Source organism: Nomascus leucogenys, chromosome 3 (assembly GCF_006542625.1).
Source record: "Nomascus leucogenys isolate Asia chromosome 3, Asia_NLE_v1, whole genome shotgun sequence".
Taxonomy (NCBI): Eukaryota; Metazoa; Chordata; class Mammalia; order Primates; family Hylobatidae; genus Nomascus; species Nomascus leucogenys.
Genome location: NC_044383.1, coordinates 124,890,675 through 125,179,032, shown reverse-complemented (window position 1 = coordinate 125,179,032; position 288,358 = coordinate 124,890,675). Strand labels below are relative to the sequence as shown.

The following is a 288,358-nucleotide window of genomic DNA, read 5'->3' as shown; positions in this document are numbered from 1 at the left end:
TTCTGAGAAGCACACAATTACTTAAATGACAAAATAAGGCAAATTTAAGACAGTTACATGTCTTTATTACATAAACATTATAATATTTCTCATAGGAGTTAGTCTTCAGTTTGCTTGTTGCTTTCGCAGAATGTCAAATATCTATAGAAAATGTCTAATTATTTATGAAACAAACATTCCCCTGTCCCTGGCCCCAAAAAAATCTCATTGCCTACAATTCCCAACCAGATTCCTGAGAAAAATAATAGGATTTGTTTATTTTATAGCATCATACATACATTTTCTTTCAAAATATCAAAAAGGACAGACTTCTAAAACATGAATCTCCTTTTGTTTACAAAGTTCTATAAAAATACATTAAGTATGTTCAAATGTTTGTTCTTTCACTTTATATTCCAGTTTACCAGAAACAAAAAATGGCAGTACATAAAGATAATGTAAACCACATTAATCTTGCAGTAATATAATGTCAACATCATCATGAACACCTTGCAGAAGCAGCTCTCCTGGATATGTTACAATCTTCCTTCGTTTTGCAGCTTTGAGAGTTCCTACCAATGCTTCAAAGAGGTTGGCACATTTATCATCTCGGAAGAGGACCCCAAATTTCACGCTTAACTTTCCATCAGCATCTAGTTTGAGAAAATACATTGTTAGCAAATGCAAAGTCTGTTTCATACCCTCAAGTATGGAAGATTTACAAAATCTTTAATAAATTTCTAACTATGGGCTATCCAAGATTACAATTTAACACTTAACAGTCATAAATTCAACATATTATCTTCCCTGATCCAAAAAGTAATGGAATAAATACATGTTATATGCCTCTTAGCCTTAGGATTATCCAAAGACTGAGAACCAACATTTACAAAAGTTGAATACTGCAGATGAATTTCTATTTTTATTTGTTAATTGTTATGTGAGTTTTTGAATCAATAAAGACTACAAATAAAAGAGAAAACCAGGATCAAGAGCAGTGTTTCTCTAAGTGTGTTCTGAACACTCAGAATCCCCAGGGTTGGAGTGGGGGGCTCCTTAAAAGTGCATAATCATCAGCCATTCATCAGGACCACTGAATCTGAATTCCAGGTAGTAGACTCAGAAATCTGTATTTCATATGAGCCCTAGATTATCTTATTTGGAGGCCAGTTTTTAACATAGACATTGAAAGTTAAGATAGACCAAAAGTACATCTGCTGTTAAAAATCAATAACCTGAAAACCTGGAGGCAAGAGTAATCTGGGAGACACCTCCCTATCCTTGGGTGATTCCTTTGACCACTTGACTGAATCCCTGACCTCTTCCTACCCCTCTACTGCAAGTTCTTCCCTTCCAAGGTTATACCCACTGTCAAGAGGATGGCCATCACAGTGAGGGGAGGACCATTCCTTGACCAAAGGTTCTTGAGTTCCCATGCTCCCTGGCTAGAACTTCCGACTGGATGCTTGGCAAACTCCTACTGTGAACGCAGCACTGTGTTAGACACTAGAGGCAGACATAAGTAGAGAATCACTTTCTAGCTTTCAAAGCAATGACTTCGATTCCCATGAGGAAATAAGGACCATACACATAACAAAGCAACAGTACAAAGCAGTATGTGATTGGATGCCAAATGAGGAGCAAAGAAAATACATCCCGGCTGAGTGCAGTGGCTCATGCCTGTAATCCCAGCACTTTGGGAGGCCAAGGTAGGAGGATACCTTGAGCCCAGAAGTTTGACACCAACCTGAGCAACATAGTGAGACCGTGTCTCTCCCAAAAAAAAAAAAAAATAGCTAGGTCTGGTGGAGTGCACCTGTGATCCCAGCTACTCAGGAAGCTGAAGCAGAGGGCTGTTTGAGCCCAGGAGTTCAAGACTGCAGTGAGTCATGATCGTGCTAGTGCACTTCAGCCTGGGCAACAGAGTGAGACCCTGTCTCAATAAAAAAAAGAAGAAAAAAAGAAAATATATTTTACAGTTTGGAGGAGGGCAAGATGTCTTTGGGCAAGAATGGTAAGGAAGACTTCATGGAGGAGGCAGTACCTCTTCTGGACTTTAAAGGAGACAATAACCGGAGCCTTTTTCTTTTTCCTCATCTTCATTGTGATGATATACATGGAGCTTTTTAAAAACCTAACAGTACTCAGTTGAAATCTCTGCCATCTACTAGTCGTTTGGCCTTGGGCAACTTGTTTAAAGCTCCCTAAGCCTTGGCTTCCTCCTGTGTAAAATGGAGACCTGAACATCTTTTTCTCAGTGCTGCCAGGAGACACAGTTCAAAAGCACTCGGCACAGTGCCTGGCACATACTGAGCATCAGCAACCAGGGGCTCTGTTGTGACTGAGACAAATGGGGAGAGTGTGCCAAGCCACAGGCAAGGCTGAAAACGAGTAAGGTGGCTGGGGGAACAGTGACCAGCGTGCGTAGTTTACTCACCTGAAGTAGATCATCTAAGATGAGAAGGAGGACAAAAGATGTTCTAGAGGGAAAACAGGGAATCTGACCATGTTTGGCCTGGAAAGCAAAGATGCACTTCTTTGATTTTTCAAATTCTACCTACATGACACTGTGTGCAACAGGAACCTGTCACTGATTACAGGTAGAAGTGGAGCTGCTGGTAACCTCAGGAAAGTCCTCTAAGCTCTCTGAACTTCAGGTATCCATCAAATGAGGGTAAAAATACCTCTCACAGGGCTGTTGCAAGGATTAACAGACATAATAAAGATAAAGCCTCTTATAGAGTGCCCAGCATATAATAAATTCTCAACTTTGGTTAAAATTTCTAAAGGCACCAAGGACAGAAACCTGGGTGTAATCTTGGAGTTCTCATGGCCCCTCACCCCTCAATCTGATAAACGTTTGGGTGATTCCACCTTCTTTGTGCCTTCTGTGGCTACTGCCTCTCCTGTCCAATGACAGTTAATTCCTTGGTTTAGGCCCTAAGTGTTTCTCACCTGCATCACTGCAAGCTGCTCACTGAGAACTCTGTACCAGCCTCCTTTTCCGCATTTTTGCCCCTCAATACATCCTCCACATGGGTGTGGAAGAAAAAATGTGGAAGAAACTTTATGAGATGCAAAGCTCATTGTTACTCTTCTACTTTAATCCCTCTTTCTTTCTTTTTTCTTTTTTTGAGACAGGGTGTCGATCTGTTGCCCAGGCTGGAGTGCAGTGGTGTGATCACAGCTCACTGCAACCTCGAACTCCTGGACTCAAGAGATCCTCTTGAGCCTTCCAAGCCTCCCATGTAGCTGGGACTACAGGCGTGCACCACCAACCTAATTTATTTTTATTTTTAATAAAGATGAGGTCTCGAACTCCTGGGCTCAAGCAATCCTCCAGCCTTGGCCTCCCAAAGTGCTGGGATTACAGGTGTGAGCCATCTCATCAAGCCTACTTTAACATTTCAATGGCTCCCTACGACCTTCTAAATAAAGGGGAGTCCATGGCCTCACAGAAGAGGCTCTTCATCCTCTGGCCTTGCATCTATCACTTGCCTGGTCTTCTGCCATATCACTGCATGTACCTTCTGATCCAGTCACAATGAACTGCTTGCTGTGCCTAAGGTTATATGACAGATTCTACCTTTGTAACAGTGCCCATGTTCAGTCGTCTGCCCAGAAACCCAGAAACTTCTTCCTAGCTAAATTATTTTTCTTCAGGAATGAATTCAAATGCCACCTTTTCTAGAAGTCCTTCATGATCCCCTCAGTTGAGTGAATAGCTCTTCTTATAAAACTGAGTATGTATCTATCAAAGCACTCACCATCATTTTCAGTATTAATAGCTAACATTTATTGAGTACTTGCTATGATCCAGAACTGTTCCATGCATTTTACAGTCATTGAAATTCACTTAATCTGTATTTCATGGAAGATAAGACACAATTGATTACAAGAAGCATCATTATTTTATAATTAAACTGCCAATTTAACCATAGCATGCCATGTACTATAAGACGCATTTTTATTTTAGAGCTTTTTTTTCTTTTGAGATGAAGTTTCCTTTTTGTTGCCCAGGCTGGAGTGTAATGGTGTGGTCTTGGCTCACTGCAACCTCCGCCTCCCAGGTTCAAGCGATTCTCCTGCCTCAGCTTCCCAAGTAGCTGGGATTACAGGCACCCGCCACCAGGGCCAGCTAATTTTTGTATTTTTAGTAGAGACGGGGTTTCACCATGTTGGCCAAGCTGGTCTCGAACCCCTGACCTCAGGCAATCTGCCTGCCTTGGCCTCCCAAAGTGCTGGGATTACAGGCGCGAGCCACCACACCTGGCCTATTTTAGAGATTTTTTGATGTGAAGAAATGTGTCCTTGAAATAGAGTATTATTGTTTCACAAATAAGGAAAACAAGGCACAGAAAAGTTTAGTAAAGTAGCCAAGGTCACACAGCAAGTATGTAGAGGAGCTGGGATTCATTTCCAGAGAGTCTGACTTTACAGCCCACGTTAATCACTTCCCTCTAGGTACTTCCAGTTTGTCTTTCAGCTACCTAAAGAGGACCTCAAAGATGGAGATGGAATTTTGTTTATTTTTACATCTCCAGCACTTGAGCACAAAGGGGACACTAAAAAAAATTTGTCGAATGAAAGAATTTAAATTTCCAAGTGCTCTCTCCCCATTTAATCTTTTTTCGCTATATGAAAAATGAGACTTTAAGGAATTTGACTTTGAATGAAAAGATAAAACTAAATTCATCAGTTTTCATCTTGAGCTCATACATCATATGTAGACTAAAGCAAAATTACTCCAGATACAACTTAAATAATTAACCATAACTTGTTCAAAGATAACACGTATCTATATATGCTTTCAAACTCAATAAGTCATCTTTTGCCAGGAATGAGAAAGCCAAGGTATCCTGATGAAGCTGCAAAATTAAAAGTATTTCCATGCTTATAGAAGTTATGGTAATTATCTTAAGTCTTCTAATGTGAAAGCTGCTAATTTTGAAGTGGAATTTCAGTTTGCCTTACCAGAATAATGACACTCTTCTAGTAATGTAAAGGTCAGAATTTAAAAACTAATTGAATATGACCAATAAACACTAGGCTGATATGGATAAAGAAAAGAAAATCCTACAAATCTTTGGAAATCTGCCTATAACACCTAATAACTATCCAAACAATAGTAATGCACGGCTGGGGCCAGCAGCTCACGTCTACAATCCCAGCACTTTGGAAGGCTGAGGCGGGTGTATCACATGAGGCCAGGAGTTCGAGACCAGCCTGGCCAACATGGCGAAAAACTGCCTCTAGTAAAAATACAAAAATTAGCTGGGGGTGGTGGCGGATGCCTGTAATCCCAGCTACTCAGGAGGCCAAGGCAGGAGAATTGTTTCAACCCAGGAGACAGAGGTTGCAGTGAGCCAAGATCACACCATTGTACTCCAGCCTGGGCGACAGAGCAAGACTCTATCCCAGAAAAAAAAAAAAGAAAAAAGAAAAAAAGAAAAAGAAAAAAACAATAATAATGCTGCCAAGAGCAAGATGACCTCATTGAGCTCAGGAAAAATCAGGAGTGTGGGAGGAGGAACAGGAGGGACACCACTATGGAAAATAAGACTCATCAGGCCTCCATCAAGTGGGTGTGGTAAAATGGGTGGGAGAAAAACTGCGTTAGGGAAGATTGTTGATTTCTTTGATTAGGAAACTAAATACATTATGGCTGGACGAAGTGGCTCACGTCTGTAATCCCAACACTTTGGGAGACCGAGGCAGGCGGATCACTTGAGGCCAGAAGTTCGAGACCAGCCTGGCCAACATGGCAAAACCCCATCTCTACTAAAAATACAAAATTTAACCAGGCGTGGTGGTGGACACCTGTAATACCGCTAACAGGCAGGCTGAGGCACAAGAATTGCCTGCACTCAGAAGACAAGAGGTTGCAGTGAGCCAAGACGGTGCCACTGCACTCCAGCCCGGGCAACAGAGTGAGACTCTATCTCAAAAAAGAAACTAAATAAATTACATTTTCCAATGTCTTCTTGGTGTTCTCTTCAAACAATACATTCATTCCCATTCCAAAACCAACTCATGGATTTCCCCCTAAACTGACCTGCCCTACACTTCAAAGTCCTACCTGAGATGCAAGACTTCATTGAGTGCCCCCAACTACTACAACTTCCAATAATCCATTTTGAAGGAACCATACTGCATGTCAGCACTTCATAGTTCAGCATACCATTTTTTTTTTTTGGATAATTGCCTCATGAGTTTTTTATTGTTTTTGTTTTTGTTTTGAGACAGGGTCTCACTCTGTCCCCCAGGATGGAGTGCAATGGCTTGAACACGGCTCACTGCAGCCTCGACGTCCTGAACTCATGCAATCCTCCTGCCTCAGCCTCCAGTATAGCTGGGACCACAGTTGCATGCCACTATGCCTGGCTAATTTTTCAATTTTTTTGTAGACATGGGATCCCCCTTCGTTGCCCAGGCTGGTCTTGAATTCCTGGGCTTACGCAATCCTCCCACCTTGGCCTCCTGATGTGCTAGTATTACAGGCCTGAGCCATGGCACCTGGACTATGAGATTTTATCTGTTTTCATCAACTAAGTAGTAAAATCCCTGAGGAAAAGGAATACACTTTATACCACTTGTACTACACAGTTATTAGCATATATAGATACTCAATAAGTATTAACTGATCATATGATTCAACTCAGTTGTTGACTAACTTAGGACTTAGAGTCCATACCAGCTTTAATATGCCTCATTTATCTTTCCTTGGTACATTTCAGTAATGATGACTCGGGTCTGATACAGAAATAGAGTGACTAAGACAAAAAAGAGGGAGTAGTAAGAAGAATAAAGGCCCCCGAAGATATCCATGTCCCAATCCCTAGAATCTGTATGTTACCTTACATGGCAAAAGGGACTTTTCAGATGCAATTCAATTAAGGACCCTACGACAGGGAGGTATCCTAGATTATCTGGGTGAGCCCAGTGTAATCCAAAAAGTCCTTAAAACAGAAGAGGGAGGCAGGCCAGGCATGGTGGCTCACACCTGTAATCCCAGCACTTTGGGAGGCTGAGGCAGGTGGATCACTTGAGGCCAGGAGTTCATGACCAGCCTGGCCAACATGGTGAAACCCCATCTCTTTAATGTTTGTTTGTTTGTTGAGACGAAGTCTCGCCCCATCACCCAGGCTGGAGTGCAGTGGCATAATCTTGGCTCACTGCAACCTCCGCCTCCTAGGTTCAAGTGATTCTCCTGCCTCAGCCTCCCTAGTAGCTGGGATTACAGGCACACGCCAGCACTCCTGGCTAATTTTTTTCTGTACCTTTAGTAGAGACAGGGTTTCACCATGTTGGCCAGGCTGGTCTCGAATTCCTGACCTCATGATCCAATCGCCTCAGCCTCCCAAAGTGCTGGGATTACAGGCATGAGCCACTGCGCCCGGCCGGTGAAACCCCATCTCTAATAAAAATACAAGAAACTAGGCCGGGTGTGGTGGCTCACACCTGTAATCCTAGCATTTTGGGAGGCTGAGGCAGGTGGGTCACCTGAGGTCAGGAGTTCGAGACCAGCCTGGCCAACATGGTGAAATCCCATCTCTACTAAAAATACAAAAATTAGCTGAGCGTGGTGGCAGGTGCCTATAATCCCAGCTACCTGGGAGGCTGAGGCAGGAGAATCGCTTGAACCCGGGAGGTGGAGGTTGCAGTGAGCCGAGACTGCACCACTGCACTCCAGCCTGAGTGACAGGGTAAGATTCCGTCTTGAAAAAAGAAAAAAATTAAAAGTGGAGGATGTCAGTATGATGCAATGTGTGGACTCAATCAGCTCTTGCTCGCTTTGAAGAGAGAGAAAGGGAGTCATGAGCCAAGGCAACCTCTAGAAGCTGGAAAAGGCAAGGAAATTGATTCCCTCCTGGAACCTATAGAAAGGAGTCCCCTGTCAACACCTTAATCTTACTCCAGCAGGACCCTTGTCAAACTCCTGACCTACAGAACTCTTAAGATATTAAATGTGTTGTTTTACATCACTAAATTTGTGGCAATCTGTTACAGCAGGAACAGAAAACCATTGCAGGGGACATTTGATATTAATGGCTTAATGGAATTTTCCAAGTGTGTCCTGTTACTTCAAAGGATTTGTGATTCGGGAACAGATAGTGCTTTAAGAAGAATCAAACTATAATGACACAGATCTTGAGAGCTTGTGAGGTACTTTCTAGAACTGTTTTTCACTTACATGATGTAATTTTAAAACTTAGAATTCTATTATCCTAGTTGTTGCTGAGTGTGTCTATTATTCTTATTATTTTCAAAATGCTCCCCAAATTCTTGCATATCTCATCTGAGATGTACCAAATACCTAAAGCCACAAGTATAATAGTAATTTTCATTACGACTTAGGAAGACACTAACACTACCAATTTTGCATGTCACTATCTTCAAGGAAGCTGCCTAGTTATTGCTGAAGAAAAAGATAATTTTTCTTAAACACTACCTAAAGGATGATTTATTTTAGTTATATTACTTAATATCTGATTATACAAAACTCAAGATTTGGAGAAAATAAAGACAATTTAGTATAATTTAGTATAATTTCAATGTAAATCCCTAGTCATTTAGGAGTTTGTAAAATGATCACATTTTAGATAAGATGATTTAAAAAAAAGAAGTTTGTAAAATGACAGCAGAACAAAGCAGAAAACATGAATTTTAATAGTATGATAAGTAAAAATTTGAACATGATTCAACTACCAAATTTCAATGCAGTCAAATAAAAGAAGCTTGGTAATTTGCTTTCTATTGAAAAATAATGAAATATCTCAACCATTCCCTGCATCAGAATCACAATACCCCAAAAGCCCCGTGTCTCCAGATGTCAATTCCTGGCTAAGGGCAGTTATAACCTGGGGCTGTGGGCAGAGCTGCCACACCTGTGTCCTGAAGCCCTGGGTGACCCCTTCATAGGCTTCTCCAGCATGCCAGTCTCACCTGTTCCAAGGTAAAGCCAGGATAAATACTCTACCTCTGTTAGATACTTACTTTTTGAACCCAAACGATGAATTTCCTCCACTAAGAGGTTAACCTCATGATCCACATTCATTGCTGCCTGGGAGAGAAAAAGGAAGTCTAAATTATCACCATTACATTCCATTAAGCACATCCAAATCCAAGAGCCCTTTGTCTTGTTCAGGTCGCATTTGTCACTATTAATTTACCATGTTCCTTTTCCTAAAAATATTTGTGTGATGCATGTGGCACTGAAGTGTCCCCATTTTCCCTCTACCTTTGTAACCGCCCCCTCAGCTCCCTGCACTCCTATTCTCCACGTCTGTGGGGGAGAATACAGCCATTCTCCTTGCACCCACAATTCACTCTGAGTAGGTCCTCTTCATGGTACCCTGCCAGGCACCAAAAATACAAAAGGTGTGTAGCACAGGATCTGCCCTCGGGGATGTCACATTCTAAAGGCAGATGAGGGCCTGCAATGAAGAGCAATGAGACGAATATTCTTTGAATGGTGGGTCCAAGGCATATGGAAGCACAAAGGAGGAAGCAGCAGGAGGCTTCCTGGAGGTCACTGGGGAGGAGTGGTCCAGCCAGACAGGTGGGGTAGGGCACTCTATACAGGAGGAAGTGCATACACAAAGCAAGGCAACAAAGGAGAAAACGCACAGCACACTTGAGGCAGGCCTAAGCTAGCGGCTGGGCACCCCAGAATAAACTGACAAACACTCCCTGCCCTTTAGGAGCCTGTAGTCTAGTGGGGGAGGCAGATCAATACAACAGCAATTTTAATACCATCCGGTCAATCCAGTGACATACAGGGACGTCATGGCCTTCTCTGGGCAGTGCCCAGTAAATCTGATTGCAATAAATAGCTCGTGCGTGGTGGCGGGCACCTGTAGTCCCAGCTACGCGGGAGGCTGAGGCAGGAGAATGGCGTGAACCCCGGGGGGCGGAGCCTGCAGTGAACCGAGATCGCGCCACTGCACTCTAGCCTGGGTGAAAGAGCGAGACTCCTTCTCAAAAAAAAAAAAAAAAAAAAAATAGCTCGTGGTGAAGATCATTCATCTGCAGATAAGGAGGAGTTCAGAATAAAACAAAAGCTGAGCCTTACCTTGGTTCACTAAGTCCTCCACGAGCTGGATTCTGCACACTGTTCCAGCCTCTTCCACCCCCTTGAACTCTAGGCTGTAGCCACGTGGGACTTTTTAATCTCTCAAATGCCCCCTTGCTCTCTCACCTCCAGCCTTCACACATACTGTGGCTTCAACCCAGACTATAGCTATTCCTCCTTCCAGGAGCTAATTCACACACATCCTGCTCCAGCTTAAATAAAAGCCTTCCCTGAAACCCTGGAGGAGGAGCACCTCCCTCACTGTGTGTTCCCATAGCACCGGGTGCCCCTCTTCATTTCACTCAATTGGAATTACATTTCTGGACTTTCACTTCTACAGGGTAAGCTCCCCTCTGCAGGGATCTGACTATAATGCTCACTGCTCTATCATGTCTGGCACTAAGAGTAGAGGGTTAAGAAATATTGACCTCATGAACTGAAAAGAACACGCAAAGCCTTGAGAGGGATTGGAAGTACACCTGCAGGATGTCAGGAAGTATGAGCAACTGGGTAGAAGATGCATCAGTTCACAGTCTGTTTTCAAATCATAATTTTTTCAAATCATATAAAGGACCAAAAAGGTGGAGTTGTGTGTATGGTTTCCTTTGGGGTGATAATTTGGAAGAAACAACTTTATCCAGATGGATTGTAGCTAATTCTTGCTAGCTGTTAAAAACAAGAGTGACACCTATGACTATATACCACCTGCTTACACGATATTGACTGGGGCACTAGATTTTCTATCTGCTAATTATTAAAAGTGCCACTACCATCTGCTCTGTTGCTTGTGCGAATATTATAATTTAAGAAGCTTAGATTGCAATAAAATGCAAAATGTTCAATTAAATGCATCTTCATAAAAAATATGAAAATTTATAGTGTTCAAATATTGGGGACTTTGTGTTGGTGAAGTAATATCTGTAACATTATATGCAATTCAAGACATAGTTTAAGAGAGATACTAAAAAGCTAAAATATACACAGAGTACACAGCCACTAGGCCTGAACACCATGCCATGAGAATAAAAGTAGGAAAGCCTGGGCGCGGTAGTTCACACCTATAATCCCCAGCACTTTGGGAGGCCAAGGCGGGTGGATCATGAGGTCAGGAGATCGAGACCATCCTGGCTAACACAGTGAAACCCCGTCTCTACTAAAAATACAAAAAAAAATTAGCCGGGCGTGGTGGCAGGCACCTGTAGTCTCAGCTACTAGGGAGGCTGAGGCAGGAGAATGGCGTGAACCCGGGAGGCGGAGCTTGCAGTGAGCCGAGATCAGGCCACTGCACTCCAACCTGGGCGACAGAGCGAGACTCTGTCTCAAAAAAAAAAAAGTAGGAAAAAACTATTAATAGCAGTGTGGTGGGCAACTGTTGTTTTGTCTGCCCAGCACCCATTTCCCATTCTGGCACCAGCAGCCTATGTTTTGTTTGGATAAAGCCTTTCCCTCCTTATGCTAAACTCACGTATCCTGATAGAGTCTTACCCTGGGCTCCAGAAGCAGTTCAGGACCAGAATGATTGGTTTGAGGCATGAGGTAGCTGAGCCCATCCAGAACAATGAGGTTCAGCCCTGTGATTTTGCTAGAACTATTAGTTAGTAAAATGACACTCTCCTTTCACTGGGTTCTAAGATATTAGTTTATAGTCCCTGATGTCAATGGCCACCACATGAAAACAGCTTGCCAGGAATAAAGCTAACACAAAGAAATGTCCAGCCATATAACAATGACTGAGCCTATCTATGACCCTGGACTTTCCAGCTCTGTGAACTAGTATCTTTCCTCTTTTTGCTTGTGTTGGTTTGATTGAGTTCCCATTACTTGCAGTCTAAAGAATCTTGACCCATAAAGTTAGCTTAGAGAAGAACTGCTGCTTTAAAAACAAAACAAAAAAAAACTAAAGCTCTTTTTTATGTACTTATATGAATAGTATTTCTTTGTGTTCCTCTACTGGGTAGGGTGGATAAGTGTAATAGAAAGGCAGATTTGAGAGCCATATAAAAAAGTTCTCTAGCAATTAAAATTGCCCAACAATGAATAAAGTTTGCACCCTGTTCCTAGAAATATTAATGCAGACATAGTAAGGATCTGCGAGGGATGATGAGGAAATTAGCCTGTACTGGACAAAGGGAGAATGAAAATGTCCAGAGAAATTAAGGAACTTTCCAATTCTCTGATTCTCTGATTCCCGACTCCCTGGAAAGATGTTACCTCTTTAACACTCTTCTTCGCTCCTTCCTCCCACCACCAGCAACACACTTCAGACTTAGCTCTCATTGAATAATGAGAATCAAAGAGGAAATTCATCTATTATATATAGTACACATACCTGCATTATATTAAGCAGATGTACGTTCATCCAATTTTAAGCATGAAAGGCAACCAGCGTTTCTTTGTAATTAATTACACATCAGGCTCCTTATCTACGTTAATTCGTGTAGTTCTAAGAACCTTGCAAGGCATTTATTTATCCCCATTTTAAGGATAACGAAACAGGGGTTAACGCCCCACAATTAAATGTTGTTTCTACCACATCGTGGTGGCTCTTCTTTCACCCCTTCCTCTTCCTCTTTTGCCATTATGCAAATACACTAAATATAATAGTGAGTGGTATTTGTATGAAATGTGACATGCTGAGCTCTTACCAAGGCAGAACACTTACAAAGCAAGAAAGGCTCCCTGCCCAGACCACCATAAATAGGAAAATAACAGGTTTAGAAACAATTGCTAGCATACATAATTTGACGTTTTATTTATTTAATATTTAGAAAGGAGAGGGACAAAGGGGGAAAAATACCTATTGTGACACAATCCTTGAAAGACCCATGGCCTTTTATAATAAGGACAGAATCCCAGGACTGCAGTGAGCAAGATGAAGAACAATGAAGGGGGCGGAGGGATGAAGAGAGGTTGATGGGTATAAATACAGTTAGAAGAAATAAGACCTGGTGTTGCATTGATCAGTGGGGTGACCATAGTTCACATTAATGGACTGTACACTTCCAAATGGCTAAAAGCAAATAAGTTGAATGTTCCTAGCATAAAGAAGAGATAAATATTTAAGATGATGGATATCCCAATTACCCTGATTTGGTTATATGAATGTAACACATTCTCACGAGTACCGTGAAACTATGTCTAAGAAAAAAAAAAAAGAACAATGAGGAGAGGTGAGAAGCAGAGCAAGTCTAAGGGGAAGAGCTTAACGGTGAGCGGCTGGACCAGAAGACAGGAAAAGGCTCCAGGGAAGGCGAGGCAGATGCCGGCCAGGCACTCTAATTGTCGTCGCAGAATCGATTTCGGCTTTGTGCGTGGGAAACACAAAGGAAGCGGAAAGTCGGAGGACTAGGCAGAACCTTCCCTCAGGGCATTGTTATTTTTCAAAAGTTTGGAGGCAATGCATGGAGATTTTCTAATATCCAAGGAAATAAAGCCTACTGGAATAGATATGTCTGGAACCAGGAACCAACTTTACACACTCGGGCTGGGCACGTTTTCCCAGCCCTCCTTCGCAATCGCGGACAAGCAGCTGGTGCGGGTCAAAGGATGACTGGGCTCCTTCCTCCCTGGGGCGCGCTCACTCCATATTTGGCCATCCTGCTCCCAGTTTGGGGTTCTGCCTGGTAGAGGTCCCCTAACCCCGTGCCCTGCAGCCCATCATCACACGGTCACCGCCGGCACCAGTGCAGGGCTGGGGAGCGCGGAGCTGGGCCCCCAGTTGCGGGGCGGCACCGCCAGCGCCCGGGAAGGGCCGCGTCCCGGAAGCCTTTGTCTCCGCAGCTCCCGGCCCGGCGCCGCGGGTCCGCCTCCCCTGTGGCCCGGGCGCCCCGAAGCGCCGCGAGAGCGAGCACCCAAACCGGGCGACGAAAACGTACCCTGCCCCGGGCTCCACGAGCCCCTGGTGTCCCCTCACGACTCTGCACCCCGACCTGGGGCGCACAGAGCCGCACCCACCTCCGGCGCTGCAGAGTCCACTGCCCTGAGGCCACCACGTTCCTCTGGGCAGCCTCTCCCCTCGCCCCCAGCCTTTCCCCACCCAGCTCTGCAGAACTGGCTCCTGAACCACCGCCAAGTGCAAAGCCGACACGTCGCACCGCGGTAAAAATCGTTCCATTTCTGCCGGCTTCCCAGTCCGCCCCCGGCCGGCGAAACGTCACGTGAGCCGAGTGCGGAAGTCGGCCCGAGAGGTGGGAACGTGGGCGGCGCGCGCCCCCCGGGACCCCAGCCCGCGAGGTCTCAGCCCAGCCGGTCGCAGCCTCCGCGCGCTCTGGGCCCCCTCCCGGCCCCCTCCTGACCCGACTCTCACCGCAGCCCGCGGTGCCCGGCGGCGCACCACGGACACCCGGTCCATCCCTGCTACCTAAGCCACATCTGCCCGGGCGCTCACGCACCTCTCTGCCCCGTTTTCCTTCCCGCCGGAGAACTGGTGCCGCGTGGGTCCGGACCCGGTTACCTTCTTCAGTGCACTGGGGAGGGCGAAGCCAAGGAAGGAAGTGGCTGAGGCAAAGAGAAAGACGGCTGTGGAGGAGGAGGAGCAGGGTAGGGGGAAAAGTAAGTGTTTCTGCGCTCAAGAAAGGGGCCGCCCACACTCCCAGGGACAAGCCTATGAGGAGGAAACTCAGGGGAGGAGACGTCCAAGAAAGGGGCTGACTCCAGACAGGTGAAGCGCCCTGGGCTCCTAGGAAAACGGGCCTAGAGCCTCGATTACCCCACTTTTCCACCGTGCTACTCAGAGCCAAGGATCCCAGGATCTGCATCTGATCCTGGGCGTCGATTTCCTGCAGGATTTCTCTCCCAACGTAAGAAACAAAGCGCCCCCAAATTGCTGAAGGCTGCTAGAAAGAACGTGGCATTCATGGGTTCCGGATGTCGGGGGCCTCCAGAAAACTACGACTCATGACTTAAAAATGGCTTAATTCGCAAAACGAAATGCAATCTTGAAAGCCAATTTGTCAGACTGCAAAGAAATTTTACTTGGACATAGGTAGTTGTTGACCCTGAGTCAGTATCCGTTTCTTCCCTTGTTCATTCATTATTTCCTACATTTAACTTCGTAATTCAATTTATTCATACTCCCTTTGTTTTAGTCACTGTTATTTTACTATATGCGTGTGTGAGAGAGAGATGCTTACCATACCCAGAGTCCTTTTAGAAAGGAAACAGTTACCCAAACTATTTCTAGAGCAGGGGTTGCACAAATAACTACAAAAAACGTTCCTTACCCCCTCCCCACCCCGAGCCCAGCTATTTGAAATTAAGAGTGATCACGTGACCCAAGAGCGCACAATCCATGATGTAGTCATCATCCTGTGAGGTGACCTGGAGCAAACAGTTCTCATCAAACACGGACTCTGTTTAAGTTAATTAGACTGTTTAATTAGTAAGCCAATCAGACTCTCCCTTGGAAATGGAAAGTGGAGAATGCAGAGACGGAGCTATCTGATGTAAGAGAAAGGTTGGAGCTAAGAGAGGGTAAGGCAGAAGGGGCCAAAATGGGCTTCGGATGCAAAACATTTGAGTAAGCAGAAACCAGGACAATGTAGCAGCAGGTTGGGTGGAGGCACAAGTGGTAGAAGCCAGTCACAGACAAGCTGAGACCAAGTGATGGAAGGAGAGCAACAAAGACTGCTTCCCAGGGGCATGTGAGTGTCCAGTTCCCTGGGGCTCCACTGGATCCATCCACTTCCCACACTTCATTCTAGTCTTTAGGGTGAACACCTGTCTCTTGGGTGTGAGTGAATGAGTCTCTGTTCTGTAATCTTCAACAAAGGTCTGATTCTTCTAAGTGTCTCATGGCAGATAAAGTTTAAGGTGACTCCAAGATCTTTTAAGACCTATTTTTTCTTTTACTTGTTTTATATTGTTACCAAAATGATTGAGGCCTATTTTTTTCTCACCAAAAGAAAGCTGAGAAGTTATAGTTTATATCTTTCACAGTCGACTTAAGGCAAAAAAATATAATTCAAGAAAAATATATTTAGCAATTATCCAAGCAGGACCTCGCTATTTTGGCCTGTGACGGGGATCACAATTCATCAGTCAGATAATATCCAATGATAGGAATAATGAGTCTGGAGTGCACCACTTCTGTTATGATCAGGTAATTAGTATTGCTCTAATTGCCAACCAAAAAAAAAGAAATAGGTTACTTTACCTAAAGAAGTAAACATCCTTGTTAATATAAAAATAAACTCACCCAAAAGATACTTTGTTTACACATATGCTAAACTAACTATAACACAAGCTTTATGTTAATCTATAAGGAATTACAATTTAAGAAAATTGTTTTGTCGGCTGGGCGCGGTGGCTCATGCCTATAATCCCAACACTTTGGGAGGCCAAGGTGGGCAGATCACCTGAGGTCAGGAGTTCGAGACCAGCCTGCCCAACATGACAAAACCCCGTCTCTACTAAAACTACAAAAATTAGCCGGGCATGGTGGCACATGCTGTAATCCCAGCTACTCGGGAGGCTGAGGCAGAAGAATCACTAGAACCCAGGAGGCGAAGGTTGCAGTGACCCGAGAGCGTGCCACTGCACTCAAGCCTGGGCAACAGAGCGAGGCTGCATCTCAAAAAAAAAAAAAAAAAAGAGAGAAAAAAGAAAGCTGTTTTGATAAAAGAAATATTAAAAAATCTTAACTAATATTTTTCTTATCCAATCCTACTCCAAACAGACTTTTGTTATCTTTTCTTATTCCCTCAGGAATATCATCATGTACAATGTATACAATGTGGAAGTTTAACCTAAAAAGAAAATAATACAATTTATCAAATTAAAGAGTATTTAATATCTTTTAAATAAATGTGGCAGCCACAAAGCACCAATACTAAATGGTCCAAAGTAGCCCATGACCTGTCCTTTGTCAAACAGAACTGAAAGTAATGTACATTTGAAATATTAAAACAATCCTTATCCATGTATTTAATTGCATAGTATGGACCAGCACTGTCCGAAGAAAATAAAATTGTGAACAACACGTCCAATTTAAAATTTCTAGTAGCCACATTTTTTTAAAAAAAGGTGAGATTTATTTTAATAATATGTTTTATTTCACCCAGTATATCCAAAGTACTATCATTTCAACCTGTAATGGATATTTTGAAATTATCAATAAGATATTGTACATTCTTTATTTCGTACTAAATCTTGTAAGTCTATTTTGTATTTTACATTTACCCAACATTTCAGGTGCTCAATAGACTTCTATGGCTAGTGGCTACTGTATTAGACAGTGTAGCTATAGACAATTCCAGAATAAAGCATTATATTATATGCTAATACTTTACTTAAAAACTTACTACATGTTCCTGGAATTAGAAAAATAACACTATGATATTTAAACGCTCATGGAAAATCGAAGTCATTATTTTAAAAATGCAGTTGTCTCCACTGTAATGAATAGAAAAAAACTTTTCTATTTTCTCCTCTATCTTAAAGGATCTCTAGGATGGCAATTCCATCCTGGGTACATACCCAACAGAAAAGGGGGATATATTCACCAGGAGACATGTACAAAATATTCACAGGAGCACTGACTGTGCATATTTCTTTCTTCTTTTTTTTTTTTTTTTTTTTTGAGATGAAGTTTCATTCTTGTCTCCCAGGCTGAAATGCAGAGGTGCAATCTTCACTCACTGCAACCTCGGCCTCCCAGGTTCAAGTGATTCTCCTGCCTCAGCCTCCTGAGTAGCTGGGATTACAGACATGCACCACCATGTCCAGCTAATCTTTGTATTTTTAATAGAGAGAGGTTTTGCCATGTTGGTCAGGCTGGTTTTGAACTCCTGACCTCAGGTGATCCACCCACCTCAACCTCCCAGAGTGCTGGGATTACAGGCATGAGCCACCGTGTCTGGCTGTATTTCTAAAATACATAATATTTCTAAAATACAGTGACTCAATCCCCCAATAACATCAGAATAAATTGATAAATGTGGTACATTCATATAATGGGCTATTATCCACCAAGGAGAACAAACAACCAACAGCTGCATGCAACATGATGAATCTCACAAATACAGTATTGAGTGAAATGAGGGTGACTATTATTCCTTTACGCAAAGTTTTAAAAGCAGGTTAAACTAATCAGAAGTGTTGGGAGTTAGGATAGTGGTTATTCCTGTTGGATAGTGAAGGGTAGTGACTGAGAGGGGGCACGATAGTGGCCTTATGAGGGGCTGATAATGTTCTGCTTCTTGACCTGTGTACTGGTTACATTAGTGTTTTATTTTTAAGAATTCATTAAGCCAAATACTTTAGATAAATATATATGTATACTTATATATGTATGTATATATATATATGTATGTGTGTGTGTATATATATATGTATATTTTTTTCCTGTTTTAAAAAATAAAACATTTTTAAAAATAAAGTGTAGTTGTCAGGCTATGCTTAAGAAATATAAAAAATAAAAATGAAGAATAGAGTATCACGATCAAGCAAGGCATATTCCAGGAATGTAGGGATTATTCAACAACGTTAAGAAATGTAATAATCCCCTATGGCCTTATCTCCAAATTTTATCTTATTCCTTAAAATGAGGTTTCTCATTTGGACTTTTCATTCTAGTTCAGAATGTCATCACCTTGTGTTCTCATTTATGAGGATAGCAATAATAATGATGGTTACACATCTTGGGCACTAGTTCTTGATCCAATTGTAGTATGGCCTGAGTGCCTTGGATGATACACAGAAGTAAAAGTAAACTCTGTGCCCTTAAGAAATAATGTAAAAAGAATTATACGCCATAAGCAAGTGGGATTTCTCCCAGGAATGCACAGTTGCTTCAACTTACAAAAATTAATGTTAAATAATTAATTATATTAATATATATAAATTAAATAAATAGAAAAATCCGCATTATCATTTTATTAGATGCAGAAAGAACATTTGACAAAATTCATTATCCTTTCATGATTAACTGGGAATACAAGGGAACTAGAAATGGAAGGGAATTTCCTCAACCTAATGAAGGGCTGCTACAAAAAAAACACAGTAACATCATATTTAATGGTAAAAGACTGAAAGCTTTTCCCCTAAGATGAAGAACAAGACACAGATGTCTGCAAAAGAATCCACTAATAAGCTAATAGAACAAATAAACTAATTCAAAAAGATTGCAAGATATAATATCAATATACAGAAATCAGATGTATTTCTATATACTTGCAATGAAAAATCTGAAATGAAAATTTTTTTAAAATTCTACTCCAATAGCATCAAAAAGAATTTTTGCGCAGGCAACAAAAGCAAAAATAGACAAAAGAAATGACATCAAACTAAAAATCTTCTGCACAGCAAAGGAAACAATCTACAGAGTGAAGAGACAACCTGTAGAGTGGGAGAAAATATTTGCAGACCATACATCTGATCAGGGGTTAAGATCCAAAATATGTAAGGAATTCAAACAACTCAATAGTGAGAAAACAACCTGATTTTAAAATGGGGAAAGGCACTGGGCGCTCCTTTAATCGCGTGTCTGTAATCCCAGCACTTTGGAAGGCCGAGGCAGGCTGATAGCTTGAGCCCAGGAATTCAAGAGCAGCCTGGGCAACACTGTGAAACCTCTTCTCCCCCCAAAAATGCAAAAATTAGCTGGGTGGGTGGTGCATGCCTATAGTCCCAGTTACTCAGGAGGCTGAGGTGGGAGAATTGCTTGAGCTCGGGAGGCAGAGGTTGCAGTGAGCCAAGATCATGCCAGCACACTCCAGCCTGGGTGACAAAGGGAGAGCCTGTCTCAAAAATAAATAAATAAAAGGCAAAGAACCTGAGTAGACATTTCTCAAAAGAAGCCATACAAGTGACCAACAGCATATGAAAAAAATGCTCAACATCACTCATCATCAGGGAAAAGCAAATTAAAATCGCAATGAGATATCACCTCTCACCTGTTAGAATGGTAATTTTCAGAAAGGCAAAATATAACAAAGTGTTCCGAGGATGTGGAGAAAAGGGAACCCTCATACACTGTTGGTGGGAATGTAAATTCGTACAGGCATTATGAACAAGAGTACGGAGGTTCCTCAAAAAATTAAAAATAGAGCTATCATGTGATCCAGCAATGTCACTTCTGGGTATATATCCAAAGGAAATCAGTATCCTGAAGAAATATGAGGCCAGGTGCAGTGGCTCAACGCCTGTAATCCTAGCACTTTGGAAGGCCGAAGTGGGTGGAGGTCAGGAGTTCAAGACCAGCCTGGCCAACATAGTGAAACCCTGTCTCTACTGAAAATACAAAAATTAGCTGGGCATGGTGGCGTGTGCCTGTAGTCCCAGCTACTTGGGAGGCTGAGGCAGGAGAATAGCTTGAACCCATGAGGTGAAGGTTGCAGTGAGCCAAGATCGCACCACTGCACTCCAGCTTGGGCAACAGAATACTTCTCAAAATAAAGAAAAGAAAAAAAGAAATATCTGCCTTCCCATATTCATTACAGCACTATTCACAGTACCTAAGATATGGAATCAATACAAGTGTTAATCAACAGATGAATGGATAAAAAAAAATAGTTTGCACATTATATGGTTTGGCTCTGTGTCTCCACCCAAATCTCATTGCAAATTGTAATCCCCATAATCCCCACATATCAAAGTAGGGACCTGATGAGAGGTGATTGGATCATGGGGGCAATTTCCCCCATGCTGTTCTCATGATAGTAAGTGAATTCTCATGAGATCTGGTGTTTTTTTGGGAGTTCCTCCTTCACTTTCACTCACCTGCTGCCATGTAAGATGTGCCTGCTCCCACTTCCACTATGATTGTTAAGTTTCCTGAGGCCTTTCTAGGCATTTGGAACTATGAGTCAATTAAGCCTCTTTTCTTCATAAACTTCCCAGTCTTGGCTATGTCTTTATAGCAGTGTGAAAACGGACTAATACAACACACACACATCCCCAGTGAAATACTATTCAGCCTTAAAAAAGAAGATCTTGTCATTTGCAACAGCATGGATGAACCTGGAGGACATTATGTTAAGTGAAGTAAGGCCAGCAGAGAAAGACAAATACTGCGTGATCTCATTATATTCAGAATCTAAAAAGGTTAAACTCTTGGGAGGCTGAGGTGGGTGGATCACCCGAGGCCAGGATTTCAAGACCCGCCTGGCCAACATGGTGAAACCCCATCTCTACTAAAAATACAAAAATTAGCCAAGCATGGTGGCGCATGCCATTAATCCCAGCTACTCGGGAGGCTGAGGCAGGAGAATCACTTGAACCCGGGAGGTGGAGGTTGCGGTGAGCCAAGATTGCGCCTCTGCACTCCAGACTGGGTGACAGAGTGAGATTCCGTCCCCCCCCCAAAAAAAAAAAAAAAAAAAGTTGAACTCATAGAAGCAAAGAGTAGAATAGTGGTTACCAGGGGCTGGGAGCAGGGCAAGGGATGGAAAGATGTTGGTTAAAGTATACAAAGTTTTAGTTAGAAAGAATGAATACATTCTGAAGATTAACAATGTATTGTATATTTGAAAATTGCTAAAAGATTAGAACTTTTTTTTTTTTTGAGATAGAGTTACGCTCTTGTTGCCCAGGCTGGAGTGCTCTTGTTGCCCAGGCTGGAGGGCAATGGCGCAATCTTGGCTCACCGCAACTTCTGCCTCCTGGGTTCAAGTGATTCTCCTGCCTCAGCCTCCTGAGTAGCTGGGATTACAGGCATGTGCCACCACGCCCAGCTAATTTTTGTATTTTTAGTAGAGACGGGATTTCTCCATGTTGGTCAGGCTGGTCTTGAACTCCCGAACTCAAGTGATCTGCCCACCTCAGCCTCCCAAAGTGCTGGGATTACAGGCGTGAGCCACCGCACCTGAGATTAGATCTTAAAGTTTCTTACAACAAAGAAATGATAAGTATGTAAGGTGATGATATGTTAATGAGCTTGATAAAATCATTTTACAATGTAAACATATTCAAAACACATTGTTCACCTAAATAAATATAATTTTTGTCGATTATACCTTAAAACAAATTTTAATACTCAGAAAAAAGAATAAAATGCTTAGTAATAAGTTTAATTAAAGGAATGCAAAATTTGTACACTGAAGACTAGAAAATATTGTTGAAAGAAAACTTTATTTAGAAAATCTAATTAAATAGAATGACATCCCATGTTCATAGATTGAAACACTTAATATTGTGGTGATGACAAAACTCCCTCAAATGATCTACAGGTTTGATGTTATCCCTATCAAAATTCTAACTTACTTTTCTCAGAAATTGACAAGCTGATCCTAAAATTTATATAGAGATGAAAGGGACCCAAAAAGCCAAAACAGTCTTGAAAAAAAAAACAAAGTTAAAGGATTCACACTCCCTGATTTCAGTTTGCTACAAAGCTACAATCAGTGGTACTGGCATAAGGATAAATATACAGATCATGGGATAGAATTGAGAGTCCAGTAATAAACCTATTCATTGATGGTGAACTGATTTTTCACAAGAGTGCCAAGACCCATTAAATAATGGGGAAAGATGGTATTTTCTTTTTGTCTTTTCTTTTCTTTTTTTTTTTTTTTTTTTGAGATGGAGTCTCTCTCTGTCACCCAGGCTGGAGTGCAGTAGCACGATCTCAGCTCACTGCAACCTCCGCGTCCTGGATTCAAGCAATTCTCCTGCTTCAGCCTCCTGAGTAGCTGGGATTACAGGCATGTGCCACCATGCCCGGCTAATTTTTTTGTATTTTTAGTGGAGACTGGGTTTCACCGTATTGGCCAGGCTGGTCTCGAACTCTTGACCTTGTGATCCACCCTCCTCGACCTCCCAAAGTGCTGGGATTACAGGTGTGAGCCACCGTGCCCAGCCAAGATGGTATTTTCAAAAATGGTGCCGGGTCACTGGATATTCACATGGAAAAGAATAAATTGGACCCCTATTTCATACCATTATATTAAAACTCAAAATGCATTAAAACCTAAATGTAAGAGCAAAAATGATAAAACTGTTAGGAGACACAGGTGTAAGCTTCATGACTGTAGTTTAGGCAATATTTTCTGAGATACGACACCAAAAGCACAAGCAACCAAAGAAAAAACAGATAAATTAGATTTCATCAAAATTAAAACATCTGTGCCTCAAAGGACAATAGGGTGAAAAGACAACTTACAGAATGAAAGAAAATATTTGCAAATCATATAACTGATAAAGATCACATATCCAGAATGTGTGAAGAACTCTTAAAATTTAATAATTTTTAAAAATCCAACTTTAAAATGGGCATTTTAAAGTCTTTTTAAGTAAAGACTTTTTAGTCTTAACTAAAGTTAAGTAAAGACTTTAAAGTAAAGACTTTTTAAAGTCTTTTAAAGTCTATTTAAGAATTTAAATAGACATTTCTCCGAAGGAGATACACAAATGGCCAATAAGCACATGAAAAGATGCTTGACCTCATTAGTGATCAGAGAAATGCAAATCAAAACCACAATAAGATACTACTTCACTATATAAATAAGATTATACCCACTAGGATGGGTATAATCAAAAAAATGAACAATAATGAGTCGATGAGGATGTGGAAAAAGTTAAGTCCTCATATATTACTGGCAAGCATTAAAATGGTACAGTTTCTGTGGAAAACAGTTTGGCAGTTCCTCAACAAGTTAAATATATATTTTACATTCTTTTTTAAGTGTCATATACATATATTATATACAGGATATATTAAATATATATAATACATATATTAGCGACAGGATCTCATTCTGTGGCCCAGGCTGGAGTGCAGAGGTATGATCATAGCTCACTGCAGCCTCCAACCCTCGGACTCAAGCGATCCTCCTGCCTTAGCGCCACCCCCCAACCCCTAAGTAACTAGGACTATAGGTACACTCCACCACACCCAGCCAATTGTTTACATTTTTTTTGTAGAAACAGGGTCTCATTTTCTTGTCCAGGCTGGTCTCGAACTCCTGGCCTCAAGCAACCCTCTCACCTTGGCCTCCCAAAGCCCTGAGATTACACACATGAGCCACTGTGCCCAGCCTAGATTTTACATTCTTTGATCCAGCGTTTCCATTTTTGGTTATATACCCAAGAGTACCAAAAGCATATGGGCTGTGCACAGTGGCTCATGCCTGTAATCCCAGCACTTTGGGAGGGCAAGGCCGGTGGATCACTTGAGCTTAGGCATTCGAGACAAGCCTGGGCAACATGGTGAAATCCTGTCTCTACAAAAAATACAAAAATTAGCCAGGCATGGTAGCACGTGTGTCTAGTCTCAGCTTCTTGGGAGGCTGAGGTGGGAGGATCACCTGAGCCTGGGGAGGCTGAGGCTACACTGAGCCGTGATCACACTGCTGTACTCCAGCCAACGCAACAGAGTGAGACCCTGTCTCTAAATAAATAAATAAATAGAATGAAAGCATATGCACACATTAAAAACTTGTACGTAAATGTTCATAACAGCATTATTCATAATGGTCAAAAGGTAGAAACAACCTAGCTTGTGAAGAAATAAAATGTGGTACATCTACACAATCGTCTATTATTCAGCCATAAAAAGGAATAAATGCTGATACATGCTATAATACAAATAAATCCTGAAAACATCATTCTAAATGAAAAAAGCCAGAAAAAAAAGGCCGCATATTGTATATGTTTATTTATATGATAGCAGATAAATTCAGATCAAGCAAATCCACAGAAAAAGCAGGTGGATCTGTGGTTTTCAGAGGCTAACAGGAGGTAAGTAGTTACTGGGTGCAGAGTTGGCGTGTGTATGGGGGGGAGGTGATTTAAAATGTTCTGGAATTAGATAGTGGTGAATGTCGCACAGTCTTGTGAATACACTAAAAACCGCTGAATTGCCCAGTTTAAAATGGTGAATTTTATGATATGTGAATTATATCTCAATTTGATCTTTTTTTAAAAAAAGAATGGGAAGACAAAACTAATAGATGATTAATAATTAAAAGCTAAATCAGAGACCAAATAAAGATAATTTAGCTGAATTTTTTTTTTTTTTTTAGACGGAGTCTCACTCTGTCGCCCAGGCTGGAGTGCAGTGGTGCGATCTCAGCTCACTGCAAGTTCTGCCTCCCAGGTTCATGCCATTCTCCTGCCTCAGCCTCCCAAGTAGCTGGGACTGGAGCCACCTGCCACCACGGTTGGCTGATTTTTTGCAGTTTTAGTAGAGTAGGGTTTTCACCGTGTTAGCCAGGATGGTCTCAATCTCCTGACCTCCTGATCTGCCCGCCTTGGCCTCCCAAAGTGTTGGAATTACAGGCATGAGCCACCACGCCTGGCCTGAAAAAAATCTCAGACAAAAGGATTGATTAGACTGTTCTAGGAAGGTGTTGCCTCTCCCCACGGCTGCTTTATTCATTCATTCATTTATTTACTCATTCATCAAATATTGACTGAAAACCATTATGTGGCAAGTCTCATGTGTCTCCCTCCCAAAACTTGGTCAAAGACAACAACCTTCTCATATGAAGGAGGATCATTCTTTGTCAAATGAAGACGAGGACTCTTCTAAACTGGCTTATTATACAAAACATATCACCATTATTTCTAGAATTTTCATGGAATTTTCCTGTTTTTCTTTTATCCTTCCTCCATATCTTGCTTTATTATTTTTTTCTCTTCTCTTAACTCCCAAATTGGAAACAATGTCTTCAACAAAGCTCTTTAACTGTAAGACATGGAAACATATTAAACTAGCTCCAGTAATTGAGTTATTGAAAGGTTACAACAGAGATTCTCATGGATATCCAAGAATAAGAAACAAAAACATGCAAGTGACCTTGGCCTTAGAATGGAAACGTTAGGACCAAAGCATTATTGTCTCCCATGAGACAACTCTCTCTCCCTCCCTCCCTCCCGTCCTTCTTTTACTACATGATTTCTAATCCCCACCAGCTCCCCAGTAACTGATGTTGCAAATGGCCTTGGTCTCCTATGGCACAGCCTCTACTGACAACCCTACTGGTAATGGTTCAACTCACCATTACCAAATGAATACAGTCTTTCAGTATCTTAATTCCAGACTTTTTTTTTTTTTTTTGAGACAGGGTCTCATTCTGTCACCCAGGTTAGAGTGCAATGGCACAATCATAGTTCACTACAGCCTCGAGCGCCTCGGCTCAACCAGTCCTCCTACCTCAGACTCCCAAGTAGCTAAGACTACAGGAGCACCACCATGCCCGGCTAATTTTTTATTTTTTGTAGAAATGAGGACTTACTATGTTGTCCAGGCTGGTCTTGAACTCCTGGGCTCAAGCGATGCTCTCACCACGGCCTCCCAAAATGCTGAGATTACAGCATGAACCACTATGCTTGGCCTCCAGATTCTTTAAAGAGAGAACCTAACTGACCTAGTTTGGATGGATTATTAGTCACGCTCTCCCCATGCCCTGTCAAATCTGCTATGCCCACTACTAGGGCTGCTCCTTCCAAAAGAGATGCATGAGATCGTTTCTCTGTGAAGGACCTGTGAGAGGGGAGTCACCCCGACATGTGTCTAACAAAGAAAACAGCAACTCTTATTGTTCAGTAAGTAGCTACTAGACCCACACAGATATTTTCTTTTTCATTCTTTTTTAAAACATTTTTTAGAGACAGGGTCTTGTTATGTTGCCATGGTTGGTCTCAAACTCTAGCCTCAAGCGAGCCTCCCGACTTAGCCTCCTTAGTAGCTGGGACTACAGGTGAGATACACGGCACCTGGCTCTAATTTTCATTTACACTTAAATTAGTTAAAATGAAATAATATTAAAAATTCAGATCCTCAGTCATAGTAGCCACATTTCAAGTGCTCAATTGCCACAGGGGATTAATGACAACTGTATTGGATAGCACAGAAATTTTCTACTGTCTGAGAAAGTTCTACTGGACAGAGTTGTTATAGATGGCAAAAACAACAACAACAAAAAATAAAACAAAACAAACAAAAAAACCACAGGAACATTGCTAAGAACTCTAAGATGATAACCACTATTAATTTTTCCAATTCATCCCCCACTTTCAACCCACCAACTAACAAATTTACAAATAACCTTTTTTTCTAGGCCTCCTAATCTTCTGATAAGAAATCTAAACTATTACCCCAAAATAATCCATTGAAAAGGCAAAATCTAGGACAGCCCTAGTCAGTTTGGGACAACAAGTCACCCCACCCAGGGTTCACCCTTCTTTTTTGTAAATTTCTTTCATTCAGTATACAGTCCTTCTACTTCCTTTTTTCTGAGTCTTTGTTGTAGCTCCAGTAAGAGAGAGGCTACATTATCCTTTATTGAGCCTAGGCCAAATGGTCAGTGCTGCCAACTGAGAATAAAATTTCCAGATCATTAAATTCAGTCATGAGGGCTTAAGTGCTAAGTGCAAAGAGCAGCCAGACAGGCAGCTGTGGTGATCACAGTGGAGTCAGGGGTCAAGGAGGGCACCAAGAAGCACACTTTCTCACCAAATATCTAAGGTGCTGTCTCGGGAGTCTACAAAGCCTAGAGTGGAAGGGGTTAATGCCACAAAGCATTGCAGTGGCAATTAATCTGACTACACATTAGGATCACCTGCCAAGCTTAAAAAGCAGTACCTAGGACTCACTCAAACCAATTAATTCAGAATCTCTGGGACACCCATGTTTTAAGGTTCCCAAGTAATTCTAATGCGCAGTTAAGATTGAGAACTACTTGGTCTAGACAAGCTTGTGAAGCCAGCAGCCAGTGAAAGCTCACAGCAGCAGCTGCTCCAAGGAATTAAAAAAAACTGCTGCTGCTTTTCAGCTAGAGGGGCTCACTGATGTCTTTCTAATGTACCCCACAGAATGTAAAGTGTCTCTGCTGCTTTCTTCCTGGGCTCCATCATTCATGGTATCCCTAGGAGCGGCACTCTTTCAGGATGAACAGAGGATAGACTTACACCTCGGCAACGCAGAGGCCCAGCCACATTGCAAAATTTAAAGGGTGTTCAGGAGTGTCTCTTTCGCCATAAAATATCTCCACACCATGATTTTTCACATGGAATTCCAGTATTTACACATACAGATCGCTGTCTGTATATGTATATACACACACACAAACATGTCAAATAAGCATACAGTTTGCAAAATCAAGTGTCTATAGAGACAGGCAAATAACAGTGATTGAAATAAGCCTGGCTGACTTCCTCTTTTGAAGGGGGAGCTCCTGTTCCGCTGCATGTGGGAGTGTAGACCCAGTGTTACTAGACTGTACCGTTTTCCGAGAAAAGATAGAAATCTGGATTTTTTGAAAAACCAAAACTTTCCTTTTAGAAACAGATGCGGCAACTCATTAAAATGTTTTAAAAACAATGTCCAGGCCCAGTGAAATCTTCCTGCAGGCTGGAAAAAGTCCCTTCAAAAATAGAAATGTTTTTGGGAGTAGCAACAGAAGATTTCCTTTCTCTTGTCTCTCTGTTGGGAAATTTTTCTTTTTCTACAAAGCAAATATTTCCTTCAGTTTATTCACGAATCCCTCCCTCAATCCTGCTGAGGGCTCAAGATTCTGTTTTCTCTTTGTCTTGACATTTTCAGAAAGTACTTGAAGTTTGCTGCTTCTATCCCTCACCACCTACCATTTATTTCACTACTTATAATCTGGCTTCTACCTTCACCTTCTTTCTTCCATTTTTTTTTTTTTTTTTTTTTTTGAGATGGAGTCTCACTCTTGTTACCCAGGCTGGAGTGCAATGGCATGATCTCGGTTCACTGCAACCTCCCTCTCCATTTCAAGTGATCATCTGGCCTCAGCTTCCCGAGTAGCTGGGACAGGCGCCTGCCACCATGACCAGCTAATTTTTAATTTTTTTATTTTTAGTAGAGACGGGGTTTCCCATGTTGGCCAGACTGGTTTCAAACTCCTGACCTCAGGGGATCTGCCCACCTCAGCCTCCCAAAGTGTTGGGATTCCAGGTGTGAGCCACCACACCTGGCCTACCTTCACCTTCTTACTAAAGCTGTTCTCTCTAGCCTAAGGTCACTAATGACTCCCAACTGGCAAACACAACAGCTTGTTCCCATTTCTCAATATTCTGCAGCTCTCCATAGCACTGGACGTTGTCACCAGTCCCCTCAGTCACGGTCATCCCCCATCATGGAGACTAGGTGGTTCAGGCATACTGCTGGCTTGGAATCTTGGCTGCTGGAGATCGGAAAGAGCCCACTCCAGCTTCCTTGTGTCAGAATCTCTAGGGAGCTTCTTAGAAATGCAGAATGTTAGACCTAGAAATACAGAAGTCTGCGTTACATGAAGTTTAAGACGCTCTGTTCTGGGCTACCCTTCAGTCTAATGTCAGGTTAATTTTCTGAAAGTACAGCTTCAAAATTTCCACACGGTCTATTAAATCAAATAAAAGCTTTTCACCACCTTTTAAAACCTTCCACAACTTGACCACTATTACCTTCCAGAGTCCTGACCCTCCAGTGCCATCTGTGATAAACCATGGATCTATCAAACTGCACTACATCCTACTCCTGCATCTGGTCCAGACTATAGTGAGGGCATGGGGTGGAGATCAGTTTCGTTCTGTAAATGTTTATTTGGTACGTTCTTGCCTTCCTGCCTTTGCACTGATTGTTCCCTCTGCTGCCTGCTGAGTCCTCCCCTCCCACCCTACCTTTGCCTACTGAAATCCAAGGCCAAACTTTAGTGCCAGCTCTGGCACTGAAGCTCCATGTTCATGTACAAAGCAGAGGCAACCCAGTCACGCAGGCTGGCTGTAGTTCTGTTTGCATGTGTTCTTGGAAAAATTACAAACCTCTATGAGCCTCAGTTTTCTATTCTAAAACTTAGTGATAATGAAATCTGCTTGCAGAGTTGTTGCAATGGAGAAATAAAATTGTGTGTGTGTGGTGTTTGTTTGTTTGTTTGTTTTGACACGAAGTCTCACTCTGTTGCCCAAGCTGGAATGCAGTAGCGAGATCTTGACTCACTGCAACCTCCACCTCCTGGGTTCAAGTGATTCTCCTGCCTCAGCCTCCCATCTCATACCACTTTTATGTAATGCAAATATCACCCTCACCTTGACTGTACTCAAGTTCATGATTCCATATCCTCTAGGAAGTTCAATGCTCTTCCTTATATTTTTGGAAATTCTTGGGATGTATGTTCTCATGCTTTCTGCTGGTTCTGAGTTCTCTAATTCCAGTTACTTCTCACATTTCATGGATGTTCAACCATTTCCCCCAAAAAACAAGCATGGAAGAGCTCCATTTCTTAATTTATTCCCCATATCAACCTCTGTCCACCCACCCAAGAAAAAAACTAGCATCTGGGGCTGGGCATGGTGGCTCAACCCTGTAATCCTAGCACTTTGTGAGGCCGAGGCGGGCAGGTAACCTGAGGTCAGGAGTTCGAGACCAGCCTGGCCAACGTGGTGAAACCCCGTCTCTACTAAAAATATAAAAATTAGCCAGGCGTGGTGGCATGTGCCTGTAATCCCAGCTGCTGAGGCAGGAGAATCGTTTGAACCCAGGAGGCAGAGGTTGCAGTGAGCTGAGGTCGCACCACTGCACTCCAGCCTGGGCCACAGAGTGAGACCTTGTCAAGAAGGAAGGAGGGAAGGGAGGAAGGGAGGGAAGGGAGGAAGGGAGGGAGGGAGGGAAGGAAGGAAGGAAGGAACGAAGGTAGGAAGGAAGGAAGGAAGGGGAAGAGGAAAGGAAGGGAAAGAAAGGGAGGAAAGGAAGGGAAAGAAAGGGAGGAAAGGAAGGGAAAGAAAGCAAGGGAAGGAAGGAAGGGAAAGAAAGGAAAAAAAAGGAAAGAAAAAAGAAAAGAAAGAAAAGAAGAAATGTCCTACCTATTTCAAAATCCCTTTAGGTGCCCCCCACCCCACCTGTGGACTTGCTCAGGGCCCCTGCTCCTCCGAGCTCCGGCCTCCTACCTGCTGCCAAGCCCTGTCCTCACCAATCCCTGTCTGTTTCCAAGTTCCTACTCCTCAGGCACCAGAACTTCCAGTTCTCTCCTTTGTTATGCAGAGCACTTTAGTTTTCTAGTCCAAAATCCAAAGCCTCATTAATGTGCTCTGCTGGGAACACAAAAACAAACAAAAACAAAACACCTTTGCCTCTGACCCTTGGGCAGCTTGGAAGACCTAGCAGAGGCTTCACAATTTATCTTTTTTCCCTTTATTTCATTTTTCTTTCTTCTTTTTTCTTGCCCATCTCCAGCACTAAATCTCTATCAGTGAAAGTAAGCTTTATAGCAACTTGTTTTCTCAGTGACGTGAATTACGGCAACCCTCTTGGAAGACAAAGGTGCTAAATGTGTTGTTTTAAGTAACACATTTATTTAAGCTTGTATTGGAACTTGTATCATAGTCGTTTCCCCTTAGCAGACTACGGTTATCGAGGGTGGACAATGTCTTATTCATTTTGTGTCTTTGCAATGCTTGGCCCCATGCCTGACAGGGAGTGGGCGCTCAATAACTGTTTAGTTGAATGGACTTGAGGGTGGACTATCTAACCTCTTGACCCTCCTCAGGGCTATTTGAAATGCAAGATTAGATGTATGAATCAATTATCTTAGCCATTATAGACTAAATATCTTTTTAAATTTTCACCAAAATTTAAACAAATTTCTAGGGAAGAGGTAATGTTTTAAAATTTGCTATGTATTAAATACATATAATTATCTGCATTTATATTCCATTTCCACTGTCTTTTTAGTAAGATCAATGTCTAGTATCTCTACCCTTGCTGTCTCTGGATCATATTCAATTGAAAGAAGCCACTAAAATTTGTAAAAGCTAGTTGCATACATTTTTGATGGGCAAAGTGGCAAGTAATCACCACAATAAAAGTTTCATTGATATTCTAATTTCCAATACGATGTGAATTTTAAATGTCATTAATTGCATGTAAAATCCTTCATAACAGCTGCCTTTCAGCTATCAGTTATTAGTAAGTGGTCATAATACACATTTATTAACTCTTCCTGAGAGAAATTACAGAGACAACAGAATTATGGGTTGATATATTTTGTGAACATAAATTTAAAAGATCTACAACAGTAAATTTCTTTAACTCTTTTGGCAGTCTTTTCTATAATTTAATTGAGGGATAAAACAGCAAAAACATGTGAGGGAGGAACATAGACCACATTCTTTTCTTCTTGGTCTTAGCAGTGTTGATTAAAGCTGTTTAGGATGTTCTAAATATAAGCCGCTGGAATTCTTTGATAGAGATTTTTTTTTTCTACAACAAATTCCAATCTCTTCACTGATTTCTTAAATGCTCACAACATGGTTTTCATTGCCACAAACTTCCTTAAAATAGCTAATTGCCTTCCTTGGGCTTATGAAGTCCAATTCAGTATGACAGGTTATCACTCAAATATTTGGATTTCAATTTAAAAATTCAAACATCTAGATGTTTCTAGATGGGTTTCTTTTCTAAGTATTTAGGTGGCTTTGGGGTGCTCCTCCACGTATGGCACACATCGAGAAGACTGATTAATGTTAATCAAGTGTAAGAAGATTTTATTTATTTATTTGTTTGTTTGTTTGTTTATTTTTTGAGACAAGGTCTCTCTCCGTTGCCCAGGCTAGAGAACAGTGGTGCCATTTCAGCTCACTGCAACCTCCACCTCCTGGGCTCAAGTGATCCTCCCACTTCAGCCTCCTGAGTAGCTGGGACTACAGGTGCATGCCACCACGCCCAGCTAATTTTTGTTTTTTTGTTTTGTTTTGTGTTTTTTTGGTAGAGACAGGGTTTCGCCATGTTGGCCAGGCTGATCTCAAACTCCTGGGCTCAAGTGATTCGCCTACCTTGGCCTCTCAAAGCCCTGGGATTCCAGGTGTGAGCCACTGCGCCCAGCCAGAAGATTGTCTTTGAAGCATCAATATTAGTATACAGGAAAAACTTCAACTGTATGAAAAATTATGTTATCCACCTAGGGTCATCTATGATCTACAAACAGTATTGCTGTACATGCAAAATCAGATTGTTTTCACAAAAGTGGTTTTAATATTCATAGAATTAAAAGCAGAATAACTTGGATTTCCTAGTGGTTAATCTAATTTCCAACATATTGATAAGATTTAAAGCTTATGAGAGAAAAGAACGACGATGAGTAGGTATGTAATAGTATTGCAAAAATTTAATACTAGTATTTTGGCAGTTCAGTTATATTTGTCAGTGGTAATTATAACCATTAAACAAACATTTATTAAACAAATATTTATTGAGTACCTGCTGTGAACTTAATAAGTCACTTTTTCTCCCTAGCAAGGGGTTTTTGGTCTGATATCGAGGACCATTCACTCTCTGGTATCTACTAGATAATGCTTGACCTAAAATTCTCTAAGTCCCTTATTAAACTCTCTCTTCTCAATACTTTACAATGATCTTCAGAAGCTTTTGTCAGGCTGTTAAACTATTGTTCTGGCCCCCTCAAGAGTAGAGAACCTCTGATAGCTAGCTAAATCCAAGCTGATTTGCAAACAAATTAAGGCTAAAGATGCCGTGAATATACATGGAGTGAGGCAGCCATTTGTGTGGAAAGATTTGAGATAAGAAATATCTTCTACTAAGAATACCAGTTGCTGGCTGCAGTGGCTTATGCCTACAATCCTAGCCCTCTAGGAGGCCAAGGCAGGAGGATGGCTTGAGCCCAGGAATTTGAGACCAGCCTGGACATCATAACAAGATTTCATCTCTACAAAAAATTAAGAAAAAGGCCGGGCACAGTGGCTCGTGCCTGTAATCCCAGCAGTTTGGGAGGCCGAGGTGGGCAGATCACGAGGTCAGGAGATCGAGACTATCCTGGCTAACATGATGAAACCCCCTCTCTACTAAAAATACAAAAAATTAGCCGGGCATTGTGGCATGTACCTGTAGTCCCAGCTACTCGGCAGGCTGAGGCAGGAGAATCATTTGAATCTGGGAGGCAGAGGTTGCAGTGAGCCAAGATTGAGCCACCGCACTCCAGCCTGGGTGACAGAGTGAGACTCTGTCTCAAAAAAAAAAAAAAATTAAGAAAAAAAATTAGCCTGGAGTGTTGGAGTGCACCTGAAGTCCTAGCTACTTGGGAGGCTGAGGTTTAGAAGATTCTACTTTTTAATGATCAAATGTCTATTTAACTATGTTTATAATGAATTATAAATGACTTTAAGTACATAATTATTGACTGTGTATCACTGTATATTTGCATCAGTTTTATCTGTGGCCCATAATTTTCCAATAAGCCACTGCCAAATGACATGTATTGAAAAACACCTCAAATTTGCTTTATGGTAACATTTAATTCACTATATGCTCCCAATGGGTCTATACTATGGAATTAACTTTCATCATACTTACATACTTACTCACTTATACTTAAGTGAAGTATAATAACTTACTGTGCTACTTTGCCATTTATAGATATTGTTTTAAGATATATGAAATATGTAGAGGCCCTTATTCCTGTAAATAAGCTAAATGTTTCAAGGTAGAAGTTTACTGTAGTTTTTTTATTCTGTTTAGGTTTTTATTATCAAAAAGTGTTTTGTTTTTTGTTTTCCCCAACAAGAAAAAGTAGGTCCAGAGAAGCTGGTGCCTTCATCCAACACTTGTGAAATGTTAAAGCACACACTTTGGTGCCCAACAGGCCAACTCTACCACTTAATGTGTGTCCTTGGGCTCAATGTCTCATATCCCTCATACATAAAATGGGAATAATAATACCTTCTCGGTAGAGTAGTAGTGAGGCTTAAGTTGTACCTAGACCTTCAAAGCAATTATTCAATGAATAGTAGCCATTATTATTGTGTACTTTGTGATTAAATGATGAACCTAACCTCACACCTGTAAACCCAGCACTTTGGGAGGCCAAGGTGGGTGGATTGCTTGAGACTAAGAGTTTGAGATCAACCTGGGCAACATAGTGAGTGAGACCCGTGTCCCTAAAAAATAATGTAAAATTAGCCAGGTGTAGTGGCATGTGACTGTAGTCCCATCTACCTGGGAGGCTGAGGTAGGAGGATTGCTTGAGCCTGGGAGGTTGAGGCTGCCGTGAGTCATGATTGTGCCACTACGCTCCAGCCTAGATGAGAGAGAAAGACCCTGTCTCAAAAATAAAAATTAAAAAGATGAACCTTGCCTGCCCAGGCCTTGGGAGACACCCAGCCTAGGGTGAGGCCAGGCAGACTATTATGGAATTGGTAGGTGGGATTTTTGTGTTGTAGCCTAGGTCCAACACAAGAAAGTTGGTGCCACGCTCCTTGTACTGACTTGCATGTTTTAGGGATCCAGGAAGCTGAAGGAAATTGCCATGCTGTTACAGCGGGAACTTCTGATCTTGCACAGACATGGTAACCCAATTTTCTATTTAGCTATAGAGGGGTTAATATGGATTATATAGAAACCCCCTTGGCCTTCTTCTTATCAACTGGATGAGACATTCCAGGACTTGCAAAGAGGCCCTTTCAAATAATATCAGGTGCTCAAGGGGATAAGTAAGAGTGTGTCTTAAGCCCATGAGTTTGAGCTTTCATTGTGTGCCAGAGCAGCTTACTCACAGCCTGGTTTTCTACCTGCACAGCAGAATACAGGAAGCTGTTCCTCAGAAATTGCTAGAAAGCTAGTATGGTTCAGGAAACTAATGAGCATAATTACTCAAAGGAACTTGACAGGTGGACCTTACAGGTAGGCTAAACTGGAAACAGGGTAGTGGTACAGATAACCTTGACTTTGTCCTAAAGCTCAGGGATAGGGCCTGAATCTCTCCCTTCCCTTTGGGGAGAGGAGGGGAGAACTTAGCTTGATTAGGACACTGGCCAAGGAGCACAGGGTAAGCTGGGGCTTCACTGGGCGAGAAACACAGAAGTTATAGGAGCAGAAAAAGTCAAAATTATGCAGGACAGCTGATATGGTGTGGGAGTGTCCCTATCTAAATCTCAACTTAAATTGTATCTCCCAGAATTCCCACATGTTGTGGGAGGGACCCAGTGGGAGGTAATTGAATCGTGGGGGCCAGTCTTTCCCGTGCTATTCTTATAATAGCGAATAAGTCTCACGAGATCTGAAGGTTTTATCAGGTGTTTCCGCTTTTGCTTCTTCCTCATTTTTCTTTTGCTGCCGCCATGTAAGAAGTGCCTTTCACCTCCCACCATGATTCTGAGGCCTCCCCAGCCATGTGGAACTGTAAGTTCAATTAAACCTTTTTTTGTTCCCAGTTTCACATATGTCTTTATCAGCAGCATGAAAACAGACTAATACAATGGCCAAGATCCAAAGGGCCAGAAGTGTAAAGAGCACCAAATCTAGGGGTTTAGTTCAGAAAAAAGGCAGCTAATATAAGAAAAGGCAGAATATAAGCAAGGCAGAATGAAATGTGGTAGAGGGGTACAAAAGGGAGAGAAAGGAATGGAGTTTCTGAAACATTTTCTAGAATATCATTTAATGACTTGTTACAGGGACTGAAGAGGTGTTGACGGCAAATGCTGTGTGTGGGTGAGCACAGATTAAAGGGTCTGGGATAAAGCAGGCAGGTAAGAGGGAGGTCAGTTATTATCTCAGCCGAGGCTGGTTTTAAACTTCTGTGGTTCAGCTCTTGATCCAGAATGGGGAACTTCCCACCTCTTCCCCTTCCCCACCAAAAGCAAAGCCCTTGTGTGGATATTCTGGTCATGGCAATTTTGGTGAGGAGTCAACCATGGTAATCATATGGGGAGTAAGCCTGAAGGAACTTCACTCTGCTGAGCAGACCATGGGTGGAGTCATGTCTGCATTGGTGTGGACAGGAAGGATGACTGGTTTGGTCCCTGAGTGTAGACAAAGGGGTTCTCTAGTAAGTCTGTGTTTTTAGCCTCTTATTCATGGGCCCTTAAACAGTGCCCCTCTTTTTATGTTTGTTTGTTTGTTTTCTTTCTTTTCTTTTTCTTTCTTTTTTTTTTTTTTTGAGACAGGGTCTCACTCTGTCACCCAGGCTAGAGTGCAGTGGTGCAATCTCAGCTTACTGCAGCCTTGACCTCCCTCAGGCTCAAGCAATCTTCCCACTTCAGCCCCCCAAGTAGGTGGGACTACAGGCGTGCACCATCACACTCAGCAGATTTTGTTTATTTTTGTAGAGGTGATGTCTCACTATATTGCCCAGGCTGGTCTCCCACTCCTGGGCTCAAGCAATCACCCACTATGGCCTGCCAAAGTACTGGGATTACTAGGATAAGCGGCCATGCCCACCTTGGTGGTCCTTTCTGAGATCTGCTCACCTTGCTCCTCTTGAGCAATGATGCAAAGGCTTCTTCTTAGGCCTCTTCTCCAGGATCAACTCCAGATTCCCAAAGGGTCCTCTGGTAAGCCCCTCCCACGGGAAACCCCTCTCATGGGACAAGCCTTCCTCCCCTACTTCTTTTTTCTCTCTGAGGCATTGCTTGTCTTCCTTTACATTGCCTTTTTTTCCTGTGACACTTTTGCAATATATTTTGAGAATTTAGAAATTAGTTTACTAATTAAAAACTGAAAACTTCACATTCCTTGAGGGAAGGGAGAGCTTAACTCCACATCCTCCCTGGCAGTGAGGCGGAACATTCACATTCCACCTTTCTACTGCAGACAAGCAAGGGAAGACAGGTTTCCACAGGGAGCAGTCTGAAAGTTTGTAAGCTACGGCAAAATGTTCACATGAAAGGGGATCAAAGGCCGTTGGAGGAGAACCTGACATCCTCAAACCAGGAACAAAACCAAGTTTGGACTTAGAGCTAGAAGCAGGGGTGGGGAGCTGCATAGATAGAAAGTGCAACAGAGGGGAGAAAAGTTAACTAGCATATATTTGTCTTCTCCACTGTATTATAAATTCCTCAATGGCAGGGATCGTGTTATTTGACTTTGTGTTCTCAGCATCTAGTAGTTATTAACACATAGTATTGTGAGCATTGGTATTAGGCAAAAACAATCAGACAAACAAACAAAACACATAATAAATGCTCAATAAATATTTATGAAATGAATTAAACTGACCAAACTGTTTTCATGGTAGGAATTAATACATATGTTCAAAGTCCCAGGCTGCCTTAAAATTCCTAGCATCTCAGATAACTTTTGGGGATTCAAGAGTTCATTGATATACATTCTTTTTTTATTTTTTATTTTTTTATTTTTATTTATTTTTGGAGACGGAGTCTTGCTCTGTCGCCCAGGCTGGAGTGCAGCGGTGCAATCTCATCTCACTGCAACCTCTGCCTTCTGGGTTCAGGCGATTCTCATGCCTCAGCCTCCCGAGTAGCTGGGATTACAGGCGCGAGCCACCATGCCTGGCTAATTTTTGTATTTTTAGTAGAGACGGGGTTTCACCATATTGGCCAGTCTGGTCTCGAACTCCTGACCTCAAGTGATCCACCTGCCTTGGCCTCCCAAAGTGCTGGGATTACAGGCGTGAGCCACCTAACATACATTCATTTAATGTTTCAATACATCTTGAAACATTAATTGAGATTCCACAACCTTTTGGGGATTCAAAATATATTGAAACATTAAATGAATGTATATCAGTGAAGGTCCTGAGAACTAGGAGAAAGACAAAAGGAAATAGGCAGATAAGTACCTTGGTATAGAAAAATAAAGTAAGTGATGACTTTTTTATTCCAAAGGCTGTTCCCTTTTAATTCCACTCTACTTGATCTAACTAGAGCACAGCTAGAAATATGGAATAAATAATGCTTATCTCCAAAAAGCATTTTTTATCAAAATGATGCAGGCAATAGGGCAGGAACTACAAAAAGGAAAATGTCACATAGGTTCTGGGGTCTGACTGGTGTGGAGAATCAATCACTTTGCTAAGGCTCAGTCCGGTCAGCACAAGGATTTGTGTTGTGGGAATATTGTTTTGCTTTTCTCTTTATTTCATCCTTCTGTCTATTTTTACTCACGCTCTTCCATTTCCCTTTGCTTCCAAGGCCACCTCTAGTTCTATTCTCCACTTCCCCATCTTCAGCGACCCAATATGAAACGTCACCACGTTAATCTTGTTAACTCTCACATGTCCTGTTCAATCTGTCAAAGTATAGATAGTCATCCTGCAGTTCCTTCTGGAAGGAGGGGTCAAAACATGAAATTGACCTACTTCTGGCCACTCCAGGCCTGTGCAGGACAACTTTGCTATATATTCTAAAAGTACTCTTTTTCTCTATTAGACCATGCACCATGCCGTAGCGTGATTACTTGTTTACTCATAGTGAATGTCACCATCATTTGCTTCTTTGCTATTTAAAGGCAAGAAATGTTTTCTTTAAATCTTCAAATTTAGCACAGTGTCTGACATACAGTTAATAAATGAGTGAAAGGGATGAAGGGAGGAGAGAAGGAGGGAGCAAAGGAAAAAAGCAAGGAACAAAGGAGGAGGAAAAAAGTTAATTAATTAGTTGGGAAATTCTATCCAAAAAAGAGAGTAAAATTCGATACTAGATGATTTGTGGAAACCAATTATTCATAGGCAAACAAAATCACTGTAACTGCTCCTTAGCCTGGTCACTTGAAGTGAACTGGCTAATTAGGGAGGATATCTTGTGTTAGATCAGAGAGACTAACATCATAAGATCACGATATGTTGCAGCCTGCAGAGTAAGGTAGGAAATTTAAGCAATTGTTTATTTTTGTTTTTTTAAGGATCCTTAATTCTACAAATACAACCATCAACAAACACTAAGCCGAACTAACCAAATAACAAACTTCATTTGTTTTTCAGGCAACTTAAGGGAAGTTTTATTTTTGACTTTGTAGCTGCATTTCTCTAGTTCTCTTATTTCTCTTTGTACATATAATGATTATCTTAATGACTGCCTTCCTCACAAATAATCCTTTGAAAGTGATCCACTTTAGGCTGGGCACGGTGGCTCACACCTGTAATCCCAACACTTTGGGAGGCTGAGACGAGTGGATCACCTGAGATCAGGAGTTTGAGACCACCCTGGCCAACATGGCAAAACCCCGTCTCTACTAAAAATACGATAAGCTGGGTGTGGTGGCACGCACCTGTAGTCCCAGCTACTCGGGAGCCTGAGGGAGGAGAATTGCTTGAGCCTAGGAGGCAGAAGTTGCAGTGAGCAGAGATCGCAGCATTGCACTCCAGCCTGGGTGACAGAGTGAGACTCAGTCTCAAAAAAAGAAAGAAAGAAAGAAAATGATTTATTTGAAATAAATTAGTTTATTGAATTAGAAGAGGAGATTTTCCCCAAAAAACTACTTTGGTAAAATAAATAACTTTCTGTCTTTAAATCAAAGTATTGTTCCAGGAAACATGGGTTTTGTGAATCCTGGGGCCACTGAGACTAAGTATTCTTATTGGCTTCTTATTGGATTGACACCTTGAATGTCTTTATTATATGTCCCCTTCTCTCTTCCAACCAAGAAATCATGTAAGCTGATCTCAACCCCTAACCTCCATTGACCCCCATGACATCTGGGAGAAGAGCAAGGAAAAGAGGAAGTGCTGGAGGCTGAGCTATAAGTGAAAGATTCTGTATTACTTAAATGATTACAATTTAACAGAAAGATCCTGAGATATGATTAGTGACAAAATTAAGTTCAACCTGGTTGCTGCTACTGAGGAAGATTATATTCCCTGGAGAAGATTTTTAAAGCTACATATAGTGTTTAGAATGTTTGGTCCCAACACACTGATGTACCTGCATCAAAATAATTATTAAAAAAAGACAAGTAGATTTTAGGCACTAAATGCTTACAGGCTGTAACACTTGTTGATAGTACCCAAATTACTAGACATGGTCAGGCTTTCTTTGTGCAGTGGATTTACAGAACAGTAACAACTTGAAGACTAGGAGGAAATTGATATTATAGATGATAATGATATGTTGTAAATAATTGTTTATGTCTTAATAAAGGATCTCCTCCTGGTTGTTTAAATTATTTGAACAATAAGCAAGAACAAATATAAATAATCCAGATTTTAATTAATTATGTTTGTCTTTGATAATAGTTGCCAATTGTTAAACACCACTTAGATAACAATTTTGACATACGTCATCTCTTATGGTTACTCTGACCAAATAAGGCATCCCTTTTTACAGAAGAAGAAAATGAGGCTAAGAGAGATTAAACTTGCCCCAGATTATTCAGCTAATAATTTCTAGAATCAGGCTTCAAACCTAGGTGTATTTTACCTCAAACTAAGACCATTCTGTTTCTCTTTCAACTTATTGCCTTCTTATTGTTACAGCCAATCAAGATTTATACTCGTTTTTACTTTCCATAGTTTTAGTTTTTAAGATTGCGCAGAGACAACCACCAAGAGTCCTTGGAAATTGAAACATGGACAACAGCAAAGCATGCCATAGTTTAAAACGGAAATAGGCGCGGTGGCTCACGCCTGTAATCCCAGCACTTTGGGAGACCAAGGCGGGTGGATCACCTGAGGTCAGGAGTTCAAGACCAGCCTGACCAACATGGAGAAACCCCGTCTCTACTAAAAATACAAAATTAGCCTGGTGTGGTGGCACATGCCTGTAATCTCAGCTACTCAGGAGGCTGAGGCAGGAGAACTGCTTGAACCTGGGAGGCAGAAGTTGTGTGCGGTGAGCCGAGATTGCACCATTGCACTCCAGCCTGGGGAAACTCTGTCTCAAAAAAAAAAAAAAAAACAAAGGAAATAGACTTTACAAAGCAAATAACCTATAGCTCTAAGCCTGACAAAGGGTGATGAAACATATAACAATGTAAAATATTCTCATGGCAGGACCATGGGGAATTAAAGAAAATAGTGAAGGTTATAGAAGTAGCACAAAGGTCAGGTTACTTTTTGTTGTTGTTGTTAATAATTTGAAAAGGTCAAGTGTTTGGAGATGATCCTATCCAAGTGCAAAGGTTTTGCTTTTGAAAAACTACTAATGGTAAGCAACATGCATTTAGCTTTTCCTACAACTACTTCTGCATGTTTCGGTCCTAATATTATAAAGACAAAGAGGAAACCACTTTGACCTTTTTCAGGTTAAAAATTCAAAATCCAGAAAGCACACGCAATTGAGAATATTTACAAAGGAAACTTAGAGGGAAATTGCTTTGCATAGGGTAGATAAGTCATAACCATTTGTTGGTTTGACTTTTATTGGAAGGAAAATGCTTTTTTAATTTTTGGTTAATCTCTCCTGATAATTTTATTTATACAAAAAGTTGATTTATTTTTCCTCTACCAACAGTTTCATAAAGGTTTCCATGCCTTTGCTCCTGATAAATCTAATGCTAATATGAGATCTTAAATTTATCTGGCATTTTCTATTTCATGATTAAACTACTGATTTATAAGTGCAACATCCAAAAAATAATAAGTTTATGATTCTCTCCTAGTTAGGTAATGGAAATATATCCCATTAGTAACATTGCCTCATGTGGTTTCTAGAGAATAACAGTTGGTTTTCTTAAGTTAATCTTATTGTATCATTTATATTAATGACTTCAGAAGAAGAAAATAAATAAGATTCATAGTTGAACACACAAGACTTGCTACAAAAGATATAAGAAAGAAATAAGCGAGGCTGGGCGCGGTGGCTCACGCCTGTAATCCCAGCACTTTGGGAGGCCGAGGTGGGTGGATCATGAGGTCAGGAGATCGAGACCATCCTGGCTAACATGGTGAAATCCTGTCTCTACTAAAAATACAAAAAAAATTAGCCAGGCGAGGTGGCGGGCGCCTGTAGTCCCAGCTACTTGGGAGGCTGAGGCAGGAGAATGGTGTGAACCCAGGAGGCGGAGCTTGCAGTGAGCCGAGATCGTGCCACTGCACTCCAGCCTGGGCGACAGAGCGAGACTCTGTCTGCAAAAAAAAAAAAAAAAAAAACAAAGAAATAAGCATACAATGTCAAATAAATGGATGCATTTTATATATAAATACATTTATATTACATGTAATACCTATATATAGTAATTATACAATGCATTTATTTGATATATTTGATTATATGACATATAGTAATACATACACACAGGATGTAATGTGTATCTATTTATATGTGTAACACATCCATTTATTTGACATTGTACATGCCTTTTTTGTGTATTTTAAACAAATGATGTTAAGAAGGATATTCACTGAAATGAGGTTGCCTGTGGATGGTGGGATTACAGGTAATTTTTATTTTTTATTTTCTAAGTTGTTTTGAGTTTTTACAATAAACATGTTTATTTTTACAAAAATAATAGATTTCTCAAAAATAAACAGAAATTATAATTACAGGGAATAAATTACACTCCATCCTAAATTCTACATCAAACAAGAAGCATACATTAAACACCTGGATACCATGTTGTTCTGAGACAGAGTCTTGCTCTGTCTGTCACCCAAGCTGGAGTGCAGTGGTGCGATCACGGCTCACTGCCTCCTGGGTTCAAGTGATTCTCATGCCTCAGCCTCAAGTAGCTGGGGTTACAGACATGTATCACCACGCCTGGCCAATTTTTGTATTTTTAATAGAGACTGGGTCTCACCATGTTAGCCAGGCTGGTCTTGAACTCCTGACCTCAAGTGATCCATTCACCTTGACCTCCCAAAGTGTTGGGATTGCAGGTGTGAGCCACCACGCCTGGCCCCAACTCCAAGTCTTTATGAGAAAATGCCACAGATAATTCAACAGCAACTATTCCTAGCAATTTACCATCATAGTGTCTTCCCAAAGCATCATTCTTGATTTTTATAGAAACAAAAATAATCTTTCTGTTTTCATATTTAATGTGTTTATGTAACATTTAATCCAATTATAATAATTACAATAATAAGTATAAGAGGATGGTAAGCACCAGCTAACTCAACTAATGAGAGCAGAAGTGTGTAGGTGGCTTTCTTAGATCGGGTTTCCCAGGAAACCTGATGGAGATTTGGAGATAAGAGGTTCACTGGTAATTGTCAGAACAACACTCATAAGGAAGAGAAGAAAGCCCAAAATTGGGCAGAGGGAAAACTGTAATGTGGTAGCAATGGAGGCCCCCACCAATCCCTGGAAGATCTCTGAAGCTGAAATGACTCTTCAAAGTTGTCCCAAAACAACAAGGACCTTTAGGCTCCTAAATCCACTAACTAGTCATTGGATGTGGACTGCCCCTGTGGCAGAGGTATAACTTGAGTAAGACAACTTCGTTCTCCCAAGGGCATTTCCTGGAGAGGGATTCAGCTGTGGGTCCTTGACATCTCAATACTTTCAGTAGCTAAAAATACGAGCGCGTCAGTCCTGGTGGGTGTGGTAATCTGGGTTGCATACCACAGTCAGCAGCCACCACAGCCCGTGCTTGCACCACACAGATCCACATGCTTTATATATTTACTCCATATGGGAATAACTCTTCTAGCATTCTGATTGGTCTCATTTCCTGGAAACTGTTACAAGAGGAAGGTTAGTGGCATGAACTACATTTGCCACCCCTGTAGCTCATGACAAGGCCACATCTGATCCTCATTGTCTCCTTTCTACTTCTCATTCTACATCCCCCTCACCCTTAGCCAACACCTCTGCTACTCTAGGTGGCTATTCTTGCAGGGTGACCCAGATTCTCATCCCCCTGGTCTGAGTCCTTTGTCACCACACCCTTCTCAGACTATGGCAGTTACACTTATCCATTTACCATCAACACTGAACAGGGCAATGTTAAAGAAAAAATTATTCAATGAGATTTGTTAAAGCACGGTAAAGCAGACTTTATTCGGAACCATTCAGAGAGGCATAGGAACCACTGCAATCAGATTTTGCAGTAAGGCAAAGAGATTGGGCTCAACTCCAAATGCAGCTTGGGCAAAGTGGGAATTTATAGCCAAGGAGCAGAGTGGGGCTCAGTGGATGGAAATTACATAAAGGAAACATCAAAGGTAAGGGGGATTCTCTGGCTAAATCGACTGAACAGGATTCTTGCTAAAGACAGAGCAGGATGATCAGACATCACGTGGGGAGAAAACGGAAGATGAAGAACAGGATCAGCTTTCCAGGTTGATCAGATTGATCAGAATCAGCTTTCCAGGTTGGTCAGATTTTCCAGGTTGATCAGATATTGAGGCTGGGGGGTTCTTGCTAAACTGACTTAGCAGGTTCTTTGCTAAAACTGAATTTTACAAGGAAGTGCACAGATGGGCCTAGGAGGAGTTTTAGGAGCCTGACTAAAGTTTGGCCAAGCCAAAAATTTTTATCAGGGGTAACAAGAGATATCAATCCCAATAGATCTCTTAGGTGTTTAACTTATTCTTTCCTGCGTTAATTGTGTAAAATAAGTGTTATTTCCTTCTGATGAGTAAATTCAGTTACCCTCAGGTGTGTTAATTATTTTGTTCTCTATTAAGGAGCCCTTAGTAACCGGATTGCATTTGTGGCTGAAATTTTAATGGGACTAGTAATAAGCCTCATAGTGGAAGCACTCCTCTTTGACAGCTAGGACCTCCAGACGCCCAAAGCCTAGGCCTGGAAGGGGTCTCCAAGTGGGTCACTCCTAACAAAGGCAAGTGGGGCCAATCGAACTTTCACCACTTGGTTCCCTGTCTCATAGAGAGCCCACTGATCGGGGACACTGTAGCATATACAGTCATTAATTTAGGGTCCTCTCTTGGCAGAGTATCATCTCCAAGCTGACACACAGCTACACCTTCAAAAGACCATTCTATTACTCTACTGGTCAGCAGCTTCCATGGGGTATAGTATGTGAGAGGTCCCATGGTCACGTGTTCAGTGATGTACCTGTAAGCCACCTAGAGCAGCAGAGGTGTTGGCTGAGGGCGAGGGGATCTAGAATGAGGAGTAGAAAGGAGACAATGAGGATCAGTTGTGGCCTTGCCATGATCTTCCAAACTGTCTCCTTCGAAGCCCCTGACCAACCAGCCAAACTCTTTGTTACTGTCCCTGGGTTTAAAGTATATACTCGTCTTGGTCCACCTCTCATTGATGTGAATGGGGTCTCTTGTTCTGAAGAAATATTACACAGATTCCAGGTTGGTGATATAAATATTCTGCTAAAACACCCTCCAATAGTGGTGCCAGCTGAAGCCCTGAGGGCAGAAAAGCAAACATATGCCCAGAATATATTTGATTATAGTAAAGATAAATCATTTTGTCACCAAGTATCCGACTGGTCTCCTTGAGGAATGATCCTGTGTCGGGAACTGAACTTGGGTCTCGCTGGCAGGTTGGACATATGGCGTTGGTAAGTGGGGATCTATGGTATAGGGCCCATGCGTAGCTTCCATTGCTGCTGCAGAAGCCATTCAGTTCTCGAACCCAGTGTGCCAACATGGGGGTGGCTGATTGCAGGGGCTGCCTGACAGCAACTCGCCAGGTCGTTTTGTCCACTTGGTTGTCTTGTGCCTGCTCTCTACTTAGTTGCCTTGGGTGTGAACATGTAGTACAAAGATATTCCCACTTCATGTCCCTTCCATAGGCTCAACCACATGCTTTTCCCCCAGATATCCTCCACTCTGATCTTCTGAACTGTCTCCTTCCAAGCCCCTGACCAACCAGCCAAACCCTTTGTTACTGTCCCTGGGTTTAATGCATATGCTTATCCTGGGCCACTTCTCATACACAAAGTGAATGACTAAATGCCTTAACTGAAACCCTCTCCAGTAAATTTCCCCTCACTAATGTTCTTTAGGTCCCCATACAAGTTGGGCTAACCCAATTTTTAACTATTCTGTTCTGTAGAAGACACTCCTAAGTGAATAAAAAGGCAAGCCACAGACTTTAGAAAATACTTGCAAATCACATCTAACCAAAAAAAAAAACTTGTATAAACAATGTATAAAGGATATTCAAAACTCAACAATAAGAAAACAAAGAACTCAATACAGGCCAGGCACAGTGGCTCATGCCTGTAATCCCAGCACTTTGGGAGACTGAGGCTGGTGGATCACTTGAGGTCAGGAGTTCAAGACCAGCTAGGCCAACATGATGAAACCCGTCTCTACTAAAAATAAAAAAAAATTAGCCAGGCTTGCTAGTACACGCCTGTAATCCAGCTACTTGGGAGGTTGAGGTAAGAGAATCGCTTGAACCCCCTGCAATGAGCTGAGATTGCACCACTGCACTCTGGCCTGGGCAACAGAGCGAAACACTGTCTCAAAACAAACAAACAAAAACAAAACCAAAAAAATCCGCAATATAAAATGGGAAAAACTTTGAACAGACACTTCACCAAAGAAGATATTCAGATGGCAAGTAAGTACGTGAAATGGTGATCATTTGTTTTAGGGAAATGCAAATTTAAATCACAGTGAGATGCCACTACACACCTATTAGAATGACATTAGAATGGTTTATGAGGTTGTAGAACAAAACTAAAATTCGGATGCACTTCTGGTGGGAATGCAAAATAGTTCAGCCATTTTGAAAAAATGACATTTTTTTGAAATAAAGTTAAACACATTAAGCATTCACCAAACAATCCCACTCCTAGATATTTTATTAATAATCACCCCAAACTGGGAGTAACCCCAATGTCCTTCAACTAGTGAATGGATAAACAAACTGTAATCATCCATACAACAGAATACTGTTCAGTGCTTAAACCACTGATGCAAGCAAGAACATGGAAGAATCTCAAATGCATTAATCTATGTGAAAAAAATCCAGACTTAAGAGGCTACATACTACATGATTCCATGTATATGACATCTTTGGCAGAAGAATAGGAACAGCAAACAAATCAGTGGCTGCGGGGGGCTGAGGGTGGAGAGTGGAGCTGAGTACAAAAGGGCAGCACAAAGGAATTTTTTTGGATTGTGGAATTCTATATCTTGATTTTGATGGTGGCTGCATGACTGTTTGCATTTGTCAAATTTTACTGTACGTAATTTATTTATTTTAAAAACGATATTAAAGATTTTCAGTTAAAAAACAGCTGATGTATTTGCTGGCAGTAACCAACTAGTTGGTTTTACCTGAAAACCAGCATTTTAAAATCTGTAGCTATATAATATAGACCACCTGTATTAAAATAGCTTTCTTGGTCAGGTGCGGTGGCTCACGCCTGTAATCCCAGCACTTTGGGAGGCTGAGGCGGGCAGATCATGAGGTCAGGAGATCGAGACCATCCTGGCTAACACAGTGAAACCCCATCTCTACTAAAAACACAAAAAATTAGCCAGGCGTGGTGACGGGCGCCTGTAGTCCCAGCTACTCAGGAGGCTGAGGCAGGAGAATGGCGTGAACCCGGGAGGCAGAGCTTGCAGTGAGCCGAGATCGCGCCACTACACTCCAACCTGGGAGACAGCACAAGACTCCGTCTCAAAAAAAAAAAAAAATGAATAAAATAAAATAAAATCGCTTTCTCATGATGTCACTTTTAAAACTGATATTACTAAAAATGTGTAGGAAAGATTAGGCTTGAACTCAAAGGGCCAATGTGTTACGTCGTATTTCTTTTCCTTTATAATTGTAAATACGAATTTAAGTGACAGATCTAGAGAAAAGTTTAATTCATTGTGAAACTGTTAGCCCTCTACCACTCAGCCCACCCAGTATCCATCTGGGAACCGAGGAGACAGGCTCCTCCTCTTGCAGGCTTCCCTGTCTTTCTGGGCTCCTGCTTCCATGGGGGAGTATGTATTTGTTTGGAGGGGCTCTCACACAGACACACTGCTTCTCACAGACCGATGACATCTAGGACTCTGCCTCCATCCGGGGATGTGTGTGTGCAGGTTGAGGCAGTGGTTGCTGGCAGTAAGGTCCATTCAGTTGCCTCCTAGTAAGCCCATAAGGAAAGGAGCCTGACTTTATTATTTTTCTTTAGAATGTGTGGTACTCGTGACTTTTGGTCTTCAGCTTGGCCTTGGTTGTCACTGAGAAAACTACTCCATGTTCTGTTACAATAGGAAAGCCTCATAGAGCAATAGAACCATTGGAAGAGTCCCTCTCAAAATCTGATAACACACATGTTGTGGCCAATTCAGTTATTTGGCCAGGGGTAGGGGGAAGGAGTGCATGAAGGAATCAAGGGTGCTAGCAGAGTACCCTGGACATAATGACAACAAGGTCCCTGAACTGTATGATCCCTGAGGACAAGACCATGAAGTTTGTTTTACAATGGCACAAGATGTTCAAAGTATATTTTTGAATACATTAACTATGTGCTGGTATTGAGGAGAACCTGAAGTTTATAAGGAGCATGTTAGTCCATTCTCATGCTGCTAATAAAGACATGCCTGAGACTGGGTAATTTATAAAGGAAAGAGGTTTAATTGACTCACAGTTTAGCATGGCCAAGGAGACCTCAGGAAACTTACAATCATGGCGGAAGGGGAAGCAAACATACCCTTCGTCACATGGTGGCAAGGAGAAGTGCCAAGCAAAAGGGGAAAAGCCCCTTATAAAATCATTAGATCTCGTGATTACTCACTATCACAAGAACAGCATGGAGGTAACTGCCCCCATGATTCGATTACCTCCCACCAGGTCCCTCCAGCAACATGTGGGGATTATGGAAACTACAGTTCTAGATGGGATTTGGGTGGGGACACAGCCAAATCATATAATTCTGCTGCTGGTCCCTCCCAAATCTCTTATCTTCACATTTCAAAACACAATCATGCCTATCCAACAGTCTCCCAGTCTTAACTCATTCCAACATTAACCCAAAAGTCCATAGTCCAAAGTCTCACCGGAGACAAGGGAAATCCCTTCGGCTTATGAGCCTGTGAAATCAAAAGCAAGTTAGTTACTTCCTGGATATAATGGGGATACAGGCATTGGGTAAACACACCAGTTCCAAATGGGAGAAATTGGCCAAAACAAAGGGGCTACAAGCCCCATGCAAATCTGAAATCCAGCAGAACAGTCAAATCTTAAAGCTCCAAAATGATCTCCTTTGACTCCAGGTCTCACATCCAGGTCACACTGATGCAAGAGGTGGGTTACCATGGTCTTGGGCAGCTCCACCCCTGTGGCTTTGCAAGGTACAGCCCCCCTCCTGGCTGCTTTCATGCGTTGGCATTGAGTGTCTGTGGCTTTTCCAGGCACATGGTGCAAGCTGTCAGTGGATCTACCATTCTGGGGTCTGGAGGATGGTGGCCCTGTTCTCACAGCTCCACCAGGCAGTGCCCCAGTGGGGTCTCTGTGTGGGGGCTCCCACTGCACATTTCCCTTCTGCACTGCCCTAGCAGAGGTTCTCCATCGGGGCATCACCCTTGCAGCAAAATTTTGCCTGGGCATCCAGGCATTTCCATACATCCTCTGAAATCTAGGCAGAGGTTTCCAAACCTCAGTTCTTGACTACTGTGCACCCACAGGCTCAACACCATGTGGAAGATGCAAAGGCTTGGTTCTTATGCCCTCTGAAGCCACGACCTGAGCTGTACCTTGGCCCCTTTTAGCCACAGCTGGAGTGGCTGGGACACAAGGCACCAGGTCTTTCTGCTGCACACAGCAGGGGGGCCCTGGGCCCAGCCCATGAAACCATTTTTCCCTCCTAGGTTTCTGGGCCTGTGGTGGCAGGGGCTGATGCAAAGGTCTCTGACATGCCCTGTAAACATTTTCCCCATTGTCTTGGTGATTAACATTCAGCTCCTTGTAACATATGCAAATTTCTGTGGGCTTGAATTTCTCCCCAGAAGATGGGGTTTTCTTTTCTACTGCATCATCAGGCTTCAAATTTTCCAAACTTTTATGTTCTGGTTCTTCTTGAACACTTTGCCACTTGTAAATTTCTTCTGCCAGGTGCCCTAAATCATCTCTCTCAAGTTCAAAGTTCCACAGATCTTTAGGGCAGGGGCAAAATGCCACCAGTCTCTTTGCATAGGAAGAGTGACCTTTACTCCAGTTCCCAAAAATTTCTTCATCTCCATCTGACACCACCTCAGCCTGGAATTTATTGTCCAGATTATTATCAACATTTTGGTCAAAGCCATTCAACAAGTCTCTAGGAAGTTCGAAACTTTCCCACATCTTCCTGTCTTCTGAGCCCTCCACATCTCTAGGAGGTTCTAAACTTTCCCACATTTTTCTATTTTCTTCTGAACCCGCCACACTTTTCCAACCTCTGCCTGTTACCCAGTTCCAAAGCCACTTCCACATTTTCAGGTAACTTTACAGCAGCACCCCACTCTTTGCAGTACCAATTAATCGTATTACTCTGTTCTCATGCTGCTAATAAAGACATACCCAAGGCTGGGAAGTTTATAAAGGAAAGAGGTTTAATTGACTCAGTTTAGCATGGCTAGGAGGCCTCAGAAAACTTGGCAGAAGCGGAAGCAAACACATCCTTCTTCACATGGTGGCAGTAAGGAGAAGTGCTGAGCAAAAGGGGAGAAGCCCCTTACAAAACCATCAGATCTCCTGAGAACTCATTCATTAACAGGAGGACAGCATGGGGGTAACCGCCCCCATGATTCTGTTACCTCCCAACGGGTTCCTCCCACGACACATGGGAATTATGGAAACTACAATTCAAGATGAGATTTTGGGTGGGAACACAGCCAAACCATATCAAGGAGCAAGTTTTTTTTGTTGTTTGTTTGTTTTGTTTTTTGTTTTGTTTTTTTTTGTTTTTTGAGACGGAGTCTCGCCTTGTCACCAGGCTGGAGCACAATGGTGTGATCTTAGCTCGCTGCAACCTCTGCCTCCCGTGGTCAAGCGATTCTCCTGCCTCAGCTTCCTGAATAGCAGGGATTACAGGCGCACACCACCATGCCCAGCTAAATTTTTTTTGTAATTTTAGTAGAGGTGGGATTTCGCCATGTTGGCCAGGCTGGTCTCGAACTTTTGACCTCAGGTGACCCACCCGCCTCAGACTCCCAAAATGTTGAGACTACATGTGTGAGCCATCGTGCCCAGCCTAGGGTGCCTGCTTATTTGAGGACTGGAACGTGAGAGTGAAAGGACAGCTCGTTATGGACTGAGAAAGAAGTTTCAGAGTTCCAGAACTTGGAAGTGAGGCGATCCCATAATTACTTTGGGTTGCTAAAGAGGAGTGGTGCTGGAGGTTTCTAAGGTTAAGGGTGCAAAACTAGGAGGAGATTAGAAGACAACCGGTCCTTCAATAGCAACATTGTTTCATTATAACATTGATGAGAAAAAATAAATCCATTCCCTGCAGGGACCACTGTCTGGATGCTCTCCCTGTGTCTGTGTGGGTTTTCTCTGAATCCTCAGGTGTCCTTCCACATCCCAAAGATGTGCACATTAGATAAGTCAGGGTGTCTAAATGGTCCCAGTCTGAGTGAGCATGGATGTGTGTGTGTGTGTGTGTGTGTGTGTGTACCCTGTGATGCAATCACATCCTAGACAGGGGCTGGGGCCTATCTGTCCCACGAGCCAGTGGGATAGGCTCCTGCTACCCACAACCCCGAACTGGAATAAGTAGGTAGGAAAATGAATGTAAGTGACTGAAAAATAAAAATGTGTAAAGCACATGATGATCATACAGATGCAAAACAGTAAACAAGGTGGTGCCAGAGAGCTCAGCAAGCCACCATGTGTGCAATGATTTTGAACTTCACTTTGCAGACATTTATTCCTTGATTTAACCCACCAACCAGGACAACCATGGTAACTCACCAACACACCAAAAATAGGGTAAGTAGTTATTTTTTTTAGTTAATCATTTTAGTTGCATGTGTAGCTCACCTTTACTTAAATGTTTAATATTAGAAGTGTTTTGGTCTCGATTTAGAAATTTGGTGATTTTATGACCAGAAATATGTCACAGGAACTTAACTCTTGTTTGTAGCAAATTATCAATTAGCCTATGATAAAATTGGTTTCGTGATACCGTAACCAAGTGCAGGCTTGGCTGCTCGCCCCTTGCAAACCCAGTAACAAGGGGTGAAAGGAAAGTGACTTTATTTTTCAAAGCTAGCAGTGGGAAACAGCCAGCTTACACCTCTGGAAACTGCTTCAAAAGTCTGGGCTGAAGGCAGAGGTTTCAAAAAGGCAAGCTTGACATGGGAGACATGCAAGAGTTGTGCCAGGAGCAGGGGCTGTGTGTTTTGCTTCAATGCCTATCTTGAGTTATGGTCCATCTAAAATGCAGGCTGGCGTCATCTCGCCTGTGGCCAAGCTGCAGATTATCTATCTTGAGGCAATCTTTAAGTGGGGGACAATTCTGCAGCTGGGCCTTTGTGCCTAGTTCATTTTAAATTAGCCCCTGGAATTTTTAAAAAGCATATAGTTAGATAAATGTGCATTGGGTAAGGGAGTACATTGTGGGAAATAGAAGGGAGTGGAGTTTCAAAGTATGTTTCAAGGCTACATTTTAAGACTAAAGAGAAAAGGTTTCTACGGTTTGTTTCAAGGTTACATCTTGAGACTGGCAAGAAAGAAGAAAAGAAAAAAAGTTTTGTTCTGAAGCTAAACTACTTGGTTACAATACCTTGTTTTGCTTAAAATTAGTTTCCACGGACCTATCCACAATAACATTAATTGAGGACTTACTGTATTGAATGGCTTATCACATCAATGTCGAAATTGATGCTTTCATTCATTCAACAAATTATTATTGATACACATTATGTGTCACATACTGGGCTTTGGCACTGTGGCAATGAAGAAATATTTTCCTTCTTTTCTTGCTTGCTTTCTCTCTCTCTCTCTCTCTCTTTCTTCTTCTTCTTTTTTTTTTGATACAGAGTCTCGTCCTGTCTCCCAGGTTGGAGTGTAGTGGCACAATCACTGCTCACTGCAGCCTCTATCTCCTGGGCTCCAGTGATCCTCCCACCTCAGCCTGCCGAGTAGTTGGGACCACAGGTGCACACCATCACGCCTGGCTATTTTTGTATTTTTGGTGGAGATGGTGTTTCACCGTGTTACCCAGCCTGGTCTTGAACTCCTTAGCTCAAGTAATCCACCCACCTCAGCCTCCCAAAGTGCTGGGATTACAGGTATGAGCCACCATGCCTGGTGAAGAAATATTTTCTTAATAACAAACTTAATAAAGAAATTAGACAAGCAAGATAGGGTAGTGATTTTTAGAGTTGAGACAGCCTGGAGTTTGAATCCCAGATCCGGGTATTTAATAGCAACATGACTTACACAATACTTAACCCATTTTGCCTCAGTTTCCTAATCTGTCAAAAAAAAAAACCTAGTAGTACCACTTAATAGGGTTGTTGTGAATAATGTGGTAATTAGTGTAAAGCTTTAGAACAATGCCTGAAGCTTAGTAATTATTCAATAATTAGCTATTAAAAATGTAACAGCTACATATGTAATGTCAGATAGTGAAAAGTGTTATAAAGAAAAAGAATTCAGGTTGGGTGCAGTGGCTCATGCCTGTAATCCCAGCACTTTGGGAGGCTGAGGTGGGTGAGCCCAAGAATTTGAGACCAGCCTGAGTAACATGGCAAAACTCTGTCTCTACAAAAGCCATACACACAAAATTTAGGTGGGCATGGTGTCCTGGGCTTGTGGTCCCAGCTACCTGGGAGGCTGAGGTGGGAGAATCACCTGAGCCTGGGAGGTCGAAGCTACAGTGAGCCAAGATAATGCCACTGCACTCCAGCCTGGGCGACAGTGGGAGACTCTGTCTCAAAAGAAAAAAAAAAAAAGAACTCAGATAAGGGGATAGTGCATAGTGGGATTATTTTAGAGCAGCTGTTGCAGGAAGGCTGCTCTGAGGAGGTGACACATGAGCAGGGACCAGAAACCATGTGACAGAATACTCCATGCCATGGTTTGTGGAAGGACTATTTTAGATGGCAGGAACAAAGGCCCTGGGGCCGACAAGAGCTGCAAGGCCTAGGAAAGGTGGCAGAGAAAAAGATGTAAAGACAACTGTGAGCCAATCCCTACCCCACTGTGCTCTTCCGGTTTACACCTTTGGAAGGCAGCTGTCTGGGGGGGGCTCTGATCACTTGCTGCAGGTGCCCTGAAAGGGCACATGAGGGGCTGCTGTAGCAAACTGAAAGTCTTAGGGATGGGAAATAAGCTTAATGGATAATATATACTTACCTTTATCAAATACTACTAGTCAAGTCAGAAGATATTGACAGGTCTACAATCCCTTATCTTTCTTAAAAAATAGAAAGATAATAGAATGCCTGTGACTGTGTACATATTAACATTCTACAAAGACCTGGAGTGAAATGAATAAATATTGACACTAAGTGGCATCCATTAAGGCTAGAAATAGCTTCATGCAAGCTTAGTTTAGATTTTGCCTCCAAATGAGGCAGGGCAGGTTTTATTTCCAAAGGGTTACAAAAAAAAGTCTTGGGCTTTCAGTGCTCTTTGAATTTTGCAATCACAGATAAATGACTGGGAACCTGTAATAATTTCCTCATATGTGTCATTTATAGGATCCGCACTCTGGGAAACAACTTGTAGAAGACAAAATAAAAACCAAAACTCTGTGTAATTCTGCCTTAGCTCCCGTCTTTGAAGTATTTTATATTTGCTAAGTATAAATTCTTAAGATATTCTACTTGAAATAGCTGAAGAATCCCCTCTCTGGGACAGGTGCAGATTAAAAGAGTGCCACTCCATGATTTTCATAAAGGAGAAAATAAGGAAGGCAGCCCCTGTGGGCAGCCCCGGGCCTACATGAGTTGACAGAGTGGAAGGTATAAATGTAGAGTATTAAGTTCCCAGAGACTGGAATGACCTTGTGAACAAAGAGGACAACTTTGCCAGTTTTCCCCTCTATTCAGCACATTTTGTTTCTCAGGTGAACATGGCTTGAAGCACTAATGAGATGAAGCCTCAGTGTTGGTGTCTACGTGGAGGCTTGCCGGATAGCCTGGATGTTCACAGTCCTTCCGAACAGATGGAAATACTGCATTTATCTTCATCTGTACCAAAAAGGTACAGATAGAATGATAACAACCTGAACAAGGCTCCCCTTTCAATCCAATTATTTAGACGCTTAGGACCAGAAACTGCGAAACATAAAAACTGCAACCCGTATCTTAGTTATCTCGGTCTTAATGAGCTGCCGGCTGTTTCCTGCTGCACCCCCCTTTCCGGGGGTCTTGCTGCTGAGATCTCCGCGCACAGGGCGGCTCGGTCATCCCGCCGCCGGGCGCCGACCACCAGGGGGCGCTGCGGCCTCCTCCCTCTCCCGGGAGCGGCCAAGCCAGCCCGGTGGGTGTTTCTCTCTCCCTCTCGCGCTCTCTCCTCCCGGCCTCACATCCGGGTCTGGAGCGCGGCCGCCGCTGTCACTGTTGGTGCGGGCGCGTCGGGGCCGGGCCGGGGCGCTGTAAATGGCGGCGGAGGGAGGCGGAGCGGCGGCCACGCTCAGCCCCGATCCCCCGAAACTTTAGGTTCGAAGCCCCACAACTTTCCGGGAAGCGCTGCCGCTCCGGAGGCGTGAACGGAAGGGGAAGCCGAGGCGGGAAGTCTGGGGGACTCGGCAGGGAGCCGGGGAGACTCGAACCCGCGGCGGGGGCGGAGTCCGCCAGTGCCTCGCGCCTCCGCGGCCCCCGCCTCTTTCTCTGCACCCTCCCCGCGGCCGCGGCTGGGGCCGGAGTCGGAGCCGCAGTCGCAGCCGCAGCCGCGCGCTGCGCCGAGCCCGGGACTGCGCCGGGCCTCGCAGGCGGCGGCGCGCCGAGCGCAGCCGGGCCCCCTCCGACCTCCGGGCCCTGTTGCTCGGGCGCACCTGGCGCGTGTGAGGCCGGGGCCGGCGGCTTCGGGAAGCTAGCAGGAGGCCGGGCCACGGGCAGCCCCTGCCGGCCCAGGGTCCTGGGGCCGGGCCCCGAGTAGTGCATGCGGGGCGGGGCGGCCGTGAGCCGGAGGCGAAGATGGAAGGCTTAACGCTGAGCGATGCGGAGCAGAAATACTATTCAGATCTCTTCTCCTACTGCGACATTGAGAGCACCAAGAAGGTGGTGGTCAACGGGCGGGTGCTGGAGCTGTTCCGGGCCGCGCAGCTGCCCAACGACGTGGTCCTACAGGTAACGTCGCGTCCCGGGGCCGGCGGGCGGCTCAGGCCTGCAGTCCCCGGCCTCCGGGAGTGGGAGTGGGCGCCGATTCCTTGGGGGCCCGGCGGGGGGCTGGTTCCTCGGGGGTCCTCGCAGCGGGCAGGGGCCGCAGGTGCCCGGGAGGCCTGGACTCGCGCCGCGGCCAAGGGGGAGGGAGTTGCCCTTAGAAGACGGAACTCCTGTGGTGGGGATCTGAAGAGCCTCAGCAGGTATCCCCCACGACCCTGAGAATCTGTGCTCTTACACTGCAAGAGCTATCTCACGTGAAGGATCTTAGGTTGTTAATGTGTGTGAATCCTAGAACCTGGCATATACAGAGCTTTTCGGATCCTGCAGAGTAGTGAAGTTATCAGTATGGGCAAAATGTTTTTTTTAATTCTTGAATTAACCGAGAAGACGCGATAGAGTGAGTTTTATAGATTTAGGAATCGAAGAAGCAGTTTTTTTAAAGGAAGCAAAATTCTTAGGGAAATTTTTAAAAATGTGAACTAGTTAGTAGTTTTACAAGTAGGCACACAAGAAGTTGTAATTATCTGTAGAACGTGTGTATGTGATGAGACTGAACAATGTTTTTCAACAGGCATTCGAAAGCATTTGTGGAACTTGTGGATTTGGGTTGGGAGATGAGTATTGAACAGCTGGTAGGCAGAAGTGCGTATTTGCGCTAATCTGAAGCCCTGGAGGAGCAAGCCCTATAGGTTTAAAGCCTTCTTTATCATATCTGCTTTTGAAACAGAAGACTTCCTAGAAGTTCTTATCTAATGTATGTGGTGAGCATTAATGCTACTCTGTTTAATGATTCATAGCTGCTAGTAGGAGTCTGTCTACACAGCATATTAGGAACAGGTTTTAAGCTTTCATCTTTTATATTGATCCAAGCTAGTTATCCACATCTCCAAAACTTAAAGCCACATGTATAGGTGTATGTAGTGGACTGCAGAGCATTGGACCAGGGTTTTGAGGGCTGAGTCCTTGACCCTACTCTGCTGTTAACCAGCAGTGTGACTTTGGGTCAGGCTCTTTCCCTTTTCAAGCATAAGTATGTTCATCCACAGAATGAAGGCAAGTTTCTTCCAACAAAAATTCTGTGAAGTATAAAAATGTCCACACACCGGCCTCTGTTTTAGAAGTTAAGTCTGCATTAACTATGACTAAGTTGAACGAGTTCGATCTTTTTAAATGTTCTTGTGTTTTTTATTGCTTTTTTAAAGGTGGGATGTCTTACGTGCCAGTGAAGGGCAACGAGGAGTCCCAAATTCGTTCTGTTGAAAAGGGACAAATAGTAAATATTTTGGGCTTTGCTGGCCGTATATGCTCTCTGTTGCATATTCTTCTTTATGTGTTTACAAAACACAAAAATGTAAAACCATTCTTAGCTCAGAGACATACAAAACAGAGCCTGTGGTCTGCTAACGAAGGGTGCTGGTAGTGTGGTCTATGGTACTCTCCTCTTACAGCTTTGGAGTAGGACTTAAAGATCTGGTCAGAACATGCTCATTAATGATACTCTTTTTGCTCCTTTTGAAGAAATAACAAAGTATACTTTCAAGTTAGGATCTAAATAAAATTAAGAAAAAGCCTTCTCTGTTCTATTTTGGTTTGTCTTTGGGGTGAGAAGGAGTTGAAATAAAACTTTCAATCTTTTTAATGGTACACAAAGACTTTAGAACTTGAAATGTAATTTTTAGGACAGACACATTTGCATTAATGAATCTTTACTTGAAACATGTTTAATCCAATGCAAGTTATTTTTATGTTTTGCTCAATTTTATTAACATTCAAAAAATAAATTTCCATTGTCTTTTGGCATAAAGAGAGAACTTAAATATTCAGGGTTCAGTTACAAGTTGGAACTCCCTGAAAGCAGAACTCTTACAGTAATGTATACTAAATAGCAATCTAGATATCTTGAAGGCAATTTACTTAAAAATTGGTCTAAGACATAGAAATATGAGACAAAAGGAAAATATGTGCTTAATTCTCTTAACGGAGTTTGGGATTGTCTGAAAACACGGTCCTCCATTGCTTTCTAAGTGGGAAACATTTGGGGCAGCTCATATCTAATGTTTAGTTCTCTACTTAACACTGGGCTAGGCATTGCAAGCATCAGAAGAGGAGTGAGAAGCTGTTAAGGATCTTGTCAATTATAGGAGTACTCATGTATAACATAAGGTAGAATGTATGCCATAGGAGAGGTGCCAAGTGTTATGAAATACTAAGGAGGTATGACCAAGAAAGGCTTTTTGACTTAATTCAGATGGATTTTAAATTAGAGTGGAGTGAGGGGAGTGGAATTATGAGGGCTTCCAGGCAGAGAAAAAATGTGATCAAAAGTGGAAAGTGTAGGAGCCTTTTCAAGGACTAGTGTTTTCAGGATAACAGAACATAAAATTAGAAAGAGGCCATATTAGGAAAGACTCTGAAGAAGGGCAGCAGATACGATATTTCAGCAAGCAATGGAGACCCATTGAAAAGTTTTTGACTTTGAGTGGCAGAAAGGGTAAGGAATGACACTCTTTCAGTGGTCTGGGTTGGGTGCTAGGTCATGGACATCCAGCCAGGGTGACAGCAGTAGAATAGAAAGGGAGAGACTGGATATGTTATTGAAGGACTGCTGGGTAGCCACTATATGAGGTGCTTTGTGGAATAATGTTTAATTGAGGCCAGACTATCAAGGTTGGATGGAGAGCTTTGAACTAATTGTGTAGGTAACAGGGAGTGGTAGGTTTAAAAGAAATGACTCATAAAACAGTGCTTTAGGAGTCGTTTGTCAGGGCCACAGGAATTAGAGGAATAAAACTGTAGACTTAACTTGGGGGCTGATTTTGTATGGCAGATACGAAGTGAGAAACTGGGTCAGTGGTACTCAAACATGGGAATGAGGGTGACAATGGGGAAGAGGCATTTGGCGGTGTCTAAAGACATTTTTGATTGTCATAACTGGAGGGGAGAGAGCAGTTCTACTGGCATCTAGTGGGTAGAGGCCAGAAATGTTGCCAAACATCCTGCAGTGCACAGGATAGCCTCCACAAGAATTGTGTGCCCAAGATGTTAACAGTGCTGAGACTGAGAAACCCTAACCTGGACTGTAGTGGTGGGAGTGGGACAAAAAATCAGATATGGGCTGGGCACGGTGGCTCATGCCTGTAATCCCAGCACTTTGGGAGGCTGAGGCAGGTGGATCATCTGAGGTCAGGAGTTCGAGACCAACCTGGCCAACATGGTGAAACCCTTTCTGTACTAAAAATACAAAATTAGCTGCTTGTGGTGACGCATGCCTGTAATCCCAGCTACTCCGGAGGCTGAGGCAGGAGAATCACTTAGAACCTGGGAGGAGGAGGAGGTTGCAGTGAGCCAAGATCGTGCCACTGCACTCCAGCCTAGAAGACAGAGCAAGACGCTGTCTCAAAAAAAAAAAAAAAAAAAAAGAGAGAGAATGATGGTAGAGATTATGAAGGTAAACTTGATAGGCCTGGGTTATTTGGCAGTGTTTTGGTGAGAGTACAAGGGGGCAAGGATTATTCTTTGGACACCACTCACAGTTAGAAAAGGGGCAGGAAGAGGGCTTACTTTTCAAAAGAGACAATGGTGAGTTTGGTTTCATACATTTTTAGATGGCAATTCAGATCTCTTGGAGACAGTTGGAAGTGGGTGGAGATTTGTCCACCCCGACTGCTGGTTCTTACAGCAGTTTAGGTTCAGAGGTTCAGGATTTCTTCTTCTGTTTTGCTCACCTAAGTGTTTAGGGGCGGGAGACAGTGTCACATAGACTGGGCATGCACATACATATCAGGACCTTGGTTGCTACAGTAGTTTTCAGTGTTTGTTAGTAAAAGTTAGTAGGAGACTGAGTCATTTGGGGTCATGAGTGTAGAGAACAAATAACAACGAGTCCACAACCGAACGAGGAAGGAGCTGGCATTTATTGAGTGCCTATTATGTTCCTTTAACCAGGCAAATCATTTTCATGGAAGAACTCATTTGATGCTTGCAACAACCTTGTGAAGTGGGTGTTATTCTTGTTTATTTTTATTTTTATTTTTATTTTTTGAGACAGAGTCTCGCTCTGTCGCCCAGGCTGGAGTGCAGTGGTGCAATCTCGGCTCACTGCAACCTCCACCTCCCAGGCTCAAGCGATTCTCCTGCCTCAGCCTCCTGGGTAGCTGGGACTACAGGCATATGCCACCACCACACTCAGCTAATTTTTGTATTTTTAGTAGAGACAGGGTTTCACCATATTGGCCAGGCTGGTCTTGAACTCCTGACCTTGTGATCCGCCCACCTCGACCTCCCAGAGTGCTGGGATTACAGGCTTATTCTTGTTTACTAACTAAGAACTTGATAGCAGAGAAGTTAAATAATTTATTTGTGAATATTCGTATCTCTCCCTTACTATTATGCACATCCCAGCTCTTACCTTCTCTGGTCATGTGGTTTGGGAGCAGGGTGAGGAATAAAATTCAGTTGGTCTGATTTTGACTTGCCCATAGTTCTTATGAACAGTAGGGATTTTAGAATATCTGATTTTGAGTTACGTATCAACTTCTTCCTTTGCGTAGTAAGTAGTTAAATGTATGATGATGTCTTGAAACACAGCCACTTCAGAGAAAGAGGGAGATTCTCGTAGTTGGTATTCGGGGCACACACAGATACAGTTTTTCTTTATTACCACTGTCAGATGTTTTAAGGTGTGTTCATTACATTTGCTTTGGAATAGCAGAGGAAAATCTATTCTGAGTTTAAGAGTTTGTTTTTGAAGACAGAATATCAATAGACAAAGTGAAGGAGTGGATGCTTTGTAAAATTATGCTCCATGCCACATAACAGCAAGATGAGGGGGAGAAAAATCTGGCTCATAGGATTTAATCATGAGGAATTTTGCTGTCTGCTGAGCAAGAAAATATTCAGTGTTGTGGCTTAAAAGTCAGCTTTTCCCAAAGTAGTTTATTTTATTTTTTAAAGATTAGGAAAGATGTACTATTTGCCACACTAATCAGAATGTTTTCTTAGCTTTCACCAAAAGCTTCTGTTTTGGGAACTGTCTTAAAACTTCATACAGACTTTGAATGCATAATAGGTTGATAAAAGGTTCTAGTACTAACTGTTCTTTCATTGAGGTTTGTAAGCAATGTACCTTGTTAATGAAGCTGAAAATCTTTAGATCATTTGTGTTGAGCAATATCTTGTTAGAATATTTGCATAACACATAAATTTAATGGGGAAAAGCAATAACAGTGAAACAAACCATTTTGTTTTTCTCTTGAAACTTGTTTAATCAATTACAAGATCTGGCATTAGTGAGAAGTTTAAAAATAGGAAAGCAGAGCTCATTTCTGTGTTGAAAGTTATAAACTTAATAAGTCTCAGGTTTGTTATTCTGGAGTAGTGGTTTTTAGTTCTGAATCACTAAAATAATTGTAATAAACTACAGAAATAATCTTGCCTTAATCACTTACCTATACACAGTTGAAAAAGATACTGTTTGTGAAAGAAGTCACAGTCAATGTCTTTCTGTAGTGTCCTATTTATTTACTTTTAAAATTTCTGTCTTCTTGAGTTTCTTGTGCTAGTTTCAGTCATTTTGTTTGTTTGTTTGTTTGTTTTAATCAATAGCCCAGAGTTAGAGTTTTAGTATATTGGGAATTCATGCCAGACATTTGATGGAGCGACACAAGAGCATGAGAAGCTGGTATAAAGAGCACTAACTGTGGGAGGCAAGTTCCAGTTCTGGTATTAGCTAACTTTGTGACCCTGAACAAATCACAGAATGATTTAGCTATGGGATTGGGTTTTCATGATTTCTGACTCAAATGAGAGTATCTTTGTGTAGGAGCGGCTAATCTATTCCAGCCACACCTCTTTAAAAGTAGCACAAAGTCGGCCGGGCTCGGTGGCTCACGCTTGTAATCCCAGCACTTTGGGAGGCCGAGGCGGGCGGATCACGAGGTCAGGAGATCGAGATCAAGGTGAAACCCCATCTCTACTAAAAATACAAAAAAATTAGCCGGGCGTGGTGGCGGGCGCCTGTAGTCCCAGCTACTCGGAGAGGCTGAGGCAGGAGAATGGTGTGAACCCGGGAGGCGGAGCTTGCAGCGAGCCGAGATTGCGCCACTGCACTCCAGCCTGGGCCAGAGAGCGAGACTCCGTCTCAAAAAAAAAAAAAAAAAAAAAAAAAAAAAAGTAGCACAAAGTCTTGTGGTTAATTGCTCCACTATCTTGACACTGGAACAGGATTATTTGACATTCTTTGAGGAATATAAAGAGCAGATACATACAAGAGGAAACTGATGAAAGGGTCATAAATCCATGGGTGCTTAGTTCTTCAAGGCCGTGAGAATTTGAAATGGGTGATAAGACTTGTCATTTCTGATGTTTTCCCTTATATATGTTTTATTTTCTGTAGCCTTTCCTATTATAGATGCATCTTCACTCATCTTTTCCCTCTGTGTAAGAAATTTGTCTAATGGAAGTTAAACTGTATACCAGATTTCATTGAGATTTGATAAATTCTAAGACTTAGGCTTTTTAAAATTAAGAATACTACATCTCCTCTCCATTTTGTTTCAAGAATTAGCCAGGTGTTGAATTTGGGGTCTGTCTCATTAAATAATGAAGCCCGAATTTATTAGTCTATCTCTTTTGGGTTGTTGATTCCATTGAGATTCTGCTGCACACACTGGACATCTTCTTAGAAAACATAGTTCCAGGGGACTGTTGTGGGGTGGGGGGAGGGGGGAGGGACAGCATTAGGAGATATACCTAATTCTAAATGACGAGTTAATGGGTGCAGCAAAACAACATGGCACATGGATACATATGTAACAAACCTGCACATTGTGCACATGTACCCTAAAACCTAAAGTATAATAATAATTTTTTAAAAAAAGCTGAAAAAAAAGAAAGAAAACATAGTTCCACAGAATTTTGCACTTAATTTGTGATTTCCAACCTTCCCCTAATTGAGTCAAGCTCATCTTATGGACTTCTACATTAATTCAATTTTAAGGAAGAGCAGGCTGACCTGTGAAATGCTAAACATTTCTTTGTCTTAAATCAGTTTTAAATACTTTCAACAAAGACCTCCTTGTGGCTGTTCTTTGTATTGGGGGTATACATGCAGTGGTGAAGGATCAAGACATCTTCTCTGACTTGTGCCAATGTCAAAAAGAAAAAGAACTGGCCAGGCATGGTGGCCTGCACCTGTAGTCTCAGTTACGTGAGAGGCAGAGGCAGGAGGATCACTTGAGCCTGGGAAGTCGAGGCTGCAGTGAGACAGTGAGACATAGTAGACATAGTAGTGTCATTGCACTCCAGCCTGGGTGACAGAGCAAGTCTCCGTTCCCTGCCCCACCACCACCACCCTCCTCCCCCCACAAAAAAAAGGAAAAAAGGAACTGTGTACAATAATAGAGAATCATTGGGTGGTAGAATCAGAAGAGGTAGTGGGGACCTACTTAGGTGTAAGGGAAGGCCCCTTAGAGGACGCCTGGATGGGGGGTCAGGGGAGGGAGAATAAGGTGTTTCATATTGAGAGAACTGGGAAGGGCCTGAGGCTGTGAAGAATGCAGTGTGAAGAGCACAGTGTGTTTAAGAAACTGAAACTATGGACAAGAGGGGAGAATGGCGGGGACTGCATAAGGCAGGCCCTTGTACTCAGTGATAAGGAATTTGGATTTTAGTGGAAATATACTAAAAGTTTTTATTTGGGGGTGTAGCATCATCTGAATTATACTTTAAAAGATCATGCTGACTGATGTATGAGCAAAAAGAATACTGGGGGCAAGTGGAAGCAGATAGGCTAGTGGATATGCAGCAGTCCAGGCAGCAGACAGCAATGGCTTAGATTAGCGAGGTGGCAGTAGGATAGAGAGCAGTGGACATATCTGAGAATTTTTTAGGTGGTAGAAATATGAAGGCATAAATAGGGTTGGATATGGAACATAAGGGAGGGGAAAGAACTCAAGGATGTTGCTGGAAGTTGCCACTATTGGATGGTTGGAAGAGGAGTGGATTTTGGGGGGGTTGTTTCCTGGGAGAGGTAAGGGTGAATTCAGCAGTTCCCCTTTTGTCTATCTTAGTTCTCAGAAGCCTGTAAGATTGTCAAGGAGGCCTGTTAGAGAGATCAATACATCTTTAGGAATTCAGAGATACTTGGCTTAGAGATGTCAGTTTGAAGATTGTCACTATGTTAGTGATACTTAAGGTAATGAAAATGAATGAAATAATTGAAGGAAAGATTATAAAGAAGAAAGAAAGATTGACTAGAATTGGAATCCTGAGGAATGCTGAACATTTCCAAGTTGGGTAAACTGGAAGGCTTCTTGGAAGGAGGCTAGGAAGCACACAATCAGAGTGGTGCAAATTGGGAATGTGTAAGGTATAGTATTATCATGTCATGGATGCCAAATAATGCAAGTATTTCAAGGCGGGTGGGTAGTCAGCTGTATTGAGTTTCACTGAGAGGCTGAGAACATGTGGGCAGGAATGTGGCCATTGGATTTGGCAACCTGGAAGTTATTAGTAACTTCAGTGAGCCAGTTTCATGGACTAGTATAGATGGATGCCAGATTTGAGTGATTTGAGGGATAAATGATGGCTGAGGAACTAGAGACAGGGTGTATAGGTAGCTTTTAAAGAAGTTTGCCTATGAAAGGGAATGTATACAGGGTAGAAGCTAGAGATGTATGAGGATATAAAGGAAATCTTTTTGTTTGTTTCTTTTTGAGTGTGAGAAATTCTGCAGAATGATTTTAGTTGTTAGGATTGCTAAGATAAGGGAGATGAGAAGTCCTTGAGAAAGCAGGAGTGGTCAGGATCCTGACTGCACAGAGTCCTTTGATAGGAAGGGGATACTTTCTCCGTTTTTTTTTTTTTTTCTTTTGTGATGGATTCTCACTCTGTCGCCCAGGCTGGAGTGCAATGGTGTGGTCTTGACTCACTGCAACCTCTGCCTCCCAGGTTCAAGCGATTCTCCTGCCTCAGCCTTCAGAGTTGCTGGGATTACAGGTGCCCACCACCACGCCTGGCTGATTTTTGTCTTTTTAGTAGAGACAAGGTTTCATCATGTTGGCCAGGCTGGTCTCGGATCTGCCCGCCTTGGACTTCCAAAGTGCTGGGATTACAGGCATGAGCCACTGTGCCCAGCCACTTCCTCAGTTTTAACAGTGGGGAAGAAAGAACAACATGGTTCCAGACGCAAGTAGGAATATAGATTTAGTGGGTGGAATATAGATTTAGTGGGAGGATGTTCTGGCCTAATGGCTTTTGTTTGTTTTTTACAAACTGAGGCGGGATTAACAGTGTAGTAGTGACATAAAATCTTAATATGAAAGTAAGAAAAAAATACATTCACATTAGCTTTAAAGAGGCCTAACATTAGGCCTCTTTAGGAATAAACTTAAGAAAAGAGTCACCAAGATTTTTGTATTTAAAACTACAAAACAGGGCTGGGCACAGTGACTTACGCCTGTAATCCTAGCACTTTGTGAGGTCGAGGCGGGCAGATCACTTGAGCCCAGGAGTTTGAGACCAATCTGGGCAACATAGGGAGACCCCTGCCTGTAAAAAAAGATAAAATAAATTAGCTGGGTGTGGTGGTGTGCACCTGTGGTCCCAGCTACTTGGGAGGCTGAGGCAGGAGGATGGTTTAAGCCTGGGAGGCAGAGGTCAGGGAGGCAGAGGTCAGAGAGACCCGAGATTGTGCCAGTGGACTCCATCCTGGGCAACAGAGCCAGACCATGTCTTAAAAAAAAAAAAAGGAAAAGAAAAGAAACAAATAATTGGGCTTTATTAAATGTTTTTAAAACTTTTACACTTGAGAGGATCCTTAAGAAAGTATAAAAAGATAAGCTGCAGATTGGGGAGAAATATTTGCATATTATAAACATGGTAAAGGTCTTTAATCTAGAATATGTTTGAAAAATCTTACAACTCACTTATAAAGAAAAAAAAACTGGGCGAAAGCCCATTCTTAGGCTTAAGCCCATTAAATAGGTATTTCACCAAAGACAACAATAAGAATGGCCAATAAGCATATGAAAAGATGTTAACACCATTAATCATTAGGGAAATGCAAATTAAATCACAGTGATATACTATCACGCACTGACCAGAGTGGCTATAATTAAAAAGACTGACAATACCTAGTATTTGTATTGTTGAGAAACTGGAACCCTTCGGCACTTCTTGGGACTGTAAATGACACAGCCACATTGGGAAACAGTTTGGCTTTTTCTTAAAAAGTTGAGCATAAATTTGCCATAGCAACCAGCAGTTCCACTCTTAGGAATCTGCCCAAGAGAAATGAAAATACATGTGCAAATAAAGAAAGGTATGTACATATCTGTTAGCATTATTCACAATAGTCAAAAACTGGAAAACAATTCAAATATCCATCACATGCTGTTTGAATAAAATGTGGAAAACTATTCTGCAATAAAAAAGAAACAAATTAGTGATATATGTTATAACAAACATGAATGTCAAAAACATGGCTCTGGGCAACATAGCAAGACCCTGTCCCAAAAAATTAATAAATAAAATTAGCTAAATGTGATGGCACCCACATATCATTGAAGCTATTCTTGGAAGGCTGAGGAAAGAGGATAGCTTAAGCCCAGGTGTTTGAGGCTGCAGTGAGCTGTGTTCACGCCACTACACTCCAGCCTGGGTGACAGAGCAAGACCTCATCTGTAATAACAACATGCTAACTGTCAAACCAAATACAAAAGAGTACATATTGTGTGGTTACATTTATATGGACTGTCTACAAAAAGCAAATGTATAGAGATACAGCAGATTAGTGGCTGCCTGAGGCCACAGCAAGAGAAATGGTCTGGAGGAAAATACTTGGGTGACAGAAAAATTCTAAAATTAGATTGCAGTGATAGTGCTCTATACACTCTATAATTTTCTTAAAACTCAATGAATTGTACACGTACGATGGTTGAATTTTATGGTGTATAAATTATACCTCAAAGCTATGAGTTAAAAATTACAAAATAGTCATCTTGGAGAATGTAAAGGTTGAGTGTGGTGGAGAATGAAGGACTGTGTACTGCTTACATAGTTTAATTACAAAACTTCAGCATAATGTAATCTGGCATTTGATAAAAGATTTACATTTTGAAAGATGATGTACTGATAGATTTTTACGTGTAGAGGAAATTGCCATATCTCATCTTCCAAGATTCATTAGAACTGAGTATATTTACATTACATTAGCATGAAGCTAACATTTATTCACTGTTCTGTGTGACAGGGACTGCTCTGCATGCTTTATATGTGTTATTTTACAAGTACATTATTTATTGACCTTAGAAGGGGCTAAAAATAATATGATTTAGAATGAAGACCAGTTTCCATCTATTGACCTTTGGTGGTATGATGAATTTTTGTACACTTAACTCAGATATCTTAATATTATGGGAAATTACAGAAATACAACACCTCAAAGAATAATGCGAGTTTGAAGTAGTCATGACTGACAAGTAATAATTTTAATGAAATAGTAGTTTCAATCTACAGGACTATTTTGGGTTGCTTTGTCCACTGGAATAATCACTGTCACTATCATGAATCTTTTTGTGGGCCATTCTAATGTTACTTAAAGGGACTGATTTGGTGTCTTTGTATTTTGAAATAGCTGTATTCAATCTGAGTTTGCATAAGTAGCTAGATCTTGGGCCCAATCCTCACAATTATAATAGCATGTTCCTTTGGAGAAAAAAAAAATCGCATAAAGTGATTATTGCTTCTTTTTGTCCATGGGTTATGCAAAATGTCGTACTTGGAAATAGAAATATCTATATCCTTGAAACAAGAAATCATTGTCTGGAAACTAAGAGTATACTAGTTTTTCTTGGTGTCTCATTTGTGACTGAAAGGATCAGAGGTTTGACTTCAAAGTGTTTATTGATACTGTATATTAATAGCTGATTTAGAAGGATGCATATTTTTTCTGAAGCACTTCATTATATTCCATAGAAAAGTAATTACAACACCCTAGTAATTCTCTGTGTCAGCAAGTGTTGAGTGTAGTCAAAATAGCATAGACTTTGGAATATGACAGTTCTAGATTTTGAATCTCCAGTTGGTGCTTATTAACTTCTCATCTTTTGTAAGTACTTAACCTCTCTTGAGATTTCATTTCCTCGTCTGTAAACTGAAGCTAATACCATTTCTGAAGGTTTTTTTTTTTTTTTTTTTTTGAGATGGAGTCTGGCTCTGTCCCCCAGGCTGGAGGGCAATGGCACAATCTCGACTCACTGCACCCTCCGCCTTCCAGGTTCAAGTGATTCTCCTGCCTCAGCTTCTCAAGTAGCTGGGATTACAGGCGCCTGCAACCGCGCCCAGCTAATTTTCTTACTTTTTAGTAGAGATGGGGTTTCATCATGTTGGCCAGGCTGGTCTCGAACTCCTAACCTCAGGTGATCCTCCGCCTTGGCCATTTCTGAAGTTTTAATACTACCAAACTGATAGTGCCTGGTTCTTAGAAGGTGATCAAGTAAGTTTCACTCACTCAAGCTCTGCTTTATAGGAGAAAACACAGAATTTGTAGAATCTTGGCTTTAGTACTACAGAAAATTGTCTGTTGTTCTTCAAACCTAGCTTTATACCTTTCGTTGATTTTGTTGTGTGAACTTAATAATGCTTTCCCAACCCTTTTATTCTGTCAGTAAGCCTTTTGTTTTGCCCTTTCACTGGATAATGAATTTGAGGGTTTGCTCTCTTGAAGTGAAGTTTACCACTAGAGGACTCAAAGAATGATTCTGAGGTTTTGAGCCTACAGAATGGTGATGCCATTAACATGGAAATAAAGAAGCAGAGGGCAGGGTGGGGGGTTTGGGGAGAAGATAACGTGGTGAATTTTGTATGTGCTGAGTGTGATGCCATGTTTATTCCTTCTGGGCAGCAGAGTTAGGAGGGCATTTGAAAGCTTGAGAGTAGTAGCTGGGTGGCTTTAGAAGCGTGTGCAGACTTAGTGGTGGTTCCTGAGTGAGGCTGTTCACTAAAAATGAGGACTGCAAGCCTAATTTTTTTTTTTTTTTTTTTTTGAGACAGGGTCTCACTCTGTCACCCAGGCTGGAGTGCGGTGGCATGGCATGATCATGGCTCACTGCAGCCTCAACCTCCCAGGCTCAAGGGATCCTCCCACCTCTGCTTCCCAAGTAGCTAGGACTACAGGCACATGCCACCATGCCCAGCTAATTTTTGTATTTTTTAGCTGTTGTTAAACTCCTGGACTCAAGCGAGCATTACAGACGTGAACCACCATGTCCGGCCTTAAAGTCTTTATATTTGAAATACCTTTCAGAGTTAATTAACTCTGATATTGTCCCAGAGATTTAGGTTTCTGTTTTCACTTAAGACCTCAGGAGTTTTCTGAAACTTTCTTGAAACTGTTAGGAAGGCCATGTGGGTGTGGAAGTATAATGTCTCTTCATCTGAAATTAGGTCAGCCTCCAAAGACTTGAATCTTGGATGTTAAACCCAAAGGCACCTTACATTTTAAACTCAAAACACATTTGGACATTTAATATAAGAGGTTTTAGCTATTTGTATAAGCAACCGCTAAACACCTGGACACATAGTCATTGTATTTAGCTGAGGAGTGAGCCTTGGAGCTGAAGAATCTAGCCTACCTGTTCACATCAGCATCTCATTTGCAGCTTTGTGATTCTCATGTAACACAGGATCTCATTTAATCCTTGTAATAAGCGTGCCATTTCATTATCAATAGGAAAGTGTATGCTCTTAGGATATTCAAGAATTGATAGATTCTTGAAGGTTTGTAGACAGATTTCTTGAGGTTTAGTTAACCTGTGGCATTGCTGTACCATTTGTTCAGGGCATGGATCTATTGAATTTCTATTCTCCATATATTCAGAATTTTTTTTTTCAATTTAATACCCTATAATTACACCTTTATTAATTCAACAAACACCATTAAACAACTGCTGTGCTCCAGGGTATGTACCTAGGGCACTGGGTTTGCAGAGGTGAGTGAAGGAGACATGGTTCTTGTTCTGGAAAACTGAATCTTCTAAGCTCCAAGGGGTCACTGTGCCTGTCTGCTTCCTGACTGTGCTCCTGGCACATTGTCAGTAGTGAATATTTGTTGAATGAGTGAACATGATTTATCTTTTTTCCCCAAAAATATGTTTGCTTATCTCTAACCTTAATATACATTGCCAGCCAATTCAAATGATAGTAATAATTAATGCTGATGTAGTGCCTACTATATCAGCATTGTTTGTGGCCCTTTATATATGATAATTCATTTTACTTTCAATGATCTGAAGTGGATACAGTTTATTATCTCTATTTTTAAAATGACACAGAGGATAAGTAACTTCTCTACGATTACACAGCTAGTAAGTCGTAGAGCTGGGATTTAAGTAGTCCTGCTTTAAACTACTACACTCTATGTATGTTTCATGGAGGCTTAAGAGTGAAAGTCAGATTACTTTCTGACAAGCTTGTGTATTACTCCTTCAAAAATGTTTTCTTATTCAGACTTTGATTCCCAGTAGAATTTTTTACAGTCTTTATATTATTGCTGAGGTTGTATTAAACTTACTGTATTTTTTCTTGGGATCCAGAGCAAATTCTTCCTACAGTGAATTCTTTTCTACATTGAGATATTTACAGACTAACTCATTTTATAGTCCTTTGGTTTCCTTCATAATTTTTATCACAGGCTTACTTACCTAAATTTGAATCATCAAGTTATATCTCTAGAATGTTGTATCATCTTTCATGAATTAGAAAGGTCTTTGAAATAATTTTTGAACTTTCACTTAAAATACCATGTGTTTTTTGTTTTTTAGTTTGACATCCTACTTGAACTTTTTCCTGATCATCCCAACCAGATAACCCCTCCTTCTGTAGTCTCCCAACTCTATTCTGTATGTTTGCACTTGTATACAATTTGTACTTTAGGTTATTCTTCCTGTGTATCTGTTTCCCTTGATAGGTGGCAAACAATTTGAGGGTAAGTTTTAGCCCTGTTTGTTTCCTTTATTATCACTTCGTTCCTGTTAGGCACTCACTCAAAACCTATTAGACTGCTTAGTTGGTGCTTTAGAACTTCATTCCTCATCAGTACATTGATGGGTCCTAGCGTAGCCTCTTCATTTTATCATACCACTTAAAAAATTCCAAATTATAATTAATGAGTTTTTTTCAACAGTATGGAACTCTGAGACCAGACTGCATAGTGCTTTCAGTTAGACTGTGAATATTCTCGTTAATACTTTTAAAGTTGGTGAGGTGATGCTAGTCAAACACACTGAGCATGCTTGCTAATAACTTTAAGGAATTGTTACGTCAAGGCTGTTCTCTTAATTTTTTTTTTTTTTTTTTTTAGTGGTATCGTGGCTCACTTTAGTAGTAAACTCACATGCATTTCTCTGCCCTGCAGAGGCATAATTTTCAATTGTTGAACTTGACAGTGAGCAAGCAGTGGTAGACAAGCATGTAGTCTGAATAAGAAAACAGGTCAGTGGAGTTTCTCATTTAACTTAGTTAACTCTTTTGGAGGGAAGGTATAACATGCCCATAAAATGAATGGTGATAATAGAGAGCATTTCAAATCTGAGTAGTCATGCGTAATCAGCCTTAAAAGCTTCTACCAACCCACTGCTACATCTCACAGGCTTGTTTCTGATTATTCTCCTAATAGGGACTTTGTGTTCCTTCCCAGCAGATCTGTTTTTCTGTTTCTCACACAGCTTTTACTTGTTCTTTATCTATTCTTCTTTATCATGTAACTTCCCTCGTCTACAGGACTCTCTCCTCACTTTCGTGCTTATTCCGCCCCCCTTTTCAAAACATGGCTTAATTGACTTTTGTAGGTTTTGGAAATTAATTTGAACAACTTCACTCTCACTGAGACCAGTTTCCCTCCTGCCTATCCTTTTGTATATGTTTTGTACTGTATTGATTTTTGTTCATTTATGCTGTTGCTTGGTGTGTTTATGCCATTGCTTGGCTGCTTCTCCAGTATCTCTATATCCCAGCAATATTGTGAGCAAGTTGTGAATAAAACTCAGATTTCTTTTCTTTCTTGATGTGCAGAACAGCAAAAACACATAATAGATGTTTAGAAAACATAGGCAACTTTTTAGGGCAAGCCATTTGGTTAGCCCTGCTTTGCTGTGCATTCATAGACGTGATTGGGATGATGACTTAAGGCAATTCTGGGCTCCTCACCCAGGGAAGTGAAAAGTGGGGGTGGTGAAGCTTGAAGCCTTGGATGTTCCACTGCCTAGCACTATGGGTACTCTCTCCCCACCCCAATCAACATTCTGGGCATGAGAAGAGAAGGAGGCAGTAAGAACAGAACAATAGCACAGAATTCTCTGAGCTCTGACTTCGCTGCTTTGCTGACAAGACGTTGCTGCTTTCCTCTCCCTCCCTTTCAGGATCTTTTTCCCTTACCTACCCCCACTTTTTTTTATATATAGCAGAGTAATTGTAAGACATTTTTTAAAAACTGGTAATTTATTGGCAACTAAAAAAATAAATTATGGTAGAATCTGGATACCTTGGCACTATAGCGTATACTTTTTTTTCATAAAATATAATGAGGCACAACTAATGCAGAGTTCCAGTGTGCCTGGCTGTAAGTGGAGGCCCACAAGTCAATTTAGAGATGAGGGTGCTGGGTTGGGTCATGGTACACACAGGATTTCACACATTCCCTAGCACAGGCCACTGAGACATGTGCCATGTCAGAATTACAGATTGTACTACTTGTCATTATCTCATAGGAATAATAGAAACTGCAGATCTTAAACCTTTGAAAGCTAATGACCCACTGTATTCTGTGCCTTCATTCAGAACACTGAAGAGTTATTGGCTGGTGGAAGGGAGCTTATGGTTAGATTTTTTCTGTTTACCACCCACAGTTTTGAACCCTGAGAGATAGAAATCTTTTACTTCCCTAAGTACATTTCCCTCTAAGATTTGATTCTGGAGTGAATCCAAACTTAGCGTTTCTCACTAGCACTTAACAAATGGCAAAAAGGGAATTGTCATAGTTACTAATTGTATTGTTTCATGGTTATTTTCTACATAATGTTCCTTTTTGCTTCTGGTGTTACTCATTTGACCCTGCACACCCATCTAGCTGCCTTCCTATTTTTCTTCTTCCTTTTACTGCCAAATAACAAATGACCTGATTTCTTCTCTACTGCCCGTAACCTGGGCACTAGTAATCTAACTTTTATTTTTATTTGCTGATTTATCTTTTGAGACAGGGTCTTGCTCTTTCACCCAAGCTGGAGTGCAGTGGCATGATCTTGGTTCACCGCACCTCTGTTACCTGAGCTTAAGTGATCCTCCCACCTCAGCCTCCTGAGTAGCTGGGACTACAGGTGTGCACCACCATGCCCGGCCTTCTTTTTGGTATTTTTATTAGAGATGGGGTTTCGCCATGTTGGCCAGGCTGGTCTCGGACTCCTCAGCTTAAAAGCAATCTGCCTGCATTGGCCTCCCAAAGTGCTGGGATTTTAGGTGTGAGCCACTGTGCTTGATGTAATTTAACGTTTATATTCCCCTCCTCCCCCCTTTTTAAAAGATATTCTTAAAGTTCATTGTTATCCTAATCACCACATCCAGTGACCTTTCACTTTCATTGCAATTGGCAGTGAATCACTTCTCGGTGGATATTGTCTCTTCTTGTTCATCATGGAGCTGAAATACTCTGTCTTTAACATCCTGATTGTCTTCCTGCTGTCTGCTTTGGAGTTAGCTTTGACTCCTCTTTTCCATTTATCCAACTTACAAAGTCCTTCAGATTCTCTTTGAAAGGACTTAGCCATTCTTTTCTGTTCTTAGTGTTACTCTAATCCAAGCTCTGAACGTCTCATTGATAAACTACTATAGTGGCCTCCTAAATCTTAAGCTTTTCTGTGATTGCTGAAGAATAGATTAGTGAATTATAAATTATATACTACTCTTCTGAAATGTTCAGTGAAAATTAGTGTGGCATTTAGAGCCTTCGTCATCTAGCTTCAGTGTACCACCTAGCCACCACTACGGTCCTTGCATTGACCTATTGGCACCCTGAATTGTATTGCCTCTCGTTTTGACTGATCAAAAACCTGTCCATTCTTTAAGGTCTAGAGATGAGGTACTTACTAAAAAAAAAAAAATCCCAATTCACAGTAACCTCTCTCTTTATTTAATTATTACAGGGGCCAAGTACTAATTATATAGCACCTATAATGGACCAGACATCAAGCTATTTGACATATATTTAACTTTACATTTAGAGATACATATTTCAGTTTTTCAACTGAGAAACCTTGAGCTACAGAGAGGCTACATGTGCAACATGAGCTGGGATTCAAATTCAGTTTCATATGATGGCAAAGCTTGTGCTCAGGTTGCCAACCATTTTGATGCTTAAAATTACAGCCTTACTGGGCACAGTGGCGCATGGCTGTAATCCCAGCACTTTGGGAGGCCGAGGCAGATGGCTCACTTGAGACCAGGAGTTTGAGACCAGCCTCGGCAACATAGTGAGACCCCATCTCTACCAAAAAAAAAAAAAAAAAAAAATTGGCCAGATGCAGTGGTGCACGCCTGTTAGCTGCTTAGGAGGCTAAGACAGGAGGGGTTTGAACCACGGAGGTTGAGGATGCAGTGAGCCGAGTTCACGCCACTGCACTCCAGCCTGGAAGACAGACCTGGGAGACAGAGCAAGACCTATCTCAAAAAAAAAAAAAAAAATTACAGCCTTATATCATAGATTGTGTGTTGTTTGCAACTAGGGCAGAAAGTTTTTGACAAAAAGGGTTCTGTGTTAAAATTTTGTTTTCCTCCCAGGGCCAAGTATGTATTTTCAACATTGTATGTAAGTACTTAAGAGGAGAAGACTTTGATGAGATGTTTCTATAATGCTACTAGGTACAATAACTAGTCTGCTATTCAGTGTTAGCACATTCTATACGATATTGAGAATACGTGAAAGACTGCAGATATGGGTATGTACTTGAATCAAGGAGAGGCAGTAGAGCAGCCTTATGTTTTGTTCCGCAAAACGTGAGACGTGTACCCAATTCTTGCACATAGCGAGGAAGCTGTTCTCTTGTTGTTTTTCACATCTGATTATTCATGGAGAAAGTTGCAGCTTGGAGCTAGTAAATTTTTTTTTTAACACCGTTCTCATGTTATTTGCTCTCTTCTTTTAATAAAGTACAGGTAGGCCTTGATGTGGCTGTAAGCACATTTAGCAGACAGTGGTATTTGGCTGAAATTACAGTTTTGTTTTCATTGAATATATTATTTTTTATCTCTATTTCAAGTGAAGTAGAATTTTCCATTTATACATGATACAAAGTTTCTTTTAAAATAAGTTTAACTTTAAAAAAGTGTCTCATTTAAAGAAAAAATACTAAGTACATAATAGTGCAAGTGGTCCATGAACGTGACAGAATTTGTGAAGGTGGTATGCAAGTGTCTGAAATTTGGGAGATACTGGCATAGTGAAAAAAGCCAGGCTTTGGAGTTCTACAAAACTGGGTTCATATCTTGGCTCTGCTAATTTCTAGTCAATATCCTTGGGCAAGAACTTTCTCTTTGCCCACTACTTTGATTTGTAAAATGAAAATAACAATGCGTAATTTTTAGGGTCATTTTTGAGGATTGTATTAAAGAAGTACTGATACACCACTCAATAAATGATAGCTTTTTCATCATTGTCACTTTTATTTTATTTTCATTTAGTCAGCTTAAAATCCTTGATGGAATTTTTAAGTTGAAGTTTAATTCTTAGGAGTTACCACCATCAAGCAAGTACAGATGGTCCCTGACTTAACAATGATTTGATTTAGGATTTTTCACATTTACAGTGGTGTGAAAGCGATACACATTCAGTACACTCCTCAACTTGTGATGGAATCACGTTCCAGTAAACCCATCATAAGGTGAAAATATTGTAAGTCGAAAACATACTTTTGACTTGGGATATTTTCAGCTTAGGTTGGGTTTATCGGGATGTGACCCCATCATAAGTTAAGGAGCATCTGTGCTTAACTGCTCTGAGCCTTAGTTTCTCTGGGCATTAATTAGTTTTTTTCTTCCTGCGTTTGGGGAATAAAGGTAACCCCTGCCTCATAGGATTGTTTTGAGGACTAAATGAATTCATTCATAAAGTACCTGGAACAGGGCCTGGTACTTGGAATAGTGCTTTATATAGCTGTTAGCTACTACTGTTGTTATTCTTGTAGGAAGCAGCTTTTTGCAGATCCTGAGGCTCTTTTTCTTTGTTCTTATCATGTGTTGGGGATGGAGTGTGTTTAGTGATGTTTGTATATGTTCATTAAGTACCTACTGAGTATAAAGTGTTGCTGCACTGGGATTATGGTAAATAGGCAAAGGAGAATGAGAAAGTCTTCAGCAAAACTACTCTGAACTACCTTTACCCTAAAATTATTGCTGCATACAGCTATAGAAACTCAAAAGGAAGACACTAATAAATCCCAGCAGATCGAGTGGCCTAAGGTTGAGTCAACCTCAACTTTTGTGTGTGATACTGTACTTTTTAATTGAGTAAAATGTGAATATAACTTCTTGTATATTTGATCTCATAATCATATTTAAATAACCACCTGTGTTATTTTTCAAAGGAGTCACATATCTAATCTATGTCTGGCACTTTGGCAGAAATAGATTTTTAAAGATTAGATGTTGTCTTATCCATTTTATGTTGCCATTTTAAGCAGAATACCATAGACTGGGTAATTGTTAATGAAAAAAAGATTATTTCTTACAGTTCTGGGGGCTGGGAAGTCCAGGGTCGAGGAGCTCGTATCTGGCTAGGGCCTTCTTGTTGCATTATCCCATGATGGAAAGCAGAAGGGCAAGAGAGCACAATTGCATGCTCAGGAGTGGGCCCAATTGCCTTTTATAATGAATCAACTGTGATAAATTACATTAATCTATTCACGAAGGCAGGGCCCTTGTGACCTAATCACCCCTTAAAGGTCCTGCCTCTCAACACTGTTGTTGTATTGGAGATTAAATTTCCAAAGCATGAACTTCAAACCGTAGCCTGTGGTTTAAAGCATATCTTCAAACCATAGCAGATGTTTTCAGCAGGTAGTTTGTGTTGTAGTTATATGAAATGTTAGGAAATTTGCATTCAGAGAAATGATGTTTGTATTAGAAGGGACCTTAGAGATAAAATTCAACGTTTTCATTTTTTTAGGCAGAAGCTCGAGAAATATGACACCTATGAAAACTTGGTTCTGCAGCCTTCCAACCAAAAACTTAACAACTCTTGTTTTATGATGTAACATACTAAAACTCTGTTGTAATGCAGCTTATTGGATGAATGTACTACTGGGCAAATATGATCCCTTATTAAATAATGAAGTGATAAAGAGCATGGGTTTCAATCTAAGTTCTGTCACTTGCCGTGTGTCCTTGAGCAAGTATGGTCAGTTCTCTCAACTATAAAACAGTACCTACCTCATAGGGTTGTTAGGATGATTAGGTTAGTTAACACGTTACGAGCTTGGGACAGTACCTGACACATGGTGTGTGCACAGTTAATGCTTGTCATTATTATAATAATCATCTTTTTTGTCATTCTCGCCCTGTGATAACCCATAGCACTGGTGTAGTACATTATCCTAACAGTGGAATGGGTTTCTCTTTATCATATTATAAGTAAAGAAATTTCCCTGTCCCATTTGCTCCTGCTTGACCAGTGGTAACAAATATATACCAGAAATTATATCATGCTTAACTCTGTTTAACCACGATTCTACTCACTTGAGATACTTGAGAGCTCCACTGTATTCTGTGCACTTAGGAATAATTGTGGGCTCCTGCTTCTCCCACTAGAGGAGCAGTAGTGGCAACATAGTACAGTTGGTGAAAACACACTCTGGAATCTTCAACTTCATCACTTACTGTGACCAGGGATGAATTACTGAGCCTCTCTGTACTTCAATTTTCTCATCTGTAAAATAGGATAGAAATCTCTGTCCTTCTGGGCTAAGATGATTAAATGAGCTATAAAGTGCTTAAAATGATGCCTGGCCCACTGTGTTTAAATGTTTTATTGTAAACTTTTATGATTTTTTAAAATTTCTGATCAGGAGTCATTGTAGTTCTGGAATAATCAAGTTTCCATGTAAGAAAAGAGAGGTTTAATTATTAGTAACTGGTTCTTGAAAAATACTACTCCTTAATCAAAACATTAATATTTTATGTGGCATGTTGTAAGGCAACAGGTTGCAGGTGTTGTCTTTCCATGTCACCCTACACACTTTATTGGTTGAATGGGATTATTTATCTTCAATGAGTTTTACAAGCAATTATGTCTGGGTTTGCTTAAGACAGTCCTGGTTTATGCCTCTTGTTTAGGCATAATTATAAACAGTGCCTCTTTCACTCTACACATGTCTCAGTCTGGATGTAAATTTTATGATCACCCTAAGTAAAGATAGTGATCAAATTAATTGTATTGGACTATCTCCATACCCCATTGTATTTTCTAAAGGCAGCTAGTACTATTTCAAGCTTCAGTTTTAGGTGGTTGTAGTATTTTTCAAACTACTTTTGCGTACTTGTGGTTTTTCTCCTTTCTTACCTTTAATCTTTTTTTTTTTTTTAAAGCCTTTTTGTCGTTGTTGTCATTGTTAATGTAGATAATACAAATAATTATTTTAATTGGGAATTTGAGACCTGGATCAAACTATCAAACTTTAAAAGTTGTCATACTATTTTTCACATTGGAGTTCTTATGTTTGAGGCTATCAGAAGTGTTTTATTTGTTTAGATAACAATGACAGTGAGACTGATTATAAGCAGTAAAATATTTATTGGCCTGTATGTACTACTTTTATCAGAGTAGACTGACAGTGGGAGTTTCTATTTCCTAAAGCAAGAATTTATAGCCAAAGAACCAGGAATCACATACTGCTAAGGAGAATCTCTTTAACTACATATACTATGCAGAAATTGAAGTCAAGAACTATAAACTTCTTAAGCTGCTTCAGTCCTCTTACATTGGTTGTTTGACTCAACCCATTCTTTATGATTCCCTTCCATAGCAGGTAGAGTGAATTCTACCCTCCCAATATTAAGAAGCTTCTAGGTCCTATAGCAGTAATCTATATTGTGATGGTGAGTTCTCTTGATGAATTTCTATGAAAATATTAGTAGAGGAAGAAGAATATGTATATATATTTGAATTTTCTGTGCTGAAAAGTTACAGAAGACATTTCTAGGGGTTTTTTTTTGTATTGAGAAATATACCTTTTTTATATTTATATGCAAATACTTGTATAGAAAGGAAATTCTTATCTCGTACTTACGTAATTTTTCTTGTCTACTTTTAAAAATTTTCCTTAACTGACAAAAATTGTGTATATTATATACAACATATTTTGAAATATGTATACATTGTAGAATGGCTAAATTGAGTTAATTAACATACTTATTTTGTGTGTGCACGTGGTTCTAATATTTCTGTGTTTAAGTACCTAATATGCAGTAAGGGCTCAAGAAAAGTCTAATGGTACTATTTAGCTGTAGTAATTCTTCTGTGATGAATTTTATGCATTTCTTATTTTTTGAGTTCTGTAAAATAATGGACATCATTACGTCAACATCATAACATACAGACAGTTAATTTTACCTAAGGACATAGTGTTGGGGGAAAGACCTGGAGAATTTTCCCTCACTGAGGTAGGAAAGTGGTTGAAATGTAAAATGGAAGTTATAGATAAGTAAAATGGAGTTTGGGTGAAAGGTAGAAAAAAAAAAAACAAGAGAATGTCTGTTTACGTAAGTGTTAAGATAAAATCATGGCAGGAGAAAGGAAGGAAAGACGCAATGTGGTCTTGGTGTGCAGGCTTGAAATCAAGGAGCATTTGAGTTGTGTAAGCAAAGCAATGAGCAGTTAAAAGTTTTAGATGAGAAGTGTAGTGAAAGTGAGATGAGCTATTTGCTCTAATATAACTGATAAGTATCTCAAAAGGGTTGAAATGATTGCATTTCACTTTAGAAAGGAGTAAGGAGTTTAGGAGGGAATTGGCAGTGGGGTTGGTCACTAAGGCATAGCAAGAGTCACTGAGGAATATATACATGGCTTATGAATACAGTAATAGATATGAATTACCCTCTTGTTTGTTGGATTGTGCTAAGTATTGAAATGAAGTTGTTTTTGTAAGGAAAGAAAATATTAGAGATTAGTATGTACCCGAGGCTACACATACTCTGTTTTGATAGCAGAAAGGAAACAGCCATTTTGGAATGACTGGGCTTTGGCTTGTGTCCGTCCTCTTTGCCACTGATTGTTTTTCCTTGGACTTTTCTAACAGTGTACTTCAATGCTGAAGATGATGTAAAGGTGTACGTGGATTGTGTGTAATCAGAACCACTTGGACAAAGCAAACATTGTTTATTATTAGAAAATGTTTAATTTTTAAAGAAATGGTGAACATGATCTTTCCAAGTAAGAAGGGGTTGATTCAAATGAAGACTAACAATGAATTCGGTAAACCAGGAGGGTATGGGCATGACAAGGAGCAATTCCCTTCAATAGGTATTAAGTGCCTACCATGTGCAAAGAACATTGCCAGACCTTACAGTGGATTTCAGTGTACCTAAGCCATAGTCCTGTCCCCAAGGAGCTTAGTGGAGGGGAATGTGGGTATGGAATGTGTGGTGTGGTTAATGTAATAAATGGATAATACTAGTAACTCAAGTGGTAAAAGTTGGGGTACTAGCACAGAGAAAGAAAAGATCATTTGGTTATGGAGTGGGATGGATAGAAAATGTTACAGGAAGGAAGTAGGTCTTAAGATGTATCATGAAAGAAAGAAGGGTCTAATTTTATTATTTATTTATTTGTTTATTTCGAGATAGAGTCTTGCTCTGTCACCCAGAGGTAGGACAGCCCAATCTAGGTTGGCCAAAGTAAGTTTGGGGAGGAAGGTTGGGGTTATATATTATGGAGAATCTTGAATGCTGAACTTAGAAGTTTGTTCTTTAAAATACAATAAAGTTATGTGGAGCTATACTTTAGGACTGTTAATCTTGTAGCCTGTGTGTAGGAGTGGAGAGGGACCACAGAAAAATTAATCGTAAATAACATTTCATTCATCCAACCAACAAATATATATTGACACTGTGTGTCAGGAGTTGGTTTAGGTGCTGGGAATATAAGAGGCCTTCCTTATTCTCTTGACTCTCATTCTTTTGGGAGAAACACAATAAATAACAGTAGAGTGCTTACGGAAGGCCTCCGAAAGCATGACACTTAAGGTGAAACCTGAATGACAGAAGAGGTCTGAGGAAAACATACTGAAGATACAGCAAGTGTGAAGCAGTCTTGACTTACTGAAGAAAGAAGGGAAGAGGTATTTTAGAATTCTTGTATTATTTATTCTATTGGAATATGTATTTAAGGGCTGTACTGACATACTGGTGAAGGATGAGATAATGTATTTTTTAGTAATTAATTTCCCTTGGTTACTACTCAATTGTCTTAATACCTTGAGTCATTTTGCCAGATAACAAGATCTTATATAAAGCTATTATATTTTATATATATAAAAATATATAATAATTCATTGATGGCCTTAGAATAATTTTTTTTCTGGGCATCCAGTGTCTTAGGCAGCTGAAACTCTCTAGGACCATTATATAATTGGGAAGGCAGGTTAATATATAATAATGCCTATATGTAAGATTATCTTTCATGAAACTTGGTCTTACCCTTCTTTCCTACCCTGCCCTTAACCTACTTGCTAAAGGACACAAAGGGACATTATTGCAGTCTTGCCATTTATTTTATTGCCATTTTTCCAGTATTATGAATACCTTTGGGACAGAACATGCAAGTAGGTCGTCCAAGTGTTGTGCTTGGTCTGCATATTTTAAAAAATTACTTTGACTCCACACTAGCATTTGAAAATGGGAATATATTATAGAAAATTCCGTGTATCCAACTTTAGAAGAATCTCTTCATGGTGTCATTAGGCAAGTATTCTTCAATAGCAGCGGTTAGCTAGAGTTGAATAGCAGCTGCTTCCTTTACACCTGCACTCCTTAGTTCACTACTTTCCTCACCTTGCCAGTTTTGCTAATTCATATTAATTGCTTGCTCCCATAAGAGATGGTTTTCAGTGGCTGCTTTAAGGGAGGTGTAGTACACAGTGATGGGATCAAAACCAAGAATTCCTTTTATCACTGTCCTCTATTTTCACTCTGTAATTGCATTTCTCAAAGTATGGTCTCCAGACCCTGGTCTGTGAGGTCAAAGTTATTTTCCTAACAATAGTATTATTAATTACCTTTTTTACTGCGCGGACAATTGCATTGATGGTGTAAAAGTCAGGGCAGATAAAACTTTTGGTTTCTTAGCACAAATCAAGGCAGTAGCACCAGACTGTGCTAATATTGCATGCTGGACTGCCAAGCAGTGTCACTTAAGAATGCCCTTTGAGCGGGGCATGGTGGCTCATGCCCAGCACTTCGGGAGGCCAAGGCAGGTGGATCATGAGGTCAAGAGATCGAGACCATCCTGGATCCCCGTCTCTACTAAAAATACAATAAAATTAGCCAGGCGTGGTGGTGGGAGCCTGTAATCCCAGCTGCTAGGGAGGCTGAGGCGGGAGAATGCCGTGAACCCAGGAGGTGGAGCTTGCAGTGAGCCGAGATCGTGCCACTGCACTCCAGCCTGGACGACAAAAAAATAAAGCCCTTTGAGTAGCAATAAAAATTACTAATTTTATTAAAATTTGACCCTAAGCATACATCTTTTTAATATTTTATGTGATAAAATGCTAAATGTGAATAAAACACTTTGGTTCCATAATGCCTGTCTTGAGAAGTAATTACGTAATTGTGTGTGTTGAGAGCTAAATTAACTACTTTTTTCATGAGCATCATTTTTCTTGAAAGAATAGCTGACTTAGTTATTGGGCAGACAGTTTCTTGAAAATGAAGGAAGTGGGCCTGCCATTTAAGGAAAACAGGTGATGTTCTTTGTTGCTAATGATAAAATTCAAGCTTTCCAGTGAAAATTACAATTTTAAAGAACTTTTATCTGCTACCATGTGCAGATACTTCCAATACTTAATGACTTTTCTGGTGAGATCAGTAGTGATATTAACAAATGTGATTTGTAAAATATTTTACAAGCAAAATTGTCACATTTAGAAAAGTTTGTTGATGTGGTTTCGGATTTATATTGAAATTAACCTTTAAGCAACTACCACTTGTTGAATTTTGATGTAGTATCGAAGAATAATCATCAAAATTACCTAAAAAGCTATCTAAATACTCCTTTTCCAGCATGTATCTGTGCAAAGTGTGAATTTCCTCTACACTTTAAATGAAGCAGCATATCACAATAAATTGAATACAAAGGCAGAGAAGAGAACCTTTTCCTAAGCTAGACATTAAGGAAATTTGCATGTTTTAAAATGATACACTCTTCTCACTTTATTTTATTTATTTATTTATTTTTAGTTTTGGAAAATAGTTATTTGTATAAAACTGTTATATGTGATAGGATTATTATTGTTTTACATGAATTTATTGATACCTTTTTATTTCCCATTTTAAATTCTCATATGGTAATATCAATAAATATAACCCACAAAAACAAAAACTTAGGGAAAGGGGTCCTCAGTAGTTTTTTAAAGCATGTATAAGGGATCCTAAAACCAAAATTACTAAGAATCACTGCTCTAGAGTCTACAACATTGAATCCCAAAGTGTTTTATATAGAGCCTCTGATACATAGACCATTGGCTCTAAAGCATTTTTGTAGGTATTAAACCAAAAGGGGGTTTGTTTCTAGATGGCAGGATTTTTTAAAATTACCTCTTGTGGGCTAAAAATGCATTCTGAAGTCTCCAAAGAGGCTGTTACATACTTCAACTTACTCGACTACAGAATGTTTAACTGGACTGGTGTTGTTTGGAATACATTTTGAAACTACTACTCCATAAGCAAGTACCATTGGAGTTCTGTCTAGCTATGTCTTGGAGGCGTGTGGGAACAGGGAGTCTTCAGACTACCCTGGCGTTGAATCCTAACTCTGCCACTTACTAGCCTCAGTTTTCCTTCCTATGAACCGGGGATAATGCTAGCCAACATTAGAGGATCATTCTGAGCATTAAGTAGAATAACACGTAAACACTCCTAATAATAGGTATTTGCTATAATTGTTCCATCCTTTATTGTAGATGTGAATCTTCATTACAAGGATTCCCATGTTACTTAAGTTAGTGAGTCAGAGTTGTGGGGCCTAGTCTAACAAGTTAGTAGAACAATAGAAGTTATAGTGACTGGCTAGCCAGTGTTGTACATTTATAAGTCGATCAGACCAGGCTTTTAAGGCACCAAAAAACATAGCATGCCCACTGACCCAGTTCCATTTAAACTGAATAATTTTTACAAAAATGAAAGCGGTAGCATAAACTTCTCATTTTTAACCTATTAATGACTGAAAAGGGAAGATCCTAATTTTGATTCCATTTTATTATATTAAACTCATTCATAAAATTTCATTTTGGAAAGGATATTGGCAGCTTATCTCAATATTGTGTATAGTTCCAATGCAGTCGTCATTGTGTCTTTTGAGTTTTTTTGTTTTGTGATTCAGCTCATGGATTCAGGCTCTTACATGTAATTGAGCATCTACTTGACTTCGGTCTTTTCTCACCAGGAATAAGAAGTAACTTCCGTGTACCCTTATTGTTCTTAGCGTTCCCTGCAGTCTCATTCTGGGCATAGGAACAGAGAACCTCACTATGCACTTAACCACTCTTTGCGGTCACTATGTGCTAAACACTGTGGAAAATCAAAACATGCTTCAGGACTTCTCGGGGGTACTTGCCCTGAGGAAGCTGACATTATCCTGGCAAAAAGATCAGGTATAGCATGTCATGGTGGAAGAAGAAAGGCATACATTTTTATTATAACTCTGCCATTTATTGGGCCCTCTGGCCTTAGGCAAGTTGCTTTTCTCTTTTTTCCTCTGTAAAATGATAGTACCAATTCTACTCCATTATATCTGGAAGTAAAAATAGATGCTCATGTAATTTTCTCCTTGGAGAGTTCTTTGGGTCCTTATTAAAGAACTATTCTTGTTTTATAGTTTTAAAAACCCACTTCTGTTTTTAAGCCTATGGCATACAAGGCAAAAGGGCAACAACTAGAGACTGCTGATAGAGCAAAAAACGATAGTTTGGCAACAAGAAAAAAGTCACAGATTATTACAAAGAACAAAACAAAAACTGTTAATAGTGTTATTCCATTATGTGAAAGAAAAACATTCCACTTTTTTTAAGGCCCTGAATACATAATTGCAGCATACTACAGTGTACTAATATGTTTACAAAATTTGCATTGTCAAAAATCTGTATGCTTTTGTTCTCACTCATAAGTGGGAGTTGAACCATGAGAACACGTGGACACAGGGAGGGGAGCAACACACACCAGGGCCTGTTGGGGAGTGGGGGGCGAGGGGAGGTAACTTAGAGGACTGGTCAATAGGTGCAGCAAACCACCATGGCACACGTATACCTATGTGACAAACCTGCACGTCCTGCCATGTATCCTGGAACTTAAAGTAAAAATGGTTTCCATAAAAATAATTTCTGCTCATGGTTTTAAAAAGTCAGATAGTTCACAAGAACTTACAATAAGAAGCAACCATTTCCTCTACTTTCCCCTTTCCTGTATTACTTAGTGTTTTTCCTGCAAAAACCCCTTCAAACTTATTAAACGCTTTCTTCAATGATTATTTCCATATCTCTTAAAACTCCACTTTATCTAAGTTTATCAGTTATAGACATTATCCAAATATAGAAAGTAAATGAACATTTCATTCAAGTTACTTCTCTGTATTCCCTCAAGTTTTATGTCAGGTTCTCTGTTACCTTTGAAACTTTCTTTCTTCTTGTCCTGTTAACACTTTCCTAAGTTGAGAATGTGAGCCAATGCCTTTTCCTTTCACCTTTCTTATACTTCTCCCACTCGGTTTCTTAGTGGTACTTTCACATATGTAATATTAATAACATTTATATTGTTCTGTAACCATAATTAATTGTTTAATGTGTTTTGACTTTAGGTTGAATCTAAAAGTTGAAAATGAACCAAAAATATTCATGTGATGGCTATATAAATATTTTCATGGCAGAGCCAATTATCCAGTATTGTACTATGATTACAGCTTTTCCCCTGGGGTTTCTTAACTGTCTTTCCTTTGTTCTCACAGTTTGCCTTCATAGCCGTTGCATTCTTCTTCCTCTTTATTTTTCCTGAAAGCTTCCTCCTGGAGACTTCTGTCATTGTACGTTGATCTGGAGTGGTTGCTCTGTAGGCTGGTTGCGTAGCTGACATCCTGCAACTTTTTTTCTCTGTTTTGTTGGCATGTATCTACTTTTTCCTGGAAGCTGTGTCTTCACACTTTGCTGAATGACATCCTTCAATATTTTTCCAAGAATGGGTTCATAGGAGATAAACATTTAAAAGTTTCTGTGTGGTTGAAAGTGTCCATTCTTTCCATGATCTTGAAGATAGTTTGGATAGAATTCTAGGTTGAAAATTTTTTTTCTTAGAACTCTCTGGATATTGCTTTATTGTTTTCTGATATTCAGCGTTACTGCTAAGTCTCATTCCAGTCTACTCAGTATTTCTTACATGATTAACACTTCTCCGCCATCTCTAATGTTCTCCCCCCATCTCTAAATGTTTTAGGATCTTTGTTTTCTCCTTGCTGTTCTGAAGTTCACAGTAATGTGTTTAGGAATGTTTTTGGTTCATTTTGAGCACTCTGGATCTTCACAATCTTTAAAACTTGTGTCCTTTAGCTTTGGGCAAAATATCTTACCTTAATTATTTACTCTTCTATTTTCTCTGTATTTGTAGACCTTATTTTAATAAAGATTTGGTCCTTCTAGATGAATTCTTTTTTTTTTTTTGTATTTTTCTAATTTATCTTTAATCTTCCTACTTCTGGAGACATTTTTCTCTATTTTATCTTCTAGTGTTTCTGTTGAGCTTTGTATATTTCAAGATATCTTGTTCTCTGTTCTTTTGACATAGTATCTTGTTCTTGTTTTACAAATGGAGTATTTTCTAAAATCTGTCAGAGAATAGGCACTAGAGTATTTTTAAGATTCTTTCCCTCTTTGTGGTTTTTTTTTTCTGTTTGTAAATTTGGCAGTCCTCTTCAACTTTATAGGCTTTTCCCAGGTGCTTATTGATCTTTGGTAAGCTGTTCATATTTAAGGATGAGGCAATAGAAAAACTGACTGAGTTCTGTGCACTTGGGTGTAGCTTATCTTTTTTTGAGGGAGTGGGGAATAGCTTCTTAAAAGGCTGTCTTACTTTAGGTGGGGTGGGTCAGGTGCTGATTCTTAACTGGGATTGGTAAGTTCTAGAAAGACTTACCAGAGGCAACAACAAAGTCTATATCAGCTGTCCTAGTTTTTCTCTAACGTTTCATTCTTTTAGATATACCATCCAGTGCTTGTCTGTTTGCTTTTGTTTGGAGGGTAGGGTCTGGTTGCTAGTATCTGTGAGCAGCAGTAGAGATGGGGATCTTCATTCTCTGTCCCAGTTCCATCCCTAGTCATACCTAGCATTTCTGGGTGAGTCTCTGGATTTTGTTGGGCAAATTGTTTCTTCGTGGGTATTCTTGGCACTCATTTCTTCTACCTTACTTCATTAGTCACTATTCCGTTTTCTAATTGCAAAAATTTATTGAAATTTTCTGGCAGCTGACTTCCCCTTTATTATTGTGGGTTTATTCCCTTACTGTCATTATAATGAGAGTCCTGAAGGCAGAGCAGGTAAAATCCTGGGCTCAGAAGTTGCAAATACTTAGGAAGACATGAGAGCATCCTATATTTTAGAAGGCTTTCCATCAGAAATTATAACACTCATCTTAGTGCATAAAAGCGTTAACTCTTGGCTCTCAAGAAAATGTGGTTTTCAAAAATAATTTAGTCTTTGAAGTCTCTAACTATATAAAGTCCACTATGATCAGGGTAGTAAATGGAAAGTAATAATGATATTTCTGGGCCAGATACTTTATTGAATACAGTCTCATTGAATCAAGTGCTTTATTGAATACAGTCTCACTGAATGCTCACAGCAACTGAATGAAGTAGTGTATTATTTTCCTCAGTTAATATATGAAGAAACTGAGGCACAGTAAAGTTACGTTCTTGCTCAAATACTGTATGAATGACATAAATCATGATTTCCTAGCCGTGTTGATCTGTACAGGTGTTAAGTGAACTACAGTCTAGTTTATCTTTTTTCTTAGAAGTTAGTGGTTTTTTGTTAAATATTATGGAATGAAACATTTAGAAAAGTAGTCAGTACTGACTTCTCTAGGCTGATATTCCTTGGTAAAGCCAGTAAAGTTAAGGAAAACATTAACTTCCCTCTCTTATCTCAGACCACAGAGCCAGGATTTTGTGCTGGTCAGTTAGATGTAATAGTCACTCATAGTATTTAGTACTTTACTGTTATTTACACACACACACACTTTTTTTTTTTTTTTAAGAGACAGGGTTTAATTCTGTTGCCCAAGCTGCACAATTCCTAGCTCACTGCTATCTGAGCTCCTGGGCTCAAGTGATCTTCCCACCTCAGCTTCCCTAGTAGCTAGCACTACAGGTGTGCCATCACACCCAGCTTATATATATATTTCTTGTAGAGACAAGGTCTCACCATGTTGCCCAGGCTGATCTTGAATGCTGGCCTCAAGCAATCCTCCTGCCTCAGCTCCCAAAATATTGAGATTACAGGTGTGCGCCATCATACCTGGTGGACTGTGTTACATATTTAAAGCATATTCCATTTCTAGAGATTTGTTCTATAGTTGTACAAGTGCACAAAGACATGCACAAAAATGTTTATGATATTATTTGTAATAGAACACTGGGAAAACCTAAATATCCATCAGTAGGGGATTGGCTAATTTGTGATAGGCACATCCATCCACACAATGAAATGCTTTATAAAAAAATGAGATGTATGCGGATAGAGAAAAATCTTTGAGTAATATATGAAAAAATCATGTACAGTGACCCTACCTGTGTAAGATGTATGTATTATGTGTGCTTGTGTGTTTGTGTACATGTAGAAAAAAATTAGAATATATGAAAGGAAGTGTTACTTTAAGTTTACCAATGTGGTAGCTTTATTACAAGTTGCTTTCAGATTTATATTGCATAGCTAATAGGATACCTTGGGATTAAAAAGTTACCTGTCTTATGTAATCACCTTTTATTTTCATTTTATTTAAAAGAATTAATAATTGTACATATTCCTGGGATACATAGTGATGTTTCAAATATATAATGCGAGTTTGTCCAGCCTGCAGCCCACGGGCTGCATGTGGCCCAGGATAGCTTTAGAATGCAGCCCAACACAAATTTGTAAACTTTCTTAAAACATCATGAGATTTTTTGGGGGATTCTTTTTTTTTTTTTTTTTTAAGCTCATCAGCTATTGTTAGTTTTAGTGTATTTTATATGTGGCCCAAAACAGTTATTCTTCCAGTGTGGCCCAGGGAAGCCAAAAGATTGGATACCCCTAATATAATGTATAGTGATGAAATCAGGGTAATTAGCATATCTATCATCTCAAACATTTATCATTTCTTTGTGTTAGGAGCATTCAATATCCTTCTCCTAGCTATGTGAAACTATATATTATTGTTAACTATAGCCATCCTAGAGTGGTAGAACTTATTCCTCCTATCTAGTTGTCATTTTGTATCCCTTAACAAATCTCTCCTTGTTCCTCCCTTTGTCTACCCTTCCTAGCCTGTGGTATACTCTGTTCTCCTTTTTACTTCTATGAGATCAACTTTTTTTTTTTTCCCCACATATGAGTTTGACTTTCTGTTCCTGGATTTTATTTCACCTAACATAATGTCCTCCAGTTCCATCCATGTTGCCATGAATGACAGAATTTCATTCTTTTTTATGGCTGAATAGTATTCCATGGTATATATTATATAGCACATTTTCTTTATCCACTCATCTGTTGTTGGACACCTGGGTTAATTTCGTATCTTGGCTATTGTGAATAGTAACACAGTAAACATGGGGGTGCAGTGTCTCTCTGATATAATGATTTCCTTTCCTTGGATAAATTCTCAGTAGTAGGATTGCTGGATCATATGGTAGTTCTATCTAACTTTTTGAGGGACCTCATACTGTTCTCCATAGTGGTTATAACTAGTTTGCATTCCCACCCAAAGTATATGAGCTCCCTTTTTTCTGCAGCCTCGCCAGCATTTGTTTTTGTTTTTTTGTTTGTTTGTTTGTTTGTTTTTGATAATAGCCAGCCTACCTGGGGTGAGATGATACCTCATTGTGGTTTTGATTTGCATTTCCCTGATGATTGGTAGTGATGAGCAGTTTTTCATATATTTGTTGACCATGCATATGACTTCTTTGAGAAATGTCTTTTGGGATCATTTGCCCATTTTAAAATCAGTTGTGTTTTGTTTTGTTTTTTGCTGTTGAGATATTTCAGCTCCTGGTATATTTTAGATATTAATCTTCCGTTGGATGGTTAGTTTCCAGATATTTTCTCCCATTCTGTAAGTTGTCTTTTACTGTTGATTGCTTTCTTTGCTGTGCAGAAGTTTTTAGTTTGATACAATCCCATTTGTTTATTTTTGCTTTTGTTGCCTATGCTTTTGAGATCTTATTTATAAAATATTTGCCCACACTGATGTACTGAAGCATTTCCCATATGTTTTCTTCTAGTAGTTTTATTATTTTGGGTGCTATATTTCGGTATTAGATGCATTTTGAGTTGATTTTTATATAGGGTGAGAGGTAGGCATCTAATTTCATTCATAAAATATGTAATTTGGCGCGATGGCTCACACCTGTAATCCCAGCACTTTGGGAGGCTGAGGCAGGCAGATCTCTTGAGGTCGGGAGTTCGAGACTGACCAACATGGAGAAACCCCATTTCTACTAAAAATACAAAATTAGCCGGGTGTGGTGGCACATGCCTGTAATCCTAGCTACTTGGGATGCTGAGACAGGAGAATTGCTTGAACCTAGGAGGTGGAGGTTGTGGTGAGCCGAGATTGTGCCATTGCACTCCAGCCTGGGTGACAAAAGTTTTTTGAGAAACTCTGTCTCAAAAAAAAAGAAAAAATCTATCTGTATCTCTGTATTTCATATATTGAAGAGACTGTCCTTTCCCCAATGAGTGTTCTTGGCACCTTTGTCAAAAATCATTTGGCTGTAGGCTGAGTGTGGTGGCTTATGCCTGTAATCCTAGCACTTTGAGAGACTGAGGCAGGCGGATCACTTGAGGTCAGGAGATCAAGACCAGCCTGGCCAACATGGTGAAACTCCATCTCTACTAAAAATACAAAAATTAGCCAGGGGTGTTGGTGGACACCTGTAATCCCAGCTACTCAGGAGGCTGAGGCAGGAGAATCGCTTGTACCCAGGAGGTGGAGGTTGCAGTCAGCCAAGATCACGCCATTGCTCTCCAGCTCTGGGTGACAGAGCAGGACTCTGTCTCAGAAGAAAAAGAAAAAGAAAAAAAAATGCTACTGATTTTTGTATATTGGTTTTGTTATTTTGCAGCTTTACTGAGTTTATCAGATCTGAGAGTTTTTTGGTAGAGTCTTTAGATTTTTCCATTTATATAAGATCATATTACCTGCAAACAGGGACAATTTGACTTCTTCCTTTCCAGTTCGGATGCCCTTTCTTTCTTTCTCTTGCCTAATTGCCCTAGCTAGAAGGAATTGTTACGTCTGATGGGGAATGTAGGAACTTTAAATTCTATATCCTTAGCTATTTTATTTTACCATGAGCATGTACATTTTATAACATTAAAAAAACAAAGCATGATAGTTTTCAGTATTATATCAGCAATCACTAACTGGCCCATGGTGATTTAGATTTCCTTGGTGAGTTAGAAATCTAATGGGAGCAGTTTGGGAATCTATATCCTAATAGGTATTTCAAGTGGTTCCCATGGTCAGATAACTGTGCTAGAGAAAAAGTGAACTGCATACAAATATGCATAATTAAGATTAAGAGGAAATCACTATAGAAAAAGAATGAGACTGCTTTGAATGATGCTCAACTAAGAAATTATAAAATTTGGAGATGATAAATGATTCTCTAGGAAATTATCAAATCTTAGAGATGGTAAACCTAGCTTATTTCAGATAGAATGGAAGAAACTGAAAAACATACGAGAGCTATTGCCTCACCTGTATCACAGGTGAATTATTTCAAATCTTCATGAAACACCTAATTCCTAATCTATTTAAAGTATTTCAGAGCAGAGAGAAAAAGGTAGTTTGCGAGCTCTGCTGAAAAAGCCAATATAACACCAACTCCAAAGCATGGCAAAGATTATGTATGCTTTAAAACTTAATTGTTCTAAGATTGTGGTTAAAATATTTTATAAATGTTATTTGAAAAAGTAGTACACCATGTCTAAATGAAATTCATTCCAGGAATCAAAGGATGGTTCTATGTTAGGAAATCTGTTAATATACTTACTTATATCTTAATATACTTACTGATATCAATGGACCAAAGAGAAAAATTATGATCTTTTAGTTTTCTGCGCAAAATCCGCATATGATAAAATTAACATGTTTATGTGGTTTTTGAAAATACAAAACCCAAAACAAGATTCTTAGAAGAACAGAACTAGAACTAGCTTTTTTTTTTTTTTTGAGATGGAGTTTCCCTCTTGTTGCCCAGGCTGGAGTGCAATAGTGTGATCTCGGCTCACCGCAACCTCTGCCCCCCGGGTTCAAGTGATTCTTCTGCCTCAGCCTCCTGAGTAGCTGGGATTACAGGCATGTGCTACCACGCCCGGATAATTTTGTGTTTTTAGTAGAGACGGGGTTTCTTCATGTTGGTCAGGCTGGCCTCGAACTCCTGACTTCGTGATCCGCCCACCTTGGCTCCCAAAATGCTGCGATTACAGGCGTGAGCGACCGCATCCGGCCTTAAGAGTTTCTTTAACCAAAGATATTGGCAGAGTGTTAGCCAGTATCATGCTTAATGATAAAATACTAGAAATTATCTTGTTAAAGTTTGGAACAAGACCATAAATCAGTTGCCGCCCCAAGTAAAATCTCAGTTTATTCTGACAAATGATTCTAAGGATTATTTAGAAGAATAAGTATATGAGGATAATTCAGAAATTTCTAAACAGCAAAAAAATTGAGTGGTGGACTAATCCTATCAGATGTTTAAATATTATAAAGGTAAAGTAATTAAAACATTGGGTTACAGCTCCAGGACTAGCATACAAAACTGTAACATAAGGAGCCCAGAAATAAGCACATATAAATATAGGAGTTGCTTTTCAAGTTAATGGAGAAAAGATGAGTTTTTAAATAAATGGTTAACTTTTTCTTTCTTTTTTTTTTTTTTTTTTTTTTGCGGGGGGGAGACAGAGTCTTGCTCTGTTGCCCAGGCTTAAGTGAAGTAAAACCATCATAGCTTACTGCAGCCTCGGACTCCTAGGCAAAAGTGATCCTCCCACCTCAGCCTCCTGAGTAGTTGGGACTATAGGTATGTGCCACGACATTCAGTTAATTTTTAACTAAATTTTTTTTCATATAGATGAGATCTCACCATGTTGCTAGGGCTGGTCTTGAACTCCTGGCCTCAAGCAGTCCTCCTACCTTGGCGTCCCAGAGTGTTGCAATTACAGGCATGAACCACTGCTCCTGGCCTCAATAGTTAACTATTGAGGAGGATCAAAAGGATATCTGATTTGTTTCTCATTCCAAAATAAATTCCAGTTTGGTCAGACTTGTATATTTTCAATATTAATCATAAACATTCTAGAAGAAAACATGTATAAAGACCTTTTTTCTAAGTCTAGCAAACCCAAAAGTCCTAAAGGGGAAATGACAAACTTGTATAAAAATTGGAAAATTCTGTATCACCAAAACAGCTTTTTTGGAAAAAACAGATAAACTAGAAAACAACATGTGCAATATGATCTGGCTTCTGCCTAAGTCATCAGCTCCATCTGCTGCATTCCCTCCTCCTCATCAGTTCTACACACACTTACAGCTATACTCTGGTCTTTCCTTCCTGTGGGTGCTCAGTAAATAGTCATTGAATAAATGAATTAATTCCATGACAGTTTGCAGGTCAATATGTATAATATAATAAAACCTTTTTTTATGAGATGGAGTTTCAGTCTGTCACCCAGTCTGGAGGGCAGTGGCGTGATCTCGGCTCACTGCAACCTCCATCTCCGAGTTCAAATGATCCTCTCACCTCAGCCCCCGAGTAGTTAGAATTACCAGTGCGCACCACCACACCTGGCTAACTTTTGTATTTTTAGTAGAGATGGGTTTCACCGTGTTGGCCAGACTGGTCTTGAACTCTTGATCCCAAGTGATCTGCCCTCCTTGGCCTCCCAAAGTGCTGTGATTACAGGCATGAGCCACCACCCCTGGCCATAATAAAACTTCTTAAAATGAATAAAGAAGATTAACCGTACATTTAAAGTTGCCAGAGAACAAGTTGGGCAAGTCAGGAAAAGAAATGCAAATGGCTAACAAATATAAAACTTTTAATAAATACCAATTAAAACAGCATTGAGATTCTGTTTCCCTTCTTGAACCCTACCTCCTCATTTCTAACCATTTCCCTGGTATCTTCCCAAAATGTCAACAAACCATACTGTGATCTCCTTTTAGGTCTTCCCTCTGTCTAGCATATACCTGGCATATATTAGATGCATTGTTATATAAACGAAAGTATTTAAGATATGTAATGATCCTCTAAGAGGTGTCAAGTGGGCCGAAAAGAGTAGAGGATTGGGGCTGCGTGACCTTCCCTTTTTAAACTCCCCTTTTCCTCATAGTTCACTTGATGGTGTTAACCTGCCTGTTTATTCTCTTTGCCCTTTTACATTTCTTCAGAAGGACATGCTCCTTAGTGGCAGGAACAGGAACTTCTTCCAGTGCTGGTCAGCCAGCAAAAATGACTCTTTTTTGTGTATGTAAACAAATGGCTGTTATTGTTGTGATACAATTGCTTAATCGTTAATAGGTGCTTTTTTTGAAGTCCTGTGAATACTTTTGTTCAGACTTAATACCACAGCATCTCAGATACCTTATCTTCCTTTGAGTGTTTTGGAAAAATAGACTAAAACTGCTTTCTCTATACAAAAGTTTGTGTTATTTGAAAAGATACAACAGGAATGCCTAGTGTTTATTTTAAGATAAGATTATAATATCTGCATACTAGAAACCTCCAGCTTTCAGAGTTATGATTTTGTAATCTGAAATCCTATTTTTTGAGTCTAATATTTATTTTTGCTAGCAAGTCTAGAAATACTTGTTGAAAGACTGGAATGATTAATGTAGATCCTTGAACACTTTCATGCTGTAAAAAAAAAAGGACAGACAAATTTTGTTTGTTTTAAAGAAGAGTAGTGTAGCCATATTAAACACATTTGGAAAATAAGAGGGAAAACCCGACGCTTAATCTCATCTAAAAAAGTTATGATAGACTTTCTAAAAATAGTTTCCAAATTTGTATTTATGTGGTTAAAATTAGGTATCTTGCCTTTCTTCCCCACCTGATAAATCCTTAGCATTTTTCCATGTTGTTATATCATTTAAAGACCATCACTTTAAATGGCTGCATAATAGTCTCTTAGTCACATGGTCCTATTGTATGTGCAGTGCTTATGAAGAAGAGTGGGTGGTACGTTGTTTCTTTAAAAATGTGACTCATAACAAATTTATTCTAAGAAAATTGCTAATCATATGGATTTTGATAAATAGGAGAATGATGACCTTATTGCAAAGCAGTGACTTTTTGTTTGTAAACATATGAACCTGAAACTTGAGGAAGTTGGTTGTCAGTTGTGAGTATTATACCATCTATTAGATAGATACTTTGAGACGTTACAAACAAGTTGGGTAGCTGCTTATTTTTGAAGGGAGATTTTTGTTGTGAATCTTAATGTTAACATTATGTTATTTTATAGATCATGGAGCTTTGTGGTGCAACAAGACTTGGTTATTTTGGAAGAAGTCAGTTCTACATTGCTTTGAAACTTGTAGCTGTTGCCCAGTCTGGTTTCCCTTTAAGAGTGGAAAGTATAAATACAGGTAAATAAAGAGTACACTAGTAACTGAAAGAAAATAGGCTTCTATTACAAATGAAGTCAAGTCAATAGAACTCTTGTGTCTTTCTGATCTTGTAGTGGCATTTGTGACCTTGAGTGAAGTGTCGTGACTTTATTCCCACTACCTTGCATTTCTCACTTGAAAATACTAGAAAAATATGTCTGTCCTGTATTACGGCACAGTATACGTACTTCATCTGTATTTGACTATATGTACTGTTCAAATGGCGATTTTTTAAGAATTAATTTACCAAAAGTTGTTTAGAAATATTTTAGGTGAATAGTTTTATTAAGGTAAATGATAAATTACAGCAACCATCTTCATATATAGCATCCCTGTGTTCTTCATTTCTAATAAAACAACATTATACTTTGTATTTTTGTTTGTTTGTTTGTTTGGGAAGGCTGTGGAGGCTCCAGCTGAAATTAAGAAGTAACAGTTAACTTAAACTTTTTGATCGATAGAGACAATATTAAAATATTGGCAGATTAAAATCTAGTTACAGACATCTGACCACATTACAAGTTTGTATTTGTTCATTTTCACACTGCTATAAAGAAATCTCTGAGACTGGATAATGTATAAACAAGAGAGGTTTAATTGACTCACTTCTGCATGGCTCAGGAGGCCACAGGAAACCTACAGTCGTGGCAGAAGGTAAATGGAAAGCAAGGCATATCTTACGTGGCCACAGGAGAGAGAGAGAGAGAGAGAGAGAGAGCGAGCGAGCGAGGCGGAATAGCCACAGACATTTAAACCATCAGATCTCATGAGAACTTGCTCACTATCACAAGAGCAGCATGGGGGAACCGCCCCCATGATCTAATCACCCCCTATGTGGGAATTACAATTCAAGATGAGATTTGGGTGGGAACACAGAGTCAAACCATATCAAAGTGTTACATCAGATAATTTGTTTTTCAAGTATTTAGAGGCTTGTTGATGTGAAAGAAGATAGAAATTCTATAAAGATAGGCACTTAAATGCAGAGGGTTCTTTCATTTTCATAGAGTAAAGGGGAAAGAGAAAAATTAAGATTTTAAAAATAAATCTGTACAGAAAAATTTCTGTAAAATTCTGTAAATATCAGAATTTGTAGAAATAGTTTTAGGTACCAGTTTAGTTTATTGGTCAGCGGAGGTTTCCATTGTGGACCTCTAGTTTGCCACACATCATTCTTCTAGTGTTGGGAGTTTACATTCTTTTCAGGTAATTTTGAACTCTTTTACATGTATATTGAATAAGCTTAATAGTTTCCCTCCTTCATATGGAGGTTCTAAAGAGAGACGAAGGTAATCATATAATGGAGGTAAGTACGCTTTCCTCTGAAATGATTTTGTAGCTGTATTTTTTCTGGTCTAAAAGTATCACTTATGATTTACCTGCAAACAGTTTCTCAGTCCTTCATCTTTCTCCTCTATTTAAAATTGAATGTAGAATATTTGGCTGTAGGAGAGCCATAAGCCAGACTGCAGTGGATAGATAGAATACTCTGTACCATGTTTTTGGTGGGTGAACAATAAGGTATTTTTAGGAATTTCTGCCATGAAAATTTTAAATCTAGTCTCAGTGACATATTCTGTGTTTTACTTAGAGGTCTAAAATCTTACTTTAAAGACCCGATGTGAGTAGAAGCAGCCTAGGCTTTGGGGTCTGACTGATCTAGGTTTAGATCCTAACTGCCAGTTACTACAAGCATGACCTTGGCATCATGGAGCCTCAGTTTTCTTATCTGTAAATAGGAGCTTTGCAGGAGTACTGTGGTTATGAGGTGAAATAAATATTCAATGACAAGTATAAGGCCAAACATACGTAAACATTGATGTAGCCATTGTTATCACTCATTAGAAGGAGAATTTGGTTTTATTACTTCTTTCTAGATAAGAGTCTCCCTAAATAATGTAAGGGAGATGATGGTCCAAATTTTGTGGTGATAGACATTTTGTGCCTCTTGTTTCTGTATCCATTTTTACAAAAATTCTAATATCTAATTCATGTCTTATTTTAGTTTTCAATATATATGTCCTTTTTTATTTTGAAGTAATGATTATTTTGTGGTTAACAGTAAAGGACCTTCCTCTGCCAAGATTTGTTGCTTCAAAGAATGAACAGGAATCTCGCCATGCAGCCTCATATTCTTCAGATTCTGATAATCAAGGGTCGTATTCTGGTGTAATTCCCCCACCACCTGGCAGGGGGCAAGTGAAAAAGGGATCCGTAAGCCACGATACGGTTCAGCCTCGTACATCTGCAGATGCACAGGTAATCACATGCATGTAAATATTAGCAGTTGATGCCCCATGCAAATGCTTCACTAAAGCTCTTATTGGTAGCTTAATAATTAAAATGTCTCCTTAAAATTAAAATTTTAAAATAATATTATTTTCTAGGAACCTGCATCCCCAGTAGTTTCACCACAGCAATCCCCACCAACTTCTCCACACACATGGAGGAAGCACAGCCGTCATCCCAGCGGTGGGAATAGTGAGAGGCCTCTTGCGGGACCTGGGCCATTTTGGTCTCCCTTTGGTGAAGCACAATCAGGTATTTAGAGATTGATTGATTAGAGTGTCATTGTGTTGCCCAGGCTGGTCTTGCACTCCTGGGTTCAAATGATCCTCCTGCCTCAGCCTCCTGAGTAGGTGGGGATTATAGGCTTGTGCCACAGAACCTGGCTTAGAGATTTTTTAAAAGTAACAATTATTTAGGGTTGTAAATTGAAGGAAACCTGGTAATATTCCTTCAGGAGTTGCCTCCAAGATAGTTTTTAATTGTAAGTTTAAGTTAAATAGAAGCAAAAACCAACTATGGAAATTTGTAAGTGGATACATTGCTTTGAAAAGTGGTAATTGCATTTATATGTATCTATGATGTTTAGACAAGTTTATGGATACCGGATTCTATAAAGGTAAAATGAATAATTATTTCCCAGAATATTATGTATATATTACATAAATTTTATTGACAAGGAGAGCACAAAATAATTGAAGATATTTAAATGAGGTATAATTTCTAATTGAACAGAAAAGATTCCATTTTGGAAATTGTTAGATTTCTTCAGAGTAAGAGTTTGAAAGAAAACTTCCTGGTAACTTAAGTTTTTTCCTCAAACATGAGTCAGCATGTTTACCCATTCTCCTTATAGGTTCTTCTGCTGGTGATGCAGTGTGGTCAGGGCATTCCCCACCTCCACCTCAAGAAAACTGGGTCAGTTTTGCAGATACTCCACCAACCAGTACTCTTTTAACCATGCATCCTGCTTCTGTCCAGGTGTGACATTTTATTGGTATTGCATTTTTATTTGCTTCATTCAGAGTATTGCTCCAGTCATCATTTTTATATTTTGCTGTTGCAGATTTTATAAATGCAAATCCACTCATTTATTTAAAAGCAAAATTCTGCTCTGTGCATTTCAAATCTGTTATCATTGGAATGTTTCAGCTGATTTTATTTCTGTTTCTGATTTCCTAGTGAAGTTTTGAAAGGTTTCTGCATCTGGAAATATATTTGCTTGGCTTTCTTAGCACATTTTCATAACTTTCTGTTGCTTACATAATTGCTGTCATTCTACTCATTTCTATAATCATTGTGCAAAAACATATCCAATAATCTGACTGTAACAGATATGTGGTTTTACATTTTAAATATACACAAAAAGCAAGTTTTACTTTCAAAGATAAATAACCTAGCAATCTTGGTCCATATAATCATGTAGGTAGATACTGTACTGAGGAAAAAATGTTTCATTACAGGACCAGACAACAGTACGAACTGTAGCATCAGCTACAACTGCCATTGAAATTCGTAGGCAATCCAGTAGTTATGATGATCCCTGGAAAATAACAGATGAACAAAGACAGTATTATGTAAATCAGTTTAAAACCATTCAGCCTGATCTAAACGGATTTATTCCAGGTGAGTTGTTGAAAACAGAAGTTCTTCTAGATGGGACAGGACAATCTCAATTTCATAATCTCAAAGACATTGTTTTATTGGTCATAGATTTTAATTATAAAATAATTATCAGATTATCTAAAAAAATTTATAATCACTGGGGGCCAAAAACGTGACATCTTCACATATTAAAAATATCTTTTCCCAGTTAAAAAAGTCTAAGACTCTTACATTCTGTTCGTGGATCCGTAAGTTCAGAATAACATTAAACAACACTGTTTTAATATTTCAGGATCTGCAGCTAAAGAGTTTTTTACAAAATCAAAACTTCCTATTCTTGAACTTTCTCATATTTGGTAAGTGTGGTATATCATTAGTTGGGTAACTGGGTTGCTTCCAAGGAGTTTCTAGCAGATAGATTTTAGAGCCTTAAAAAATAAACAACTAACCCCTTCAAGAATGCTGTCAAAGAACTCAGTATTGCCTTACAATAGCCAGCTTCTCTCTTATTCTGCAGAAAAGAAATAAGTGATACTGATACAGTAGTTCTTTGTAAAGGGCTAAAATTCTTTAAGCTGTATCAGCTGTTTTTTTGTTGCTAGCATAATGCATGAAATAAAAGTTAGTTTGCACATACATGGTTATATTTATCCCATTGGTTTTTTATCAAGTTTAGTAAGTCCTATACCATGCCATAAGTTTAGGAATGGTGTTAGCTTCCATTTAAACAGAGACTTAAGAATAGCTGTGTTGGAATATGGTTCGAATTGGCTATTAGAACACAAAGTGTAATCACAAATTACTTTATAAAAACAGGCCGGGGCCGGGTGCGGTGGCTCATACCTGTCATCTTAGCACTTTGGGAGGCCGAGGCAGGCGGATTGCCTGAGCTCAGGAGTTTGAGACCAGCCTGGGCAACATGGTGAAACCCTGTCTCTACAGAAAAATTAGCCAGGCATGGTGGCACACGCCTGTAATCCCAACTACTGGGGAGGCTGAGGCACGAGAATCACTTGAACCTGGGAGGTGGATGTTGCAGTGAGCCAAGATTGTGCCACTTCACTCCAGCCAGGGTGACAGAACGAGATTCTGTCTCAAAAAAACAAAAACAAAAAGAAAACACAAGCTGGGTGTGGTGGTTCACGCCTGTAATTCCAGCACTTTGGGAAGCCAAGGCAGGCAGATTGCTTGAGCCCAGGAGTTCAAGAACAGCCTGAGCAACATGGTGAAACCCCATCTCTATAAAAAATAAAAAAATTAGCAAGGTGTGGTGGTGCAAGCCTGTAGTCCTGGCTACTTGGGAGGCTTACATGGGAGGATTGCTTGAGTCCAGGAAGCAGAGTTTGCAGTGAGCTGAGATCATACCACAGCACTGTAGCCTGGGCAACAGAGTGACTCTGTCTCAAAAATAAATAAAAAACAATTATCAGATAAACATAAATGTTAATTCCAGTGTGTATCAATGTTATTTCTCTATATTCTAAATCATTTTTAATAGGTTTTTGGTAGCATAGAGTGCTGTAGTACAAGGTAGGTAGATAACACCTAAAACTGAAAACTCAAAAACTGGTAATATATGCATGCTATTTATAGTTTAAGGCAATAAAGACAAAAGTGGTTGTCTGTATCTAGGAAAGGGCATAGACAGCAAGGTGGAGTGGCTGTATTTCTGTTTTAAGCCTTGCAGTTCTACTCAGTGATTTAAAGTACGTACATGTCAGCCAGGTGTGGTGGCTCACGCTTATAATCCCAGCACTTTGGGAGCCCAAGGCAGGTGGATCACATGAGGTCAGGAGTTCGAGACCAGCCTGGCCAAAATTAGCCAGGCATGGTGGCGTGTGCCTGTAATCCCAGGTACTCAGGAAGCTGAGGCAAGGGAATCGCTTGAACCCGGGAGGTGGAGGTTGCAGTGAGCCAAGATCGCGCCACTGCACTCCAGCCTGGGTGACAGAGCGAGATTCCATCTCAAAAAAATAAAAACAAAAAATACAGTACATACATGATGAATTTTGATAACATAAAAACAAACTTTTAAAAAATGTCACTAACTTACTACATATGCCTTCTAAAAATGCATGTGAGTTACAGGTCATTCTTTTTGGTGACCTTAATTATTGGGGCCGCTTTTTAGAGAATTTCAAACACACAGGAAAGCTTAGAGTACCATAAACATTCATATACTACCACCTAGATTCTGCAGGTAACATTTTGCTACATTTGCTATATTACACATCTTTCTGTGTATGGGATTTTTATAATTACAGAGTTTTTGCACTATCTCATGGAAAATATTTTTCTTGATTCTTTTTGAGAAATAAAAGGATCCAAAGCGGAATGTGATTATATTCACAATAAACTTATCTTCTAGGGAACTCTCAGACTTTGATAAAGATGGTGCATTGACACTGGATGAGTTTTGTGCTGCTTTTCATCTGGTGGTTGCTCGGAAGAATGGCTATGATTTACCAGAAAAACTTCCTGAAAGCTTAATGCCCAAACTGATTGATTTGGAAGATTCGGCAGGTAAGATTGGGAGCTGAAGAGAGCTGTTTGCATGCCTTGATAAACATAATGCTTGATTCTGAAAGAAAAATCAAGATAGAGGTTAACCTTAGCTTAATAGCTTAGATATTTCATCAAGTGTACATAGATTTGTCATCAGAATAGGATGTATGGGCCAAGCTTGGATTTGTCTTATTCAGTCTATTTTTAAAAATAAAGATGAGTAATATATACCGCTATTTTACCTTTGTATTTGTGACTTGCCGAGATTTGAAGAGCATTTCAGTGTCTTGTTATTTTGCTATCCTTTAATTGTGATCTATATTGTCTCAAGTGGGTAAAGTAACCCATCTTCGTTATAAACATTTTTCTCTTTAATACGTCTAAATTTGTTGAAGGGAAATTACCTGGTTCATCATTAGACCTTTACAGTATTTTTCTTTAAAATACCAAGCTCTCTTCTGCAGACTCTAAAGAAATCTGGACTTTTTGTGTATGATTTTAGAGAATGCTGTGTTGTTAACAAGAATGCTAAATGTTCATATTTATTGGGACCTTTCTTTCTTTCTTCCTTTTCTTTTTTTTTTTTCTTTTTTCTTTTTTTTTTGAGATGGAGTCTCGTTCTGTCACCAGGCTGGAGTGCAGTGGCACGATCTCGGCTCACTGCAGTCTCCACCTCCCGAGTTCAAGCGATTCTCCTGCCTCAGCCTCCTGAGTAGATGGGACTACAGGCACACACCACCATGCCCGCTAATTTTTGTATTTTTAGTAGAGACGGGGTTTCACCATGTTGGCCAGGATGGTCTCTATCTCTTGACCTCATGATCTGCCCGCCTCGGCCTCCCAAAGTGCTAGGATTACAGCCGTGAGCCACCATGCCCGGCCTGGACCTTTCTTTAAAAAGAAAAAGAATATCAGGGGTTAAAAATTAGTACATTTTTCTTAAATTCTGAGTGAATAAAAGGAAACCTAATGTTTAATTCTTAATGAGCCTAATTAAAATAAATTATTGTCTTCAGTGTTTCTATCTAAATTCTCACTTGGATATGATGATGGAAAGAATTTTATACTTTTAAAAGGGAAGTTCAAATAGAATTTGGCTCTCAAATGGGCATTTATCTATCAGGCAGCATCTCTTTAACCTAAAAATATACATGATCTGACTTACTTGTCTAAATTACACAGAAGGAAACAGATACATGAAATCACTGTCACAAAGAGAACAGTCTCATTGGAGTCAATAATCTGAATGTGCTTCTAGTTTTGCTAATTTCATCTGTGACCTTGGGCAAGTTCTAGTCATTTACTATGTTTTTCTCTTCTGTTTCTCCACCTGAAATGTGGATTTGATGCCATTCACATTTCAGGACCTGAATTGTACACTGATCTTTTATCAACCAATAGGTTGATTCTAAAAATATGACATTGATTTTAATTTCTTAAGCACATTTTTCTATGATAATCCTAGGATTTTGGGATCATTTCAGTTAGTTGTGAAGCGTCAGCCTCTGACTTGAGCTGAAAGCTTAGTATCTTTATTAGGTAATTTTGATTCAAAGTACTTTGATTTACCTACTTAAGAAATAAAAACAACTTCTTTGTTAAACACCTATGATAGTAACCAAAAGAGAAGAACATGTGGTAACTTCACACTTTCAGTGTCATTGATTTAGAAATTGGACTTGGACCTAGAGCTTTTATATGACTTCAAGCCTTTGAAAACCGACAGCACAGTAATACAAGAAACTAATTTAAATGAAGTTTAATCTCTTGTAGGTGATTTTGTAGAGGCTTGTCTGATTCTGTCATCTGTTATATTTGTCAATGAATCTGGCTTTTGCATATATTTAATGAGTTTCTTTTTCCTTTATTTAATTTAAATAAAAAACAAGTTCTTTGTAAATTGGATCTATAAGGTTGATGGTTCAGGAAGAGGTTTTTTTCTGGGCATTTGTCTTTTTGTCTAATTTTACACCTGTTAGATCTGTTTAACAAAGACAGACTGATTTATTGCCTGTGTATATCTGTGCACTGTTGCTCTAAATATAATTTTAAAAGTATCACAGACCCAGATAGTTTTTTTCCCCCTCACAGCATATGGTTTTCTGACCAAATTTGTTGTAAACATTTGGATCACACGGTATTATATTACATTCAGATCTGCTTTTCATATTTACAAATGATCAATTTTGGTACTCTGTTGATTCTGGGGTGATGTAATATAAATTTTCATTGTTCTTCCACCTATCATAAACCTGAGATTCACATGGCAAAAGGTCCTTTGAATATAGAAATTGTCTTGTGACACTGTGGGTCCGTCAGTATCCATAAAAATCATTATAAAAAAAATTAGCGGGGTGTGGTGGTGTGCACTTGTTGTCCCAGCTACTTGGGAAGCTGAGGCAGGAGAATTGCTTGAACCCAGGAGGCGGAGGTTACAGAGAGCCGAGATCACGCCACTGCATTCCAGCCTGGGTAACAGAGTGAGGCTCCGTCTAAAAAAAAAAAAAAAATAGCTGTGTTTTTAAAAGGTCACGGTTAAGAGGGTAATACTCAAATAGTTTCTTTTGGCTGACATTAGAATTTATTGTAAATATTCTTCTGTGGAGCCTTTCTGACTATAGGCAGAGGTGGTTTCTCTCATTTCTGATCTCTCATAGCATTTTCTACATGCTAATTACTGAAACATACCACACTAAATCCTGTTTTGTTTTTTTTCCCCCTTTCTATCACTATACTCTGAATTCCTTGAAACAAGGGAAATGTATATCCTATTTATTGTAGTATGCTCAAAACATACAACTTTGCCAGGCACTGCACTAATATTGGATGAATTAATTCTACATGTGTGCCATTTTCAAAGGAAGATATTTTTCTTGACGTTTTTCTACCTTTGAAAATACAGCGATTTGTTATCCTACGTTTATGATGTTGGGACATACTAAAATATTAGTTCCACAAATTATTCTATACTTAAAGTTTAACTCTTAGAAGCAAATAGATGGTGAGCAGTGGTCATTCGAGTTAGAGCTCCTTGGAGTAACATGCTAGGCTTTCTATAGGCATGCAAACATGGGTGGGGTAAATGTGCATTTTTTTCCAAAATTACTTGAACAGGTATGCAGGGTTAAATCATAGATAAAATAGAACTACTAAGGATTATAGGTAGAAGTACTTCTGTTGACCTGAACTAGAATATTTAATAATATCAGCACTGAATTTAACATCTAAAATAGAAAGGGAAACTTGATTTTTGTTGTCTTACAAAAGGAAGCATACAAAAATTCATCTGCAGAAAGAGCTTTCTGAAGCTGAATTAAAGAATATTTAGCTTTTTAAGAATATTTGTCTTCTTTTAAAAAAAAAGATTAAGATGACCTTCTACAAACACGTTGAGGTACTCTACATTTTAATATCTAAAGAATCTTCTCCTTTGCAAAGCACAGTTGCAATTTTACATGTACTTCTGTGATTGTTTGATATATATCTTTCTCTCAAACTAGACTAGAGCCTTCTAGGAAAGTAGGAACTGGATCAGTTTTGTTTGTTATATCTCAATGCCTAGCAAGGTGCAAATTGAGTACAGGAATAGACAGACATTCACATTGTTGAAATGATTAAATGACTGAGGCAATGATTTTTAACTATTTTCTACCTTTACACCACACTGCTCACATGTGCAATTCAGCAATCTCTGTTTGAGATGCTGAAAGAAGGAAAGGGATGTGTGCTTCCCTGTCTCCATCTCCTTCTGCATGATCCCTACTTCACACAGTAGATTTGGGCACATGTTTCATTGTTGTTTATAGGGTGCATTGCATGGATCTACAAACTCTGAGAAGTACTTCCAACATGAATTTTTTTTTTAAGCCAGAGAAGAGAAGACACATGAGACTTTCCATGAATAGTTTACTAGAAATCCACATAAATTCAGATTTGAGACTACCTTGGTGCAAGTAAATCACTGTTAAGAGTTTCTCTTATATTCATCCAGAAATTTTTTAACATATATATAAAAACCTACACACAGGTATTGGTGTTTATACAAATGCACGCATACTATACATCCTTGATTGTTTTTTTCTTATAATATTGGACATCTTTATACTTTATAATTGATATGGTTTGGCTGTGTCCCCACCCAAATCTCATCTTGAATTCTCACGTTTGTGGGAGGGACCCAGTGGGAAGTAATTGAATCATGGGGGCAGGTCTTTCCCATGCTTTCTCATAATAGTAAATAGTCTCACGAGATCTGATGGTATTGTAAGGGGAGTTTGCCTGCACAAGCTCTCTCTTTGCCTCCTGCCATCCGTGTAAGATGTGACTTGCTCCTCCTTGCCTTCCACCATGATTGTGAAGCCTCCCCAGCCATGTGGAACTGTAAGTTCATTAAACCTCTTTCTTTTGTAAATTGCCCAGTCTTGGTATGTCTTTATCAGCAATGTGAAAATGGACTAATAGAATAATATATAGAGCTATCACATTTATGATTCAAGGTATTCCATAATACGATGTACCTTAATCAGTTTCTTATTGATGGATTTTGGGGTTGTTTTCTGGCTTTATCTTTAAAACACTGCTGCAGTGAACATGCTTATATGTATATCTTTGTTTTGTACAAATAACCTAGAATCTTTGTTTTTGAAAATTCATTATTCAGGTACCCTTAGTTACAGAGGAAAAAATAATGAAAATATGCACTAATGCTTGTCATTAGCTTTCTAATTAAGAAATTACTTCTCAAACCACCCCTACCCCCCAAACATACTCTGTCCCTGTCTGTCTCCCCCTGACCCTGCCATCTCTCTCTGTCATGTGTCATTTCTTTCCAGATATTTGGGTATTGTAGCTGATAAATCAGTACAGTTGAATTACAGATATTAGTAAAGATACACCATTTAATGAAATTGGTCAAAGTAAATAGAACTCAAATCCTGACAAAGACATTGACAAGCAAGGGCAGATAATACTTGAAGGGCAAAAACTCTATGAGGGTGATAGCAATAGTAGGGGCTTTAAAAGATTATGGTTTTGGCCAGGCACAGTGGCTCCCAGAAGCGCTTTGGTAGGCCAAGGTGGGAGGATCACTTGAGGCCAGGAGTTCAAGGTTACAGTAAGCCATGATCTCACCACTGCACTTTAGCCTGGGTGACAAAGCGAGACCCTGTCTCTAAAAAAAAGATTATGATTTCAAATTCAGCGGATTAGTAAGTGTCCTTGGGAGTAATTAATGATACTCATAATTATTTTTTGTAGAAGTGAGCTTTTTCCTTTGCAATTGTGCTATGAAAGTCAGAAGTGAAAGATGAACATCTCTGTCTTCCTCTGTTAGAGAACTCCATGGGAATGGGACCCTTGTCTTGCTCAGTACTGGATCTTGAGAGCCTGGAACCCTATAGGCCTTCAGTAAATGTTCACTGACTCAATTAGTGCTTTTTAATTTTGCCACCAAATTATACCCCCCAAAAAAGTAACATTATCTTTCTCCCTGCACACCCCCCCCCCCCCCGCAAGATGGAGTCTTGCTCTGTTGCCCAGGCTGGAGTGCTGTGGTGCGATCTTGGCTCACTGCAACCTCCCCCTCCCAGGTTCAAGCAATTCTCCTGCCTCAGCCTCCTGAGTAGCTGGGATTACAGGCATGCGCCACCACGCCTGGCTAATTTTTGTATTTTTAGTAGAGACGGGGTTTCACCATATTGGCCAGGCTGGTCTTGAACTTCTGACCTCGTGAAGCGCCCGCCTCGGCCTTCCATTCCCAAAGTGTTGGGATTACAGGCATGAGCCACCACTTTATCTTTCATTCTTTGTTCTTTATACTCCATTTCCACTATTTCCTCTGTAAAATTTTAAGATAAAGCTCCCATTAACTGTTTTCCTCTTTATGGAATTTTAGTATTTATTTTGAATGGATTAACTTTAAATGGATTTTTTCCCATGTTTAGCTATCTTTGGATAATAGGAACCCCCTATATATTGTAGGTAATATTCTTTGAACTATAATAGTTGAGTCAGATGTTGATCAGTACTGTCAAAGTTGATCAATACTGTAAAAAGTCAGCAAGTTCAGTTTAATAAGAATTTTGGGCGAATATTTTGTTTCTTTTCAAATCTTGTTGGACACGTTTTTACGCTGATTTTTTTAAATCTTTGGTTTTCATTGAAAACAATTAGTCTTCTACATAGACCCTCTTTTAAGGTAGTCTTACTGAATAGGTTTCATAAACCCTCTTAAGGTCTGCTTACTAAGTTTCCATTTTGTGAAGTGCTGGGGAAAGGTGGAGTTCATTTTGGAAATAGAACTTACTAGTTTTTTGATGCATATAATATCATTCAAGAAAAAACAAAGCACATCTTAAATTTTATCTTTCTACATATGCATTGCTTATGCCTGAATTTTAAATATGAATGAAAAAGTTACCATTTGTAGTTTTCCTTGAAGATGTAGAAGTCATGAACACTTGATTGTTTTTCATTTTCCATTTTTTTCTTACAAGAATAATACTCTTCAAATAAAAGTTATTTTTGCCTCGATAAAGTTATTAAATGAGGTTGGAACATTGAACCTTCGTTATTGAATAGCTTTCTAGATTTGTTTGCTGCTTGAAAGCAAAATAAGGTTTAAACTGTAAGAATTTAAGGGAGTATATATATTTCTGTAAGATTTATAACAGCCAGCAGTCACTTTTCAGACAATTTTTTAGTATATCAATTATAATACTAAGAAAATAAGAGAAATTTAGGATGTGTAGGTTACAAAGCTAGAATAAAACCAAAGCTCTGAGAAAGAGGTTGTTTAGCAGGTACACTGTACTGAATTGAATCGGGGAACTTTCCAGATTCTTTGAAAGGATAGAAAGGTGAAACTTCTTCCAGTGTTTGCAAACTTAAAATAAATGTAGAATAAGCTGTAGGTCAGTGTGATCATACTGGGTTGTCTCTTTCAGACACACTTTTATACGTGGAAATACTTTTTGCATAACAGCCCTTTTGGGGTTAACTTTAACGAATAATTTAGGCTCATGCTCTTCTTTTTCAGCCCTGATGCTCTGATGATGTCAGGGGCAGAGCAGAACCCACAGGAGGGAGGCAGGGTTGACACAGTGTTCCAGCAGGAGGCTAGGTTGGAACACTGCATCAGGTAAGAGTAAAACTACACCCCTGCCTCCGGAAAAATACAGTCTTAAAGACTAACATTTGTGGGTGGGCAGGAAGCTCTTTGTTGGAGTACTTATTTGGAGCAAAGTTGAAGGAGGTACAGTTTATTTCTAGACTGAATGGTTGTCCATAGACTCTTGGTTTCTAGAACATAGGAAAGAAGCAATGTGTAATTTTGCTAATTTATCCCAGAAACAATTTTTGGATTTTCTAGGACAGCAATTTTTCAAACTTTTAAATCTTTTTTTGTTTGGTTGGTTTTTGTTGTTGTTGTCGTTGTTGGTTATTTCAATGTGGAATAAACTTTTAAATCTTAACCCTTTAGGCATTCTTAAAATTTATGGACCCCAAGAGTCTTCGTTTACCTGGGTTAAATCTATCAGTACTTACATTATTAGAAATTAAAACTGATTAATTTTTGTTTTTACTTTATGTAAAAAAGCAATAACAAATCCATTACCTATTGGCATAAATATTTTTAGGAAAATAACCGTATTCTCCAAAATTAAAGAAAAAATTGTAAAAGGGGTGGCATTATTTTACATTTTTGCAAATTTCTTTTACATCTGTCTTAATAGAAGACAACGAAATTGTCATATTTGCTTCCACATTGTCTGTTGGATATGTTGTTTTGTTTGAGGTATACCAGGGGTCTAAAAACTAAGCCCTGTGAGATAGATCCAGCCTGCTGCTCATTTTTGACTAGCCCACAAGCTGAGAATATTTTTTCTTTTTAACTGTTGAAAAGAAATCAAAAGAATAATATTTTATTACACATTAAAAATTGTATGAAATTCAAATTTCAGTGTCCATAAAAATTGTATTAGAACCCAGCAGTGCTCATCATTTATTTATGAATTGTCTAGGACTGCCTTTGCACCATAATGGTGGAGTTGAATTGTTGCAACAGATACCTTATAACCACAAAACCTAAAATAGTTACTATCTGGCCTAATATAGAAAAAAGTTTCCAAATTAAATGTAGCCTCACACAATAAAAGGAAGGACTATTTCATGGCTTTTTCAGATAATGTAATTATTCTTTGGTACTACATCAAAGCACAAATGGTAATTTCTTAAAGGTTACTTGCAGTGTGGAAGCTGAAGCCACTTTAATGCATTTTTTTGTACTTTAACTTGATTTTATACCATAATGCATTGGATATTTGTAAAATATCAGTTCATTGAGTTACACACATCTTTCAGATGTTGACATTTTCATTATAAAATATTTAAAAAGTGTATTTGCTGATTTCACAACATATCAAGCCTTTAAGTGCTGGAAGCTCTTGAGATTATGGACATGGATATACATTTTCCAAAATTTGAGTTTTCCCTTGAAACCTTCAGCATTGTCATTAGTAACAATTGGACACAAATACTGCAAACATTGCTTTCCTTGAAATGACAAGCTCACTTTGTTCAAGCTCACTTTGTTCATTTTTGAGAAAATGCCTGCTCAATACCCAAGTCTGAATTATTATAGATTATCAGCTATTCTTTCAGGAAAAATGGTGTTCCACGAAAAAAGTGGCTTGTGCAGCTTACAACTGAATCACACAAGTACTTTTCTGTGAGACAACCATTGTACTTTCATATGCAGCAGAAATGCTGTGTATATGTATTTTCCATTTTGACACTTAGAGGAAGATGTGTTTTTAGGGCTGAGATTTAATAAAATTGATTTGTACTGCTTCATGAACATTCATAAGTGAGATCAGCATGCAAATTTTCATTTATATTTAATGCTTATGTATGTGGGGGGGGTAAGGAATACAATAACTGTAAGTGAAGAGTACAATAACTATATTTTGTCGCCACTGCCTTGATTCAGTGCAAATGTCAACATGGGAAAAGCATTATTACAAGAATAGTTTTCACCTTTCAGATCTCTAAAAGAGTCTTGAGGACTCTTAGAAAGGAGTCTGTGGTCCACAGTTTGAGGTCCACAACTCTAGGAAAATAACTCTATTGAAATAGCGATAAAGTATAATTATTTGGGTGACTAGCATTTCACTTTGCAGCCTCAAGCAGCTAGACCCACTGCAGCTTTGTACCAGTGAACCAGAAATACTCCCAGAATCTGTCCCAAATCATAACTGCCCTGAGGTGGGGGTGTGGTACAGCCTGGCCCTAAATTTGTCAGTAGAAGAAATCATGAGAACTGTGCTCTCGAAAGCCCAACCAGGACTTCCAGATTGCCCTAAGATTGATGTTTAAAAATAAAGTAATAGAGTCTTGCTTTAAATAAATTCTTTCGAAAATTAGTCATCTTGTAGTTAATACTGTTTTAATTCTGTTTATTTTCTTCAGTACTCACCTGCTTTGGGGAATCCCTTAAAGATACTTCTTTATTATTCTCCTAGTAGATTTTCACTTTCAGTATATTGTCAAATTTATAGCTACTGTTTCCCTTTCCCTTTGTTATCACTGGGGATAAAGTTTCATAATGTTTTTTTCCCACTGAAAACTATCCAATGAGGAATTTGGTACTATTGTTTATCCTAGGTAATTTTTTCATAAGTTCTTCTCTAAGAACTTTGAGTTGAGGTCCTCATAGAATAGTATGTGAAGTCTTCCTACTTCTGTACTACCTAGACACTTCTATTGAGAATATAAGGACTTAAGAAAGAAATAATTTCTGATCTTAGAAAACAAAAATCAGTCAGAATACAATTCTGGACTGTAGATTAGAACTTGCAGTGTGGTATAATTATAAAGGTATAATGTCTGGGTAAGTAAAAAGGAAGTATTTTGAGGGAGGCATGTAACAGAATAGCAGAAAGGACATTTTGAGAACTTTTTCAACTGTCAATACGTAATTGTGGTCCTAGGAAAATGACAGTAAAGGTGAATGAAGTTAAATAAAAACGAATACACAAGGCAACTGATTCAGTAAGTACCTGAGTGCCCGTATGTATTAGGCTCTATGTTAGGACCTAAAACTTAAAAGGATTTACTAATGAATAGATTGAAAAGTTAAAAGTTATACATTGCTAGATTATATTATATGGATGTCTATTTAGAAATCTGAGGTATAGTGCTAACATTTAATGGCAGCTGTCTTTCTGATGGAGAAACTCAGGTGCTGTTTTATTCAACTTGCCCATGGTCAGACACAATGATATTGGAACGATATTTTTGATATGAGTTCTAAACCGATTAGGTACTCCCCGTTGACTGGGGTTATATTCAAAGCCAGCTTGGAAGAATTGGAATGAGAGTTTAGTGACCTTTGAAATTCCTTCTGTTTTTAAACATAATTTAGAGTTATTTTAAATTAAGCTTGGCCGGGCGCGGTGGCTCACGCTTGTAATCCCAGCACTGTGGGAGGCCGAGGCGGGCGGATCACGAGGTCAGGAGATCGAGACCACGGTGAAACCCCATCTCTACTAAAAAAATACAAAAAAAATTAGCCGGGCGTGGTGGTGGGCGCCTGTGGTCCCAGCTACTCGGAGAGGCTGAGGCAGGAGAATGGCGTGAACCCCGGGGGACGGAGCCTGCAGTGAGCCAAGATCGCGCCACTGCACTCCAGCCTGGGTGAAAGAGCGAGACTCCTTCTCAAAAAAAAAAAAAAAAAAAAAATTAAGCTTAACTGTGCTTAAAAGTAGAATATGATACCTCAAAATACTTTAAAAACAATTTTGAAATAGTATAATGGGTTTGTAACTATCTCAGTTAAGTCTGTAAGTGCCAGTGAGCTTAATAATAAAAGTTAAATTTCATACAGGGCTTATTGACTTTGCTTTTTTCCCGTGGCTGGGGACTCTCTCCTTTTGCTGTGTGCCTTGCAAGTATGTGCTGGTTTTTTGTTAACAAGGGAGATTTGTAGAGGGTATGTGAGTGAATTAGTATAAATCAGCAGTTCCCAAAGTATATTCCAAGGGAATACTGAAGGATTTTATTTGATGAAAAGGATGTGTGTCTGGAAAAAAAAAGTGATTTAAAGAAAGCTTATTTACTTTGAGACATCACAAGTCTTGATATACAAATGTGCATACGGATGCTCCAACAGAGAATTATTGTTTCCCCAAACTTACTTGAGCAGAAAACCTAATTTTTCAAAGCCACCTTACTGATTAGTATTCCATGGAATAGAATACACTTTGGGAAACTGGTATAAATCTATTTCTATTATCAGAAAATGATTTTAAAGCATGTGACCTATTGTAATATTACTATGTATAACCTTCTTCTTTTTATTCCTAACGAGATTTTATTTTCATGAAAAGCTGTGGTTTTGGGTAGACCATAAGTAGCAGGAATAAGTAGTGTCTGTTACAATGCTTACTCTGAGAACATGAGGAAAGGAGATTTAGATTATATATTACTACTTGTGAAAATCATCTGTTAGCTTTTTTTTATAAGTAAATTTGCCTAAAATAAACTACAATGTAGTCTTTATAGAAAATTTCTCTATTTTTAAATTGCAGATGTTGGGGATCAGCCAGGTGAGGTAGGTTATTCAGGCTCTCCTGCTGAAGCTCCTCCAAGCAAGTCACCATCGATGCCATCACTAAACCAGACATGGCCTGAGCTGAATCAGAGCAGTGAGGTTAGCAAAGCTTTCCTTTTCTTTCATTAAAAGTTAACTCTTTTAAGGTAAGATGTTCCAAAGAGGGTAATTTCAATCTGTTTCTTCCAGTATGCATGCATAATTGAGAGAACATATCAGATACACTATGATAAATGTTTGTAATTATGTGACTTTTTCGAGGTTTTCAAAGTATACTGTTGTTTGATTTCCACCACTTATCCCCGTTAAAACTTTGTGAGTTTAGAGAGGCAGATTCAGGAAGTTTAACCATCAAAAGGTAAATGACTTGGCCAAGATCTCATATCCAGTGAGGGATGAGAGCTAGGATTTGAACGTAAGTCCTTTGATATCTAGTCAACTGCCACATCCACCGTGTCACACTGCCTTCTCAGTCCTGTAAACAAGGTATGTAATAGTACATTTGGGATCTTAGCATTGGAAATGATAAGTGACTGATTCAGTTTCCATATGAAGAAAGTATGTTTTACAACCCCAAAACTGTATAATTAGTTTTCTTCAATATAGAATGTTTAGCCATATTAACTGCATTAAAGATGTGTCATATATGACCAAGCACAGTATGCAAAATAGAATTTGGGACAAATGCACTGTTCCCCAGTTTCTTTGAAACTCCATTATGTAAAGCATCAAAAGGGCCACTGATTAGCATAAGGGAAGAGGACCTGAGGCCCTGCCTCCCCTAAAACACCTGCTTAGGCCCTTCTGTTAAATTTTAGTGCCCTGGAGAGCTCCATTTAGAAACCACTGCTCTAGCCTATTAGAGCAGTTTTCTTTGTGAACAAGTTACATTTTTTTCTTATTTATTTTTCTTTTTGTAGCATGTAGGAAATGCTAAAAATGCAAAAGTTTGTTCACTTTCAGGAAGAAGTTTTAAGCTTCTGTCCTTTCCATGCCTTTTTTTTTTTTTTTTTGAGACAGAGTCTGGCACTGTCGCCCAGGCTGGAGTGCAGTGACGCAATCTCGGCTTACTGCAAGCTCCGCCTCCCGGGTTCACGCCATTCTCTTGCCTCAGCCTCTCCGAGTAGCTGGGACTACAGGCGCCCGCCACCATGCCCGGCTAATTTTTTTTGTATTTTTAGTAGAGACGGGGTTTCACTGTGGTCTCGATCTCCTGACCTCGTGATCCGCCCGCCTTGGCCTCCCAAAGTGCTGGGATTACAACCGTGAGCCACCGTGCCCGGCCTCCATGCCTTTTAAAGCCAGAAAAATGCTGGATTAAAGAGCATGCTAGATAATTTTGGACAGTTGGAAAACAGAAGTAACTGGTGGTTTTTTACTATTTCCTGCTTTATGACATAATTGCAGCCAAGATACTTGTGTCTGAGACATTATAACATCACACCATCCGTCCTACTATTGGATGCAAAACCATTAATACATGTGTTTTTCTAGATGAAGGGATTAAACCTTGAAAGAGTTTGCTAATAGGGTTTATGGAAAGTAAGGTAATTGTTGTTGAGACACTACTATTTTTGCTGCATCTATTCATTTTGTGTGTTTTTTAAAAACCAGTATTACATTAAAAGAATATTTGTATTCCATTGATATCAGTTTGTAAATAAAAACAATTCTTAAGCATCTCAAATCTAAAGCCCATGTTCATTCTGAATAAAATCGTATGTGATCATTAGAGACAGAAATGGAAGTCCCTTCTAAATTCAGATAGTAGTAGTTGCATTTTCCCTGCTTAAATATTCCCATCAAGTTTTATTTATAGTATTGGTAATGAGGTCATGAATGTCATAATTTTTTTCGATATGTGAAAAATCAAAATGTTAATAAATCATTGATTTTGAGACATCTAATGATATTTCTAAAAATATCTAGTTAGGATATGGAATTTAGATTACATCTTAATTGTCTTCCACAAAGCACTAGTAATCTTTCAACATAGATTTATTTAGCACCTGTGGTTATGGATGAGACAGTATAGGAGATGACCCTAATAATCTCTAACCTTTATGGAGCACTTTTGATATGTCAGTTCTGTTTAAAAAACAATACAAAAACAAACTCTTTATGTATATTAACTCTTTTAGTCCTCTGAACAATCTTATGAGGTAGATATTATGTTACAGATGGAGAAACTGAAGCACACAGAAGTTATATAACTTACCCAAGTTTGCACAGCATAACTGGGATTCCAGTAGTCTGGTTCCACAGCTGTGAGCCCTTAAAAATTAAGTACGAAGATGATAAGAGAGTCCCTTTGTCCTCCAGGTAACTTACATGCAGTCTTGTGAAACTAAGTTAAACTTCATGCCACCCAAATGAGGTACACAAGTAAATACCTTCTTTTTGGCAAAAATCTTCTGTAAACTTTTCTCCACAGTTAGATAATTAGGATTTTAAAACTTCCTTCTGTGTCCCTGTAACAATAATTATTGAGGAAAAAACTAATTATATTAACAGATATTGATAAGTAACTTTCCTGAAGTGATGCCACATGATAAAAGTAATTATTGTGGGATTTTTAATTCATGAAATACTTTGGATCAGTATTTCTCAGAATATCTTAATTTTCATATGAAAACTAATCTGTAGGAAAAGTCGTTGAATTATTGTATTAGCCATTTTTGTAGGTAATTTTCACCAGTGTGCTCATTTGCTAATATTTAATTTTTACATATCTTCTCAACTTAAATGTCACTATTTTAAATAGTAAGTTGAACTTTGAAGCATAAAAATGTATACTTTCCCAAAGAGGATTTTGGTTTATGGGGTAGTTTTGTCTTTGTGTAAATATTCGTGTGTATACATTGTATGTGTGTAGATGTTTTTTCCTCTTTAGAGGATAACTGATAATTCTTAAGAATCAGATTTAAATGATAATTTTAATGCAATTTTGATGTAAAAATTCTATACCATTTTATTACTAAGATCTCCAAAACAAATGGAATTTACTATAATTAATATTGACTTATCACTCCACCTGTTTTAAGAGGTATGATATTTTTTTGTGTACCTCTTTTAGTAGAGTAGTATTTCATACCAAAATACATCTTCTGTATATAACTCATGCTCAGATGCTTGATTTGCTCTCATTGTGGCCGCATTCTGATTTTTCTAGCATGGGGTAGGGAGTGGGGAAGCGGGGGTGTCTGATTGGCAGTTCTGTCTTGTGGTCTGGCATGGCCCTGTTTGTAGTGCTGATTGCAGGGGTTGACTTGCTACAGATTGACATAAGCTCTACATATATTAATTCCAGAATTCTTTGCATTTTATCTCAGTTATATTTTATTAAATATCTATACATATGTGTAAAGTATGTGCACGTACATAATAGAATCATCTTTCAGGGGTCGCACTGGCAAGTCGCACTGACTTGCTTTGTTTTGAACAAAACTTTGATTCATTAGGATCACAAAATCAGTACATTAACATTTGAATGTTCAAAGAAGGATTTGATGTTATTCTTTCTTTAGTCAAGGCATGCCTCTTTAGCATTTTTACTTGGTGGACATTTATATCACTTAGACTTTGTTCCTGTATTGTGTTTTATTTTAATTCTGTAAGGCTTTAAATCTCTTCCATAGAGATTGCAATAAATCATTACTATACTTTTAATTGTGAAGCTCCTCACCTTACATTACAAGATGACCCAGAATAAATATAAAATGTTGATGGAAAAATAGAAATTACTGAATTTTGTTAAACCTATGAAACACAACTTGCAGTGCAACCTCTGAATTACTTTGCTAAATCTTCTCCAGTGATCTTTTACTCCATCTTTCTCATCATGCTGACTTGTCTCTCCTCTGTCTGTTCAGCAGTGGGAGACATTTAGTGAACGCTCTTCAAGCTCACAAACTCTGACCCAATTTGATTCTAACATTGCACCAGCTGATCCTGTAAGTCAATCACTTAGCTTGCTTGTTTGAGATTAATTTTATTAACCCAGATTTCCATTCATTATCGTTTTTAGCTGATATGCATGATTCAGTGGAGTGCTTAGAGGGAAGTGGCGGCAGGCTTTTCAGTTTTTGTGTGCTTAATGGTGGGAAAGACATTTTTTGCCATTCCTTTTTTCTAGTTATTTTGTTGAGAGAAAACTATGTTTTTAAAATCTGGTACATGTGTCTAGAGAAGCATTTTTTGTGACAATCTATTTGGTTAACATCATTTGCTAATTAAGTGTATATTTTATATACATAGTGTTTATTTCAGTGTAGTGACACTTTATGTATTATTTGTATGCTTACACATCATGTAATATGTCCTACATATGTAACTATTTATGCAATGTCATCTTTTATTTTGACATGCCAAATGACACGGCTTTTATTTAATTAGTATGTTGAGTCCTGTTAGAGAGAATCAAGTTCAGCAATACAAGATGTTGGTCAAATATTCCCCTTATGCAAAGGAGCCTCTGTCTTGTCTTCTTGTGGCTTACTGTGTTGCTTTGAAAATGCTACAAAGTTCACATCCTGATTTAAAAATAAATTCTGTCCCCGTAGAGTTAATTTAATATATGCTACACCTGTCCCTTGGGTTTTTTGAAAACCTTAGCTGTTAATCGTTCTTCTCCCTGTTCACTTCTCTGCTTTTTCTTTTTCTTTTTCCCTCTCTCTTTTTTTTTTAAAGACAAGGATGTGCTAATAAGCGCTTTCCAAAAAGAAAAGAGGGAGTAAGCAGGAAGTGAAGAAGTGTGTAAAGGCAGGATTTTAAAAATGAGCTGAGTAGAAAGATGGAGAAAATGACATAAGTCATTCTTTCTAGATGATCTGATGAAAGGCAGCCAGCATTTGTTAATTAGATGTAAAAATGGTCTTGTCATCTAAAGAGATTTTGAAGAAATGGCATTTAAAGATAAAGTACACCTTTAGCAGTTAATGGGCCTTCGATGTGGTTTGTTTTTCGTTTTTTGTTTTTTGTTTTTGTTTTTTGAGATGGAGCTTCGCACTGTCGCCCAAGCTGGAGTGCAGTGGTGCGATCTCAGCTCACTGCAACCTCTGCCTCCTGGGTTCAAATGATTCTCCTACCTTAGCCTCCTGAGTAGCTGGGACTACAGGTGTCTGCCACCACGCCTGGCTAATTGTGTGTGTGTGTGTGTGTGTGTGTGTGTGTGTGTGTGTGTGTATTTTAGTAGAGGCGGGGTTTCACCATGTTGGCCAGGCTGATCTTGAACTCCTGACCTCCAGTGATCCACCACCTCAGCCTCCCAAAGTGCTGGGCTTACAGGCGTGAGCCACCACGCCTGGCCTGATGTGTTTTATCATTTTAAAGAATTTATATGAAATCTAGAGGCTGCTGTTAGATTTATTGAATTCAAACAGATAATGTACCTTTTTAAAATATTTATTTTATAGTCTATTAATTATTCAAGGACCAGTTGATATGTAGATTATCTCTGCCTTTTGCTTCTCATTTCTTGCTACATTTAAGGCATTTATTTTTTATTTTGGTCTCTGAAAAATGTAGGAGAAATACAAGGCAATGATTGAAAACTTTGCTGCTTATTGGCAGCTATAATTAAGATCTCTTAGGAATTGACTAGTTCTATAAATTAGAAGTTTTGCCTTTGTGTTTTCTTTTTAAGGTTTAAGTTTTACCTTTAAGCTTTAAGTTTTGCTTCTCTGTGTTATTCCTGTCTGATTATTGTACAGTTAAGCTAATATGAAAGTACTTAATGAAAGTACTGTATATGGGAAGGAAGGTTTGATGTAGCAATAAAGAAATGATTATATTCTCTAACCCTTAAAAAATAGTGACAATAATCACTCATAGTATTATGATTCTTTGTCAGGCCAGGCAAGAACATTGTGTATAAAAATCTAGAACTCAGAAACAAAATAAATTGACCTATGACTGACAGGAAATGTAGAGAAATAGTTGGTTGAATAGCAGTGATATTATTGACATTTCTTGGAAATAATATTCAAATTTGCAGCTCTAGTGTCTAAAATTATGTGGCTCATTACTTTCCTTTGTTATCTCTAGTGTGTCAGGAGGCCCTAGGAAAATAGAGTGATTAATTTGCTTTTTAAACCTGAATTTAGACCTCTGAATTGGATTTTAAAAAATTGTCATTCTTAAATATTTATGTTTATAATCTAATGCCTAGAAATATCTTATTTATTTTATGGTGGCAAACTTAAATCTGAACTTTGTGTCCCAACCAGTGTTCTTACTTTAAATTTTCAGTTAGAAGAGTAGCCTGCTTTCTCTTAGTTGTGTCCTACAGTGTCTAAGTTTCTTAACCTTCATTTAATACTTACCTGAAGTATTACCCATCTACAGACCCACTACAGCCTGTAGCCACAATCCCACATGATCCTTTGCAAGGCTTTGTATAAATAAGGATTATAAGTAAGTAAATAAGGCACATTCAGATTACAAGGGAATCACCTAGGGGGGAAAAATTCTACTCTTCTATTATGAATTTAACATTTCTTACAGTATTGGAAATATTTAACAGACTATTAAAAAGAAACTAAATTATAATAATTAGCCATTTGCTCAATCTATGCAAAGTTCCAAACTGGTCTGTAGCATTTAGAGACAACCACTACGCAGTGCAGTGACCCCATTTGCAAACCAGATGGTTAGTTATTAAGCTTTCATAGTTCTGATGAAATTGAGATTCTGATGGTCTTGTTTCCAGAAACTTGATCTCTTTTCTTCAACTGCTTGTCAGTTAGTAGCCTTTGGTAGAATCTGCTTCTGCTAGGATATACATGAATGAAAACACTAGGAAAATTGTAGGCGGATGAGAAGTGTAATGCGTTAGTCTTTGTTGTAATTGATTGCACTGCAAATATATGAAAATGCTAGTTAACATTCCCAGCTGTTCCAAGCTTTATAAATCTGATTTTATATACATATACACATACATCAAATATAGATTAGATGAATGTTATGAATTAAAGCATCTAAGAAGTTTTTCTTTTTTAAAATTCCTAATTTGCTTTGTATTTGGAATAAGAACTTACTTTCGCATGAGCTATCATTTTTTTCTCCTTTGATCTTGCCTTATAAAGGTAAATTCTGATTTTCTTAAATTATTTCTGGTATTAAATGTAAATTAAGAAAATAGTAGAGTTGCTCCTAAAGCCATGTTTTTATAACCAACATATAACTTAATATCTTAAAGGTATTCTTATAAATACTTTCCTGAGAATGACTCATTATTATGACAAATCTAAACTTTCATCCATCTATAATGTTAATATTATTTGTAACTATAATTTTTGAGTTGTAGGGCAAATGTTAGGTTGATTGGTTAAGTACATGAACCCTGTCCAGATTCTCCCTGGTGTAGAGGCAAGAAATTACTTTGAATGAATTTGTTAGTATAACAGATGTAAAGAATTTGTTACAAGTTGTTTGAATTCAGAGATGAGCATAAGGCAAGGAGATATGTCAGATAAGAGAGGGTATGCTGGAACTTCGCTTTCTCTAGCAAGGGCTTGGTGTTAGCACAGTACTGCCTCACCAAAACAGTTTCCAACTTGAACTGAAAGGCCATTATCCTCCACACTAAATTATAAACTTAATTCATTACTAGATATTCAAAATTTAGAGTCTCAAATTCAGTCTTTAGCAGCCGCATATACAGAGTGTGAACTGACCCCTCATAGAAGGAGCTGAGCCCCCTTGGTGATGTTTCTCAGCTGGTCTATTGCTGTTGAGCCGGGTGCTTGATCTGGTTCTGGTTTCTGCCCTGAGAGTCTCAGTCCCCAAGATCAGGCCTAACTGTGTCCCAGGTACACCTGTCTTTTTCTTCTTTTTCTGAGAGGCTACCATTGTCTTCATTCTCTCATCCTTTCTTTTGTGCTTTCATTCTAGTCAGAAGTCTTTACTATCAATTCCTTTAGTCCTCTAACTAGACTAGACTCTCATGAAGTTTAGAAATATCAACTGTATTACAGTAATGAAAAAGGTTTAAGAAAAGTATTAGCTTGTGAGAATGGGAATCTTGTTCTTCTTAAAAAAATGGATTCCTTTGTGGCAGTTTCATGCTAAATTTTGAGACAATCAAATTTAAACACTTTGAATTAATCCATAGGAAGTTTGTATTGTGCCTACTAATTGCAATGTCATAGGCATCTCATTAACTTTGTTTTATAGGTTAAAGAAAGTGTCAAATTTTCTTGAGCAGTTTACTGAAAATGAGTTTTCAGTCTGTTAGTTTTTGGATTCTCATGAAATAGTTTATTTTAACCTCAAGGCTTACATTCGCATAATTTTATCAGATCATTCCTCACTTTTTAATATTGTCTTGAACTGTGTTTTTATAAGAGCATTTTTTAAATGTAAATCTTACACACACACACACACACACACACACACACTTTTTGAGATGTGGTCTAGCTCTGTCACCTAGGCTGAAATGACGTGGCATGATCACAGCCCACTGCAGGTTCTACTCCCCAGGCTCAAGGATCCTCCCACCTGGCCGGGCACAGTGGCTCACGCCTGTAATCCCAGCACTTTTGTAGGCTGAGGTGGGCGGATCACAAGGTCAGGAGTTCGAGACCAGCCTGGCCAGCATGGTGAAACCCTGTCTCTACTAAAAATATAAAAATTAGCCGGGTGTGGTGGCAGGTGCCTATAATCCCGGCTACTTGGGAGGCTGAGGCAGGACAATCGCTTGTACCTGGGAGGCGGAAGGTTGCAGTGAGCCACGCACCACTGCACTCCAGCCTGGGTGACAGAGCGAGACTCCATCTCAAAAAAAAAAAAAGGATCCTCTTACCTAAGCATCGTGAGTAGCTGGGACTATAAGTCATGGGCCATGCCCAGATAATTTTTATATTTTTTTAAGAGACAGGGTTTCACTGTATTGCTTAGGCTATTCTCTGGGCTCAAGTGATTCTCCTGCCTTGGCCTCCCAAAGTGCTGGCATTACAGGTGTGAGCCTTGGTGCCCAGCCTTCATGTAAATCTTTAATCACTCCACTTAAAATGTTTTTTTTTTTTTTAATTAAGCAGATATTAGGCATATATGGTGAGCTTGATTTTTAAATAGAATTCTGGAGCTTTTAACTTAAAAAGCTTATTTTCATGCCTGCCTTTGTGTAAATGGGAAAGCCTGTCCACTGGTTTTTAGTTTTGTTTGTTTTGATTATTGCATGGCATTAGCTTGACATTTTAATACAAATTCTTTATTTCCTCCCATTTGTCTCTAGGATACTGCTATTGTTCATCCAGTTCCCATTCGTATGACTCCAAGCAAAATCCACATGCAGGAAATGGAACTTAAAAGAACTGGCAGTGGTAAGGAAGCTGTTGCTGGTTTGTATTTTAGTTTTACATCAAACTAAAATACGTAAGTAATTATTCTGTCAAGGTTCAAATTTCTTTCATCGCTTATTTTTTAAGCTAGTACTTTCTACAATTATGTATATGTTCATGCATATTTATTTATGTTGCTGTTTTTAAAAGGAATTTATTTTAAATTATGGAGTTTTAAAATAAGGACATTTGAAAATATGATATTTCTAATACCCTGTGGGTTTTTATGTTCACCCTTGTAAATTTACATTTAAAATATGTTAAAACTTTTAACTGAAGTGATATATGTTAAAATAAATTTTGGCTTTGAAATTATATATTTTGCTTGAACTCTTGGAATGTCTCATTTTAGACTAAATGTTTCAGGGTTTCTCAAAGGTAGATTTTTTTTGTTTAAGTCAGCATTATAAATTAACTGACTTTACAGGTTACATATGTAGCGTTTTGTTGAAGTGTGCTACAGGAATAAAATTAAGTGTGAACATGCAAATAAACTTTTTCATTATGAACTATCTTCTATTATGGCAGAAAATAAAATTATAAATAAACAGTTTTACATTTGTTTTTATTAAAAATATTATTTTGTCTTACATTTTATGGATTTACCTGCCACTTCTTTGGATATTTAAATGAAGTCTTATACTCTGAGCTTTATGAGTTTATCTGTTCAAATACTTATATCTTGTATTTTTACCTGTTAATTCTCTATTAGATCATACAAATCCCACTAGCCCATTACTTGTGAAACCATCTGACCTTTCAGAAGAAAATAAGATAAATTCGTCAGTGAAATTTGCTTCTGGTAATACTGTAGGTAAGTGAAGTATTACATCTGCCATTTGAAGTTTACTAAGTCTGGATTTAGAGTCTGACTATTTCAGATGTGTACCCATTTAATACTGTCTTCACTAGATAAAGTAGAGGAGAGTGAACCCTTTCGAACACTTTGCCCTATCAGTGAATAAATGGTTGCCCATTGACTCCTGCTTCAATGCAGGCTTCCTGTTTGCCATCCCTCTCTGTGTAGCCAGGTTTGATCTTATGGCTCTTCCTCAGTAGTTCCTTCCTTTTCTATCACACAAGAAATTGTGTATACTTTCATTCAGCCAGTGTTCATTGGATACAGTATGCTGAGATCTGTTCTAGGCACTGGGGATTGAACAGTAAAAAAGTCTTTGCTGCTATAGAGTTTACATTCTGTAAGGGAGATAAAAGGGGGATAAAAAATAACTCATATTAGAAAGTAACTAATACTGTGGATAAAAATAAAGCTGGGAAAGGGTGGAGAGAGTGCCATTTTAAATAGGATGGTCAAGGAAGTCCTTCCAAAAAAATGTCATATGAGTGAAAACTTGAAGGAGATGAATTCAGCTGTACAAATCCAGAAGGAAAATTAAGGCACAGCAAATAGCAAATGTAGAGCCCTAAGGCAGGACCTGCTTCTACTAGAATAGCGAGCAAATACCTGGAATAGAATTAGTTAGCAAATTTGACAGGGAAAGGTAGCAGTGGTAGGATAGTAACAGGAGGCAGTGTCAGACTTTCTTTGACTTAGATGAAAAGCCAATCGAAGGTTTGAATGGAGGAGTGACATGATTTGAGCCTCCTTTTTAACTGGGTCACTCTGGCTGTCCTAATGATAATAGGCCAAAAGAAGGCGAGACAAAACAGGACACAATTTAGGAGACAGGGGTAATCAGGCAAGGGAAGATGGTGACAGCTTGGTGTCTAGGGTGCAAGCAGTGGAAGTAATGAGAAGTGGCTGGACTCTGGCTATATTGTGTACATTGTGGAGGAAAAGACCTCAGGAGTTGCTTTTACCTGTGTGCTATAGGATGTAAGAGAGAAAGGAGTCAAGGGTGGTTGCATGGTTTTTGGCCTGGACAACAGGAAAATGAGGAAAACTGATAGCCGTAGGTTTGTAGGGAAAGAATCAAGTTCAGTTTCATATGCATTAAACTTGAGGTGCCTGTTAAAATATCCAGATGGAAATATGTTCATTTTAATGTCATTCTTGTACCAACTAGATGATTCTGTGATTTACAAGAAAAAGGAAAGAGATACATTTTGAAATACAACTAAAATAACCAGTCCCTTCAACTTATGACTCTTGAACGTATGTAGTAATATTCCTTCAGATTGTCTCTAGATTTTCTATCTTAAAATTTCTTTTTTCTGTCACAACTCTTAGTCTATTTCTGGGATTCTCTTCTGCTTCATAAGACTTTGAGGAAATTGAAAATAAATGTTTCCTCTGCAGAAAAAGCTGGGATCCTTGGCTAATTTCATAATTGTTATTATTGTATAAGCACATTTTATTCCCATGTCAAATTTTTAATTTTCACATTAACAGTTTTAAAATTACTTTTATTCAAAATATTTCTAATTTGTTCTTTAAAAGTGACCTTTTTGTCCATTACAGAAGTAACATATTTATTGTAGAAATGTAATAGATAAAAATGAAATAATTAGTCATATTCTCACTATTCCACAAATGTCTATGATTAACAGATTCATTGTCAACTTTAGTTCTCATTCTGCACATATGTAAGTTATGTTTGTATCTAATGTGAAATTGTAATACAGTCATCCCTCAATATGTTTAGGGAATTGGTTCCAGGACCCCCATGGGTACCAAAATCTGTGAATGCTCAGCTCTCTGATATGTAGAATGGTGTACTATTTGCATGTAACCTATGCACATCCTCCTGTATACTTTAAATCATCTCTAGATTTCTTATAATACTTAATACAATGTAAATAGTTGTTTTATTGGGCCAGGCACGGTGGCTCACACCTGTAATCCCAGCACTTTGGGAAATCAAGGCAGGAGGATTGCTTAAACCCAGGAGTTAGAGACCAGACTGGACAATATAGCGAGACCTCATTTCTACCAAAAAAAAAAAAATATACACACACACACACGCACACACACACACACACACACACACGCATGCAAACTGTATTAAAAGAAAAAGTGGTCATGCTGTATGGTTTTTTATTTGTGTTATTTTTATTGTTGTATTGTTACTTTATTTTCTAATATTTTCTGTTTGCGGTTGGTTGAATCCTCAGCTGTGGAACCTACAGACACAGAACCACAGATTTGGAGGGCCACATTGTATATGTACTATTTTGTGACTTATTTTGAATATTTCTGCATCATTAAGTATTCATTATTTTTTCTAGACTATAACTTGCTTTGTCTACTGTGTAAATATGCCATGATGGATTTGTAGTAAATTTTTTACAGTTAATAACACTAGGATGAACTGTTAGCCTATTATCCAATCTTTGATTATCTCTGGCTTGAAATAGCATATCACTTATATTTGTTTGGAGTAGATAGAGCAAAAAGTAAAGAAATGATTATTATTAAATAGGACATATCCCATTTATCAGCAGATGGTTACAGTAGTTCAGACTCTTTTACTTCTGACCCAGAACAGATCGGGAGCAATGTAACTCGTCAAAGGTCAGTATTTCTGTCAATGAAAAGCATGTTAAACTATCTTGCTGCATTTTAATGTTTAAGACTAGAACCAAGCACAAATGATTTTGTTCTCTGAAAGCTGTTAGGTTACTTTTTGATTTATGTAAAAGACAAGTAATTTTGATCCTTTCCAACTTGAATAGAAAAACAAAAAGAACCCTGACTTTCTAAATGGTATTTTGTGGAAGCTCTAAAAAGAGGTGATAACTTCTTGGCGATAGAATTTTTATAAGTCCTTTTTGTACCTAAACAATGAGAGTCTGTTAAGTAATACATGTATAGCCTTATGGTAAGTACCAAAAGAATTCTATGTTTTAAAACACCATCCAAAAGCACAGCCCAGTGGTGGGCCACCTCCCCACCCTGAAGTTCTGCGTTGCATATAACCTTTCAGGCACAAACAAGAAAGGTGTGGGATAGGGTGAAGGAGGCTAGAGATTTGTCTGCAAGGGCTTTAACATCCACAGAAAGCTGTGTGCAGGACAGAAACATCTTTCTCTCCTCACTTTTTGCACATGTTGAGTATCATTTTGCTGCATGCCTGGTGGATGTAGCTAGGATGCAGAATCTCCAAACAGCTTAGAGTCAGAAGGCTGCTTGTCTTCCTTTCTGATTCTTCATGTAGTTCTTCCTGTGTTTCTTAGCATTCTCAGTCATCTTGGAGTTTACTCTGCTGTTTATTCCCGTATTAGCAGATCAGATTACCAGAGTCTTTGGAGACTCTTTTCAGAATATGAAAGACTTTGATAGCAAAGAAATGAATTTCTAGGGTGAGTTGAGTTTGAGCATAGTCACCTCTAAAATGAGATGGCCTGTGCGGACACATGAAAGGGTACTTCAGCTTACCAAAATCCAGACCTTAATAGGTTGAAAGCTAACCATATCTGAAAGTAGACTTCCCTTTTTACAATTTTTTTCAGACTATTATTACTTTTAATTGAATGGGAAAGTGTAACACTAAGTATGCAGTCTGTTATGAAATCATGTTGACAACTAAGTTTCTTTTCAAAATTTTTGAGGCAGGGCACTTCTGTAATCCTAGCACTTTGGGAGGCTGAGATGGGTGGATCACCTGAAGTCAGGAGTTCGAGACCAGCCCGGCCAACATGGTGAAACTCCGTCTCTACTAAAAATACAAAAATTAGCCGGGCATGGTAGCATGCGCCTGTAATCCCAGCTACTCGGGAGGCTGAAGCAGGAGAATCGTTTGAACCCAGGAGGCGGAGGTTGCAGTGAGCCAAGATGGCGTCACTGCACTCCAGCGCCTGGGCAACAGAATGAGACTGTTTAAAAAAAAAAAAGGAAATTTGCTTAATAACTTTATTAAAAAAATTGTTAGCCACATAAAATAATCAGTTGTTTAGGGTACATCATAAGCAGTGCTATCTTAATTTATTGTAACACTTACATACTTGAGTGTTGAGAAAATGTCATGCTAATAAGATCCTTTGCTGCTTAGCCAAGTTTGAATGTTTAAAAAGAAAAAAGCTCTGATACCAGTAGCATGACCAATTATGATGGGGTAAATTTTGCAGGTCTCATTCAGGAACGTCGCCTGATAACACTGCACCACCACCTCCCCCTCCAAGGCCACAGCCCTCTCATTCTAGATCATCATCTTTAGATATGAATCGGACCTTTACAGTCACCACAGGTAGGGGCTGGAGAACCGTAATGTACATTATCATTTAATTTTAAAGTTAATCCAACACACATACACATTTTATTTTTGTTTCTATTAATACGTCTTTTAAAAATATTGATCTGGTCGAGTGTGGTTCCTCACGCCTGTAATCCCAGCACTTTGAGAGGCAGGCAGATCACCTGAGGTTACGAGTTCGAGACCAGCCTGGCCAACATGGTGAAACTCCATCTCTACTAAAAATACAAAAATTAGCCGGATGTGGTGGTGCATGTCTGTGGTCCCAGCTACTCGGGAGGCTGAGGTGGGAGAGTCCCTTGAACCTGGGAAGCAGAGGTTGCAGTGAGCCAAGATTGTATCACTGCACTCCAGCCTGGGTGACAGAGTGAGACCCTGTCTCCAAAAAAAAAAAAAAAAATTAAGGAAAATTTGGATTAAAAAGATAGCAGCTGAGAGGCAGTTTTTTTTCTTAATGACTAAAGTGTGTTTGAGTGCAAATGATGAAGATGGGAACCTGAGAGATGTCACAGGAAATTTTAAAAGAACGATGTTGTGATATCAAGGGGTTTGGGGGGAGCGGGAACTGATAGGTCTCAATTTGGCTGATGGAGAAGAAGAACTGGCAGTATTGTTGTTACCTTGGTTAAAATAGAAAAGTTAGGGCAGAGGATGATGAAGTTATGTTTTAGTCACTATGAGTTTAGAATGGTGCGGAAAAGTGAAGTGTTAAGTGAAAGGGAAAATTTGGAAGTTTTCATTTGATACCTAAACAGCAGTCAGAGATATGCGAAGAAAATCAAGATTGTGTGCTATTATGGAAACAGGCAGGAGTATGCCAGGAGGGCTTCATGTAATAGAGGTAAGAAGCAAAGTGAGATCTGATGAAAGGCTGTGAGATTTGGTATTTAGGTTACATACAGACCATGTAACAAGTTAGTACTTGCCTTCTAATACTTAACAAACATTCTTAGAAATCTTTATCATGTAGTCACATTCATTCAGCCTATTTCTTCTATTAACAAAGTGGTGATACAGTTACTAAAAAGAAGACTTTTGTATTCATGCAGGACAACAACAGGCTGGAGTTGTTGCCCATCCTCCTGCAGTGCCTCCAAGACCACAGCCCTCACAGGTAATTCTTCAAGGTATTTATTACTAAATGTCCCATGATCGCTTTGCCTGCTAGGTATTTAATTCTATTCTCAAATTATTTGGAAGGTCAGGAATGATCTGTTGGTAATCTTTAATGAGCATTTAATTCAGTGAGGCTAAATCTCATTTTGAAAGATGCACATTTCAAGAATGATCTGAGTTATTTTTTGAAAGAGCCTTAAAAGTGAAACAAATGATAATGTCTTGACGAGAAGAGTTTAGTGGAAACAACAAAGGATTGGGAGATAGGAAATATCCATTAATGTCCTCGGTCTAGCAGTGACTCACAAAATCACTTCACCGGGCTGGGTGCAGTGGTTCACAGCTGTAATTGCAGCACTTTGGGAGGCTAAGGCAGTAGGATTTCTCAAGCCCAGGAGTTCCAGACCAGCCTGGGCAACATAATGAGACCCCCGTCTCTAAAAACAAAACAAAACAAAAAAATTAGTCGGGTGTGGTGGTGTGCACCTGTAGTCCCAGCTACTTGGGAGGCTGAGGTGGGAGGATCTCTTGAGCCTGGGAGATCAAGGCTGCAGTGAGCTGTGATTGCACCACTGCACTCCAGCCTGGGTGACAGAGTGAGACCCTGCCTCAAAACAAAACTAAATACCCCAAAATAACCTCACTGCATCTCTCTGGATGTGTTTACTACATGAGTTAAGGAAGTATAATGACCCCTGCATCCCTTCCACATCAAAATTAGAGTGCTGTAGGAGACATTTATAAAATGCTTTGGGACAGCCTTAGTGGCTAAAGTTAAGGATCACATTATACATAAAATGAAGGAATGAGACTTAGCAGGGACTTGAAAGATAAAGTGGAATTTATTGGAGAGAAAGTATTCCAAACCGAAGGTATGACATGCACAAAGCCATGGAAGTTTGTGTTAAGCCTGGCACATTCCTCATGGGAAAACAAGTTAGTTCAGCACAACAGGAGTAGATGTGTGGAGTGATGAGAAATGAAGCTGTCCATATCGTAGTAAGAAGGATAGAGTTTTTCTTCGAGGAGATGAAGAATTTTTAAAGGGAAGAGAATTCAGATTTCTTTCTTTAGTATCCTTTACTTCCTTTGTCATAAAACATCTCACACTCTATTTTAATTTCTTATTTACTTATTCTCTTCTCCTGCTCCGGACTGTCAACTTTATTAGGGTATAAGTGGGCCTCATTTGTTTTGTTCACAAATAGATATTCAGTAAACACATTTTTAGACTGAAGATGGAGCAGCATTGGTCTGGCAAAGGAGTGGAAGATGAAGGGAAATGTTCCTGACATGTTGGGAGAATAGAGCAGTGGTTTTCACACTTTAAAAAGAGCAATCTTTTTAAGAAACATAGTGAAACATTAAAAAAAATATTTAAGGAAGAAACTATTGTACATTAGCCCAATTAAGAAAAAAATACATGCAAGTGGAGAATGGGGGTAGGGCCAGACCTACCCTCTCCTTCAGTGTACTTTGTTTGCATTACAGTTTTTGAAAAAAATATCTTTTTATTGGAGGTTTATTATCTTAATTTTTTTTTTAGTGTCTTAGCTTTTCACTTATGGTTTAATCATTTATTTAGAGCTAAATGTTACTGTAATACACCTCTCTGAACTTACAGATAATAAAACAGGGCATCTTTATATACTAAGTTTTCAAAGAAGAAGATGACTCTGTGACACTGATAGGCTGTTAAAATGTGTGTTCCTCTGTTTTGAACCATTGCACAGGCTCCTGGTCCCGCTGTGCATCGCCCAGTGGATGCTGATGGCCTCATAACTCACACTAGTACCTCACCTCAGCAGATACCAGAGCAACCAAATTTTGCAGATTTCAGCCAGTTTGAAGTATTTGCTGCATCAAATGTAAATGAAGAACAAGATGATGAAGCCGAGAAACATCCAGAAGTCCTGCCGGTCAGTTTTCGAGGGCTTGGCTAATTTTCTGCAGGCAGTCACTTCCCATGCCATGTTGTGTCAACAGAGCAGATATTAGAGGGGACATCAGTGAGTAAAATATTCCCTGGGTTAGTGTTTCTCAACTTTTTTATTGGCCTCCAATATCTGCTGGTTGCAGTGTAATGCTTACTAAGTATCAGAGTCTGGTGGGGGTGGGGGATTGTTATCACATGCAAAGACACCACCACCTGGCCGTGGCTAAAACGCTGCTTTGGGGGTTTCCATCTTAATGCTAAGCATCTGTCTGTGTGATTTGGTGAAGATTTCCCTGTCATAAGAGGCCATGGTTACCATAGCTCCACTCATTGCAACTTTTCCCCAAGGGGAATTTCGCTAGATGTAACTTTTAGATCTAATTACAACTTTAACTAAAAACAAATTTCAGCCAAACTTCTAATAAAAGCATTTAAAATTTGTATGAGAGTAAGTTGCCTTAGTTAAGCAAAGACTATAGGATACCAAAACTTAATATTCACAGTGTTCTAGGACATTCTATTGTAGTTGCAATGGCAAGAACCTCTCTAGGAATCTCTGACCTAAATTGCTGAGCATAAATGTGAAGTTGGAGAGACCAGAGGAGTTCTGCAATCTCTTTCATATAGGTCATAGCCATGGAAAATTTCCTACTAGCTCCCTTTTAAAACCTGTAACTTTCTGCCATGTCCATTAGGGGACTGGGCTGCATCTAGGAGGGTCAGAGTGGGCATGTAGAGGTGTGCACAGGGTACCGTACCCACTCCCCTGGGTGGATGCCTGCCTTCTCCCAACCATGAAGACTTCCCAGACTAACCACTTAGAGGTTCGGTGCAGTGGCTGCATCCTCACCCCGTCCTTCATTCCCTCACACATTTATGACCCGCGTCCTCGCCTGTCCTCCTTTCCCTCACACATCTGTTACATAGCTGCATCCTCGCCCCGTCCTCGTCTCCCTCACACATCTACTACCTGCATCCTCGCCGCCTCCTCATCTCCCTCACACATCTACTACCTGCATCCTCGCCCCATCCTCCTCTCCCTCACACATCTACTACCTGCCTCCTCGCCCCGTCCTCCTCTCCCTCACACATCTACTACCTGCATCCTCGCCGCCTCCTCCTCTCCCTCACACATCTACTACCTGCATCCTCGCCGCCTCCTCCTCTCCCTCACACATCTACTACCTGCATCCTCGCCCCGTCCTCCTCTCCCTCACACATCTACTACCTGCATCCTCGCCCCGTCCTCCTCTCCCTCACACATCTACTACCTGCATCCTTGCCCCGTCCTCATCTCCCTCACACATCTGTTACATAGCTGCATCCTCGCCCCATCCTCGTCTCCCTCACACATCTACTACCTGCATCCTTGCCCCGTCCTCATCTCCCTCACACATCGATTACCTGCATCCTCGCCCCATCCTCCTCTCCCTCACACATCTACTACCTGCCTCCTCGCCCCGTCCTCGTCTCCCTCACACATCTGTTACATAGCTGCATCCTCGCCCCGTCCTCCTCTCCCTCACACATCTACTACCTGCATCCTCGCCCCGTCCACCTCTCCCTCACACATCTACTACCTGCATCCTTGCCCCGTCCTCCTCTCCCTCACACATCTACTACCTGCATCCTTGCCCCGTCCTCCTCTCCCTCACACATCTACTACCTGCATCCTTGCCCCGTCCTCCTCTCCCTCACACATCTACTACCTGCATCCTTGCCCCGTCCTCCTCTCCCTCACACATCTACTACCTGCATCCTTGCCCCGTCCTCCTCTCCCTCACACATCTACTACCTGCATCCTTGCCCCGTCCTCCTCTCCCTCACACATCTACTACCTGCATCCTTGCCCCGTCCTCCTCTCCCTCACATATCTGTTACCTGCATCCTCGCTCTGTCCTCGTCTCCCTCACACATCTACTACCTGCATCCTCGCCCCGTCCTCCTCTCCCTCACACATCTACTACCTGCATCCTCGCCGCCTCCTCCTCTCCCTCACACATCTATTACCTGCATCCTTGCCCCGTCCTCCTCTCCCTCACACATCTACTACCTGCATCCTTGCCCCGTCCTCCTCTCCCTCACACATCTACTACCTGCATCCTTGCCCCGTCCTCCTCTCCCTCACACATCTACTACCTGCATCCTTGCCCCGTCCTCCTCTCCCTCACACATCTACTACCTGCATCCTCGCCCCGTCCTCCTCTCCCTCACACATCTACTACCTGCATCCTCGCCCCGTCCTCCTCTCCCTCACACATCTATTACCTGCATCCTTGCCCCGTCCTCCTCTCCCTCACATATCTGTTACCTGCATCCTCGCTCTGTCCTCGTCTCCCTCACACATCTGTTACATAGCTGCATCCTCACTCTGTCCTCCTCTCCCTCACACATCTATTACCTGCTCTCCCCTCTGCCTTTCAGTAACAGAGAAAGCTCATTTAATAAAGTTCCTTCAAGTTTCTTATCATCTCAGTTTTCTTGTCAGAATATTTAACATTTTACTCTGATTTGTTACATATTCTATATGCATAATTACATGTTATGTATAATTAATAGTGATAAATATATTCATTTTTAGGCTGAAAAAGCTTCTGATCCTGCAAGTTCTCTTCGAGTTGCCAAAACAGATAGTAAAACTGAAGAAAAGACAGCTGCTAGTGCTCCCGCCAATGTGGTATGCAAAATGTCTTTTATAATAATAATTTTGTACATCATAAGTTATGTGAAATAATTTTTAGAAATAAGGTCAACCAGAAATCATCTAACCCATTTCTCTGCCTTTAACTGTAGTATAGTCAGTCTAGCTCAGAACAAAGTCTGCGTATTTAATGGAGATGATATTCTGTAATCTATGTTAAATATGTGTCACAGGTTCTCAAAATTTAAGTGGTTATTACATTCTTCCCAATATATAAGGTAGAACTTCTTTATAGGTGAAATTCAGTTTCTTTTATTGTAGTCTTCAATATAATAAAGAAAAATTATCAACCCTCTAAGGTTGTTGTTATTCCCTGTTCTCTTAACTTGTTCTTTAACTGTTTTAGGTCTAATTTTTTCCCCAGCATTTTATTATGAAAACGTTTAAGCATACAGAAAAATTGAAACAATTTTTCATTGTACATCATCAGTAAATTCACTACCTTATACCATTATTATTTTAGTATACTTGCTTTAATACATATCTCTCCATGCCATCTGTTCATCCGTCAATCCTTATCTGTTTTATGTATGTGTTAGTCCGTCTGCATTGCTATAAAGGAATATGTGAGACTGGGTAATCTGTAAAAAAAAGAGGTTATGCCGGACACAGTGGCTCACACCAGTAATCCCAGCACTTTGAGAGTCCAAGGCAGACGGATCACTTGAGCTCAGGAGTTTGAGACCAACCTGGGCAATGTGGTGAAACCCTGTCTCTACAAAAAGTACAAAAATTAGCCGTTTGTGGTGGTACGCGCCTGTAGTCCCAGCTACTTGGCAGGCTGAAGTGGGGGGATCGCTTGAGCCTGGGAGGTGGAGGTTGCTGTGAGCTGAGATAGTGCCCTACACTCCACCCTGGGTGACAGAGTGAGACCCTGTCTCACAAAAGGAAAAGAGGTTTATTTTGCCTCATGGTTCTGCAGGCTGTACAGGAAGCATGGTACCAGCATCTGCTTCTTGTGAAGCCTCAGGAAACTTAGAATCATGGCAGAAGGCAAAGTGGGAGCAGGTGTGTCACATGGCAAGTGAGGGAGCAAGGAGAGATGCCAGGCTCTTTAAACAGCCAGCTCTCATGTGAAATCAGAGTGAGAACTCATTCATTACCTTGAGAAGGGCACCAAGCCATTCATGAGGGATCTATCTCCATGACCCAAACACCTCCCACTAGGCCCACCTCCAACATTAGAGGTCACATTTCAACATGAGATTTGGAGGGGACAGATATCTAAACTATATCAGTGTACTTTAGATTGCAGATATCAGTACACTTTCCCTTTGAGGGAATAATTTTGGTAACTTTTTTTTTCTGTTATCTAGACATTCCCAATACTTATAAAAACAGCATGTGTTTCTGAAGTGCTTAAATTCTACTTTCTGGACGCTGTGTGTGTATTAGTCTGTTTTTGCACTGCTATAAAGATACCACCTGAGACTGGGTAATTTATAAACAAAAGAGATTTAATTGATCACAGCTCCACATGGCTGGGGAGGCCTCAGGAAATTTACAGTTATGGCGGAAGGCAAAGGGGAAGCAGGTGGCAGGACAGAAAGAGTGAGGAAGTGCCTCACTTTAAAACCATTAGCTCTTGTGAGAACTCCCTCACTCTCATAAGAACAGCATGGGGGACCACCCCCATGACCCAGTCACCTCCCACCAGGCCCCTCCCTTGACACATGGGGATTACAGTTTGAAGTGAGATTTGGGGACACAGAGCCAAACCATATCACTATGTTTTATTACATTAGTAGTCCTGTGAGTTTTTAAGTAATGAACTTTATTTTTGTCAACTCACAGTAACAAATTAAAAATATCACTTAACTAAAGAGATAGCAGTTGACTATTGTTTTTATTTATTTACAGGTAAATCAAGTTACGGTAAATGCCAAAATGCTGTTTTTTATTCTGCCAAGGGCAGATTCATAATCACCAACAAACTGTCAACTCATTTTTAAAAGTTGTAATTACTGTGCATATTAATAGTGATGTTTTTGGTTTTTTAAAGAGTTGCCTAGCTTTCCATTACTTTATAATGTTATTTTATTCATTAAGATAAATGTTAGTATTTTTGAGTAAGAAATCCTATGGTGATAATGCATAGATATTTCTGGAGACTGCCTTTGTTTATTGTTGAACAGGTATATATTGATTCTGTATCATATTTATGTTAAAACTGTGAATATTACAGTCTTGCATCAATATGTTGCTCTAAAAATATTTATATTGCAGGTATATTCATGATTGTGGTGTCAACTAGAAACATCTTTTCCCACTGTAATTTAAGTTAGCTCTTGCCACAAATATATAGATTTAAAGTAGGACAAGTAACTTTCAATTTTCCAAGAGCAAATGGCTTAAAGAAAGCAAATGGTGTTGCAAAGTGCTAACTATGAATGTCTTCAGAAATGCTTATTATTAATGAAATTCTTGTCTTAAAGAGCAAAGGCACAACACCACTTGCTCCACCACCTAAACCTGTTCGAAGAAGATTAAAATCAGAAGATGAATTAAGGCCAGAAGTTGATGAACATACACAAAAGACGGGTGTCTTAGCTGCTGTTCTTGCATCACAACCTTCTATTCCCAGGTGACCAAAGCTATTCCTAGACACATTTAATTACTAGGAAGAAAAAGCACAACAATTAAAAATAATCAAACTGGGCCAGGCATGGTGGCTCACACCTGTAATCCCAGCACTTTGGGAGGCTGAGCTGGGCAGATCATTTGTGGTCAGGAGTTAGACCAGCCTGACCAACATGGTGAAACCCCGTCTCTGCTAAAAATACAAAAAAATTAGCCGGGTGTGGTGGTGCACACCTGTAGTCCCAGCTACTCGGGAGGCCGAGGCAGGAGAATTGCTTGAACCCAGGAGGCGGAGGTTGCAGTGAGCCGATATGGCACCACTGCACTCCAGCCTGGGTAACAGAGCAAGACTCCATCTCAAAAATAATAATAATAACAATAATCAGACTGAAGTAAATTACGGTCAGACTAGTTCTTTAATTGAGCAGAGCCTTGTCATGTATGGGTAGGTATTCTTCCCATGTTTCCCCCTTTATTATTAAGTTGAATTTCAATTCTATTTTAACACCCTGTTTCAAACCCCGTAGCAGTACATTTTTTAAACTTGATAGTTTATAGTAAAACTGGTATTTTAATTATGGTGTTCTAGGCCAGGAATCAGCAGATTAAGTCTTAATGGGCCAAATTCAGCCTATGGCCTGTTTTTGTATAGTCCATGAGCTAAGAATGACTTTTTCTTTTTTGTAGAAGAGAGAAGAAAAAATAGAAGAGAAAAGAAAACAAAAAACTAGAATATGAGACACAAACTCTTTAGCCCACAAAGCCTGAAATTATTTACTATCTGGTTTTTTACAGAAAAGGTTTGCCAGTACCTACTTTAGACTCTTTTACTTAAATTCAGGTGATTCTACAGAAGAAGAACTTTTTTAATAATTTCTTTTTTTTTTTTTTTAACCTTTCCTATAGTGCTGAAGCTTATATACTACTGCAACTGAGCAAGTGAGGTTGAGCTGTGCTAGTAAGGAAAAAGATGCTCTTTTTGCTTCTCGTGTTTAGAAGTAGCTCAGGAAGGAATAGAGAGGATTTAAGATAAGAAATGAAGGTTATGGGTTTTTTTGCCTTCTTTATCTTCTCAGATCTATTGGGAAAGATAAGAAAGCTATTCAGGCATCAATTAGACGTAATAAGGAAACCAACACCGTTTTGGCCAGATTGAATAGTGAATTGCAGCAACAATTAAAGGTAATATAGTTTCTGAATCTTTATAATGTTCCTTATCTTAGTAAAGAAGCCTAAAGAGAAGGAATGTGACCTCAGATACCTCCAAGATCACATATATGATTCTCTTCTCTAATTTTCTAGATGCTTTGACTGTGGTTAGTTTACCCCTCCCTGCCACACACACACACACACACACACACTTTTTTTTTTTTTTTTTAAGAGATACGATCTCGCTCTATCACCCTGGCAACCTGGGCTCAAGCTATCTTCCCACTTCAGCCTCCTGAGTAGCTGGGATTACAGGCGTGAGCCACTGCACCCAGGTCCTAGTTTGTCCTTTTATCAAAGACAACTCAGATTCCATTAAAGGGACTTAAACAGGTCTAAAGAAGAAGAGAAGTGGCAGCAATTTCAGTCGTCTTGCATGTGGAAAGAGAAAAGGCAAGCCTTAAATAGAAATGCTGCTTATGCAGTGTGTACTACTGTTATCTAATACCTGAGAGGAATGTGTTTGTTTTCTAGTAACTATAATTTCTTTGCATCCCTAGAAATAAAAATTACTCCTACTTACTCCTTCCTTATTGAGTCAAAAAAAAAAAATTACTCCCAGAATCACTTATGGTTTCCCAGCATTATTAGGTACTCATGTCCTACAAACCAGTGGTTCTCAAACCTTAAGGCATATACAGGTAATCTTGGGTCATGTTAAAATGAAGATTCTGGTTTTTGTAGAGCTAAGGTGGGACCTGGGAATTCTGCATTTCTCATAAGCTTCCAGGCAGTGGAGATGTTGGAGCACTGTTGGCCCCACTTGGAATAGAACAAAGATGAGATGAGAGTCCATGGAAATGAAAAATGAATGCAGTTAGTTAATTCTTGTAACATTCTGTTCATGCTCCTCATTTAGCATTTATTACACTGTCCTGAAATTATTATCTGTGACACATTTGTCTCTCTGTCCTACTACAGTGAACTCATTGAGGGTAAATCATAATCATTTCTGTTTAGGAAGACCACGTAATATACCATCCAAATCAAGACACTTTTGAGAGGAAAAAAAGAGGGTTGAATTGTTATTATTTAGGCCAAGACACTGGGTATAAACTGGGATTGTCCTAGATAAACTTATGACCATCTTGTCCCTGTCCTCGAAACCTGGTGTGTTAGGCATTTGTTAATGTCTGTTGAATGAATGATATAAACTTATGACCACTTTGTGTCTATCCCCAAAACCTAGATCATATGTTAGGCATTTGGTAAACATCTATTGAATGAATGATATTCTTGTATAACTCTGTGATCAAAGGAGAAGACATTTTTAGTTATATGATTATTAATTTAGTCCATTGTACAGGAAAAAAGAACTTGAAGACAAGCTTAGTAGTATAATACCATGAAGATGAAAATTTTGTTAATGCATGTTTTTCTGAACCAGGGAAGACCATTGAAACAAGTATATAGAAGCTATTTTGAAAAATTACTTTTTTCCTTACTTCTGAGAACAGGAAATGGGAAGTAAGGTACAAAATAGAGGTAGTTCTGGTTAAAACACAATACTGTCCATTTGAAAGAGAAAAAAAGGAAAGTAAGTAAGTTAGAATATGGTGGCTAACTGAAAAGACTGCCTAAAATCAACATTGATTAAAAATTCTGAATGCAAAGTTATTCTTTGGGAAACTAAAGCTCAAAATGAGATCTAGGAGTTGATGTAGCCAGATGTCATCACTAGGGAAAAGAAGCTACATTAACAAATTCATCTACAGTTAACCCAGGGGGCAGGTTTATTGCAAAATTCAGGTGTTAATACCCATTTGTGGCAAACAGTGACTTTTCTAATAACTAGACATTCTATTACCCTGATTTGTGTAATAAGAAAATATTTGAAATTACTAGGATCTTATTTTAATATTAAACATATAAAGAAACTACATTTCTAAAGTGAAGTATACTTTTAACATATGAATAAGCTCTCCCTTAGTCGTCTTGACAAATTTAAATTGTTTTCTTGAAGCAGAGCTGTTGTTAGATATTTCTTCATTTTTATATACTTTGAAACATAACTTGGCCTTTGCATCTTTTTCAGGATGTTCTTGAGGAGAGAATTTCCCTGGAAGTTCAACTGGAACAACTTCGACCATTCTCTCACCTATAAGCCAATTGCCGTTAACTGTGAACATACTTGTTTTTAAGTGGTTTTGGGTTCAAAGCCAATTTGGAGACCCAAACATTCAGCTCACTGCTTAATTCAACATTAAATTTTATGATTCTGTTTTGCCCTATATGTTCACCATTGTATTTAAGTATCTTTTATTTTTTAATTTCGACAATAAAAAGGTCAGGATGACGTTTTCTGGAGGGTAGATTGTGTTTGTTGGCACACCCACCTTTTCTGTTCCATAGCATCTGGGATACGCAGTGCTTCTATGGCTAATACCACACACCAATTTAATTTATAGAATGGGCTCCTCATTTACGTCTCAGTCACAGACTCAGAAATAAATTGTCAGTTTGTCCTTTTATGTTTAATATTTTACATAAAGCCTCTATTCTATAAAAATCTTTAGAAAGAATTTCCCATTTAATTTTTGATTTTAAAGAATTATATTGGATAAGGCGGTTTTCACCATAAGCTAATTTACTCTCTGCAGCCATCTACATTCTTCACAAATCATGTGGTACGTTCAAGCCTCTTTTACATGTCAACTTGTGACAAATATAAACATGTCAGATTTTATATTTTCCTTGTGGAAATGTGATCAACTTCATCAGCGACTTCGAACTATTTTATGTGAGCTTGAATAATTCAGCAGTCATGTAAACTTATGAAATAGGTATGAGTAATGGCCTTTCTTAATTTTTTTAAGTATTGTTTTAAAACTTCTGAGGATCTCAGTTATTCCCAGAATAAAGGGAAATTCCTTAAGATTTCTAGTTTACCTTTAGCCATCTTGTCACTCATTCTTTTGCTATACAGACAAGTTTTTCCTATTAATGAGTTTCTGGAGTATGCCTTATTCAGGACAATATACTGTTGTAGATTTTGTTTAATATTATATGATATATACATTTTGATCCATTGCTAACAGCAGGTATTCCCTTTACGATTTATTCTGTCTATAGGATCACAGATGTTAAACTGCATGGATGTATCTTGGCAGAATCAGAAGTGTGGTTTTACACCAATAAAACAGCATAATATTTTAACTTTTGTTCATCTTTTTAACAAGATTTAAAGTTTTAAGAAATAGAAGATTTTGCATTTTCATTTCTGAAAGAAAAATGTTTAAATACTGTAGATTCACAGTCCTAAACTGCAGTGATAGATTTTGTTACTATAAACAAGAATATGGAGAACAAGGGAAACTGACAACCTGAAGCTGCCAAGATTAATACAATTTTTACCTGACAATATCTAGGTAAAAATATACATCAGCTGAAGTGTCCAAGTGGCTTTCAGTAAGGCTTTAGTTGTTAAATAATCAATTTAAAGCATTAAAGGCCCAGGAAACTACTCAACACCTATGTTTTTGAGAGTGTTTGTTTTAAAAGACATTTTTACTCAGCTGCATTTCATTACAAGCAAGTTTTGCTGTTTCTATTTATTTTTGTTTTTTAAAATTTGCTTTTTAAAAATAGCCTTCTAATTTAACAATGTCAAAAATATTTTTTAAAGCTTCTTAGAATTTAGCCTTCCAATAAATAACACTTAAAAATTATAGAAAACTTTTTAGTACTTTGTAGTGGTATATCTTTAATGCTCCCTAGAGGAGTACATTCATATTAAGGATAAGTGTGGCAAGTTTTTGAGTAAATTGCCATTTGTGTTTCTTGTCCTTTTTTTTTTCTTTTTTTTTTTGAGACAGAGGTTTGCTCTTGTCACCCAGGCTGGAGTGCAATGGAGCCATCTCAGCTTACTACAACCTCCTACTCCCGGGTACAAGTGATTCTTCTCCTGCCTCAGCCTTGCAAGTAGCAGGGACTACAGGCGTGTGCCACCGTGTCTGGCTAATTTTGTATTTTTAGTAGAGACGGGGTTTCTCCATGTTGATGAGGCTGGTCTCAAACTCCTGACCTCAGGTAATCCACCGCCTCGGCCTCCCAAAGTGCTGGGATTACAGGCTTGAGTCACCAGCGCTCTTATCCATATTTTAAATCAATAATTGTTTCATGAAAATGTTAAAAATGGTAAATCACCAACAAATTAAAATATCTTTCTAGACTGATCACTTAAGAAACACTTTCATTCTGCTTTTTTCATTAGATCATAAAACAAAGCTTTACACAACGTGCTTGCTCTGTCTTAGGTTTCATCACATCAAATTACTCTAAATAATATTATCCATGAAATATAGCTACCAAAAGAAGTAGTTCAAAATTTTGGACTCAAAATGCACTTATACATTCTACATAAGTGAGCACAAGTGATAAAGTTTAGAAGTTGGAAAGATCCTATGGGTCATCTTAGTTTATCTCATCATCCATGACAGTTACTCTGTTTCTTACTAGATATTTTGGAACAGAGCATATATGTTGTCTGTCTTTGCTGGGGAGAATTGGCACCCCTGAAGTTTTCAAGTTCAGTCTCACTTCTCCATACTGCTTTTGATTGCATTTTGAAGTACTGACAGCCATAGGAACTTATCATCCTCTATTTCTGTAGCACAAATCCATTTATATTTTGGACCTTGAAGAATAAATGCATTCTTGACATCTGTAAAAGCATTTGAGGTATACTAATTAATCTTTGCAGGTAACAATCAAAATGAGAAAAAATGTTAATACTCAAAAATCATCATCTTTAAGAATTTTTTAAAACCTAAAAAGAAATACATATCCAGTGTAGAATATAGCTTCCTAAAATTACTGAATAATTCAAATGCAGTGTAAAATGATGTCTTTATATTACAGTTATTGTAGTTAGCAATTATTTTAAAGACTAACGGACAGATGATGTAATGTTTTTTAATTCCTTGTCTCAGTCACTCCAGAAGGAACTGGAATCAGTAACAGTCTTTACTGATAGTTGTTATAAATAAAGATGCTAAGAGCTAGACCTAGACGACCTCAGTATGAGAGCCAGTGACAGAATCAAGCCAGCTACTTAGCTGAATGCCCACTATCTGTTAGGTTACTTAACAATGTTTTGACATAGGTCACAGCTGATTGTCATGATGGGAGGGGAACTGAAGGAGACATGTTTCATACACTAACCATACCCAGTGATGATAGGTAATTAAGCCTTTTTAACCTGAGTTTGTATTCTAGTTGGAAATACTCATATTTTTCTCAGGCTCAGATTTAGAATGGGGCTGAAGCCACTGGGAAATAGCCCTTTTATTTAGTTTGGTACTTCTGTAAGGTCTTGGGTTCCAACTTTAACCAAAAGTCCTGTCTTTACATGCAGTGAAAAACATTGGAATGAGAGATGTTACATTCAGATTGCCTGGCCTAACAGATACTGGAATAAGATATAGATATAGATCCTTTTGGGAAGTAAAGTATAGGATAATAACAAAATAGGTATAGTGGGTTTAAGTAGGATTTCGTTTTTGTGACAAAATGATATTTCTATTGGAATTATTGTGCGTGAATAATTTACCAAGCATCCTTTGCATATCTGTTGATTCCTTTATTTAACAATTCCCAGCTTAGATGCAAACTTTTTTTTTTTTTTTTTTTTTTTTTTGGGGAGACGGAGTCTCGCTCTGTCACCCAGGCTGGAGTGCAGTGGCGCAATCTCGGCTCACTGCAAGCTCCGTCTCCCAGGTTCACGCCATTCTCCTGCCTCAGCCTCTCCGAGTAGCTGGGACTACAGACACCCGCCACCACGCCTGGCTAACTTTTTTGTATTTTTTAGTAGAGACGGGGTTTCACCGTGGTCTCGATCTCCTGACCTCGTGATCCGCCCGCCTCGGCCTCCCAAAGTGCTGGGATTACAAGCGTGAGCCACCGCGCCCGGCCACGCTTAGATGCAAACTTAAGGAAGAAAAGGTAGTGTCAAATATATAATAATCACTTAGTCCTAGTAGAATGGGAAAGTAATAGATAAAAATTTAAAATATGCTTTAAGACTGTAGCATCTTCAGACAGTATAGAATAGTGGTTGAGAGCTCCAGCTCTCATGCCACTGCTTCAAAGAACGGTAATATGGGGCCTTGCCTCCCTTTGTGATTTTTGAAAGCTGTTTTTCTAATATCTAAGGTTCGTATCTGAATGCCAGAAGCCCTGTCTTTAACTATTTCAAAGGTAGATGAAAGTTTACATTGTTTAATGAAATTCTAATATTGGGAGAATTATTTGCAACCTGGTAAATTATAATTCCAGTCGTTTTTCTACTGTTCTATTAAGAGCTTTACATTATATAGCTTTTTGAAGGTATCTGTCTCTTGGAAGAAAAAGAATACATACACTTGGAATCTGGAATATTTTCTATGAGTAACCGATGAAGGGCCACTGACACAATGAACTGGTAGGTTGTTTTTGAAGTCCTCTCAAATGGAGTATGAGATGTGCCCCGACTAGAAATGAGCAGTGCATCATTGAAGAGGAAAAGGCTGAGATCATGGATGTGTTCATAGAGCCTGTGTTAAAATGGAGAAGGTACAGTTTTAATACATAACATACATGCTTTGTTACATAGTTAACCATCTTGAAATTGATAAGTCACTAGTCAAAGCTTTTACCCCACTACTGACATTTTGAATGGCTGGTTGAAGTTCTCAGTATAATATTCCTCCTGATGTGATTCACCCCTCCTGTGTCTCTGAGGTCAGGTCAGTACTGTGGGCCATCAGGGCTCCTGGTGAAGTGCTTTGAGTTTGTCCATGGGACAAATATTTGATAATCCATGTGGAAAAAATTTTGAACGCTGACTTTCCCTTCTTTATGAAATGAATTACTTTGTGTCTGTGTTGTTAAATTTTTGTCAGTGTTGGTATTTTGATGTATTTGGGCAATCTGAAGAATATAAGTCTTTTGTTTCACCTTTAAGGATAACAAGGCTGGGCGTGGTTACTCACGCCTGTAATCCTAGCACTTTGGGAGGCCAAGGCAGGCTGATTATGAGGTCAGGAGTTCCAAAACCAGCCTGGCCAACATAGTGAAACCCCATCTCTACTAAAAATACAAAAATTAGCCATGCATGGTGGCGCGTGCCTGTAGTCCCACCTACTTGGGAGGCTGAGGCAGGAGAATCACTTGAACCTGGGAGTCAGAGATTGGAGTGAGTTGAGATTGCGCCACTGCACTCCAGCCTGGGCGACAGAGCGAGACTCCATCTCAAAAAAAAAAAAAAAAGGATAACAAGTTGGGGTAGAGAGAAACACAAGAACTGATGTGGCATGAGGTATATTAATAGGAGAAAAAAGCATTTATGTAGAAGTAAATATAAACATTTTTACTTTTGATTGGAAAGTAGTAGATAACCTAATACAGTTAATTGTTTGAAAGGTAAAAATTAAATAGTTCTTTGTTTTTGCTGAGGTTGCTACCATGGTCAACTGTAGGCATATTTATCAAGGGGCAAAATTTGGTGTCCTCAACCTCCCATCTGTTATCCTCTTTGCTTTTCTGTCATTGGAGCGAGATTGCTGTATTGGGCAGGCCTCACTGTGCTCTAGTGTGGGTTAGTCCCACTGAACTCTCCTGTGGGAGTGTTCTAGCCGAGCAGTGAGTGGCGATAGCCTGGGAGGAGCTTGGGGAACCCCACCCCACCGTCCAACTCCCCAATTCCCCCTCCCCACCAGGGGTGGCTAAGTGAAGCAAACTAAATGTTTTAATAGAGCATAATTGTTTTCCTTCCAGAAGCATCAAGCAACCCTCAGAAGTTACTCTAATGAAGAGTCTATATATTTATGCTTGTTCAGGTCTCTTATTTTTCATCTTCACCATTTTCGTTTAATTTTTAAGTTGTCAGAACATAAAGTGTTACCAAACGCTTAAGTGACATCAATCCCTGCTATTGGCTTTTATTTAGTGTGCCTCTTTCCCCTCTACTTTTCCACATAGCACGGCCTCACCCCTGTCTTCACTCAGGTCACCCAAGTTACCAACCTAGTACATATCCTTCCGCTGTTTTGTACTTGCTCGGGTAAACACACACACACACATCTATGTACAGGAAAGGTTATTGCCCTTATCTTACAAAAATCTAAGATTTTCCCTACTCTTTTCTTGCTTTTCTCACTCAGCAATGGAAATCACTTCAAGTTAATGGATAGGACTTTTATTCCTTCTTTTTAATGGCTAACTAGTACTTCATGGTGTGGGTGCACCATCATTTATTCAACTCTTCCACTATTGATGGGTGTTCTCTTTGATGGACATCTGCTTTGTTTAGAGGCTTGGGTCCCCTCCTTTTTTCCCTCCCTCTCTCGCTTACTTCATTTTTTTTTTTCTCTATTTCCACTGTGAATGTTGCAACGAACAGATTTCTTACATAGAAACAAAGTCCTAATATTTGTTCTTCTGTCAGATACAATTCCTGAGAGTAGGACGGATTGGTCAAAGGCTACACAATAGTCCCTCCTTATTTATGGTTTCCATTTCCACAGATAAACCTATACATAACTGTTACTACTTTATGTCATTATAATTGTTCTATTTTATTAAATATTGTTAATCTCTTATGGTACCTAATTTTTAAACTAAACTTTATCATAAGTATGTATGTACATCAAAAAACGTGATGTTATAGGGCTCCGTACTCTGAGGTTTCAGCCATCTACTGAGGGTCTTGAAAGGTATTTTCATGGATAAGGGGGGACTGCTGTGTATATTTTTATCAAAGACCTCCAGGTTGTTCTTCATAAAAGCTGCTATAATTCATATTTATAACTCACTTTATATAGTAATGGCTTTAATTTGCTTCTGATTTACCTGGTGGTTTTGTTAAAATGCAAATTCTGATTGAGTAGAGCTAGGGTGGCCTGAGAATTCTGCATTTCTGGCAAGCTCCCTGGTGATGCTGAGTCCACACACTTTCCTAAGGAGCAAGGCACTTCAGTCATTTGTTAGTTACAGCTATGCCTAAGAACTGGGCAAAGGACTGGATCAGGTAGTTTAAAAATGTCCAAGAGTACCATGTTTCAGGTTCAGCTACTTGGACAGCGTTAGGAAGTAGGAGTTGTTTAGGTGTGTGGGTCAATGGAAACATAGTGGTCACCCAGCCACTAGAGCTAGCTCTTTCTTGCAAACATTTTCTGCTTGTCTTTGGTTATGATTTAGGCTGGAAGGAGTGGGGTGCTTCACATTTACTGATATCTTGCAAAAAAAATATTTCTAGATCAAGTCAATAGGTTATTCTGAGAATAAAGGAATGAATAGAACTAAGGATGAGGGAGAGAGGAAGCAAGAAAGGCAGGAGGTGCATTTTAAGTCAGTGATGGGCAGTCTGTGGTGAGTAGCCATTTTGAATAGGTGAAAGAATTCTACCATGGTCTTGCTTTTTTGGGGGAGAAGGGGAGCCATATTTTTTTTTTTACCATATCCATGATAAGAACAATTATTTCTCCTATCATAGAAGTTTAGAAAACGGTTTAAATCTGTAATAAAACTGCTGTATCCGAATTATCAGGAAATATGCCAACAGAGTGCTTTGAAGAAGTAGCATTCAAAGAGGTACTTGCTTTGGTAAGTTGGTGTTCAGTTTTTTTCCTTTGGAAGGGACAGCGCTGATATTAGAGGTGAATGAAAGAGAATTCCAGTTTTGTGACCCACTTGGACCAGGTGGATGGTTGGCCCAGGGAAGGAATGGAGCAGCCACACTAACTTGAGCTTAGAATTGAGCCATTTGTAATCCAAGGACATGAGTGAGGGAAAGACACAATGAGGTTATTATTTCATTCAGATTCTGAGAGGGCTATTTTATGTATGATTTTTATCTAGAAAAACTTTTCAAAAGCCATTTACTAAATTAAGCCCCTCAAGATCTCCAACGTTTATCCACAGACCAAACACCAAAAACTCTAAAAATTTAACCGTTCCTCTAAATACGCAAAAGCAGATACAGTCATCCCTTGATATCCGTGGGGAATGTGTTCCAGGACCTCCTGTGAAAACCAAATTCTGAGGATGCTTGGTATTTGCATATAATCTGCATATTATCTCTAGATTACTTATGATATCTAATACAATGTAAACACTATGTGAATACTTATACTGTATGAGGTTTTTATTTGTTTTTTTAATTGTATTTATTTATTTTTTAATGTTTTCCATCCTCAGTTGAACCTATGGGTGTGGGGCCTGCAGATATGGCTGTAATTTCACCTTTAGTATTGACATAATGGAGTAGCTGCAGTGGCTCTTAGTGTTTCACAAATCTGCCTCTGCTCACACTCAGAACCAACTGAGTTTTGTTCTGAACTTGAATAGAGTTTCTTTGCTTGTTTACAGATAGATTCAGTGATTCAGCAAAATGGAACACAGCTACTATAATGTACATTCTTAACTCCATTCTAGAAGTGTTTTGTTATTGTTGTTAAACTACTGTGTTAGCCAGCACAAGAGACACAGAGAAAGGCAAGAAGTACCCAACTTATATAAATACATAAAACTTTAAAAGAAAGTTTTAGGCCGGGTGCAGTGGCTCACACCTGTAATCCCAGCACTTTGGGAGGCCGAGGTGGGCAGATCACAAAGTCAGGAGTTCGAGACCAGCCTGGCCAACATGGTGAAACCCCATCTCTCCTAAAAATGCAAAAATGAGCCAGGTGTGGTGGTGCACGCCTGTAGTCCCAGCTACTTGGGAGGCTGAGGCAGGAGAATCGCTTGAACCCAGGAGGCAGAGGTTGCAGTGAGCCGAGATCACGCCATTGCACTCCAGCCTGGGCAACAAGAATGAAACTCTCTCAAAAAGAGAGTTTCAGTACATGGACAGCAGCAGGTCATCAGCACCACTGTGAGCTGACCTGAGTCAAAACTGTTTATCACCTAGCCTGGTAGATCACAGTGGCATTTGGGATCCCCAAAATGAGTCAATTCTGGACCAAAGTCTAGTATCCTTGAGAAGCCTGGGTACATTTTCTCCAATGCATAGTTACCCTGCTAAGTGACTGTAGATCCCTTTGGGGAAAGCTAAGAGGAAATTTACAGTATATCTTTTTGGCAGTATAATAGGATATTTCCCCAAGGAATATTGGCCTGGGAAGTGGATGGCTCTATTTGATGAACAAGGCCGGGCCTCTATTCACCAGTCCTGCACTACTTTTGTACCTTTGGCAAGACTCCATTGGAAGAAAAAAAAGCATGCTTAAAAATCAGCAAGTTTCGGCCACGTGCAGTGGCTCACGCCTGTAATCCCAGTACTTTGGGAGGCCGAGTTGGGAGGATCATCTGAGCCAAGGAATTCAAGACCAGCCTGGCCAGCATGGGAAGACCCCATCTCGTTAAGGAAAAAAAAAAAAATTCAGCAAGCTTAAAATCACAGACATGAAAATTAGTGTTTATGAAAAAAACGATAATACAGAAGTTCCAAGGTATAAAATATATTCTAAAAGCTTAACATACCCAAAATAATGGTCCATGTCCTCAGAGGAACAAATTGCCCTCTGAATTTCCCAGCTCTTAAAATAACTGTATGACTTCATCTCTATTTTAAATTTCATTTAGAATGCGAACACTTACTCGTTCTTTTTGTGTCATAGTTATTGTTTGTTATTTGTGGCCAGGTGCAGTGGCTCACACATGGCCAAGATGGGTGGATCACTTGAGGCCAGGAGTTCAAGATGAGCCTGGCCAACATGGTGAAACCCCATCTCTACTAAAAATACAAAAAAATTAGCTGGGAGTGGTGGCACGCCCCTGTACTTCAAGCTGTTTTGGGGAGGCTGAGGCATGAGAATCGCTTGAACCTGGGAGGCAGAGGTTGCAGCGAGCCGAGATAACACCACTGCACTCCAGCCTGGGCAACAGAACAAGACTCTGTCTCAGAAAAAGAAAAAAATATATATGCGTTTAGTAATTGTTACTGTGTTAGTGAGATTATTATGAGGAAGGCTTGGTTCACCTTTCTACCTTCTGGTCCAATCACTGGAAACTGCACTGCCTGTGCACTGGGAGACCTGGTTCTAAATTCCAGACCAGCACTTATTCTATGCCTTTCGGCAACTTACTTAAGCCAGATTGCCCACGCATAATGTGGTTCCTGGCCTACCTGCCTCATCAGGTAATTGTAATTAAATCTATCAAATGAGAGAAGCTAACATATGGTAAAGTGTAAATCCTTATATGAATTGGTCTGTATGTATAAATACAAGCAGAGTATGTTTCCTCTAAGTAAAAATTCCTGGTAGAAATCATGGGGATGGCATTCCTTGGGTTTTATGTGATTTTCTAAAATGACAGAAAACAAAGTTGCAGGCTAAGTATTGTGCGATATCTTTTGGAATATGAGCCTGTTTGCGTTTACCTAATTTCAAAACTTTTTTTTCCCCTGTAGAGACGGGGTCTAACTATGTTGCCTAGGCTGGTCTAGAACTCCTGGCCTCAAGTGATCCTCCCACCTCAGCCTCCCAAAGTGCTGGGATTACGGGAATGAGCCACCACACCCAGCCAATTTCAAATATTAATTTGAAATTACATTTAAATGTATTAGCAAATAATATAAACGTAATCACTGAGACAGTGTTGTTGACCTAAAAGGAAGAAGCTGAGGCAAAATCAATATAAGTAGAGTTTATTTGGGCTATTGGGGACTGCAACCCTGGAGCATAGATTCAGTTACCAGGAATATACACCCCAATTAGTAGCATTTACAAGTGGATTTTTAAAGAAAAAGAAGAGGCAGTTCCAGAGTTACCAAGATTTTATACTAAAATAGCACAAGCTATTGATTGACTATAATTGTTCTTTGTCTACGATTTCCAGTAATGTGAAGATAATGGGTGAGGCAGCCCAGGAACAATTACGCCTATGCAAGCATGGATGGGGAGGTGTGACTGAAGTCCCATACTCATGTCTCTCTGGGCCTGGTAAATTTTTCATACCTCATACCTCATAGCTCAGAGTAGTGCCTATTTAAATATAAATGTACCTCACAATTAGAGCGTAAAATGGTTTTGGATTATCCTAAATCTTCAAAGTATTCTCATTTGTCCAAGTACTGAAGACCAAAGTCTAATTTCTAATAACTAGACCTCCAGCTTCCAGTCCACATGTAAAGAGCTGGGAAGTTGTAGGCCATGTGTGGTGGCTCACTCCTGTAATCCCAGCACTTTGGGAGGTTGAGGTGGGGTGGGGGTTCACAAGGTCAAGAGATTGAGACCATCCTGGCCAACATGGCAAAACCCCATCTCTACTAAAAATACAAAACTTAGCTGGGTGTGGTGGCGCGTGCCTGTAGTCCCAGCTACTTGGGAGGCTGAGGCAGGAGAATCGCTTGAACCTGGGAGGTGGAGGTTGCAGTGAGCTGAGATTGCGTCACTGCATTCCAGACTGGCAACAGAGCAAGACTCCGTCTCAAAAAAATAATAATTAAAAAGAAAGAGCGTGGAAGTTGTCAATTCTGCCCTCACAACAACAACAACAAAAAGTAGCTGAAGAACTCAGAATCAACAGCTTTTCTCCCATCCTTTATAGAATTGAAGTTATCACCCCAAAAGCTGGAATGATAGGCTGCTACAGAGAATCAAAGCTTATCAGAAACAGAAATTGCCTGCATGGAGTAGGGATGCTTGAAGGGTATTGGCTTAATTACTAGAGATAAAGTGTGGACTAGCTTTAGCATTTAATAACTCTGGGCTCGCACACTGGTGTGAATTTTGCCTCTAGGAGCCTGCCAGATTCTTGCAATAAAGAGCTAATAAAAATTTTCTTATTCTGGCTGGGCGCGGTGGCTCACGCCTGTAATCCCAGCACTTTGGGAGGCCAAGGCAGGTGGATCATTTGAGGTCAGGAGTTCGAGACCAGCCTGGCCAACGTGGTAAAACCTCATCTCTACTAAAAATACAAAAATTAGCCAAGGAGTAATGGCGTGCACCTGTAATCCCAGCTACTCAGGTGGCTGAGGCGGGAGAATCCCTTGAGCTTGAGAGGCAGAGGTTGCGGTGAGCCGAGCTCAGGCCACTGCATTCCAGTCTGGGTGAAAGAGTGAGACCCTGTCTCAAAAAAAAAATATATATATATATATATTTTCTTACATGGTAGAGAGGAGAAAAGTACCATTTTGAAATATGCCCAGAGTATTTTGTTCTTAACAAAGGCGTGACCTCAAGGGAAACTTGTACTAGAACCTAACCAACTGGGACTTTACCAGCACCTAATCAACCTGGGAGAAGGGAAATACCCAACTCCAGCCACCTCTAACCTTACTGTCTCATGTTAGAGGTGGGAAAAAAAAAAACAAAAACAAAAACTGAGAAGCACTTGTGAAGGTCACAGTCCAGAAGTGACAGACTCATTGAAAGACTGAAAATTGATCATAGAACTATAGAATGTTTCTCCTCCTCTGACATCTTAACTACCACAGCAGTAGGACTCTGGTATAATAATGGGATTATAGCTAAAATAACTGCAAGTTTCAGACCCTATTTAAGAGGGGGTCTCTAAGGAAACCCAAAGATGATAGGGAGAGAAAAGGACGCTGGAGAAAACTGTAGCCTCTGATGCCAAGCTGCAGCAAACAGTAAATATGACCTAACTCCCAGCCAGATAAACATAAAACTTCACACTGAAGGCCTGTTTAGTTCCTTTTACCTGACACATCATGTCTGCTATTCAACAAAAAATTACAAGGGGTACTGGCTGGGCATGGTGGCTCACTCCTTTAATCCTAGCACTTTGAGAAGGCGAGGTGGGCAGATCACCTAAGGTCAAGAGTTCAAGACCAGCCTAGTCAACGTAGTGAACCCCCATCTCTACTAAAAATACAAAAATTAGCCAGACATGGTGGCATGTGCCTGTAATCCCAGCTACCCAGAAGCCTGAGTCAGGAGAATTGCTGGAACCCAGGAGGCAGAGGCTGCACCACTGCACTCCAGTCTGGGTGACAGAGTGACACTCCGTTTCAAAAAAAAAAAAAAAATTATAAGGGGTACTAAGAGGCAACATACACAGACTGAAGAGACAGGGCAAGCATCATAACTAGGCTCAGATACAGTAGAGATTTTGGAATTATCAGAGCAGAAACTTAAATATGATTAATATGTTAAGGGCTTTAATGGAAAAAGTAGACAACATGCAAGAACAGATAGGTAATGTAAGAAGAGAAACCAAAACTCTAAGAAAGAAAAGGTAATACCAGAAATAAATATAACAGAAATGAATGCCTTTGGTGGGGTCATTAATACACTGGACACAGCTGAGGAAAGAATCAGTGAGCTTGAAGATATGTCAACAGAAGCTTACCAAGCTGAAAAGCAGAGAGAAAAAAGACCAGGGACAAAGTAGGGGTAGCGGGTAGGGACCACCAGGGGAAAGAATAGAATATCCAAGTAATAGGGACAGTTACAAAAGGCAAATCATATGCATAACGGAAATACCAGATGAAGAGAGACAGAAGAAATATCTGGAGTAATAATGACTGGAGATTTTACAAAATTATTGACAGCAAACTATAGGTCCAGGAAGCTCAGAGAACACAAAACGATAAAAAAAATCTACATCTAGGCATAATACATTCAGATGTAGAAAATAAAAGAGAAAATCCTCGTCACTTCAGAGAATACAAAAACAAAAACCCACCTTACTGTCAACAAAGAGTCAAACTCTGTAAAATAAAGAGATTTATTCTGAGCCAAATATGGGTGACCAGGGCCTGGGTCAGTCTCAAGAAGTCCTGAGAAAATGTGCCCAAGATGGTTGGGTTCCAGCTTGATTTTATACATTTTAGGGGGACAGAAGTTACAGGCAAACATCAGTCAATACATGTAAGGTATACATTCATTTGATCCAGAAAGATGGGATAACTTGAATTAAGGGCTCCTAGGTCATGGGGGGATTCAAAAGATTTTTTGATTGGCAATTGGTTGAAAGAGTTGTTATCTAAAGATCTGGAATCAATAGAAAGGAGTGTCTGGCTTTAGATAAGAGATTTGTGGAGACCAGTGTTCTTATGTAGATGAAGCCTCCAGGTAGCAGGCTTCAGGGAGAAGCCTTAAGACTTAAAAGATAACATACTCTTAGCTGAGTCTCTCCTGGATCAGGAAAAGACCTGGAAAGAGGAGATTCTCTACAAAATGGAGATTTTCCCCAAAAGAGATGACTTTGCAGGGCCATTTCAAAATATGTCAAATAAATATATTTTGAGGTAAACCATGATTTATTGCAGGGTCTGCTATCTGCCATGTGATACTATACTAGAGTTGGGTTAGAATTTGGTATCTTATTTCTACAAGGATTTCATTTTATCAGTCTTAAGATCTCTGTTTCAATGTTAGTTTTGGTCAGTTGTGCCTGAATTCTTAAGGGAGGAGAGTATAATGTGGCATATCCAATCCCCCCTTCCTATCATGGCCTGAACTCATTTTTCAGGTTTACTTTGGAATCCCCTTGGCCAAGAGGAGGAGTCCATTCAGTCGGTTGGGAGGCTTAGAATTTTATTGTTGGTTTCTATTAGCCATAGAGGAACAAGGATAAAAATTACACTGGACTTCTCTTCAGAAACCATGTAAGTAAGAAGGAATGAAATAAGGGAAGTGTTAAAAGAAAAAACCACCAACCTAGAATTCTGTATCCAGCAAAATTTCCTTCAAACAATAAATTTTTTACACACAAAAAATTTGAGAGAATTCATTGACCTTAGTAGAACATTAAGAAATGTTAAAAGAAGCTCTGCAGAGAGAAGGAAAATGATATAGAAAATCAAACTTATGTAAAGAAAGGAAGAGTGTTTGAGAAGGAATACATGAATGCAGAATAATTTAATAATCAAAAACTGGAATCATCATAGAATGTCTTCTACCAAACCAGTGTGTTTAGAATTGCTGGTTTGGTAGCTAGTTTCTTTCCATCACTGTAGCCCTTTTCTATCGCTACTGACCAAAAAAAAAAAAAAAAAAAAAAAAAAAAGATCAAAGAAAACAAAAATGTCATGACAATGAGAAAAGTGACATATTGTGTGATTTGATTTTCATTTAAGATCTAGTCTAGGTAAGGATGGAGGTGAGGGGACTGATTTCTTCCACCTACTCTGCTACCCTGTGCCTTTGAGGATCATTTGTTGAAATATTCATTGAAATAACAAATCAATTTTTATTACATTTATTGGAGTTGAACAAATTAAAGGAGTTAATTCCCCTCCCTTTGGTTGCTGTTTGCTGAATCACTCTTTGTCATTAATACTGAAAATCAAACTTATGTAAAGAAACAAAGAATGTTTGAGAATAGAATTTTATTTGATTCTATTATTTTGTTATTTATTTTATTTCTATTTTATTCATAGTTTGATGAACAGTTTTCTAAAGCAGAGATCACCACACTATGGCCCACACCTGTTTTTGTAAATGAAGTTTAATTGGAACATAGTCATGTTTGTTCATTTATATCTTGTACTGTTTATGAATAGTGTATTACTTGTTATGTGTTGTGTTATTGATAGAGCTGCTTTTGTTTTACAATAGCAAAGTTGGGCAGTTGCCACAGATATCATCTGGCCAGCAAAATCTGAAATATTTACTACGTGAACCTTTACAGAAAAGTTTGCCCATCCTTGTTCCAAAGGAGTAAAGGGGATACTAACTTATAAAAATTAGCATCCTTCCATCTTTTTTTCTTACGCTGCTCTGAGCATCGTGCAAACTAAATAGTGTAAGGTATTTTTAAAAACTGACCGCAATAACTATCTGAGGATAATAAATTGGTCCTCTCTTTCTTACATTTGAGCAGATCATTGGTGTGAAAATCCCACAACACTTGGAGCTTAGCTAAGTAGAAGAGTGGCCGGGTGCAGTGGCTCATGCCTGTAATCCCAGCAGTTTGGGAGGCCGAGGCAGGTGGACCACTGGAGATCAGGAGTTTGAGACCAAACTGGCCAACATGGTGAAACCCTATCTCTACTAAAAAGACAACAATTAGCTGGGCGTAGTGGCGGGTGCCTGTAATTTCAGCTACTTGGGAGGCTGATGCAGGAAATAGCTTGGAGGCAGAGGTTGCAGTGAGCCAAAGTTGCGCCACTGAACTCCAGCCTGGGCAGCAGTGAGTGAGACTCCATCTCAAAAAAAAAAAAAAAAAAGAAAAGTGACCAACCTTTAGAATGGCTGCTTATGTGGAGTTTGTGGTCCTGGCAGGGACAATTTACTTCTCCCATTCTATCCAGTAGCTGGCTGGAATGCGAACATGGTGATAAAATACCCTACACTATCTCAGAGGAAGTCGTCTGTAACTTTTCAGTCCAATGCATAGATTCATTTCAAACCTACTGTGTCAGACATTGTACTGAATGCTGGAGCTACAGGATGAGTAAGATAGTCACCTGCTTGGAAGGTGTCCACAGCCTTAGGATAGTTAACTATTGTTTACCTTAAAGACAAACTTATTTCTTCATCACAGCAATGAAGTTGGGCTACATCTTGTACCCTAATCAGATATCTGTTTACTTCTGATAGAGTCTATAAAATCAAAAACAAAATTAGAAGTACATATAAATTTTTTTAAATAAAAAAACTTAACTACTGCAAACCATTTTATATCCCAGAATATGCAAATGTTAACTAAAACACAGTTCAAGTATGAAAAAGTGAATGTTTTCACTGTTTATGAAACAGGTTTTCTTAGAAAGATCACAGTATTGACAAAGAAAACTATATTTAAGGGAAAAAATAGTAATTTTTGTCAAAGTTTTAAAACTACTGACATGATAGTTTTATTTGTAAGTGCTTTCCTAATACCAAAAACAAAGTTGGGGTTGAGGGATAAGAAGGTAGCTATTAAGAAAAAGAAGTAGGCTGGGCGCGGTGGCTCATGCCTGTAATCCCAGCACTTTGGAAGGCCGAGGTGGGTGGATCACCTGAGGTCAGGAGTTGGAGACCAGCCTGGCTAATATGGTGAAACCCTGTCTCTACAAAAAAATTAGCCAGGCGTGGTGGTGCATGCCGGTAGTCCTAGCTACTTGGGAGGCTGAGGTAGGAGAATTGCTTGAACCCTGGAGGCAGAGGTTGCAGTGAGCCGAGATTGCACCACTGCACTCCAGCCTGGGCAACAGAGTGAGACTCCATCTCAAAAAAAAAAAAAAAGAAAAGAAAAAGAAGTGAATGAATTGGTACGGAATAAGAAGTCAAGCCTTTATATTGATCTAGTCATGGGGATGAGCTCTTGGTGTGAACAGTAATCCAGAGAGAGTTTTGTAAACTCTGTGAGTTTCAAGAATTTGGGTCTTTGCAGTCCAATCAACCTCAATTATCTTTCCCTATAAAATGTCCAGACCAAAATTATGACAAAACAACTTCATCTTGCTTCCCCAGTTTGACTAAATAAAAATAATATTTCTAATCAATTGATACTTTAATTCAACATAACTCACATCCTGAGCTCCACCTATATGCCAGACATGAGAAAGCAAGTAAATCATAGCTCACACATGATGGAGCTCACAGTTTCATGAATAAAGGATTGCAGTAAAATGTAACAGGGACGTTCAGGATGCAAAATCCCTACAAAGAAGGCGCTCACAGCTGGAAATGCTGGGGGAAACTTTGCAAAGGAGATGATGATTGAACTAGATTTTTATAGAATGAATAGGAGTTTATCCAGTGAAATAGGAAAAAAAAGCAATTTCAGAGAAGAAAGAATGTGCAAAGCACAAATGTGTGAAAAGAGGTTAATATTAGAGAATCGTGAGTGGATCTGTGTGGCATGATTATAAGGAAGTCAGAGAAACTAAGAGATAAGGGAGGGTGGGGCCAGATGAAATTCTATAGGTTAACAGGTCGCTAGCAGAAGCCTTCTAAAGCTTTTTCAGATACCATCAGGGTGCAGAATCCTACACCAGGTACCATATGCAGGGAGATAGAAAACAAGAACATGGCTGGGTGCGGTGGCTCACGCCTGTAATCCCAGCACTGGGAGGCCGAGGCGGGCGGATGACGAGGTCAGGAGATCAAGACTATCCTGGCTAACATGGTGAAACCCCATCTCTACTAAAAATACAAAAAATTAGCCCGGCGTGGTGGTGGACACCTGTAGTCCCAGCTACTCGGGAGGCTGGGGAAGGAGAATGGTGTGAATCCGGGAGTGGAGCTTGCAGTGAGCTGAGATTGCGCCACTGCACTCCAGCCTGGGCGACAGTGCAAGACTCCATCTCAAAAAAAGAAAAGAAAAGAAAACAAGTAGAACACATGGCCCCTTTCCTCAAAGGGCATCGTGATCACAGTAATACCAATAAAGGAGCAAAGATTGCCGAAAAGTTATGGGATAGGGACAAGCTCACTTGTCCCCTTCTTATAGAGCAACCTTGCAGATAACAAGGATGTGAAATGGGAGAGCATGGCAGTGCCTGGCACGTAGCAGGCATTCCACAAATGCTAGCTGCCTTGGGATCTGTAGGTCTCCTTTTGCCAGTGACTGGAGGTTGTATTCATGAGCAGAAGATACAGCAAGTTCCTAAGAATACATACAGGGCATCCCCCGATGATTCTCTGTATATCTGACAGATGATCCTTCATGTTGATGTTTTGCTTCATCTAGGGGAAAAAAAGTACTTTTAGGCAAACTAAAATTGTGACATTTTTATTCATAAAAGAAATAGATTAAAATATTTTATGGCACTTGATACAGGGCTTGGTATTTTCATATGTTATAATAGAAAGTTTCAGATTTCTGGGCCGGATGCAGTGACTTTCGTCTGTAATCCCAGCACTTTGGGAGGCTGAGGTGGGCGGATAGCTTGAGCTCAGGAGTTCAAGACCAGCCTGGGCAACATGGTGAAACCTGGTCTCTACACACACGAAAAAAAGCCAAGCATGGTGGCATCTGCCTGTGGTCCCAGCTACTCAAGAGGCTGAGGTGGGAGGATTGCTTGAATCAGGGAGGCAGAGGTTGCAGTGAGCCGAGATCATACAACTACACTCAAGCCTTGGTGACAGAGCCAGACCCTGTCTCAAAAAAGGAAAAAAATTTTTTTTTTTCAACTTTCTGTACCCAATGTTTTAAAACAAAGGCAAGTGACAAAACTGGATGCAAAAAAGTATCTGCACGGAAAAACGTGGTAGCAGTTTATATTCAGCCCAGATGCCTGTTTACAGTATGCACAGTATAATGATAATATTTTCAGAATGATAGTACTGTACTCCAAGGTGCTTAATTACTTCTTCAGAGAATAATTATGATGACCATTGTACTCACTGAGGCAGGAAAGCTAATTAATGCATTGAAAGTACTTTCAGAAACAAAGGATTTTACTTTTTTTTTGCCTTTTAGTTGTGTAAAAAATCAGTCCAAATACTTCATTCTTCAAACTTTCATAAAAATTTTATTATATTTGTACAAATATCTGAAAACATTGTCTCATGTTGCTTGGCTTAGAATAGATGCCCTTAGTGTTGGAAATCACTGAACACACTATTGATTTAGCATTAAAAGGATGAAAGACTTTAAAGCAAAGAACCCCACAAGAAGATAAGGTGTCTCAGGATCTTTGAGTGGGAGTACCACAAAGGCATTGTAACATGTTTAAAGGACACAGATTCTTATCAGCAACCAACCTGATCTATATAACCTTTATATTTTTCGATTTGGTCTATTGCAGTGGTCAAGTCCCCACAGTCAACATGCTCTGCAGGGGTATGAAGCCTGACAGCGTAGAGAAGATTAAGGTATTCTTCAAATCTTCGGGATGGGTACAGCAGCAGCTCCGGCAGGCTGTATGAGGCATAGAGAAGGGAGCTCTGGTCTCTGAAGGCCCAGGAATGCCCTCTCGGGGGGGGCCCCTGCTGTCCTCTCCCTCAGAACATACCTCAGCATTTTGGTAACAATGGTCTTATCATGCCTCTTCAGGAAAGTTCGGAATGCTGGTATCATTTCTCTGCACTAAAAGGTGAGGATTATATTGTCAAAACTTTATGAGATAGTTGTAAAGTCCACTGTTCCACTGAGCAAGTGTGATCTCTGGAATGCCTGAAGCAAAAGGGCAACATCTATGTCTAACCAATTAGACTATTAGTCGTGCCATTGGTGTCTTCCTAATATGTTAAGAATGTGTGTTGGCCGGGCGCTGTGGCTCATGCCTGTAATTCCAGCACTTTGGGAGGCCGAGGCAGGCGGATCACGAGGTCAGGAGATTGAAACCATCCTGTCTAACACGGTGAAACCCCGTCTGTACTAAAAATACAAAAAATTAGCCGAGTGTGGTGGCAGGCGCCTGTAGTCCTAGCTACTCAGGAGGCTGAGGCAGAAGAATGGCGTGAACCTGTGAGGCGGAGCTTGCAGTGATCCAAGATCGTGCCACCGCACTCCAGCCTGGGCAACAGAGCGAGACTCTGTCTCAAAAAAAAAAAAACAAAAAAAAAAATGTGTGTTATTTATACATGAACCTGACCCTATTCATTGAACTTAATCAGTATAGACAAATAAGAATATACTTTGCAACCAGGTGGGCCTGGATTTGAATGAGAATAAATCAAATATATAACCTTGTCAAATTACTTAACTTTTCTGAGCCTCAGTTTTCTCATCTGTAACATGGATATCATCTCTAATGCTTGTGGTGTGGAAAAAAAAAATCCTATCCATAAAGTGGCTGTCAAATAGTAAATGTTATTTCAGTATAGTAAGATCTTGACTATTAATGGTATTCACCTTTAATACTTCTGTTAACTATGTTTTCCATAGTAATATTTATTATACAGGTGTTCTACTATACTTAATTTTTTTGTTGTTTTTTGTTTTTTTGAGACAGAGTCTTGCTGTGTCACCCAGGCTGGAGTAGAGTGGCATAATCTCGGCTCACTGCAACCTCTGCCTCCTGGGTTCAAGTGATTCTCCTGTCTCAGCCTCCCAAGTAGCTGGGATTACAGGTGCCCGCCACTATGCCTGGCTAATTTTTGCATTTTTAGTAGAGACGCGGTTTCGCCATGTTGGCCAGGCTGGTCTTGAACTCCTGACCTCAGGTGATCCGCCTGCCTAGGCCTCTCAAAGTGCTGGGATTACAGGCATGAGCCACCGCACCGAGCCTTAATATCTGTTTTAAAATGTATTCATTTATCACTATTAGAGCACCCGTGAAGTTACCTCCCTTTCCATGCCTAAAAGATGTCAGCAATGCTAACTTATAGAAATAAAATATTCACTGATTTCATTATTAGACTTTCGGCTAAGGCCAAGTGAAATATTCATGGATTTCAATCATATTAATAGCTAACATTGGCTGGCATGGTGGCCCACACCTGTAATCCCCGCACTTTGGGAGATAGAGTTGGGCGGATTGCTTGAGCCCAGGAGTTTAAGACCAGCCTGGACAACATGGTGACACCCCGTCTCTATAAAAAATACAAAAAAAAATAGCCAGGTATGGTGGCACATGCCTGTAGTCCTAGATACTTGGTAGGCTGCGGTGGGAGGATCACCAGAGCCTGGGGAAGTCGAGGCTGCAGTGAGCTGTAATCATGCCACTGCACCCCAGCCTAGGTGACAGAGGGAGACCCTGTCTCAAAACAAACCCCACAACCAAATAACATTTAAGCTAAGTACTTACTTGTGTGCACACACTGGGCTAGTGAACTAGGCATCATTATCTATAGCTAAAAAAGTTTAGGCACCAGTGTGTTCTTGATACCATGTGATACTTTGCTCCAGTTCTTGTCTCCAAGGTCAGTTCTATGAAACTACCTTATTTATGTAACTTTTGAATCATCAAGTTGTCCAGCAGTGACTAGACTCCCTGGGTGGGGTAGAAGGAATACTACAAAGGAAGCTGTCCAAGGGCAGGAGCCCTCCAAAGGCCTCTCAGCCCACAGGCCTTTCCTGCAGGGCCTCAGTGAAGACGAGTGGTCACAGTGGACTCTGGCAGAAGTGTGCTGCCATGTGACAAGGTGGCCTTTTCTAGGCTTTGGCTACCAATTGAGGAGGGAAAAAAGAGGGATTTTATCCCCATCAGAAGGTATCCCCACAAGAGCAGCAAGTGGTACATAAGGGAATTGGATATTCCTGCTCAGATTAAATAATGGCAGAAATTGCAACAGGGAAAACTGTTAATAATTTACTCTCTAGGAAATGTAAGACCAAGACATTCCTTACTTGATAGTGACATTTCATAAATTGATTGTTCTTCCAAGAAAGACGTGGATGATTAATTTATTTTCTACATGAGAGGGTGAACTTGTCAAGGATACACAAGATTGTAGTAGCAGAGTGGATTCCAAGCTCAATTGTGGAGCATTTTCCTGTAAGCTGAGGGTATCTGGGGCAGGTGAAAGCCTGGCTGTTTGCATGAGGATGAGTTCAGTTTAAGAACCAGTTCCTGGCAATGCTGGGTGTCAAATATTGTGCTAGCTCCTAAGTCAGGGTTCCTGTCCTCAGAGGTCACAGTATGGGAAGAGAGCTGGGAGCTAAGAGCAGAGAAGCCTTTCTTATTAACGCTGGTCTTTCGGGTTCCACACGTAACTTCCTTTCTAGCTCAGGTCTCATAGAATGATGGAATTGAAACTCATTTACCTTCTCAATAGTTTTCAAAATGACAGGGTAATTGTTGAAGAAATTGGTATATGTGTTCAACTGGCTTCCAAACTTCGTGACTATTTCTCCCACACAATGAGCTGGGCCCCATTCCTGCAGTCTGTCTCTCAGGTTATCTAGAAACTGCCTGTGGTATGAGAAGAGCATAAGCATGAAATATTCACTTGTGATAACTTACAAACCCAAATATCCATTGTCATCAGCATGGGCATTTTCACCCTAGTCCTTTATGGTAGGGTTTTGGTCAAGTCATTTCTTCTTAACACGGAGAAGTGCAGATTTGACAGGAAAGGGAACTGGGACGTGAAGGAGTAGGTTGGCTGGGGTGGAATCCCATCTCTTCACCTCAGTTCCTTGAGTCAGAACCACACAGTGGCCACGATACAGCTGCCGCCTAATGTCCTAGTTTCTTGCCTCCAGATAGGCAGATGGGTGAAAGTTCTTACAGTTTTTAGAAGAGAGTGCTCCACTGTCTTTAACAGCTGAATGCCATAGCCTCTGCTTAGCCCATTTCCCCAGGGCTCTAAGAAAATCCCTCATTCATCCATCAGAGGCCTTGAACAGTGGAAGAGGCCTAGTTCAACCTCTTCACTGTAGGAGCTGGGGCCCATTGAGAGGAGGGAACTTGTTCCAAGTTACTTAGAGAGTTACCATCAGGGAAGCACATACTCAGGTTGCCTCCCTTTACCACAGGCAGAAATGATCACTTTTCTCTCTCATGTTATGCACTTGAAAATATGTTGTTATTAAACTGACCCCCAGCCTTGAGCTTTCTAAGCTAAGTGTCCTGGTGGCTTAATCCCATTAAATCCTTCTGGTTTTTTCCCGTTGCTCAACTGAACATTGCTGATTAGGAACGAGCATATGGCTCTCCTCCTTCCTGCTATCTTTTGCATGGACAGTCTGTTGGTTACAGCAAGGGTTCCCAGCCCCCAGTCCGTGGATAGGTACCGGTCTGTGGCCTCTTAGGAACCAGGCTGCATAGCAGGAGGTGAGTGGGGGTTGAGTGAGTGAAGCTTCACTGATATTTACAACCGCTCCCTGTTGCTTGCATTACTGGCTGAGCTCCAGATCAGCAGTGGCATTAGATTCTCACAGGAGTGCAAACACTATGGTGAACTGCACATTCGAAGGATCTAGGTTGCATGCTCCTTATGAGAATCTAATGCCTGATGATCTGTCCCTGTCTCCCATCACCCCAAGACGGAACCATCTAGTTGCAGGAAAACAAGCTCGGGGCTCCCACTGGTTTACATTATGGTGAGTTGTATAATTATTTTATTATATATTACAATGTAATAATAATAGAAATAAAGTGCACAATAACTGTAATGCGCTTGAATCATCCTGAAACCATTCCCCCCACCCCTGGTCTGTGTTAAATATTGTCTTCCATGAAACTGGTTCCTGGTGCCAAAAAGGTTGGGGACTACTGGATTACAAAATGCCTAGGTCCTGAATGCCACTCCTTGCACCGTGGCTGTGAACGGGGGAAGAGTTGTCCTTGGGAATCACTACTGGTTGCAGCCCAGTAGGTAATGTGATGAGGATCTCTCTGCTATAATCAGGGTCCCTAAGAGGGGCAGAGCATCATTGCACCTCCATACCGCTTTTGAAACAATGAAGCATGGGCTCTTCTCAGTGCACAATGAATATTTTAAAAAATACATATTCAGGGTTTACCTGTTGAGACTTAAAATCTGTAGAATATCAGAGAAAATGATCTGGATATTGGCAGCACTCAGAATCGCCCTGTTTGATGACAATGCTGCCTTCAGTGGTGCGACATAAACATCTCTCACAATTTCCAGCATCTGCACGTATTTTCTCTCACTCTGTAAGAGTTCCCTGACAACTCTAGCTCGCTTTTCTGCTGAGTCCTGGAGTATTCTCTCCTGTAGAGAAGCGTTAAGAACTCAAGTCAGTGATGGAGAAGTAGAAGTGCTGAGCAGTCAGGCAGCTACACGGAGACCCCCCTTGCTGGTTTGTGCTGTTCAGGTTGAAGGGGACTTCACTGGGGCTGCGGAGGACCCTGCTGTCCATCACTTGTCCCCAGTATCACCAAAGAGTCCCTCATATCAGGCCAGCCTGATGGCCAAGTAGAGAAGGGACTTTTAATCTTGGATCTAAAGGAAGGCAGTTTGAAACTTATTTTTATCCATCTGTCCATCCAAATCCATATTAGGTGTCTTATGCTGGTGCTGGCCATGTAATGATGAGAACAAGACAGAGTCCTGTCTTCATGAAGGTTACAGTCTAGTGAGGAAGCCTTTGGCTCGTCTACTCTTGTTTGTTTTCCTATTTCTTTTTCCAAGTAGTGTTTTATTGATTATCCTGCAAACAGAAGAACTGAAATGAGCTAGCCGTCTGCTACAGTTTGAATGTGTCCCTTCCAAAATTCAGGTGTAGCCAATGTGACAGTATTAAGAAATGGAGCCGTGAAAAGATGACTGGGTCATGAGGACTCCTCCTTCATGAATGGGATCAGGTGCCCTTAGAAAGGGGCTTGGCAGAGGGAGCTGGTCCTCTCTTGCGTTCCACCATGTGAGCACTCCAAGAGAAGGCCCTTGACAGATGTTAGCATCTTGATCTTAGACTTCCCTACCTCCATAAAGAATTTCTGTTCTTCGTAAATTACCCAGTCTCAGGTATTATATTGCAGCAGCATGAACAGGTAAAGACACTTTTTCATTATTAGCTAATTTGCTTCCCCAGCTGACATATGAAAAATCTGAAGCATATGCTCTTCTTTCAGTATTAAGGATCTAACTTCAGTATTAAGGATAGACTTGGAGCTATGAGCCCATCTCTCCTGGCTAGCCAGGTTGCCAGATGTGCTGTGTTATGTTTCCAACTCTTGTTTTATGTATTTATTTATTTATTTATTTATTTTTCTTTTGATACGGAGTCTTACTCTCTTGTCCAGGCTGGAGTGCAGTGGTGTGATCTCAGCTCACTGCAACCTCCGCCTCCTGGGTTCAAGCGATTCTCTTGCCTCAACCTCCTGAGTAGCTGGGACTACAGGTGCATGCCACCATGCCCAGCTAATTTTTGTATTTTTAGTAGAGACGGGGTTTCACCATGTTGGCCAGAATGTTCTCAATCTCTTGACCTTGTGATCCACACACCTCAGCCTCCCAAAGTGCTGGGATTACAGGAGTGAGCCACCTTGCCCAGCCTCTTGTTTTATTTTTTAATGCAGAGGTGAAAATCATACACTGGCCTAAAGAAATTCCATAGCCTGATGTTATTTGTGCTATGTTTATATGGAGAGAGAAATTAATTTTTATTGCTGGTACTAGATAATTTTTCTTTTATCTGCATATTTCAAAAGCTATAAAATGAGCATCTTTATACCAGAAAAGTTATAATATCTAAATTTCAAAAACATAATGTCCTTCAACTTGAGCCTAGAATTATTATTTTCCCTCCAGCCCTAAGTATACCCCACACTGCCCCCAATAAAATATGGCAATACTGCTTCTGCCACTCCTGGTGCTGCTTGTGTTCTCATTCATTGCAGACCTGAGGTGACTCCAGCACTCAGCATGGTGAACAGAAAGCTCAAGGAAGGGTCAGAACTGCTCATATTAATTTTAGGGTGGTGGGCAGGGTGGTTCCTTGGTTCAATTTAAGATTAACAGGCATACACCACTTAGTAAACTAATGAAAGCCTATCGTGAATAGCAAGGCTTGTCAATGAGGCGGATCAGATTCCAGTTTGTCAGATGGCCAATCAATGAAACAGACACACCCGCAGAGTTGGAAATGGAGGTTAAAGATACAATTGATGTGTTTCAGCAGCAGGCAGGAGGGGTCCAGTAAAAAGAGAACTTGCTACTTTACGCCAGAGGCTATTCTTACAGACCAAGACCGCATTCTCAACTAAAAAACTGCAATCTGGTTCCACTACATCCTAACTATTACAGTATAGTTTGCTCTATTCTTTCATTTCCTTCCCCATTCCTTTATTGTACATAAGGTAACTGATGAATATGCACAAGCATTTTTTAAAAAATTAGTGGCTAATGGTATGGCTAATGTATTAGTGGCTAATGGTATACCATCAACATCAAATGGAGATGAGAAGGGGAAAAATGCTTCTGTGAAAAGACTTCCTTGGCCACGTGCAGTGGTAATCCCAGCACTTTGGGAGGCCGAGGCGGGTGGATCACTTGAGCTCAGGAGTTCGAGACCAGCCTGACCAACATGGCAAAACTCTGTCTCTACTAAAAATACAAAATTAGCCGGGTGTGGTAGCACATGCCTGTAATCCCAGCTACTCAGGAGGCTGAGGCAGTAGAATCACTGGAACCTGGGAAGCAGAGGTTGCAGTGAGCCGAGGTCATGCCACCACACTCCAGCCTGGGCAACAGAGCGAGACTCCATCTCAAAAACAAAAAACAAAAAACAAAAAAACCTCCTTTCTCCCTTCATGGCATGCTCATTCAGCAGTTATCTTTATATTCCAATCTGTTATTTTGCTCTCATTGTTTTAACAACAGCAATATATGTATATGTGTGTGTGTGTGTGTATGTGTGTGTGTGTGTATGTATCTAAATCCTTGCATACCTTGTTCAGTTGGAGAATTCTAATGTTTTTCATTTATCATTGTAACACGAAGGGCACATTTTATAATGTTTTCATACATACCTCTTATATGTAGGGCAATCTGTCTTTAAGTGAGGATCAATTAGTTGATAAAAATGATTCCCAGATAGTTTTTACTTCAAGTCAAACACCCTGTTGTTTAAATAAGTGTCTTGTTTAAAATGAAAAAATGTGTAATGCCATGTGATCTTCACTAAGATGAGTTAACCATAATTTCATTCACTGGAATTATAATGTAAAAATAACTTAAGAGAAAAATGAGGGAACTCACTGTATTTGCAATGTTATAAACACACTCTTCTTTTTTTTATTTTTTTATTTTGAGACAGGGTCTCCCTCTGTCACCCAGGCTGAAGTGCAGTAGTGCAATCATGGCTCACTGCAGCCTCGACCTCCCGGGCTCAAGCAATCCTCCTGCCTCAGCCACCAGAGTGGCCACCACAGCAGGCTAATTTTTATAATTTTTTTGTAGAGACAGGCTTTTTCTGTGTTGCCCAGGCTGGTCTCAAACTCCTCTGCTTAAGTGATGCACCCGCCTTGGCCTCCCAAAGTGCTGGGATTACAAGCATGAGCTGCCAAACTCTTCTTGTTTGTTTTCCAAACACATGGTCTGTATAGAATAGCTATTTAGAAATATCTAATGAGGTAAAAAATACATCTGTATCCCACTTGGCAGTTGACCTACAGTCCATATTATTTTTTTAATATTATATGTGTATTTCTGTATGTATATATTTTTAAATATTGGAGTTATCCAACATTTATAATCATTTTGAACTAAGGTTTTCATTGTCAAACCTTGTGGTGTTATCTTGAAACCACTATCAGGTATTATTACCAATAGTCAGATGAGATACCCTCATATCCACTGCTCTATGGAAAATGCTCCTCCTGGGTGTTCCTAGGGATGGGTTTGGGGCAAGTGGGCATCCATGTCCTGGGGCTCCACGGCCTGCACTGTCTGCAGCAGATGGACACAGCCAGGGTGTCTGGGGCTGGGCAAGAGCCCCAGGTCTGAGCTCAGGGCTGCAGGACTTAAGATTTTTCTTGCCCAATTGTCTGGCCTTAGGGAAGTCATTTGACCTTTTTTCCCCCATGTAACTTTTCTTAACTGTAGTTCTTTATCTATAAAATGTGGCTAGGGATGTGTCCTTTATAGGATTCTGAGAATGAAAGGTGATAATAAGTGTGTTTGTGTGTTGAAGAAAACAAAACAACATGCCCATGCCGTGGGTTACACAGGACGGGACCCGCCCCTGCTGAGGCTGCAGCTTCCTCCACACTTTACTTTTGACACAGAAAGACGGAGCCCTAGACATTGTGTTCATTAGACTCAACTTTCGAAGTCAGACTGTAAGTTGGTAGATTAATTAGAAACTGTGAGCCTTTGTCCATGTGCCATTTCTTTAAAAGACATCCTAGTATCATAAAGGAAAGTCAGGGAGTAACATACAGATTGGTTTTGCTCCAAGATGTTACACTGCTATCCTTCTGGCTTAACTTCTTTTCATTCCGGGGCTTATTTGAAAAAAAAAGTGTGCCAGCTGAATTCTTTCTAATAATTTTTGAGGTTTTTTTTTTTTTAATCCCCCGAAGGGAAATTTTCAAGGAAAATGAAGAACTAACCAGAATAAAGGCTGAAATTTCACTATCAGGAGCAAAACCAACGGTAAAGTTACATTATGTAATAGCTTACCAGATTAATCAGTGCTTCAAAATTTAAATCATTTTTGCTGAGCCTGGACTTTGTGTCCCAAGAATTGTCTTCTACAACATTTCTTTCCTGAAGATTGAATGGAAACTTGGTTATTGGAGGCAGGTCTTGACATCTCTGAAAACTCAGTACTTGTGTCCACAGGAGGCCCTCAGAAGCCTCTGCCTTCAGCCCCAACCACAGCGTTCCCTACACACAATGAGTTAAGTGCTTGCAAATGGGATGCCACTCTTAAATTCAATTTTTTTGGGCGGACGGTGCTCATGCTGTAATCCAGCATTTGGGGCTGAGCAGCGGATCATGGTCAGGAGTTTGAGACAGCCTGGCCATATGGTGAAACCTGTCTCTACTAAAATACAAAATTAGCTGGGCGTGGTGGCACATGCTGTAATCCAGCTACTGGGAGGCTGAGCAGGAGAATTGCTTGACCAGGAGCGGGTTGCAGTGAGTCGAGATCGTGCCATTGCACTCCAGCCTGGCGACAGTGTGAGACTCATCTCAAATAATTCATTTTTTTTTTTTTTTTTTTTTTTTTTGAGACGGAGTCTTGCTCTGTCGCCCAGGCTGGAGTGCAGTGGCGCGATCTCGGCTCACTGTAAGCTCCGCCTCCCGGGTTCATGCCATTCTCCCGCCTCAGCCTCTCCGAGTAGCTGGGACTACAGGTGCCCGCCACTATGCCCGGCTAATTTTTTGTATTTTTAGTAGAGATGGGGTTTCACCGTGGTCTCGATCTCCTGACCTCGTGATCCGCCCGCCTCGGCCTCCCAAAGTGCTGGGATTACAAGCGTGAGCCACCGCGCCCGTCAAATTCAATTTTATGTTTTTTAAAAATAGCCTTTGCTTCCTTTGAACTACATAATACTTGAGAACTAAATCCAGCCTAGCTCCCTCTTCCCTGGGAGCCAGGGGAGTGATGCTGGGCTGGGGCTCCTCCCAGGCTTAAAGACTCACACACATTCCTGGGTAACAGCCTTCTTTTTCTTTTCTTTTTCTTGAGACGGAGTCTCACTCTGTCACCCAGGCTGGAGTGCAATGGCACAATCTCGGCTCACTGCAACCTCCGCCTCCCGGGTTCAAGCGATTCTCCTGCCTCAACCTCCTGAGTAGCAGGCTTACAGGGCCTGCTACCATGCCCCACTAATTTTTGTATTTTTAGTAGAGATGGGGTTTCATCACGTTGGCCAGACTGGTCTGGAACTCCTGACCTCAGGTAATCTGCCCGCCTCGGCCTCCCAAAGTGCTGGGGTTACAGGCATGAGCCACCGAGCCTGGCCAGGTAACAGGCTTCTGCCTCAGCTCTGCTCTTCTGGCTCAGCTCTGCTCTGTTCCTTCTCAGTTGAGGGCAAATAGGTTATTTTATTTTTAAGATCCAGAAGGAAAAGCTCACAAAACTCACTCCTTTTTTTGCCACCAAGTGCAAATATGTCATAAACAGTTCACATACCCTTTCTAGACCTGCACATTTAAATAAGGCTTATTCTTTCTTCACTTTACCTTGTTAGCTATTCTTGCTGTGGCCTCCCTAAAACTTAGCACATTTTTTTAAAGCCCTCCACCCCCACCCCTGCTGCCTGCAGCATCCCAGGTCAGCAACAGAGCAGTGGTCCTGTGTTTATGTTGAGGGATGATGATGGTCAGTGGTCGTTATTGCTGCCTTCCTCATCAAAGACAAAACTACCAATGGCAACCCTTGGATGTCCAGGGATGAGACTGGAAGAATAACTTCAATTTGTAACTAAGACTCCTTTTACCTTACTCTACTGAGGCAAAAGCGAATTTTTATTTTGGAGATGCCACATTGCTCTGGCAGCCTGAGCCTCTGCAGAAGAACCCTGGTCTGCAAAGCTGCAGCCAGCTAGCTCAGTCCTAGATGGCAGGAGGTCCCACCTGAGCCTGAGTGCTTCCTGTCTGCTCCAGGGAGTCTTCTAATGATTTCTTTTGTCCTCTGCACTTGTGGCTGTCTCATACCAGCCTGGCATGTATCCATACTTATGGCTTGGGGCCGGGGGAGGAGATCTACTTGTTTTTGTTTTGTTTCGAGGCAGGGTCTCACTCTTTACCCATGCTGGAGTGCAGTGGTGCAATATTGGCTCACTGCAGCCTCGACCTCCCAAGCTCAATTGATCTCCCACCTCAGCCTCCCAAGTAGCTGGGACTACAGGCATGTGCCACCATGCCTGGCTAATTTTGTTCATTTTTTTTAGAGACAAGGTCTCACTATGTTGCCCAGGCTGGTCTCAAATTCAAGTGATCCTCCTGCCTTGGGATCCCAAAGTGATGGGATTACAGGCATGAGCCACTGTGCCCACCCAGTATCCTGCACTCCAGCATGGGTGATGGAGTGAGGCTGTCTCAAAAAACAAAAACAAAAACTCTCAGGTTGGGCCAAGATTAAGATAACCCAAACGGCACACAACTGTGTTGTGGATCTCACAGATAAGGGAGCCATCTTTCTCTGGGAGATCACCTGACTGTACAGGCTTACATGAAAATTTATGCACTAAAATTCAGGTGTCATCACGGACCCCCCCATACCACCTTGGCTATTTTAGAACCTGCTCCCTTACAACTGGGCTTTGTTTCACATTCCGGCTCAGCAGCAACTTACTTTTTTAAATATAATTTTTTCTTTGTGGATAGGACATTGATTTGGCATAGTAATTTTGTTTGAACCTAAAATTGGCAAGTTCACTCGTTTTATATTATATGTTTAATTGCCAGAATTTTTACAGCTTAATTTTAGATTCCAATGCTATCTTTTACTTAGTTTTTATGGATGAATTCAGAGGAAGAAACATGGCAGAAACTTTGCACATTTATAAAACAATTATCATTTTGGGTTGGTGGGTCTTTGCCTTGGCTCTCCAGGACATATAAGGAAGACCATTAAAAAAAAAGCTCACAGAACATGTTAGGAATTTTTCCCTAGGATGGAGCATAGGCAGACACTATTTTCCAGAGACATTCTAGTCATTGCTGATGCTTCTGCCAGCAAACACTCAGCTGCCTGGATAAGGGGCCAGAAATAGTTGTGAAAATGACAGGTAGAGTTCAGGAACAACTGTAATTCTGGCAGGCAGTCATCACCATGGTTGCATGGTATCAGTGTAAACATTATAGGCAGACAAAAACCAGGAGCAAATAATGATTGGGCAGCAGAATGATAGGTAGGTAGTTAGGTAGGTGGATGGATGGATAGATACATGGATGGACACACACGCACACACAGTCCTGGATTTGACAGATAATCCGTGTTACACAAGCCTCTCTGGGAGGGTTTTTTGTTTGTTTGTTTGTTTTTGAGATGGAGTCTTGCTCTTGTCGCCCAGGCTGGAATGCAGTGCTGCAATCTTGGCTCACTGCAACCTCGGCTCACTGCAACCTCCGCCTCCCAGGTTCAAGGGATTCTCCTGCCTCAGCCTCTTGAGTAGCTGGGATTACAGGCGCCTGCCACCACGCCCAGCTAATTTTTGTGCTTTTAGCAGGGACAAGGTTTCACCATATTAGTCTCGAACTCCTGACCTCAGGTAATCCACCCACCTCAGCCTCCCAAAGTGCCGGGATTACAGGCGTGAGCCACTGCGCCTGGCTGGAAGGGTCTTTAAAGCAATTATCTCAGAGAAGCTTTCATTTTCCCCTCCTTTGTCTCCTGAGGCTTCTGAATGAATATCCAGTTTTAAAAATAAACCCTAATGTAAGGAAAATCAGCTTTTCTATTTTTATCCTAATGCAACACTGACGTTTAGCTGTGGTTCTTCCTCCTAGAGGTCTCCGCATTTGTTCTGTGGGCTTTGTGCCCAAGCTCTTTAGTGTTAAATAGTAGAGAATCAAATGAGAATCTAATACGTATTTGTTTCTAATTCGATTTTTTTTTAAATCAAATTTCCAGGCATTAAGGAGTTTTGCATTTTTCCAGTTTTATTACAGGCAGACAGTGTAGCAACAGAGGGCCTGATTTCCAGCAATGAGGAACTTTCAGCCCAAATTTCATGCATTATTTTATGAACATGATGAGCTGTTCGGATCAACAGCCAGTTGAAAAGACTTCATTCATTTTGAATTTTATTTGGCAGAGGAACTCGAGGAGAAAGTGTCTCAGAGGAAGTGCTCCAAGTGATCATTCCCTCAGGTGTCAATGAGCCCAGAAACGGTTCTCACCGAGTTAGGTCTTTCACATGTGAGAGAGTGGCACTTCAGAGGAGGAGGCACCTTAGTTTGGTCCTTATTGCTTTCTTGCTCCAAAGAGGGGCTTTTTTTATGCCTGGGTTTTGAGGTAATAGCTTCACCCTTAGGAATAAAGGTGGGTGAAAGAATCCAATAAAGTTTCCAGGGAGTCAGGAATCAGCAGATGTTGAAAGGACTTTGGAAGAATTTGGAACCTGTGTAATGTGGTTATATGTTGATCATTCCCTTTAGTGAACCAAGGAAAAATGAGTGGTATTAGAGACCTGGGTGCTGTTTTTCAGGTTTTCATAGGCTAAAGGATGGATGGAGACTATGTCCACCCTTTTGGGAGAATAACCTCCAAGAATTTCAAAGAGATGGTGGCTGGCATAATGAGACAAAAGCAGCAGCCTCCGAGAAGCAGAAAGAGGAGTCTGGACTAAATGCCCATCTGACGTTCCCACCCCGGGGTTCCCATCCCAGCCCGTGGGTTCTGTTAACAGGCACTAATCATGCTGCACCACCTATTTGTGTATCAGCCTCATCCTCCACAAAGGCAGGAACTGTCTTACTTTGCTGTCTAGTCCCAGGATTTAGCAGAAGGTCTAGCACGTGGTTAGCTCCTGCAAATATTTAGAGAATGGAACTAAAAAGATGATGAATTGTCCTCTGCCTGAGAAGTTTCCTGAAAATATCGATTTAGGGGCAGGGCAGCCAGCAAGCAGGGCTTCAACCTGTAAAGGGCTTAGATATCCCTGGAAAGGCATTTAGACTCCTCTTGGGATGGCCAGGCGTGGTGGCTCAGGCCTGTAATCCCAGCACAATGGGAGGCCGAGACAGGAGGATGGCTTCAGCCCAGGAGTTCAAGGCTATGGTGAGCTATAATTGTGTCACTGTACCCCAGCATGGGTGACAGAGCGAGGCCCCATCTCAAAAAAAAAAAAAAAATTAAAAAAGACTCTTCTCTCAGGGAGATGCTTGTGGTTGGGAAGAATAAGCCACTTGGGCACTTTGTGGGGGAGGGGAGGATTAAAGTAAGGGTTGTGCTATGGTAACAGCAGAAGGGTAGGTCTTTTTTGCTTTTTTTTGAGATAGGGTCTCACTCTGTTGCCCAATCGGAGTGCAATGGTGCAATCTTGGCTCACTGCAACCTCTACCTCCCTGGTTCAGCAATTCTCCTGCCTTAGCCTCCCAAGTAGCTGGAAGTACAGGTGTGCCCCACCATGCCCAGCTAATTTTAGTATTTTTAGTAGAGACGGGGTCTCACCATGTTGGCCAGGCTGGTCTCAAATTCCTGGCCTCAAGTGATCCACCCGCCTCTGCCTCCCAAAGGGCTGGGATTACAGGCGTGGGCCAAGGATGGGTCTTAATGACGGCAGGCCGTGTGCTGCTGAGTTCATTTGGGGCAGCAGGCAGAGGGGATGCTGCCTCCAGTAGTTCTCCGTGTCTGCTCCTGCCCTGCCCTGCACTGTCCTTTAAAGAAGCATTAACAAATACTTTCAGAATATCAGGTTAATAGGGCAAAAATGATTTGCCTGCTAGAGGTGCTCACAAGTCTCTTACTCCCAGCAGCCCTCCATGGTGAGATTGTGTTAGGGACTGCCATCCCACGCCTTCAAACATCAAAGACAGGTGACTTTTCTATGGACATAAAATGGTTCTAAAATGGTATTTTCCCCTACATAGAAATCAACTATGTGAATGACAAGGTGATTCTCAGCATTTCTTGAATCCTGGTTATTTCATGTAACCAAGAATGCTTGGATTCCTAATATAGTACTGGCAAAATTATCCTTTTTGGCCTGATGAACTAGCTTTATTTATTTATTTACGACAGAGTCTCACTCTGTCACCCAGGCTGGAGTAAAGTAGTGGGACCTTGGCTCACTGCAACCTCTGCTCACTGAACCTCCCCGGGTTTAAGCGAACCTTGGCTCACTGAACCTCCCTGGGTTCAAGTGATTCTCCTGCCTCAGCTTCCTGAGTAGTTGGGATTATAGGCGTGCCACCATGCCCAGCTAATTTTTGTATTTTTAGTAGAGACGGGGTTTCACCATGTTGGCCAGGCTGGTCTCAAACTCCTGACCTCAAATGATCTGCCTGCCTGGGCCTCCCAAAGTGCTGGGATTGCAAGCGTGAGCTACCGCGCCCAGCCAGAACTCGCTTTAAACCCATTTTTTTTCTTTAATGAATTTGAATCTCAACTAAGAAAAAAAAGAAGTATTCTTAGTTTCAGCCCCCTCAAAAAAAAATTCCCCTTAAGTTCTCTCAGGGCTCAATTGTATAAATGGCAAAGCAAAATGCAAATTTCTACCTTTCTCCCCACAACCAAATAGTGTTACTCAGGTTAACATGTTGCAGTTTATGCTTTTAAGCGGCTTAAATGTTACTCATATTATGAAACTACAAAACACCTTATTTTAATAATCCTTCATGAAAATAAAATTCTTCGGAGAAATGACAAGTTAAAGCTTCCCAGTAGAGCTCATATAATGATTTATGAATTTCTTTATCACATGTGCCTAACTCTACAGAAAAGCAATGGCATAAAAATTCAGCAGCAACTTTACCTTCATGAATAAATTGAATGTTGTCTTTGGGTCACATTTTGTTGGAATAACATTTCCTTCAAAATCTTTGATCTTTTTACCACATTTCTTCAGCAGAAAATATGACAAAAATTCCAGAGGTTTGTCCTAAAGAATGCCCACGCCCCCAAGAAAAATTCCCATTTAAAACATTCATCTGAAATACAGGTGTCAATAGTGCAGCAGAAGAGAGAACACACTTTTTAGCCGGGATTTCAGCTTTCTACCTAATTAATTGACATGTCCAGAAAACAGAGTGACCAGTGCTCAATTCGAGTCAGTACATGAGACTTTGTAGTTAATCTCATATTCCAGTGACCATATGTACTCTTGGTTCTCAACAATTTGTCACAATCCAGTTAAGACACCAAAATTTTATGGGAGGGTCTCTCAAGATCTTTGGAACCAAAGTGACCCACACCAACCCCTTGGCCAAATGAGGAAAGGGGACAGGAGGGATCTTGTCGTCTTTCGGGGGAAGAAGAAGGCCTGGGAGAGAGGCTGCAATAGCAGAATTGCTGGGAAAAACCTGCTGGGGCTCTTAAATTTGGTTCCCTCTCAGGCTATAGGTTTGAGCACCATCCAAATTATATTATACATGGTTATTTTTAAATAATTAGGTGGAAATAAGTACACTGAACCGACACCAAGCACGCTGAGTAATCCTTCAGTGTTTTGGGAGACAGTGCGGGGGCATCTCTGTGAATATCCCTGCTCATTTTATCAGCAAGGCTTGCCAAAAGCCTTTCGTCACTGGGCTGCCTGAGCCTCACTGCAGAGCTGAGACTTCACAGGAAACAAACTACAGCTAACGCAGCTTCGCAGCCCCCACCCAGTGCAGGACAGCTACGCCCAGAAATGCCTGGTGCAGACCCAGGAAGCCACACTGAAACAGGAGCAGATACTCGATAATAAGGAGAGAGAGAATGTGTGCAGAGACAATGTTAAATTCACCCACAAAGTCGAATTATGATGGTGGAAGAGAAAGATTTGAGACTCTCCTTGAGAATTCCTTGGAAACTAGAGAATTTAGATTATTGAATATGTTAACAGCAGCCCTATCTCCATTCTATTCCTGACTCTCCTCAGATGGAGAGCTGCATGTTGCATTTTCTATTCTTTTTTTCTTTTTTTTTGAGACAAGAGTCTTGCTTTGTCACCTAGGCTGGAGTGCCCTGGCACGATCCCAGCTCACTGCAACCGTCACCTCTAGGTTCAAACAATTCTCAGGCCTCAGCCCCCTGAGTAGATGGGATTACAGGCGCCCACCACCATGCCTGGCTAGTTTTTGTATTTTTAGTAGAGACGGGGTTTCACCATGTTAGCCGGGCTGGTCTCCAGCTCCTGATCTCAAATGATCTGCCTGCCTCGGCCTCCCAAAGTGCTGGGATTACAGGCGTGAGCCACCACGCCCGGCCACATTGCATTTTCCTATAGCCATGCTGTCCTCTTTTGGGGTTGGGAGAGCTGTCTGGAGACTGGCCTCTCCTCACCATTTTCTGAAATGTGGACTGGCTTCTTCTCACTGTTTTCTGAAGTGTAGACTGACCTTAATGAGAGAGAAACTTGGATCTGTGTCTGATGAAATTATTTCTTTGGGCTTCTCCTACACCCATCCCCAGCCGAATTACTGATTTGCTTCTTTCTGTTCTGTTGTGCTCTCTTTCCCTTCCTCTCTCATCTAGCCCCCTTTCTCTTCATCTTTTCACATCTGGGTCACACTTTCTCAGGTTTCTCCCCAAACTAGGAATTGGTTTCTCTGTTGAGTAAAGTTTATGTGAAATATAAAGCCACTAACATGTTTTATTAAAAAAAAAGTCACCTCTGACTGAAATTAAGCACAAGACAGAAAACAGGGCACAATGTAATAAACTTTAAATAACCTAGAAGATTTTCCTACTTGTCTGTTTTGTGTACTTAACACATCTTGGGCCCAGAATCTCTTAGTGGCTGTTTTTATAAACTGATGTAATTTCTCTGAGGAACTGTGCTCTGAAAGGGATAAACTGGTCAAAAAAAATTAATAATAACTGTAAACAATTTATATAAATGCTGGTTTTCATAGTTTACTTTCTTCAAAGAAACACTTACAGAATCTTCTTTTGACAACTCCATCAATCCATCTGCCAGAGCTTGCGCAGTCTCTTGGTTGTTTAGAATGTTGGTCATACCCATGGTGTCAAACATAAACTGCCCTGTAAATATAAGGCCACGTGCCCTATAATTGATTTATGTAAGAAATGAGATTTAAAAACAACTCAGTCCTCACAGTTGTGCTTTTTTTTTTTTTTTTTTTTTTGAGACAATATCTTACTCTGTTGCCTAGGCTGGGGTGCTGTGGCAAAATCATAGCTCACTCAGCCTTGATTCCTTGAGCTCAAGTGATCCTCCCACCTCAGCCTCTCAAGTAACTGGGACTATAAGCATGCACCACCGTGCCTGCTTAGTTTTTTAACTTTTATTTATTTGTTTTTTTTGAGATGAAGTCTCGCTCTTGTCACCCAGCTGGAGTGCAGTGGCACAATCTGGGCTCACTGCAACCTCTACCTCTACCTCCTGGGTTCAAGCAATTCTCCTTCCTCAGCCTCCTGAGTAGCTGGGATTACAGGTGCCTGCCACCACGCCCATCTAATTTTTTTTTTTTTTGTAGTTTTAGGAGAGATCAAGTTTCACCATGTTGGCCAGGCTGGTCTCGAATTCCTGACTTCAAGTGATCCTCCTGCCTCAGCCTCCCAAATTGCTGGGATTACAGGCGTGAGCCACTGTGGCCAGCCAATTTTTTAACTTTTTGTAGAGATGGGGTCTTGCTATGTTTCCCAGGCTGGTCTCAAACTCCTGGCCTCAAGCAATCTGCCCACCTCAGCCTCCCAAAGCATTGGGACTACAGACATGAGCCACCGTACTGGACCCACAGTTGTTTTTTAGTGGATAAAATGGCAAAGAATAGCAGTAAAAATTCTATTATGCAATGAGGATTTCTACTATGATAAAATATAAAATGAACCAAAGTAATTTAAATGTCTAGCCTATAAAAAGTGCCCACTCTGGCAAAGCTGATATTGAATGAAATGTATAAATTGGACAATAAGGAGAGAACGTGTGAAAAGGAGCTCAATAAGTTTAAATGTAAGACTCTCGATCCTACCAGAAGTTCCTCTATATTCTCCTTTATCTTTGTGCTCAAGTAGGCATTTTTTTTGTTTTTTGAGACAGTGTCTCACTCTGTTGCCCAGGCTGGAGTGCAGTGATGCGATCTCAGCTCACTGCAACCTCTGCCTCCCCGGCTCAAGCAATTCTCATGCCTCAGCCTCCTGAGTAGCTGGGATTACAGGCACACGTCACCATGCCCAGCTAATTTTTGTATTTTTCTGTGGAGACAGTGTTTTGCCATGTTGCCCAGGCTAGTCTCAAATTCCTGAGCTCAAGCAATCCACCTGCCTTGGCTTCCCAAACTGCTGGGATTACAGGCATGAGCCACTACACTAGGCGTCAAATATATAAATATTTTAAAGTCCAAAGTAAATAACACGCAAACATACATACACAGACATCTTTTAATTTTTAAAATATTTTTAACACCATGCAGTTATTTAAAAAATTGTTTTTCCATTTTCTTCTCATTGCCTACATATATTATATAATAAATACTCTTATCTTTAGCCAGGTGTGGCAACTACTTGGGAGGCTGAGGCGGGTGGATCACTTGAGGTCAGGAGTTCGAGACCAACCTGGCCAACATGGTGAAACCCCGTCTCTACTAAGAATACAAAAAATAGGCTGGGCACAGTGGCTCACACCTGTAATCCCAGCACTTTGGGAGGCCAAGATGGGCGGATCACTTGAGGTCAGGAGTTTGAGACCAGCCTGGCCAACATGGTGAAACCCTGTCTCTACTAAAAATGCAAAAATGAGTTGGGTGTGGTAGTGCATGCCTGTAATCCCAGCTACTTGGGAGGCCCAGCCTGGGCCACAGAGTGAGACTCCATCTAAAAAATAAAAATAAAATATAAATTGGCCAGCCATGGTGGTACATGCCTATAATCCCAGCTACTCAGGAGGCTGAGGGAGGAGAATCCCTTGAACCCGGGAGGCGGAGGTTGCAGTGAGCCAAGATCACACCATTGCACTCCAGCCTGGGGGACAAGAGTGAAACTCTGTCTCAAAAAAAAAAAAAAACAAAACTAGGAGAAATACTTTCTCCCTGTTTACAACTTCATAACCATTTTAAAATAATGGTTGAACACCTTCTAAATGTGATAGAGTAGGTAGTACAAATAAGCAGGAAGGCAAATCCCTGTTTTGGAAGCATTTATGTAAAGAGATATTGGACATACATTGACAGATACCTGCTTGCACGCTTGTGTGTTACAGCTCTTGTGTAGATGGTAACTATGTAAACAGACCTTAAATATGGAGCTGGGCAGAGGAAAAGAAGAAAGGCATAGATAGAGGGTGATTTGATTCATATGGTGTTTTAGTCAGGCGGAAAGTAGTAGGGGAAAAATTGAATAGATATGAACGGTTGCAGATGAGAAAAAGAAAAACTCTTTACCTAGATGGTGAAATATACTTAAAGAATGGACTAATTTAGGTAAAGATGCAAAATTGAGGAAGTAAATTGTTTTCAAAGGGCTCTGCTGTGATCATTCATTCCATCATGGGGCTGGGGTGTGAATGGAAAAATTCATTCAACCATGTTCAATAGGCTCAGCAAAGGCCCATGGAGCCCATCACTAAAATATATTTTAGATAGAAAATAAATAGAACTTAAATTGTAGAACAATTTATGTAATAGGTGCTGGGGTATAAGAGGTGCATAACTTTCAGAGCAAATTCTAGTGGGAAAAGTGCACAGCTCTCTGGCTTAGCAAACAGCAAATTGTGTCTAGGTAAATAAGTGACAAACAAGAATTAATAAGGTGGTAAAATGTTAAAATAAGAACGAGCTTCAACATTTTGAACCTGAATATATTACCCTGCAGCACAAGTAGCAAGACTGCTTACCTATCATCCTGCCACTGATGCTCTTCTGCAGCTCCCTGAAGAGAGGATACAGCTGCTTCCTTACTGTTTTCAAGGTTTCTTCTAGGAAGTCTGTGAAGCTGGACCACGTCTGTAGCTTCGATTCGCAGAAGTAGATGGAAGAGGGGGCCTTTCCCCATTGGGATCCCAGCCAATCACTAAGAACTGACATGATTTTCTTCTGTTATTATTGCAGGCTTGAGCTTAGATGAAAGAATTCTATGTCTTGTTTAAAGTACAACAAAATCTTAGTTGCATTTGTATTGAGTTTATTATCGTATCTCATTAGAAGACTAATAAGACAAACACCCATCCTCTGTTTTCAAAGGTAAAATTAGAAACTTGAAAAGGATTCAATGAATCATCTCAAATGCATGTCTACTCTTTGATAGCTGAGGCTGACATATTCCATTCAAAGTTTAAAAAAAAAAAAAAGAAAAACAGCTGCTGGATTGTGCATTGGGAAGCTGAGCTGTCATCTGAGGAAGAATGCACTGCTTTATCTTTTCCGTCTAAAAGTGAAAGCACAAGAAATCCCACGCTACACGGCTTCCCCATCAGGCCATTGGAAGTCAACCCTGTCATCGCCAAATCCTTATCTTTCTTAAATTATGTCAAACTGCTACCTCGCTCTACAAATCTGTCTACAGGACTGTAGCAGGTGCTTAAAGAAAGTTTCTCTTCTTAAAAAACAGTTGCTGGATGATGCAGTGGTGTGTTAAATTTGATTTTCTGTCCTGAATGGATATATAGCGTATTTGTTTTGTTTCCTCTACTGTTACTGATAGACATGTGAAAAAGTTCACAACATGTTTTTGTTTTTGTTTGAGACAGAGTCTTGCTCTGTCGCCCAGTTTGGATTATGGTGGCACGACCTCGGCTCACTGCAACCTTCACCTCCCGGGTTCAGGCAATTCTCATGCCTCAGCCTCCTGAGTAGCTGGGATTACAGATGTGTGCCACTACTGCCCAGCTAATTTTTGTACTTTTAGTAGAGATGGGGTTTCACCATGTTGGGCAGGCTGATCTCGAACTCCTGACCTCAGGTGATCTGCCTGCTTCAGCCTCCCAAAGTGCTAGGATTACAGGTGTGAGCCACTGCACCCAGCCACAACATGCTTTTTTTTTTTTTTTTTTTTTTAATAAGGAGAATGAGAACAAGAGCGGGAAAAGGAGGGTGAACAGGAGGAAGGGAAGGCAGAGGAGGAGAAAAAGAAGAAACCCTGTTCCCAGCCAGATGCGGTGGCTCACGCCTGTAATCCCAACACTTTGGGAGGCCGAGGCAGGTGGATCACAAGGTCAAGAGATTGAGACCATCCAGGCCAACATGGTGAAACCCCGTCTCTACTAAAAATACAAAAATTAGTCGAGCGTGGTGGCACATGCCTGTAGTCCCAGCTACTCAGGAGGCTGAGGCAGGAGAATCGCCTGAACCCAGGAGGCGGAGGTTGCAGTGAGCCGAGATCGAGAACGTGCCACTGCACTCCAGCCTGGCAACAGTGTGAGACTGGCTCAAAAACAAAAAAGAAAGAAAACCTGTTCCCTATTACCAGCAACAGTGTTCATACCCTGCTGTGCTCTGCTAGGCCAGTTCCTCTCTCCACAGAGCCAAATATGCTATCATTTGGTGATGTTGCTATATTAACTAAAATTAGCAAGTGACCTCTGCTTCAAAACTATGTTAGGTCAATGCACTTTTGTTATAGCTACAAAGAATCTTTTCCCTTACCAATTTCACAGTTGTGCCAGTTTTCCCAAGTTCTAAAAGGCCCTTGGCATTTAGGAGTAGAGAAGCAATGATTTATATAGTTTCTGCATTGCTCTCAGCCCTACTTGATAGGGATCAAGGGTGTTTTAAAGAGGAAAATGAGTGGCGTCAGTGTAACAAAGCAATTTGGTTCTCTTGTTGGGCAGCCCGTGTTACATTTTAATCTAAATTTGCAGCTTTAGTATCTAAATGAAAGTTTGCTTTCAGGTATATTTTCTCTGATTGTTTTTCCTCTGAGATAATGCTACTGTAATGTAAACTAAGCCAGCCTCTTTGCCATCTCTTTGTAGCTACAATTTATTTTCCAAATAAAACTATATTGACTATATATATGTTACTAAGAAAAGTTTTTCTTTGTACTTCTTATTTTTCTAGATCAGCAACTTTGCTTAATTGTTAAAGATTATGTTTTCAACAGAGTTTTTGTAAATGATGGTTTGGGGCAAATATGTACAAAAAATAATCCTCTTCTAAGCAAATGACTGAATGATATGAGATTACCTCGTTTGGAAAGTAATAGCGTTCCTTCAGGGGAGGAATGAAAGAGAGTAATGGATATCAGCCATACCAGTACTATTAACTGGATTTTGTCTTTTGGTGATTCTGGAGTTGGCTTGTGTTATTGGACATGGCGCTCAGCTCCCGTAACACTTACTGTGCTGGTAAGAGCCAGTTGCAATCCCAGTGGGGGCCGTAAAGAACGTGCCAGTTAGTTGAGACAGCTGGGAAAGAACTTCAATTCCTGCCTCTGCATAGTCAAAAACACTTTCGTTAGTTTCCTCATATGTTTTGCCATGGAAGATCATATAACTTGGATATTTGTTCCCTCCAAATCTCATGTTGAAATCTAATCCCCAGCGTTGGAGGTGGGGCCTGGCAGGAGGGATCATGGGGGCGGATCCCTCATGAATGACTAGTGCCATCCCCTTAGTGATGAGTGAGTTCTCACACTGAGTTCACACAAGATCTGGTTGTTTAAAAGTGTGTGGCACTTCCTCCCTCTCTCTTGTTCCTGCTTTTGCCATGTGACACACCAGCTGCCCCTTCACCTTCTGCCGTGATTATAAGCTCCCTGAGGCCTTCACCAGATGCCAAGCAGATGCCAGTGGCATGCTTCCTATACAGCCTGGAGAACCATGAAGTAATTAAACCTCTTTTCTTTATAAATTACGCACCCTCAGGTATTTCTTTATAGCAATGCAAGAACAGACTAATCCAGAGCAGTTAAATATTACATAGGGGCACTAAAGAGATGGCCAAGAAAGGCCGCTAGCAGTTCTCATCTTCCGTTCAAACCTCTCCATTGAACAGTCCATGAACACTTTATCGTTCACCCCTAAATACTGAAGCTGAAACAGTCTGAGGACTAAACTACAGGATGGGGAAAGAGGGCATGGAGTTTGATCTGAGGCTTATTCTCAGATTTGGAATACCCAGCCCAAAGAAAGAGAAAAATCTATATATTTTTTCTAAAATAGTCTGACTCAAAGGAGAAGTCTCATTGTAAGAGGACAGATTTTAAAAAGTTAAACACAGGATGGAATATGATGGTTAAAATTTAGCCCCTTCCCGGGGCAAAGACTTCATGACTAAAACACCAAAAGCAATTGCAACAAAAGCCAGAATTGACAAGTGGGATCTAATTAAACTAAAGAGCTTCTGCACAGCAAAAGAAACTATCATCAGGGTGAACAGGCAACCTACAGAATGGGAGAAAATTTTTGCAATCTATCCATCTGACAAAGGGCTAATATCCAGAATCTACAAGGAACTTAAACAAATTTACAAGAAAAAATCCCCATCAAAATGTGGGCAAAGGATGTCAACAGACACTTCTCAAAAGAAGACATTTATGCCACCGTCAAACACATGAAAAAAAGCTCATCATCACTGGTCATTAGAGAAATGCAAATCAAAACCACAATGAGATAGCATCTCACGCCAGTTAGAATGGTGATTATTAAAAAGTCGGAAGCAACAGATGCTAGCGAGGCTGTGGAGAAATAGGAATACTTTTACACTGTTGGTGGGAGTGTAAATTAGTTCAACCATTGTGGAAGACAGTGTGGCGATTCCTCAAGGATCTAGAACCAGAAATACCATTTGACCCAGGAATCCCATTACTGGGTATATACCCAAAGGATTATAAATCATTCTACCATAAAGACACATGAACATGTATGTTTATTGCAGCACTATTTACAATAGCAAAGACTTGGAACCTACCCAAATGTCCATCAGTGGTAGGCTGGATAAAGAAAATGTGGCACATATACACCATGGAATACTAGGCAGCCATAAAAAAGAATGAGTTCATGTCCTTTGCAGGGACATGGATGAAACTGGAAGCCATCATCCCCAGCAAACTAACACAGGAACAGAAAACCAAACACTGCATGTTCTCACTCATAAGTGGAAGTTGAACAATGAGAACACATGGATGCAGGGAGGGGAACATCACACACTGGGGCCTGTCAGGGGGTTGGGATGAAAGGGGAGGGAGAGCATTAGGACAAATACCTAATGCATGCGGGGCTTAAAACCTAGACGATGGGTTGATAGGTGCAGCAAACCACCATGGCACATGCATACACACTGCACTTGTATCCCAGAACTTAAAGTAAAAAAAAAAAAAAATAGCCCTTTCAGTGGCACAACATATAGATTGAATTATTTAATTCAGCATACAGGTTGAATTACTTGGAATGAAGTGGGTAATTTATTTTAACTATTTGTGGTCCAAGAATAAATAAATACTCCAAAATGCTTCAATTACTGCATGAAACAGAATGACAGCAGCTGAAAGTTTGGGATGTCTCTCACTGATGTCTATAGCACTTTCATTGACAAATTCATCAATGAAATCCAATAGAGAGTCCAATGTACACATACATAGTCAATAGATTTCAACAAAGGTGCAAATGAAATTCATTGGAAAAAGGATAGTTACAAGGAATGGTGATGAAACAACTAGCCATATGTAAAAAAAAAAATTAACCTCTATCCATATCTCATATATTACATTAAAAAAATAGTCAAGTGGATCACAGACCTAAAAGTCAAACTTAAAACTATAAATCATTTAGAAAAAACATAGGAGAAAATCTTAGTGGCCTTTGATTAGGTAAATCGTTTTTAGATATGATGCCAAAGCATGATCTATACAAGAACATTTGATATAATTGATTTCATTGAAATTAAGAACTGTGCTTCAGGCTGGGCGCGGTGGCTCATGCCTGTAATCCCAGCACTTTGGGAGGCCGAGGTGGGCAGATCACTTGAGGTCAGGAGTTCAAGACCAGCCTGGCCAACATGGTGAAACCCTGTCTCTACTAAAAATATTAAAAAATTAGCTGGGCATGGTGGCAGGCATCTGTAATCTTGTAATCCCAGCTACTCAGGAGGCTGAGGTAGGAGAATCGCTTGAACCTGGGAGGCAGAAGTTGCAGTGAGCCAAGATCGCGCCATTGCACTCCAGTCTGGGTAACAAGAATGAAACTCTGTCTCAAAAAAAAGAAGAAAAAAAAAGAACTGTGCTTCAAAAGAAACTGTTCAGAGAAGGAAAAAATATTTTCTACAGACTGTAGAAAATATTTTTATCCAGTATGTATAAAGAGCTCTTAAAGCTGAATAAGAAAACAAACAACCTAGTTTTTAAGATGGTCAAAAGAATGGCAAATAAGCACATGAAAAGATCTTGAGCATCATTAGTCATTAGGAAAATGCAAATTAAAACCGCAATGAGATACCACCACATACCCACCCAAATGGCTAAAATTAAAAAGACTGGCCATACCAAGTGTTAAAATGATAGGCAGCTAGAGTTCTCAGATACTGCTTGTGGAAATGTAAAATGCTAAAGTCATTTTGGAAATCAGTTTAGCTGGTGTTTTCATAAAGTTAAACATACACCTACATATAACCTTGCCACTCTACTCCCAGGTATTCATCCAAGAGAAATGAAAGCATAAGTTCATAGCAGCTTTATTTGTAAAAGCAGAAACCAGGAAGAACTCAAATTTATCTGTCAACAAATTAATGGATAAACAAATTGTGGTATACGTGTACAATGTAATAATTCCCAGTACTAAAAAGGAGATATTGATACATGCATCGGATGGGTAAATCTGAAATAATGATTGAATGAAGAAAGACAGAGAATACATACGGTATGATGCCATTTACAGAAGATTCTAGGCCAGTGCTTGCTTTGGCAGCACATATACTAAAATTGGAACAATACAGAGAAGATTTGCATGGCCTCTGCACAAGGATGACCTGCAAATTTTTGAGCTGTTCCATATTAAAAAAGAAAAAAAGGAAAAGGAAAATTCTAGGCCAGGTGGGATGGTGCACACCTGTGATCCCAGCAGGCTGAGGAAGGAGAATTGCTTGAGCCTAGGAGCTCAAGACGAGCCTGGGAAAGATAGGCAGACCCTGTCTCTACTAAAAATAAAAAAATTAGCCAAGCATGGCGTTGTGTGCCTGTAGTCCCAGCTACTCAGGAGGCTGAGGTGGGAGGATCGCTTGACCCCGGGAAGTTGAGGCTGCACGGAGCCGTGATTTCACCACTGCACTCCAGCCTGGGCAACAAAGCAGACCCTGTCTCAAAAAAAAAAAAAAAAAAGGAAAATTCTAGAAGATGAAAACTAATATATGTGAAAGAAAGACCAGTGGTTGCCTCAGGTTGGGGGTGGGGAGAAGCAGGAGAGAGAAATTATGGAATGGCATGAGGAAACTTTTGGGGGTAATGAATATGTTCATTTTCTTGATTTTTCTTATGGTTTCATGGGGTAGGCCTACATATGTCAGAATTTAGTCAGTTGCACACTTTAATTATGTACAGTTTATTGTATATTAATTATATTTCAATAACGCTGTTTAAAAATGTTAATGCCAAAAAGAATGAGTCTCAGATTCTTAGATTTTTGGCTTATGCGGTAACTGTTGAATGATATTTTTACTGAGGAATCTGGGGAAGGAGTAGGTTTGGTGCTGGGGAGGCAATCAAGGGTTTGATTTAACTTTGAGATGTCTATTAGATGTGAAAATTAAATATCCAGTATGAAGATTCCAAGTGGGAATTAGATATGAGTCTGCAGCTCAGAGATTTCAGAGCTGGAGACATAAATTTGGGGGTCCTCAGCATATAAATTACATTTAGAGTCATAGTGATATGGTTTGGCTGTGTCCCCACCCAAAATCTCATCTTGAATGGTAATAATCCTCACGTGTCAAGGGTGGGACCAGGTGGAGATAATTGAATTAAGGGTGCAATCTCCCCCATCCTGTTCTCATAAGACCGAGTGAGTTCTCACGAGATCTGATGGTTTTATAAGGAGCTTCCTCTTTTGCTCAACTCTCATTCTTCGTCTCCTGCCACCACGTGAAGAGGGATGTGTTTGCTTCCCCAGCCCTGCAGAACTGTGAGTCAAGTAAACCTCTTTCCTTTATAAATTACCCAGCCTTGGGCAGTTATTCATAGCAGCATGAGAATAGAATAATACACATAGGAATAGTGAGACTGCCTAGGGAGGAGGGTGCGTATGTGGAAAAGGAGAGAGGCTAGGATCAAGCCCTAGGGAGTATTTAAGGATCTTGCAGAGAAAGAAGAGCCTGCAAAGGAGATTGGGAAGAGGGCACTGAGGTGGGAGGAAACAGGGAGAGTGTGGTATTAGGGACAGCAAGAGAAGGAGTATTTCAAGAAGGGGCGTTCCTCTGCATCAGATGCTTCCATGAAGTCAAAGCGAGGTGGGAATGGAGCAGGGACCACTGGATTTGAGCACATGGAAGTCACTTACAGTCCTCCAAAAGTAGTGCCAGTAGAGACAGAGACCCATTGGAGGAGCTTGAGGAGAGTGGGGGAGGTGAGGATGGAGGGCCTAGAGGCAGCAGCATCACCATCACCTGGAAACTTGATAGGAAAATTCTCTAGCCCCACCCCAGACTTAACTGAGTCTGAAACTCTAGGTGGGACCCAGCAATGTGTAGTTTAACCAGCCCTCCAGGTGATATGGATACACGCTCAAGTCTGAGAACCTCTGGTCTTGTCAATTTAAAAAGTGGTGAGGGAAAACTTATCGTCCTTTTATTTTTTTAAGGCAGGAGATACCACAGGTGTTTCTGACTTGATAGAAACAATCCACTAAAGAGAAATGAGGGCATAGGAGAGGATTGGATGTAGAAGTCTGGAGAAGATGAAAGGCAATGGGCTAGATTCCAAGTGCAGTATCTGATCTTGTTTGAGAGGGGTGCTTCTTCCATCAGGGCAGAAGGGAAGACAGAGAATAAAAAGTAAGAGGTGGAGCTGGTGGTGGATTCGACGGTGGGAGGAAAATTAGGGAGTTCCCATATGATTCAGTTTTCTTGGGGAAGTAAAAGGTGAGGTCAAAGCTGAGAGGGTTATTGAAAGATTGTCTAAAAAGAAGAGATAAAATTGTCATCTCAAAGAGTGTGAAAATGAATTTACCAAGGAAATTGCTCATCAGTGTTGCAATCCCATTTGACAGTTATGTCACCAAAGTAAAGTTAGACCAATCAGAACAGTTATATCACTTATTCTAACAGTCTTTAAAGCTGCTTTAGTACCCACAGGTATAGCGTGTGCAGAGAGTTGTGTTTTAACCAAATGAATTGAGATTTAGCCAAAAAAGAGAGATAAGGAAGTTCAGATTCTTTGCAATGGAGTGATGATAAAGTTGGGCCATTAAATCCAAGTTTAACAAGGAAGGAAGCAAAAATGAAGACGTGGTAATAGTGAAAAAGTTGGAGTGTGTAGGCTGGAGGTCTTAGACAGAGAATTGCTGGGCCAGGTGTGGTGGCTCATGCCTGTAATCCTAGCACTTTGGGAGGCTGAGGTGGATGGATCATGAGGTCAGAAGTTCTAGACCAGCCTGGCCAATATGGTGAAACCCTGTCTCTACTAAAATTACAAAAATTAGCCAGGTGTGGTGGCGCATGCCTGTAGGTCCCAGCTACTTGGAGGCTGAGGCAGAAGAATCACTTGAGACCGGGAGGCGGAGGGTTGCAGTGAGCCAAGATCGCGCCACTGCACTCCAGCCTGGGCGACAGAGCGAGACATCTCGGGGGCGGGGGGTGGGGGGGGAAGACAAAAAGAATTGCTGTGGTGGGGGTATTTGAGTACATGATTTGAAAATGGTTCTCAAAGATAAATACTTGAAATCAAGATTTTAGGAGTGACGCAGCTACTGGGCTGACGAGCCTAAGAGGGATGCCTGAAGTGGTGGGAAAGAGACATTTGGACTGAGAAGTCAATGATCTTTGATGCATCCGGGTGGATATTACATTTGATGAGAATTTCGGGGCCCAGAATGGTGATAGGAAGCCTATTTTTTGCGTGTCGTTAAGTTTCACTTGAGACAATTTTTATGTCACCAAATCCACTTTTCCCGCTTTATTCTTACTCTGCCTTTCAATACTTTCCCAAGTCCTTTCTTTTTCTTCTCCACTTAAAATATTTGCTTTGCTCTTATTATAAAAGTAATATTAGTTCATTACAGGAAATTGAGACAAAATACATTTTTTAAAAGGGAGAAAAAAAGGAAAACTCACTTATATCCAACTAGTGTGAACACCTTGGTATACTTCCTTCCAAATCTTTTTCTATAGATACACCACCTCACACATATGCGTGTTTTAAACAATGAGATCACACCATCCAACTCTTTGTAACCTAGTCTTTTAAAACTAATTTCAAAAGTAGAAAAGTAGAAAAATTATAAAACACATCTAGAAATAGGTGCTGTTAATATTTTGGTATATTTCCTTTTAGATTTTTCTGTGCATATTTTTCTTTCTTTTTTTTTTTTTTTTTCCTGAGGTGGAGTCTCATTCTGTCGCCCAGGCTGGAGTGTAGTGGTGCAATCTTGGCTCATTGCAACCTCTGCCTCCCAGGTTCAAGTGATTCTCCTGCCTCAGCCTCCCGAGTAGCTGGGATTACAGGTGCCTGCCACCATGCCCAGCTAATTTTTTCTATTTTTAGTAGAGATGGGGTTTCATCATGTTGGCCAGGCTAGTCTCAAACTCCTGACCTCGGTTGATCTGCCCACCTTGGCCTCCCAAAGTACTGGGATTACAGGCGTGAGCCACAGCACCTGACCAGCATATTTTCTACATAATTGAGATTTAATATATATATCTATATAAATATAATTGGAATAACTTTGTAAATTTACACATTTAAAACAATTCTTTCCCATTCTTTTTATTTTTTCCTGTCCCCTGATTGAAGCCTGCCAGGGGGCTTGCTTTGCATATGTTGAACAGTCGTGTGAAATTTGAGGAGTAGAAAGAATTTGAAAACTCACAGTTCCCCAAGGAATGGCTAACAACAACAACAACAATAAAAAAGTATGAGAAAATTTAATTTCACATTCTCTCTCCCCTGCTCTGCTTGTAAACATTGTGCATGAATGCAGAGCTTTTATTGAACAGACCTCCAAAGAGTGAATTTGACTTAATGCTTCTGAAGTTTTTCTTCGAGCATAGAAATCAACTTTGAATCACAGTTGCTGATTCCAGACAGGCAGCCATTTAAAATGATATCAGCAACCTCAGTTGTCATTAGCTACACTCATCTTTACAAAGCACTTCACTGTTTTTAATATTATCTAAGAATTTACACTATGTTTATTATTTAAATATGTCATCTTGATATTCACAAGTCCTTCAGATACACTAAGGTACTGTTGTTCCAAATTTCATATGAGGAAGTGGAGGTCCACAAGTTTGCCTAATGCCACAAAGCTAAACAGTGACGTTGGCGGGACTCAAGCTCAGGTTCTTGGTCACCAAAGTTCATGCCTACTGCAGGTTCAGAAGGCGGCAGGGGGTGTTTTCTCTCGGATTGAATGATTATGGCTCCTATGATGGTCAGGCACTTTCCCTTATATCCTGGATACTGGTGTTATTGTGTTTTCCAGAATAAATATAAATAATGCTCCTGGGTCTTGCCATTTAGGGACCATATTTCTGTAGAGACAGGTTACTCTCATCACTATCCCTCACTGCTACTTTCCTGAAATACCTGGATATGTGAAGTATAAAGAAAAAAGAAATTGAAACGTGAAATGTGACTGAATCATTTGACCCAGGGACACTTCAATAATTAACAACATATCCCCATGAAGTGGCATGGCCACTGTCTCTCTATAAGGTGTTCTGAGCTAACCTGATGCTCCAAGGGGCACGAAGAAGTCCACGTGACCCCCTTCTTCTTCAGTGGCCACATAGCTTCCTAATTTCTCCCAGAAATCTCTCACTTCAGGCCTTAGTAAATTTTTAATACCAATTTTATAGCCTGAGGAAAAAAAGTCAAAATGTCATATTAGTTTGTAACATAATCCTGAACAGAAATTATTAGCAGTTTGTGAAAATATAAGCACAAAATCAAAATGCCATCTGCCTGTAAGACCAAGACACCTGAGGCATCTCTCCTTCCTCCCGCACCGTGTTGGGGCCATCTCCATAGCCCTGGTCTCCTTCACATCCTGGGTAGATTGGACACTATGCACTCAGGTTTATAACATTGCATTTCTGCCTCCACTGTGCAGAAGGGTAGGATATCAGGCGCTTGCAGGGTTTAGGGGGATGGCCAGCAAGTCCTGGAATTTTGCAACCAAGTTCCAAAGTAGAAATGTTTCCCAGGATTGCCAATCAAAAAATAAGTAGTGCAGAGCAGAAGTTAAGACTCCCAGAGATGGTAAACAGCAAGTGAAACTCTCCTTTTCTCTCACTTCCCGACAATTCTGTGTGATGATTCCACTCAGCTGCATGGGTCTGGACCCATTTCTAAAGGAGTCCTGGAAACTCCGCATCCCCAGGCTCCCATGATGAAATGAAAACAGGCAAATAATTCTGGTGTTTCACTCCCTCCCACTGGGAGGTCTAGATATTTTATAAATATCTAGAAAGGACTTCTTCATGTGACAGGGTAGCAGACTTTGTTTTGATGTTGTTTTTAAAGCAAAAGCTTTTGGGAAAACACCACAATTATATAGAAGGAAACTAGTTCTTTGAGGTATTTTGCTATCGTTACTGTTGCTTAAGAAAAACAAAATAAGGGCCAGGCGCGGTGGCTCACGCCTGTAATCCCAACACTTTGGGAGGCCGAGGCAGGTGGATCACAAGGTCAGGAGTTTGAGATCAGCCTGGCCAATATGGTGAAACCCCATCTCTACTAAAAATACAAAAGTTAGCTGGGCGTGGTGGTGCACGCCTGTAGTCCCAGGTACTCAAGAGGCTGAGGCAGAAGAATCGCTTGAACCCAGGAGGCGGAGGTTGCAGTGAGCCAGGATCGCGCCACTGTACTCCAGCCTGGGCGACAGAGCGAGACTCCATCTCAAACAAAAACAAAACAAACAAAAAACACCCAGAATGAGGAAAAGGCAGAGTTTGAAAACTTTTCTTACCTGGAGAACAAAATGGCTGAGATCAAGAAACTCTAATAGGACATTCCACACGAGATAAACTTACTCCCATCATATAAACTTGCCAATATCTCTGCACCATTTAGAGAAGCGTTACCATGTCATTATAAATTTAAACCCCAAACAAATAGTATCTGTGCTTTGGGCGGACATAGAAAACTGATGTGGAACACAACTTGCCCCAGGCACAGGTAAGCTAAACAAGGAAAACCAGAAGTAAGGTAAAGCGAAACAAAGTCGATTAGTTTCTGCCAATGATAAATTTCACTGAAACTTTCCAAGTACACGAAGTCCCAACCACGGAGATGGCAATTTGACGGGTGACTCAGGGACTCACTTTGCCATTTTGCTGGTTTACTCCAGCCATATCTGGGACGATCTTATTCCTTCTCTCCCCTCATCCCACAATAATGGAAGATTTCATTTGAGTAAGTTTTAAAACAATTTTACTTTAAGTATAAGCAAGGAAGAATGCAAGCTATAAGAAAAAAATAGAAACTAGAAGTCTACTTCTAAAACATTCATCATCTCTTTCTCCCGAAAAAAAAAAAAAAAAGTAACCGTTGAGGTTTGTTTTGAGGGGCAGAGGGCTGGGGGCTTTTTGGTTTGTTTTTGTTTTTCTTTAAGACAGGGTCTTGCTCTGTAGCCCAGGCTGGAGTGCAGTGGCTCAATGGCTGACTTCAACTCTGCCCTGCCAGGATCCTCCCAAGGAGTAGCTGGGACTACAGAGGTTTGTGCCACCACACCCAGCTAATTTTTTTGTACTTTTTGTACAGATGGGGTCTCGCCATGTTGCCCAGGCTGCTATGGGCTCCTGGGCTCAAGAGAGCCACCTACCTCAGCCTCCCAAAGTGCCAGGATTACAGGGGTGAGCCAGCATGCTCCACCCCATTGAGATGTTTGATGGCTGCCCTGTAACAAGTTGATGGTATCAGCCATTCTTTTCCTTTGTAGTATAAGCCAACTAGGAATATAATAAATGTTGTTAGTGTACACCAATTTATAGATCTTGGTATTTGCTATTAAAATTGCTGCACTTTCATCAAATTTAAAACTTTTGTGCATCAAAGTGTACAATCAACAGAGTGAAAATGAAATCTATGCAATGGGAGAAAATATTTGCAAATCATATATTTGATAAGGGAATAGTATTTGGAATCTATGAACTCCTATAACTCAACAGTGAAAAAAAATCAAATAACCCAGTTTTTAAAAATGTGCAAAGGACTTGAATAGACATTTCTCTGAAGGAGATAACCAAATGGCCAGCAAGCCTATGAAAAGATGCTTGACATCACTAATCAGAGAAATGCAAATCAAAACCACAATGAGATATTACATCCATGAGGATGGCTACTATTTAAAAAAAAAAAAAAAAAGGCTAGGCACAGTGGCTCACACCTGTAATTCTAGCACATTAGGGGCTGAGGTGGAAGGATTGCTTGAGGCTAGGGGTTCCAGACCAGCCTGGACAATATAGTGGGACCCCATCTCTAAAAAATAAAAATAGAAATTAGCTGGATATGATGGTGTGCATCAGCTACTTAGGACACACTGAGGAAAAAGGATCACTTGAGCCTAGGAGTTTGAGGCTACAATGAACTATGATCACACCACTGCATTTCACCTTAGGCAACAGAGTGAGGCTCTGTCTCCAAAAAAACCCAACAAAACAAAACAAAAAGCACAGATACACACAGAAAATAAGTGTTGGCAAGGATGTGGGATGTGTAGAGATTGTAACCGTTGTGCACTGTTGGTGGGATTATGAAATAATGCAACTGCTATGGAAAACAGCATCAAGATTTCGAGATTTCTTTTTCTTTCTTTCTCTTTTTTTTTTTTTTTTTTTTTTTTGAGATGGAGTTTCGCTCTTATTGCCCAGGCTGGAGGTGCGATCTCGGCTCGCCGCAACCTCCGGCTCCCGGGTTCAAGCGACTCTCCTGCCTCAGCCTCCCGAGTAGCTGGGATTTCAGGCATGTACTACCACGCCCAGCTAATTTTGTATTTTTAGTAGAGACGGGGTTTCTCTATGTTGGTCAGGCTGGTCTCGAACTCCTGACCTCGGATGATCCACCTGCCTCAGCCTCCCAAAGCGTTGGGATTATAGGCATGAGCCACTGCACCAGGCTGGAGATTTCTTTAAAAGGTAAAAATAGAACTAAAATATAATTCATCAATCCCACTTCTGGGTATATATCCAAAATTGAAAGCAGGATCTCAAAGAGATGGTTGCATACCCATATTCAACAATAGCAGCACTTGCCTGCCTGCCTGCCTGCCTGCTGCCTGCCGCCCGCCCGCCCCCGCCCGCCCGCCCGCCCGCCCCCCCTCCCTCCCTCCCTCCCTCCCTCCCTCCCTCCCTCCCTCCCTCCCTCCTTTCTTTCTTTCTTTCTTTCTTTCTTTCTTTCTTTCTTTCTTTCTTTCTTTCTTTCTTTCTTTTCTTTCTTTTCTTTCTTTTCTTTCTTTTCTTTCCCTCTGTGGCCCAGGCTGCAATCTACTCAGCTCGCTGCTGCCCGCGCCGCGGACTGCCTGGGACTGCCGCCGCACGCCACCGCTGCCTGCTTTTTCTCGTTTGGCTGCAGGCGCGCGGTCGCCATGTTGGCCACGCTGCACACCAGCTCCTGGCGCCGAGTGCTCTGCCCGCCTCAGCCTCCCGAGCCCCTGCCCAGCCACCGCCCCGTCTGGGAGGTGAGGAGCGCCTCTCCCCGGCCGCCCCATCCGGGAAGAAGTGAGGAGCGCCTCTCCCCGGCCGCCCCATCCGGGAAGAAGTGAGGAGCGCCTCTGCCCGGCCGTCCCGTCTGGGAAGTGAGGAGCGCCTCTGCCCGGCCGCCCCATCCGGGAAGAATTGGGGAGCGCCTCTGCCCGGCTGCCCCGTCTGGGAGGTGAGGAGAACCTCTGCCCGGCCACCCACCGTCTGGGAGGTGAGGAGCGCCTCTGCCCGGCCGCCCCGTCTGGGAAGTAAGGAGTGCCTCTGCCCGGCCACCCCGTCTGGGAAGTGAGGAGCGCCTCTGCCCGGCCACCCCGTCTGGGAAGTGAGGAGCGCCTCTGCCCGGCCACCCACCGTCTGGGAAGTGAGGAGCACCTCTGCCCGGCCGCCCACCGTCTGGGAAGTGAGGAGCGCCTCTGCCCGGCCGCCCACCGTCTGGGAAGTGAGGAGCGCCTCTGCCCGGCCACCCACCGTCTGGGAAGTGAGGAGCGCCTCTGCCCGGCCACCCACCGTCTGGGAAGTGAGGAGCGCCTCTGCCCGGCCACCCCGTCTGGGAAGTGAGGAGCGCCTCTGCCCGGCCGCCCCGTCTGGGAAGTGAGGAGCGCCTCTGCCCGGCCACCCATCGTCTGGGAAGTGAGGAGCGCCTCTGCCCGGCCACCCATCGTCTGGGAAGTGAGGAGCACCTCTGCCCGGCCGCCCCGTCTGGGAAGAAGTGAGGAGCGCCTCTGCCCGGCCGCCCCGTCAGGGAAGTGAGGAGCGCCTCTGCCCGGCCACCCACCGTCTGGGAAGTGAGGAGCGCCTCTGCCCGGCCGCCCCGTCTGGGAAGTGAGGAGCGCCTCTGCCCAGCCGCCCCATCTGTGAAATGAGGAGCGCCTCTGCCCGGCCACCTATCGTCTGGGAGGTGAGGAGCGCCTCTGCCCGGCCGCCCCGTCCGGGAAGAAGTGAGGAGCGCCTCTGCCCGGCCGCCCCGTCCGGGAAGAAGTGAGGAGCGCCTCTGCCCGGCCGTCCCGTCTGGGAAGTGAGGAGCGCCTCTGCCCGGCCGCCCCATCCGGGAAGAATTGGGGAGCGCCTCTGCCCGGCTGCCCCGTCTGGGAGGTGAGGAGAACCTCTGCCCGGCCACCCACCGTCTGGGAGGTGAGGAGCGCCTCTGCCCGGCCGCCCCGTCTGGGAAGTGAGGAGTGCCTCTGCCCGGCCGCCCCGTCTGGGAAGTGAGGAGCGCCTCTGCCCGGCCGCCCCGTCCGGGAAGAAGTGAGGAGCGCCTCTGCCCTGCCGCCCCATCCGGGAAGAAGTGAGGAGCGCCTCTGCCCGGCCACCCCATCCGGGAAGAAGTGAGGAGCGCCTCTGCCCGGCCGCCCCGTCTGGGAAGTGAGGAGCGCCTCTGCCCGGCCGCCCCGTCTGGGAAGTGAGGAGCGCCTCTGCCCGGCCACCCACCGTCTGGGAAGTGAGGAGCGCCTCTGCCCGGCCACCCATCGTCTGGGAAGTGAGGAGCACCTCTGCCCGGCTGCCCCGTCTGGGAAGAAGTGAGGAGCGCCTCTGCCCGGCTGCCCCATCTGGGAAGTGAGGAGCGCCTCTGCCCGGCCACCCACCGTCTGGGAGAAGTGAGGAGCGCCTCTGCCCGGCCCCACCGTCTGGGAGTGAGGAGCGCCTCTGCCCGGCCGCCCCGTCTAGGAAGTGAGGAGGGCCTCTGCCCGGCCACCCATCGTCTGGGAAGTGAGGAGCGCCTCTGCCCGGCCACCCATCGTCTGGGAAGTGAGGAGCACCTCTGCCCGGCCGCCCCGTCTGGGAAGAAGTGAGGAGCGCCTCTGCCCGGCTGCCCCATCTGGGAAGTGAGGAGCGCCTCTGCCCGGCCACCCACCGTCTGGGAAGTGAGGAGCGCCTCTGCCCGGCCGCCCCGTCAGGGAAGTGAGGAGCGCCTCTGCCCGGCCACCCACCGTCTGGGAAGTGAGGAGCACCTCTGCCCGGCCACCCCGTCTGGGAAGTGAGGAGCGCCTCTGCCCGGCCGCCCCATCTGTGAAATGAGGAGCGCCTCTGCCCGGCCACCTATCGTCTGGGAGGTGAGGAGCGCCTCTGCCCGGCCGCCCCGTCCGGGAAGAAGTGAGGAGCGCCTCTGCCCGGCCGCCCCGTCTGGGAAGTGAGGAGCGCCTCTGCCCAGCCACCCCGTCCGGGAAGAAGTGAGGAGCGCCTCTGCCCGGCCGCCCCATCCAGGAAGAAGTGAGGAGCGCCTCTGCCCTGCCACCCACCGTCTGGGAAGTGAGGAGCGCCTCTGCCCGGCCACCTATCGTCTGGGAGGTGAGGAGCGCCTCTGCCCGGCCACCCCGTCCGGGAAGAAGTGAGGAGCACCTCTGCCCGGCCGCCCCGTCCGGGAAGAAGTGAGGAGCGCCTCTGCCCGGCCGCCCCATCTGGGAAGTGAGGAGCGCCTCGGCCCGGCCGCCCCATCTGGGAAGTGAGGAGCGCCTCGGCCCGGCCGCCCCGTCTGGGAAGTGAGGAGCGCCTCTGCCCGGCCGCCCCATCTGGGAAGTGAGGAGCGCCTCTGCCCGGCTGCCCCGTGTCTGGGAAGAAGTGAGGAGCACCTCTGCCCGACCGCCCCGTCTGGGAGGTCTACCATGGAGGCCAGAAGCAATGTGGGGGCTGGACGTGGTGGGTCACACCTGTGGTCCCGGCACTCTGGGGTGCGAGGCGGGTTGATCACTTCGGGCTAGGAGTTCGAGACCAGTCTGGCCAACTTGGCGAAACATGAAAAATACAACAGACAAACCAACCAACCAACTCAGTGACAACAAAACAGGTCTACCCTGGAGTCATACTCTAATTTTTTCTATTTTCCTCCCTTTTTGATCCTTTATCCCACTTTCTTTTTCTTCCTCTTCCTTCTCCCTCTTCTTTGTCAAATAGAGGATTGAGTTATTATCACTGATCCACATAAAGTCCGTCTCTACCTTATTTTAACTCCCACCCCCCATTTCTATTCCCCGACTTCCCATGTGTAACCTTCCTAATATGTTTGATACGCATCTTTTTGTTTGTATGTATTTTTAGAAAATGTTTATTGTTTTTGTGTGCAAAAAAAAATTTAAAAAAAAAAAAAAAAAAGCCTGTAGCACTTCCCCCTTCTCTCCCTTCCTCCTGCTCCAGCCATGTAAGATGTGCCTGCTTCCCCTTTGCCTTCTGCCATGACTGAAAGTTTCCTGAGGCCTCTCAGCCATGCCTCCTGCAAAGCCTGTGGAACTGTGAGTCAATTAAACCTCTTTCTTTATAAAAAAAAAAAAAAAAAAAAAAACAATAGCAGCACTATTCACAATAGAAGTGGAAGCAACCCAATTTCCATCAGTGGATGAACAGATAAACAAAACATACTATATACATACATGCCCTTAAAAGGAACACATACAACACGGATGACCTTTCAGGACATTATACCAAGGGACATAAGCCAGTCACAGCTGGGCAAAGTGGCTCATGCCTGTAATCCCAGCACTTTGGGAGGCCGAGGCAGGTGGATCACTGGAGGTCATGAGTGCAAGACCATCCTGGCCAACATAGTGGAACCCTATCTCTACCAAAAATACAAAAATTAGCCAGGCATGGTGGTGGACGCCTGTAATCACAGATACTTGGGAGGCTGAGGCAGGAGAATCGCTTGAACCCCAGAAGCAGAGAGAGGTTGCAGTGAGCTGAGATTGTGCCGCTGCACTCCAGCCTGGGCGACAAGAGCAAGACTCTGTCTCAAAAAAAAAAGTCACAAAAACACAAGACAAATACTGTGTGACTCTCCTATAAGAGGTATCTAAAATACTCAAATTCATAGAAACAAAGTAGAATGGTGGTTGCCAGGGCCTGTGGAGAGGAGAAAAGAGAAGTTTTTTTTCAGTGGGCACAGAGTTTCAGTTTTGCAAGATGGAAAATTTTTAGAGAGCTGCTTCACAACAATGTGAACAAACAATACTGAACTGCACACTTCAAAATGGTTAAGACAGTAACGTGTTTCTTTAATCAAAACTTAAAAAAACGGTCATCAAAAAAATTGCTTCACAGTTGGGGTGTGGTGGCTCACTCCTGTAATCCCAGCACTTTGAGAGGCTAAGGCAGGAGAATCACTTGAGCCCAGGAGTTTGGGACCAGCATGGGCAACATGGAGAAACCCCATCTCTACAAAAAATACAAAAATTAGCTGGGCGTGGCGGCACACACCTGTGGTCCCAGCTGCTCAGGAGGCTGAGGTGGGTGGATCACTTGAGCCTGGGAAGTCCAGGCTGCAGTGAGCCGTGATCACACCACTGCACTCCAGCCTGGGTGACAGAGACCCTGAATTAAAAAAAAAAAAAAAAGAAAAACTTCACTTTTTTCATAAAGCCAAAAAATCAACACGTCTTAGCAACTTGGAACTGAAATAGTCCTCCGAAAGCCACACTGTGGACAAACTGCACAGCACGAAGTTCCATGGTTGTTCATCCGCCAATCCCCAGGCTTACCTTGGAGTAAGTTGATTTCTCTGCTATCTCCATCGCTAAATATTCCCATGCTCTGTGCCTTCTGCCCATCCAGAGCTTTCTCTATAAGATACAGCAGGCTTTCTAAGGTTACGCTGTGTTCATATACCACAGAAACAACACCAGACTTCACACTCTCCACCACCATCTGGAGAATGAAACCAAAGCTGTAAGAGCCGAGACTCACTATTTTAGAATATTTATTAATGAAAGAAATAGAACGGATACAAAATATGCCGTGATTTCTAAAGAATTTTCAGAGATTATGGGAGAAGATAAGCTTCCTCCTTGGTTTCTATTAAAATTAGTTTATTTCTAATTATAAGAGGAGAAAATTAAGTACACATGTAACTCCACTGAGAGATAAATACTATTAACAATTTAGATTATTTTCTTCCAGCCTTTTTATCTTTGTGCACACCATGCACAAAGACATATAAATAACTTTTAAAAAGTAATAGTGGGCAAGCACAGTGGCTTACACTTGTAATCCCAGCACTCTGGGAGACCGAGGCTGACAGATAACTTGAGCTCAAGAGTTCGAGACCAGCCTGGGCAACATGGTGAAACCCCTGTCTTTACAAAAAATACAAAAATTATGTGGGTGTGGTGGCGTGTACCTGTAGTCCCAGCAATTATCCTGCCTTTGCCTCCTAAAGTGTTGGGATTATAGGTGTGAGCCACCATGCCCGGCCAGCATGATGCATTGTTAAACACTGTGGAAACTATGGCCCACATGGAGATCAAAGATCTGATCTTGCTTTCATGTGGATCCACTGAGCTCACCGGTTATCAGTGATTAGAGCTGACTCCTAGATGCCCGGAAGAGTGAGTTCATATCTTAAAAGGAGCCATTTTGTTACAAATAGAAACTTTTCTAAGTATATATCCCTATGTGTGCATATTAATACATACAGGTACACACATACACATACATATACACTCACATATATAGATACAAAGGTCATCTTTGTGCTTCCTTTTTTATATTATTCATATTAAAATTATATAACTTTATTATAGAAAAGCCAAACAGGATTTCTGACATTCTTTTTTGAGATGGTGGTTACATAATACTATTTGGGAATTTCAGAGAAGTTTTAAAGTAATTCTTAATCAGCATGCTCCTTTTTTGGATTAAATGCAACAAATCCAATTCAACAAAAATTTATTGGACATGCACACTGATATGGTCTGGCTTTGTGTTCCCACCCAAATGTCATCTTGAATTGTAATCCCCATATTCCCTGTGTGTTGAGGGAGGGACCTGGTGGGAGGTGACTGGATCATGGGGGCGGTTTCCCGCATGCTGTTCTCATGACGCTTGAGTGAGTTTTCATGAGATCTGATGGTTTCATAAGTGTCTGGCATTTCCCCTGCTCATTCTTCTCTCTCCTGCTGTCATGTGAAGAAGGTCCTTGCTTCCCCTTAGCCTTCTGCCATGACTGTGTTTCCTGAGGCCTCCTCGCCGTGTGAAACTGTGAGTCAATTAAACCTCTTTCCTTTATAAATTACCCAATCTTGGGTATTTTTTATAGCAGTGTGAGAACGGACTAATACACACACACGCTCACAAATGTTCAGACACAGAGGTCTACATGTAGCATCAATGGGTGAAGCTAAACGAGTGTTGGAATTTTAGGATTTTAGGTTCTATTGTTTGCAACTTTGACACTTGAGTAAGTTGTCACCTCTCAGTTAAAAGTTTGGGCCTTTAGGCCGGGCGTGGTGGCTCACGCCTGTAATCCCAGCACTTTGGGAGGCCAAGGCGGGTGGATCACGAGGTCAGGAGATCGAGACCATCCTGGCTAACACGGTGAAACCCCGTCTCTACTAAAAAAAAAAAAAATTAGCCAGGTGTGGTGGTGGGCGCCTGTAGTCCCAGCTACTCAGGAGGCTGAGGCAGGAGAATGGCATGAACCCGGGAGGCAGAGCTGGCAGTGAGCCGAGATCGTGCCACTGCACTCCAGCCTGGGTGACAGAGCGAGACTCTGACTCAAAAAAAAAAAAAAAAAAAAAAAAAAGTTTGGGCCTTTAATGCTTTTTCAAAATAATTTTGATTTATGATTACCTTTATTGCTTCTGGGTTTTTTTTTTTTTTTTGAGACAGTGTCTTACTCTGTCACCCAGGTTGGAGTGCAGTGTCCTGATCACTACAATGTCCACCTCCTGGGTTCAAGCGATTCTCATTTCTCACCCTCCCGAGTAGCTGGGACTACAGGCGCACACCACCACACCCGGCTATTTTTTTTGTACTTCTAGTAGAGATGGGGTTTTGCCATGTTGGCCAGGCTGGTCTTGAACTCCTGACCTCAGGTGATCCACCTACCCTGACCTCCCAAAGTGCTGGGATTATAGGCGTGGGTCACTGCACCCAGCCTTTTATTTTTTTATAGAAACAGAGTCTCACTCTGTTGCCCAGGCTGGAGTGCAGTGGTGTGATCACAGCTCATTGCAGCCTCCATCTCCTGGGCTCCAGTGATTCTCCCACCTCAGCCTTCTGAATAGCTGGGACTACAGTTATGCGCCACCACACCTGGCTTGATTTTCCTTTTATAAGTTGAATCATTTTTCATACACATGGTGGCCAAAAGCTTGTCACACACCCTCTAGTCTAGATGAAAAAAAAAAAAAAAAACAATCAGGACAGGACTGGCCTCATAACATACTCTACCTCATACGCAGGAATCCGGGATGATATTAACATGAAGTGTGGCCGGAGAGCATATGAAGAGCTGTCATCATTTTTATGAACTCCATGCCAATTTTTCTTTGATAATAAAGGGTAGGAATGGCTTCCAGAAATATTGCTTCTATGGAGAAAAAGGAAATACGAGAAGTTTTCATTTTCTCTTACCTTGAGTTTTGGTAATTACGCAGCATATGTCTCTGGGCATCAGCTCTACTCTACAAGGCACGTGGCCTCCATGCCTCAGACTCGCCCTGTGTTTTGTGGGGACAGTGGCAAATGGAGCTCCTGGGTGGGGTGAGGCCAACTCTGTTCTCTGAGCCTCTCCTCCACCACATGTGGGATGCTGGAACAGTCTCTTGGAACTTACTTACCTCTTATTGGGCACTTAAATGAATGTAATGACATATTTGGAAGTTTAAAAAGATATTTAAAAAGAGGCAGCTGAGAGACTTTGAATTTTCTTCTAGGCCTCAGTTGTTCCTGAATAATGTCTTCATTCTCTCCACAGCCGCCCTTACCCCCAACAATACCAGGAGCAGGGGCTGCCCTGTGCTTCTTAAAATTCTTGTTATGAAAAAAAATTTTTTAAGTGACAGGGCCTTGCTCTGTCACCCAGGCTGGAGTGCAGTTGTGTCATCACAGTTCACTGCAGCCTCAACTTCCCAGGCTCAAGCAATCCTCCCACCTCAGCCTCCCGAGTAGCTGAGACCACAGGTGTGTGCCATCACACCCAGCTTTTTTTTTTTTTTTTTTTTTTTTTTTTTTTTGGTGGAGAGGTAGGGTCTCGCTATGTTGCCTAGGCTGGTCTCCAACTCCTGAATTCAAGTGATCCTCCCACCTCGGCCTCCCAAAGTGCTGGGATTATAGGTGTGAGTCACCAAGCCTGGGCTCTTAAAATTCTTTATGTGCCTTGAACAAGCAAATGTACATGTACACATTCACAAATGTTCAGACACACAGAGATCCATATGTAGCATCAGTGGGTGAAGTTGAAAGTGTTGGAATTTTAGAGTTTTAGGTTCTAGTGTTTGACACTTTGACATGTAGGTAAGTCATGTCACCTTCCTAGGCCTCAGTTTCCACATTTGAAACATAGGTGAGTGAGATTACATGGTCTCAATAATCCAAAGTTGGCTGGGCATGGTGGCTTACATCTGTAATCTCAGCACTTTGGGAGGCCGAGGCCAGTGGATCACCTGAGGTCAGGAGTTCGAGACCAGCCTGGCCAATATGGTGAAATCCCGTCTCTACTACAAAATACAAAAATTAGCCGGGCATGGTAGTGTGTGCCTGTAGTCCCAGCTACTCGGGAGGCTGAGGCAGAAGAATCGCTTGAACCCAGGAGGCGGAGGTTGCAGTAAGCTGAGATCGTGCCACTGTACTCCAGCCTGGGTGACAGAATGAGACTCCGTCTCAAAAAACAAACAAAAAACTCCAAAGTTAAAAGTTAAAAAGAGATTCTAAGCAGATGCACAATGGTGATGGTTATGAATCTCAGATAGAATTGAATTTCTGGTAATTTCACTCTATAGTAGGATTTGGTAACTGAATGCAGCCGATGTTTCTCTATTTTGGGTAATAAAAGAATTATATTTGTACATACAAATATAAATGGAAGTTATATTTGGATACTCTTACTTCGTGGAAAACACTTGTGGAAAAATGTTATTTTTGCTCAATAACTTAATACAGAAAATATACTACATCCACAATATAGCTTCAATGCAGAGTTGAGAATATGTAAAGCCGGGCTCAGTGGCACATGCCTGTAATCACAGCTGTTTGGGAGGATGGCGGGAGGATTGCTTGAGCCCACAAGTTTCACACCAGCCTGGGCAATGTGGCAAGACCTCATCTCAAAAAAAAAAAAAAAATAATATTTAAAATGTAAGTTTTGTATGTTACATGTTTACCTCTTCAGAAGGCATGTTTGACTACTGTTCTAGAAAATTAATTATCTTTACTGATATTTCATAGGATATGAGCCACAGAATTACACAAGATTTCTGCGTGATAGCCAAATTTATTCTAGAGTGAATTATTGGTATTGGGACGGTGTTGAGCCTTCAGTAGATGGAATTTTGCTTACCGCTTGGGCAAGGTTTCTAACGATGTCAAAACAAGCTGTTTCTCCAAAGCTTCATGTAATCCCACTCGCTCCCTTACAGTCTGGGAGAGGCGTGGTTGGCATCTGGGCTTTAGCATGCTAGAGCAGCAAGTTCCACTCACCCAAGGGGGTCGAACTTTGAATAACTCCTCTGAAAAACAAAGAGCAGCAGGCAGGGCTGATTACTTCATACTTCTCCCAGCCAAGTCCACACAGATAAAGGCATCAAAAATAAAGCTGTACCAGGGCAAGTTTCCAAATGACAATAATTACAGCCATTTTCATGCACTCGGTTTGGATTTCTCATCCTCTCGGCACTGCAGCTGTGAGCTACCAGTCACTTCAGGTCAAGAAACAAAGCTCAGAGAACAAGCAACCCTTTTCTTGTGGAGACCAGTTAATCAATTGATAGGTGTCACATTCATTTGTGCCCTTCTTCTTGCCTTCAAGCAATTTCTTATTTGTCACGATCTCACCAGAGGGTGAGTTAGTGGGAAGAAAGCATGGGACAACTCAAATCAGTTTTGCTGTTTTCTTTTACACGCTGCGTAAAGCATGAGGCCTAGCTGAGGTTGGGCACCGTGGCTCTGCCTGTAATCACAGCGCCTTGGGAGGCCAGGGTGGGTGGGACACTTGAGCCCAGGAATTCGGGACCAGCATGGCCAACATGGAGAAACCCCGTCTCTACAAAAATACAAGAAATTAGCAGGGTGTGGTGGTGTGCACCTGTGGTCCCAGCTACTCAGGAGGCTGAGGTGGGAGGATCACTTGAGCCTCAGAAGTCGAGGCTGCAGTGAGCCAGAGATCATACCATTGCACAGCCTGGGTGACAGAGTGAGACCCTGTCTCAAAAATAAAATTAAATAGGGCACGGTGGCTCATGCCTGTAATCCCAGCACTTTGGGAGGCAGAGGCGGGCGGATCACGAGGTCAGGAGATCAAGACCATCCTGGCTAACACGGTGAAACCCCATCTCTACTAAAAATACAAAAAATTAGCTGGGCATGGTGGCGGGCGCCTGTGGTCCCAGCTACTCGGGAGGCTGAGGCAGGAGAATGGCGTGAACCTGGGAGGCGGAGCTTGCAGTGAGCAGAGATTGTGCCACTGCACTCCAGCCTGGGCGACAGAGCGAGACTCTGTCTCAAAAAAAATAAATAAATAAAATAAATAAATAAATAGGGGGCTTAACTGAAAGAGGCTTTAAAAAGAGCAGAAAGAGCTGTCCTCTTTCTCCTTTTTTAAATGCTATTTTCCCTGCTTCCATTTTCACTTGCATTTCTCCTCCTCTTTTCACCACTCCCAATTCCTCTGTTTTGAACCTATTTATTTGCTCTTTGCCCATGTTCAAACGTCTTTCCCCTCTTGTTTTTGATCTTATAAGCCTGAGAGGAGCCAGAATAGCAATGGAGGTACTGATATTTAACCTTATATATTTTGTCTGAAATCTTTGTTTTTCTCGTCAATTAACTTGAAATATACAATAAAGAAAAAGGCTTATCTGGAAAATACTTAAGACTGCCACTCAGAGTGTTCCGAAAGACAGGGCTGTCCTCTGTGGGAATTTGTATGTGAATCCATTTGTGTCTACATTATTTACCTAAGATATAAAGGTTTAAAATGCTACTTACTCTTACGTAGTGCAATTTTCTCCCAAATTCTTTTCCTCAGGCACTTTTCTCTTTGTCTCTCCAGTAGTTCCTCATCTTCTGTTTTGGGTTCATTCAGCGTCCCATAAGTAGCAGCAGCCTCCCTAGGTGTCAGCCAGTCTAAGTGGGACACACAAGCAATGTAATGGCGCTTCCAAGCACCATACTCATTATCTGTTGCAGTATAGGGCAGAAACCATCCGAACTTAATGCATTTGGGCATCCACAAGCAATCCTTCAGAAACAAGAGGAAGATGAGTCACAAATTGTTTTCAGACAGTTTTCTAGCAATAATATTTTCAGGTACACAGATACTTTTTCATTACACTGAGATTTCTGGTACAAAAATCTCAGAATTTGTATGCAAATCCATTTGTTTCTACAATGTTTATATAAAATTTAAGGTTTTTATTTTTTTATATTTTATTTTATTTAACTTATTTATTTTGAGACAGAGTCTCACTCTGTTGCCCAGGCTGGAGTACAGTGGCGTGATCTCGGCTCATTGCAAGCTCCGCCTCCCGGGTTCACGCCATTCTCCTGCCTCAGCCTCCCGAGTAGCTGGGACTACAGGTGCCCGCCACCACACCTGGCTAATTTTTTTGTATTTTTAGTAGAGACGAGGTTTCACCGTGTTAGCCAGGATGGTCTCGATCTCCTAACCTCGTGATCTGTCCACCTCGGCCTCCCAAAGTGCTGGGATTACAGGTGTGAGCCACCGCGCCCGGCCTTTTATTTTTATTTCTATTTTTTTTTGAGATGGAGTCCTGCTCTGTCGCCCAGGCTGGAGTGCAGTGGCACGATCTCAGCTCACTACAACCTCTGCCTCCTGAGTTCAAGCAATTCTCTTGCCTCTGCCTCCTGAGTAGCTGGGAATACAGGCGCATGCCACCATGCCCAGCTAATTTTTTTGTATTTTTACTAGAGACGGGGTTTTGCCCTGTTGGACAGGCTGGTCTGGAACTCCTGAATTCAGGTGATCCACCCGCTTCAGCCTCCCAGAGTGCTGGGATTACAGGTGTGAGCCACTGCACCTGGCCAGATATAAGGTTTTTAAATGCTACTACTGACTTACTATCTGAACTTGACTTGGAAATAACAAGCATGTCTTGTTCCACAGGAAAAATGTTATTTGATGAATATATACGTTATATGTGAATGTATGTATTAGACATCTTTGTGACACTTATCCAGCGTTCCAATAGCATTTGGTTACGTTAACCCTAGATTCTGAGAATTCAGCTTCTAGCAATAGTGGAATAGTTTCTTTCAGATTAACCCTCTCATTGAGAATAATTTTGACTGAAGTGTACGATATTGCCAATATGCAGCCATTTTGACATATGAAAAGAGAAAATTTCATGTGGTTTGAACTAATGAAATATCTAGACCAAATATTATACAAACAGTTATTTGAAGGCTATATTATAGAGCTATCAATGCAATAAGGACTTGTTCAACCAAGACCCCAGAAAGAAGGGAAACCCAGAGAGGTAAGCCTGATATTTGGCATCACTTTTTACTTCAAGGCGTTTGTCAGTTCCAAAGCAAAGCTTGTTAGGCTGAGAAGCAGAACAGAAAGTTATGACTAAAAGACTTAGATGCTAAAAAAGAATCTTAGGCATTCTCACAGGGAAGAGAGGACACAAATGGAAATTTAGGGCCCACTAAGAGGGGAGAGCCTTGGTAATCACACCGCTTTCAGTTAAGATTCTTTTCAGGAAGGATAATACTGAATTAGACAAACTCTCACAAAGACTGAAGCCAGCTTTGAAACATCTCATTCCTTGACTGGATTTGTAGGATTTGTTCCTAGCACTAGATGTGCCAGAAGCAAAAGTAAATTCTCTCTGAAGGAAGATAACATCACCCAGAGACTCAAAGGATCACATTAATTTTGTATACTCAGTATCTGGTACTCAATGAAAATTAACTAGAACACACAATAGACAAGAATTCTTTTTTCTTTTTGGTTTTTAATAACTATAGAGAGATCCTCAGGTGATCCAAATATTGTAATCATCAGACATGAACTTTGCGGAAATACTCTAATATATCTAAAATAAATGACTAGGTAGAAAATTTTGGCAAAAGAATTAAATCAATATTCTAGAACTGAAAATATAACTGAAATTTACAACTCAATGGATGGGTTTAAGATCAGATTAGAATCTAGCTAAAGAAACAATTAGTAAACTGAAAGATAGGTCCAAAGAAAATCCAGACTGAAATACTGAAGGTCACAGCAATGGAAAATGTGTATAAAAAAATATGAAAGTTATGAGACATGGTGAATCTTTCCAACCTATAAGTATTGGAATACTAGGAGAAAAAGGGAGAGAATGGGGCAGAATCAATATGAAGAAATAACATCTGAGAACATTTCAAAACTGATGAAAGACATTAAGTCTCAGACTCAAAAATCACTACAAAACGAGATACATACAAACACCTAGGTGTATCAGAATAACATTACTGAAAATGAAAGAAAAAAAAGTCCAAAAAGCAGCTAGAGATGATAGAAATGTTACCTTTAAAGGATCAACAATAAAACTTCTGACTTCTCAAGAAAAAAAAAATGAAATATTTTCAAAGTTCTATAAAAAAAATTAGCTGTCAACCTAGAATTTAAATTTCTTATTGAAATAATTGTCTAAGTATGAAGATGAAATAGATATTTTCAGACACACAAAAACTAAGAAAATTTATCAGCAGCACACCTGTACTAGAGGTAATATTAAATAGAATGCAAAAGGAAAATGATCCCAAATGGAAACTCAGAGATACAGAAACAGAAAAAAATGAGCTACAGAAAAAAATATGGTCACATACAAATATTGACTACATAAAACAATAGTAATAAAGATTTGTGAGATATGTGTTCATGTGTTATATATGTTTATTTTATACACTTGAACAATGGGTTTGAACTGCATACGTGCATTTATATGCACTTTTTTCCACCTCTGCCACCCCCAAGACAGCAAGACCAACCCCTCCTCTTCCTCAGCCTACTCAACATGAAGATGATGAGGGTGAAGATCTTTACAATGATCCATTTCCACTTAATAGTAAATATATCTTCTCATGAATTTTTAAATAGCAATCTCTTTTGCCATATTGAAGAATACAATATATAGTACATATACAAAATGTATGTTAATCGACTGTTAGTGTTATCAGTAAGTCTTCTGGTCAACAGTAGGCTATTATTAGTATATATAAAATAAAAATCTTTAACAAAAGCATGGAAACTGAGAGGAGGGTAAATGAATTTAAAGTGTTTTAAGCTCCCTGCATTGTCTTAGAAATGGTAAGATAATTCAAGGCTATATGCTGTACTCTATGGTAACCTTGAAAGAACTGTTAAAGAATCCATAATTAACCATTGAAAAAAGTTTAATTCACACAAAGGAAGACAGGCAGGAGGAAAAAAACATAAATGGGACAAACGAAAAATAAATAGTAAAATGATGGATTAAACACAAATATATCAGTGTTTACAGAAATATAAACAGACTAGGCCAGGCACGGTGGCTCATGCCTGTAATCCCAGTATTTTGGGAGGCTGAGGTGGGTGGATCTCTTGAGCCCAGGAGTTCGAGACCAGCCTGGCCAACATGGCGAAACCCCATCTCTACTAAAAATACAAAAATTAGCTGGGCATGGTAGTGCATGTCTATAGTCCCAGGTACTTGGGAGGTTGAGGTGAGAGGATCTCTTGAGCCTGGAAGACAGAGGTTGCAGTGAGCCAGATTGCACCACTGTATTCCAGCCTGGGTGACAGAATGAGATCCTGTCTCAGGAAAAAAAAAAAGTATGTGTATAATTACATTTTATTAAATATTTTTACAAGAAAATGAAGAGACAACGAGGCCAGAGGCAGACTTAATGGCAAAAGATGTTGATTTTAAACAGCTGCTGCTGTTAACTGCTTTCAACTGCTATTAACAATCTCAATGTATGTTCTTTAACAGATGTTAAGACAATAAGGGATTAGTTGAGGCTGTGGTTGTGTAGCAGTTTCTAGAGCTGAGTTATCAGAGATAAAATAATATACAAAATCTAAAGCATAAATCATTTTTCATGAAGAAAAGTGAACTTCTTGGCTGGGCGCGGTGGCTCATGCCTGTAATCTCAGCACTTTGGGAGGCTGAGGTGGGCGGATCACAAGGTCAGGAGTTCGAAACCAGCCTGACCAACATGGTGAAACCCCGTCTCTACTAAAAATACAAAAATTAGCTGGGCGTGGTGGTGCATGCCTGTAATCCCAGCTACTCAGGAGGCTGAGGCTGGAGAGTCACTTGAACCCAGGAAGCAGAGGTTGTAGTGAGTGGAGATCGTGCCACTGCACTCCAGCCTGGGCGACAGAGCAAGACTCCGTCTCAAAAAAAAAAAAAAGGGAACTTCTTTAACCAAGATAAAATGTTTTCTAAATAATTATACTGAGTATTTAAAGATTTTTTTAAGTAACAGGAATTATTGGACTAGTCTATATTCCTTATTTATAGAAATACATTATTGTATTTCACAGGAATTATTGGACTAGTCTATATTCCTTATTTATTTATAGAAATACATTATTGTATTTCACTTGTCCCCATTTTTTCTCTCAAGGGTAAGTTAATGACGGATCAGGTACCCTCAGCTATTGTGTTCAGGGAAGGGAGCTACCCCAGTAGCCTCATTAGAGATTACAGCTGTACTTGTGCCCTATTACTAGGAAGTGACAAATAGTAAACCTGTTCAGTTAAAAACTTCCAGGGCCAGCTGACTTGGGCAGCGGCACACAAATCTTTCGGACTCAAAAAGGAAAAGATATATAGAGAAATGAAGCGTGGTAACACTGTAGAGAAGTCCACTTTGGCCACTTGCATCCTTTCTGAAAACCAGTCTTGGACAAACCTAAAAAGAAAGAGAAATTTAGTTTAGAACACTTATGTCTAAAATTGACTAAAAAGTCAGCATAAATATTGGTCATTGATCTTCCTCCAATGTTCTACCTATAAAAAAAAAATCCTAACAAAACATAAATCTAGATTTAAAAAATTTTCGGGCCAGGTGCAGCAACTCATGCCTGTAATCCCGGCACTTTGAGAGGCCAAGGTGGGTGGATCACTTGAGATTAGGGGTTCAAGACCAGCCTAGCCAACACGGCAAAACTCTGTCTTTACTAAAAATACAAAAAATTAGCTGAGTATGGTGGTGCATGCCTGTAATCCCAGCTACTCGGAATGCTGAGGCAGAATTACTTGAATCCGGGAAGCTGAGGTTGCAGTGAGCTGAGATCGTGCTCCTGCACTCCAGCCTGGGCAACAGAGTGAGACTCTGTCTTAAAAAAAAAAAAAAAGTATTCGCTTTGAATTTATCCGTTCTAAAAAGGAAGACAAATAGCAAGAATATCTAAAATTCACAGGAATAAACAGTCTTGGAGTAAACCTAGTTTGGTGTGATTTTCAAGAGAAAAAGACTATAAAACCTTTTCACTATCAATTTAAAACTGAACTCAAGATTTTTAATGGAGTTGAAATTCAAAGCAAAGATATATTCACTGAGATTTTCTTGTGTGTGGACGTTTTTGGTTTTTTTTTATTTATTTTTTTTGAGACCAGTGCTTCTAGAAGAAATTTATTTTTCCTTTTAAGTGGCTGCCTGTATTATAAGACCAAATTCTCTTCCCCACTGGACCTAACACACTATATTATGTGATTTATTTAATCCTTCTTTTGACACAAAGCTGGCCACATTCTGAAATGCCAATCATTTCTCCTGAATGGGTAGCAGGTATAGAAGAGGCTAGTGTGCTGTTATGGGTCAGTAACAGGGTTTGCTCAGCCTGGCGTGGCCACAGGAAGAGTGCGGAGAGACTCAGTGGGGCAATAGCTATGTGCAGATGGGGAGAAGGAGATGATGGCTTCTGAATGGCTGGAAGATTGGTTGTTTACAGGGGGTTGGGAAAAATCGAAAGATTATGGGAGCTAGGTTTCTCACTTTTGGAAAAAGGATCTACAAATATGTAAAGGAGGAAAGCTAGACTAATCTATATGGAGTTGGAGAGAAATTGGAGATATCACTGTAAAATCTCATGTTTTAAAATATGTATATAAATGAATGATACACAGACAGATGGCTGTATATGTACACGTGTGTACATATATTTCATCTTAGAGCACCTAAAAGCAATGACATCCCAGAAGCAATGAACACACCATAAACTCAGATCTTGGTTTCTCAATTCCATTTCCTAATAAAATAAACCAGAGCTTACTGGAGAAATGGCTGATACCAGGGCAGGGACAAGGAAAGTATAAGATGGGTCTGGAAAATCTTGACACCAGAAAATAAGGAAGTACTTAAAGAATCATGGACATAGCAAAAGAATACAGAAGCCAATTTATTAATAAAGTCACTCCCACTGGCAAAATATGGAATAATTTGAGTATCAAAGTAAATAATTAATGTAATATAGCCTATTGAATAAAATAGGCATTCCTGAGTCCATACTGATATAAATATACCCATGAATGAATAAATAAGGGAGAAGGAAAACTGCCTCACAACAGAACACCAATTAATACATGCAGAAGGAATTAAGAAATTAGGAAATCACCATTTGAAGGCCATCATAGTAATAATTGCTTCAAATAAGAATCATCAATGAGTGGCTCACGCCTGTAATCCCAGCACTTTGGGAGGCCGAGGTGAGTGAATCACCTGAGGTCAGGAGTTTGAAACCAGCCTGGCCAATGTGAAACCCTGTCTGTACTAAAAATATGAAAGTTAACTGGGCATGGTGGTGTACGCTTGTAATCTCAGCTACTCAGGAGGCTGAGGCAGGAGAATCACTTGAACACAGGAGGTGGAGGTTTCAGTGAGCCGAGATTGCGCCACTGCACTCCAGCCTGGGTGACAAGAGCAAAACTCCATCTCAAAAAAAAAAAAAAAAAAAAAAAATTAATGAACACTAAAACTAGTGGGTGAAAGCTTGATAAGAAACAGGATATTTACATAGAATAGTTTTTGATTACTTTAAAATTAATCAAATACTTTTAAATTGTTTATTAAATATAAATTAAGTACAAAATACTTAATTAGCTATCTTAACCAAGGGATATAATCACTAGCTATGGGACAAATGGACATGCTATGCCCCCTGATGTGATCCACTGAGAACACAGCAGCATTTCCGCGCTATTCCTGCCAAGAAGGCATAACCTGAGCGTAATCTTGAGGAACCATCACCCAACCAGAAATCGAGGGTCATTCGACAAAGCAGCAGGCCTGTGCTCTTCAAAAGTATCAAGTCATAAGAGACAAGGAAAACCTGAGCATTTGCTCCACATTGAAGGCAGATCTAGAGACATGGAAACTAAATACAGTAGATAACCCTGGGCTGGATTCTGGACCAAATGGAAAAGGATGATTATAAAGGACATTGCTGGAGCAATCAGGAATATGGGAATGGAGTCTGCAGGGTGGATGTAGTATTGTATCAGTGCTGATTTCCTGGTAATGCTGGATATACTTTGATTTTTCAGCAGTGTGTCCTTATGTTTTAGGAAACACACATTGACACACTTAAGGTAATGGGCATCATGTTCGTAATTTACTCTCAAGTGATTCTAAATAATAAGGCAAAAATGGTAAAATGTTAGCTATTAAACTGTTAACTATTTTTTTTTTTTTTTTTGAGACAGGGCCTGGCTCTGTCACCCAGGCTGGAGGGCAGTGGCGCGATCTCAGCTCACTGCAACCTCTGCCTCCCGGCCTCCCAAATTGCTGGGGACTCCAGGCATGCACCACCACACCCGGCTAATTTTTTTGTATCTTTAATGGAGATGTGGTTTCACTATGTTGCCCAGGCTGGTCTTGAACTCTTAAGCTCAAGCGATCCTCCTGCCTTGGCCTCCCAAAGTGCTGTGATTACAGGCGTGAGCCACTGCGCCTGGCCATAACTATTAAAATGTTAACTAAATGAGGAAGTCCAGGTGAAAGGGATAAAGACATTATTTGTACTATTCTTGCAACTTTTCTGTAAGTTAAAAATTATTGCAAAATGAAAAGATTTTTTTTAAGTGGCTAAAATATTTTAAGTTTGCTTCAGTTCCAAGTTTTAACGATTGCTGATTTATTTTCTGTGTTCTTCCTCCCCTGGCCTTAAGTCACTGCTGTTTTTTTGATCCCTGTCCATGTAGTCTTGTCATATCCTGAGACAAAACAGAGTGGCGTAAAATGAACCTGTTGGTATGCCGTTGTGAGGAAAGAAACAGAGAGAGTGAGAGTGTTTGTGTGTGTGTGTGTGTGTGTGTGTGTGTGTGTGTGTGTGTGTGTGTGTGTGTAAACGGCAAAGAATGGAGCCGGGCCTGTACTGGTAGCATGTAGTATCCACAGACAGAAGTGTCACTTGAGGATCTTGTCAGTATCAACAATAAAGCACAGGTAATAACTGTCATTTCCTTAGAGATTAACATTCAAGCTGAACAAGACTGTGACAATGCCAAGAACAGTTAATCTCTAATGAATTATTGTCCTCATTGCCTGAGTTAAACTTCAGGATCATTTTGCTAGCCTTTGATATAAGTTTTACTCTCATTTACTTGGAATTATAAAATAGATGAATAAAATAAGAGGCAAAACAGAGATGTTTCCGGCCTCCTTTCCAAAGAAGGGTCTCAGTATCTTTAGATTTTCATGTCTACTACCTTCCCACCTCACAGCATCTATTGTTCCATCCCACCAGAGCAAAGGAGAATTGAATATGAATTTCTTCCAAAAGTAAACCTTGGTTATACATATTTTATATTTGTTCCTATTCTATGCTGCTACAAGGACACGTTTGAGTATAATGAATCTTATGAAGAAAGAAAAATGCTTCCATCACATTAAAAAAAAAACATGATCAGCAGAACTAAGGTAGGGTAGTTTGTAGTAATGACATTGCGGGGCTCATCACATTTTAGTTAATGTTGCAAAGTAAGAAATCTGTGAAGAGAAATAACATGTAAGGAGACAGTGAAAAAACGTGTTTTGCTCATTTATTGTGATGAGGATGGTGTCATTTAAATAATTCATGATAATGCTTCGCAGTGTGCCACTGAATGTACAACGTGTACTTTGCAAAAATAACAAAGCTTAGTAATGTGGGACTTGAATTTAATTCTCTGCTCTTAAATTTCTGATAAGTAGAAAGAAGCTGCCAAAACTGTGATGAAAATGACTAGGAGAACAGCTTGGAGAGACGCCTGTGGAAGGGAGAGTGGATTTGGCAGAGGTCCCTGTTTTCTGGTTGCCTAGGCAGCACCTCTAAGCCTTGTCTGGTGGCTTCCTTACAAACACTTTTATGGCTTGGTCAGGGTCTGGGGTGCTGTTCATACCCCAGTTTCAGTCCCTGGTGCATGTTGTTTTTTTTAAAGTTATTTATTTATTTATTTTTGAGATGGAGTCTTGCTCTGTCACCCAGGCTGTAGTGCTATGGCGTGATCTCTGCTCACTGCAACCTTCACCTTCTGGATTCAAGCGATTCTGCTATCTCAGCCTCCTGAGCAGCTGGGATTACAGGTGCGTGCCACCAAGCCCGGCTAATTTTTGTATTTTTAGTAGAGACGGGGTTTTGCCATGTTGGCCAGGCTGGTCTCGAACTCCTGACCTCAGGTGATCCTCTGGTGCATGTTTTAATGGGGCCAAAAGGAGATGACACAAGGGCAAGGGGAACCATAGGCATCTGTGCAACTCCTGAGTTGCATGAAAAGGAAGACAAGTTGGCAAGTGACAAATACCAGAGGCCATACAAATGTGCTTTTGGATCCAACAATTTGTCTTCTAGGGGTTTCCCTAAAACAATGATTAAAGATATGTCTAAGGATTTAGCTAAAGGATGTTCCTCTAAATGTTGTTTTTAGTAGCAAAAGCTGGGGAAAATAAGCTAAATGTCTGAGATAAGTTATGGCATATATATAAAATCTAATCTTCCTAGAAATCAGTAGACTGAGCTGAAAGGGGAATCTATGTGATATGGTTTGGCTTTATGTCCCCACCCAAATCTCATCTCGAATTTTAATCTCCATAATCCCCACATGTCAAGGGAGGGACCTGGTGGTGGGTAAGTGGATCATGGAGGTGGTTTCCCCCATGCTTTTCTTGTGATAGTGAGTTCTCACGAGATCTGATGTTTTATTGGTGTTTAACAGTTCCTCCTTTTCTCTCTTTTGCCTGCCGCCACGTAAGATGTGCCTGCTTCCCCTTCCACCATAATTGTTAAGTTTCCTGAGGCCCCCCCCACCCATGCAGAACTCTGAGCCAATTAATGCTTTTATCTTTGTAAATTACCCAGTCTCAGGCAGTTCTTTATAGCAGTGTGAAGTGGACTAATACACTATGAACTAATTTCAAACAGCTAAAAGCGCTGGGATTATAAAGCATAATCTCTTCAAACGGAAGAGTAATGAAAAAAGAAATCAAGTTATAAATTAAAAAAAAACACACAAGGACACTAAATGGGAGCTGAAATTGAGAAATTCACAGAAGAATGGGGCCCAGTCTTGATGAGTAGTGCTAGGCTTTCCTACTGACAGGAGTCCAGACCTTGCAGGGAAGAAGCAAGGAAGCACACCTTCTCCTGGGCTGCTAAAGGAATGGGAGACCTGGGGGAAATCAGAACAGGCCTGTACCTTGCATGGGCTTAAGTCCATATTAAATCTCCTGGCACGTTAGAGACCCTGAGCTACCATAGAAACATAAATGCTGGTGAGAAAATAAGAAACCCAAGGGGTTCTCGGAGAGGAAGATACACATGTGAACCACCCCATGTGCCTCCACAACCCAGGGCAGTTATCCTCCCTTTGGAAAATAACCTCAGACTAAAACACCATGAGGGAAGGCCAGCAAATGAAACAAACAAGGGATCTGTCACCTCCAGAACTGAAGGTAATGAAATAATCCAAGAGATTTTAACATAAACATGCTGAAAATATTCAAAGAGAAATCAAGGTAATAATAGGAGTGAATGTTTGAAATGTTCATTTGGAAAAAAAAAAACCAGACATTTGAAGTAAAAAATATATAGTTTTTGAAATTAAGAGAAAACTGAGTAAGTTGGATAATAAACTTGAAACCAAAGGAGGGAAAACTAGAGAATCTTAAGCAAAATCTGTACCATTGAATATTATGAAGTCATTTAAAATGATAAAAAAAATTGAAGACATTTCACTTAGTTTAATGCACTGTTATCCATATGAGAGTTTCATGCAGCATACAAAGTTCCTGAAATGTCTGGTAAATTTTGTATCTATGCACCTATGTGTCTTTCCTGGGGGGAAGATCTATAGTTTTTGGTGCAATTTGAATACCTCTTCTCAAAGGAATACATGATCTAAAATTGTTTAATTAAATTGGTATGTGCATGTTTACTGTGATTGTACAGTTCACTGATTCACTTATTAAATCAACATTATTTTGAATCCCTTCTTATATTCTGGGGTTTTAATGAGACAAAAAAAGAAAAATGACACAATTCCTGCCTTTATGGAGCCTACAGTATGGTTAGGGACAGCACCAATTTTTTAAAAAATCTAATAAATAAAGGTGAAATTACAACTGTAGTTAATCTGCTGAAGAAAATGTACATGTGTGGAAAGGCTTCCCTGCAGGAGCTAAGTGGGTTAAAGGCAACTGGGAGAAGAAGGCAGTGGAGGTAGAAGAGCCTCCTAGGTAGAGGGCAATGTCAATGGCAAAGGCAGCATCCCTGAGGAGCTGGACGAAGGTGAGTTGGGCTGAAGCATCAGGAACTATGGAGAAAGAGGGAAGAGGGGAAGCTGAAGGGGTGGTTAGAGCCATATCCCTGCAGGGCCTTGGATGCCATGTTAAAGGTTACAGTTTTTTAAACTAAAACTTTTAAACAGGGGCATGATGACATGGTCTCAGGGCCATTTGAGAAGCCAACACTGACTGCACAGGGAGGGGTGACAGAATCCAGAATGATGGGGAGACCAGTTAGAAGGCCATAGCCATAGCCCAGGCCAGAAATAATGGTAGGTTGGTCTAAGGTAGTATTGATAGAGATGTAGAAAATTGAACACATGAAAGATATTGGGGGTAAATTGATAAGTGGTGATTAGATGAGTCTTGGGTTTCTAACTTTTGAAACTGGATGGCTGGTGGTACCATTAAAATAGAGAATATAGTCACATTGTGCCTACAACGATTATATATACTTGCATATGTTGGTTTTGGGGTGTTTTCAAGACATTCAAAATTAAATATCAAGTAAGCAGCTGGATATATAATTAGGAACTCAAAGGCAATGACTGGGCCAAAGATAAAAATTGCCTGATCACTGTTATAGAAATACTAAATAAAGGCCTGGGTATGGATCAAGTGCTCTACACAGACAGCACAGAGTGAAAAGAGAAGCAGAGTTCCCACAGGCTGGAGGAATGCCCACATTTAACGACACGTAGAGGATTTGGCATTAAACAGCATGGAAAGGACAGAGAGGTAGGAGGAAGCCAGGTGAATCTTCTATCATGGCATCCACAGGAAGATTGTCATTTCGAGGAGTGAGTACTTGTTTGTACTGAAAACTGCAGAGAGGACAAGCAAGATAACTGAAAAAAATCCAAGAGTCCTTTGGATTCAGCCATATGGACTTAAAAGGGCAAAAACCAGTTTAGGATGGGGTGAGTAGTGAGTTGAAACTGGGGATCCGGGGACAATCCCTGCAGATGACTCTAGAGCAGGGGTATGGCCTGTGGACCATATCCATTCGTTTTTGACATCCCTTTTTGCAAAATGTTACTGGAACACAACCACACCCATTTACTTACATATTGCCTGTGGTGGCCTTCATACTGCATCGGCCCTTTTTGTGGTGCTATAAAGAAATACCCGAGACTGGGTGGTTTTTTTTTTTTTTTTTTTTTTTGTTTTGTTTTGTTTGAGACAGAGTCTCACCCTGTTGCCCAGGCTGGAGTGCAATGGTGTGATCTCAGCTCACTACAACCTCCGCCTCCCAGATTCAAGCGATTCTCCTGCCTCAGCCTCCAGAGTAGCTGGGATTACAGGCGTGCGCTACCACACCTGGCTAATCTTTTGTATCTTTAGTAGAGATGGAGTTTCACCATGTTGGCTAGGCTGGTCTTGAACCCCTGACCTCGTGATCTGCCCATCTTGGCCTCCCAAAGTGCTGGGATTACAGGTGTGAGCCACCGCACCTGGCTGAGACTAGGTAGTTTATAAAGAGGAGAGGTTTAATTGGCTCACGGTTCTGCAGGCTTTACAGGAAGCATGGTGCTGGCATCTGCTTGGTTTCTCAGGAGGCCTCAGGAAGCTTCCAATCATGGTGGAAGGTGAAGGTGAAGCAGGCACATCACATGAAGATAGCAGGAGCAAGAGAGTGAGACAGTGGGGGATGGGAGGAGGTGCCACACACTTTTAAATGACCAGATCTCTCAGGAACTCACTATCACGAAGACAGCACCAAACCATGAGGGATCTGCCCCCATGACCCAAACGCCTCCCGCCAGATCTCACCTTCAGTATTGGGGATTACAATTCAACATGAGATTTGGGTGGGAACTAATATCCAAACTCAATCAGTATAGTTTGGTTTTCTTTTTTTTTGAGATGGAGTGTCTGTTGCCTGGGCTGGAGTGCAATGATGTGATCTCGGCTCACTGCAACCTCTGCCTCCTGGGTTCAAGAGGTTCTCCTGCCTCAGCCTCCCAAATTACAGACAACTGCCACCACACCCAGCTGAGTTTTGTATTTTTAGTCGAGTCAAGGTTTCACCATGTTGGCCAGGCTGGTCTCGAACTCCTGACCTCAAGTGATCCACCCACCTCAGCCTCCCAAAGTGCTGGGATTACAGGCATGAGCCACCACACCCGGCATTATCTGTCTGTTCTAATGCTTCTACAAAAGCCTGGTATTGGTGTTGAGCAGGCAAAGAAGAATCAGGGCTCTCCCACATGCTGTCCCCTCCAGATAGAACAGTCATTCTCTAAGTCTTTGCTTGTCTGACTCCTGCTCATCCTTCAGACTCCAGTGTAAATATCCCATCCTCAGGGCAGCTTTCTCTGACCGTCTGGCCTAGGTGAGGTCCCATTACTTTTCCTTTGTCACTTCTCACAGTCATAGCTACTTCTTTGTTATGTCAGGCTGGCCAGGCCGGCCTTGGATCATGGGAAATGACGCATAATGCATGCACACACACATACTGTTGTTACCTAATTGCAGTTTGACTTCCTGTGTGTTCATAATAACTTAGGGCCAATGAGGTGATATGGTTCTGGAGGGTGGAGCCAGAAGTAGCTGGAACCAGTATAGTGGGTTAGAGTCCTGTGGCTGGTGAAAGCTATTTTGGCAACAACACAGGCAACCAGATCAGGTGATGATAGTGGAGTTTTAGAGTGACATGTCTGGGGTACAGCCAGAATCTCCCCATCTCCTCAACAACCATTCCTGCTGCCCACATGCGTCCCTATGGGAGGCTGGCTGACACTGAGCACTCCTGCTTAATGCCATCTCATAGCCTTTGCTGAAACCTGTGTCCTTTACACTTGATGTGCATTACAGTGTAATCTAAGCGCTGTTTCGTGTTTTTATTCTTGCTGACCCAGTCCTTTTTCAGGCTCCACCATTTTTATTTATTTATTTATTTATTTATCTATTTATTTATTTAAGACAGGGTCTCTGGCTCTGTTGCCCAGGCTGGACTGTAATTGTATAATCTCGGTTCGCTGCAACCTCCACCTCCCAGGCTCAAGCAATTCCCCTGCGTCAGCCTCCTAAGTAGCTGGGACCACAGGCACATGCCACAGCACCCAGCTAATTTTTGTATTTTTTAGTAGACACAGGGTTTCACCATGTTGCCCCGGCTGGTCTTGAACTCCTAAGCTCAAGTAATCCGCCAGCCTCAGCCTCCCAAAATGCTAAGATTACAGGCGTGAGCCACTGCGCCCGGCCTCCTTCACCATGTAATGTCTGTCTCTATTATTGTCTTGTTCACTGCTCTGTCCCTGGCAACTGGCAGAGTGCTTGCAGCATGGCTGGGGCTAAATAAATGTGTGTAAACTAAAATAATAAATGAAAAAGAATAAACGTTGAAAAATAGAAAAAGAAAATCACTGCTTGTATTAGTTTCTTGTTGCTGCTCTAACAAATTTGTAAACAAAGCTACCACAAATGTAGTGGCTTAAAGCAACACAGACTGATCTTACGGCTCTGGAGGTCAGAAGTCTGAAGTCATTTTCTCTGGGCTACAGTCAGTCCCCGTGTCTTTTCTTGCTCCTGGCAGCTGCCTGCCTTCCTTGGCTCATGTCCTCTTCCTCCGTCTTCAAAACCAGCAGTGGAGCCTCTTCGGCCTCCCCATCAAGGGGCTAGAAGCTTTGATGTCTGGCTGCTTCCAGGGTTCACCCTTTTTCTATCTTAGTTTTATTCTACTAGAATATAAATTGCAGTTGGGCAGGCCCTTTTCTGCTCTGCTCACTGTTGAGTCCCATGCACTCAGAACTGTGCTTGGTCCATGGTGGGCACTCAGTCAATATTTGTTCAATGCTAAATGAAGAAACTAGCTTTTGTCATGCTTCATGTACTCACCCTTCTGTAGGTGAAATAACCCTAATTTCTATTTGGCAGTGCACACAGTTCTAAAGAAGCTGACACCACAGCTCTGAAAAGCACATGATCAAGATACAGGCCAATCCCCTGGCCACAGCAAGTGGCCAGAAGTGGGCATGGGCCTAAACGAGTTGAATCAGAGTAAAGCCCAAACAAATGTTTTTTTTTTCTTCTGGACATGTCTGAGGGAATGGAAGGAGAAAGTCATGGCTACAGAGGCAGAACAGAGGCTCAAGAAGAAACAAGCCATTGGTTTCACTACAGAAGCGCTGCAAGAAGCTTCAGCTGCAGGAAGACCCATATCTGGAGTTTTCAATGATGTGAGAACAAACTATTTCCTTCATTATTCACGTCAAGTTCGGGCTGCCTGCAGTGAAACACATTCTAAAGCCAGTAGGTAGCATCATAAGTGCAAAATGAAAAAGGCACCCACAGAACTGGAACAAACTTTGTTTCATTGCACTGAGACTAGAAGGGACGAGACAGCTGATGTGATCTGCGTTCCTGACTCCAAGGAGGAGTAGAATCGAGATGGAAGACGCCTTGGGGCTTTCAGGTCTCCCACGCCTGTGTCTGACCCTTGGCTGTACACCAGATCACCTGGGGAACTTTGTAAAAACAGCTTCCTCCACCCCATTCCATTGTGTTGAGCCAAAATCTCTAGGGGTGAGGCTCATTATCTGTCTCACAAACTCCAAGTGATTCTGAGGGACCATCCCTTAACAACTGTGAACTTCCCATTGGTAGAAGGAAGCAGTATAGCAGATCCTAATGCTAATGCTGACATCAAATTCAAAGCACTGAATGTATGTATCGTGGTCTTAGAAGTATGTATAACTCATTTCTGAATCACTTTATTGAAGTCCCAAATTAATTAAATACTTAGACTATGCATGAGAGTCTGAAGGCCTTTCTCTTGGGTGTAAAAGGAATCTGTTTCACTGCTAAATGCTTTTTGTTTTTTCCTTCCTGGTTCTCAGATAAAATTTGGAGAGTTGAGATGACCAGAGAAGTGACTACTAGATAAATGGACTGTTATGGACCATTTTCAACCTATTTTTCTTCCTTTCACTGTAAACAATTAATGGCAACTTCAGATTTAGCAAATTCAAGGAATCAATGATGTTATCAAGGGCCAAAGATTTTTTTATATTTTCACTTTGCCATCCTCAACTGTTTACTTTGGTCCTCGGGCTTGTCCCAAAATAGTTCTCAAATAACTAACTGCAGAGAGCATTGGTCTTCACAAAACAGGGACCACAGCTAGCAGGATGGAAGAAAAGATGTTCATCCTCAAATCTTGTTTAAGTTTCTTTCAGCAAGAAGACGACTCTCCACCCTTATGTCTTCTTGGGCAGAATTAATATCTACACGCCCTTTCCTAAAGCAGACACCATCCAGGGGAGGCAGTGATCATGATGAATTTAGTCCAACCCTGACTCACCCTTGGTAGGGTGGGGGTTACTTACCAGCCACCCCTGAAGCATAGAATGCCTGGGGGTGGGGGGGAATCAGGGTTTCTGTCAGGAAGAGGGAGAGGAATGTGGAATGGCTTGGCTGAGCCGGTAATCAACAGTGTCTAACCCGGTAAGCAGGAATTGAAGAAAGACAAGGGGAAAGATTTCTCCAGCCACCTTGAATTAAGTAATGAAAACTTGAATGATGCAAAGTATTAGTAATCTCCTATATTCTAACACTTGATTTTTTGTTTTTTGTTTTTTTGTACATGAAGTCTTGCTCTGTAGCCCAGGCTGGAGTGCAATGGTGCGATCTCAGTTCACTGCCACCTCCACCTCCCGGGTTCAAGTGATTCTCCTGCCTCAGCCTCCTGAGTAGCTGGGATTAGAGATGCCCGCCACTACGCCCAGCTAATTTTTTTTTAATTAAAACTTGGAATATTTTGAAAAACTCCTTCCTCCTATAAAGCTACCAAATGAAAATTTTTTTCTGATTATCTTTTTGTCATTTTTGGAATTAGGAGTGCTTTAGATATCTGAATTCATTCAACAAGCGTTTATTGAGTGGCTGCTATGTGCCTGGTATGGCTCTAAGTGCTAGAGATGAAAAGAGTCACCAAAGCCTTTGCTGTCATGGAGCCGTCATTCTAATGGGGTAGGCAGACTGCAAATAAGTCCTGCATGTCACATAGTGTCAGGTGGTGTCAAGCGGTAGACAGAGAAGCTCAACATGAGAAAGGGGGAGAGAGCAGCTCCACACACTCACAAAATGGGAGTGAGAACTTCAAGCCAGTGGATGTTGCCTAATATAGGCCAATAACCTTCCCTCCATCCACACAAAGAGCTTTGGCTTTCTGCTTTCTCCCTTCCTTTTAAAACTCAATGATTTTCTTTTTTTTTTTAAGCATCATCCACCTCTAAAAACCATCCCAATCGCAAATGCTAATAATTCATACAGTTATCCTTAACCAGCCCATGTGGGTAGAAGGGCAGGAACATGTGCAGAATACTGGGCAAAGGGGAAGGAAGTGAAGATGACTCAAATTTCCAGACTTGCCTTGGATACTTAGAAAACAGTCGTTTTAGATACAAGTGTACACTTTCACTTTGAATACTCCCCTCTCCTCTTTGACAAAGATTCTCTGCTTGACCAAACTTTAGTCAAGCTTCTGAAACTTCCCCTTGGCCCACCTGCGCACTTCCTTATAAAATTCTGCTTTAGTAAAGAGCCCTGTTAAGTCAGTTTAGGAAGAACCCCCCCTCGGATATCTTATCAGGTTCCTCATCCTCCACCCTCCCCCAGGTGTTGTCTGAGCACCCTGGCCTGTCATCAGCGAGAGTCCTGTTGGGTCAGTGTATTCAGATCTCTGCTTACGCCTGATGTTTCCTCGAGTAATTTTCCATCCACTGAGCCCCATCCTGCTCCTTGGCTATCTGCCCATGCTGCATTTGAAGTTGAGCCCAATCTCTCTCCCCTGACGCCATGCAGGAGTCCCTATAGCTATCTCCAAGGTTCTCAATAACGTCCACCTTACTGTCTTCAGCAAGTTTCATTCGATGTTTTTTTCTTTAACCCCTTTACCATCTCCACACAGAAATACTCTCCTTTTAAATGGACATTCAGTAACTGAGAGCGATGTGGCTGCTCTATATTTAAAATTAACCTAGGAGTATGTTCTCTCTGAAAAACTGCACACCAGATTGCTTCACAGATCACAGCTGAGACAGACGTCCTCAAGTGAGCCCTCACAGGCTGCGTGGGAAGAATGGAAGAGGGGGTAATGAAGTGGGAGAGGGGGCTGTTCTCTCTTAATACACCTTGGTGGATATTTTTCTGCCCTCCAACCCCATTTCAAGTCTGCTCTGATGGAGACAAGTGACGAAAGCAAATCCTTCATGGGCTGTTTATGATCTCACACGCACACGCATATTCACACCTGGGTCAATGCATTCCCCCTCTAGGGAATGCAGTTGCATGAAAGCTGCCCCACCCACCCAGGAAAGCTGCAAGTTTGAGCAGCTCCGGCTCTGGAACCAAAGGCCTTTGTTTGAGGAATTACCAGGCACTAAGCAGAGGCAATTCAAAACCGGTCCCACCAGTGTGGCAAGGAGACTGATTCAAACTCCTCACGGGTTTCTCTGAGTGTAACAGACACAAGCAGCCCAGTTTCCTTTAAGGAGTCACAGGAAAGGTCAACCTAGTCAAGTGGTAGGGGAAAGACATCACTGGAAACCATTAGTCATGTGGACGACAAGGGGCCATAACATACTGAGAAAAACCATAATTGAGGTATAAAGTTGCTAGGCATGAAAGACAAGCAGAGAAGGCTTCCCAGGAGAAGAGACATTTTAGTTTGCCAGAAGGATGGTTTATGAAGCTGAACCTTTAAAAAATGTCTTAAATATCATAAAATTCCACTTAGGAAATCATCTTGAAACTTAACAATAGGGAATACTTATTAGGACAGGAAAGAAAACTCTAAGATATTTGAATATATCTCATAGAGATTAAGAATAATTTTTTAAAAGAAAATTGTGTTGACAGTTTCCATCAATATTGCAATACCCTGTTTATAACTGACTGAATTAAAACAAAATTATTTGGAAATTATAAAACCATCTAAAACAATGGCCTCTCTACCTTGAAAGAAAGGTATTGCACAAATATAGCCTAGTTTACATATAAAGATTTCAAGTATTCAAATAATGCTAATTTCTTTCATTTATTAATTTATTTACAGTTATTGGGTAAGCAAGACTACAGGAATAAATGATTCAAAAGAAATGCTTAATAATTAAAAATTGATTGCACTACCATTGGACCCAACAATTCCACTCCTATATGTATAGCTAAGAGAAAACATCCCTATGCAAAACTTGGACAGAGATGTTCACAGCAGCACTATTTATAATATTTACAATAATCAACTGAGGAGTGGATAAATAAAATATGGCACATCCATATAATGGGATAATATTTGGCAATAAAGGAAAGAAGTACTGACGTGCAACAAAATGGATGAACCTTGAGAACACTATAATATGTGAAAGAAGCCAGTCACAAAAGACTACATACTGTCTAATTCCATTTATACGAAAAGTCCAGAATAGGCAAATTTATAGAGACAGCAGATTTGTGTTTGCCCAGATCTAGAGGGATGGAGATGAGTTAATGGGTAGGGGGGTTCTTTGTGGGATGATGAAATGGTCTAAACTTAACATGTGGTGATGATCACACAACTCTGCGAATGTACCGGAACCACTGAATTGTACCGTAAATGGGTGACTTTTATTGTATGTGAATTATATCTCAATAAAGATGTTTAGGCCGGGCGCGGTGGCTCATGCCTGTAATCCCAGGACTTTGGGAGGCCGAGGCAGGCAGATCATGAGGTCAGGAGATCGAGACCATCCTGGCTAACACGGTGAAACCCCATCTGTGCTAAAAATACAAAAAATTAGCCGGGCGTGGTGGCGGGCGCCTGTAGTCCCAGCTACTCAGGAGGCTGAGGCAGGAGAATGGCGTGAACCCCGGGGGCGGAGCTTGCAGTGAGCCAAGATTGCGTCACTGCACTCCAGCCTGGGCGACAGAGTGAGACTCCGTCTCAAAAAAAAAAAAAAAAAAAAAAAAAAGCCTGGGCGCGGTGGCTCACGCCTGTAATCCCAGCACTTTGGGAGGCTGAGGCTGGCGGATCACGAGATCAGGAGATCGACACCATCCTGGCTAACACGGTGAAACCCCGTCTCTACTAAAAATACAAAAAATTAGCCGGGTGCGGTGGTGGGTGCCTGTAGTCCCAGCTACTCGGGAGGCTGAGGCAGGAGAATGGCGTGAACCCGGGAGGCGGAGCTTGCAGTGAGCCGAGATGGCGGCACTGCACTCCGGCCTGGGCGAAAGAGCGAGACTCCTTCTCAAAAAAAAAAAAAAAATGTTTAAAGGAAATTTGTACTAACTTTCATGGAACTATGAAATACAGTCTGCTCTCTGAAGAAATGCTGCTGCTATCCAAAACAAAACAAAACAAAACAAAACAAAAAAACAAAGTACTTTCACTGAACAGGTTAGTTTTATATTTTTGTCTCACAGAAAAAAGAATTCAGTTACCGGACAAAGGATGCAATTTCCAGTGACAAAAAGTCAGGCCTAAGTTAAGCTGCTTCAAAATATACCACAAGATCTCTAATGACCTCCAGTGGTCACAACTAAAATTGCCTGGTTTATGATACGTGAGCCTAGAACATGATGCACAAAGTGGTTATAAATGTGAGGTCTGGTCTGTTATTTTCTTATCTTGAAAGCTGCAAAGTTGGAGTAAAAGGAAACATAGCCAATGACTATCATAAAATGTCTCTTCCCCCTGATTTTTCAACATTGACTGAAGGGCCTGTTTATCTGTGCCCTGTCTTTGCAGCCTCTTTCAACAGAGCCAGGAAGATGCCTGCCTCCTTCCAGTGACTCCATGGGGAGAGTCCGTTAACAATCTGCTTTGCACCCACAGATGCAGGAGTAGCTGACAGGTGAGGAGGAGTGAAAAAATGGCTGATCAAAAGAGACTGGCAGGAAAACATGTAAGAAAGAACAAGAAGCAAGTACTCCACCTAAAATATGCCAATTTGATCATGCAAAACTCTCAGATATTTTTGCTGGGTCTCTAAGACATCCGAAGGTTACCCTCTCCTGCAAGCTCACCACCAAGTTCTAGTGAAAGTACCTAACATCAAATGATGCCATACCTAGAGGTTTTCTAAACAAACATTAGTAAATAAGCCCAAACCACTTCACACAGTCTCCTCTGTAGGTCTGATGAAGTCCCAGCTCTCTCTCCTCTGCGTAAAAGATTCATTCGAAAGGACAGTGTTTCAGAAATAGTATTCTATTATTTTTACCCTCCTTGTTGGCCTCGGGCTACCAGAAATCCTCCAGACTAACATAAGGCCTTTTATTTGGCATTGAGGGCTGGAAAACCATCCTGCCACATACCTGCTACCAGCCTGGCTGGATTCTTCAGCCACACCCAGGCAAGCTGGAGGGCTCTCTAGAATATTTCGGTCAGCCCACACATATCTTGAATTTCATGAAAGAGAGTCCGTTTCTAACATTCATCTGGCTGGTTAACAAGCCACGGGTTGTTTTGAGAATAATGTCTGATATTTGCTATGCTAATTAGTAAAGTATCTGATAACTCAGGTATTGTGACCTTCCAATCTAGAGCTGGCTAATGACCCCTAGGGTATTCATTCCTGACCAGAACAGGAGCTGACCCTGGGCATAACTTCAACTCACAGATGTCACACCGTCTGTGCTGAGTGTTTTAAAGTAAATTATAGACAACACGAGGGAAGGGGAAGAAAGAGAAAGAGAACCCTCCTGGCAATCCTTGACTAGGGCTGTATAAGTCTTGCCCATATTCCTAAATGTTTCAACCACTGTCACTTGTCATATATTTTGTAGATCCATCCATTCATTTAATGATTATGCCTACCTATGTCCCAGACATCCATTTGCAATATATTGTCTGTCTGATGGTTCCAAGGAAAATTTAATATGCTAAAGAACGTCAAAAATTCACTGACTGAAGCCATTCTGTTTTTGCCAACATGAAACAGTCCCACCATAGTATGAAAGCGTTAAATCCTCCCCACAGCTTCGCTTCAGCCTCAAGGCAAAAGCAGGCACTGGAAGAGTCTGTTTATAAATCTTAAAATATCAATTACCTTGTTTTTTTTTTTTTTCTCCCTAGGAACAAAAAATCTCTTAAAGGTTATATAAACATTTATATACAGTTTTCTTTAAGAATCAATGTTAATTACATCATTAGGCTACATTTACCTTAATTGTGATTTAGTGCATCTTAAAAAAATCGCAAATAAGAATTCTTGACGTTGCTTGTTAGTCCAGAGGTCAAACCAATGACTTATAAGAGCCACTCTTTCCTGAAAGAGCTATAAGGGGGAGGGGAGGAAGTGACATTTGCTGTACAGTTCATTGTTTTTAATTGCTAAGCAATCTTTAGACAATCTACCAGCAACCTCACAGCTAATATTTGCAGAGTGCATTACAGTTCACAGAGCGCTTTCACATATATAGAGAAAGGTCTCTCCTTTCAGGTTAAACTTTTTACCCAGGGATACTGACAGGCCCAGGCTTGTTGGGTGGGTTGATGGGAAAGACTGGCAGGGGTGTAATTATAGAGGGGCCCAAGAAGGGCCTCTGGAAAACAAAGAGGTAATGATTCCTGGATCTTGTTTCTACCTAGGCTAATGTGGCCTAGGGAAACAGAGTCCACACATTTCATTTTGAAAACATATATGGGCTACACTCATTTAATTGTGAAAACAGGACCATATGAGGTAGGTATAACTTCACTAACTCACAACCCTGGATCTTTGTAGCACCCACCAAGATGAAAGTAAGTATCGCTAAATAGCCAACAGAGACGTGTCTCTAGAGAAGACATACATTAAGGACCAGAATCCCCCAAACCTGGGTTTCGGTCCAGCTTTGCTCAGATAGAGATAACAAACTCACTGTTATTATCATAGGTCAGGCTTTAGTCCCAGCCTGGTCTAGTCTCCTTCCCTGGTGAATGAGGCTGAACTCACAAGAGCACCCATGAGAGCTCTGAGCACTCAGTTTGCCTTCTCTATTGCCAGAGCCACCATAGGCCATTAAATGACGACTTCCTGAATACCTTAAAATAGGAGAGTCATCCCCAGGCCACATGGAACCATCCAGTTGGCACAGGAGGGAAGAGAGGATTACAGAAATACACAGGAACACATTGCATGAACACTCCCAGCCCCCACCACCAAAAGCACCTTCTCATCTCCTCCCCTGTCTACAGCAACTGTGTATCCTGGAGGTCTCTATTTTGTTCCTGGAGGTACTGAGTGGAAAGGGAGGCCGTCTAGAACCTCCCTTAAGGTAGGAAATGAGGACTGGGGTGAGAAGAGACTGTCTTTGGGACAAAGCTAAGTTTATTTTTGTTTAAACTGAAAAGCTAAATTCTTTAGAGAGTTTTTCTTTAAAAATATGGCAACATGAGACCCAATATATCACAGTAAAATTAACCTTATGAATTAAACTTGTTCTGTTTTAAAGTATGTAACTTACCTGTCTATTTAATGACTTGTTGCTAAAAGGTGTCCAGGCACTAAATCTTGTGTGGAAGCTCTCCATTGCTGGAGTTCTCCAGGAAGAATCCCCAGCTGATGTCTCAGCAGATTTTCTTCCACTTCTAGAAACTACAGGTTTATTTCAATAGGTGTGCAATTAAGATCACCTAGAAATATCCAATATGTTAATGTCCTTATAGGAATTATATAATTATAGAAATTCACATATAACATATAGATAGAATTATAATTCATGTGTGTACATGTGTATATATACAATTCATCTGTGTAGACGATAAGCCATACAAATATACACAAAAATCCCATTAACTTCAAATCATTGCAATTATTCTATTCTTACCTACTTTCACCCAAATCTGAATTTAAACAAAAGTTGTTTTTTACTTTGCTGGGAAAATGGGAAGCATTAAAAAGGTTTCAGGAAATGCTACTTAGAATCTGACATGATTCATCAGCCAAGGAGGTTGACTTTTTCTTTACCTGGAAAATAAGAATTTGTTATTTTGTTTTTTCGAGATGGAGTCTCGCTCTGTTGTCCAGGCTGGAGTGCAGTGGAGCAATCTCGGCTCACTACAACCTCCGCCTCCTGGGTTCAATCCATTCTCCTGCCTCGGCCTGTGGAGTAGCTGGGATTACAGGTGCGCACCACCATGCCCGGCTAATTTTTGTATTTTTAATAGAGACAAGGTTTCACCATGTTGGCCAGGCTGGTCTCGAACTCACAGACCTCAAATGATCTGCCTGCCTCAGCCTCTCCAAGTGCTGGGATTACAGGCATGAGCCACTGCGTCTGTCTGAAAGTAAGAATTTGAAGTACTAGAAGATGACATTCCACCTGCCCATCTTTTCAGGACAGAGGTCAAAGAGAATATAAAGAAAAACAAAATAGGCTAATGTATTATTTATTGCTGCATAGCAAATTACTCCAACATTTTTCAGCTTAAAACAGCAAACACTTATTTCAAAGCTTCTGTGGTTCTTCAAGAATCCAGGCACAGTTTAGGGGGGTACTGTCTTAGTCTAACAGCGCTGCCATAACAAATTACCACAGACTGGGTGACTTGCACAACAGAAATTTATTTTCTCACAGTTCTAGGGGCTATAATTCCAAGATTAAGATGTCATTAGCATTGGTTTGAGGAGGCTTCTCTTCCTGGCTTGTAGGCAGCTGTCTTCTCACTGTGTTCTCATGTGGACTTTCTTCCATGTGCATGCAGAAGCAGAGATCTCTGGTGTTTCTTCTTCTTTCTGCTTCTCCTTTTCCTTCTTTTGAGACAGTGTCTTGCTTCTGTTGTTCAGACTGGAGTGCAGTGGTGCAATCACAGCTCACTGAGCCGGGTGCGGTGGTTCATGCCTGTAATCCCAGCACTTTGGGAGGCTGAGGTGGGTGGATCACTTGAGGCCAGGAGTTTGAGACCAGCCTGGCCAACATGATGAAACCCCGTCTCTACTAAAAATACAAAAATTAGCCGGGCATAGTGGCACACAGCTGTAATCCCAGCTACTTGGGAGGCTGAGGCAGGAGAATCGCTTGAACCGGGAGGCAGCGGTTGCAGTGAGCCATGATCGCGCCACTGCACTCCATCACTGACATCCATCACTGACAGCGAGAGTCCATCTCAATAAATAAAATAAAAATCATAGCTTGCTGTAACTTTTAAACTTTTGGGCTCAAGGGTTCTTCCCATCTCAGCTTCCCTAAACACTGGGATTACAGATGCGAGCTGCACCTGGTCTCTTCTTATAAGGACACCAGTCCTCTCAGATTAAAGCCCCATGACCTTGTTTAACCTTTATTCCTTATAGGCACTATCTGCAAATACAATAATAATGGGGGTGAAGGCTTCAACATATAATTTGTGGGGAAAGGGGATACATTTCAGTTCATAACCAGTACCTCTGTGTCAAGGCTCTTATAAGGCTACAGTCAAGGTGTTTGTGGGGACCGCAGTCTCACCGAAGGCCCTGCAGCTCATTCATGTGGCTGTTGGCAGGATTCCTTTCCTCATGCTCTGTTGGACTGAAGACTGCGGTGCTCACCAGCTGTTGGCTGGAGGCCTCCCTTGCTTTCCTTGCTACATGGTTCTCTCCATAGGGCAGCTCCCATGGCAGCAGGCTTCCATCACAGTGAGCAAATGAGAAAGCAAGAGAGGGCACACCAGAGGGAAGCCACAGTCTCTTTGTAACCTAACCTCAGAAGGGAAATCCCATCAGTTTTGCTATATACTGTTGGTTAAAAGCAAGTCACCAGGTCCAGCCCACACTCAAGGGGAGAGGATTAGATGACAGCATGAATAGTAATATAGCCTGTCATAGTTTACCCTTTGGGTCAGTTCCTTTCCTTTCCCATATGCAGAACACACTCACACATTTTTAAAGAAAACAACCCCAAAGTTCCATCTCATCAATATTTTTAGCACAGAGCTCATGAGCTAAGAATGATTCACAAGGGTCTCTCTATAGATACAGGTATAGCTCCCTTTGATCCAAATACCTTTGAACTAAAAAGATAAGTTATCTGGTCCTTGCCTCTGTAAACAACATATATCATGGTAGAACAAGGAAAGGATAACTGCAATAGATGGTCCCATTCTTTTTTTTTTTTTTTTTTTTTGAGACGGAGTCTTGCTCTGTCCCCCAGGCTAGAGTGCAGTGGCACAATCTCGGCTCACTGCAAGCTCCGCCTCCCGGGTTCACGCCATTCTCCTGCCTCAGCCTCCCGAGTAGCTGGGACTATAGGCGCCCGCCAACACGCCCGGCTAATTTTTTTTGTATTTTTAGTAGAGACGGGGTTTCACCGTGTTAGCCAGGATGGTCTCGATCTCCTGACCTCGTGATCCGCCCGCCTCTGCCTCCCAAAGTGCTGGGATTACAGGCTTGAGCCACCGCGCCCGGCCATAGATAGTCCCATTCTTAAAGAAGGATGACATATAAAAGGATTCATAGCGATCCTGAAACGCAGTTTCAGAAGGCTGGGGCGCAGTGATCATTTTGTCTCCAACAATCACATTCTCTTTTAGACCATGCCGGTGATTCCCTTGACAATGTCAACTTCTCAAAATATATCCCAAATTATATATTTGATTCTAAGTAGTGCTATGTGCCGCAATTGTTTAGAGACACTTTTTTCTCTCTAAGTTAACTGCAGATATTTTGAGCGTATCAGGCTTCCTTAGAAAAAGCCAAACCCTACGTCTTTCTTCTCTGAGATGTTTTTCCAACTCAAAGTATTTCCTGGGTACCACCTTGTTCCATTCAGAGATCCTAACAATGGTGTGACAACCATACTTTTGACTGGTCGTTTTCAGCATCATTTATTGCTCAAAGGCCTTCTCAGTTTTTTCTTTACTAGTTGAAGATGTGAGTCAGTTATTCCTTCCAACTGCAAATCCCTGAGTTTTGAGACTCTCTCTGAATTCTTTTATATTCCTGCTTACAAACCAGCCAAATATTTTCTGAGCTCCTCTATTTCTTCTAGTACTTTGGCAAACGTGACCTGTAGTAATAAACTCATTCTAATAACATTCATTTTCTACCTCTTTGCATAAAGTACAAGCTCATTAGGTATATAATATGCCCTTTAATCTATTCCAGGCTGTAGTTTTACAACTTTTTCCCACTGCATCACATGGATTGCCATCTTTTCAGGTCTTCCACAACAACTTCATGCTGTCAGACTGGATGGTAATGCCACATAATATAGAATGTGTTGCTGTTGTTATGGCAACATCCTACTTCTGGAACCGATTTCTGTATCTACTAAACGTTCAAGGAAGAAATAACACTACACTTACACAAAATCTTCCAGAGAATAGAAAAAGTGAGAATGATTCCCAAGTTCTTTTATAAAGTTGGTATAACCTTTATATAATCTTAACACCAAAACCCAAGGACTTTACAAGAAGGAAATATTACAAGCATATTACCAAAAATATAGATGCATAAATCCTACCAAATATGAGAACACCAAACTCAGTAATATATAAAAAAAGATCATATATCACCAGCAAGTTGGATTTATGTAAATTTTGTTTGACATTACAAAATCAATGTACTTCTAATGAACAAAAAAAGAAAATTATATGATAATCTCAGTATATACAAAAAGTTTTCTTTTTGTTTGTTTAGACAGGATCTTGCTCTGTTGCCCAGGCTGGAGTGCAGTGGCTTGATCTTAGCTCATTGCAGCCTCAACCTCCCAGACTCATGCAAGCCTCCCACCTCAGCCTCAGCTGAGACCGCAGGCATGCACCACCGTGCCTTGGCCTCCCAAAGTGCTGGGATTACAGGTATGAGCCCCGCAGCTGGCCCAACAAGTGTTTTTGATAAACCTCAATACCCGTTCATGACAAGATCTCAGCAAACCAGGACTAGAAGGGAATTTCCTAATCTGAATAAGGGCAAATACAGTAACCTATAGCAGACATGACACTAATGGTAAAACGATAAAACTTTCTCTCTGTTCACTACCACTATCTTTGTTTAACATTGTTCTGGAGGGTCTTTCCAATGTGATAAACCAATAAAATAAAATGTATAATAATTTAAAAGGAAAAAATAGGCCAGGCGCAGTGGCTCACGCCTGTAATCCCAACACTTTGGGAGGCTAAGGCAGGTGGATCACTTGAGGCCAGGAGTTTGAGACCAGCCTGGCCAACATAGCAAAACTCCATCTGTACTAAAAATAGAAAAAGTAGCTGGGCATGGTGGTGCACGCCTGTAGTCCCAGCTACTCAGGAGGCTGAGGCAAGAGAATTGCTTGAATCGGGGAGGCGGAGGTTGCAGCAAGTCGAGATTGCGCCACTGAACTCCAGCCTGAGTGACGAGGTGAGACACTGTCTCAAAAAGGAAAGAGAAAGGAAAAAATTAAATTGTCATTATGTATTATTAACATAATTGTATGTGGAAAAATATTAAAGAATCTACAGATAAATTGACAGATTTAACACACAAGCTTGGCAAGGTTGCTGCACACTAGGCTTACGTACAGAAATCAATTGTTTTTCTGTATACTAACAACATTTAATAAGCAACAATATAGCATTTATAACAGCATTTAAAAATCCAATATGGGCAGAGGCAGGAGGATTACTTGAGTCTGAGAGTTTGAGACTAGCCTGTGCAACATAGCAAGACCATGTGTCTACAAAATTTTTTAAAGAAAATTAGCCAGGAATGGTGGTGCATGCCTGTAGTCCCACCTACTCTGGAGGCTGAGGTAGGAGGATCACTTGAGTCCTGGAGGTTGAAGTTGCACTGAGCTGTTATCTTGTCCTTGCACTCCAGCCTGGGCAACCGAATGAGACCCTGTCTCCAAAACAAAAACAAAAACAAAATCCAATATAAATCAAGCTGGGACAAGTATTCCACATAGAATACTAAAAATTTTATCCAGATAAAAATTTTAAAGACCTAAAGAAGAGTATACATCTGTGAAGATATTGATTCTTCTAAATTAATCTATTACTCAATACAGTCTCATGAAAACCCAGCAAGTGTGGGGTGTGTGTGTGTGTGCATGGCTGTGTGTGTGTTTGACAAACTGATTATAAAATGTGTATGAAAATGCAAAGGGTCAAGACTAGCAAAGACAACTTTAAAAAGAACAAAGTGGTTGGACTTACTCTACTTGATATCAGGACTTACTTATTATAAAGCTAGTGTAAATAACAGCATGAGATATTGGCATATGAATAAACAAATAAACCAATGGAACACAGCAATTATTCAGAAACAGACCCACATACATATGGACACTCTACCTATGACAAAGGTGGCACTGCAGAGCAGTGGGATAGGATGGCTCCAGTCAGTAACACATGGGGTAGAACAACTGCCCAGCTGGACCCAGCTCACCCTCAGAACCATGAGAAATAATAAATGATTATTGTTTAAAGCCATTAGATTTTGGGATGGTTTGTTATCCAGCAATAACAAAAAAAATTGGTACCTGGAAGTAGATTATTGCCATAATTAAACTGAAAACCTATGATACTGGCGTTGGGACTGGGAAGCAAGTGGAAATTAAAAGGGTGTGGAGGAGACGGTGTAGTGGGATCTAGAGTAAGGCTAGTGAGAAGATGACCGGCATTATGTAGCAGTGGAAAGTTAGTAACACTGTTACCTGCACTAATGTGGAGGATAGAAAATGCGTCAATGAATTTATAGACCTGGCTAAAGAAATTCTGAGTAGGATGTAGAAAGTGCTGATTGGCTCCTTTTGCTGTCCAAGGTGAGAAAGATGAATTAAACTAAGAGATCTGTTTAGTTTTGCAGCAAATTTTAGTGATAAAGAATGTCTAGGCCGGGTGCGGTGGCTCATGCCTATAATCCTAGCACTTTGGGAAGCTCAGACAGGTGAATTGCTTGAGCTCAGGAGTTTGAGACAAGCTTGGGCAATATGGCAAAACCCTGTCTCTACAAAAAAATACAACCATTAGTGGGGTTAAAAAAAAATTACCCCTGGGACAGCAAGACCAACTCTTCCTCTTTCTCTTCCTCCTCAGCCTACTCAACATGAAGATGATAAGGATAAAGACCTTGTCATGATCCACTTCCACTTAATGAACAGTGAATATATTTTCTCTTCCTTATGATTTTCTTAATAACATTTTCTTTAGTTTACTTTCTTGAGAGAATACAGTATATAATACACATAACATACATTATATGTTAATCGGCTGTGTTATCATTAAGGCTTCCAGTCAACAATAGGCTATCAGAAGTTAAGTTTTGGGGAAGTCAAAAGTTACACATGGCCAGGTGCGGTGGCTCATGACTGTAATCCCAGCACTTTGGGAGGCCGAGGTGGGCGAATCACCTGAGGTCAGGCGTTTGAGACCAGCTTGGCCAACATGGCAAAACCCCGTCTCTACTAAAAATAGAAAAATTAGCTGGGCGTGGTGGTGGGCACCTGTAATCCTAGCTCCTTGAGAGACCAAGACAGGAGAATCGCTTGAACCTGGGAGGCGGAGGTGGCAGTGAGTTGAGATTTCACCACTGCACTCCAGCCTGGGGGACAGAGCGTGACTCCATCTCAAAAAAAAAACAAAAAAACAAAAAAACAAAAAAAACACGTGAATTTTCAGCTGCACAGGGGATATGTGCCCCTAACTCCCACATTGGTCAAGGGTCAACTGTAAAATAGTTTTAAAGAATCTTAAAGTCTTTGTCCCATAGCACCCCAATCCATAGCCCAAAGCAGAGAAGGACCTGTCTCAAAGAGACTTGTGGATATAGCTTTTGTCTAATAGAATAAATTACAATTACATACATACAAAGCCCACAAAATTGTCAAGAGCCTTGTTCTCATGAAAGCATGCCCAGCTTGAAATAAGAAGGACCAAGAAATTTTGAAATAAGAAGTCTCTGAGCTACCATTTTAAGCTGGGTGTCTGGGGAAACAGATAACGTGTCTTTTGAGCTCACAGGTCTCCAGATTGAGAGGAATTATGAACAAGGAGCCTCATTTGCAACTGGACCTGACGGAGATCACAAGAGACTGGGCTTCAAGTCTCATACCATAATTGGAAGACACTTTGGTGGTGTCTTGGTATGAAATAAATGTATTCTGTGTGCTGCAACTATGAATTGTGGCTAGAGGGAGGAACACAGTATATTGTCTGTGCACATGGCCAGGAACAATTGCTCCCATCCCTGTACCCACATACCAGTTCTCCATCAAGAGGTGGAGTCTATTCTTGGCCCTCTCCTTGAATCAATCTGCACTACCACTGGCTTGTTTTAACCAATGGATGTTGTGGAAGTGATGATGTGTGACTTCTGGGCATGGACCTTAAAAAGACTTGCACCTTCTATTTTTGCACTCTTGGAATCCAGCTGCCATGTAAATAAGCCTGGGCTGGGATACTGGATGACAAGAGACCATATGGAGAGAGACTGAGCCAGCCCCCAGCTGTTTCAGCCACCCCCGTCAAAGCACCAGATGTGCAAATGAAGTCATCTTGGATATTTCAGTTGCAACTAAGCTCCCAGGTGCAACCACATGAATCACCCCAGCCCCCAACACACAAAGAAGAACTGCCCAGATGAGGCCAGCCAACCCATAGAATTGTGAAAAATAACATGTTTCCTATTTCAAGCTACTAAACTTTGGAATGGTTTGTTATCCAGAACAGACTGACAAAGCCATGTGTTGGTGAGCATCCAGAGCTCTCACACAGCTGGTGAAAGTGCAAATTGGTATATGTACTTTGAAAAACTATTTGGCGTTATTTCTAGAATAATGCCAAACTTGACCCAACTGGAAAAAATATACATGTGGACTAAAATATATCACCAAGAAGATGCACAGCTGCACTGGATAGCTCCAAACTGGAGACAACCCAAGCATCCACCAATAGTCCAGTGGATAAATCTACTGTCATGCATTCACGCAATAGGATACTATATGTCAATGAAATGAACAGCCTGCTGCTACACAAAACAGTAGGGATGAATCACACAACACATTACACAGAGGAAGCTGCGAATAAAATAACACATGTGGCACGGGTTCATTTACCAAAGTTCTACCCTGTAGTGTTAGACGTCAAGATAAGGTTTACCTTTGGGGAGGAAAGAGGGGGTAATGATTGGAAGGGGGACACAAGAGGTTATTCTGCATGCTGGTGCTGATGTAGAGAGGGAGCCCTAGACTTCCCTGCATGCTGTGATTCGTTGAATGTTACACTCATGATCTGCATGTTTTCTATGTCCTGTATTTCAATCAAGAAGTTTATAAAATGATATTTACAATAACATCAAGTACTACTAAGTACCTGGAAAAAATTAAGAGTGCCAACTTTATGAAGAAAATTATAAAACTTTATTGAAAAATACTTTTAAAGTCCTAAATAAATGGAGAGATATGTCTTATTCATGGATTAGGGGACTCAGTAGAGTGAAGAGATTAACTCCCTCAACTTGATCTACAGATTCAACGCAATCTCATTAACAAATTCCAAGAAATATTGTGTGTGTGTGTGTGTGTGTAAAACTTCAAAGCTGATTCTAAAATATTTATGGAACTTTAAAGGGCCAAAACCAGTAGTCTTGATAAACAAGGAAGGGAGCTGTGTTTCTAGATACCAAGACTTACTATAAAGCTGTAGTAATAAGATGATAAAGGTATTAGTTTGGGGACAGACAACAAAACCTGTGGAACAGAAGAGAAACTCCAAAATAGACCCAGGTATACAGGGGCACTTGTTAGATGACAAATCAGAAGGGGAAGGGTGGATTGTTTCATTTATAGAAAACATTATCTGTTTTATAAAAGAAAAGAAATTGGACCCCTTTCTCACACTATATACACACACGTCAACTATCTAAAGTTTTTTCATATATATAAAATCAATTACACATGGTCTGTGAATCCCCAGAAGACAAAATTAGGAACAGTGGATGATGTCAGAGAGGAAGATTTTGGCTCAATCTAAGTGGGAAAAAAATCACTCCACAGCTCTCGCTGTCTCCAGAGATTATGTCCACTACTGGAGTTGGTAAAACTCAAGGTGGACAACCACTTGTCAGTGATTTTCTAGCTGGGATTCAAGCGTCACAAACATCTAAGTTTCTAAGCAACCCTCTGTTGCTATAAATTCCAAGAAGAGAGAGTACAATGTGGCTTGGTGTAGCTGAAGAAACTTTATTAAAGAGTCAGAATAATTCTAGAATAAGACAGACATTTGCAGTGCCTCTGCTCTTATTACACGTCAAGAGAAGAAGCACATTTTTTCAATGAATATATTAGAAAGGCATGTATCATATTAGGAACAATTTTAGAAATGTTACAGACGAGCAGCATGGCATAGTGAGCACCAGATTTGGATCTCTGCTCTGACTCCCCAAAATTGAGGCTTTACAAGTGATTTAGTATTTGGGCCTCAGTTTCCTCAGGTGTAAAGCAAGACAGTAATGTGTCTTGGCAAACTATATTATAATAATGTGTTGTTCAGATAGAAACCTCTTGGCAATGTGGGAAACTAAATACCTCCTTCTGAATCAACACTAAATGAAAACAAATTCTTAGTTTCATAAGATGCCCAGCTGTTGTTATGTGAAATCCCTCCAAGAGCCAACATATGGGATTTTTATTTAGCAAGTTCTCAAAATTGTTATTATACTCTGTGTTAAGGGATTACTGAGTTATATAATGAGCTGAACATTACAGAAAGAATAGTCGCTGTCTCTGCTGGTGGGCTTAAATATATGAGCATAGTATAGTATATTGTGTGTGTGTGTGTGTGTGTGTGTGTACATGCATATATGTACAAATTTGAACAGGATTATTTTCTTTTTCTCTTTCCTTTTGTTTCTTTAGAGTTGGGATTTCACTGTGTTGTTCAGACTGGAGTGCTTTGGCACAATCATGGTTGCTGCAGCCTCAAGCTTCTGCCGCAAGTGATTCTCTGGCCTCATCCTCCCGGGTAGCTGGGGCTACAGGCATGACCAGCTGCTCCTGGCTCAGGGTTATTATTATTATTTTTTGAGACAGAGTCTCTCTGTGTCACCCAAGTTGGAGTGCAGTGGTGCAATCTCGGCTCACTGCAATGTCCGCCTTCTGGGTTCAAGCGATTTTCCTGCCTCAGCTTCCTGAGTAGCTGGGATTACAGGTGCACACCACCATGCCTGGCTAATTTTTGTATTTTCAGTAGAGATGGGGTTTCACCATGTTGGCCAGGCTGTCTTGAATTCCTGGCCTCAAGTGATCTGCCCACCTCGGCCTCCCAAAGTGCTGTGATTACAGGCATGAGCCACCGTGCGCTGCCTGCCTCATATTATTTTGATTATGTGAAGATATTAGTTTTGTTGACTATTCAACCCAGGGAGAAATGGCAGCCTGGCAATTACTACTTCTTTAATGGAATAATTTCTTTTCATATTCTAGCCTTTTACATTCCTCCAAATAGTAGTTCCATAAGATATTAATGAGTATTTCCCCAGAAAACAAGATCTGTGATTAAATGATTGAGATATTAAACTTATTTCTTTTTTGTAGGATGTTTTGGATGTTTTAATATGCTTAATGTTCATAATGAATCTCCAAAAGGGGAAAATAATACCCAGCATTTTCCTTTGTTCGTTGTTATATGGAGACTATCACAGTGTGTATTGATTATCTAATGGGGTTATCATACTGTTTATTTAATGCTGTGTAACAAATTGTCCCAAAACTCAGTGGCTTAAAATAACACTTATTATCTCACAGTTTCTATGAGTGACAAGTGTAGACATAGCTTAGCTGGGTCCCCCAGCTTAGGGTCTGTCACCATCCAAGTGTCAGCTGAGGATGCCACAGCTGGACTGGGGAAGAATTAACTTCCAAGCTCACATAAGTGATTGTTGGAGGGATACAGTTCCTCCTAAACTGTTGGAAGGAGAGACTCAGTTCTTCGCTGGTTGTTGGCCACAGGCTCCCCTCCCATGTGGGCCTCTCTATAGTTTAGCTCACAAAATGGCAACTCACTTCCACCCAAGTGAGTAAGCAAGAGAGCAAGAGTGGGCAGGCAAAGTGGAAGCCGCAGCCCTTGCGTGGCGTAACCTCAGAAGTGACAAGTGACACACCATCACTTTCTGATTCATCAGAACTGGGGTTTAGCAAACACAGTCAGCAAGCCACATCTGGCCCACCACCAGATTTTATAAAGTGTAATTGGGATACAGACAATCTCATTTGTGTATTATCTGTGGTTGCTTTTCTTCAATAAATTTCATTTATGAGTCTCTTGTTTTCCTATTGTTTCCATATTTACTCAGTATTTTTCTTCATCTACTTACTGGAGAATTTTTTTTCTTTTTTCTTTTTTGAGACAGAGTCTCACTGTCACCCAGGCTGGAGTGTAGTGGCATGATCTTGGCTCACTGCAACCTCCACCTCCCTGGTTCAAGCAATTCCCCTGCCTCAGCCTCCCGAGTAGTTGGGATTACAAGTGCATGCCACCATGCCTGGCTAATGATTTTTTTCTTTTCAGTACAGACGGGGTTTCACCATGTTGGCCAGACTGGTCTCGAACTCCTGACCTCAGGCAATCTGCCCACTTCAGCCCACAATCACGAAGTGCTGGGATTACATGTGTGAGCCATCACACCTGGCCTCTGTGGTTGCTTTTTTGGCTACAACAAAATTAAGTAATCGGGAGAAAGACCATATGGCTCAGAAAGCAAAAAATATTTATTATCTGGGCCTTTACTGAAAAAGTTTGTCAACTCCTGCATTATAGGCATCTATCCACATCAAAGGGGAGGGGATTCACATAAGCCATAAAAACCAGGAAGCTGAGGTCATTGGGAGCCATTTTAGAAGCTTCCTCCCACAATAGTGTCTGCCATAGAATAGGTATTTGGCAAGCATTTGCTGACTGAATAAATGGAAAATTGTTCTATAATTGCAGTTCAAACCATAATTGCTATGGTTTGAATGTACCACCTCCAAATATCAGGTTTTGAACCTTAATGGCCAACGTAATGATATTAAGAGGTTGGGCCTTTAAGAGATAGGTCATGAGGGCTCCTTCCCTTGTGAACTGGAATTCAGACCCTTATAAGGCTTCACACAGCATTCACCTCACTTGCCCTTCCACCTTCTGCCATGTGAGGGCAGAGCATTCCTCCCCTGCGGAGAATGCAACAACAAGGCATCGTCTTGGAAGCAGAGAGCAGCCCTCACCAGCCAACCAGAACTGTCAGCACCTTGACCTTGGATTTACCAACCTCCAGAACTGTGAGAAAGACATTCCTATTCTTTATAAATTACCCAGTCTCAGGTATTTTATTATAGCAGCACAAATAGAGACATGCATCTGCCAATTTTCCAAATTCAGGGGCTAAAAAAGCAAGTTATTAGTAAGAAAAAAACAAATTCCTTCACTATTAGGATTTGACAACTGTGTCACAACTGTGACAATTTATCAACTCTGTGATCTTCTTACTAGCAATTTCCATCATTATGTTAAATGAGTCATATGGTAAAATAAGCTTAGAATTGAATTAAATGTAGATTTGACAGATTATTCTTTCATGACATCAGCAAATTAGAAAAAATGGAAGCATTTTAAGGGATTCATTTGAGATAAGAATTCATTCTAGGGCAAGAATACTTATTGTGCATTCTGGTTACAATACAGCAGTCACCAGTATCTTCTATATACCAAGAGAGGCTCAAAACCTTAGTGTACAAAACCAAACTCTCAACCATTTTTCATCCTTTCTGTGTGTCTTTTCTACAGAAGCTAAAATACTGTGCCATGAAGTTTTTCCTTGATCATTTAAGAATGATCTTGTTCTTCTACAAAGTGGCATGTCTCTACTGGAAAAGTAAACGTTGTGGCTGCCATCTCACAGCCCAGCTTTTTACTTCGAATTGAAACTCCAGCGTGGGTGATGCAAACTGGAGGCCCCTTTGTTACCTCGCTCTATAAAGCAGGGGCCTAAATGCTTCTAAAGTCTGTTGCAAGAAAGGAATAAAATAGAAGACCCCAATCTGTGTCTCTCCTCATTTGTAACTGGATCCAACAAACATGCTAAGTAACAAGATCAAAATGGGGAGGGGGACGTGTAATAAATGTTGTATTTAACATCTTAATGTTTGTTTGACTGTCTATACTGACTAACACGGCACTAGAAAATCTCTTCCCCTGTACACTGGCTCATTGAATCCTCAGAATCACCCTGGGAGTTAGATTATAGAAGAGAAGGACATGGCAGAGAAAATCATCCAGTTGGCATGCAGTGGCTCACACTTGTAATCCAGGCATTTTGGGAGGCCAAAGTGGGTGGATTGTTTGAGCTCAGGAGTTCCAGATCAGCCTGGCCAATATGGCAAAGCCCCATCTCTACAAAAATCAGTCAGGTGTGGTGGCATTCGCCTGTAGTCTTAGCTAGTTGGGAGGCTGGAATGGGAGGACTGCTTGAGCCCAGGAGGCAGAGGTTACAGTGAACCAAGGTCCACGATTGTGCCACTGCACTCCAGCCTGGGCAATACAGTGAGGCCCTGACTCAAAAAAAAAGAAAAGAAAATCAGAAAATCATCCAAGGTTACACAGGTAGTAATCGGCTATCAAGTTTCAAAATTATACTAGATTTGTCCTAAAGTGTAAGTTTAACTTGAATTGGATATAAAACGGTATTAAAAGAAAAACTTCAGCCGAATTAAATTTAAAAGAGTTTAATTGAGCAATGAATGATTCGTGAATCAGGCAGCTCCCAGAATCACAGCAGATTCAGAGAGACTCCCGGGGTGCCTTATAGTCAGAACAAATCTATAGACAAAAAAGTGAAGTGATGTACAGAAATCAGAAATTAGGTACAGAAACAGCTGGATTGGTTACAGCTCAGCATTTGCCTTATTTGAACACAGTTTGAACACTCAGCAGTGTATGAGTGGTTGAAGTATGGCTCCTGGGATTGGCCAAGACTCAGAGATTGTTACAGGCACATACTCCGAAGTTAGGTTTTCATTCTTGTCTACCTATTAAATTAGGTTGCAAGTCATCCACAAGGATTCAAATATAAAAGTACAGAGTCCATCTCAGGCCATATTTAGTTTGCTTTAACAACTGCTACGGATGTATTTGGAAATACATTTCTATGTCATGGCTGACTATCCTTTACAACTGGTATATTGATGAGGAACTTGGAAATTGACATTGGCATTTCTATGCTTAGTCAAAAGAAGGATGGGGCCTGTTGTGTGACAACCTGTGATATGGCAGAATAATAAGAAATATACATATTGGCCTTTGTCCCTGGTTCCTGACATAGAGCTCCTAAAACTCTTGTAGATAGGGATGCTAGGAGAATCTTTTGTTCTATTATTTGGTTTTTGACCCCAGTTCCTGACACAGAGCCCAAAATCCCTTGGAATTTCCTGGGTGATAGGAGCATCTTTTGTTCAGATGAAGTGAATCTTGGTGGACCCCTAGATAGCTTCAGGATGGGGGCTGGTTACCAGGAAACCAACCATGTGATTATGCAGCTGGAACTTTCAGCGCCATCCTCTGACCTCTGGGGAGGAAAGAAGGGCTCAAGTTGAGTGATCACCAATGGCCAATGATGTCATCAATTGTGCCTATGAATGAATCCTCCATTAAAATCCCAAAGGACAAGATTCAGGGATCTTTGGGATAGCTGAACATGTGGAGGGGCTGAGAAGGCATGGAAGTTCCGCACCCTTGCCCACATACCTTTCTCTGGGCATCTCTTCTATCTGGCTGTTCATCTGTGTCCTTTGTAATATCCTTTATAATAAATGGGCAAAATAAGTAAAGTGTTTCCTTGAATTCCGTGAGTCACTCTAACAAATTAATCAAACCAGAGGAGGGGCTTGTGGGAACCCAGATTTGTAACTGGTTGGTTAATCATAAACAACATATAGTCACAACCTGGGACTTGTGATTGGCATTTGAAGTGGGGGGCAGTCTTTTGGGACTGAGCCCTGAACCTGTGGGATCTGACACTAACTCTAGGCACACAGTGTCAGAACTGGGTTAAATTATAGGACGTAAAGTTGGTGGACACTGGAGAATTGGTTGTTGGTGGGAAGAAATTCCCATACATTTTGGTGACAAGAGGTGAAGGGCTGTACTGAGTGTGTGAGAGTAAAGAGAAAAAAGTTTTTTTTTTTTCCTCTCAGAACAACCAAAGCCAGATTAAAAGATGAAATGGCTGAACAATTGCCAGCCCATATAGAGAGCTAAATCCTCACTGGGATCACACAGAAGAGCCATGATGTCAATTAACTGTTTCCACAGGTGATCTGTTATACAGCTGGAGAAATGCAAGTTAGTCTGGTCCTTCTCCACTACAGTAGACAGAGTGGCTTAGAAATTAAAACATTGCTCCTTGGCAGAGGCATGTACTTACATTCGCGTACTTCTGCAATTCATACATGCAAATTGTACAATGATTCCTTTATTTATAAAAAATTTACTTCCTCAAATATGCTTCCAAAAAGGTATCTGGTTCTAAAGATTGCACAAAAGAACGGGAGTAGAAGAAAACTAAGTGTGCTTGGTGAAAAAACAGAAATGAAAGACAATTCCAGTTGAGTTAAATGTCCCACATTTAGGGCATGTAAAAATACATGCCAGTATATAATTTTTATTAAGTACACACTAAGCAATGGATAATGAAAATAATAGCGTGTTTTGAGGAAACCTGGGCTATTTATAGTACAGGTGGTGATAGAAAATACCATATTGTGCTGGTATTTTCAAATGGTGGATGTGCTCACTGATTTATAAGTTCAAAGCTATAAAATTAAAGCTGTAACAAACAAGATGCAACTGTTGCTATAAAACTTCCAAGTCCTTAACCCTTCTTCCTCCCACTGAAATAATTGTTTTTAGAGCATGATTTTTGAGGTTTCTGTGGAGCACAAATGTCAGTTCCTGCAAAACAGACTTTAACAGGCTTAGATACAATTGCACGGGTTGCAGTGAACTTTAATACCGATGATGTCAGGATATTGTGTTCTGATACATATGCAAAGTTTATTAATAAGCACAGCATCGGTATTTTAAAGTTGATAGTTTAAAGTACCACTGTTTTATTTGTCCTGTTCATCAAATCTTAGCATATTAACTCTTAGAGCTATCCTTACAACCACGATCTGTATTCACAGTGGATTTTTTGTATTTCTTCTTCACTCCCCCAACCCAGCCCCCACCCTACTCCCTACATTTTTGGACCCCATAGGAGGAAAGAGGGCGAGAACTGTCAGAAGGAAGAAGGCAGTTGGTGTGAACCTATGAAAATCAGCGTTTTCCAAAGTGCTCAGGAACGTTACTTAGATCCCAAACCAGTTCTCTGGAGGAGGTAAGAGTTTACTTGCCATGGCCCGATGCAAACCCTACCCTACGCGTGGATTTTGTTTCTCCCCAGAGCCTCTTGAGAATCTTGGTTAATTCCAGAGCTGCTAAGGGACTCCAGGGTCGCGGAGGGAGGACCCTGCGCCCCTCAGCGCTGCTTAGGGTCTTCCTGGGCGGCTGCACTGGGAAACTAAGCCGGCCCAGGCGATGTGCCCCGGGCGACCCCAAGAAAAAGACTAGCGGCTCAGAAGCCACGGGCTTTACCTCTAGGAAGTGGCCATGAGGCCCGGTACAGTGGCGGCTGTCTCCTCTTGGAACCGCGCAGTGAAAAGCGAGTGCGCCAACTCGGGCCGCAGCTCCGGAGAGGGGTGGGGCAGGGACAGGGTCATCTCCATAGGGATCCAACAACACGGAGCCACCACCCCGCCCCTCAGGCCCGCAGCCCCTCCCGCCGCCGCGCCCCGACGGCCAACCTGGATCTCCCCAGCCGCAGTAAGCAAAGACGCCCGCGCCGTGCGAGCCACCGCCCTTCTCTCCGCAGCCGCAGCGCGAGGCCAGCTAGGCTCGGGTCCCGGCTCCTTTCCCTGCCTCCAGGGAGCTTGCGGTGGGAGAAAGCTTCCGTGGGGTCCCGTGGGTCGCGGCACGTCTCAGAAGCCCTTCGAGGTGCCAGACCCAAGGCCGTGGGACCCCAAGAAGAGACTTGGACACTGAAGCCAACGTTTGCTTGATCTCAAAGCCGGCGATGTTAATTAAGGCTGTGTGATGAGGAAAGTGGAGTTTCTTATTTTTTGTCATGTTCATCTTCAGCAGATCCTCAGAAAATGTTAATATTTACTGCAGAATTACCAATTTCAGCATTATACAGGAGGTACAAAAACAAAATTGCAAAAACAAAACCAAAAAACTCTTCCTCATAGTTTCTGGTCAAAATGCCTTTTAAGTATTTGTTGTGAAGCCTGTTTTTTTCTTTTGTATGTAATAGTTATGGCCACGAAAAGATGCTCACAATACATTACTTACAAAAAGCAGCTTAGAAAACCACCAGAATGGTAGGATCTATTTTTTTTGCAACGTGTTTAAGAAATCTGGGAGTATGTACACAAATAGGTTAAATGGTTTGCTCTGGTAGTTCTAAAAATCATCTGTAATTCAACTTTTTCTACAATGAATAAGCAACATCTATGTAATAAACCATAAGTTTCATTCTAGTAAAGTTTCTTATGAGAGATGGGATCTTGCTATGCTGCCTAGGCTGGAGTGCAGTGGCTATTCACAGGCCTGGTCACTGTGCACTATATTTTTATTTTTATTTCAAATATCTTTTTCATCTGTATGCCAGAAAATCATCATCATACATATAGCCTAGAACTCCTGGGCTCAAGCAATCCTCCCGCCTCAGCCTCCAGAGTAGCTAAAAGTACTGGTGCCTGTCACCAAACCAGGCCTTAAATTTTATTCTAATCCAGGCACTGCATTTTTTCCCGTTTCCTTGAACATATGTTTAAGTAGTGTGAAAGGATACAAACTAGATAAGCTAATATTTCGCTACCTGGGACCCATCTAGGGCCCTGTGACACAAAAGGCGAATGAAGCAAGTGAATAAACAAGGTCAATCCACTGCTCTGTCACAACCCACAGGAACCAGCTTTTTGCTTTACTCTATCTCAAGACCAATCCCAGAAAAACATGTCACATGACAAAGTGTCCTTTCGCCCTGTCAGACCCTAGAGTACTACTTTTTCCCCTTAAATCCCTATTCTCACAACCCAAATGAAGTTTCCTCCGTGATGCTGTAATTTTTAAAAAGGATATTAAAAAGACCAATTAACTGATCAAAATACTTTGAATTCAGAAAGCCAAAAATTATTAAAATCAAGATCTGAAAAATATTCAATAAGTCCCTCTCTTCCCCTCCCCCAATTAGGTGCTTATTTCTGTGGCCTGGAAACAAGGAGACAGAAGCATGACCATCTTCTGCAACACAAAGGTAACTGAGCTATAAATAAGCAAAATGTGTTCTATCCATACCATGGCGTATGATTCAGCCAAAAAAAGAAATGAAGTACATGCAGTAACATGGATGAAGCTTAAATCCTTGAAAACATCATGCTAAGTAAACGAAACCAGTCACAAAAGGCCACGTGTTATATGATTCCATTTATGTAAAATGTCTAGAATAGAAAATCCAGAGAGCTGGAAAGGAGGTTAGTGGCTGCCAAAGGCTGAGGGGTTTAGGGGACAAGGAGTGACTGTTAATGGGATTCTTTTTAGTGTGATGAAAATGTTCTACAATTAGATAGATCACGGTGATGGGTATATAACTCTATTAATCTACTAACAATCGCTGAATTGTACACTTTAAAGGGGTACATTTTATGACACAAATTATTGTTTCAATAAAGCTGTTTGTTTTTAAAAGGTGATGAAATGAATGTTTACCGAGCAGTACTGGTGTCAGCTATTGTGCTAGGCATTTCTCTTTTTTTTTTTTTTGAGACAGTCTTGCTCTGTCACCCAGGCTAGAGTGCAGTGGCACAATTTCGGCTCACTGCAACCTCTCTGCCTCCTGGGTTCAAGCAATTCTTGTGTCTCAGCCTCCCCGATAGCTGGGATTACAGGAGCCCACCGCCACGTCTGGCTAATTTGTATGTTTTTAGCGGAGATGGGGTTTCACCATGTTGGCCAGTCTGGATATTGAACCCCTGACCTCAAGTGATCCACCTGCCTCAGCCTCCCAAAGTGCTGGGATTACAGGCATGAGCTACCACGCCCGGCTTGTGCTAAGCATCCTATATGCGCTTTTTCACTTATTCCCCATACAACCACTACCAACTTGGTTCTGACCTCATTTTCTAGATTAAAAAAAAAAACAAACCCCAACCTGAGTAAACGTGCATGAACACAAAGTTAAGGGGGGCAGAATGGCGATTCAAATTAAGGTCTAAGTAACTTTAAAGCTCACATTCTTTCACCACACCAGTATTTACACGTACACAAGGTACAGAATTTGCAAGGAAGTTCTAGAACCTCAAATTTTATAAACACAGTTTACTTCTAAGGATTGAACCGTTGTATTTCCCAGATTGAAGACTATATGGGTTTCTTCAAAACAGACAACAGAGATTAATTTAAAACAATTACTTTATTAAAAAATAGCAAATCTCACAAATACTTATTTAATTTCTTATCACTGGCCATTGGAAAACACACCAGCGTGTGTACTGATTGTCTAACGTAAACTGAAGCTGGGCTTGCCACAAGACGCCTGTGCATCATCAGCTTGCGATCAACACTGGAATAAGTTTGGTGAGCTCGGGAAAGAGAAATCCCTCAGCCCTGTCAAGAACATTAGCACAATGCATTTCAAGTATAATCCCATAAGGCAACAATATGAAGCATAGCAGCACAATCTCTGCATCGCAGTTCCTGATTAAGCCTTCAACAAGGCCTAGGCCTCCAGTTATGGCGAATTATAGCGAGTCACATTTACTAAAAGCAGTAAGTGAAAACGATCATTGCACTTGCACTTTAATTACTTTAATTCCTTGTTGAGGAAGATATTCCGCTACTGGATTTGGCTGGAAAAGTAAAGACTGCTGCTTCTCTTCAAATCACAAGAAAGCAAACTGCATTTCATTTTAGCTAGCAGAAGTATTTGGAACATCTTGTGCATCTGCCAAATGGAGTTTTTGTCTGAATTCATCAGTTAAGAAGATTTTCATTCTATACGGGGTACTTCTTTTACATTTCTGAAAATTACATTCAGGAGCAAAGAGAAAGAGGTATTTAAAAAAGAGATATGTTCTTGCCGGGCGCGGTGGCTCACGCCTGTAATCCCAGCACTTTGGGAGGCCGAGGTGGGCGGATCACGAGGTCAGGAGATCGAGACCATCCTGGCTAAGACGGTGAAACCCCATCTCTACTAAAAATACAAAAAATTAGCCGGGCATGGTGACGGGCGCCTGTAGTCCCAGCTACTCAGGAGGCTGAGGCAGGAGAATGGCATGAACCTGGGAGGTGGAGCTTGCAGTGAGCGGAGATGGCGCCACTGCACTCCAGCCTGGGCGACAGAGCGAGACTCAGTCTCAAAAAAAAAAAAAAAAAAGAGATATGTTCAAAGGAAAAGCTCTTGTGTTGCTACTGAGACACTCAGATGTGGTAAGACAACTTTTAAATGTAGTAAATTATACTCTATCTAGAATTTGAAGACTTTTTTTTTAAATTTTAGAGATAAGGACTCACTTTGTTGCCCTGGCTGGAATGCAGTAGTACGATCATACTTCCCTGCAGCCTCGAACTCCTGGTCTCAAGCAATCCTCCCACCTCAGCCTCCCAAAGGCATGTGCCAACACACCTGGCTAATTTTTCTATTCTTTGTTAGAGATGGGGGAGGAGTCTCGCTATGTTGCCCAGGCTGGTCTTGAACTCCTGGCCTCAAGCAACCTTCCTGCCTCGGCCTCCCAAAGTGCTGGGATTACAGGTGTGAGCCACCACACCTGGCCCAGAATTATTTTTAATGTGTCAATAATCATTTTCACAGTAAGGAGCTGATTAGAGACAAACATGATAAGACACTAGATTAAAAAAATCTTTTGAGAAGACACCACTTTATCATCTTTGGGAAAACAATTCTGTTTAAAAGTCCAAAAATAAAATCATTACAGCTCTAAAATCTTTTCTATAATTCTCTTAATTGTTCCTCAAGAAGACTGGAAATAGGATGGGAATCTTGCATGGATTACTCATCCTTTCTTACAATCACTGTCTTCCATTTTTCTCACTGACCTGTATTTATCCACCTGTTACTTATTTTTTAAGAACCAATTCAATGATATGAATACACTGAAGGCAACTAAATGCTTGCAGTACACGTATGGCAGAGGTTGCAAAAATGTACAGACATAAGCATTGCCATCAAAGACATTCTTGTCCAGTTGGAAGGCTGAGATTTAACACATGTAAAAATCAACAGATAATAATATAAGGCAGAATACTAGGTTAAGGTACAAATGAAATCCTTTATGGAAGTGGTCAGCTTTAATGTAACGTGATAAGGAGAACAAGGAGGTGAGAGTAACTCTAGGTAGGAAGTACAACCTGAACAAAGGCATTATGATGAGAATGAACATGATGTGTTTCTTGGGCATCCAGAAAACCAGACTGAGGGGAATGAAAAAGAATGAAAAATACAACAGCATGTACAGGTTGTGACCAAATTATTAAGAACCTTTAAAATAGTTGACATGGTTAAAAAAATGGTAAAAAATAGAAATGGCAGGAAGAAAGTGATGTTTCAAGAATATTAATTTTGTAGCAATACCTAAAGTTTAGAGCAACACTGTCCGGTAGAAATACAATGCTGGCTGGGCGCGGTGACTCACGCCCAGAATCCCAGCACTTTGGGAGGCTGAGGCAAGAGGACTGCTTGAGCCCAGGAGTTTGAGACCAATCTGGGCAACATAGCAAGACCCCATCTCTAAAAAAAAAAAAAATAGCTGGGCATAACGTACACCTGTAGTCCCAGCTACTCAGGAGGCTGAGGTGGGAGATCAACTGAGCCCAAGAAGTCGAGGCTGCAGTGAGCCATGATCATGTCACTGCACTCCAGCCTGGGTGACAGAGCACCGCCCTGTCTCAGAAACATATATATACATGTATAATATTTTAAGAATTATTTCAACATGTAATCATTATAAAAATTGAGATATTTTATGTTCTTTTAAGGATATTAAGTCTTTGAAATGGCTTAGTGGCTACTATATTGAACAGTGCAACTCTAGACCTGGAACAGAAAATTGAAAACGTATGGAATCAGGTGACGAGGTCCTGGATTATCATGTAGAGAGTGAAGGAAAAATAGAAGCAGAACTGATGATACTGATGATACCTGACAACTGTAACAAAGAGATGGCAAACAGACTTCATATCCAGATCCAGGCTCAATGGCAGAGAATGCCATGTGTGATTAGCAATGTCTGCCATGGTCCTCGAAGGTATTTAAAAATATTCTTGGAGACTGAATTAACAGAGACAGCCGACAGAGAGGGAAATTAGGAGGGGAAAGTTTAAGTCTGAGAGAACACCTATTACAGGTGAGGAAACTACGGTTGCCAGATTTTGTTCAAGGTTACACGGCTGCCTACCAAGCATTCCAAAGCCTACACTCTTGTATTATATAGGGTATTATGCTGCTATGTTTGTGGTGGGTAAATTCCACCACAGGTTAAGTCACAGAAAGTGGTAAAACAAAACAAAATTCTAAATGTTTAACAAAAACTCACAAAAAAGGGCCAGGCGTGGTGGCTAACGCCTGTAATCCCAACACTTTGGGAGGCCGAGGCAGGCAGATCACCTGAGTCGGAAGTTCAAGACCAGCCTGGCCAACATGGTGAAACCCGTCTCTACTGAAAATACAAAAATTAGCTGGGCATGGTGGCAGGCACCTGTAATCCCAGCTATTCAGGAGGCTGAGGCAGGAAAATTGCTTGAACCTGGGAGGCGGAGGTTGCAGTGAACGGAGATCACGCTACTGCTACAGCCTGGGCCACAGGGCGAGACTCGTATCAAAACAAACAACCAACCAACCAACCAACCAACCAACCACATAAAAGGACAGGAAATACTTAAGTGTCACGGCAGAGAAAGAATATAAAGCATTGAAGGAATATAGTAAAAAGAACTTCTTGCAGGAAAACCCCCTTGATTAACTCAAATCTTACCCTCTTCTTTAACTCTTTCTTGACAATAATATCTTACATTAATCTCTCCCCACAGTTTACGTAGCACCTTATTTTCTTCATCTGCAAAATGAGGGGCATAACACCACCTACTTCCAAGTAGGGCCAAATAAGATAATGCACATACCCCCTTATACAGTACTGGGAAAATAGTAAGTATTCATGAAGATTAGCTATTAATCGCCATTACAGGACTTGGATATACTTCCTGATTTCTTTTGCCCAGGATGGAAATGGCATGATCCCTACTCACTGCAACCTCCGCCTCCCAGGTTCAAGCAATTCTCCTGCCTCAGCCTCCCGAGTAGCTGGGATTACAGGTGCCCTCCACCACACCTGGCTAATTTTTGTATTTTTAGTAGAGACAGGGGTTCACGATGTTGGCCAGGCTGGTCTCGAACTCCTGACCTCAAGTGATCCACCCACCTCAGCCTCCCACAGTTCTGGGATTACAGGCATGAGCCACCATGCCTGGCCCCAATTTCTTAATTGTTGTTACTGCACAATTCAGCAGTTAATAATAGTATGAATATAATCTTATAGCAATAATTTATATATATATAGTTTGGAAATTTTCGCATATGCATCATCACATGTAGCAATTACCCTGTATTACAGAGAACACTTTGAGACGTTAAACAATTTGCCCAAGGTTACATGATCAAAATGTAGAACCAAACTTCAAAAATCAAATCTCTACAACCAGTATCCTTTCTATGTCAATAACTGGTTCAAAGGGGATGTCTTACCTCTCAAATTAAATTATTTTATAGGCAGGATCATTTCTCATTGTTCTTTTGTACCTTACCATTGTGCCTGTTATGTTCAAAAATACATTTTGAAAAGTTCTTAAAATAATTGCTTTAAATTGAAATGTCAAAACCTGAATATTCTACATGTGTCTTGGTGATCTCCTTTAAGCTAATCCTATAATACACTAAGTACATTTAATTATGAAATGTCATTTCACAAGCTATGTAAGCATCCCTCGAAGCCTGCATTTTAATAATGTCTAGTTTTCAATTTTATGCACCTAAAATATCCCATGTGATGATATAAAGTATAGTATATTATCTCTGAATATCTCACTGCCAGTTAGCCTCAGAATCTAAGCTTCAAAATAATTTACATAGCAACTAACCTAATCCTCAGTTCTCATGATAAAAAATAATTTGTCTTAAAAATTCAAAAACAGTACAAAGCAAAGCAGAACAAACCAGAAACAAAATTTCAGCATAGAAAACAACAAGAAAATTCCATTTGGAACCCAAAGTGGGCAGGGAATGGTGTCTCATGCCTGTAATCCCAGCACTTTGGGAGGCTGAAGGGGGAAGATTGCTTGAGCCTGGGAGGTTGAGACTGTGGTGAGCCATGATCGTGGCACTGCACTCCAGCCTGGGCCACTGAGGGAGACCCTGTCTCTAAAAAAAAAAAAAAAAGAAAAAGAAAAAAGAGAAAGAAAAAAGAAAAGAAAACCAAAGAGGAAGAGTGACGGCCTTAGTGAATAATACTATGTGTCTTTTTTCCACCATATCTAATAACACATCTTTCTAAAACTTGATTGAGATTATTCACCAGAAATTGTAAGTTGTAAACTTTTCACTGTTGATAGTAGGCAAAGGATACATGGAAGAATTCAATTCTTCTAACTGTAAAACAAAGAAACAAATTTATTTTTAATTTTTATAAGATCAATATAAATAGTTGTTAACTATTTCTTTTTAAACAAATTATTTTTCATTTAAGCTTTCTTGTGCTGGTCACGGTGACCCGTGCTTATAATCCTGGCACTTTGGGAGGCCAAGGCAGGAGAACTGCTTGAGCCCAGGAGCTCCAGACTAGCCTGGGCAACATGGTAAGACCTCATCTCTACAAAAAATAAAAAAATGAGACAGGTGTAGTGATGCACACCTGAGGTCCAGCTACTTAGGAGGCTGAGGTGGGAGGATTGTTTGGGCCCAGGAGTTTAAGGCTGCAGTGAGCTCTGTTAGTGCCACTGCAGTCCAGCCTGGGTGACAGAATGAGACGCTGTGTCGAAAAAAAAAAAAAAAGCTTTCTGTAAATGAAAAAGCAAAGTACTAAAGAAAAAAACTTTCAAAAAATTTTCAGGCTAAAAAGTTCCTTTTTGCAAAAATAATTATAAAGTAGCATTAACATGTATGAAACAAGAATATGAGGAGAGATGCCAGGCATGCTCTTGCCTGTAATCCCAGCACTTCGGAAGGCTGAGGGGAGAGGACTGCTTGAGCCCAGTAGTTTAAGTCCAGCCTGAGCAACATAACAAGACCCTGTCTCTACAAAAAAATTAAAAGAATATGAGGACAGAATGAAACCAGATTATAAAAACTGGAGTTTTATAAGTATTCCTAAAACCAGGCATAATAACAATCATCTCTAATAAGTTTTTAAAAGAAAAAAAATTGCCATTTTAATGATTAAAATCTTTAAAACCATCATAGATTACAAAAAGATTTCATGTCACTTAATTTTCTATATGAGGTAGAATTCATCACTCCTTGTCTTAGTCTGTTTGGCCTGCTATAACAAACACCATAAACTGGTGGCTTATAAACAACAGAAATTTACCTCTCATAGTTCTACAGGTAGGAAAGTTCAAAATTAAGGAGTCAGCAGATCTGGTGTCTGGGGAGGGCATGAACCACTTCCTGGTTCATGGAACAGGAGGGCTTTCTCCCCATGTCCTCACATGGTAGAAGGGGTAGGAGGTTTCTCTTGGGCCTCTTTTATAAGGACATTAATCACATTCTTGCCTGAATCACCTCCCAAAGGCCCCATCTCCTCCTACCATCGCCTTCTAAGTTAAGATTTCAACATATGCTTTCTGGGGAGGACATAAACATTTAGACTACAGATTTTTATCTTACAGAAGGAAACATTTGCATTACAAAAATGTTAACTAAATGGCTCAATGTTGTTCAGTTATAACCCAAATGCAAACGCTGAACTAAACGAAGCCTTTCTGGTTTCAAATTCAGTGTTCTTTTCACTGTACCACTGTTATTCTCCTAAATGTATAGCAAGTTATACTTATTATCTGTTAAGAGGAAAAAAATGTAAAACATAAACTGGTAAGGCCAGACACCGTGGCTCACACTTGTAATCCCAGCACTTGGGGAGGCCAGGGTGGGCGGATCACTTGAGTCCAGGAGTTCTAGACCAGCCTGTGCAACATGGTGAAACCCCATCTCTACTAAAAACACAAAAATTAGCTGGGCGTGGTGGCATGTGCCTATAGTCCCAGCTACTTGGGGGTGCTGAGGCAGGAGGATTGCTCGAGTTCAGGAAGTTGAGGCTGCAGTGAGCCCAGATGGTGCCACTACACTCCAGCCTGGGTGACAAAGTGAGACCCTGTCTCAAAAAACAAACCAACCACGAACTGTAAATGGAAATACTTGCAAGACTGAGTAAGACAGACATGAAATAAAAAGATTACAGACTCGAAATAGTGAAAGTATTGGCATACAAGTTCCCTCACATTTACTTATTCAAAAGAGAGAAAAACAGTAGAAATTAACCCTTTTTCTCAATGGTTAATAGGGAATCTAAAACTAACGTGTGTTGAATTCAATTTTTATTTATTTTTGTTCCAAAAAGGATTTAAAGAGGCAAATTTAGTTAACATTTCTCAGTGTAAAAATCATACCTCGTGTTATGTGCTAAACAGTGTACCCTCCAAAATTCATGTCTTAGTCCTCACCCCCAGTATCTCAGAATGTGAGTAGATTTGAAGACAGGGGTTTTAAAGAGGTAATTAAGTCACAATGAGGTCATTAGGGTGGGCCCTCATCCAGTGTGACTGGCAGGAAAAGCAAAGTTGGACACTTGGCATAGAGGAAGAAGCCATGTGAACATGACGGCTACTACAAACTGAGAGGCCTCAGAAAAAAGCAACCCTGCCACCCTGAGCTCCAACTTTAGCCTCCGGAATCGTGAGAAAATAAATTTTTGTTGTTAAAGCCACCCAGTCTGCGGTACTTTGTTTTGGCAGCCCTGGCAAAGTAATACATATGGCAATGTACTAAATTAGCAGAAATACCAAATGTAGTTCTGTATTTAAAAACAAGTCACCACCATCTGAGTAAATAACACAAAAGGTATTAATCACATCAGGAAAGGTCTTTTTGACTACTATCTTCTATATCTTAAGATTTTATTATATCTGTACAGAAGCAAATATTTTGCTTTCAGATTTGCCAGCATCTGTATTCTGAAAATACATGCTTAGATGTAAATATGATAACTTCGTTGGAATATATTTCTTGAAAAAAAGAGGAAAGTTTTTATAACATGGATGAAACTTGAACATTAAGTAAAATAATCCATTTAGGCCACATACTGTATAATTCCAGTGATATGAAATGTCCACAATAGGCAAATCTATAAAGGCAGAAAGTAGATTAGGGTTGCTAGGGGATGAGGAGAAGAGAGAATTGAAAGGTACAGGGTTTCCTTTTGGGGTGGTGAACATGTTCCACAATTCAACAGCGATCTGCACAACACTGTGAATATGCTAAAAACCACGTGATTGTATAAATTAAAATAGTTCAAAAGGTACATTTTTTGCAACAAAAAAATTTTTTTAAAGAACAAAGAAAAGGAATTACACTTACATCTGACAGAAGCCTATCCAGATTGGAGTCACTGGCTATTTTTCTCTTATCCTCAGGAAGTTCCTCTAACTCCCCATAGAGCTCCAAATTCAAGCGAGCTAATTTCTCCTGCATTCCCCGAACATGTTCCATCTGTTCAATGGAACATTCATTTCCTTGGGAACATTCCAGAACATTAATAATGATTAGGACAGTTCAAACTAACAGCATTGAGTAAAAACACTTAAACTCTAGGTGCTCTAAAAGAAACAGGTTTTCTTTCTTCTGTAAATTAGATAATCATTAATATTTTCTGTGTTTAATAACAAATCAAATTTCTGACCAAGAAAACAATGACCCACTTAAGAAATGACCTCGGGTACTAAAGAAAATCATATGGGAAATATTTCAGGCCAGGCGTGGTGGTTCACGCCTGTTATCCCAGTACTTTGGGAGGCTGAAGCAGGTGGATCATGAGGTCAGGAGATCAACACCATCCTGGCCAACATGGTGAAACCTAGTCTCTACTAAAAATACAAAAATTAGCTGGGCATGGTGGCACGCACCTGTAGTCCCAGCTATTTGGGAGGCTGAGACAGAATAGCCTGAACCCGGGAGGCAGAGGTTGCAGTGAGCCAAGATCGTGCCATTGCACTCCACCCTGGCAATAGAGCGAGACTCTGTCTCAAAAAAAAAAAAAAAAAAGCAAAATCAGGCTGGGCATGGTGGCTCATGCCTATAATCCCCACACTTTGGGAGGTTGAGGCAGTAGGACAGCTTGAGCCCAGGAGTTCAAGACCAGCCTGGCAACATGGCAAGACCCTACACCTACAAAAAAAATTTTTAAAAAAACACACATTAGCTAGGCATGGTGGTGCATGCCTCTGGTCCCAGCTACTCAGGAGACTGAGGCAGGAGGATTGCTTGAGCCCAGCAGGTGAAGGTTGCAGTGAGCTGTGTTCAAGCCACTGTACTCAAGCCTAGGTGATAGAGTGAGACCTTGTCTCAAAAAAAAAAAAAAAAAAAGAAAAAAAAATCATCCCTTAAGTAGAGAAATATATTTTCTTCAACAGTAATATAATATATAGAAGCAAAACAGCACCATCTAATCATCTCCAGTTTGACAACTACCATTTTAACTGAGTCCAACATTTTGTAATAATTTGAGTGAAATTCAGAGTTCTAGGCCCAGTGGCTCATGCCTGTAATCCTAGCACTTTGGGAGGCCAAGGCTGACTGATCCCTTGAACCCAGGAGTTCGACATCAGCCTGGGCAACATGGTGAAACCTTGTCTCTACTAAAAATACAAAAAATCAGCCAATTAGCTAGGCGTGGTGGCACGTGCCTGTAATCCCAGCTACTTGGGAGGTTGAGGTGGGACGATCACATAAGCCTGGAGAGGTTGAGGCTGCAGTGAACCATGATCACACCACTGCACTCCAGCCTGAGTAACAGCGAGACCCTATCTCAAAAAAAAAAAAAAAAAAAAGAGTTCTGGCTGGGCATGGTGGCTCACGCCTGTAATCTTAACACACTTTGAGAGGCCAAGGTGTGAGAACTGCTTGAGTCCAGGAGTTCAAGACCAGTCTGTGAAATATGGCGAAACCTCATCTCTATAAAAAATACAAAAATTAGCTGGGTGTGGTGGTGTGTGCCTGTAGCACCAGCTACTTGGGAGGCTGAGGTGGGAAGATGGCTTGAGCCCAAGGAGGCCGAGGCTGCAGTGAGCTGTGATTGTACCACTGCACTCCAGCCTAGGTGACAGAGAGACACTCTAGCTCAAAAAAAAAAAAAAAGTTCAATAACGACTTCCGATGTGAATCGTTTCAACCAATTATGTATTCTTCTTTTAAGAAATATAAATAAAAATATTTATGAAGCATGAAGAATGTTATGAAGCATGAGCAACACTATGTAATATTTTTAACTGTACACAGTTGTCAACACAACTTAATTGCTAAAGGATAGGTCTTACATTACATATTGACCAAGAGTCCTCTGAAGTGACATTATCTGCCCAGGGCAACTAATTTATACACATAACATATTATCTTTTCATTCAGTTTAAGTACAGACTCTGCAATCCCTTGATAGTATAATTTTTTCAAAAAAAAAAAACCTTTCTATTTTTCCTAAAGGTACTATACAGGTAAAATATACCTCAGCCAAAGCTGAAGTACATATCCTGAATAAATATGAATTAATGTAAATTATGCTAGTTTCCTCTAGCCAGCTTTATAACATCTTCATAAATGGACTATATGACATTATGTTAAGGACTACTAATGTTGAAGCTAGTTATGGCTCTCTCAAAATCGTCCTTTCTTCACAGTAAAATATGTCACATTTCCTCTATTTTAATCATGTTTTTCAACATTAGTAACCTGGAAGGTCAAGTGGAAGAAACAGAAATATCTCAAGATATGTGTTTGTGTGTATGTATGTTTGTGTGTATGTATGTAAATGTACAGTAAAAATATAAAGAGGTAGAAATCATACGGGAAAAGATGGGAGTCAGAGGACGGATCTAGGTGACCTACCATGAGAACAACAGAAGCTTCAGAGGCTAAAAAGGAAGAGATGGAAGAAAAATAATAAACAATAGAAAATATGTTACGTGAGATGAAAGATGAGTCAGCAGATATGAAGGGCTCACTGATTCCCAGGCAGATTGATGAGAAAAGACACAGTCCTAAGCATATCCTGGAAAATGCCTAACCTTTAAAGATAAAAGAAAAACATCTTTTAATCATCGAGACAGAAAAATATAAATTACCTGCTAAGAAAGAATCTGACTGGCAATGGAATTCTCATCTGCAACACTTATTATGAAGAGTAATCAGTAAGATAACAAACATAGACAAGAAAGGACTTCAATCCAAAAACACAAAGGCAACATAGCTAAGTAGGGGAGGAAAGGTGCTGGGAAAATGCAAAGACGTGGAAGTGGTCCAAAGATTGCATCTCAAGGGTAGGAGGGAAGAAGGGAAGAGAGGGGAAGTGAAAATACTCTGAAGATACCACCTTACTGGGATGGGCTAAAGCAAGGAGGTAGGGGTACAATAAAGTATTTTGTGAAATAATCTGCTTTTAATATCTTCTTTTCAAATATTAGCATAACCAAGACTGGAAACCCAGCAACTATTGAAAGAAAAGAGACAGACATGTTTGAGAATGCAAAAAGTAAAAACTTTTACAAGGTTAAATATACCATAAACAAAGTGCACAGACACAACAAATTTGGTAAACAAAAATAAATACATAATAGAGGTTGGAGGGTTAGTATCTAAAACACAAAAGGCTCTTTACAAGTGACAACAACAAAAGGATAAATAACCAAGTAGAAAACTGACAAAAGGTCCTGAAAAGGACCTATCAAACAATCTACCAAACACACACGGATCTTCACACTCAATTGTAATAAAAGACATTTCATTTTACACCAAGAGGCTGGCAAAAATTAAAAGACGAATAATACCTACTGCTTGGTGGGAATTCAAGGAAAAGCATTTTTTCATAAATTGTTTATGGAACCTAGAAGTGCAGTATTTTTTTTTTTTTGCAAAGCAATCTGCATACTTCTATTAAAGTTAAAATTACATATATGCTTTGACCCAGCAATCCCACTCATGAGAATCAATCCCAAAAGAATAGGGGCACCAGCCTAAAGATCTATGTAAAAAGATGTTGACTACGCCATTGTATTTGGTGGCTCAAAATGAGAAACAAAGTAATGCCTCTCAATAGGGACATGGTTGAATAAACTAGAGTATATTCACAACTTGGAATATTATGTTGCCATTAAAAAAGAATGAACTAGAGCCATCCTAGGTGCATTAGAGAGATTTCCATCAGATATTCTTCAGTGCAGGAAAGCAAGATACAGAATATCTTATATACCATTTGTATTAAATAATGAAAATAAAAATATGAAAAGATATATACCTGGATTGTTAACAAATGGTTGGGATGAGGGGAAGTGGAAGTAGCAGAAGGGATAAGAGGGAATGGGGAAGTCAAGTAACAAAAACATGGGGGAGGGAAAAAATACTTTAAAAAATCAATATGTATGTGGACATTTACGCATTTGTATAAGATTATGCATCTTCTAAAAAACTGGGGAAGTTAAAATTTTTTTAAAAGATTATGCATATTATTGAAATTGCTTTTTAAAATATTGAGAAATAGGCCAGGCGCAGTGGCTCACGCCTGTAACCCCAGCACCTTGGGAGGCAGAGGCTGGCAGATCACGAGGTCAGGAGATGGAGACCATCCTGGCTAACACAGTGAAACTCCGTCTCTAGTAAAAATACAAAAAATTAGCTGGCCGTGGTGGCACATGGCTGTAGTCTCAGCTACTGGGGAGGTTGAGGCAGGAGAATCACTTGAACCCGAGAGGTAGAGGTTGCAGTGAGCTGAGATCGCGCCATGGAACTCTAGCCTGGGCGACAGAGCCACACTCTGTCTCAAAAAAAAAAAAAAAAAAAAAAAAATTGGGAATAATCTTATCATTAGAAAAAGCTTACAAATAAGTTCCAAACTGCACATGAAAAATCTGACTATCTTTTGTGAACTCCGTGACTATGAAAAAGTACCTATTCAGAATTTTTAATGGGACAATCAGCTAACTATTCTTCTATCCTCATGAAAAAACAAGAAAATTGGATTCTTTTAATTCCTAACTTTAAATCAGGAATCCCAGGCAAGAAACAAGTTTAAGCTTAAGAGGGTAAGGGAAAATGATCTCGATACTTTCAAAATGAAGACACTAAGTCTAAAATATTTTAACTGACCAAGACTATCCCTCTTATTTGTTAAACTTGCAAGATACTTATTCCATAATGGCAATCCTACTCCAACATTTCAACTAACCCTCCCTCTTAAAAAAAAACAAAAAACTTTTTCCCAGAAGTTTTAGAAGGCAAATTATATTCTAAGACAAAATCTAGGATGATTGCCTTTATGCCTGTGGGCTCTTTTTTTCTTAAAAGAAACTGGCACTTTGAAAAGGAGAGTAAAATACACACAGAAAATAGGATGCAAACATCTTAGAGAAAAAAATAGTAGAGAAACATCTATTGCTTACCAAATGCTTGAAGTTTTCCAGAGTGGAAATCATTCAAAAGACTCAGCAGCCCTCTCTCCATCTCCTGAACATCTGAGACATCAGTGAGGAAGGAGTGCTGAATCGGAGTTGACTGAGCGCCTTTTCCCTCTCCGCCCTGAGGTTTGGTCTTTTCTTTCATTACTCTGTAAAGACGATGCAATTAACTTTAATTCTATCTTTTTAGGCTATTCTAGATTAAGCTTTTGCTTAATTTTTTAGTGAAGTAAATGGAATTTCCCTTAAAAGCAAGAAATCAAATAGAGTCAATACTAAATAAAACCAGAAACTCCAAGCCAGAAACCAAAAGAAAAAACAGGTTGTGAAAAACCTCAAACAAACGTATAAAATATAACTACGAAGGCATATAAAAAGTTTGATTAATACATTGATTTAATATGCTAATTCTTTGGACTGCAGAAAAGAAAACTTGTAAGTCTCTATTATCCTATGCTTTATATTTCATTTCTCAGTAAAACATATTACACCTTTCCCTTCTAAACTTTGTTCCTTGAACTCTCAGTAGTTCTACAAATGGTTATGGGGTCCCTACTCTGTAGCCGACATTATCCACAAATGCCCAGTCTAAAGAGAAGGGAAAATATTTAAATTCATAATCACCATGCAATGGAATACTAAAAACTTGTTATCAGCCTTGACTCCTCCGACTTCCTAAGGCTCCTACATGCAGTCATGAAGTCTTATCAATTATACCCACAAAATATCTAATCTCTCCATTTCTCTTTCTCCCATGCCACCATCCCATCTCTTAACCAAATAGCTTCCCAACCAGTCTCCCTATCTCTGTGTGTGATCCCTGATCTCCCCACACGGCAGCCAAGTCCATTTCCAAAAAGTAAAATCAGATCATATAATTTGCTTAATTAAAAATGCATCAGTAGGCTGGGCAAGGTGGCTCATGCCTGTAATTCCAACACTTTGGGAGGCCCAGGCAGGAGGATCACCTGAGGTCAAGAGTTCAAGACCAACCTGGCCAACGTGGCAAAACCCTGTCTCTACTAAAAATACAAAAATTAAGCCTGGTGTGGTGGCCCACATCTGTAGTCCCAGCTACTCGGGAGGCTGAGGCAGGAGAATCCTTTGAACCCAGGAGGTGGAGGTTGCAGTGAGTTGAGATTGTACCACTGCACTCCAGCCTGGGTGACAGAGTGAGACTCTGTGTCAAAAAAAAAAAAAAAAGCTTTAGTAGCTTTGCATTGCCTGATGAATATAATCTAATATCCCTAAGAAACCCTATCCTCATCTATGCTCTAGCTACTGAATCTCTTTAGTTTCCTAGAAATCCATTATCTTATCTTCTTCTTACGTGCTAATCCTCTGCCTACATTAGCATCCTTCCAGTTACTGCCATCTTTGGCATGCTACCTCCCACACATCTTCAAGTCTCAGTTTAAATGCTATTTCCTCAGGAAGGCCTTTTTGGAACCCCTACCTAAATTAGTCCCTATTACACATGTCTGGCATATACCAGGCTCTCAAATACTTGAGTGATGATGTTATGCACACTGCAGTATAGGAAGAGAGAGAAGCAGTTCGTTCAGCGTGGGGCCAACCAGAGAAGGCTTCCTAAAAGTGATAAGTGAGCAAAGACTTAAGGAACAGGTAGGGGCTAAATTGGCAAAATGGGAGAAAGAGTAATTTATCTTTATAACCCAATGCACATTACAAATCCCGACATGGAAGTATATTCAGTACTCAATTTTAACATAACGTTGAATGAAGACATCTTCAACACAGCTGTCCTCACCACAATAACGATAAGATAAATAGGGTATATATATGCCCAGGGAAGGTAGGGGAGGGGGGATACAAGAAAGAGACTATAATATGAAAGAAGTTTAGAATACATACATTGTTGACCGTAGGTCAATAACAGTTCTTCCCAAAGCAAGGGCTGCATTTTATGTATTATATACATTATGTAATACCTTGTTACTCAAAGTGCTGCCCATGACCCATAGAATCAATCTCACTTGTGAGCTTCTTAGAAATGCTCATCTGAAGCCCCCCATCCCACAATGCTGCGGAATTTGTATTCTAAAAAAATCCCTGAGAGATCCATATTCACATTTAAAATCTGAGATAAACTATTACAGAGTATAAGGTTTCAGCATGACAAACGTATTTTTTCCTCTCAAATTTGGAAGTTTTCTCCGAGTAAACTTTCACATCAGTTCATCATTTAATAACCCTCTCAGAAAACAAACACAAAAGATTAAACAAAAACCTGTTTATTCCTGCTTCAATGTTATGTCACACTCTCACTTTATGTTAACATAATTCAACAATAAAGCAAGCACACAGTGAAATAATACGATGTGCAAAGCGCCACTGTAAGTACTGTCAGGCACACAATGATAATCCAGATAGTCCCGGCCCTCAGAAGTCTACATCTACAAGAGGGTATGGAAATAAAACCACCAATAAAAACGACAATGATACAAATAAACTGCTTTTAAAAATATAGAGAAAGGAGTGACTACTTTTAAAATCTCTTGGTTTTCTTTTTCCACCAACTGTAAACTTATTCAAAATCTGACCCTAATTAAACTCCTCCATGACAAAAACCCCATTCTGATAATTTATTCGAAGGAAATCCTCAAAACTCCTGTTTATCATTTGGTACTCATTGGAATACTTCTTCCAAATATTCTTGTCTTTGGGTATGTCCCTTCTGTTTCGATAAAGAGAGATCATCATCAAGGCAGTAATCTCATCTTTTCTTAGGTGTACACCCAGCGGCTACAGAATGCAACAGGCATTTCCTTAGCTAACTTGCCAGGGTGAGATTGGATGTGAGAGTAAATTTATTTAATAATTAGAAGATTGACATTATACAATACTTTTTTTCCTCTAAAGCCATAATCTTCCCTTCCAAATATCTAATACTATAAAATACTCACATATATGTAACAGTAACATAAAACATAGTTAAACTTGTCACTTCTGTTTCCTTTAAATATCCTGAATGCAAATGATGTTCACCAAATATTAATAATGATTATTTCTAGGTGGTAGAATTTTCGCATTTTGAATTTCTTCTTTGTATTTTTCCTGTTTGAATTTTTATAAAAAACAGATTATTTATACAAAAACAATGACATCATTATTTTTTAGAAATAAAAACTGCAGGCTGGGTGTGGTGGCACATACGTGCAGTCACAGCCCCTCAGAAGACTGAGGCAGGAGGATCCCTTGAGCCCAGAGGTTCAAGGCCGGCCTGGGCAACACAGCGAGACCCCATATTTAAAAATATATGTGTGTAAAATAAAATAAATTGAGAAAACTACCAAGGCACAAATGCTCAGCTTAAAGAAAAAAGAGAGAAAGAAAGAGAACAAAAAACCCTGCTGACTTTTTCACTTTTTCCATTTCTGACTAGCTCATCAACACAGTCAGAAAGTTTTCTTGTTCTGTATATTTTAATATGAGACAAAGTAAGGGCCTTCAAACCATAACTCATTTTGCATTTTCTAATATCTATACACTGTAACTTTCATAAATTTTTCTAAATCACACATAATGGGTGCCTCAACTGTTTTAAAAGTCAAGCCAAGACTAAAAAAGTGTTTAAGAAGAGTTGAGTCAGGATTTACTTTAATGGTATTTTACTGTAAACATGTAAAATAAAAGAATTCACCTTTTTAACTTTGGTCGCTGTGAAGTTGACTGTGATGCAGGATTTGAAAACCCTGTGCTTTTACTCACTGGAATGGCATTTTTTTTGGCATTGACAACCTGAGTACAGTGGGCACTAAAAGACTTAGGACTCCTCCTCTTCACTTTCCGCTCTTCCATTGTTTTAAGTTCCTTATTGCACCACGGCCAGCTTCTTAAGACCTAAATAAGGAAATACAGCAATTATATATGTATGCTATCATATGCAAACATGAAAGAAATTCAAAGACCCATTTCACAGGTCAAAAGAGGATCAATAATTCCAGAGGGCATAAAAGAAAGTTAGAAAATGGGTCTCTTAAGTTTAATCTGCTCTACTATGTACCCATAAGCCCCTAGCAAAATTATCTGGTAGACAGCTTTTTTTGTTGTTGTTGCTGTTTTCTTTTTTACCATTGTCTTTATGCCTTCATCATACAAATATTTACTGATTCTCTTCCACAAGCCAGACACTATTGTGGGTACTGGGAAGATGGCATTGAACAAGGTGTTTGCCCTGAAGAAGCCTACATTTTGCAAGGGGAACAATATATAAACAATAAACAAATGATCCACATAATATTCCCAGCCTGATTCAAGCTTCAGGTGGCCTTTAGGTCTTTCTTCCAAAATGTATGCTCAAGAAGAACCAACTAGATTCAAACAGATGTATAATTGTCAGGGGGATTTTACTAGCATTTTAAAAATCAACTAGAAGCCTTACTTCAACTACTAAACAGAAACTCAGTTTCTAGCTAGGGCTAATAATGATTCTAGCTTGGTGATAAGTGAAGTTCTAGAAAATCAAACTTGTTCGTTGCCTATTTTGAATATACTTTCTCTAACCATTTCCAAACAAACATGAATTTTATGATATATATTTGGTTTTGCCCGTATCAAAAAAGTTAACAATGTGAAGTTACAGATGGCCCTTCCATGGGGAATATGTGTAAGGCCTCCTAGTTATCCCTACACAATCCCCTTACTTTATATATTAATCCACTCTATTTTCTAAAATCCATCTATTTAAAAATACCCTTCTGGCCGGGCTCACGCCTGTAATCCCAGCACTTTGGGAGGCTGAGGCGGGCGGATCACGAGGTCAGGAGATTGAGACCATCCTGGCTAACACGGTGAAACCCCGTCTCTACTAAAAATACAAAAAATCAGCCGGGCGTGGTGGCGGGCGCCTGTAGTCCCAGCTACTCAGGAGGCTGAGGCAGGAGAATGGCGTGAACCCGGGAGGCGGAGCTTGCCGTGAGCCAAGATGGCGCCACTGCACTCCAGCCTGGGAGACAGAGCGAGACTCCGTCTAAAAAAAAAAACAAAAAACACTTCCATATTTTATTTGTGTATAGTTAAATTTTTCTTAACTTTATTATTTCATGTATCATAATGAAGATTTATATGGCTATCTACCTCATCAGGTTGCAAATTGCCTTCTAGAAACAGTAGGCCGTTTTTGGCATGTTGTGTTTAATTTAGGCATGCCACGACCATTCAAAAAGATTCAAACCCATTGCTATCGCTTAAAATAATTATTTGAGAAATTCAATAAATTTTTTTTTCCTTTTGCCTGGACTTAGTGCCACTGGCACTGGAATTTAAACCACTGAGCTTAAATTGGCTGACGCTAGACAATTACAACTGGAGCTACAATACTGCCAAAGAAGAGGCTTTCTGGGAAAGGCTCCAATGCCCAGTCTCTAATCCCAGATACCACTGGGTGTCAATCCACTTAAACCTTGGCTAACAATTTTTCTTTTAAGAAGCATTTTTGGTAACAGAACAGTAATTCTGGTGTTGTTTCAACATGCAACACAAATCAAAGTTTGAACGATGACTGAATAGAGACGATTAGTTCTCTGAAGAGGCAAAGATCTGAAAATATTTATGATACGCATAAACAAGCTGGCCTGAAATTTAACGATGCTACTACACACTTGGTGGTACAAGAAAAAAAAATCTAGGAAGTAAAGCAATGCAAATAAACCAATGGTGGTCTAAACCACAATATTCTGGGGAGCCAGCACTCGCGATTTCCTCGTTTTTGGAAAGCTACATCCGTCACAAGAGCACTGAAACCCTTCTTGTATATAAAACAGCAAAGAATGTTTTAGAGAAGGCATAATAAGTAAACTGCTCATAGTTACTTATTCACACAGTGGTTTTAAGTGCCAGGTCTTGCCTCCAAGCAGTACCACTGGGCATCCCTCTTGACATCACCTCATTCCCCTTCCCCAATCTACCGAAGCGATGACCCTTCACCGCCCAGTACCCAGCAGTGACCAGAGTGGTGGGAAGGGCCTAAAGGGGCAGGTTGCAGAGGTTCCTTTGCTTCCACTACATACCTGAAGAAGAAGGGTATTGGGGCCCCCTTCCGCAACCCGCAAAGACCCGACAGCCTCAGAAGCCACCGCCGCAGCCACAAGTAGAGCCCCGGTCACATCCCAGGACCCGCGCCTCCGCAGCTCCCTTTGTTTACGGAAGTGACGGGAGAGGCACAGCCTCCTTGCCCCAAGCGGAAGCCCCGCCTTTTCCTGCTCCCCCAGTGTCGCTCTTGTCTCCGCCCTCGGCATTTCATTGCTTCCCGTGTCCTGCGTTTAGCTGTAACTCCGACGGGCGTGTTGGGCGTGTTGTTTTAGGCTCTGTGACCCAGGAGCAAGACGCATTAAGCGGGTACAGTGGAGGTAGAAACGGAAAATGCAGTACCCTTTCCGGAAGCTACTTCTCCCCTCGGTGAGTGTTAGAGCCACCCATGAACTACAATTCCCAGAATGCTGTTCGAGCACGCCCGAAGGCGGAACCAGAGTGTCGTCATGCAACTGTTTCTTGGTTGTTTCCGATTGGTTACCCGGACTTCTCGCGGTTAAACTAACTGGCTCCAAGGCGGCGTGAAGAGTGTGATTCTGTTCAGCGACCGTGATTTTGTTCAGCGACCATGATGCTTGAGCCCCTAATTGAGAGTCTGTTACCACTATTAATAGGTACTCTGTTCGGGCCCTACACATAACGGTACATCTAAACCTCTCTACAATTTTATGGGTAGGTGTTATAATCTTTTACAAATGGGGAATTTGAGGCTCAGGCTAATTGATGCAGGTGTCTCTCTGTCTTCAAAGATAGTTCTACTTCTACTATACTTAAAGCCTCTGGAGAAGGAATTGCAGGCTGAGAGAAAGAGATCTATCTTAAATGAGGGAAGAAATGCACGTTTCACTGCCTGGTCTGGGTAGCCTTCCCGGTGTGGGAGTGGGAGGTAGGAAGGTTTTAGATTCACAGGTCCTTAGATTGAAGGGACTCTGGAGGAACACCACATAGCAACCCCGCATTAGCTAATGGGGAAACCATATCTAGAGATTGTATCCATGCCAGAAAAGGCAGAGCAAAGACAACTCCAGTCTCTTGGCTTCTAGGATAGGATGTTCTTCCGCCACCCGCCATTTAAAAAAAAACAAAAAACTATTGAAATGTTTTAAAAAGAAAAGCACAGAGTAAACACTTAACGCACCCACTATCCAGAACGAACAGATTTATGAATGAAAGAAATGGAGCATTACAGATAAAGCAGGTGTTCCCTATTCTCAGTCCCACTCTACTACCACCCTCAGAGAGGCAACCAGGATCATGAATTTGATATGTATCTTGCCAATCTAGGTTTCTATATTTAAATTATTACTATGTATTATAAACAGTATGTAGAATGGTTTGGGGCATTTGAAGTTTTACATGATTGCTATTATATTTTGTGTATTGATCTGCAACTTGATTTTTTCACCAAATTCTGTTTTTGAGAGCTATCCACATTGATAAATATAGCTAGACTTTATCAAATAGATTTGCCACAAATTATTTGGGAATTCCCATAGTGATGGATGTTTAGGTTGTTTCCCATTTTTCACCATTACAAACACTACTGTATAGTCTGCTCAATATCTTTTCCCAGTTTCTCCTTTTAATTAATCTCAAACTGTCTTATTTGTATGAACAGAGCTTGCAACTGGTGATTCACATGCTACTTTTTTTTTTCAAATTGGTTGCTAACAGCTAAAATTGAAAGAATAAAAACAATGGATCTGTGGCATCCCATGAATTAATGGGAAGATCTGACTACATTAGATCTGCGTTGTAGCCTGGCAACAATCGTTCAAGCTGAAAAGCATCTGCCTCCTTTACATCAGTTCAAGTAATATGAAGTTTTTCTTTGTCTTTAGTACCCATCGGAGCCCTGTAGTATTTGTGTTTACAACCTCCAACATGATGTAGGGACACAGGAAAGTACACTTCTAAATGTACATATTTCAGGTATTCAGAAATAGGTATTCAGGTCCCTATTTTAGCCACACCCTGTGATAGGTGGTCAGGATGCATCTATCAACAAAAGGTACAGGAGCTTTATAGTCAGAGATCTTATATTCATGATGTAAGAGACTGACAATAAATTAGTATGCAAATAAAATAGTTTCACTTAGTCAGATGAGAGTCCTGAAATAACAGCTTAAGGTCAAAAGTAGTTTGTACTGAAGGAGAAGTATCAGGGAAGGCCTTCCTGAAAATGCAGCTTTGAGGTAGAGATATGAATAAAGTGCATGAGCCAGCCATGGAATGATCTGAGGAAAAAGAGTCCTTGAGTGCCAGGCATGGTGGCTTTTGCCTGTAATCCAGCACTTTGGGAGGCTGAGGCAGACAAATAGCTTGAACCTAGGGGTTGGAGACCAGCCTGGGCAACATAGCAATTCCCCGTCTTTACAAAAAATACAAAAATTAGCTGGGCAGGGTGATGCAGGCCTGTAGTTCCAGCTACTTGGGAGGCTGAGGTGGGAGGATCACCTGAACCCAGGAGGTCAAGGCTGCAGTGAGCCATGATCATGTCACTGTGCTCCAGCCTGGGTTACAAAATGAGACCCTGTCTCAAATAAATAAATAAATAAATAAATAAATAAATAAGAAGGAGAAGGAGAAGAAAAGAAGCATCCTTGGATAAAACATATGGCTAAAATGCAGGCCATTAGGCAAAATGAACTTTAACATGTTTGAGGAAGCAGAGGGTTAGTGTGGTGAATTGTACTGGGCTAGGGACAGTGTGACGCGAGATAGAGTTGTTGTAGAGGTACAATTTCAAGTGTGATTTCTTCAATCTAAAATCTAGAGTTCCTCCCTGAGAGAAATGATCTTTCAGATTTTCTAGATTTTCCTTTAATTCCTTTAAACTGTAAACATCCATTCTTTGGATTAACTGTTAAATGCAGACCTTGTATAAATTACTCCAGTCAGATACTTTCTTCCTTAGGATTATATTTAGAGGATGGGAGCTTTGATTAACAAGACCCTTTCCCTGCCTCCCAGTACTCATACATTGTGTAGCATAGGTGGGTAAGGAGGAGTACTGCTGGCAAATTTCCTAGTAGTGGCAGTGGAGAGCCATTGAGACAAAAATCTGCTGGGGGCCCAGAAATCTCTATTTAAAAAACTATTTGTCTTATGGAAAATTTCAAACATACATACTGAGGCAGACAGAAGACTGTAATGAATCCCTCATCCAGCAATTAACCCCTGGCCAATGATGTCAATTATACTTGTTATCAGTGATGTTGACCCTCATCCTATGTGGAATGGAATTTTTGTTATGTTATGTTACAGGGTGCTATGAGGATAAGAAAAGAAACAGGGATTTGAGAAGAAAATTATAACTGAATTTATACTTACAAATTTTTGATACCATAATCTCAGGTGATTCACATGGACACACGTAAACACACCCACAAGTGCAGCTAGAAATAAATCACCCAGAAACTGTCATTGTCCTTGTGCATTGTATATACAATGTAATAATTTCATACCTTGGCCAGAAAACTGTGATGTCTGTCTTGCAAAGCTGTATGTAGTAGATAATGTGATAATCTGTAATATTGATGTGATAAATATGTATTCAGATGAAACCTGTAAAAAAAAAAGCCCCTCTTCTGACATTTTTCAGTCTCTAGTATTATGTTGAAGTAAATCTCAGATATAATTTAATCCCTAATATTTTAATATAGATTGCTAAAAGATTAAAACTTTTAAAGACTTCACCACAATGCCTTTATGATTCCTAAGCAGCAATGAATGATTAATGTTATTAAATAGTAAGTATTCAAATTTCCATTCGAATCATAAGTGTCACAACTTTTTTCACATTTTGCTTGAGTCAGGAACCTCTCTTTCTGTAAGGTCCTCAGGTGATGAATGGGTTTGGAAGCCTCTCTTGTACAGCCTCATTAGTTGAGCTACAAACATGCATTGTCCTTTCCCTTCAGAAAGGGCTCTATGAAAGCAGGAGTCCCCAGCCTCCAGCTGTAGACTGGGACTAGTCCGTGGCCTGTTAGGAACTGGGCCACACAGCAGGAGGTGAGCGGCCAGTGAGGGAGCATTACCACCTGAGCTCCCACCTATTGTCAGATCAGCGGTGGCATGAGATTCTTGTAGGAGCCTCAGCCCTAATGTGAACTGCGCATGCGAGGGCTAGGTGGGCGGCGCTTCTTATGAGAATCTAACGAAAGCCTGATGATCGCAGGTGGAACAGTTTCAGTTTCATCCCCAGCCCCCTCCCTCCCCATGCATGGAAAGATTGTCTTCCACAAAACCGGTCCCTGGTGCCAAAAAGATTGGGGACTGTTGCTCTAAAGGGGAAGGCAGGTATCTCAAAGCAAATGGATACTCTCCCTCAGTGCCTGAAGCACAATCATTCCTGTATTGTCCTCTGTGGTTCTTATAGGGAAGAGATGTTGTTTCTTGTTTTTGTTTGTTTTTACCCGGAAGCCTATCCATCATTTTCTAAGTATGCTTCCACTTCCATTTCCCCTGATGCCAGAATGCCTTGGCCAAGATAGTAACTGCTTAATGCTTCTTTGCATGTCTGGCTCAGGAAACAGCTAAGAAAAAAGATAAGAAGTCATAAAGCAGAAATGAGCTTGGCATGTTCACGGAACTGAAAGAATCCCAGCGTAGTGGTCTGGAGTGCAGGGGAACAAGGAGAAGTAGTATGAGATGAAGTCTCCAAGGTTGTCAGAGGGTCAGGTCAGGAAGGGTTTTTTAAACCAACGAAATCTGTATTTTTTCCCCTAAGCACAGCAATAGGCATTGGAGAGTTTTAAGGCATGACATGGTCTAAGTTACATTTTTAAAAGATTATTATATAGAAGAATGGAAACAGGAAGGCCAGTTAAGAGAAATGGGCCATAGTGTGGTGGTATATAGGCTTCATTTACAGCTCAGTCCTGAAAAGATAAGTTATTGCAAAAGTCATGCTGTACTATGACTACTATTATAAAACTTGGTAAGATTCCTTCTTTGAGGCACCCTCTAAAAAGGGTGCCAAGTGATTGGATCTGAACTATCCAGCACTGAAGGACTTCAGAGAGCTGTGCTATTGTAGATGAGCAAGCCTTTTGGGAACTGTTAATAGTGAAAGGAAGAACTCTTGGTGAAGAGCTGTGAGCCACCATTTCTGGAGGAGCATGATATGGTGTCATGGAAAGTGCACCAGACCAGGAGTTGGGGTAAACCCCGTCTCTTGTCTACTCCAGGCTGTACACTTTTTTTTTTTTTTTTTTTTTGAGACAGAGTCTCACTCTATCACCAGGCTGGAGTGCAGTGGCAGGATCTTGGCTCACTGCAACCTCCACCTCCCAAGTTCAAGCGATTCTCGTGCCTCAGCCTCCTGAGTAGCTGGGATTACAGGCAGGTGCCACCACACCCAGCTAATTTTTGTATTTTTAGTAAAGACAGGGTTTTACCATGTTGGCCAGGATGGTCTCGATCTCCTGACCTCGTGATCCCCCCGCCTCGGCCTCCCAAAGTGCTGGGATTACAGGCGTGAGCCACTGTGCCCAGCCTCTAGGCTGTACGTCTTAAGCATTAGTGAGAGGCCCAAAAATGAACACAGAGGCTCTCACCATTTTAAGTATTTTGTTGTTGTTGTTGTTGTTAATGGCTTTGGAAAAACAAGGGGCAAAATCAGACTTTAAAAGTTATATGGGCCAGGTGTAGTGGCTCATGCCTGTAATCCCAGCACTTTGGGAGGCTGAGGCAGGTGGATCACGAGGTCAAGAGATGGAGACCATCCTGGCCAACATGGTGAAACCTTGTCTCTACTAAAAATCCAAAAATTAGCTGGGTGTGGTGGCACATGCCTGTAGTCCCAGCTACTTGGGAGGCTGAGGCAGGAGAATCGCTTGAACACGGGAGGTGGAGGTTGCAGTGAGCCAAGAGTGCGCCACTGCACTCCAGCCTGGTGACAGAGCGAGACTCCGTCTCAAAAAGAAAAAGTTATATGGACAGACATTTACAACTTTCCTACATATATGGTTATTTATAAACTTGTCTTCATCACTAGGCTATAACTTCCTTGAGGGAAAATATGTTTTATTTGATTTTTGTATCCTAAGCACATTGCAAAGAACATGACATAAAGTAGGTGCTCAATAAATGAGGCAGGAATGAATGAAGCTTCCTGATTTTATTTCTGAAAGTAAAGTGATTCCAGCAACCCCTCTTTAAACCAAAGCAGGCCCAGTCATAATGCTAATCAGATGGCATCACTACTGCCCAGGCAAGTGCTCTTTTTTTCTTAGCAGAGCAATTCTGGCTACACCAGCCTTTCTGCCAAGTGGTTTGAAGAAGAAACCCACCCTAAAGCTTAGGGGAATCATTGATTGATTGGTTCTTTAAAAAAAAAAAGCCATAATATTTGGGATGGTTTCAGGTTATGATTCTACAAAATTTACTTTTAATCCAATTTCAAGTTCAGACTTCCTTTTTAAGGCCAAGAGTAAACAGGATTGGGGGATGGTTATCAGCAAGATAGGAAGATGATTCGCTCTCCCAATATCCTGTCTCCAGGTTCTTGGTTCTTGCCATAGGAACACTCCAGCTTTAGAAGAAGGTTTGTGTTGTGGACTTAGCCGGACAGCAAAGGTTATTATGGGTCAGCAAACTGGCAGTAGTGCATTACAACCCTTCCTTCAGTTTTCTCTTTTTTTCTTGAATTTTAGTCCAAATTCAGCAGTGTTATCATCAAGAACCACAAGACTGCTAAGAAATATGTGTAGAGATAGCTTACGATATAGCAGAAGAAGAGGAAGGAAGGGAGGTAAGAAAGAAGAAGGGAAAGAAGAAGAAAGAGAGGGAAGGAGAAAGGGAAGCAAAGGAAAAGCTTCCATAACACTTCGTTTGTATCTCTATTTTAAAGTAGTTATTTAAAACCCAAACTGCTACCACTCTGAATTTTAAGAAATTGACGTAATTCCTGTCAGTGGGGAAATATTAAATATAGGGGCAGGAGAAAGGATGAGACTCTAGGTAGAAGACCCATTGTGTTGTCTGAGAGTTGGATGTGCACAGGTGGGCAGGAGGCTGAGTTTAAGGATATGAGATTGAGAACGTTGAATTATTCTATATAATAAAGTTGGAAGAATTGTTCACTGGGGTGAGTTTGGGGGTTGGGATTGTTGCTAAGAGATAGCCAAAAAAAAAAAAAAAAAGAGGTCGGGGGCAGAGGGAGAAAGGCCCGTCAAAGTGGTAGGAAAGAGGAAGACTTTAAAAAGAGAAAGAAAGTCTGTCATTCAATTTGCAACTGTTAATGTTACTGTAAATGGACACACCAACACACACACACATGCACACACATCTCCCATGCTCCCAGACATCAGAATAAATCCCCTATAAGCTCACAGCTTGTCATGAATGAATCATTATGATAATCAAAGAAAGGGGGTTGTGTTCCACATCTTTGGGAGATTTCATGGAGATTGAAGACGAAATGTGTGTAACAATAAGGAAGTCCAAAAACTGAACTGTGTCAGATGAAGCAGGAGCTAAGACTAAGTCCAAGTTGAATGGGAAAATGACAAACCACTCAAAGGAAGGAAGTAGGTCATATACATCTTTATATTCTCAAAGCTTAGCATAGTGTCTGGCATGTAACAGAAACTTAGCAAATGTTCATTAAATGAATGAATAAATGAGGAAAAAGTAGATTCACATGATAGCAAGTGGCAGAATGGCATTATTAAATCAAGTGTCAACATAACTCACATTTCTTATTCCAGAATTGGAAATCAGGTTCATCTTAGTCATACCTGCCTCTGATCTCCAGGTGGCAGTATTTTATCATATTAAATTGTTTTGAGACAACAGATTCCATTTACTTTTTGAGAAAGGAGAACATAAATGTATTTAAAATAAAAATTCAATTCTGTAGCTCATTTCTATAATTGTACAGAACTAAGTAAGCAATAGAATATGATTACATGAGATTATAGATTTATTCCCCAATTTCAATATAAATGAGAATTATTGGTAGTTCCTGAATTCAACCAGTTTTCTAAACCTTGAAGGTAAATACAAATTGGTGTGCTTTGTTTACAAAATGTATATATTTCTTCAAAGTATGAAAATCTGTGTGTGTGTGTGTGAGAGAGAGAGAGTGAGAGAGAGGAGAGAGAGAGACACAGGGACAGAAAGAGACAGAGAGCAGTAATATGTTTAGAAGTAGTTCACTTCCAGGCCAAGCATGGTGGCTCATTCCTGTAATCTTAGCATTTTGGGAGGCTGAGATGGAAGGATCACTTGAGCCCAGGAGTTCAAGACCAACCTGGGCAACACAGTGAGACCCTGACTCTATTTTTTTTTTTCGTAAAGAAGTAATTAACTTTCAACAAACAGGGTAACCAGATGAAGTAGAATGGGCAGTCAAATCTAAGTTTCAGATAAACAAGGAATATTTTATTCATATGTCTTGTGCAGTATGTAGTGCATACACTAAAAAAGTCTTCCTTATTTTTCTGAAATTCAGATTTAGCTGAGAGACCTGTAATTTCCTTAGCTAAATCTGGCAACCTTACCAACAAATATTCTGTTGTTACTGTTAATTCCAAAATAACAGAACGTTAAGGGAGGCCCCACTTCTACCAAAAATAAAAAATTTAGCCCGACACAGTGGTGTGCACCTGTAGTTACAGCGATTTGGGAGGCCGAGGCAGGAGGATTGCTTGAGCCCAGGGGTTCGAAGTGGTAGTGCACCATGATGGTGCCATTGCACTCCAGCCTAGGTGATATCTCTAAATAAATAAACAAATAAAATAGAACTTCAAGTCTGCAAGGCAAAAAATCGTGTTTCCTTATTTGGAGAGATAAAAAGGAAGTAGCAGGCAGGGGCAGCTTTCTTGTAAGTCTAACTTGATTGCTTTTTGTGCTCTACCCATTCGGAGTCAAGCCCCTCAGCTGAGTAACTTATCTTAGGGAAACTGAGCTCTCTAGCAAATGCAGATGGTAAAGCCTAATTATTTTATATAAATGCAATGTTTTACAGCACCCGTGAGTCTGGTTGCAAAAGCCAGACCCTGTAAACAATGGAAAAGATCCCAGGCCCCTTTGCCCTCTAATTTATATTTTCCAGGAGTACCTGATCCGTAGCAGCTATGATAACAGAAACAGATGAATTGCTTAGGAAGTAAATACTCTTTCAAAATGTAAAGGACTTTCTGGTAAATCAAATGAGATATAGATTTATACACATTTGGATATTTAATATAAACATTCTATCTTCCAGGTAAACTATGCTTCAAAATTTCATTCGTAAATAAATTCCTGAACTCAAATAAATTTTCCATAGAAACAATATTATGAGTGGCAGTCAGGTCTTTTGGTTACCTAGTAAAGGTATATAATTAATTGATTATATGACTGAAACACTGTATTTGCAGTTAAAGTATGCTTTTTTTTTTAAAGGTTGTAATAGTATTTTTTAAGAGTAAAAATTAAAAAAGCTTTTTTTTTTTCTTTGAGACAGAGTCTTGCTCTGTCGCCCAGGCTAGAGTGTAGTGGTATCATCTGGGCTCACTGCAACCTCCATTTCCTGGATTCAAGCAATTCTCATGCCACAGCCTCCCATGTAGCTGGGACTACAGGCGCGCACCACCATGCCTGGCTAATTTTTGTATTTTTAGTAGAGACGGGTTCGCCGTGCTGGCCAGGCTGGTCTCGAGCTCTTGACCTCAAGTGATCCACCTGCCTCAGCCTCCGAAAGTGCCGGGATTGCATGTGTGAGCCACGTCCGCCCATTGAAAAGCTTTTTAAATATTGAATGTTCATGTTTGAAAAAATACACCCTACGTTTATTTTGCTCTTGCCTTGTTCCTGACCATTCTTAAGTGCTTATATGAATTAACCCTTTTAATTCTTATAACCCTAGGAGGCAGATTCCGTTATGATCCCTTTTTACAGATAAGGAAATTGGGGCAAAGGTTAAATAGCTGCCCCAAATTATACAGCTACTGAGTAGTGGAACTGGGATTTGGACCAACCACAGGCACATTAACCACTGTACAGCACAGTTTCATTAACTTAGGATAAAGAAGGACCTGAACCGTCTGAGAAGATTGTGAAGGGGACATCTGAACACCATCTAGGGTGGTACATGGTATTGTTCTCTGAGCCTAGAACGGTTCAAGGTAAATGGCTGGTCTTTCCCTTAATTTAGGTATATGATGAATAGTACTTTTGTGCTTGTCAACTGTAGTGGAGTTGTTTTGGAGTTTATAAATGGAACAAAGGCTGTCAGAAAGAGAAAGATTTACTTGAGTAATTGGATAGTGGTTAATAAAAGGTGGAAGGGGATTAATGAGTACATGCTTGTGGGGTGTGAGAAAGAGATTGCTGGGGTGGAAATAACTGAGCTGAGACCTGGAAAGAAAAAAGAGGGAAGAATTTGACTTTACGTAATTATTTACATGAAAAGGGAGGGGAAAATGGGAGGGATATTGCCCTGTATTATGGTTTGTTCTAACTTGTTCAGATGTGTGATAACCCACTGTGGTTCATGTACCACAGCCATGGCAATAGTGGATTTACCGGGGCCCCTACTCCAAATGATAGTCTTATGTCCTTAAGAAAGAGTCCAATTTCGACCTCAAAGTAGTTGTCTTTGGACACCCCTTCTACCCTCTTTCCTCTCCCAGAGCATTAGATATGAGGTCATGAGAGTGAAGGGGAAAGAGTCCTGGACTTATTGTTGGGGGAACAGAGTTCCAACCCTGCTACCTAACTAGTTCTCCTTTTGTGAGTTGAGGTATTTAAGCCCCTCTTTCCTAAGCTGCGAAAACAGGGATGATTTTACCCACTTCATGGTTTTGTTGTAAGCATTAGGTGAGGTGCTGTATGTGACAGCATTGAATAGAAAGCATGACTGGGGGTCAGGAGGGGCAATGATCCATATTCATTCTGTGATCCATATTCATCTGTGGCCATGATAGGGGCCTCTCTCACTTAACCACCAGTAACTGTTGACTAAGGGAAGGATCTAGATATTTATTTACCATCTACTATGTATGCCATACAGTGTTAGTGTTAGCCAGGAGCTTGGGTTCAGAGATGGGCTGCCTGGGTTCAAATCCTAGTTCTAGCTGTGTAATTTTGGGCAAATAATTTGAACTCTCAGAACCCTGTTTCTTTCCAGTGAAGCCAGAGTCATAATGAGACCTTCCTCAGAGGTTAGCTGTGAGGTAGGAGACAGTCTGTAGGAGTTCACAGTCTATTGGGAGAGACAGGTTTGTAAACAAGTGATCACAATGCACTACGTGGTAACGTGTAGTCATGGAGACAGGAATAAAATGCTTTGGTAGCATGGGGAGGGGAGGGGAGGAAGTGGGGACTAACCTGGCATAAAGGTTCAATGAGAGACATGAGACGTGTGTGTGTGTGTTCATATGTATATATAGACACATACACCTGTTTGGCCAAACAAAACCGTTCCTGTCTTCAGGCCTAAGGATGAAGCTGAACTGGCTCACCAGGTCCTTTATGCCTGGGCTCTGTGATCTCCACACCCCCTTACTCTGCCGCCACTTGCTATTCTCTGTCTTTGGAGGCATTCCATGACTCTGTTTTTGCACATTCTGTTCCCTGACATAGAATGCTCTTCCATATCTAAACACCTCCAGAGCTCAACAGAGATAGCAAAAATATCATCAAGAGTGCAAGAATAGCCAAATCAACAATGCAAATAATTTCAGCAGTTTAAAGTTAATAAATACCCGTGATTTACATGCACAGTCTCATCTATGCCTTTTTGTTTTTTCTTCTTTTTTTTTTTTTAAGAAGGGGTCTCGCTTTGTTGCCCAGGCTGGAGTGCAGTGGTGCAATCTCAGCTCACTGCAACCTCCACATTCCGGGTTCAAGCAATTCTCCTGCCTCAGCCTCCTCCGTAGCTGGGATTGCAGGCACCCGTCACCATGTCTGGCTATCATCTAAGCCTTTTTAAAGCCTTAGAACACAAATACTGTATTTAACCCTATTTTAAAGTGAGAATTATTGTAGGTAAAATATACTAACTAGCCTTTTGTAAGTCACACAACTGGCCAGTAGCACAGCTAGGATTTTTACCTAGCTCTGGCTAATCCTAGAGCTCGCCTCTTAACTTCTGTTGTCTCTCAAAATTAATTCCTTGGGCTGGGCGTGGTGGCACACGCCTGTAATCCCAGCACTTTGGGAGGCCAAGGTGGGCAGACCACATGAGGTCAGGAGTTCGAGACCAGCCTGGCCAACATGGCAAAACCCTGTCTCTACGGAAAATACAAAAATTAGCCAGGCGTGGTGGTACACACCTGTAGTCCCTGCTTCTCAGGAGGCTGAGGCAGGAGAATCGCTTGAGCCTGGGAGGTGGAGGTTGCAGTGAGCTGAGATCGTACCACTGCACTCCAGCCCTCCCGCCTGGGTGACAGGGCGAGACTCTGTCTCAAAAAAAAAAAAAAAAAAAAAAAGGCCGGGCGCAGTGGTTCACGCCTGTAATTCCAGCACTTTGGGAGGCCAAGGTGGGTGGATCACCTGAGGTCGGGAGGTCAAGACCAGGCTGACCAACATGGAAAAACCCCATCTGTACTAAAAATACAAAATTAGCTGGGCGTGGTGGCGCATGCATGTAATCCTTGCTACTCAGGAGGCTGAGGCAGGAGAATCGCTTGAACCCGGGAGGCAGAGGTTGGGTGAGCCGAGATTGCGCCATTGCACTCCAGCCTGGGCAACAAGAGTGAAATTCCATCTCAAAAAAAAATAATAAAATTAATTAACTCCTTAGTAAAGTAATTCTGCAACTTAAATATCAAAAACAAAAGTTGTCCTCATATGTAATCTATTAGTTTTATTGCCTTTCTTATTACAATACCCATCATAATTGTTTTATTTTATTTTTCGAAATTGCAAAAGTAAAGTTTATTATAGAGAGTTAGAAAATATAAATAACCAATATAACAAGAGTAAGGAAATTATTATCCATAATTTCACATTCTAAAGGGGAAACCCCCAATTTTAATCAATAGGGTATGTCCTGTATGATTTCATTTATATGACATCCTAGAAAAGGCCAAAACTATAGGGAAAGACACAGTGGTTGCCAGGATCTGGGCTACAAAAGGCATCAGGGCAAATGGAAATGTCCTATATGTTGATTGTGGTGGTAGTTACATGAGTGTATGTTTTATTAAAATTAATTGAACTGTACACTAAAAATAGTACATTTTATTATAAATTATACCTCAATAAACCTGACTGAAAAAAATTAAAACCTTGCCATACATCTTTCCACTTCCACACTTTTCTTATGCATATATAGTAAATATATATCTTTTTATTTTTTAGAGACGGAGTCTCAATTCTGTCACCCAGACTGGAGTGCAGTGGTGTGATCTCGGCTCACTGCAACCTCTGCCTCCTGGGTTCAAGCGATTCTCCTGCCTCAGCCTTCAGAGTAGCTGGGATTACAGGCTCACAACCACACCTGGCTGATTTTTGTATTTTTAGTTGAGGCGAAGTTTCACCGTGTTAGCCAGACTGTTCTTGAACTCCTGACCTCAGCCCACCTCGGCCTCCCGAAGTGCTGGGATTACAGTTGTAAGCCACTGCACTCAGCCAGTAAATATATGTCTTCTAAAAATAGTTTACACTATATTGTTTTTCATTAAATATACTTCAGGTTTTAAAGCATTTCTAGACTTATATAAAAATTGCAAAGACACTATGGGAGTCCCATATTCATTCCACCACATTATTAACATGTTACATTAGTATGATACATTTGTTACGATTAGTGAGCCAGTGTTGATGCATTGTTAGCTGAAATCTGTAGATTATTGTGATTTCCTTAGTGTTTACCTCATGTTATCGTTCTGTTTTCGAATCCCATCCAGGATACCACATTACTTTTTGTTGTCATATCTCCTTGGAGACCTCTTGGTTGTGACAGTTTCTAGAGTTTCCTGTGTCGATGACTGATATGATTTGGCTCTGTGTCCCCCTCCAAATCTCATCTCGAATTATAATCCGCACGTGTTGAGGGAGGGAAGTGATTGGATTATGGGGTCAGTTTCCCCCATGCTGTTCTCATGATAATGAGTGAATTCTCAGGAGATCTGATGGTTTTATAAATGGTAGTTTTTCCTGGACTCTCACACTCACTCCCTCCTGCTGCCTTATGAAGAAGGTGCCTGCTTCCCCTTCGGCCACCGTTATAGGTTTCCTGAGGCCTCCCCAGCCATGTGGAATTGTGAATCCATTAAACCTCTTTCCTTTATAAATTACCCAGTCTCAGGTATTTCTTTATAGCAGTGTGAGAACAGACTAATTACAAAGAACTTGGAAATTTTGAAGAGTACTGGTCAGGGATATTGTAGGATGTCCCTTTACTGGAATTTACTTTTCTGATGTTTTCCCCATAGTTAGACTGGGGTAATAGGTTGTGGGGAGGAAGACCACAAAGGTAAAATACCATTTTCATCACATCTATTTTATGTTTTATAACCTTTTTTCACTCAAATATGTATCAAAAGCATGTTTTTTACTTGATACATATAAATCTGTAGCCTTCTTGATGGTGATAATTGTATTCTGTTGTATGGATGTAGCATATAATCACCTATTTACTGGACACTTAGAGATTCACTGTGGGGTTTTCACTATTACAACAAATGCTACAATAGATATATTTGTGCAAACATCTTTGCAAATTTGTCCAATAATTATTATTATGTTTAGACACAGGTTCTCACTTTGTCGCCCTGGCTGGAGTGCAGTAGTGTGATCAAAGCCCACTGTGGCCTTGAACTGCTGGGCTCAAGTAATCCTCCTTCCTCAGCCTCCCAAGTAGCTGGGCCTACAGGTGCACCCCACCATGCCTGGGTGCTTTTTAAAATATGTTTTGTAGAGATGGGGTCTTTCTGTATTGCCCATGATGGTCACAACTGTCTGATTGTTCTGTTAGGTAATCCTGAATGATGTAGAGTGTCTGAAGCAAACTGCATTCACTTTTTTTTTTTTAAGGGCTTTTGGTACATAGTACTAAATTGTCCTCCAGAAAAGTTGTTACCTATTTGGTGCTCTGTTTCCTCAAATTCTAGCTAATACTGGATATTATTTTTCATTTCAACCTTTGCCAATTGTAGTAGAAAAATGTATTGTGTTGCATTGTATTTAATTGTTTCCCTGTTGGTATCTTCTTCCAGATAGTGAGGTCCTAAAGGAAAAAGACTATATTCTATTCATTTTCAGATACCCAGAGTCTAAGTTACTGCCTGAAAGAAATAGGCACTCAGCAGAAGGAAGAAAGGGAGCAAGGGAGAGAGGGAGGGCCTGAATCCAAGAGCGATTGTGTGATCTGACAAGATAATTCATGCTAAGGAGAGGAAGGGTTTTCACCATCACCGGGTGCAATTGTATCCTTCTGGGCCAATGGCCCATATGTATTATGTAATCTGAAGGGGTGGCACTACTAGTGTGAGCTTCAGACCAGGTAGGAGAGAAATCTACACTAGATAAAAAGAAGGTAAACAGGATCTTATCGTTTTCCTCAAATAACAAGAACAATAACTAGGGATTTGTTTGACCAACTCTGAAAGGGAGGATCACAGTCCCTTTAAGCTGTAACGCCATTCATGTATTCTCTATTATAGCTTTTTGAAACAATTAGGTACATTTGTGATTTTCAGATCTTTTCCTATTTTCCTTCTTTCTGTCAGTACCATCTTATATATGTCACCTTGCTTATTTCCAGTCATGGCTGCCAAAAATCTTACTGTTTTCTCCTTGCACACTTCCCCAATATTTTATTTATATATTTTCTTATAAAACCTTGACTTTCTCTTCTTCTACATGCTTTGAAGCTATCCTAAATCTTGATGTCACTTGTAAATTTACTATACCAACACAGTGATAAATGTTACTTTTTCAATTTATCACCGAAAGAATGATAAAACAGTATAGAAAAGGAATATGTGTTTTTGGCCGGGCCCAGTGGCTCACACTTGTAATTCCAGCACTTTGGGAGGCTGAGGCAAGCAGATCACCTGAGGTCAGGGGTTTGAGACCAGCCTGGCCAACATGGTAAAACCCCATCTCTACTAAAAATACAAAAAATTAGCCGGGTGTGGTGGTGGGTGCCTGTAATTCCAGCTACTTAGGAGGCTGAGGCAGGAGAATCGCATGAACCCAGGGGGCAGAGGTTGCAGTGGGCCAAGATCACGCCACTGTACTCCGTCTTGAAAAAAAAAAAAAAAAAAAGAAGAAAAGGAATATGTGTTTTTATATTAAATATTTTAGTTTTATTTTCCAGTTTTGCAAGGTTGATTCATTTACTAGGGTCTCAAAAAAGAAAAATGTTCTTGGAATGCTGATGGTAATTCAGTAATTGTTAAATTTTTCAGTTTTCAATCGGAGATTTTCTCAAGAGGACTCTGTTTAGAGTACACTTCCTATCTAAGAATTCCCATATGTGCTTCAGAGTGATTCCATGTCCCTGCCAGTTATCATTTACTCTCTCCCTGGAATGTGGGAGTGCCCTTACTATTCTTCCAGTCTGACCTAACAGAGACTAGGCCCCAACTTGTAAGACAAAATTTGTTTCCTGCTAAATAAAACAACAATTTTTTCACAAATTACCAAAATGATAAAAAAAGAGAGCATATTACACACTAGCACACGATAAAGAGAAATTCAAAGAGCTAGACATGTTTCTGGAGTAAGAAGCTCTGCAGTGTTAAAATTAATTTACCATCTTTTTATGGTCTATAATGTATCTCTCTATTTATTATTTATTTATTTATATTTATTTGTTTATTTTTTTGAGACAGAGTCTTGCCCTGTCGCCCAGGCTAGAGTGCAGTGGTGCGATCTCAGCTCACTGCAACCTCCGCCTCCCAGGTTCAAGTGATTCTGCTGCCTCAGCCTCCCGAGTAGCTAGGATTACAGACATTTTTGTATTTTTGTATTTTTTGGTAGAGATGGGTTTCACCATCTTAGCCAGGCTGGTCTCGAACTCCTGACCTCATGATCCACCTGCCTCGGCCTCCCAAAGTGCTGGGATTACAGGCATGAGCCACTGTGCCTGACCTATTTATTTATTTTTTGAGACGGGGTCACACTTTGTCTCCCAGGCTGTAGTGCAGTGCTGCGAGATCACCGTCGATTTATATTTATCTTATACAAATTAAAAATAAATTTGTTTCTTTGTTTTGCAGCTAGAAGAATTGAATTCTTCCATGTATCCTTTGCCAACTGTCAGTAGTGAAAAGTTTACAATTTATAATTTCTGGTGAATAGTCTCAATCAAGTTTTAGAAAGATGTGTTATTAGATATGGTGAAA

General features: G+C 40.7%; 4 protein-coding genes and 1 non-coding gene across 11 annotated transcripts; 2 read left to right on the top strand and 3 right to left on the bottom strand.

The window, feature by feature from the left end:
* Positions 1–40: 40 nt before the first annotated feature.
* On the bottom strand, positions 41–14,694 carry ABRACL (ABRA C-terminal like). Of its 2 annotated transcripts, none has more exons than XM_003255794.4 (3): positions 14,446–14,694; positions 8,977–9,043; positions 41–632 (listed from the first exon to the last, which is right to left on the bottom strand). In XM_003255794.4, exons 2-3 carry the CDS (start codon positions 9,035–9,037, stop codon positions 448–450), a joined length of 246 nt encoding a protein of 81 aa, XP_003255842.1. In that variant the 5' UTR covers positions 9,038–9,043; positions 14,446–14,694; the 3' UTR covers positions 41–447. The 2 variants fall into 2 exon arrangements, with proteins under 2 accessions (XP_003255842.1, XP_012361358.1); XM_012505904.2 differs by having other exon boundaries at positions 8,977–9,039; positions 14,446–14,529.
* Positions 14,695–56,034: 41,340 nt separating this feature from the next.
* REPS1 (RALBP1 associated Eps domain containing 1) lies at positions 56,035–142,184 on the top strand. 5 transcript variants are annotated; one of them, XM_003255789.3, is made up of 20 exons: positions 56,035–56,778; positions 96,841–96,964; positions 99,048–99,244; positions 99,373–99,526; positions 100,128–100,252; positions 100,735–100,897; positions 101,169–101,232; positions 103,245–103,399; positions 114,970–115,091; positions 118,865–118,945; positions 124,228–124,315; positions 125,046–125,147; positions 127,739–127,808; positions 129,362–129,480; positions 130,536–130,600; positions 132,336–132,521; positions 135,120–135,215; positions 137,675–137,823; positions 138,896–139,001; positions 141,064–142,184. In XM_003255789.3, exons 1-20 carry the CDS (start codon positions 56,626–56,628, stop codon positions 141,130–141,132), a joined length of 2,388 nt encoding a protein of 795 aa, XP_003255837.1. In that variant the 5' UTR covers positions 56,035–56,625; the 3' UTR covers positions 141,133–142,184. The 5 variants fall into 5 exon arrangements, with proteins under 5 accessions (XP_003255837.1, XP_012361524.1, XP_003255838.1 ...); XM_012506070.2 differs by having other exon boundaries at positions 127,736–127,808; XM_030809760.1 differs by having other exon boundaries at positions 56,454–56,778; positions 100,128–100,189; positions 127,736–127,808; positions 141,064–141,326.
* A 1,005-nt stretch (positions 142,185–143,189) lies between these two features.
* Positions 143,190–231,896, bottom strand: ECT2L (epithelial cell transforming 2 like). 2 transcript variants are annotated; one of them, XM_030809759.1, is made up of 20 exons: positions 231,728–231,896; positions 230,444–230,556; positions 212,284–212,446; positions 207,524–207,776; positions 205,878–206,046; positions 203,771–203,909; positions 201,079–201,244; positions 192,642–192,770; positions 184,107–184,199; positions 181,666–181,848; positions 178,753–178,856; positions 169,892–169,978; positions 165,267–165,478; positions 163,563–163,710; positions 160,867–160,940; positions 160,616–160,772; positions 159,530–159,595; positions 157,437–157,525; positions 145,389–145,561; positions 143,190–143,691 (listed from the first exon to the last, which is right to left on the bottom strand). In XM_030809759.1, the coding sequence occupies exons 1-20, from the start codon at positions 231,791–231,793 to the stop codon at positions 143,564–143,566; spliced, it is 2,712 nt and encodes a 903-aa protein (XP_030665619.1). In that variant the 5' UTR covers positions 231,794–231,896; the 3' UTR covers positions 143,190–143,563. The 2 variants fall into 2 exon arrangements, with proteins under 2 accessions (XP_030665619.1, XP_030665618.1); XM_030809758.1 differs by lacking the exons at positions 143,190–143,691; positions 145,389–145,561; positions 157,437–157,525; positions 231,728–231,896 and adding an exon at positions 231,143–231,194 and having other exon boundaries at positions 159,227–159,595.
* Positions 187,653–187,759, top strand: LOC115834496. The gene has a single exon (XR_004029446.1). It is a non-coding gene; the product is annotated as a U6 spliceosomal RNA (small nuclear RNA).
* A 19,788-nt stretch (positions 231,897–251,684) lies between the features above and the next one.
* On the bottom strand, positions 251,685–271,425 carry CCDC28A (coiled-coil domain containing 28A). The gene is made up of 6 exons (XM_003255788.4): positions 271,043–271,425; positions 268,675–268,874; positions 264,996–265,159; positions 259,930–260,084; positions 256,925–256,947; positions 251,685–252,254 (listed from the first exon to the last, which is right to left on the bottom strand). Exons 1-6 carry the CDS (start codon positions 271,268–271,270, stop codon positions 252,200–252,202), a joined length of 825 nt encoding a protein of 274 aa, XP_003255836.1. The 5' UTR covers positions 271,271–271,425; the 3' UTR covers positions 251,685–252,199.
* Between the last annotated feature and the right edge of the window lie 16,933 nt (positions 271,426–288,358).

What these genes read in the sequence shown, in the direction of transcription:
- ABRACL (XM_003255794.4), bottom strand. Translation starts at nt 9,037, where the DNA reads ATGAATGTGGATCATGAGGTTAACCTCTTAGTGGAGGAAATTCATCGT. An exon ending in TCATCGTTTGGGTTCAAAAA is followed by an intron (nt 633 to 8,976) that starts GTAAGTATCTAA and finishes TTCTCAAACTAG; the next exon opens with ATGCTGATGGAAAGTTAAGC.
- REPS1 (XM_012506070.2), top strand. Translation starts at nt 56,626, where the DNA reads ATGGAAGGCTTAACGCTGAGCGATGCGGAGCAGAAATACTATTCAGAT. An exon ending in GACCTTTACAGTCACCACAG is followed by an intron (nt 129,481 to 130,535) that starts GTAGGGGCTGGA and finishes GTATTCATGCAG; the next exon opens with GACAACAACAGGCTGGAGTT. An exon ending in AATTGCAGCAACAATTAAAG is followed by an intron (nt 139,002 to 141,063) that starts GTAATATAGTTT and finishes CATCTTTTTCAG; the next exon opens with GATGTTCTTGAGGAGAGAAT.
- ECT2L (XM_030809759.1), bottom strand. Translation starts at nt 231,793, where the DNA reads ATGGAGAGCTTCCACACAAGATTTAGTGCCTGGACACCTTTTAGCAAC. An exon ending in GAAAATTGCACTACGTAAGA is followed by an intron (nt 206,047 to 207,523) that starts GTAAGTAGCATT and finishes TTTGTTTTTCAG; the next exon opens with AGGAGTTATTCAAAGTTCGA. An exon ending in AGTTGTCAAAAGAAGATTCT is followed by an intron (nt 169,979 to 178,752) that starts GTAAGTGTTTCT and finishes TTCAATCTTCAG; the next exon opens with GAAAGAAATGTTGTAGAAGA.
- CCDC28A (XM_003255788.4), bottom strand. Translation starts at nt 271,270, where the DNA reads ATGCCGAGGGCGGAGACAAGAGCGACACTGGGGGAGCAGGAAAAGGCG. An exon ending in TGGAAAACTTCAAGCATTTG is followed by an intron (nt 260,085 to 264,995) that starts GTAAGCAATAGA and finishes AATGTTCCCAAG; the next exon opens with GAAATGAATGTTCCATTGAA. An exon ending in TGGATAGGCTTCTGTCAGAT is followed by an intron (nt 256,948 to 259,929) that starts GTAAGTGTAATT and finishes TTTGTTTTACAG; the next exon opens with TTAGAAGAATTGAATTCTTC.